The 274051-nt window shown below is 37.2% G+C and overlaps 5 protein-coding genes and 1 long non-coding RNA gene across 19 annotated transcripts; 4 read left to right on the top strand and 2 right to left on the bottom strand.

Annotated features, from left to right (window-relative positions):
• The first annotated feature begins 6773 nt into the window (after positions 1-6773).
• On the top strand, positions 6774-43943 carry LOC103038042 (carboxypeptidase Q). The gene is made up of 8 exons (XM_049480616.1): positions 6774-6865; positions 8835-9276; positions 10478-10685; positions 10798-11005; positions 33671-33782; positions 35169-35260; positions 36658-36859; positions 43783-43943. Exons 2-8 carry the CDS (start codon positions 8835-8837, stop codon positions 43941-43943), a joined length of 1425 nt encoding a protein of 474 aa, XP_049336573.1. The 5' UTR covers positions 6774-6865.
• Positions 43944-45503: 1560 nt separating this feature from the next.
• On the top strand, positions 45504-54652 carry LOC125802411 (uncharacterized). Of its 2 annotated transcripts, none has more exons than XR_007439539.1 (4): positions 45504-45751; positions 49102-49184; positions 52429-52555; positions 53850-54652. It is a non-coding gene; the product is annotated as an uncharacterized LOC125802411 (long non-coding RNA). The 2 variants fall into 2 exon arrangements; XR_007439538.1 differs by having other exon boundaries at positions 45524-45751; positions 52429-53711; positions 53850-54651.
• An 18761-nt stretch (positions 54653-73413) lies between these two features.
• LOC125802536 (uncharacterized) lies at positions 73414-79771 on the top strand. Its single transcript, XM_049480919.1, has 4 exons — positions 73414-73516; positions 78350-78483; positions 78595-78702; positions 79138-79771. The coding sequence occupies exons 1-4, from the start codon at positions 73414-73416 to the stop codon at positions 79663-79665; spliced, it is 873 nt and encodes a 290-aa protein (XP_049336876.1). The 3' UTR covers positions 79666-79771.
• A 1557-nt stretch (positions 79772-81328) lies between these two features.
• Positions 81329-137750, bottom strand: cmtm8b (CKLF-like MARVEL transmembrane domain containing 8b). 6 transcript variants are annotated; one of them, XM_049480387.1, is made up of 7 exons: positions 137549-137673; positions 134964-135024; positions 133891-133973; positions 84251-84407; positions 82529-82702; positions 81877-81996; positions 81329-81643 (listed from the first exon to the last, which is right to left on the bottom strand). In XM_049480387.1, the coding sequence occupies exons 3-7, from the start codon at positions 133938-133940 to the stop codon at positions 81557-81559; spliced, it is 588 nt and encodes a 195-aa protein (XP_049336344.1). In that variant the 5' UTR covers positions 133941-133973; positions 134964-135024; positions 137549-137673; the 3' UTR covers positions 81329-81556. The 6 variants fall into 6 exon arrangements, with proteins under 6 accessions (XP_049336344.1, XP_049336345.1, XP_049336346.1 ...); XM_049480388.1 differs by lacking the exons at positions 134964-135024; positions 137549-137673 and adding an exon at positions 137678-137750; XM_049480389.1 differs by lacking the exons at positions 134964-135024; positions 137549-137673 and adding an exon at positions 137678-137749 and having other exon boundaries at positions 84251-84462.
• ctnnb1 (catenin (cadherin-associated protein), beta 1) lies at positions 120121-150241 on the top strand. Of its 4 annotated transcripts, none has more exons than XM_049480383.1 (16): positions 120121-120143; positions 143444-143494; positions 143857-144081; positions 144203-144456; positions 144626-144864; positions 145127-145328; positions 145450-145594; positions 145808-145911; positions 146020-146049; positions 146424-146762; positions 146907-147065; positions 147153-147272; positions 147560-147710; positions 148320-148441; positions 148667-148727; positions 148994-149218. In XM_049480383.1, exons 2-16 carry the CDS (start codon positions 143482-143484, stop codon positions 149200-149202), a joined length of 2373 nt encoding a protein of 790 aa, XP_049336340.1. In that variant the 5' UTR covers positions 120121-120143; positions 143444-143481; the 3' UTR covers positions 149203-149218. The 4 variants fall into 4 exon arrangements, with proteins under 4 accessions (XP_049336340.1, XP_049336339.1, XP_015461596.3 ...); XM_049480382.1 differs by lacking the exon at positions 120121-120143 and adding an exon at positions 137961-138149; XM_015606110.3 differs by lacking the exons at positions 120121-120143; positions 148994-149218 and adding exons at positions 137962-138149; positions 149453-150241.
• A 953-nt stretch (positions 150242-151194) lies between these two features.
• ulk4 (unc-51 like kinase 4) lies at positions 151195-272927 on the bottom strand. Of its 5 annotated transcripts, none has more exons than XM_022673657.2 (37): positions 272612-272927; positions 269946-270098; positions 269702-269801; positions 269221-269360; positions 268898-269057; positions 268648-268749; positions 268322-268405; positions 268159-268234; positions 267810-267914; positions 266260-266354; positions 265171-265240; positions 264098-264155; positions 263758-263865; positions 263590-263650; positions 263281-263474; positions 262224-262270; positions 261468-261546; positions 257693-257800; positions 248990-249073; positions 236959-237120; positions 236631-236813; positions 232233-232360; positions 219095-219228; positions 218462-218583; positions 215168-215224; positions 214958-215009; positions 214659-214753; positions 210080-210131; positions 209462-209630; positions 208220-208312; positions 198912-198960; positions 192670-192775; positions 185637-185803; positions 181812-181901; positions 173593-173778; positions 152242-152327; positions 151195-151348 (listed from the first exon to the last, which is right to left on the bottom strand). In XM_022673657.2, exons 2-37 carry the CDS (start codon positions 270081-270083, stop codon positions 151285-151287), a joined length of 3804 nt encoding a protein of 1267 aa, XP_022529378.2. In that variant the 5' UTR covers positions 270084-270098; positions 272612-272927; the 3' UTR covers positions 151195-151284. The 5 variants fall into 5 exon arrangements, with proteins under 5 accessions (XP_022529378.2, XP_022529375.2, XP_022529377.2 ...); XM_022673654.2 differs by lacking the exon at positions 272612-272927 and adding an exon at positions 271176-271363; XM_022673656.2 differs by lacking the exon at positions 272612-272927 and adding an exon at positions 271176-271363 and having other exon boundaries at positions 269946-270095.
• Positions 272928-274051: the final 1124 nt, after the last annotated feature.

The raw sequence follows: 274051 nt of genomic DNA, 5'->3' as shown, positions 1-274051 counted from the left end.
TGGCAAACAAGCTTCTGAAAAGTAAGTTATGTTTATTACCTGTGATTACCACGGTTGTGTGCATATTATTAAAAGTTCTGCTTCACAAAACGCCTTGTTTGCCACTTATTGTCCTTTGTACACATAGTGAAGTCCGAGACGTTACTGAAGACGCAGCTTAGCTGGTACAGTATCTTTTAAGGTCCCCCGGGAAAATTCCGTTGTGTTGTGACTCACTTCCGTTGTGTTGTGGTTCTATTTGCAGCGTGTTTTTCTATTTGCAGCGCGTTTTTCTAGTTGCAGCGCGTTTTTCTAGTTGCTGCTCCTGTGTTGTAATTTTGATGGATGTGTTTTGTGCTTTTGCAGCGCTTTTCAATTTGCACTGCGTTGGGCTTTCTCGGCCACCGTACAGAAACCATGCAGTACAAAGTGCCATAATAGCTAATAATAATAATAATAATAATAATAATAATAATATTGGAATTGCACTTTTTTTGGCTTTGAATATTTTTTCAAACTGTTGGTGGTCCTTTCTTGTGAATTAGAATCTTTAAAAGATCTTAATATCCCCAGTGAAGTAAAGGGTAAAAAGTAAAAATTGATTGGTTACAATTGAATTTTTTTAGGGAAATTCTCAACATAAGTGCACTTCATTGTTTTGTCTTGATTAACACACATGCAGTGGTCCTTTACTGTGTCCATACATGTGTTGACATTCCCTTAATAGGACCACATTTCTCACAGATGAATCTTTTATTTCTGTTATAATGTTGATTAACTGTCATCCTTTTCCAAAGACCTAAACAGTGTTGTGATAAAAATGACATCTTGATTACATGATTACATTTTCATTCCTTTTAAATGTTTCTTTCTGCTTAATTTCCTTTACGGATCTGACCGTTTTGAGTCAATGACATATGTATTTGTTAATATACAATAATTTATAGACTATAATTATTTATATACAACATATTAAATGTAATATGTTAGTAAAAACTCTATGAAAATGTATATTCACAGATGTTTAAACACCTTTGAAGTGCCTACTGTTTTGAAACAGATTCCCATTTTGGGCATATGAGGACATTTGTACAGCAGGATGATGTGAAGTGTTGAACTTCATAAGCTTAGGAGATATTGGCGACATTATGGAGTTATGAAAGCAGTGTTGTAATATAAAACACTACTGAATAAACATTTTCTCATGGAAAAAAATTAATCTGTGGTTATTATGCTGCTTGTGACATGCATATAGTAGTGCTTTCTGTTCTTTTAGTGAATATCAGACATTTGTAATGTGAATCATTGGATTAGTCATATTCGCTGGGCTGTGTGTGTGTGTCTGTGTGTTTGTGTATGTGCACGTGTGTGTGTGTGTGTGTGTGTGTATGCATAGGCCACTGAGAATAATAACTTCAAAAATGTCATGAGAGTTGAGTTCAATCACAATACAGAAGCCAAACGTCTCTCAAGTGTCTCTCCAAGCTATTAAACAAATGGTACAAAGGAAAAGTAAGACTTCTGAAGGAAATTGCTCTGGGATTTGTCTCCGTCACGATTTGCAGGATCTTAATGGCTTTGACAAACTCAAAACAAGACAACAGCTCCAGCTGCCAGACATACCCTCTTGTCTTGCTTACTGGCAATTTCCTCACACGCCGGCAAGCATGAGTGGGAGACTGCAAACTCGAGTTAGCGTTTAAGTAGAATACTCTTTCTTCAACTGCTACTAATGCAGCTCAGAGATGGAAGGTCACTGGCCCAGACCTAATCCCTCCTGATCTGTGCTTATTTGACATGGCCTACTCAGCAGACAGAATTACAAAGGCCAATAAGTGAGGCTTCTTTCATGATCTTTAGTTTTAATACGATCAGTTTGGGGGTTTTGCTCCGGAGGGAGTTTTTATTTAATGTAGTAGGCCCCTGGGGTTAGGGGCGTGACCACTGTGACCCGGAAGGAGGAAGCTCACAGAGAACACAGACACGGGGAGTAAATGAACTCAAACGTACCTTTATTTTAAATGCCCTCCACCACACCCAAAAACAACTCAAAACATAAGGCTAGCCCAGTGGTGCTCTATAGTTCAGTAGTTTCTTTAGTTTCTTTTGTTTTAGCGTCCGCGCAGCCTCAGCCCTCAGCTCCCCAGTCAAAGTCCCCCCAAATGATGACGGAGGCTGAATATATATGCCTTTCTCAACTGGCGGCTCAATCAGCCCTCATGCGGGCCAGCTGAGACAGGCATGGCTTTGCGCTCTGGCGTGGGGCGGACCCACAACTCCCCCGCCTCCTCACGCCACATTAATGAATCTGTGTTTTTTAGTCTTACTTTTGGAGTAGCAAGTCAATGTGCATTTTATTGTATTGTATAGTATTTTTAATATGGTCCTATTTGTCATTGTTTAGACTTTTTCTTCTTTGTTCAAGTTGATTATCATTTAGCTATCATTTATCTAATCTAATCTATCTAATATTTCCTAAAATGAATAATGTCAATAATGAAAGATGGTCTCTAAATGTTAAACTGTACTGTTCACACATCAGTAATGAGCGGAATGGGAACGTAACCCTTTTCCAATTTAGTAAATTCTCTCTCGAGGCCTTGAAGTGAAATTGAAATCTTCTTTTTAATAGACAGGATTGAGCTCAATGACTTTTGGGTACCATTGGTGTCATTTCTCTTTATACCAAATATCCACATTGAGAAGATCTTTTAGCTTAAAACTGTTTCTTTAACAATTAATGTAACAATGAGAATGGTTTCCTTGTACTCAGTTCATTACTGATATGGCTAAATTTGTACTTATTTAAAGCTACTTTCTGTTAGAGGCACAGCCATAGGGGCACAATGTTCTGTAACTCTGCTAATTCATGCTATTTGGAGGAAAATTAGGATTTCATTTACTATCTTTTCTCAAGGAACAATCTTGTTTTAAATGTACACTGATTGCTTTTAAATTTCCTATTGTTTACAGAGGCTCATTAATGAGCTTCCTTTGCACATTTTATATAAACTCTTGAAGAATTTCAATTAAGTTTATCCTGCAGATTCTCCTTTTATGAATCAAAATGGAAAGGTTTTTCATTCATATATAGAAAAAATACAGGGAAAACCTGAGTTTTTTTTACAGTTGAGTTTGAGGACTGTTGTGATCTATATTCAGTGGGTTTGCTTATGTGATAAAGAATAGCATTAACTAGCATTAGCGCAAAGTGAATGGGTTGTCATATATTGTACTTGCTTAAATTTACGTATGCAAATATCTCCTTAATTCCCTTGTAACTGTGACCCCCTAAACAGGAAAAAGCAGATATTACAATGCAAGGCTTTTTGGGTATCTTTGTCTCCGAGTGGCATGAAGCAGGATCTAAATATTGACAGTTCTTTGTACTTGTGATATGCTGTATTCAGATTTTTTTTTGGTGTTTTTGAATATGGGCTATGTGTATTTATGATCTAATAGCTGAACTTTAATCTTAACTTCCAGTGCTTAATGATACAGGGTTCCTTTTATAAGCATTAAAGACGGCAGGGGGAAAGCTTGATATCTTATATACAGTACCCATCAAAAGTTTGGACACACCTTAAAATCAGTTGATGATTATGGCTTACAGCCAATGAAAACCCAAAAGTCAGTGTCTCCGAAAATTACCATTTGGTACTTTTGTCAGTGTGGGCAATTTCCCAAGTCCTGCTGGAAAATTAAATACACATTAGCAGAGGAATGGAATGCAAACCTAAAATCAGTGTCTTAGAAAATTAGAATATTATATACGACCAATTGGTCCTTTTGGCAGTGTGGGCAGTGTGCCAAATCCTGCTGGAAAATGAAATCTGAATCTCCATAAAAGCTGTCAGCAGAGGGAAGCATGAAGTGCTGTAAGATTTTCCAGGAAAACACTGCACTGACTTTGGACTTGATATAACACAGTGGACCAACACCAGCAGATGACATGACTCTCCAAACCATCACTGATTGTGGAAACTTCACACTAGACCTCAAGCAGCCTTTCCACTCTTCCTCCAGACTCTTCCTCCCTGGATTCTATCAATATGTTAAATGTAGCACTAGAAATAATAGAATACTCGATAAGTGCTACGGTAATATTAAGAATGCTTATACAGCCAAAGCCAGACCACCTCTTTGTAGTTCTGACCATAATGTCATCCATCTGCTTCCAACTTACCGGTCAGTGTTTAAGTCCTGTAAGCCTGAAATACAAACTGTGAAGGTTTGGACAGACGACAAGAAAGAGGAGCTGAAAGGCTGTTTTCTCTGCACAGACTGGGATATTTTTCTGGAGGTGGCAGACATAGACAAGGCTGCAGAAGCAGTCACAGATTATATTATTTTTTGTGTTGATTCCATAATTCCTCAAAAAACTGTTAAACGATACCCAAACAATAAACCATACATTAATGAGGGTATCAGAGAATGCATCAGGAGGAAAAAAGTTGCTTTTTCCTCTGGTGATGTTGCAGGTGTTCATGCTGCTCAAAAGGATTTGAATGACCAACTAAGGGTGGCTCGGCGCCAGTTTAAGGAGAGGGCAGAACAAGACCTGGCAGCTTCCAATACAAAGAATTTGTGGGGCATAATTAGACAGATGACTAACATGGATGCAAAAAAGAAACCCCTGTCGGCCCTTAATGAAACAACTAGGGCGAATGAACTGAATAACTTTTACATGCGGTTTGATACAGAAAATGTGAAGGAATGTGCTGCAGTATTGGAGAATGTAATCTGTGATTTAAATATGGACAGAGTTACAGTTGAACCACAAGCGGTCAACAAAATTTTTAAAGCCATACAGACCAACAAAGCCACAGGCCCAGATTGTATGACTGCATTCTTGTTAAAAAACTTTGCTGAAGAGCTCTCACCTGTCTGGCACAAATTATTCCAGCTCTCTATAGATACTCATACGGTGCCAAAACTCTGGAAAAAATCTGTAATTATCCCGGTCCCTAAAACAGCTTGCCCTCAGGAGAATAATGATTATAGACCGGTGACACTTACCTCAAACGTTTTTAAATCATTTGAAAGGCTGATGCTTGAAAAGCTTCAAATACAAGTGGAACCGTTAGTGGATAAATTCCAGTTTGCTTATACAAAAAATCGAAGCACAGGTGATGCTATAGCAACATTAATGCATCTTATTCTTAAGCATATTGAATGCCCAACTGCATATGCTCGACTACTCTTTATAGATTTCAGTTCAGCTTTTAACTTAATACAGCCACATCTGATTCTTAATAAGTTAGTCCAGGCAAACGTAAATCCATTTCTAATTAAGTGGTACTATTCTTTCCTGTCTAATAGGCCACAACAAGTAAAGTTTAACTCTGCTCTATCTGACACAACAGTTTGTAGTACTGGGGCCCCTCAGGGGAGTGTCAGTTCACCTTTCCTGTTTACTTTCTACACTAATGATTGTGTTAGTATGGACGCAAACCAGCACCTGATAAAATTTTCTGATGACACAGTTTTGCTTAGTTTGTTAACAAAAACCTCTAACCCAAATATGCATCATATAGCTGTACAAAATCTTGTGGCCTGGTGTAGGGTACACAAACTGCAGATTAATACAAGTAAGACTGTGGAAATGCTGGTGGATCCTCGAAAAGTCGGAATTTCTGACCCTGTGTCTATCCATGGTCAAACCATTGAGCAGGTGAGCTCATTTAAATATCTTGGAGTTTACATAGACTGTGATCTGAGTTGGAAAACACAGGTGACCAGGGTGTGCTCTAGGATCCATCAGCGCCTTCATTTTCTGCGCAGACTCAGATTATTTGGTGTCTGTAAGAACATTATGTTAATATTCTACAGAGCAGCTATTGAATCAGTTTTAAGATATGGTATTACAAGTTGGTTTGGTAATCTAACAGTTCAATCCAAAACACAATTAAATAGCCTAGTTAAGACAGCTGGGAAAATTATGGGCATTCCTGCCCCTTTTGGCCCGCATGAGCTGTGGCAGCAGGCTATAATTAGGCAGGCTAGGAATATTGTTTCTGATAGTACACATGTGCTACATCAGGAGTACCAGCTCATGAACTCAGGTAGAAGATACAGGGTCCCTTTGTGTAGGCACAATAGGTTTAAACATTCTTTTGTACCACTGTCAATTAAGATTCTAAATAATAAGGACGTCTGACTGTATTTGGTTGTATAGGGGCTGTGGGGTTCTGTGAAAGTATGTAATGTAATGCACTTTAAATCCTTAATGTATTGTAATGATATGGTTTTGGTCACATGATTGTCTGTATGTGTTTGTTTTGTGTTGTAGTGCAGTATGCCCTCAATCCAAGAAAAATTTCTCCTTGGGAGATAAATAAAGAAACTAACTAACTAACTAACTCTGAACCCTTGTTTTCCAAATGAAATGCTAAATTTACTGATAATCAGTGATGATTTGGAGAGCAGTCAGTGTGGTATTTTCCAGGAAAATCTTACAGCACTTCATGCTTCCCTCTGCTGACAACTTTTATGGAGATGCAGATTTCATTATCCAGCAGGACTTGGCACACTGCCCACACTGCAAAAAGCACCAATTGGTTGTATATAATATTCTAATTTTCTAAGACACTTATTTTCACACAGGTTTCCTTTAGCTGTCAGCCATAGTCGTCAACAATAAAATAAATAAACACCTAAAATAGATCACTCTGTGTGTAAAACATCTATATAATATATGAGTTTCACATTTTGAACTGAATTACTGAAAAAAGTAACTTTTTCTAAATGCACTAGTGTATTAAAATCTCAGCAGAGCAGAGCTGCAGAGCAGAGCTGAACACACTCAGGTCCTGGTTGTGTGTGGAGGAGAAGGTGGGCGGAGTCATATGAGTGGTCATATGATCCTCAGCCTGGCGTCTGCAAGGTTTGTGTTTCAGTACCGCTTTGTGTTTAGAGGGAACCAGTGAGAAAATGTAGCTACTGTTGGGAAATGTAAATACTCCAGGGCGTGTTGGGATATACTGATACTGTGTTTGGCTAATTCTTACTTTGTTTACGTGCATTTTCTCTGCTGCTGTCGGTTATACACGGGTTTAGCTCGGGAGCTTCCTGGTTAGTCAGTTTCTAGAGGCACGTGAGAGATACGTGAGAGAATGTGATTAAATGAAGAGTTTTTTTTTATACATATTTCAGGTTTTAGCTACGTAAATAAGTGCCTATGTGTATAAAATTGCATATTTCAATATTTAATGAGTACGTTTTGCTTATTTTGTGTATTTGCTGGTGACTTTCTTAATTACCTTAACTACCCTCTGTGGCATAGTGCAAAAACCAAACAAACAAATATTTGATTATTATTACACTTTTTCATACCATACCTTATTTGTTTGTTTGTTTGTTTGTTTGTTTATCTTTATGTAATATAATGGTGCAGTATATATCTACGTCCAGTATATATGCAGTAAGGGGTATAAGTCATAAATAAAAATATGTTTAGGTGCCAGAATATGTAAATAAGTATATTTTGCTGTTTGTGTTTTTACTATATTCTTAAATTCTTGTTGTAAACTTACAAAAACAATGTTTTTTTTGTTTGTTTGTTTTTTTCGTTGCCTTGTGCAGTTGGATCAGTTACATTAATCATGATAAAGCAGTTGCTCTCGCCTCTAGTCCTTTTTTAATATTGTTTATTTAATCTTTATTTAACCAGGAGGTCCCTTGAGATCAAAATCTCCTGGCCAAGACAGCACACCATTTCCAATTACAGAAAATTACAACAAAGTGATTACATAAAGACATTTAGAATAAACACAAAATGAGTATGAAAGTAAAAAAAAAATAAACAGACAGAGAATGCATTTAGGAGCAGCAATTGCACGACTCCATAAAATAATTCTTTACCAAAGTTTTAAACTCACTTCATTAAACCAGCTCATTAAGCTGTAATTTGTCTTGAAGGTAATTCCAAAACCACAATTTTAAATAGGAGAAAGCTTTCTGACCAGTTCTTACCTAATCTTGAGGACTGTAGAGTAGCCTGCTGTAAGAGTGTAAGAAAGCTTTGAGCATGAGAGCAGATTACACAAATTTAATGGGAGTTTACCTAAAAGAGATATATAAATAAAAATTAGCAATAATAAAAATCTATCTTACCTTTAATTTCTTTAATAGAGTATCAATAGGAACAATGTAGGAGAACCTGTTATCTCACTAAATACCCAAGTACTAAGTCTTGAAACCATTTTCTCTATAAAGCTGTTTTGTGACATTTGATGTAAAAAGTGCTATATGAATAAATTTTAATTGAATTGAACTTTTTTTACATAGTCTTTCAGATATACATATTTGTAGTTATGACACACTTGTAAGCCTTATTGTATTGGATGTAGATATGCCTTCTACCATTAAATTAAAACAATGTATAAATGGTACGGTAAGGTGTAATAACCAAAAATTTGGTTTATTGCCCTAGAGGAATTAGGCCTACTCTTTCAGTTCTCATTTTTAATCACAATCTACCATATTAACGATTATATTAAACCCAAAATTATTAATATACCTCCAGTCATTGATATACAGATCGCATTACTAGCATTGTGAAATGTTGAATCATTAACTAGTAAAACTACATATAATACCTACTTCAATATCACAGAACAACAAAATATTGCACCTTTTTTTCAGTATCGTGCAGCTCTAGCTGAGACAACATTTTGAGAAAGTAGACAGTGTTGTGATAGCTCTGTATGTTTGCCTGGGAAAAAAACACTTGCCTTGTTATATAAGCATACCTCTCTTTGTACTGTTTTACTTTCTAATCCATCACTAAGCAACTGTATTGTCAATATGTTTGAATGATGACAAATAACTTTTTATATTTGTTTTATTTTCAGATGACGGGCAACAGCAAGTACAGTAGTGGCATGGTTTATGTGACTTTGCTCATCCTAATAATCCTAATTCAAGGTAAGCCACTGTATGGTTCAGAGCATAAGCAACTAGGAGAAATATCCAAGGAGATTTCCCACTATGCTGACATTGCCCTGAAGATCATAGATCTGGCAGTGTTCGGGAAGGCTCAGAACCGCTCCTATGAACGACTTGCCACTTTCACTGATACAATTGGTAATAGAGTGAGTGGATCCAAGGACCTGGACCTGGCTATAAAGTATATGTACAATGCCCTGAAGCAGGATGGACTGGAGAATGTGCATCTAGAACCGGTGAAGATCCCTCACTGGGTGAGAGGAGAGGAGAGTGCTGTGATGCTTCTTCCACGAAACCACACCATGTCCATTCTTGGTTTGGGAAGCAGTGTTGGAACTCCAAAAGGAGGTTTGTAGTTGGTGTACTTCGAGACATTTACTTTGTGTATTGTATACACACATTTACCAAAAAAACAATGTTGTCTGAATGTAATAATGATATGTGTAAGTAATTACAATGTGAAGGAAAAGTCATATAAAGGTTAAAGGCAGTATTGAAGTGCTCACCACCAGACCTGACCATCATTGGTTCCCAATCAGAACCTGGATTTGTTGTAAAGTCATGTCTAGTTCTCTATTGCATGTCTATTAGCAAACAATCTCTCACCAAGAGGAACACTACCTAAAACTGCTTTAAGCTCCTGAGAGCCTTTTTACAGAGCGGTTTGGGAAGAAGTTATAATCCCCTGTGTCTAATCAGATCTTATCTGTAATCATTTACATCAGGGGTCATCAATAGGTGGCATAGATGTCGGCCTGCAAGCATGAAACATCTGGCCTGTGAGGTTGTTTGAACTATGATGATCGATAATCAAAAAAATAAAAAATAAAATGCTTCTCTGGCGAGATTTTGTGTACATACCCCCCCCTGTCTCTCTGTTGTGCTTGGCGTGACTTTGGTTTCAACCTGTTCTCAGTTTTCCGTCCGTTTTTGGGCTCACTATCTCCTTATAAGATCGTTTTTCCAGCTGTGTCCCAGTTCACTAGCCGGGGCAGCAGTAGTGTATTAGACCATGACCCTGACAACGCAGGTTCGATCCCGCAAGAGAAGCGGTGTGTTTATTTATTTTTATTTTATTTTTCCTTTTTTCTTGGGTTTACTTGCTTTGAGATCAAGTGTTCTGAAATTGGGTTCAACGACCCTCTGGGCTGGAGAGCTACTAGTCTGTAGCACTCCCCTTACATCCCATTACACTACATTTTCCAAAAAAAATTTTTTTTTTTGTGGCCCGTCCCGTAATGGGTTGGAAAATATCTGGTCTGTTGCCAAACTTAATTGCCGACCCCTGATTTACATAACTGGCTGAGGCATAATTGCATGTCAAGTTTTGCAGCAATCTGTTTGTTATTTTTTATTTTTTTATGTTTTTTATTTTATAATTTTATGGACATTTTAGAGGAGATTAAGGATAAAAAGCAAGTCATTTTTAAACCCCACATTCAGTGTTTGGTTCTTTGCACAAGTAATAGTACGGCATCTTTGGAAGTCCTCAACATTTGCTCCTAAAGGCCTTCAAGCTGTGGTGTACTGTGCTGTCTCTATCTCACAGGTATTGAAGCAGAGGTGTTGGTGGTGGAGTCTTTTGAAGAGCTGAAGAGAAGGGCAACGGAGGCCAAGGGGAAAATTGTGGTATATAATCAGCCCTTTGTTAGCTACGGAGAGACAGTTGCGTACAGGGCTTCAGGAGCTTCAGAAGCTGCTAGAGTCGGAGCCGTAGCTTCACTAATTCGCTCTGTCACTCCATTTTCTATCAACAGGTCTGTCCCAATCAACTGTTTGTCTTTTTTTTTTTTTTTACAATAAGTGTTTCATGTTTTTGAGAAGACAACATTACCTATAGACTTAACATCAGCTGTGTTCTGGTTATAGCCCCCACACAGGATGGCAGTGGTACGACCCTGGCGTGCCTCAGATTCCCACAGCCTGTATCACAGTGGAGGATGCTGAGATGATGGCCAGGATGGCCTCCAGAGGCACAAGGATTGTCCTGCGACTAACAATGGGGGCGCAGACCCTGCCAGATGCAGACTCCTTCAATACAGTGGCTGAGATCACAGGCAGTGAGCATCCAGAGCAGGTAAGTGCACATGCATTTTAGTATGCATTCAACTCAGTCCAAAGCAGATAATTAACAGGTTTATTGTGAGCATGTTTGAGAAGGGAAATTAACAAACTGCAGAACAGGAAATTGTGACCCATATTCTTGGACATGACCAAGGTTTCAATGTGGATTCAGTTGCATATTGGATGTGGTCAAACTGAACAGATGTTTTTTTTTTTTTTTTTTCACTGCTCCTAAGTCTTATATAAAGTGACTGTGTGATACATGTGTGTATCCTTACTCTGGAAGCCTCCACTCTCCTCGATTCCTCTGAGCATTTTTAAAGAATTTATGCGTCCTTAAAGATTGCGGACTGTGTACAGTTTCTAGGTCACAGCCTGAAGCAACAATTCCAAATATGATTTACACTCACAGTCTGACTAAGGACTTAGTTGCCCTAAGCTTAGCTTCATGTAAAACCAGGTCCAGGTTGAAATTTGGTTTGAGTATTGGGCTAAAATGTACACATGCAAGCATTTAGATCACTCTGTTGATTTGCACACATAGCTTCTGTAACATTTTAAAATAATATTTATAATATTTTACATAGTACCTGTACATGTCATGAAAGCTTTTTGTCATCAAAATAGAAGTCACAAAAGGACTGCACATAATGCAAGGAAGAGGCATTGGTCATGTTAAAAGAAAAAGTACAGTTGCAAAAGTATTCATACCCATTGAACTCTTTCACATTTTGTCACCTTACAATTTAAATGTATCAATATTTTTGCATGACTCACTTTTCAGTTTATTTAATTAAAAAAAAACATGTATCATTTTTGTTCCACTTTACAATTATGTGATACTTTGCATTGGTCCATCACTTAATATCTCAGTAAAAAAACATTTAAGTTTGTGGTTGGTGACAAAAAAAAGTTTAAGGGGTATGAATATTTTTGCAAGTCACTGTATGTACTAAACTGCAAGCATGTAAAATGGCTACTAATTTTTAAAACGCTGAAGAAGGTTGTTTGGTCAGCTGAAACTACTCCCTGGGTTGCCATGTAATGACACTAAACTTACACAAAAAAAGCAAAAGACCAGGTTAGTTTATACAGTTTTATGTTTTTATTGTTTGTACATTATTAACAGCTCTATTTTATATAACTATCATCAGTTAGCTATCTTGATCCACCACAGGCTGTGTTAGCCCAGGCTAAGTCCATTATCCATTATAGCTGTCTCCATCTATAAACACATTGTCAATATTTACTTGTCTTTTACTTGTCTGTAGTCTTAAAGCTTGTAGCATCTAATGCTGTATCTGTTAAACCAGTTTGTTTGCCCATTTTCATGGCTGCAGCAGACTGTGTTTGCTGCTACTGGGTTTCATACCTGGCAACCAGGAGTGTTGAACTAGGACTGGGGAATGTGCAGTGGGTGGGTTCAGAGACTACAACACAAACAGATTTCCACTTTATAAAGGACAAGGATACAAAGGAAATCTTACTGGCAGAAGCAAGTTAGCTTATACTTATAGCATGTTTTCTTAATATCTGATGACAACAGAAATATGATACATATTGAGCCTTTAAACATAACTTCAAAAATAGACACTATTTAATTATTTAAATGTAAGGAATGACAATGTGCATGCATCTTCTTAAGATTGACAAAAATGTATGTATCTAAAGGGTGTATCAAAATCACTAAAGTTTCACTTAAACAAGACCCAACTGGTTTGTATATAAACAGGGCTGTAAATCAGCTCTTGTGAATGTCTTGGTTTGGGTCAGTTTCTAGGACAGGCAATTGGTTTATTGCATGTGTGTAAATGTATCCGATTGGCAGAGTGTAACAACATTAGTATGCAGTGCAGTTCAGCTCTCTTTAAAGATTGCTGTGCTCAAACTGTGTCCAGCCATTTGGTGACCACTCGCATGTGTATGATTTGTGCATGTGTGTGACTCACCAGTCTGCTGAGGGCACCAATTATTGCTGAGGGAAGTTTGATAGAAGTTACCCTTTCATCACTGATTAGAGATCAGTTTTATGGTTTTGTTTCTAATGTCGATTAGCATTTGAGAAGAAATCGCTGTTCTTAGATCAGTGCAACAGCATATCTTTTTCCTGGAACCAATTATTAACGGTATAGTACCACTCTCCCTTGTCCATCATGCACTCCGCTCTTTCTGACACCGAACATGACACATCTCTCCAGGAGTCTAGCTGCTACTGATAGCTGGCTTCTAATTAGTGGCTTGTTAGTACAGGTACAAGTGATGGTTGTCCCTCCTGCTAGAGAGAGCATGCAGCAGCAGAGCATTGATCTCAAAGCCAGGAAGCTAAAGTGTTAGAGAGTTGTTTTAAATTCAGCATCCAATGAATATCCTCAGTGAAATCTGTGAAAAACTGTCACAAACAGCTGTTCTGTGATATGTGGTGGAACACTACACTGTTCATTAGGGAGGGAGGCAATAAAAGTAGGGAGACACTCTTGTTTTTTAAGCCTGTAGGCCACGTCTGTTTAAAACAGCTCACAAACAGCCAGCTCCATAACTGCTGTAAAACTACTGTTTTATAACGTAGCCTTTGTCCTTACATCCAAACACACACTCGAGCACTCATGCCCACAAGTGCACGTACTTGCTCGCACTGGTTTAATTTGTGCATTACGCTGTATTTAAACTCCCTTTTTACATGAGAAGGAAAGAATGCCTCACTCTGCTGACTAAGGAGATTTTAATAGCTGCTTGTGTAGTACTTCAAATGATGTCATTTTCTAAGAATAAGAAGGAGAAGCTAAAGGAACAGTAATGGCACAACCTTTTCATCAAAGGCTCGTCAGTGTGTGGCCTTGAATTTTCTGTACTTTTTTCTTTTCCCCTTTCTGGTGCTCTTTTTATATACCATGAACAGCACTGGCACATATTCAGTGTTTAGTCTCCGAGACTGAAGGTTAAAATTTGCTTTGTGGTCTCCCTGTCTGACATTTTCTCATATTCTAGTTCCTGGAGCATGATTATTAACTGTGTGTGTGCTCGTGTATGTTCTCAAAACACACAGTTCTAAGATACTGCATTCCTGCACATGACCAAGAACATGCAAATCTACTGTTTGGTTTTACTTCTTCTTTTAAAAGTTCATCTGTTGGCTATTTTCAGAAATGGCATGAGAAGAATGAATCATCTTGCAAATGACATATACTGAAAAGTGGCTTATTTGATTTCTGGAGTCACATAATTCTCATAAGGCTCAATTATCTGTTATTTTGTTGTTTGATGTAGGGAACCAGGTCATTTATGGAATGTTTTTAAGAAGGATTATATTTATCATTTAGGAAATCTATTGTATTTCTATTATGGGCATCCTTTGGACCAGACCATACTGTGGATTTAAAACTTGCCATTCATTTCAGCACTTCTGTTATGTGTTGTTAGCAGTTTGTCATTAAAACAGTTGCGGAGAATGTGGTGATCACATCACACTGATGGGAATATATATATATATATTTATTTATTTAAGGTATAATGGGCTGGATTTTGTATTTTGAAAACTACAGCACTTACATTTACACAGAAGGTAAAAATGGCCTAAATGTTTTTTTCTTTAACTGTGATCTATATTGGACATTTGTATGAACAGTTGAAGCTCCTAAAGTGATATGCATGCACAAAATAGCAATGCTTCACATGAAGTTTTTGTTTCATCTTCACCAGCACTATAGGAGCTTTTAAGGTGCTTCTCGGGCTGACAGCCAGAATGTGCTCAAGTTTGCTCTAAAAAGGACACATTATTCAGTTATTGTCACTTCTTTGGTTGTGTCCTTGATTTCTTTAAACTTCACTTTTGAGCCCTTTTTTTCTATGACTACATTCCTTTAAAAACACTGTGTGGTTGTCAAATGTGTTTCAATTGAGAGAGATCACACCAAATATTTAAAGAGGTCTGTTACCTCTTTATCCTGCAACTAAAACCCTTCCTTTTCTGCTGTCGTCTATTTTCCAATTTTTCACATCCAGTTTCCTTTCTCCTCTTTTTTTAAATTTTCTTCTTAATGAAGGGATGCATAAGTTCCAATCTGGCTGTTTAAATATGTATCAAATTTCAATACACATATTGCAGGTAAACTTAATTAATTTTTTTATTTGTTATTTCCCTGACATACAGTGCAGTGAAAAAGTATTGCTTTTGTTTTTCAAATAAGCTTTAATATCCGACACGTGTAACCTGAATAAATACAAAAAGCAGTTTTTAAATGATGATTTCAGTTTATAAGGGGAAAAAGACTATACAAACCACCCTGACCCTATGTGAAAAAGTAATATATATATATATATATATATATATATATATATACATAGTAACAGTGACCAGTTTTACCAGCCTATATACAACATTGTTATTTGCAAGAAGAAAATTTGTCATTTTTGTTGTTGTTGGGCTTTTTAACACATTGCTTTTATTGGCTGGTTTAAGGCTGTGTAATGGCCCACGGGAGCTGCATACACTGCAAACACTGAGTTATAACACTATATCTCATAGCCACAACTCTACAAATTGGTGCATATAATATTCACAGCAGTGACTCGCATAGGATTTGTGAGTGACTGGGAGATAATTGCAGAGTATTCTATACCGTATAAAAATTTCTACACTTTTTAAATCAGTTTTAAAATCTGCTCATCATTACACAAGGATTCATTTTACAAGTGGATTTGTTGTAGCATCAGATATTATTTATTGTGCTCCAGAAACTCCAGATGGAGTGAGCGGTACTAGGCAGGACCAGGGATGTAAATGAACGGCATGCGCAAGTGATCATTTTTCAGCTTTATTTAACATTGTTTATTTAATGAACGTCATGCTGAAGCTGTGGCAGATGGGGCTTCATATCTGCTTTATTTCACTCCAGGTGAGGATTAGGAAGAGGAAGGAGTATGTGTATGTGGATCCCTGATGAGGTATCCACTGTTCTTTTTATAGCAGTAGTGACTGTTTGCGGTGTGTATTTGATTGCGTAGGAAGCTTCAGCTGTCTGTCCATCATTGGCCTGCTGTCCTGTGTGTTTGAGAGGGTTCTGGTGTGTCTGTTCTTTATCCTGCCATCTGTGGTAGGGAAGACTGCTGATGACGTTGTTTGGGTGATCAGTGAGTGTGGGTGCCATGGTAAAAATATACTGTCATAACATTTTGAAGCTTTTCTGAGTTGTCAAAACAAGGTAGAAGTAGAGCTGGGCGATATGGGAAAAAATCTTATCACGATATAGTTTTCCATATCAGTCGATATCGATATGTATCACGATATAAATCAAATCACTTTGTGTCACACTTAAAGGTTTGTTTTTATTAGTGAGAGAATAAGGGAGTGATGGAAGTTTTATCACAATATTTTTTTCTGTATCTCCATAATTATTAGGGCTGGCCCGAATAGCATTTTTTGAGCTCCGGATATTTGGCAGTAATTGGTAGCGAATATTCCAATATTAGTTTTTAAAAAAAACAAATTAATCATGAACGCGAGCCAGAACCCGAGCTTGAACGTCAGCCTGACTCAGGCGCTGCATGAACTCGGGCTTTTTTCCAATTTTTTTCCAATTTTCCATGACTGAAAAAAAAACTTGGGCTATAAGCTCAATATTAAATATTTCGTTTGTTTAGAAATTATTTTATATTCTTAAACCATGTTAAATTATATTAGATTAGTAGGGCTGGCCCGAATAGCGTTTTTTGAGCTCAGAATATTGGGCACTGATTGGCAGCCAATATTGGAATATTTGTTTTTAAAAAGACGGATTAAAAACTGATTAAAGTAAAACAAAAATTGCAACTCGGCCCCTTTAATTCACCACAAAGTTTTCCAAGACCCAGCCGGAAAAAAAAAGATTTCCCACCTTTTCCTCAGCTGGGTCGGGCTCAAAAAATGATTTGTGATAGGCTGTTTTTTGGTTTGTTTGTTTAAGCACTTAGGCTTTTGTACTGCTGCAGTGCAATATTTAGATTTTATATTCTGAAATTCGTTAGGTTTTATTTCTTTTAGCATTTTGAACTTTTTTTCCAATTTCAAATTTATTTTTTTCTGTTCGTTATGTTCTATCGGTCCTTGCGTTTTTTGTAGTTGAAGTTGAATTTAATATTGAAGTTCAATATTTCTAATTTATATTTTGAAATTCGTTAGATTATATTTATTATTGTATTTTGAGCTCACTTTAGTTGGTTATTTTCCAAATTCATATCTATTTTTCTGTTATTATTAAATGTTATTAGCTTATTAGCTTAGCTTGTCATTTAGCATACAGAACTTCTCACGGATTTTTAATGAATGTTGATTTATTAATTTAAAAGCTGTACCTTATTAAAAGTATTTTAAGCCAGACAGACACTGTGTGATTTTTTAATGAGTTTATCTGCACTTTTAAATGGTTTGTCCTGTAGGAAACGCACACGATTTGTATGCTGACACTGTTGTCTGACTGAGGAGCTGCTTTCCGTCAAATGCAGCCTGTAGGCAGGAAAAAATCCAGCCAGAACCGACCATATCATGAGCCAGTTTTAAAGCCAGTAATTTAGTAGAGCATTAAACTACAAATCTGAGATGTACCTGCTGTACTTCTTAATCTCTGCCCCCAAAACGGTCCATTAACTTGCTTGACAGACGCGTCAAATCCCCCGCGAGCACGCGCGGCGCACAGCGCACCGATTAATTCATGCGTTGAGCTTTAAACGCGCAGCTGAGCTGTAATTGGGGAAATATCACAAAAATCACAGTGTGATTTGTTACATTAAAAAAAAGACCATTTTCTTCCGCCTAATCTGAGAGGAAAGCGGTGTTCTCGACCGGCCCGAGTTCATGCAGCGCCTGAGTCAGGCTGGCGTTCAAGCTCGGGTTCGGGCTCGTGTTCAGGCAGATAATCTAAATGATAAATGATTTTGTGTTTTTGCACTTGGGCCATAAGCTCAATATTAAAAAGTTCGTTTGTTTAGAAATTATTTTATATCCTTAAACCATGTTAAATTATATTAGATTAGAGGAAAGTCATTTAGACATCATTCTTAAGGTGTTTTTGTCCTGTTACCGCTCCGCAAAAAAAACTCTTCCTTTAATCCGCGCCCCACATACACATTTTTGCAGCACCTGCCCCGAGGTCCTAATATAAATTGAATTAATTACATTTAGTGCTTAAAATTTACTTAAAATTTATTTAAAACGTGCTGAACAGTGCGGCCGTTTATTCCCAAAGTACAAACACTATGGTTGTTTGCGTGTGTCGGGCCATACTCCACTATTCTTTAGGGTTTTTTGTTGCATGCATGAGAATAACTATTACAATTTTCTTAACTATTTATTAATTTGCTCCAGCGTCTTCTGGATTGATTACACGTTGTGTTTTCGTTGTTTGCCGCGCCACTTAGACGGAAATGGAAATGAATGTTAATCGAATTCTATTGCACAGGCTTATCATCGTCATCGAGGGAAAAATTATCGCGAAACAAATCGATATCGTTATATCGCCCAGCACTAGGTAGAAGAGAATTGATCAAATTTACCAGAAAAACAGTAGCGCTGCATTTTAAAAAGCTTACTCTGATCATATACAACAACAATACAATACACTTAACATACCTAAAACAATACTAAACAATACTATACTTACACAAGTAGTAGTAGTAGTAGTAGTAGTACAGTCAGCTAATATCTATAGTGATGACACATAAATTTCAGAAAACTTAGTGTACAATAAGCAGAGTGGGATAAATGAGGATAGTGTTGCTCAAAACAAACTGATAATAGTTGGTGTTGTTTTTGCTATGCAAAAAAAAAACACTTGAATAGAAACATTATTAGACTTAGCAATAGGGCTGGACAACATATTGTAGTTATTAATATGCTCAAAACTATTTTAATAAAGATATAAAAATGTCCATATTCTTAATCTTGTACCTGCTATGTAGGTTACTCTCTGTGTGCAATTTAATTCCATAGGAGGTGCATCGGATTGTTTGTGTGGAAATGGTTTGATCTTGGAAAAGAGATAACACTCAACAAATTAGAAACATCAGTTAAAGGTAGCAGACTGGTGATTTAAACATTCTACTTTAATCATATCATATTGTATATTTAAATTTGTCCTAAGCATATAAACCTATAATTTTTTTAGTCAGATAAGTCCCACCACCATATGTAAGTATATATAAGTTTATTGGTGGCTCTTTCATATTAAACAAGCACAAAATTGATTAAAAAGACCATAAGAATATAAATAATATATAATGGCATATATGAAATAACACTGTATTATTAAAAGGGATTCAAGTATATGCTTAGATAAAGAATGAAGTGTATCTCGTGATGTATAGAGTATGCCTCTTTTTTGCAGTTGTATCTATATGAAAAGTGTATTGTGACAGTTTATTATAAAAATGGTAAAGCCTTATTGATCAATTCTTGTTTAGCATTCTTGTTTTAGACAGTAAATGTATGAATTTTAGTTCTGTTGGAAAAGCTGTGTGTGCAGTTCTGTGTGTGAGTAACAATTCTGCATTGCTGACATGCAGCATCTCTGTCTAAATATTTGAAGAAAAGCTGTCTGAAAGCAAGTGCTTTCTCTACAGTTCTACAAACTCATAGTGATAATTACTGTCGCAGACATCATACTAGATAATGGGTGATGGATGGTTCTGTGCTCTTGTCACAAGCTGTAATGTGTTTTCCGTCAGCAGTGCCGTGTTACTGCGTCATGCAGGCTAAATAAAAGACAAATTCTCTTGATGATTCTTCTGGAAGCTCTGTACCGTGCCTCCTGCAAGCACCCACTGCGGCACAGTGCTGTGGGTCATTCCATGTTAAATCTGTTTGACTTGAATCCTCTGGCAGATTGTGTAAGAAGGTACTATGTGATGTCAGAAGTACAAAAAAGTACAAAAATGTTCAATACTTTAGTACTTCCACCTGAGTGTGGTGCTTAAAGAATATTTCAGCTTGTACTCAAGTCACTTTATTAATGGCACACTTAAGTCTGGGTCTCTATACATATTTGCTGATTAGAGAACATAATGTGTACACAGCACCTACACGATCATAAATGAGTGCATTAAATTAATACAGTACTTATAGAGTCAACATGTGACATTTTAAAGTATTTTATATAGCTTTAGGCCAGAATGTTAACCATGTATATTGCTAGCTTGGTAATTGTCTATTTATCTAGTTTTTAAAGTTTTTAAACACCTTACTGAATTTGACTAAAAACTAAAGTCATACTTTGTGTAAGTGTGCAGTCATGGGTGACCAGGAAGTATACAATTAATTTTAGTGTTATTGGACTTAACTTGTAACTACATTAGATCTGGTTTTATTCTTGCTCTTTTACATTGTAAATGCGTATTACAGTTTGATTTAGAATGTGTTTTAATAAGACCCATCCAGTTTTGGGCCACAATTATGGAACTTATAGATATCTTATAGTTTATCCAAGTTCATACACAATAAAAATAATGTGCATTAATAATTTATATTTTATTTTAAGAGGTTTGTTTGGAATCCCTTTGCTGTTGATGTTGTTTGACAGGATTTGACCCCTTAGCTTTGCTTTATTGTGCTATCTTATCTTGTGTTGTGTTGTACTGGTTGGGTTGTAGTTGAAGATGTGTGACAGACATACTGGCTGTGTCTGCAGTAATTACAGATCCACTGTCAGATCCTCCCCCACAGTGACAGAGCTGGAGCCCCGCTGCAGAGGACACAGCTAGCTGATTAAACATTGCCTGGAAGGTTCAGTATACACACACACACACACACATACACACACAAACACACACACGGGCACTGTCTGAATCATCAGGAATTGGGAGTGTTTGATAATATGACTAGCTCCCTATCCAGACAAGAGCTTTGTCAGCTAAGCCAAATGAGGACCAGTTTCCTGTGAAATGTTAATTTTGCTAAGAACGTCAGTGAAAGACAAGATAGATAGCCTGTCAGATTCTAGTTAAATACATCTTATTAATAACACCGTTTAAATACCCTGTAGGTATTTTTCTAGATCAGTGAATCACTTGCAAGCAACAGAGAGAGAATACAAATGTGGACCAAGTTACTATGGTAATTGTCATACAACTGCACTTATAATAGACTGAATAAACAAACTATTATAAACTACTTCACTACACACATATACTGTATGGGCAAAACTAATGTGAGACCTTATCATTTAGCAACAGTTCAGGATGTTGAATTATTACAACCCCACCTCATCTTTAACTCCCTAATTCATCCCATAAGTATTGGATGGAAAACCATCATTCCAAACAATATGTTCACATTTATCTGTTCAGTTTTAGTGATGGTACTTTTTTATAGGGAGTAGACAAGCTGTTTGTGTGCATTTGCACATCTGTGTCAGCAATGAGTACGATTTTAAAATAGTTGAATGCATTCATTAAAAGTGATATCCACAAACATTTTGGCATATTGTAGTATTGTTGTACATGTAGTAGTATAGATGTTTGGGTTTATACAAATAAACAAAGGTGTCAAAATTATTGATGTTCATTACTCTGAGGTAGAAGTACAGACAATAGGGTTTAAAATACTTCTGTAAAAGCTGAAGTCAAACTTTTTACACAAGTAAAAATGTAAAAGTACTGCTTTCATAACTAGCATAAAAGTATAAAAGTAATGTAAGGGAGAAAAATGTGATTTAGGAACTTAAGCCTATAGTGCACTACCCTCCTCCCCTGTGAGGTGTAGAAAGTTCAGAGAAATGTGTGGAAATGTAAGGAGTAGAATTAAAAGCTGTCTTGTTTGTACTTGTTAATTTGTTACTTGGCACCTCTGCAAAATAAAGTGAATAAATGTCAGTAAATTAAATCTGCTGTGTGGAAGAGAGTAAAGTAAATGAGTTAGTCCCAAAGAAGCTTTGCAAATTGTTTTGGTTTTCCCATACAGTATCGGCACCTGTGTTTCTTTTCCCTCATCTGTTAATTAAATTTGCAGCAAACAGTGTTCTTGCATTTATTCATGACAGTGTTCTGAATATTTCCAAATATGGTAAATATAGTATCTTAAGACTCTGGGTGCTGCAGTTTGAGCTTAGGTGTGCTGACAGGCTGTGCTACACAGGAAATCACTGACTCAGAAATGACTGATGCTGTCTGTGTGGGTGAATATTCTTTATCAGACACTGTAATAGTAAGAGTATACTTCAGTTCCTTATCAGATTTGAAACCAGTTTCAGAAATATATGTCCTTGACAAAATAATAAATACCGTACTGACCTGCAGAATATGCTTGTGGGGTCTCATGTATTGAAGGTGGTTGTGATTTTGAACAGATTCACTTGTCTGTTCTCATGGACAATTTTAGACAGATGCTTCCGGGCACAATCATTATCTCCCACTGTGCTGTCCACCCTGAGTTGTAATGCTTTCTATGACGTTTTCTGGATACACGTGTGACACTGTAGATCGAGGGATGTTAAATATCTTTACAACTTAGTAAGTAGAATGTTCCATGTATCTGCACCCATTATCAGTCCTCACCTTACCATAAGCATACTGACCAGTGTTCAACCACACCCACAATATAACACCTCACAACTTATACAGGTGAGGGTGATAAGAAGCCTAAAGCCATAGAGATAGATAATTCTTTAATATACTAATACCTACAGTTAGACCCAAAAATATTTGGACAGTGACATAATCTTCATGATTTTAGCTCTGTATGCCACCACTGGGATTAAAATGAAATGAATGAGATGCAGTTGAAGTGTATACTTTCAGGTTTATTTAAAGAGGTTGAACGAAAATATATTCTATGAAGCGTTTAGGAATTGCAGCCACTTATCTACTAAGTCTCCTCATTTCAGGGGCTCAAACGTAATTGGACAAATTAACTTTTTTCATAAATAAAATAGTTATTGTTAATACTTTGTAGAGAATCAGTTTCAGGCAATGACTGCTTAAATTCTGGAACCTGTGGAAATCACCAAACACTGGGTTTCGTCCTTTGTGATGTTTTTAAGGCCTTTACTGCAGCTGTCTTCAGTTGTTGCTGGTTTGTGGGTTTTTATACCTTTAGTTTTGCCTAAGCAAGTGAAATGCTGCACAGTTGGGTTGAGATCTGGTGACGGACTCGGCCACTGCAGAATATTGCTCTTCTGTGCCTTAAAAAAATTTGGGTTGCTTTCGCAGTATGTTTTGGGTCATAGTCCATCTGTACTCTTACGCTCCTTACCACCAACCTTGCTGCATTTGGTAAAATAAAGTCTTTTACTATGCAGTTCAGAATTTATCCTTTTGCCTTGATCTTCTGTCACATCATCAATAAACACTACTGACCCATTGCTGCTGAAAGCCATACAGGCCCATACCACCAGCATGTTTTACAAAGAATGTAGTGTGCTTGGCTAGTTGGGCACTAATAAAATGCTAACATAATATCATAACAAAGGAATTATCCATTTTAAGGACAATATACTTTCCATTCCTATTCACGCATCTAATTTTGGAACCACACCTAATTTTGCAAAGTGCGAAGGCAGGGAACTGTGGGTCTACCCCACACCATGATGTGCTGCCCCGGTCTGTCCCAGCTGGCCTGAGTTGAACCGGTATAAAGACCCAGCAAACAATGGACGATATCATAATTATTAAAATGATTGAAGTAATGTCAATTTATTCAACGATAAGTCAATAATGTAGTTATTGTGACAAGCCTAGTTCCAAGACTTCTCCATACTTTCTATTTAACATTGTTCCAGTACAGGTTGATCTTAAGTTCACCTGTCCAAAGCTCACTGTTCCAGAACTGGACTGACTTTTTTAGATGTTTTTTTTTTTTTGGCCTTTCTATTATTAATTTGCAACTTTGTGTTTCCGAGCTCACCACTGCACTCTTTTTTTCCCCAGAATGTACCAAACTGTTAACATGGCCACTCCTAGGATTTCTGCTATTCTTTAAAGGATTTCTTTTTTTTGGCTAGTGATGGCTTATTTCTTTTCCATTGAGAGCAACTATGACTGCATGTTTTGGGTCCACAGCAAACACCTTATAGATACAAATGCAACACCTGGAATAAGCTACAGACCTTTTACCTGCTTAACCGATGATGGATTAATGAGGGAAAAGTCTATGGAGCCAATAAAATGGCTTTTGAAATAATTTGTCTAATTATTTTTAAGGCCCTGAAATGAGGAGGCTTTGAAGAAAAATGGCTGCAAATGTTTTATGGTATTTTTTTGGTTCAGTCTCTTGAATTAAATCTGAAATCCTACACTTCATTAGCGTCTAATTTGTTTCAATTTATATTCAGTGTGGTGGCATGCAGAGCCCAAATCATGAAAATTGTGTCACTGCCCAAACTGGACTAACGAGATATATGGATGTAGATAGACAGATATGAGGCAGAATGAACCACTTTCATAAAATATATATTTCTTGTCTGTTTGGAAACAAATTATGCATAATTTGTGTTGTGCAACTCTGTGTATGTGCTCTTTCAGTTACAGACAATAAAGAAGTTTTTTTCCATATTATCTGAGAATGCAGATCTGTAGATAAGTAATTAAATAAATTAATTAATAAAAAAGAGACTGCAGTGTAAGTTTTAGCTTGCAAGTCAAGGCCTATTTTCTTGTTCTTGGTGTGTTGTTTCTGTGGAACAGCACAGTTGGTCATCAGCGAGTTTGGAGAACTGGGCTGCTAGCCTGAGCTGTGCTGTCATCGCTGTCTTGTGGGGTTTGCCCTGTCATAACCATTTATTTCTTCAGCTCTAGAGGCAGCACTCTGCCTTATAAATAATGCATGGAGCAATGATAAAACCTTGTGACACCCAGAATAGCTGCTCCACGACCACCAGGGAGACGAAAGGTAGCTTCAAGAGCATCCTAGGTGTTCTCAACCATGTTTGTGTTCTTCATTTGAGGTATTTGAGGTTTACAAATATATGTAAAATGAGAGTGTAAATGTGCATATGTAAAAGTATTTCTGTGCTTGTTTTTTGTTTTTGGCTTGTTCTAAATATCATGCATATAAATAAAAAAGTGGGTGAGGAGTAGTTTTATATTGAAAATAATTATATAGAGATATAAAAAGAGATGGAAAATTAATCATTTTTATTATGCTTATGCTATTAAAACCACCATCAGCTAGACTGGCATCTTTGCATTTTAGACTGGCAAACACAAGTGTTTTAGTAGAATAATAGTTAATGTAAATGATAGATATAATTTATGACAGCTTGTCATTTTTAGGCCCAATCCCATATCAGTTTTACCCATAATCCTGTTTTTTAAGTTTTACCACTCTAATGGAACAGAATTATAATTAGCTTTTATTTACTTTTATTATTTTTTTTTTCTGTGGCACTTTAAATGCTACAGCATCTGTTGTCTGTTGCACCATTTAAGGTGGAATGAAAAAAATAGCTATCTATGGAGATGACCTCATATTTATGGGTTTTTTTGGTCACATGTGCCGCCATCCTGCCAGTGATTCTTAGACCTTAGACCTCTTGTGCCTCTGAAAAATCTCAGGTTGAAAGGCAATGTAGCCCTAACACTGCCCCCTTACTACTCCAGCCTAACAAGAATGTGGACAACCTCTACCCCTAGATGTTCACAATCCCATTTCACCCCATGGCCCTAAGCCTCCCTTTTAAAAATTAAGTGAATTTGGACTACATATTTTTTTGTGAAAGTGGAGAAAGTATACACCAATATCATGTTTTAGCTCCAACTTATCATCTGTTTAATTGCTTAACTAACCTTTGTGGTGCTGCTTTTCAGTCAGAACATCATCATGGTGTGGAAGAAAAATATTTTGATACGCTTATATGTCTAATAGATTATACATTTTTAAAAGCCTTAACTTTTGTGGAAAGAAATTAACCAAACAATGGTTGAAAATTGAAAACAGTGAAACAATACAGGATTTCTGCCAGTCCTTTTGAATCTAAATATCACTTAGATAGAACTTTCTAGCAGTGTAAAATATACTGGAAGGTCTAGACATCCAGCACACTATAACACTCTCAAAACAAGTTCTGGAAGAGATGCGTAAGTTCTAACAGTAAGGAATGTATAATAAAACATTTTTTTTGGGATTGCAGCAAACTACAGTGAGACCCATCATCTCCAAGCGGAGCCAACTTGGAACAGCCAAATAGCCTCCCATAATTCTTCCAAGAATGTAAGAACATCTTGTACTGTTCTGAGAACTGATGAGTCAAAAGGAACTTTTTGGAAGACTGAACCTGTTTACATTGTGGTAAAGCTAACTTATCGTTCCACAGTAAGAACATCTAATAAACAGTTAAACATGTTGGACATCTCTTTCCATAACTGATGGGATTATTAATTCTGCGGTATCCTATTAAGTCCTATAGGTCCTCAGACGATAATCTGACAGTTAGGAGCAGTTGGGATTTGCAGTAAGACTACAATCAAATCTAATCAAATTATTTTTTATTGTCGTGTAAAGAGTTTTAAAGGAATCTGGTAGCAGTACAGGGAATCAGACAAAACATAAAGCATAGAATCCACAGAGAACAACAGTGGCAAGGAAAATCTCCCTCAGAGCTGGAGGAAGAAACCTTGAGAAAACCCAATTCTCATGTAAACCTTGTGAGGAACCAAGACTCTGAATGGCACAAAAGAAGCTAAATTAAGCTTTAGGAGTTAAAAATTCTGCCATAGCACACTGATATCAATAGGGCTCAGGTTAGGACTTTGACATGAACCCCTCTTATATGCTGTGGAAGAATCTTAAATTGGCTGTTCATTAAATCTCTCCTAGACAAGACATCCATGTACAGCTAGAATGTGGTCTCTGCCTTTAATACACACGCACCCACACACACACACACACACACACACACACACAAAATAAAGCATATGCTTCATACACATGTATATGAGCCTGGAGCGATGAGTAGCCATCGCTACAGTACCCAGGGGCAGTAAGGGTTAAGAGCTTTGCGCATGGGCTCAACACTGGCAGCCTGACTAACACGGGTATAGAACAAACAACCCTGTCATCAATAATCCAATAATGCAGTGCTCTATCCACTGATCCACCACAGCTCACCACTACCTGCTGTCTACGAATATAACTGCATTAAAGCAGTTCTGAAAAGTGTGTGATAAAATGCCTTAAACATGATTTAAAATATTAGATCTTTAAGTTACAGCAGGCATTTGGCTGCAGTTGTTGATGCAAATTGTTGAAAGTTCTTTACATTTAAGAACTTGATCACATGGGTAAAAAAGTGAGTTTTATTAAATATAATTTCTTTAACAAATATATTAATGATAATGGTATTGCCATTTTCATTTTTGTATGAGGATGTGAAACTGTTTAGTGTGACAAATATGCTAAAATAGAGGAAATCTGGAGTGGGTAAAATTTTGTTCTCAGCACTGTATCCTAATAATGGTGCCTACTAAGCTGAAAATTTGAATATGTGGTAAAGTGGTGTCTTGCTGTCACTAAGGCAGAACTTTACAACTTGAGTCTTTTTTTTAAATCCAGCTCCACAAACAGTAAATCTGCCTTTGGTTTGTGGTTGTGATATTTCTCACTTGCAGAAGTTACTCATCTGGATCAGTGCACAGACAAATCGTGATTTTGCTCCCTCTGTTTACATACGTAGCATTAGACCTCTTGTTTTCAATCTCTTCCACATATTGGCATGCTTTTTTATTCTGGGAACATATGACAGTTTTCTCCTTGCAGAATGAGACTGAAATGTTTATAGCCTTTGATGGTTTTAACCACCTCACAGCTAGCTATATTTGTTGTTTGGAATCCCTTCAGAGAAACCCAGAGTTTAAATGCTTCCCCACACTTTATTAGTTTCCACACGGCATGGAATGCTAACCTTTCTAAAGTTGTCTTTTGAACCAGGCTCAGACTAAAGAAATGCATTTGTTATGATTGCCTTCTAGTAGTGATGTGTGTGATTTTTAAAAAAATATTTTCAAGAATCTGTAGAGATTTAGAAATGTTAAGACATCGTTTTCATTCTTTTCTGTTTAAAGTGTCCAAAATTTACTTTATCACATCTCTGAATGGCCAGTAAGTTGCAGCAGTTGAATTGTGTCAATATTTATTAGTGTTGTGCACTGTAGGTGCTTTGAAAACAGCGGGATGGCCAATAAATCTTTGAGGCAGCAAGGCAGGCTTTAAAACCATTTACTGTTTCTTTTCTAGCTGAAAATGGCCATAAGAATTCCAGTTTGGAGAAGATTATATTTTTGAATGACTCCCACTTAAGTTTCACAAGGCAGTTTATGTCATATTTCATCATAAATCATAATTTAAAATATCATGGAGGCCCTCAATCCAGTCAAATGGTAAGGTGTTTTTTTAAACCACCAAATAAACCAGACCTTGAGTTAACTATAGCGTTCAGTAGTGATATTCTGAGTACAAATAATATGTTCTAAAAAAGGCTGTGCAGTTAATCAGCAAAAAATATTTAAAGCAGGCGTTCAGAACTTCGAACTAACAAAATCCTGTCTTTCTCCATTTTTCTGTTAATATTGTGTGTGTTCATATACTTTTCGAACAAAATCATACTTCTGTGTGCATATTCATGTGACTTTACTTCTTCTAGTCTGTGACATGGAAGCAACATGCAGTAAAACTCACTTAACACCGAGGTAACTGAGCGACTCAAGCAGCAAAAAAAAAAATGCATTAATCATAACTGAGACAAAATGTTCAGTTATTAATCATCCTGATTTAAAGTCATATCACCCATCATTATGTTCAGGCACTTATAACATTCAAAGCTCACTATTAATGCATTTTGTATATTACATGATTTTTACAGTGAAACTGAGACCACAACTTCAACTGGCCTATGAAGTATAGTGCAGCAATTTGAGATGTCCCCAGGAAGTGAAACCTGTGGGTGGATGACATAATTTCCTTCCACTGCAAAACTGGCTTCCAAATGACTTCCTTAATTTGTTCCTGTTAAAAACCTTGAAAGGAACTAAAAAGTCCCAGATGGTCTCCTATTCTTGTTTGATATCACTAGACAAAAATATCCATCTGCTGCAAACTAAAATCCAGTAACCATCATAGAGGACCTCTGCTCTTTGCTTCTAATGCAGAAATCTTTCAGCCTTATGCTTAACTTTGTAGAACATTAATAAACCAGCATCTGCTCTACTCACAAAGTTAAGAGTGAGTTTATAATGTCAGATGAGTATTAAGACAAGGTGTTGATACATGTCAGATATGACCGTGTCTGGTGATATGTGAAGTATTTTACAGATTTTCCTGAAGGTGCATCATGTATTTTTAGGTATTTTCAGTGAATTGGCTGATTTGTTACATGCTTAGCAGAAAGAAACAAAGTGTCCTTGTTCAGCAGAATGCAGCACTATTTGTCCCCTGTAACAGTGGGCTTAAGGAAGAAGAGCGATAGGAAATGTGCTGCCTTCGGTTTTATAAAAAAGCGCGAGAGCTGGAGAGACAGAAAATGAGTGTGCCTGTGCTGGAGGGAGAATGAGAGGGTGTTTTGTGTGTGTCTCTCCACAGGCATATTTATGATGGCTTTTTCCATAATTACAGATTCCTGCAAACATACAGTGTCAATATATTAGGAAATGGGCTGTCTGCTGCATATTTACTTATGTTCACCAAAATATTTTTCGGATTTCTGTGTGTTCCTTGCTCTCTGACAGACCAGAAACTTCTCATCCCACACAGTGGTTATGTGGGGAAATAAACAAATAAACAAAATCGTCAGACCTGGTATGCCAACTTGTGTCAACTTTTGCCTTGGGCACGAAAAACTGAGAGGCATAATGAAATAAGCACCTGTGATTTATTTAGTTAGTTAGTTTTTATTTTTTTGAAACGTTTTGCAGCCCTAAATCCAAAAAGAACAGTGTACAGTGGATGTTTTATAATAACGTGTTGAACAGACAAAACATGAAATATTTTAGGTTTATTCTGTCTACAAAAAGATAGTAAATGTAGGAAACATTGCATGCAACAATGCATTTTTTATTTGCCTTTTCCATACAGTCTCAGCTTGTCTAAAAATGTGTCCAGTGGGCTAAGGCACTGCCAGCATGATCTAAGGGCCGCCAGTTTGAATCCCAGCTCATGCTGCTGGCCATCAGCAGCCGGAATCAGAGAGAGCACGATTGGCCTTGCTCTCTCTGGGTGGGTAGATGGTGCTTTCTCTTCACATCACTCCCACAATGGTGTCGGTCTGCACAGCTGTCTGTTAGCTGATGCATCCAAGCGCGCTGGCTACCCAGTAATGCTGCATTTGTGGTAGTCCAAAAAAGAGGCGGAGGCTGGAGAAAAATGGAGAAAGAAAAAAAAAAATGTATGATGCATGTTAAAATAAGTGAACATGTTACAGTGAAAACATTATATTGTATAAATTCAAATTGTAACGCAGTCATGAAAAGGAAGGAAAACTCTGCATTGTGCTTACATGACAGGAATTGCATAAATCAATAGTAAAAGAACCTGAGTATTAAAGCAGCATTATGTAAGAATTGTTATTTTAAGCTACTGAGCTCTCACTAGAGCTGTGGATTGTAATTACTATTACACCACACCAAAATTACATAGTGCTATTGCTGGAGATGACAAATATCAAAAATGCCAGTAACTCTAGAACAAGTCAGCATACCATTAAAATAAGATTGAAGAAGCTGTTTAAATGTAAAATTCTACATGCTGTAATATTGCTTTGAAGAAAACCAATAGCTGGATTATTTGCAATCTAAAATAAACTAATATTAATAATAAACCAAATTGTAAAATACACAGAGACCTGTGTAGCGTTTGGTATGAGCCTTTCTTAGTGTTTTTGCACTATTTTTTATATTGGTAAAAAATATTCATAATTGATAACAAATAAGTTTATTTACCTTTTAAAAATTTTGAACACTAATTTAAAATGCCCTATAGTTAAATAATGTACATCAAACCATCATTAAATATCAGTAAATGTCCAGTCTATCCTTCTCTTTATTATTCTGTTTATCTCACTCTCTCGTTCACATTTCAGTGTTTTTTTATAGCAGCATCCTGTCTGAGCTCATTATCAGTCTGTTTTTGCTTCTGAAGTCTTTTACCAACAGTTTAATTTAACACTTTTACTGCCATTGAGAATTATAGTTTGAAATACAGCCCATACTGCTTATATTTCTCTCCCTCTTGCTCACTTTCTTTCACTCGTTCTGTCGCTCTCACCACCCATCCCCCATTCCTTCCTTCCTCAATTCACTTCTGAGCCTATAATATCTTCAAAACCAAAACTGCAATTAGAATTCTGTTTGTGTTATATTTTATGCATAAAGGCATGTTTAACTGAAAGCACCAGTTCCACTTTTAGAAAGCACATCAAAGCAGGGTGGTCTACCTGGCAGGCCAGTGATGTACACAGTGTCTGGTGTACATGTTTCTGTGTGTTTTTGCAGGAAATGGAACAAATTTCTGTTTGGGTTCTTTTAAGTGCTATGTTTTGCTAAATGGATTGCATCTGTGTTATCTGCATTTCAGTGAGTTCCATTTTTTTGCTGAAGAAAAAACATATACACAGACTAAACAGTTTTGCAGTAATTCTGTCTTCTTCCCAGACATATAAATAACATTTCATATAAATAACATTTCTGGCTGTTTTATACAGCAAGCATTGTTTAGTCATTTACTTTTTGGTAGTTCAGGTTCATGCTTGCTTTGTGACTGTACTTCTAGTCATTACTTTCACTTGTGTCCTACAGTCACCACCTCTGCTTAAATATTGCTTTGCTTGGATAAATTTGCTCTGTAGAGTATTACTTGGCTTGATAAATATAGGACTGGGCGATGATGTAGACGAAATGGATTAGTAGATGCAGATTTTTTTAAACAATGCTAATTAAATACTACATTTATTTAAACACATTAGATTGTATTCAGAATGTGCTGCCCCTTATCCAATCAAACAGATCTAATTACACTTTTTGTAATGAAATGTGCAGTTGATGTATCTTATTTTTATTTCAACATGATACAAGAGCCCAGCTCAAACTAGATTAGTACTACATTGCGTTACATAAGATTAAGATAAATTAGAAACATGCTGCTCCATGTTTACATGATTGTGTCACACAGGGTGTTCAGGAGCTTTTTCATGCTGCAGATCTCCTGTTCTACCACATCCCAAAAGTGTTCGTCTGGATTTAGACTTGGAAGACCACTAGAGAACATTGAACTTATGTTTGTAATTTTAAATCCAGCAGGCTGTTCTTCTCAACTTTAGTGGTTGAACTGTTGCATGAATTAAATCGCTCTAAACTGATGTTTGGTGACAAGTCTATGAATCATTTGTGTTTCTTGCCAAGGGAGGACATGAGAAAGATGGCCTGAACATCTGGCAACCCTCAAGAATAATGACCAAACATTCTGCAACCCTTACAGAATTTAAGCCACCAAAAGTGGTTTGCATTTTTTGATGAATTTTGATAATGTATTAGAGAATATTAATATGATGCATTTTTTTTAAATAATTATTTTTCTCTGTTCTTTTACAGTTTATTTAAAAATACCCATTTATATGTATAAAATGTGTAGTACAGTACACCTGACCAAATACCTGACATTAAAATCCAATTGAAGCATGTGAATATGGTCTTCTTTAGGGCTAAACAATGTGGACTGAATTTTCTGTTGTGATCATATTCCTGCATATTATAAAACCCTTGTATCTCCAAAATGTCATCTGTAGAGATGAAGAAATGAAAAATGTCTGTTTTTTTTAGAGGAAGAAAAAATGTAATTTTGTAATTTTGGCGCATTTCTATTGGTCCATTAAGCACAATGTAAAGAACAACTGCAAGATTTACATTTTGACAAAGTGAAAAATTGCAGAAATAGGTTTTGTGCGATATCTGCATTAAATATAGTGTAATGCTATAATTAATATTCATGGTTAATAGTGTATGGTTATAAACTAACAAGCCTCTTTTATCCATGAAAGTTGCTTTACCTGTGTTGGATAATTTCTATACCGGTCAGAACAATTAGGTCATTTGTAACACTTTTCCATTAAGTTTTTACAAGCTTATAATATGCATAAGCAACTGAAAATCAAATATATTATTATTTTCTTTCTGTGCTTCATAACTCTGATTTGCCTTTATGCTCATAGTATATACCCATGTGTGTTTTTTTAAATTGCGCACAGACATGTGTTGATGTAAAGATGAGAGGGGTGAGATGTGGCAGATAAGCAGCAGCTATTCTTAGCTCTTTCCCCATGTATAGAAAGTGAGAGGAGAATACTAAAAGCTTTCAGCAACAGTACAAAGGTTACTCCCCCCCTCTGGCCTGCCGCACACTAATTCCCAGCTCTACTGACAGCCAGCATCTGGAAAAGTTTGTCAGTTTCTTTTTTTCCTTTTTTCTTTAAATACAAAGCCAAGTACTTGTGTCAGTGTGGAATAATTGTTTGCTAGGGGGAAAGAATGAGAAGGTAGAAGTGTGTGTGTTTTTGTATACTTTCTGACATGGAGAAATAAAAATAGCTCCTAAAACATGTGCAGTATGACTTATGAGCCACTAACCAGTGCCAATATGTCAGAGGACCATCCAGCTGGATGTTTTTTAAATGATGGATAATTGTGTTCATTGTATTATTATCTCATTCCTCTTACGTTTCTATTTTCTTCTCCCTAGGTTGTTCTGCTGAGCGGCCATCTGGACAGTTGGGATGTTGGACAGGGGGCTATGGATGATGGAGGTGGCGTGGCTATTTCCTGGGAAGCTTTGTCTCTGATCAAAGATTTAGGTATGGGGCTGTTAAATAAGCTATTGCAGGCTTAGGCTTTAAAAACACAGATGCTCTGTTGTCTCTACAACTCTGCAATTAATTGTAATATTAAATGTTTAGTTCAAGGGTGTTAAACACAGGTACATCTGAAAATATTTAATATTGAAAAGTTACTTTATTTCAGTAATGCAGTGCAAAATGTGAAACTCATATAGATGTATTACACACAGAGTGATCTATTTTAAATGTTTATTTTTTATTTTTGTTGGTTATGGCTTACAATCAAAAACACAAAAGTCAGTATCTCAGTCACTGCCCAGACTGCCAAAAGTAGAAAATTGATCTTATATATAATATTCAAATATTTTAAATAGTGACTTTTGGGTGTTCAGTCATCAACAATAAAATAAATAAATGCTTAAAATAGATCACTCTGTGTGAAATTCATCTATGTTATATATGAGATTCATATTTTGAACTGAATTACTGAAATAAAGTAACTTTTACATGATATTGATTTTTTTTGAGATGCACTTATAGATGTGGTGCCTGGAACAGCAGTGTGACATGCAAATACTATTTCTTGATTTTTTTTCTCAAAATATTTTGCCTAACATGCAGTTTTCAAATAGTTTCAATAGTTCTTTATTGTTCTCTCTTTTTTGTAACAGTATCTGTTGTAAAAGGAGAACTAAAGAATTTAGATTTAAAAAGAAGTTTCTGAATTAAAAAGAACCCTTCTTTTTGCTAGTAGCAATTCAGCGGAATATACATTTTTTTATTCCTGTTATCACATATATATAAATATATCTGACTATGTTGAAAAACCCCCAGTGGGTATTTTTTGACACAACATGGCAACTGCAGCTTCTTTTAAGTGGTAAAATGGGAAATGCGATTCAGTCATGATATTCCAGTTGGTGGATGTGACCTGTTCTGCACCACTCTGCTCTCTTAGCTTGCTTTTTTGCTGCACTGCCATTCTTGGACTTAGCAGCAGTGCTGCCCATATGGACAAAACAGGTTGGGTGTAAAAGGACAGCTGATTTTCCAGCAGGAACTTTTATTACTGAACAAGCCAAGACAAATTTTAGAGAAATTTGTCCAAAAAGCATTGATTGTTTGCGAAAATGGTATGGTGTTCAGGTTGTGTAAAAACAGGCTGTGTAAACACAATGCATTTTGTACTTTCATTTATTATATAGATTGTTCTATGATAGAATGCACTTCTGAAGTTCTATCATTAATTTCTTTGTATTGTTACATTTATAGTTACATTTATTGTATTGTTATTATTCGTTTGACTAACCTTGACTTTACCTTGGCATTTATTACAAGGTTTGTAATAAAAGAAAGGTGAAATAAACTATGGTTGGCTTAAAGTGTTTTCTACTTGGTCCTCAGGGCTACGGCCAAAAAGAACCCTCAGGGCCGTGCTGTGGTCTGCTGAAGAACCAGGCGGAGTCGGAGCTGCTCAGTACTTCCAACAGCACAAAGTAAACACTTTTCATCACTTATTAATAATTGTACAAAAATATACACCAAACACTTTATTTAAACCACCTCCTTGTTTCTACATTTCATTATGTTTTATCATTTTATCAACCCCACTAAGAAAATAGGAGCAATCATAGACCGTAATCCTTCTGCTTCGTTGTATACATTATTAGCCTCCTTTCACCCTGTTATTTAATGATCAGGACCTCACAGGACCACCGCAGAGCAGGTATTCTGTGGGTGGTGTGTTGCAGTGAAACTGACATGGTGGTGGTTTGTTAATGTGTGTTGTGCTGGTATAAGTGGATCAGATACAGCAGTGTTGCTGGAGTTTTTAAACACCTCAGTGTTTCAGTGATCAGTGATTGTTATTCAGTGAACACACACTAACACACCATCATTATGTCATTATCACTGAAGAGCTGAGAATGACCCACACACACAAACACACATTTTTTCACTTGGAACAGCATTCTACCAAGCTAATGCAGACTTGTTGGATTGCTCTTTTTCTTGCTCTTTTATGATGTAAAGTGTCCAGAATTGATTGGTTCTGGCTTAGTGTAATTATATATCACAGCATGGCGTGATTGAGGACGCAGTAGGAGTTGAGACTGCATGGTAATTGTATACTGCTGTGAGGAGATTGTGAATTTACTGTTGGATTTTGACTTTAGATGATAATCAGACAAGGCAGCAGTTGAGGGCCAACCAAAGTTCAAATACTCCATTTGGCCAGCAAGGCAACTCTTTCACTGTACTTCATCCAAGTACATGGAGAGGGTATTGAATTTAACTTGGTTTGGCTACAAATGTGAGCTATTGAAAATCAATCCAACCTCTTTCTAGTCTGAAAGCTTTAAAGCGTAACTGACAGATACAGTGTATTATTAAATCTGAATAATATGATCTTATTCCAGCCTAGGGAAACCATATCTATTCCCTATAGAGAACATAAGATTTCATAGAGGATGCTTTTCATAAAGGGTGCTTTTCATTAATGGGTATATTAAAGTTATAGCTATATATCTTTATGAATTGTGATGTGTAAGCCCAGGCAGCCATGTCTCAAATTATTATGTATATAGTGTACTATACCTGTTTTTTTAAAGAAGAGATTTACTGTGTTTCTATAGTGCTGTACAGATTCACAGAGTGCCATAGCCAATCACTGGGATTTTTATTGCTGGCATCAGGACACTGAACTGTGCTGTTCTGTGTTTTTCAGGACAGTGCAAAGTGCACATATTTAAAATTCTAACACACCTCAGAACATTCCTTTCTTAAGATTTTATAAACGATTATTGAGTGTTTGTATTTTAGTGCCAAAGAATCCACAGACAGTGTAGTAGTTTGTCAAATGAAATGCTATGACCTCAATTTTGCCTCTCTATAGGGAAACATCTCGAACTTTGACCTGGTGATGGAGTCAGACCTGGGCACATTTGCCCCCTTGGGCCTGCAGTTTACTGGTAGTGACAAAGCCAGAGCTATCATGAAGGAAGTCATGAAATTGCTGGCACCGATTAACGTCACGTCTTTGGAGGAGCATGGAGAAGGAACTGACATTAACATGTGGATGAAAGCTGGAGTTCCAGGTCAGTCTGAATTACAGGTTCTTTTTATTGATTCTGATTTATCAACAGCAAAATGAGCCCTTCCAAAACTGCTAATCTCTATCTCTCTTTTGGCATGTTCCGTGTTTGTTTTAGTCTATTCAAATTCTTTCTTTGGTGTGTGTGTGCACCAGACTCTCAGTCTCTCAGTTGACAGCAGTGCCAAAGGCCATGATAAACTGAGTGGATTTTGCACTGACATCATTTGTTGCATCATGTTACTTTTGGATGGTGTTATTTTTTTAACTGACAAATTGTTTCCATAAATAGCAGGAATAAGCTCAGCACATAAGATTTAGAGGTCGGATTCACAAAAGTGTTTTAAGGCATCTTTATGTGGCATTAAGACGGCTCCATTTTGTCAACTTCAGTAAAGCGTCTAGGAAAATGTTTGAATATCTTGCAACAGTGTCTTTTTTCACTTTTAATGATGGTTCTCAATTAAAAAGCACTCATAGATTGTCGCGTTGGAGTGATGTAAATATTACATGAAGTCCAGGTCACATTGCTGTGTTATATCAGATTTTAATACAGCATATAAAATTCTAAATCATAAGCCCTATCCACAAGGCAGTGGTGCAAAAAGGGGGTATGCAGCGTATGCGACGCATAGGGGCGCTGCACTAGAGGGGGCGCCAAGTCGATGCCGGAAAATAATTTCTAGTCGGTATTTTTTCAGTAAGAGCTGTTTGTTCATGTATGATAATACACAGGGGCAACGCCTGGTCTGGGCTTTCAGTAGCCACCCGTCAACAGTCTATTTTTAGGCCTTGCACGCGTCCTTAAAATAGCGTTGGACTTTTGGATAAATTTAAGCTGATGGGCGTGGTGGTCTGGAAATGATGTGTGTTCAGGTAAATTTCTGGCATGTTTCTATCTTGGCGGCGGAAAAAAGCTTTGCGCGAGTGATCACCCTTCTTTACCATAGAAAAATAAAGCTTACCCAGAGCCTTCAGCAATCAACTATAAAAATAAAATATACTTAAAAATCTGCACAGTAACTATAAATTATTATTAGTTATATTTATCTCTGTCAGTTATAAGGATTTATATTTATGTTTAGTACACAGACTAAATAACTGTAACTATAACTGTAGCAGACAGGCATTCTGCTGTTTAAGAATTTCAACAGATGCTTATTCTCACTCTGGAGTTTTTGATATGGAAAATTAAAAGAGAAAAGAACTTTGACTGAACATAAATTTATTTTATTTAACTTTGCTATTATTTAACTGAATTTCACTTTTCTATCTGAAAAATAAAGCACATTGTCGGCTTTAAAACATTTTAAATACACAGAAATATAAAGCTATACGTTAGAATTCGTTTCTTATAACCAGGGCAAATTTATTGAAATATTAAATATTAATTAATTAATTAATTAAGATCTCATCCAGTGCTTTTAAATGTTGCAGGCACGCAAAGTGGTGCTTGGCGCAGCGCGCGCGGCATTGCGCACAGAATAACATCTCTCTTCTAAAAAAAAAAACCTTTTAATAAATAAGGTCGGACAAGTGTAGTTAAATTCATTTTATTAAATTCACTAAAGCCAACAAATGTACTGATAATTAATCAAGAGAGATCAGGCAAAATGCGCTGCGCCTCTCTCTCTCTCTCTCTCTCTTTCGCAGCGCGGAGCTGAATTCAGCGCGAGGCTGTAAATATTATAAAACTCAGTTCAGTCAAATAAAATTAAGTAAGGACCTGCAAGTTAATCAAATATTGTCAAATATAAAGGATAGGTTGAGGTTTTGATGAGCTGTTTTCATGATTTGAAACTGAAACTAACCAAAACTTTTATTATTATGCGCAGAAAGCCTGTGATTGTTTTAAATGAGTTTTTTTTAATGGATTGTTGTTTTTGTCCATTTCTTTGTTATGTTTATATATACATTTTTCCTTTGAGTGTGGTTTGGTTTGTTAAATTTGTATCCCCAGATGCTATTTGGTTTTTCCGTTTTTTTTTTCAGTATTACAAGTCTTAGTAAATTTCTTTGGTCGTGTGGAGTTTTTCGTTTCTTATTTTCTTAATTAATATCTTAATTCGTTAGATTATATTTTTGTCAACATTTTGGGTTTATTTTCGTTTGTTATTTTTCTAATAATAATAGTAATTACATAATTTATTTTCTTGAGTTTTTTTTTTCGGGGCAAGTCAGGCAATAGTTGCTTTTACTAGTAACTAGTTACTTTTATAGTGGAGTAACTCCGTTAGTAACTCAGTTACTTTTTTGGAGAAGTAACTAGTAACTATAATTAATTACTTTTTCAAAGTAACGGTCCCAACACTGATTATTAGTGAGGAGACAAGCTGTGAATGAAACATCTCCTAACGGGAATCACAGAGCCAGTTCACTGATAAAGTTCCGCCTTTCAGGAGAAACAGCCAATCAGCTTGCTGGTTTTGCGGAGCGCTGTGGGCTAGTAGGGAAGCCCCGCCCCAGCCCCCACACTGCCTCTCTGAGGAAGATTTTTGAGGGGTTTTGAGGTCTTGCTGTATTTACAATATAACTGATCATAACAAGGTAGTAAGTAGATGGTGAATCATAAAACTAATAAGTTATACAACAGGGGTTGCCAACGCTGTTTTTATATTAAATAACTGATATTGTGCATCTAGAAAAAAATTTAGGGGGGGGGGGGGGGGCGATAGTCTGTTTGCATACACCTCAAAAAGTATGTAGTTGCACCCCTGCCAGAAGGGATTAGTTTCTCAAGGGTAAAAATATTTCACACTTCTACTCAGTGATAAAACTCTTGTATCTGGACTGCAATAAAAAAACAAGAGGAGCAGTGAGTTTTTTGGCTTTCTTGGTCACATGACGTCACGTTCAGTAGCTCCTCTATTTCGACTCGCTGTTGTGTTTACGTGGATCTCTGTGGAAACGCGTGTCCAGAGTGTAATTATGGTGCGTAGTATTGGACAAATAGCTATTTTATGAAACGCAAGGTGATGAAACTCAGACATGTGAATCCGGGTGGGACTAATATTATCGGAGGACCACGGAGTTCAGCTAGAAACTGTAGGTAATTAAGCCTGTAATTTTTTTTAGAGGACTTCTAAAAAACACATACATGGTCGTTCTGGACAGGAATAAAATCACAAAGCACCCCCTGTAAAAGAGATAATTACCCCTGAAAAACGAATCCCGCCCAGATAGGGCTTAAGATTCCTCGTGTTTTTGTTGTTCGACTTAATTAGTATGTTTACTCATTTCACGTTTGTCTCATTTGAATCTAACAAGATTAAAAAGAGGGGAACAGCCACCAAGGACCTTTGAAAATAAGGGAAATAGGGTGTTAATAGCAAATAAGTTCACTGCACTGTAATTGTTTTGTCCCATCCACATGCTGCCTATTTTAAAACATTCTTACTCTGATAGAAGTGTGCTGCTGAAGCTTTTAGCTAAGACACAGCAGCTTTAAATAATAAGCTGTTTATCCAAATAAGCCTCTGCTTGTGTCTGATCTTCCACACACTGCAATTTATTTTCTGCAGTTAAAATAATAAACCTTAGCTGCTCAAGCTGAACATACTTGAACTGTTGACTCTTATCTAATGCCTGAAAGAAGACATTAATGGTTTGAGTTCATCAGAGATCTCTAAAACTTGCATTATAAAGAACTTCTGACGCTTTGTGAGAGAGGAAAGCTCAGGTACACGCCACCACACGGACATGGTTGGACAGTCGCAATGAGGAGCCTCTATTAGAGCTCTGTGGAATTCACACCTAGCAGACAGGAAGCACTTTTTATAGCAGCTTCACTGTTCATTTCATTTATTACGCAATCACATCTTGAGTCACTCATATGATTATATTTAAAAAAGATCCTCAAGTGAAACTTTTTTTCCTGCACTGAAACGATATGAGAGATACAGCCGCCCAGAACTTAAAAAATAATGAAATCAAGTTCTTAATGCCTTGCTGGTATTTTTAAGCTTTTCTTTGCTGTAACAAATTTGCTTATGTGTATATCAAAAACAAGCTAACATATATTGTCATATTGTTTTGGTATATGCTTTGTTTTTGTTGTTTTGTAATATAGGGCTGCACAATATATCGTTTCAGCACCGTAATTGTGATGTGTGCATGTGCATTTGTCACATTGAAGGACACAAAAAGTTACTTAAGGCTCATACTACTCATACTAAATAACATTTATTAACCAAATGTAAAAAATCAGCATCATATTTCTAAACAAATTTATATCAAATTTGTATATAAAATTCACAATATGGTGTACTTATAGGAAGTTCCCAAATAAAACAGAATTTAGAATCTCAAGAAATGTGCAAATCTGTGTGTTTATCCCCAGAAATTCAATAGAATTTCCAATCTTGGCTACATGGAGTGCATTATTTTAGTATAATGATAGGTTGGTTCATTAACTTGTAATATTTTTCTTATTAAATATGAATAAGTAAAAGTAATTTAAGTTGTTAAATTTTATTGCAATACTCAAAGAAGCATTGCATTTTCTTTATATATTTACAATATGTAAATTTACAATGTAAAAAAAACTCTAAAGGTTTTGGCAGAGACATTGTGTGTCTGTGTGTGTTTAAGCCTCAACCGTTTTTCTGTACAAAATGTTCTTTCACTGATATCCGATAGACTGGCGATGACATCACTTGATTACTTAGGAAAATGGGACCCATACAGAGTGGGAGGAGACTGGAGAAATGTATAGAGAAACTCCCTGCTCTGCAGTGGGTCAAAGCCAACAGTTTAAACAAATGATTCACACACACACGCACACACACGGCTGCCCAAACATCTGCTGCTACATGTTAAGATGACACCCCCAACCCACCCAGCCCCCTCTCTTCCTTTTATGTGAGCATTGTTTGCAGTGTTTGAGCTGTAATCCGGTTGTCTTGAGTTGTTCTTTCAGTAAACTTTTTTCAGTGTCCTTCGGCAGACTCACTGGGGACTGGCATTGCTAATGCTCTTTTCCTCACTAACACTGCACAGTATACAAAGCTGGTGTGGGTTTGGATTTAAGTAGGGTGGTAAAACAGGAATAAGTGCTTTGTTTCTACACCTTTAACATCACGTCTGCAGTTATAAAGTGTGAAATTTATTCACCCCAAAGCTTTAGCTCTTAAAGACGCTGGTCAGTTATGAGCACTACTATGCAGGTAAGGTTTCACAGCGCTCTGTAGAGAGCTAGAGCAGAATTAAAATCAGTGGCTCAGTAAGGAGCCTCCTGTTTTAAAGGCTGAGCAGGACTTGGTTGCTCTTGTTGCCTGGAGAATAGGCGAGAGTTCTGGATGGAGCGCTTCCCATCTGGAAACAGTACAGAAACTGGAGAAGTCTTTAACTGTAAACACATGCGCTTGACTCCTGTGCTCCCATTTCCCTGTTCATCCTAGAAACAAAAAGAATCTGCTTTAGTGTAGAAGGGAAAGTTGGTCTCAAACTGCTGATACTGATGTCAGAACTGTTATGTAGAGCCCCTCATTATATGTTTGACTGGCCTGACCACTATTAGATCCATATGTATAGACGAATCAGTGGGCATCTTAAAGATTTAGGTCCAAACCAGTGTAAACAGGATACTGAGTGTAACTAAACCTAAACTCTAGAGGACAAATTGTTTCTAGGGCTGCAACAATTAGTTGACACAATTGACAATGTTGATTATTAAAAATGTTTTTGGGACAGAAATGCTGGGGGATGGTTAAGGGCTTTTTACATATTTAATATACACTCTCAGTCTGGTCTCTGTCACCAAAAGTGCCCAAGCACATAAGATTATGCATTTACTCACTACATATATAAATAAAATGTTATGTATTTTTTTTATCATTTTATTTCTATTTTTTTTTTATTTTCTCCCTAATTTACATGGCCAATTACCCAACCCACTCATTAGGAATCCCCCTATCACTAGTGACTAGTCTTCCAATACATGTGGATTCAGACTCCGCCTCTTTTTGAACTGCTTTTTGATCCAGCATTGCTGAGTAGCATCACAGTGCGCTCGGAGGAAAGCGCAGTGACTCTGTTCCGATACACCAGCTCACAGACGCCTTGTGCTGATCGACATCACTCTTTGGAGTGATGAGGAGAAAGAGTGCCATCTACCCACCCAGAAAGAGCAAGGCCAATTGTGCTCTCTCAGGGCTCCGAACGTTGTAATAACATTAGTTGTAACGTTAAGAAAATGTTCTACTAACCACAAACCGTTAGCTGGTTGCTTGATATGTTGTTGTTCCTGCACATTTATTACGCAAACCTCAAATTCTGCACTTTATAAAGTGGTTCATCTGTTCAGCCTTAAACAATTACTTCAAGTGGCAACAAGCAGTTATCAAATCAACTCGATTGATTTAATAAATACTGTACTTTAAATCAAACAACCTAATTCAAAGTATTTGAGTTAAATTATGTCATTCTATTGGCAATACTGGGCATTGACAAGCTGTGTGTGTGTGTGTGTGCATTTGCATATCTGTGTCAGCAATAGGTGCAGCTTAAAGGAGCTGATTGGTTTCATTAGCAGGGTATGCAAAAACAAAATATAGCATACATGAAATATTTACTTGCAAGTGAGGTGCAAACCAGTGAATCATATTTATCAAGCATCCCAGAGTATGAATGCTGAGTATTGCTCTCCTGCCCAGGTAATTATTATAGCTGTGAAGTGCCAGAATTTCCCCATGAGACGCACAACACAATTCCCCAGCAAAAAATATATATATATACCACTCTTCTTAGCTGAATTGTTCAGCCTTTGTTGGCGGATATGATTAGTATTTGGTATAAAAAGAGTGCAGAGATGTTGTCATGGTATGGTACACACAGACAGATTTGCATGTTGGGAAGCACGTCTGTCTGACATGTGGTTGCTGGTACGCTTGGTTAACGACACATTTCAATCTCGGTTTCATTTTTTAGGTGCTAGCCTGCACACAGCTGACAGTAAGTACTTCTGGTTTCACCACAGTGAAGGCGACACAATGACTGTGCAGGACCCCACAGAGATGAACCTGTGCTCAGCTGTGTGGGCTGTGGTGGCCTACGTTGTTGCTGACCTTGATGAGATGCTCCCCAGATAGTGCACCAGATAGTGGAATTAGTAAAGCTTCAGGCAGACAGTAAACAGTAAATTAATGATTAGCAATCAGTACACAATTGTGTAATTGTCTATGAAAAATGTGCAATAATCTTACTGTAATGTACTGTTTTTGTAGGTGAATTATAATATTAATAAAGTGCAGGAGATTGTATGTGGATAACAAAACTTGGCTTTCTCATCAACCTCAACAATAAGCCAGCTGCCCTCTATGTCTGCTGCTATTATACAGTGTTTTCTGATAATGTACTGATTATATGAGACACATTTTAATACAATTAACTTTTTCCTATAAATTGAGTTAATAGCAGAATTGAAGCTCAGGAATCTTTGTGAAATGAGTGAGGATGTAGCACTTTGAACATTGTATTTAATCTCCAAGATCTGTAATGTTTAGATGTTTAGCACTATATGATTATAGCCATTATCAGTGTGTTTACAGGATTTTACAAATGGAATTAAATTTTTTCATTGCACAAAAAAAATCTTTTGAATGATCCTCAGTGTTAGTTACCATATGTATTTATACATCACTTTATTTTGGTATTTGGGTTATCTTTAAATCATAAATATGTTATATTCACTTAGTAACATGCACTCTCTACCAGAGAAGATTGTAATGATTAAATCCACCCTTTGTCTTGGTTGGGTTACACCAAGTTGACACACACCATAATAAAAGTAAATAAAGTCACAAAACTGTCTTGTCCAGAGTCATCTGTCCAGGTTCACTCATCTACCAACTGAGTGTTATTGCTTTTACATTTTTGTGAACCTTTCACATGTAGTTACATATAAATATTGAATTTGTGTTTGTTTAGGAGAATAATTCTCAAAAAGAAAGCCGTATGCACTTTCTACTGGTCACGCCATGTGACTATAGTATCTGGATAGAATCCTGATTAGATTTTAGCAACATGCGTACTAGGGATGGGCGATATGGCACTAAAATAATATCACGATATTTCATGGTATTATCGCGATAACGATACTCTTGTCAATATAAATTATTATTATTTTTTTCTTCAAAAATACACTACTGCAACAAAATGAAAATTACATTTTATTATTGCATACGATTTATGTCACACCCTACCTGAGATATAAAAAAATACAAGAATTTGATCAGATTTGTAACAGAAGTCAATGATCCAGAATGTCATGATGACTTATAATGCACTCTTAATATCTCCATGTAATCAGGATTAAAGTAAAATAAATGATACTGGACATACATATTCTGTCTCTAGTAGATATATGGAAAATGAAAACAGTGTGAAAAAAGTAGTACCCTGATGGGGGTGAGTGATGTGGCACGATATTTTTAGAGTATAATATCGTTCACGATATTAAAAAATGTTGGCGATATTATCGTGTACAATATGATATGGCACACCCCTAATGCGGACACTTGGTAGACAAATGCGTCTCAGGGCTGGGTTTCCCAAAAACTTTGTAGTAATGCTTTATAAAATTACAGGACAACAAAATATATTCTTGTCATTGGGAAGTTCCTGGTGTTGTAGGTCCAGTGGATGGAACGCTTATCCCTATACACTCAGCATCACCTTCTTTATTGTAAAGGGCTCTCTGCGGTGAAAGTGCAGTTTTTTATCATGGGCTCTTAACGGACATTGTGGCCGTTCATCTGCGCAAACTCTGGAGTGTGAAAGAGGGGGTGTGGCCGGAGCGGAGCGGCAGGTGTGGGTGATTCAGGTGATGAGCTGGAGCCGCTGCCGCTCAACCCGCCAGTTCAACCGGCCGCCATGAGGACGCGGAGCTGAACCCCAGGTATTTACACCGCTAATCCTTACAAATAACTTACCTACAGCTGAATTACTGACCCACAGAGCGCAGCTTCTTTAGTTACTGAGCTCAGCGGGGTTTACTGGAGTTACAGAACGATAACGGAGCTTTAGCCTGCTAACTAGCCTAACTAGCTTGAACATTGGAACACGCTCGGTTAGCAGAACAACCGAGCGTGTTCCAATGTTCAACCAAACGCTTTCCCGGACAACTGCTCGCACTGCTGCGATCCCTTGAATTCATATTTTAACATTTAGAATAACGTATGTGGAAGTTTAGAATAACTCTAGTTAACACTCTAAACGATTCAGATTAATTATTCTAAGCTAGCTCCACATTATCATTACTGACTCAACCAGCGACCCTGATACAGCTCACTCCTAACTAACTGTTAACGTCTTTATTCTCTCTCTTTCAGTTCAATTTGGTTTGATGGCTTCCTTTTAATTATATTCCAGAGGTTTTCAATTTGGTGAAATCAAAGAAACGTATGTTTAAGTGGTCTCTCTTGTTTTCCCAGAGCTGTATACAGAGATATTTTAATAAGAGGCAGAGAGAACTCCATCTAATTTATTTTAAGAGATTTGAAATATATAGCTAGATGTAAAATCTGAACAAAAAAAATAATGCAAACAATTTAACTAATTTAACAAATAATTGAAAACATAAGTGAATACAGTGATACAGTTTATAGTAATGTACAGCTGGTTATCTTTGGCATGGTGTGGTCACTCTTTCCCTCAGACTGTGGCAGGTGTGGAGTTGCTGAGCTGCTAGGAGAGTGTAGGGTAGTTTTTTTTTAATCAGGGGTGTTTTGGGGGGAAATTTGGTGTAGAACTGTGTTCAGGTCTGGGTATATTTTGGGTGCTCAGTGAGGAAGTGCAGCTCTGTCTCTGGTCTGTTTAGTGGGTGGTGCGAGCACAGTCTCTGCTCTTTGGGCAGACAGGACTTCTTATTTCGTTTTTTATGACCAGAATGCGGGTGCTGAGTCTGTCAGTCAGGGTGGTAAGGTGGTCTGTCGCTCTGTACTGACAGTTTAGGGACGAACAGCACAGCAGTTTATTTTGAAATACAGCTGGTGTAGTTTTATTGGAGTAGTTTAGTAATTTGGTTGTATTTGATTGGTTTGTGTGGGATGTTAGTGTGTATTAGGGCTGTGTTTGTGTATAACTGTGCTGAAATACCAGCTAATTGAGTGGATTGGTTTGTCTGCTTAAACCTTGGTGTCGCTGAGCTTTATAACATTAAGAGCGGCGGGTCACTGTTCTGTAAATAGCAGAAATAATTCTGCCCAGTGTTTTTGTGAATCTTTGTGAATAATTTTACATTATTCTGCATGCAGTTGGATGTTTGTTCCATTTGCCTAAAATATTATGCAATTTCTAGAATTTCTACAGGAGTTTGTTGTTTTATGGCATAGAAAGCTCTGCATTATTTTTCTTTTAGTTAATTCACTGCCAATTTAAAGTGTCCAGATGAACTAATTGTAATACCTACATAATTACTCTGCCAGAGCCCAAGTCTAGCAGTACTGCCCTAGTTGGTTCAGGATGTGCTGTAGACCGGGCACTGTGGGCTGATTTGTTAATATAAATATGTAATAGCGTTGGATTCAGACAGCAGGTTCCAAACTAAAAATATTTTGGTTTTATTTTGATTAATGTATTTTTTAAATTAAGGTGTGTAGGGTGTAAAATGATCAGTAGTGCTGTAATTTGGTAAAAATCAAATCTGTCTTCTACTCAAGACATTGTGCTCCATAATGAAGTTTAACATTCTAGAATTTAAGAATATGATCAGCTTCCAGATTACTGTTTACACAGATGCCTCTGTAATTCTTATTAGTTCTTAATAACAATAAGGAAATAGAAAAGCAACCTGCACTTAACCAGGTTAAATAAGTTCTTAAATAAGTTAAATAAGAATTGCCAGCTGTAATTTAAAACTTTTTGTTTTCTGCTTTCTTTTTGTTAATCTTCAGTTCAGCTTCAGCTCAGTAATTCTAATAGGTTTTGATTGTCTTTAATAGTGTGTTCATTTTTTAAGCTTTTTGTTTATATTATTCTTCTGTGGATTATATTTTATAATTTGCTTTTCTGTAAAAGAGTTTGAAAGTGTCCAAATATTACCATTTTGTAAAAAAGGTTTGATTTGACTCCTCAACTAGTGTCAGTAGTTTGAGTGTACTAAGCTTTTCGCTTCTGTTTACACTGTTTTAATATCTCATAGTAAAGGTGTATGTTGGTGTTGGTTGGATCATTGTGCTTTTGTTTTGATAATTGCCTAGTTTCTTATGTATATTTTGGCATACCTTTTTTGATCGTAGGTTTTGATGCACATGTAATTTTTCTTTTTCTGGTGTTTTTTTAAATATTGCCAGATTAACTCCTTCTTGTGATAATATATGGTGTCCAGAAAGGTGTCTAACTGGGTTTGAATTTCTTGGGGACTGATTGCTTTATGAAACTCTTCTGTGCGGTTTGGGGTCCATCTGTATGATATTGTACAGCTTACTGGGCTGTTTGTGTGCTGTGTGGTTATTCTGTCCTGACCCAGGGTTTGACAGAGCTGCAGGAGGTTGATTCTGTTCACTATGCTGTCCACTAGGCTGAGGATATTCCACATATTAATAGTGATGACATTTTTGATGTTAGATTTTTTCTATTAATATCAATTCTACTGTATGTATTTAAAATCTATGTAGCATTATACAACATTCATTCAAATTGCTTGACAATAATAGTAAACCATTTACAATGAAATGTGAATTTCCTGGTGCAGATACTGCTGTAACTGCTTGATCTCAACCATGTCATTAGTGGTATGGGTTCCTCTGAGAACATCTGCATAGCTTACATTTGTATTACCAAAGCTTGTATTACAATAAAAAATATATATTATATAGTCTGAAGGAAGAACGGGTCATAATAAACAGCTTAATCTTAAAAAGAAATGATGATAGATAAATAAAATATAGCTCTGAGTGAGCAGCTCACTCTGTGCTCTCCTAACAGATAAGGCGCTTATTTGTTGAGTGGACATTGGACACTTCCAATTCCCTTCCACAAAAGGACGATATTTTCAATTTGTAGATTAAAATATTGTCAGACAAATTCTATTTGGATTTTCTGTATAACATTGATGTATGGCATAGAAAGCTCTGCACACTTTTATCTCAGTTTATTCACTGCCGCCATTTCCTAAAGATAATGATTGTGATGTCTAAATAGTTATAAGTAGAGGAGTGGCTTATTTCAGTAGTGCCAAATAGAAATGTGTTTTGTTCTTTAATATCTGGATCTTTTTGAAACCTCAATAATCTTTGTTTTTTTTAGGTTTATTGCCAGGGCCCAGGACCAGTTGTTGCTGTAGCGCTCTCTTTGGAGGAAAGTAGCATCAGGTTGTCTCCATAGAGCAGGTATTTTATTTCTGTACTGATTAGGGTGAATTCAGGGGCTGCAGGTTGCTCCAGTAACACAACTGGTTTGTATAGATATTAAAGAGTGTTAGACTTGAGCTGCAGCCCTGCATCACCCTGTGACTTCGAGGGAACTATTGTTCTCTTGTTGTCCAATTCAGTTTTGCATGTGTTTAAATTTAACTTTTTACCACCAACACTACCTATTAGAACTTATTAAAATGGCCAAGTGTGCAAAATAGAATTAAAAGCACATAACTATGCTGACTTCTTGTAAATGTTGGTAGATTAGGGTTTGTAGCGTGTAAATATGTACTGTTTTGGTAAAAAAAAAAAAGGCTTTGGTATAACTTAATCAGGACACTGTTTTGGGTTCTGTGTTTTGTTTAAATAGCTAAGTTGTTTTCTTATAATTTCACATTCTTTATCATAAGTTTCTTTTTGGGCTTTTTTTCCTACATGCTTTTATTAAGGTTAGCTGTGAGAGCACATTTATTATTGCCAGATTAACATTGCTTTGATTAAATTGGAACTCTGTTGTTAAAAATGTGTTTAAGTTTAGTGATTTCTGTAGAACTGGTTACAGTGGTGAATTCAGACAGACTGTTAGGAGTTCATTTGTAAACAGGATTTCTCTGGATTAGCTGGCTGGACTCCTGATTGGTGAACTCTTGCGCTGCTACGTTTGGGCAGGAAGTAGCTGCACCTGTGAAGGAGAGTAGATCTGTATAACTTACCTGGAATGAGTTGATGCTGAAATATAAATCTTCGATGTATTTTAATAAATTGTCCTCTTGAAGATCTGGTGATCTTCGCTGGCATTGATGCTCAGGTTTTTATTAAAAGAATTTTGTGAAATGCTAAAAGTTAAACTGCAACAAGAATTATTTAGACCTGTCTCAGTCCTCAGGTTTATCATGTGATCAGCCATTTGTTTTTATTTTAAGATTTCTATACATTTTAATGCTCAGTCGAGCTTAAGCAAAATTACTCTGCTACTATAAACATTTTAATACCATCCAGGCATTCAAAAATGTTGCTTTCATAAGGCCCACAAAATAAGTAACTTTTAAAGTTGTATGAAGTTTACATAACATGTTCTGTAATGTGTATTAGGTTATGTACCTAGGTGCTACAACAAAGTCAACAGTTATTGGTTTCTTCTTGCAGTCAGTGGAGAGACATTTTAATTTTAGAAATTAAAATAATAAAAATATTTTATCTGCAAACTACCACAACATATATGCCCTATAAAAATGTTTAAAAATAAAAAAAAAATAACATGTTGAATTATTAATTATATCTAGGGTCAGAGGGGGCCATAGAAAATGTGGACGTTGCTAAGTGCAGGTTCTTCGTTTGTGGCTGTTGTAGGGGAATGTATATGTCTGGCAAAAGTGTGCATAACCAAAGGTAAGCATCAACATTATTTGAAAATGACTCCCTCAGTGCCCTGTGTAGCTTCGGTTATACTTATTTTTCCCCCACCCCTGAAGATTAGTTATACTTGAACGGGTCCCAGGTGATTTTTCTTCATTCAATTAGTGATTATACTGATTTTACTGACTTTAATTCTTAAGTTTTCCCCTCATCCTGAGCAGTTTGGTTTAGTATAGATCTATTGCTCTACAACAGGGGTGTCAAACTCATTTTGGCCGAGGGCCACATTGGCATATTGGCTGTCCTCCGAGGGCCAGATGTAACTTATAAATGTAATAAAATGTAACCAAATGTAATATATGTAAATGAATGTAATTACTCCTTAATGTTAAATAACTCTCAATATATTATTTATTCAATCAAATATTACAGTTGCATGGAAAAAATGTTTGCTTGTTGCTCTATTAACATAAATCCTTTTAATTTGTCATGTCATGAAATCCAAAAACTCCATCAATCAAGAACCAAACTATTCAAGTGAATAGAAATGACATCAAGTTATATTAACTTTGAAATTATTAACTGAAATAAGGCTTAATAAATATAAAATCAAAAATTGTGAGCTGTTAAGAACATAGCATTTCCTCAGATTTAGCAGTTCCTCATCCAACCACTAGTGGGAGCTGCAGCAGCAGCACCACAAGTCCGCAGTCTTTACTGAGTCAGAGCTACAGCCCAGCCACGGGCTACAGGGCTCAGCTCAGCCAGTCTGGAGCGTTTTTACAATTTTTAAGTTCTTCTGTGTATGAAATAAAGATTTTTGTAACCGAATAATACAGCTCTCTACAGTTCATCTTTCAGCCCAATCAGCTAACAGCAGCCGTTTAGAGCATGAGTCACTGCTGGGATTACATTATAAACAGGTCAGTTATCGCGCTGCTAACCTCAGGATGTTTATAACTACGGAGTTTAGTGGACACACCACGGCTGCAAGGTTAGACTGTTGAAGGCTACTGAAGACTATTAAAGGCTATTGGAGGTTATTGAAAGGGTTATTGAGGGCAGAAATCAGTAAAGGCTGGTTAGATAAGTGATTCACGTCCTCGTACTTTGCTGCGGTGAAACTGCGACTAGCGCTGTCACAGTGATGTTTATTAACGTCATTAAAACAGATTTTGTCAGCTATTGTCTTATAAATGTTTACACAGAACTTATATCTCTCCTAAAAAGCGTTTATTTTGGTCAGTAACACTCTTCGTAACACAAAAGGCATACCGGTCTTTCGCCTTGAAGCACAGCCGTCCGTCTGCATCAACTTCTCTTTTTCTGGACATTATGGGATAAACATTTATATGTCTCAATTCCACCCGCGAAGTTACACCTTCCCTCCGGCAGGGTTTCCACATCAATGACTACACTGCCGTGTAGTGGCAGTAAGCCGTAACTTTGCGGGTAATACAATCGACAAGCATTGTGGGAAATGTATTTTTTTGGTCAAAGAACGCTTCTGACTTATTTATTATAGACACTAAGATCTTACAAGCTCTCGCGGGCCACATAAAAAGACGTGGCGGGCCACATTTGGCCCGCGGGCCTTGTGTTTGACACATGTGCTCTACAATCAACATTTTTGAATAGTTTTTTTCCAGTATTTGAGACATGGATTTAATTTTTTTGGTTAAATATTGGAGCAATAGTGCAATGATGTAATTTTCTTGCCTAAGAATAGAATGCTTAAGGTGCGATATCTGGAGGGCGGTCACAAACATCTTTTATGATAATCTGCATACCCTTTAGGAGGGAGGCTTACTGGATTCATTCAACAGTAAACACTTGTTCTGTGCTCAGTATGATTTTCTTCCAGGACTGTGTTGATGCCTCTACAAACTGTTGGAATAACCTTCCCATCCATGCACAGGGGAATTCATCCCAAACCAGATGTGGCAGGTGGGATTCCTGAGCAGTCCTGTACTTCCCCCAAAAACATGCAGGTATTTGCCATGATGGAATTCCCCTGATGTCAGGTTTGTAGTTGGTTATACATCTGCTGCTTTAAATAACAAATGTTTTGCTGTATTAACTGAAACAAAACTGTTATGTTTTGTTCTTGTGCAATTACTTAGGTAACAGAGTATGTTGGTGTATGAACATTTTTTTTTACCCCAATTTTAACAAAAAAAAAAATCATTTTCCAATTGCTGTATTGACATGAAAAGGAATAATTAATTCAAGAGAATGTTTAATGAAACTGCCTGAGAAATCCCCTGCCATATTCTCTCAACTATCTACTCTTTACCTCATTCAATCTTAGTTAATATTTTTCTTTCTTTAACGCTTAGCTAACCTCTCTTTTTTACTCGCTCACTCTTGGCTGACCTTTCTTCCTTGCATACTTTTAGCTGACCTCTCTCTCTAAGAGTAAGTCAGTTAGAGTGAGAGACATTAGCTAAGAGTATGCGAGATTAGAGAAAGAGACAATAACTAAGAGTGAGTGAAAGAGAGATGTTGGCTAAGAGTGAGTGAATATTTCTCTTAACTCACTCCCCTTTAGCTAATGACTTTCTCCAAATTGATCACTCTTATGTAAACACTCTCACTCTTAGCTAACCCCATCTGTCTCTTTAACTCCCTCCCTCTTAGCGAACCTCCCCATCCCTCTCTTGCTCACTCTTAGTCAAGGTCTCTACTACAGTCTGACTGGCTGCAAACACTGCTCAATTTAATAACTGAAAACAACTACTGTTTAATTTAATAATGAAATCTATGTAAAACAAATAATTAGCATCAACTGATGAACTGTGATTCATGCTGGTTAGTGTCCGTCACAATGGCGTTGTAGCGGCAGGCGGTGTGGCAGCAGCTCAATCTGCCTGCCGCTATCCTCCATAGCCCACCTTTCCATCTTGGCCACACCCCCATCTCTTTTGTTGCAAGATTCATCCTAAAAAATTGGAAGTGTATGTCATGTTCTCTTCATGTTAACCCCAAAGCCCAATTTGACTGCATACCTGAGCCTGACTTGACCTGCCCCATAGACTGGGGGCTGGAGGGGCACTGGTGATGGCGCTCTCTCAAACCGTCCCTTTCTCAGCCATTTCTGGCATTGTACAGTCTGCATGGTGAAGTCTGTCTGAAAAGCATATGCAGGTATTTAAGTAATGTTGGCCACACTAAGTTTATAATTGACTATCTAAATTGGAAACTACATTTAATCTAAAAATGTTTGTTTTTAACTGCCTTCGTGATTTGTTTTAATACTTAACCTTTTTTTTTATGTGACACCAGGGACAAAGGAACACTGACAGAGTTTGGCATGAGCCTCCAGGACCTCCATAAAATTCTGGAGGCCTTTATGGATTTGCTTCAACATTGGCATCAAGTGCAAAGTTGCATGCTGCACCGTACAGTACAGAATACAAAATATTTTACTTGTTATCCGCCTTTTATTCTGTTCAACTCCCAGGACTACTAGAGAGCAGGTTTAATTTGGGTGGTGGGTCATTCTCAGCACTGCAGCAACACTGGCGTCAGCACAACCCGCACTACTAACACCACCACCAGGCCAGTGTCATTTTAGTGCTGAGAATGACCCACCAACCCTATAATAGCTGGTCTGGGGTGGTCCTGTGGGGTCCTTACTAGGGATGGGAATCACAGGGCAACTCAATTTAATATTGCGGCATTGTCCACAAGAACATCACAATACTGTGATTCTGCAATACAAGATATTTCACAGCATCTGTTACTGAAGAGGATAAAATACTTAAAAGCAAATACCAGCAATTAGTGTCAGTTTTACAGAATGGAACAACCAATATTATTTTTTACAGGTTTACCTTATTAATTTCATTAGTGCCAGCACATGAAGTAATGTAACTTTAGTTATGAGTCATAAGGAGCTTAGAACACCAGTTGTCAAATTGATATATATATATATTGCAATTTCGATATTGTCCCACTCATAGTCACGACCATTGAAGAACAGGGTAAGATATTATGCAAAGAAACAGAACTACAACAGTGTGTGATCATAGAACAAGTACTTCCCAAGTGCAGCTTTTTATATATATATATATATATATATATATATATATATATATATATATTTATATATATATATATATATAAAAAAAAATCCTGCCAAAATGCAAAGTAAATTAATTGCCAACCTGAATATTAAATAAAGAAAACTTTCAGCTATACAACTGTGTATTTTTTCTTTTGTTACATCTTGGCTTTACCTGTTGGTGTTTTTTCACCATATGCTGGTGTCTCTGTTCTCCACGGTGAGATAGCCCCAATGAAACTGCAGTCAATTATAGCGTTGCCCCAAAGAGAAAGGGGTCACTTGTTTCTTCAACTTACACTTCCGCTGTAAACAAAATAAGAAAACAAAGAATGACCATTAGGCAAGCAAATAATATAATTAAAACTAAATTCAGTACACAGGACTCTTTTCATTTCTTTCCCCTCTGTATTCAAAAACTTGTTACTCTAAATCAATGACCAGATCTACAAAAAATACTTTAGTTAGTAGTGCTGTTCTAAAATTGACGTAAAAACAAAAAAAAAAATGCCAATCATTAACCTCTTCATCACAAGCATCTTCAAAACAGACCTACCTTTTGCTGTTAGGGCCCACTGCAAATCATATTTATCACTAGACACCAGCTTCTAGCAGTTTCTTGAGTTAGGGTGCTGTATCTATGTTCTAAAAATTCACAAGTTTTCTATAGGGTTTAATCCATCAGACCTTTCTATGGAAAAGCAAGAATGAAGCATATGGAAAAAAAAATAACTTTGTCTATAATATAGCGTCAATGTTTGGTGCAGCACTGGAAACCTGGCAAGATGGATTTAATCGGGTATTAAGAAATGCTATGAGAAACATGCCTTCTGTGTAGAAAACATTTTGAAAGAATGTAGAGTGGATATCACAGGACATAAACCTAATATAAGGTTTTTGGAGGAGTTTGAAGGCGGCGGATACAGCAGCAAACAAGAACAATTTTTAGAGGAACATTAGCCATATGGATTACTGTATTTTTGCTTTATAAGGCACACCGGATTATAAGGCGCATTTTCAGTGAATGTATATTTTCACACATAATGCGAACCGGATTATTAGACGAATTATACATGACTAGTAAGGGTGTCGCCCTGTTAAACCATGTTAAGTAAACAAAACTGTAACTTAAAAAAAAAAAAATATATATATTTTTAAGTCAAACGAGGGCTGGATATTAACCTACACAGCTTTCTCTCCTGAAAACAGTTTATTTGGGTGAGTAAAGCACTTCTATTTATTTACTGTAAGCTTAGATTTCAACAAAGGCTGGGTGCAGCAGCATTAGCGACTAAGCACTAAAGGGATGTCAATGCTGCCCGACAGCACTACTACACTGAGGAACCCTGAGAGTTCCGGTAACACAGGGCTACATTAGCGTGGTTAGCTGCTAAAGCTAATACTGCTCTAGCAGTGCTAGCCAGGGTTAGCAGCAGGCTACAGGCTGAGAATACTCACCTCTGAATGGCAAAAGAGCTAACGTGGTTAGGGGATAATGCTAATACCGCTACAGCCTCGGTGCTAAAGGACTAATCTGGAACTCCTATATAACACTGCTCTTCAGCTGAGTGCTGCTCCTTACACCCTGACTGGTAAAAATCATACATAATGTGCACAGATTATATGCACCAACGATTTTTGGGAAAATAAAAAGGAAATTAAAGTGCGTAAAATACAGTACCTCACTATTTTTGGGGACAGATGAACGTCTTTTTCAGTGACTACTACTAACATCCTCATGTGTCACAAAATTCTTTTTAAAAAATGAAGAGAAAAAAAAAACTAAACTACAATATGTATAATACAGAGGTCATATAACAGAGAAAAACTGTTGACAATTACTGGCCCAAATATTCTATATTAAACAATTAATTGTATAAATGCAAAGTGTAGCTATTTTATATCTAAACCTAAAGAAAAAGAGTACATTTGTTCAGAATAAAACATACCTCTCTTTATCATCTGTTGACACTGCACGGCCACTGGATTTGACATGTAACAGCACCGGAATAGTAGATTTGCACTGACAACCAAGCCTTTGGGATATTCCTCTGCAGAGAATGCGTGCAGATCAAGAGAAAGTTCATCTTGTAGTGCAACTTCGAACATTGTTGTTTTTCGCAGAGGAAATTACCATCTTGTCTCCCATAGCCTCCTACAAATACAATAATAATGAAAATATACATATTAGAAATATTTATCACACTGGAAATACATATGTGGGTTAAAAAGTCATTATTTTTCCTAAACAATAAAACATAAGGAACACCAAATACACTCGTATAGCATTGATTCTTGAGAACATGTCCCAAGAAGAACAAGAGTAATTCTGTTGGAAATAAATAACATTTGTATGAATAAAAAGAATCAAGTTTATAATCAGTGTGTCCTGCAAATATGTAAGGTTCTTTCATATATAAATATTTTTATTAGATTATATGCTAGCCTATTGCTTACAAAATCAGTTGTCAAAAGTTTACAAAAGTGAATATTCAGCATTTAACATTACATGTGTACTAAGAATGCCATATAATGATTTAAAGATATTTAAAATCATTTCAAAATACGTAATAGTCCCAATAGATACAAATGTTTCTTTTTATTGTTTCTAATACTGTGGACAAAAACAAATAACAGGAAAAACACCTATTTTTAGAAGAAAATACAAATACAAAATAAGGAGGTTACACAAGTACATTGCTGAACAGCCAAGACCATGGTCTATAATGATATACCTTCACACATTTTTGTATTTTAATTAACTTTTTCCCCCAAAAATAATTGCTGTACAAGCTCTTTAATGACCGTCCAGTGCTAGCTAGTTCCCGTATAAATCCTAGCTAAACTGCCTGAAATACATGCTGTGATGTTGTCTATGAAATTCTGCCTCCAGAAACCCACATACCTACAGAAAGTAAAGAAAAGAACAATTACAGAGAACTAAAAAGTATACATGGGATTGGATACTTGACATTTAAATTCAAATATAAGACAAATCAAAACTATGTGTGTGTGTGTGTGTGTGTGTGTGTGTGTGTGTGTGTGTGTGTGTGTGTGTGTATGTATGTATGTATGTATGTATATATATATATATATATATATATATATATATATATATATATATATATATATATATATATCCGATTATATTATAACACTACTTCTGATAGTTAGGAAAGCTGAACATTTTTCAGTTGATTTAGGCTTTGACTCAGCAAATTCATGAGTGCTAGTCACTTAGTGACATCAGGACACTCTTTCTGCTAAATAAAGTAATAAATAAGTAAATAAGTATCCCGTTAAGTTTAATTTTATTAATATTTATTTATACTAAATTAACTACATAACTTACAGTATTCACAGTACAATAATCTATTTTCATGTGAAATTTCCTGGAGATGTTAAGCAGTTACCACTAGATGAGTTTATGGTTTGAACTGAAACTAAAGTTTGTTGATTAAACGTCTGTTTACTTCCTTTATCTTTTAACCAGGGCTCAATGGTTTTAAAACATTGTGGGATTTACTGGTGCACACAGGTGTTACATCAAATTTGCATTCCCTTTTAGAAGGATGGAAATAATATTAAAAAGCCTTACTTAGGCAAAAGTACTGTCACTGCATTGATAAAATACTTTTAATAAAAGTAATTTACAAATAAATCATGCGAAGATATATAATTACTTATGTAAGCAAAAACCAAGGGCTATCTAAATTTTACATAATTGCATATTTATTTGGTCCTAATGAACAAAGATTATGCAATTAAGAGTAAAAAAAAAAATCACCAGAATCAGTAAGCCTGTATTTGTAGGTTGACTATGGCTTATTTCATTACTAATACATTTTACAACTGACAGGTAAATCTGTCTTTACTGTATTCTTGTTAAATCAACGAGAGAGAGACAGACAGAAGAGGGAGACGAGAGAAAGAGAGACAAGAGAACTATATGAGCTAACAGGGAGAGACAGACATTAGCCAAATAAGAGCGACATTAAAAGAGAGACAGAAATTAGCCGAGAAATACGAGTGCGACATTAGCCAAGATAGAGAGACAGACATATATTAGCCAAGAAAGAGACTGACCGACAGACATTAGCAGGTGAGAGCGACAGACAGACAAACATTAGCCAAAGAAAGAGAGAGACAGGCGGATATTAGCTAGACTGTAACATGGCTTTTGGTTGAGGGTTAGTTAAGTGTGTAGAGATAAAGAGTACGTTTAATTCACATAATAGTTGAGTTTAGAATAGAATTTATCTGAATTATAAATGTTTAAATGTGAATTTAAGGGGCAGCAGTTGCGGTCAGGGGAAGCGTTTGGTTGAACATTGGAACACGCTTCGTTAGGCTAGGCTAATTAGCGGGCTAAAGCTCCGTTATCGTTCTGTAACTCCAGTCCTCGCTGACTGTAACCCCGCTGAGCCCAGTAACTAAAGAAGCTGCGCTCTGTGGGTCAGTAATTCAGCTGTAGGTAAGTTATTTGTAAGGATTAGCGGTGTAAATACCTGGGGTTCAGCTCCGCGTCCTCATGGCGGCCGGTTGAACTGGCGGGTTGTGCAGCAGCGGAATCAGCTGATCACCTGAATCACCCACACCTGCCGCTCCGCTCCGGCCACGCCTTCTTCCATCCCCAAAACACAGGAGCTCTACAGAGTGAAAGTATCGCAAAAAGAAGAAAAGAACTCAATCAGCAGAACAAAATGAGGAAAAAAATCGCAAGAGAAAAAATATACATCGTCTTCTCTTTTTTGTTTGCAGTATCAGATTAATTTTGATGGGTTAGTGCTGGAGATAAACTAGCTTATTTTAAAAATGTATTCTAGCTTATATTGGTCTGTTTCAACGATTTCTAATCATTAATACGCTTTAGTTAAAGGTTTTATTCTCTATATAAAACAATTTCTAGGACAAAAGGTTAAAATACAGGTTTTTAAATAATTGTGGTTTTATGTGTGTTGCATCAGGATTTGAACCTTAAAATATTTAGTCAGGTCCCCACACTAATAAAAACACTAATGAGCTTCTCACTTAATTTATCAGATTAATTTTTGAATATGGTTTCAGTTTTTAAAGACTCCAATTTGACTCCATTAAGGTCAAACAAAAATCCAAAATGCACAATTGCTTGTTGGTAAACAATTAATGCTGGTGTTTTGGTTGAACTGGGAGGAGTTATTGTTGCTGAATGTCTCCTGGAGGGATGGATGTGCTTACACTACTATGAGGCTCACATGTGTCTGAGACCACCTCCTGAAGTGGTTTAATTGATCAGGTTTTAAAATGTAAAAGTTTTTAAATGTGTCTTGGATGTGTTTACACTTGTATGTTTTTGGGACTTGGATAAACTATTATATAGTTTGCATTTATTTATTTGGTAAAGGTACATTTATACATCTAATACATTTGATGTCTGTGGGATGTGCGGTCTTTACTTTGGAAAAGTTAAGTATTATTTTTTACAGAGTACTTTGACTTAAAAAAAGGATATTGCTCTTGGAATGCATTTCTCATACTCTGCTCTGGCCTTCATTCCTGTCAGGTTCTGGATTGCTGCTGGTCCCATTTAATCTCAGAACAGGAAGTTGCATGACTAACCTGGTCTGTAACACCCAGCCATGCACGGTAGGAAAACCATTTCTAGCATATAGGTCAATATAACCCAGAACTGCAGATCCAGACTGCTCATGAGCAGTAGTGTCTAGTAGTGACAAAAATAATCTAAAATGAACCAAACCCCCCAAGTTTAAATTTCCATAAGCTCTTATCACCTGTATGGATCTGTGAACATATGTTCTACATTGTGATTAGGACTGATTTTCACGTATATCAGTGGGCTCTGGTTTCTATAACAACTTGAATGGTTCATATTCATATACCGTATTTTTCGGACTATAAGGCGCACTTAAAAACTTTTAATTTTCACAAAAATTGACAGTGCGTCTTATAATACGGTGCGCCTTTTGTATGGATTTTACTCGTCAGGTTGTAAGGAGCAGTAAACACACACTCCGTGCAGCGTTATAGAGAGTTTCAGTGCTATACAGAGTCCAGAGCCGTGCAGCTCCGAGGCTGAGCAGCAATAGCATTAGCTAGATGCTAACCGCTAAGCTAGCTAGCTTATTCACTGAGATCAGTATTATCTAAATTTTACTCGTCAGGTTGTAAGGAGCAGTAAACACACACTCCGTGCAGCGTTATACAGAGTTTCAGTGCTATACAGAGTCCAGAGCCGTGCAGCTCCGAGGCTGGAGCAGCAAATAGCATTAGCTAGCTTATTCACTGTTCAGAGATCAGTTTTATCTAAATTTTACCCGTCAGGTGTAAGGAGCAGTAAACACACACTCCGTGCAGAGCCGTGCCACTCCGAGGCTGGAGCAGCAATAAATAGCATTAGCTAGATGCTAACCGCTTAGCTAGCTAGCTTTTTCACTGTTCAGAGATCAGTATTTTCTAAATTTAGCACTTTTAATACTGCTGGAGCAGTATTATTAGAGTTAGATGCTAATCGCTAAGCGTTCACCGTTCAGAGGTGAGTTATCGGCCTGTAAGTCTGTGCTGCTTTGCCTGGCTAGTATTAGCTAGATGCTAAGCGCTAACTCTCTCAGAGGTGAGTTTTATCAGCCTGTAATCTGCTTGTTTACCGTGTTAAAACAAGCTACGGGGGACGAATCGCTAGCTAATATCTCACTGTCTTACCAGAACACGCAGGATTACTCAGTGTAACGCTGTCGTTTAAGTTTGGGTTAACTTTACTAGTTTAGGTGACTAGCTAGCGTGCTAGCGGATAGCTATGCTAACGCTGGTGCAGCAAGCCTTAGTGGACATCTGGAAATCTAAGCTTACTGTAAATAAACTGAAGCACGTTACTCACCCAAATAAACAGTTTTCAGGAGAGGAATCTGTGTAGATTAATATCCAGCACTCGTTTGACTTTGAAATAGCTATATTTTGTATACTGAGACGCTCCACCGGCAAGCGACCACCCCCGGTGGGGGAAGGGAAACATGGCGCCACCCCTGTTCACTTTGATATAGGCACCCTTTCTAGTGTCACTTAACGCGCCTTATAATGCGATGCGCCCTATGTATGGAAAAATAGCAGAAAATAGGCGTTCTTTGATAGTGCGTCTTATAATACGGTGCGCCTTATAGTCCGAAAAATACGGTATTTTGGAATAAACTGGTGCCCAGATTGTATGTGCTGTGTGCCCAAAATTATTAGAGTGGAATACATACATTTGGACACCCCTGGTTAAAATAGCAGTCACTGGAAATAGCTAAGCAAATCAAATATTGCCTGAATTCTAAAAGTAATTAAAAAAGAGAATTAGTCATTAAGTTAATGCTAACACATCTCTTTAATATTTCAAGCAAGGTTACTTTTAGTGGTAAAAAAACGAAAAGGACTAAAGCAGTGGTTTGGGCTTCCTACATGGTCAGTACTTCTTGCCAGGCTCATTTAAAACTGTAAATACACCTGGGCAAGTATCACAACATGTAACATTTTTAAAGTTATTTTCTTTTGATTATTGTTGGCAAATTCTCTCCCGTTATTTTATGGCAAATTCTGTTGAACTTCATGATAAGTATGTATTCAAAACTATTGTTTTTTTGCTGTAATGTAAATCAGTTAATTAGTTTGTTTTTCCCTTTGTTTGGGTTTGATTTATTTTTACAAAAGGAAAAGTCCAAGTGCACCAAAATATTTTCACAACAAATCACGTTAGAACATTCTCTTTTCTTATTTATTAGACCTGTCAGGTGTGTGAGCAAGAAAAACAATAACGGAGGTTCTACATATTTCTGTGTAATTAAACATGGAACAATAACATAGCTTAACATACCTAAGTAATTATTAGGGTAATATAATGTATCAGGTTAAATTACGTCTACAGAATATGCTTTGCTCAAATGGGTGTATTGGAGTACACCTGACAGTTGGGTTGAATCAAGGTCAGATCACGTTCTTACCACAAACAAATTTAGCTTTAGAATTATTTTTTGGACTGGACCAACACCATCTTCTTTTAAGGTCTCGTGTGGTAGTTTTGGTTTGCATCAGAGTATGGTGACTGTATTCATCGCTGTCCAAATTAAGGATGTAAATGAGTAAGTTAGATTTAACCAGACCAAAAAACAGACTCATTTTAAATCTCTTGAGGTGCCCAAACCTTTTTGCCAGTCTTGCTTTGAAATTTCAAAAAATGTTTGTTTTCATTTTAACTTCATACCTTTTGAAATTTAGTTGACATTTTCTCATCATTTATTTCCACTTTATATCCTCAATGCGTAACAAAAGGATTTGTGCTTAGACTCTGATAACACAAGTGCTTGAGGTGTTGATGGATACTGCATTAGATGATCTAGAAATAATCTTTAGAAGTTGCAGCTGTCCCTGACGGCAACAAAAGTCTGATGCAATTTTAGATAAATTATTTCTCATTTTAACAAGAGGAATTCTGTTGAAAGTGCAAATTCTACATCCTTAACATCACACGAAGAGCTCGTTTTGAAGGATGACCAAAAATTAGTGCACATTCAAATCTGTTTATACGTAGGCTAACCTATATAACCTACAGTGGGAATATATATATATATATATATATATATATATATATATATATATATATATATATATAAATAAATACGTATCTCATTTTAATTTGAATCCATTGCGTAATAACAATATTAAAATCAGCCTTCCAGGGATTTAACATACCTTATTAATGAGCCATCACTTCAGATTAATCATTCGCTTTGATCAGATCAGTGCAAACCTGTTAATATTTCAGTGCTGTGCCTTTTCTTTCTGACACTGATGATCTACTACACTCTTGGGTAAAGGTGACAAGATCACAGCAACTTTGTTCTCTGCTGCTAAACTACACTCAACATGATATAGTCCTGCCTTGTAACACTTTAATTGACCTTACTAAATATGGCTGAACAAAAGCTTCTTTGAATATCAGTGGAGTCACCTTTCTTTACATGCATTTTGGTAAGCATATAGTCCATCTATCATGTCTGGTATTTATAGACGTTATACCCCTTTTCCCTTCCAGCTACCTAGTACAGTATATCAGGCCATCTTTATTCAAGCACCATAAATATCTGTCAAGAGTGTCTTCATATGCAGCAGAAACCTAGAACAGTGTGTACTGAAGGTGACAGAGGTCTAAAACTAGAAGACTAAAGAATGTTCTTTGGAGTGAATCTTGCTTTAACACATTTTCTAGTGTCACCATATAGCAGGGGTGTGCGGATCCATTTATACATCAACATTATCCAGAATAGTGTTGGTGTTGGTATTGTCTTGATACTAACGTACTGGGATTTGACTTTAGCTTTAGTTCTTCTGTGTTCAGTATGTTGCTCCTGTTTTATTAAAAAGTAGACATGTCCGTTTAAAATCCACCCATTCCCATCCTTTGGTTATCAATACAAAACTTTGCTGTCCATATTTTATTACATGTGTCTGGTTAACTAATTAACAGTGAAAATCCAAGCACTATAATAAAACAATTATTATGGTGATTAAAATGTGTAATTCTCTTATTGTTTTAACTCCCTGCTCTTCCCTTCATGAAAATATAAAAGCTGCTTTTTATTTAGTAAAAAAAAAAGATTACTATTGATATTGGTATGAGGAATATTGGCCCTGTATATACTTCGTATCAGATCGATACCAAATAGTGCAGTATCAAACACCACTACCATAAACCCAAGAGTTCCGCCATTAATGTCTCATTAATGTCTAGATCTTCTATTTTGGGAGAAATAGAAGAAAATGAAAGAGCAAAATGAATTAAGTGTACATAGCTGTTTGGTGTTAAACCTCTTTGTGCTCCCTGATTTTTGTTGCACTCCAAGGAACACTAATCTGCAGTTGAATTATTTTACATTATAACAGTAAAGAAAAAAGACAGGAAAAACACTGGTCCTTTTGAGATATTCAGAGGTCGAAGCTTGGACAGATTTATTGTTAAAAGCAGTAAACAGTAATCAGTTCTCCGATGCTCTTTTTCTAACTTCCTGTTCAGGTCTACGCTAAACTGTAAAAGGAACATTTCTGGTATTTTGAAAAGATGATTTAAAGTTAGTTGAAAGTAGAAAGTAGGAGAAGACTTTCATCAGGCCAAATGGTCAGCAGTGCCTTCCAGAGTTCTTTGGCATTCCTTCCTGCAAGCTGGAGACATCTATTTGGCTTAGACTGCTGCTGATCACGTCATTCATTACTTCAGATCTGTTCTCAGCTCATTGCACCAGTTGCTGTATTTGGACTTACAACAACCTGGCTTTCTTCCACCACCATGGATGACTGTATTGGCGGCTTCCATTAGAATTTTATCTAAACTCTGTGGTGGCTGCAAATTAAGCATTTATGATTGTATCCCATTTATTTTTATAAAAATCGCATTTATTATGATACTACACTGCCATTTAGATGCATGTAAAAACATACAGAAATACCAGCATAAAATCGTTGTACTACTCACTTCACTTTAATAAGTCAACCATGATGGGTTTCAAGGAAGCAAGACATGAACTGAAGACTTCAAAGGGTCTTCTAAAGAAAGCATGGGATGGATTATGTTTCCTCTTTTTCTGTTGTTGTGACTGTGGACCCTGCCATAATATTCTCTCTGTGAGGAGCTCTGGCCTTCAGATAAGTTAAGTTATCTGCAGTTTTACTGTTTTGACATGGTGGAGTGGAGGAGAGAAAACAAAAAGGGTCAGCAGTTAGGCTGCTTAGAGGAAATGTGTTTAATACCACAGATCAAAAGCACCACGTAATTCTCATAAGCTTAAACAGAGGACGTGGGGCCGTATCAGAGTCCATTCAGAGCAAATTAAGAACATTAAAGAGCCTGAAAGAAGCGGAATGAATAGAGATCAAATCCTCTGTAGTGCTTTCAGTTAGAGTCAAAAGTCAGAAGGAAGCAATGGTTTAGAAGCAGATTAGCTGACTCAATGATTATTGTCAGATTTTCAGCGCTGAAGAAGATTAAAGACGCTTTTATTGTAGAAGACATTTTGTGGCTCCACCACAGGCTTTGTATTGCTTTACTTCACAATCTTTAACTGTAAAATTCTTAAGCATAACTGATAATACTCAAAACTACACACAGTCATTGCTTAAATGATGTTTACCTACCCTACTTTAAACTTGAGGTCTATGCTAATATGACAAATATCATGGGAAAGGAACTAGTATCTTGTCCAAAAGCTTTTTCAATGTCTGATGTGGAAGCTAAAGAACACAGTACTAATCTGTGTGATATGTGTATTTTTTTTTACATGGATTACTACCCACTGTGCTGTCCACTCTAAGTGCTAATTTTGGTCTTCTGTGACTAAAGTCACAGTCTTTTCCCCATAAGCACTAAACTGTGGATTGTGGAATGTTATATATCGACAGAACTTCAGAAATGAAATGTCCCATTTATCTGGCAGCAACTATCGGGCCTCGTTCAAACTCCCATCAATCATGTTGCCTTGCCATAAGTACACTGGCCAGTGTTCAGCCTCAATGCCAAGATAAAACCTCATAACTTATAGGGGAGTTGGTGTTCCTAAGCCATCCACTGAGATAAGACTTCATGATCAATTTACACTATATTTAATTCCATGACGTTTTTGTATCGCAGTAAGTAAGTCTTACTGTGCAGAAAATCTTCCATTATCTTGTAGATTTCAGTATAGAAAGTATTGTTTTCTTTTTAAAGACTTTAAGCTCATTTCAAGCAGACAACACAAAGTTTCAGCATTTACAAGCAAGACTGTGATGCAGTTTTTCCACCAGCTTTATGAGTGGGGTTCAGTCTCTGCACAAGGAAATGCGATACAATCTTTTTTTTCCCCAAGATTGTGGAGGACAAGGCTCGACCACTGAAATGCAGCATGTGGTGATGCAACCCACAGCAATGGTGAAGCGATTGCATTGCTGTGTCTATTGTCCTCTAATCCTTTTATACTGTGGACCGTTCACCAGAACTGAACCTGGAGGTGTGGAGCTTAAAAGAATCCTAAAAAATAGAATAAATTCATTTCCATTATTTGTGCTGGCAGGGGTTAGGGGGATGTCAGGAGTGCACAATCGATTGTGAAGTGCTTGTTTTGTGTTCACACTTCATCTTTCTCTCTGCACCGCATTCATCTCACTACAGGATAAAGAGCTGAGTGGCCTACAAGGTGCTACTGTACCTAAAGAGATTTCTGAGTTTTTTCTTTATAAAAGAGGGATTATGAGATTATCTGAATGTTAAAGGTGGGCAATCATGCATGTGTGGGTGCATTTTTGTGTGTGTGTGTGTGTTCACATGCACTTCAATGAGTCAGAATCGTGTGATGCTGATGGTGGGAAAAGCATGAGAGTGCACTGCTGTCAAAATATTTTCCCATTGCCTCTACTCCCACATATACTGGGAGCGGTTGTTTGGGGTCAGACCAACCTTTGGCTTATTGGGCTTTATTATTTTATATATTGAGGATGCCAAACACCAAGTAGATCCATTTTCTTTGACTGCTTTACTGAAACGTTTATAGACATATGACAGCTTTTAAACAATATCTGAGGAAGCTTATATAGATCATTGTATTTTTATCTGGATTGCGATAAAAGTTTTCACAATATGGGCAATATATTACACTCTACACAAGGCATGACATGATGCTCATTGCTATCTTACACCCCATGAACAGTCTATTTTTACACCTTGCACCTGCATGGTTTATATAGCAAAGACTATTACAAATATATCTACACCAAAACCCACTCATGATTAGTTAAGAGAATTAGTACAAGCCTTTTGCACGTTTCTAGCTGCCCAAGGCGTATTTTTTGCATCATTACGATAGCAAAGACACCCTGACGCCCCAAAATCAAGCTGCGTGGTGCACGATAGATAAATGCAGCCAAGCCAAAACCCCTCAAGAAGCTTTAGTTATATAACCGATTATTGCGTTTCACATTGATATCAGGATACCCAACACCGTTCTCTCACAAACCCCTTTTATGTACCTTGCTGCCACAATTACAACTGCAGACAGTTAGTAGACAGAACATGACCACTAAATGTCTTAGAAAATAGATTTAGTATGGATTATCACTGAATTAAAATTCTCTATTGACTCAGTGGTGGAATGTGTGTTCACTGTGCGGATGGGTTTAAGGCAAAAGTCAAATTCCCTCTGCGTCCAATACAAATGGTAATTGTGGCTGTCTTTGTTGTCTTTTCATTACCTGGACATGGATTAAGTTGCTGTGTCAATAGGTGAATCATCACTGGAAGTGCGGTTTAGTCTAGGCTTATGCTTAATCTGAGTCTGGGAAGCCTGCCCAATGTAATGCCCTGTAATGTAATGGCTAATTTATAATAAAGACACCACCACCACCACAAAATTAATATATGAATAATTGTAATAATACAATACGTCACTAATATTTGACTGCCCTCAGGGCTGAGTTAACTGCAGCATACACTTAAAACAACCACAAATGTGAAGGCCTCAGTAATGCCATATGGAAAATTCTTTTAACTGTGGGAACTGGCTGAGGTTAGTATTAGGAGAACAAAATTCTCCATTGTGATTCTTATCCTCCACTCCTTCCTGAGCGTTTCATTTTCCATTTGCCCATCTTTCACAGAGAGGAAAGAATGCCTGAACCGAGCTCGTCCAGCATATTAGTGTTTAACAGAAGCGGTCTTTGTTAATTTAAACCAGAAGCTTAGCTGTTCCTTCACTACTTAATCATATAGCTCCCATATCAATTTCTCTAGCAGGACAGGGGGTATTTCATCTTAATTGCAATTCCCTCCACTCATCCATGGTTAGTTCCTGAGGCAGTGTCGCCTGCTTGTCTTGACTGGCCTTTTGCGGTCACATAACGGATTATAATAATGGTATTTAAATTGTGTTTCTGTTGTAGCAGGTCCAAGGAAGGAGATTGGTGGTGTGGCAGGAATGTGTACGATAGAGCTTTCGTTTATTTACCCAAGGCACTCCGACCACAAATACCCTCCCAGCCCACAACAGTCAGGAGGTCTCATAAGTTGCAGCTCATTATAGAAACCTTAACAGAAAGTGAGTGCCAAATTTAAAGATGCTATAACCTTACAGCCCACTTGTGGTCAATCAGAGTTTGTAGAAGACAGCACAAGGCCATCCTTATGCAACAGCACAATTCTTCTGTTTGCTTTGGTGCCCTAATCCAATCTGTAAGATAAAATCGTGTGCGTAACCAGTCGATTTTGTTTGATTTTCTTTACAAAAAAGGCTCCTGGGGAGCTGCTCCCCCAGTTTGCCACCAACCTGCAAACTCTGCTTTCTGTGTGAACAACAAATTGAAAGAAAGAAAATGTGAGGAATAAATGTGAGAAAAACATCCACAGGCACATAGCAGTAAAGCAATGAATAGAGATGAGCTATTTTAAGTCACTTATAAAAGACTGATGGGCTCGAGTAAAAGACATTTTGATGACCATATGAGGCCAGAGGGTTCTGTTCATTGTATTGTATTGTATTGTAGTGTACATCTTCAGGAGTTTTATTCAAAGGCTATAAATTAAACCATAGTGAAAAAATAGCATTGCAAATCTATGAATTCATAATGCACGTCTCACACTTGCGATACTGGGGCAAAAGTAAATCTTCATAACTGATATATGGTGTGTTGGCGTCCTAAACACCAGTTATAAATGTAACCATGAATCTGTGCATAACTGCCACAGGCTGTGCGTTTTTCATGCGAGTTCTTATAATAGATCACCATCATATGCAGTACTAATCTTTTACTGTAGTGACATGACATCACGACATGTGATGCATCAAATACTGTCTTCATGTCAGTCAGTCAGGAATTTCAGGAATCTTCCTGCACATTCCAAGTGACTGACATCTCAGGACAGGCTTCAGAATTACATTCAACCAGCAGAACATGCATGACTTTTGCCACTGACTTCCACTGGTAAAATACAATTCGGCTCTCTCTAGGACATGTATGTACTCCAGGCATAGTGGGCAGACAGATGCTGGTTTTGGTTTCAGCTGCTGGATGGATTTGAAAGCCCCTCAGAGATCACCTCTGCCTCCCTATGTAAAAGCCTTTGTTTTGACAGAGGAGCTGTTGCCGTTTCATTTTTTTACACTGAAGTAGGAAAACATCTGGTCTGTATGACAAATGCAGGCACCAAGGTCCACACAAAGCCATATGACTTGGACTGGTCACAGTCGGGAGCTATGAGTGTTCTACTGGCTGGTGAAGGAAGCCAGCTGGATATAATGGTTCCCAGGCTAAGGAGAAAAGACCTCAAATAGAAACTGCTAAGAAACATTTTATTGTGGATGGCATGTTGTTGGACTCCACTGTGACCAGTGTGAAGAAATAGTGTGTGTAGTTTACATGCACATACTGGTGAAATAGTATCCAGTAAGGCTGTATTATATGTACCAAAAAAGGTCATGAACAATTAGGATATCCTGGTATCGAAATGAATGTGATAAATTAAGAACCAAAATATTTTTTTTCAGGTAATTTGGCACTTGGCTTAGCTGCACCTTTTTTTTTTTTACTCGGTTAAGATTTTAGCAGATCATTAAATAAAACACACTGTCTGGTAAGAGCTATATATAGCCTATGTCAATGAGACCCTTGCCAGCCATAATTGGAGACACTATGGACATGGGTGTCCTACACATCTCATCAGATGACACAAGAAGCCATCTTTAATTGGAACTTGTCATAATGAGGGGAATGGTGATGGTTGCAGCTTTGGAATCTGTATAGTGTTTTTTTGAAAATGAGGGAAAATTAGGAAAAGGTGTGAAGCCTGCAGTTTAACTAAAGTATGAAGCAGAGGACTGCAAAGGTGGGGTTGCCCCCAGATCGTACGTGATCCACATCAAAGTAATTGATGGGTGGGGTCAGTGTAGTAGAACCTCAGTCATAGGAAAACCATGGGAAACCAATCGACAGGTAGAATGTTAGAGCGATTGGGTGCTATAGCTTGTTTGGAGTGTTTTGGTGGTTAGATTATGGGCTCTTAGCAAAAGTGGGCATGAAAAATAATGCTCCATGTGTGTCCATCTTGCTGGCTGTCCAATTAGGAGATGAGACTAGCAGCTTTAAGCAGAGCATACAAGAGTAAAAAAATCTTCTCTTAAAGGTCCCTTAAAAAAATCTTTCACAGTTTCTATATAAAAATTTGAGATTTCTGATTCATTTCTGGTCAGACAATAAACTGACAGTGTGCAAAATAAAATAAATACAAAACATAAAGGATCATAAATAGGCTGGACCTAGCAGAGTTCATAAGTCGTCTTAACATGTTGTGCTGAAATGGATCAGCTGTCCCATTCACCCAATTACTTCTCATTCTCTACATCGTTCCTGCTCCTTTCCACCCATCCACATCCTTTCAGTGTAGGAAGGGAGCAGTAGGAAAGAATGGACACCTCTAGTCCAAAGGCCTTCAGGGGCATGGGGGTTTCAGGATGATAAATCAGACATGGAAGAGGGAACCCCTACATTTGAGTGACTGTAAGCAAAAAGTTGGCCAAGTTAGTGAGTCATTGCTTTCCCAGCCCACCATGGAGACCAAAATGCAATTCAGAAGCCTTTGCAAAATCGCTACACTTTACATCACTAATCCAAGTCATCAGCCTGAGTCATTACAAAAAGAAGAAGACGGGCGTCTGTCTTGTGATCTGGCTATTTGTATTTGTATGCCTGCATCACACATCATATATCCCTGTGTGAAACTGAGACAAAGAGTGCCCACTCTGGCCATTTCTCTACATCTGTTCCTGTCTGACGTCCATTGCCCAGTTTGCATTCCAATACTCAAGAACACATTTACCGATAATGGATAAAGTTCCCAGATGTCTTCTGATGTGTGGTGATGGCAGAAAATGCTGGTTAGAACCACAATAAAAATAAACAGTGCTCCCTTTTCTTCTTTTGAATAGTTGGTACAAAAAAGTACAAGTGCACAGCATCTCAGTAGGTGTCTTCTTCTGTGTTCTTGTGAGTTCATTCTCGTAAGGTAACTTGTAACATTTCCAAGAACACTGGCCTGTTCTTAGAATTCTTGGTATTGAGAAACACTCAATGTATTTCATTTCATCTGCGGTGGTCAGTATGAATGACATTCCAAGAATCTGTGCTGTAATATGGTTCCATTGACATACTTAGCATTTTCCAGAGAAACTTATAATAGTCTGTCCACAGAATCACTCCAAGTGGTTATCTACTATAGTATCCACTGTCTAGTGAACACATGATGTCTGCTATATTAATAAATGCTTTTATAAATAGTAAATGAAGGTTTTAGGAGGCATCTAAGCACAATTGTCCTCAAAATTGCAATTTCAGGTAAGTGAGACTAAGTTCAAATTTGTGAAATATTGCTCAGTTAGCCAAATTATTCCAATTAAAGTTCAATATCTTACACATTAAGAAAAATATTGTCAGGGTATTTCATTTTTACCTCCACCCCACCTCATCTTTAACTCGTCTCAGAAGTACTGAATGTAGCATCATCATTCCAGAGAACAATTTTACCACTCAATGGTGGGGGGCTTTGTAACCCTAGTCCATACTTGGGTTATGTTTATCTGCTCCAGTTAGTCCTATTTTATTGGTGATTGGTACTATACAGAACCTAGACAAGCTATGTGTGTGTGTGTGCCCATGTCTGTGTCAGCAGTAAAGGTAGTTGAATGCATTCATTAGAGGGAATGTCCACTAATATTTAGACAAATTGTGTATCTTTATTACATTCAACAACTCCTTATTACACTTTCACATATAAATTATATTATTGAATCTGCTTGTATTCGTTTAGTGTTTTATACATATTTATGCCTTTTCGCCTGTGCCTCCAAAAATATACATCTGCAGTACATTGCCCCAAGTAGTCGATTAACCTTGGGCCTTGTAGTCTGAGGTATCCTTAGTTCTTTTTGCTATTATACTTTCTTTAAAACATGTAAATGTAATTACAGAAGATAAAAAAGTGAGCAAGCATCAGCGCTGAGTGAATACCTTGTTCTTGCTAGCTCAGTTCTGTTATGAGTTTGGGTGGAAATATAGTTCTATGGACCAAGGGTATAGCCTATAGCTAATAATGATGTGGAGTGGAAGGAAGATTTGTTTGTGTGATTGTATTTGTAGTGGGGTTTTCTCTCAGTACATTCTTCTTTGCATAATCGCTTTTGTGGAGTCACAATAAGGGAATGTGAAATAATAATGAACACATGAGAAATGAAAAAAAATATATATTAGGTTGATAACGTGAGAAGGTGCGTATAAAAGGGCTTGCAGAGTAAAGTTAGCCTGGGGTTGTATACAATTACAGAAACAGTCTTTCTTAAAAATGATGCAGGTCATTCATATTTCATGATAAAACGTATTCAAAAGGTAATCAGTGCATAATGTGTTTTTAATGGATTAAAATCTCTTCTCAAATTCTAACAAACACATGGTAATGATTACTGCTATGCAGCAAATGTCTATGGGGATCACTAAATGGGAATTTTTGCTTTGTCTAGGACAAAATTGCCTTGTCGTTAGGATTTATATGTTTTTAAATCTAGGATAATGATTATGTCTATACGATCATTATTTTATGGCTGATTCTGAATTGGAGAATGTAGACTTAAAACTAAAGACTATATCTAAAAAAGTGATCAGTTAACATAAGTATAATAAATTTAAATCACTTAACCACCAACTAGTCATATAGCTGTTTTTTACTCTATTCATCAATTATATGTCAAAATGTTTGTGCATAGAGATGCTCATGCAGCTTGCCTGATCCCTAAAGAAAAGTATGAGTATAAAGGCTCCCAGCTGTGGAGCAGTGTGGAGAACTGTGTTCTCTGTAATGGTGGTGCTCTATCCATCCATTATTCTATAGCTTGTGAATCAAGTCATATTTACTTTGTGTTTCTAAGTGTTATTCAGGTAAGCACAGCATTCGACACTCTACAGAGCTGCCAGTATTAAAATGTGTTTTATCACAGTTAAACTGTGTGAAGGAGATTGCATACTGTGAGTTTAAGCTGGCCAGGTTTGATCTTTTACTCGCACACTGAGTCCCAGTTTAATAGAATTTGGATTTGTTTTGGGCTCAACAGTGAGCTGGCCTCATTGCTACATGAATGGGTTTGGCCTGTGCATTTATTCATACAGCAGTGCCATCTTGTGGACTAGCTGTATCTCAGACATGTGTTGTTAATATGACGTATTCTGACAGAATCTTTAAGAAAAGTGTTCATTCGGTAAATAGTAGGCTAACCTACTTTGGACTCTGACCTACTTGTTTCTGATGCTCCAAAAGCAGGTCTAAAGGCTGTTCTACTGCAGAAAACCCTGATGCCAGGTTTGGCTAACCCAAGTGTTTCAGCTGCTATTTTCTGCAGCTGCTTATCTCACATGAATTATTGAAAGCGAGTGACCTCAAAAGCAGTAAAGCTCTGGTGCCAGGCCTAACGTTAGTGCTGGCAATGCTGGAAGAACATTTCTGTAAAAAGAACTCTCTTGCAAAAAATTAGATGACACTGTTATTTCAATATTTCACCAGTAGGTGGCAACCAGAAGCAAAATTAGCCATAGACATATGCACCACAGATATATCTGGATTCTCCTACTAATTAAGAAATGAATTAAGAGGAACATAAACATGGAAACTATGGGAATTCTCTTTACTCATCTGATTATCATTTACAGCCTTGGCCCATGGTAATCAGACCTTATGCCATGTGTTGGCTATAGGGCAATACAATGACATGTCAATAGTCTGGAGACAGGAACTAGAGTATCCCTGTGGGATTTGTGTGTGTGGGCCTTCTATATTGAATATGGATGTCGTTTCTGACAATCCCTTATCTGTTCTCACAGACAATTTTAGCCAGAGACCACCAGTCACAAAAATTACCACCCACTGCGCTGTCCACTGTGCGTAGTAATGCTGTCTATGATGTATTCCCAGTACACAGGTGACACTGTAAATCATGGTATGTTTACTGCCCACACAACTTCACACAATAATGTCCCATCAAATGGCACCCACTATCAGGCCTTACTCCAACTCCCATAATTCACTTCACGTTACCATGAGCACACTGGCCAATGTTCAGCCTCACAACTTAACATATGGGGTTCACAAGCTTTTCCTGAGGTTACAGCTCACTATCAATTTACATACTGCTATCCTATGACTATGTAATGCCCCCGCTGCACTAGGCTGTGGTGTAGCGAAACTGTGTTTTCTGGAGTAAAGAAACATGACTTTACTTATGTTATGTTCTCGCATTAGCTTGTGTAAAGCCTTACAAATGACATTGCTACTGTAGCAAAGGGGGGGAGTCCTTATTCATTTTTTAATTCAGAAGAAATGATGGATTTGCAGGTTTTTACAATCTTTTGGACAAACCAAAGCTCTGTTTGGAATCGAAGGCAGCTAAAGAGTGCATGTTGATTTATTTAGAGTGAAAAAGTACAGATAGACAGACGTTCTCCTAAGGAAGAAAACTTGCCAGACATTTCAACTTTCTCAGTTAAATATTTTAACTTTTTTCTCACAAACTTGCTTATTCAAATGTGTTATTAAACTGTATATGAATATATCCTGAAATACGTGTTGATTAATAAGTACGTGTTGATTAATAAGACCCTGACTAATAAGATGCCAACCGACCGATAGATAAATATTCCACTAACTACATATTTTCTGTCTTGACTAATTAATTACTGCACTCCACTGAGATTGTTGTGTCTATAAGGAGAGATTTATGCAGGCATGCAACTATAGTTCTGTTTTCAACATATTGCCACACATTGCTATGTCATATTTATAGCTTGTACTGTATATTGAACAAGTCTACCTGTGTTTTATTGGGACATATCCTATATGGACAAAAGTATTAAGAAATCATAGGTATTAAAATAAATGTTCTCTTTTTGATTTATGACCTCTACTGTCCATAGGAGGCATTCTGTAAGGATTTAATTGTATTTAACACCCAGAAAATGTTAGTGAGATAAAGATAAAGGATGATAAACATCCCACCTTATACACAACTAATCCATGAAGGAATAAATGGAGCACCATCATTTCAGATAACAAAGTTGAGGGGCTTTATACCCCTCTAGCCTATACCTGACATAATACATTGGTGTTAATAGGATTGTATTAGCTCCAAAGAATCTTATGCCATTGGCAATACTTTTCTACATGGATAAGCTGTGAGTGCATTTAACATCTTTCAGCAACAGGTGCAACTTAAATAAGCTAAATGCATGCATTAGAAGGGGTGTACACAAACATTTGAACATGAAGAATTACATAATAACAGTGAATTTTAATGGATGTAGCACTCTGTCTATTATTCAGGACATTGAGACTACTAGACCTGTACTGGAGGTCAGCTGTATGGTCTGTGATGCTGAAAGTAAAAGGGACTAGAATGTGCCCTCTCTGTGACCACAAAACCCCGGCTTACAGCCAACTGGGTGAAGGAGCAGACTGCTAAACATCATGCCGATATAACAACAAACCCAGCATGAACTTCTTCACAACACAGAACTACAATCTCTAGAAGGTAATAGTCTCAGTAAAACAATAATATTCTATCCAGCATGTAGCTGTATTTAAAAAATGTATACTGTCAACTAAAAAATTTCTATTTTTAACTTCCTGTCCTTTGTGTTCTTTTTCATAAAGGATTTTTACTTCCCTAAGCATTTTAAATTTATAGTGTTTATACTTTTTTACGTTTATACTGCTACTATTTTTTTTGTTTTCCGAAAACAAATCTAGTTTTACAGAGTACCATTTTAGCCACTGAGATTTATGTTTTGTTTTTTCAACATCTATAAGCTAACGCTTTCTCTGACTCTGATTTATTAATTTATTTTAGAACAACAATTGAACAGTTAAAAACATAACATTCTGGAGAACAGCTATGGCTATTTGAACTCAAAAACTAAATAGACAAACCCCTCTTTTCAGAGCTCCTCCAGAATCTCAAAAAGTCATGCATGTTGTGGATTAACACAATTATAGTAAGTTAGTAATTATGTAAAAAAATATTCACATCAGTTTGAATGACTTACATCTAAAACAGTATATTGTCTGTAAATGTGAAAGTTAGGTCAATCAAAAGCAATACCACTAATTCCAGCTCAGCATTCTGTTCTATTGCTATTATTGCTGCTGCTAAGCAAATAACAAAAACCCAAAAGGCCATTTCTGGGCCGTATACCACATGCTAAGCCTAAATTGCATCGGCTTGGCTTCGGTTTGAACTTGGGCTCAATTGGCCCAAGCTGCATGAGCCTGCACCTCAGTGGTCAGGTATAATAGGAAAACACCCCAGTTGTTGAGTATAAACCAAATTCAGCACAAATGGTTGATGCCGAGTTTCATCTGATCAGATTCTTAATGCTATATGAGTATTGACCACAACCATTCACAGGCAGGATTAAACAATACTGATCTATTGCTCTAACAACTTTAAAACAGAAACAAATCCCTTCCCTTTTCATGCCTCTCAACAACAAGAGGTTGCTTCACCTCTGAATGCCCCAGTAGAGTTTACACTTTTATTTGTCCCTGTTTCTCCCTTTTCTCTATCCTGTGCACAAAAGCAAATGCCCCGTTTCTTACTGGCTGGTATACTGTTGAGACGGTCAGAGCCACAGTGATACCAAGAGTTTAAAGGGCTAATAACTTTACTTTTTTATTTACAGTATTACTTCTTTCCAAATAAATACAAATATTCTACATATAATGTCAAATTGAATTCTAAAATTGCAATAAGGACACTATATGATCTTTTATCTTAGAGTCAATTTCTATTTAACTTATTTAACCTCTTTGCCAGAGGTAGGTCTTGTTGTGTTGTCCGGTAATTTTTTAATCTGGATTGTAGGCATGGATTTAATATAAGCTTGTTTTTTCTCTGTGTTCAAATTTCATCCAATTTTGTACATACACACACACACACCCTCCCTCCCTCACATTCTTGTGCAGTCAGCCTTTATGGGAGGCACAGTAGCTGCATGCGATGTGTTTTGCTTGTACAGTACAGAGCAGTGCAGCACTTTCTGAAAGGGGATAGAACAGGAACAAGGAGTTGCACAGTCTTTACTGCCAAACCAATACACTCTGCCAACTAAACCCACTCACTGGTACCCTCATGTGTACCTCACGCATGGAGCCTACTGAGAAGACTATGCCATAAACAGAGAGCTGGCTGGAATAGACACTTCAATGTTCCGAAGACTGCTGCTGAATGGAGGTGGTGATACGTAGATGTGCAGAGTGCTGTCCAGTTGGATGGAGCAAGATGTGTACCCAAATGCCCACTACATCCACTGCTATGCACATCAGCTGAATCTAATAATGCAACAGGCTACTTCTCACATAACCAAAGTAAGAATATTTTTTTCTAACCTTAATGGATTTACCAGCTTTTTTTCCAGATCATCCAAGCGCACAAGTGTTCTTGATAAAGTTGTGGCCCACAGACTACCAGCATCCAGTAACATCAGATGGAACTTTCACAGCCGTGTCATCAATACTGTGTTTGATCACAGAGAGGACCTTATCCGCTGTTTTGAATGCATACAAGACTCTGGTGACTTTGACCCCATTACCGTCAGAGAGGCTGGAGCATTTGCCATGCTCCTGGAGGATCAGGATTTTAAGTTCTTTCTGCAACTTTTCCACCATATCATGCCTCATGTGGACCTCCTCTATGCCAAACTCCAGAAGAAGGTCATAGATTCAGTCTGTATCCAGAAGAGCATCCAGCAGTTCCAAGAGGACATTCAAAAGATCAGGTAATAGTTGAAATAGTTTATTCTTTTTGTTCTTTCTCTTCTTATTTTTTTCTTCTTTCTCTTCTTATTTTTCTTCATTGTTATAATAGTTTAAGTCTTTCTCTTTGGCAGAAATTCTCTTCACTCTATGGTTGGACAAAGCAGTGTAGGTATAGCAGTCAGCCAGTAAAGAGGTGTCGGACACTCAGTGTAGAAGACCACGAAAGGATTGCTGCAGAAGTGAGTTGTTGTGGAAAATCACTGTTATGCTGGTTTATAGTAGTGGTATTTAGTCTAGTAGGAAGGTGTGCTTTATAGTTAGAATTAAATTTGTTTATGTGTTGTTATGCATGAGTGATTAGGGTATGTTGATGTAATATCTGTCAAAGATATTTTATTATATAAGTTGTACTGCAATGTATGGGTAATGAAGGGAAAAAACTAATTCTTACAACATTTGGATTTTGTATAATTGTGTCCCCCAAAAATGCTGTAAACATTTCATAACACAGTCTTAAAAAATGGCAGTAAAGTTGATTAAAATCAAAAGTTAGTTTATTAATAAAATGTGTTCGTTCTTTGTATGACTTGTACATTAACATTTCGTGTTTAGAATGAAAAGTATGATTTTGTATAATCACTTTATAATCTTCATGTTTATCCTTCTCTCTCAAGGTCTGTGATATCATACTGGGACACACCAGGGAGCGCTTTTCCTTCACGAACCACCTTGTTAGTGCCACACTCCTGCAGGGGGACAGGTTTGAACAATACAACACAGCATTTCCTGAAGATGCACTGAGCAACACTTTAAAAGCCTATCCAGTGCTTAATGGAGGTAAGCTGAAGACAGAGCTTAGTCTCATCTACAGCAAGGAAGAGTTCAAAGCATGTTGTGGTGCTGTGGGCCTACTCCAGCTGTTTATGGAAAATAACCTAGAAGAAGTCTTTTCAGAAACTGTCACACTCCTGAAGATACTCATCACCACACCCATGACCACAGCAGAAGCTGAAAGGTGCTTTTCGACTCTGAAAAGAATTAAGACTTTTCTGAGAAACTCAATGACTCAGGACAGGCTGAATGCATTGGCCATGTTGTCAATGGAGAAAACACTGGTCACAGAGATGACTGATTTTAATAAGAATGTAATTGAGAAATTTGCAGGCCAGAAGGAAAGAAGGGCAAAATTCATGTTCAAATAGTGCTATTTTTTAAGATCCATTTTATGTTTTTTTTTTTTTTTTTTTTTTTTTTTTTTACATTGGTTTGTTTGCGCCCCCCTCAGTTTTTTTAGCACCAGCCGCCACTGATCAAGTGGCACTATTTCAAAGGATCCAGCTACTCCCTGCGAGCCACAGCCATGATGATCCGACCTGTAGACTTCTAAAGACAGCCTTCATCCACATCAATGGATATTTTCAGAGACATTACTGCTACTAAAATGCATTGTTTAATGTACATGAGTAAATATACATAGCAGTTTTTGCTGATCTGAACTGAACTGTAAAATGAATAGACTGATACTTCATCTTGAGTAACTGATTTCACTGTGCCTCGAAAGTGGTGATTTACTACTGGAAAAAAACAAATCTTTGAAAAAAAAAAAAATTGTATATATAAAAATGGCAACTTTACACAAGTTAAAAACCTTAACTTTATGGAAGTCAATCTAAAAAACTTTCAAAAATCAAGGATATTGTGGGACAGTGGTGGAATATTCTGTTTGGTGCTACATTATTTTGTAAACTACATTTGAAAGAAGCAGTAATTGAATGTGTGTCCTGAAGTGTTAAATATTTTAAAATGTCTTTTTACTCACAGTTTAGCAGAAGCCGACTAGGTTTTCTCAGTATTGCATCATAATGTTCAACATGCTGTCTCTGAGAGATACATGCATTAATGAGTTCTTCTGCAGACGTTATTGCAGCTTTTCTGGACTTTTACCAGGCAGGGCAATGTCACTGAGCACTGTTACACTAAACAACCACCCACCCACCATGTATATCAATTAGACAGAAATAATGTTCATAACACATAACATATAAATGAGCACTGAACATATACCTGAGTATTCATGATGAGCTTCAGTCATCATTCTCAAGATGACATGATATGTTAATTAAATTACATTATATCACCATAAGGGCTTTCACTGATGTGGTGGACATTTAATCCATATATAGCACTGCTATGAAGCATCATATTCTTATGAATTACATTACATTACTTGGGAATAACACTTGAAAACAATGCCCAGAACAACTGTATCAATATATATATTTTTAAACTGCCATATTTTAAACACAGGTTTTTATTTATCAGGCCAAGGTATAAAAGCCATTTTAGAGCATGTATTTTAAAGCTTTTATTCTGGAAGGCTGTAAAGAACTGCAAAACCCATACCAGGAAAATAAAGGATACAGTTTTTTGGTGAAAATGCTTAAAGCACAAAGTCCTCTGGAAATGAAATGTGATTGTGAGCTAGAGTTCTCTAAAGGAACAACAATGATGGAAAAAATATTTAAAAAAGATTAATCTGCAATGCAATGAATCCAGGAATGATTCATTTAGATGGTTTATTCATTTGCTAAAAAGTGTCCTGAGTTGATTATTTCATAATATAATATTTTGTATATTTTAAATGTGCTGCAGCTAATATCATATGGATCACGGTGTCTGTCTATGATGTGATCTTTTGAATGATTGTGAACATGTTTTCTACAACAACCTAGATGCAATATTATTAAATGCTGCATTTATTACTGGTTGCATTTATAGTTTTATTTGAACATTTAAGGTTACATCAAATGGTGAAATGTATATTAATGTGTAGTGCACCACTAGTTGACAGCATTCTATAACAAAAGCTTTCAGTTTTAGTTTAATCACACAGCTGCACATCACTTCCAACATACACAAATAAAACGTATTTACAAGAATAGTGTACTAATACAAAATATACTGTATAAAAATACTGTCAGTAAAAAAAAACACTCAGAACAGAAATCTTCTGCTACAATTTCAACATAGCACATGCATTTCAAAGTCTTAGAAAAGTGCTTTAGGCTCACAAAACCAGTTTCTAAATATGTTTCAGGCATCTTCACTTTTTGATCTCCAGGATCTGTAGCTCACATACGCATTTGCTGTATAACAAAGCACGACTAAGAAGGCAAATACCTAAGAAAAAAAAAGAAAAGAAACATTTTCAAGTGAACTCGTACTATTGCCATTTTTATTTGCAATTCTCGTTCTCTAAAAAAAAATATTTATAAGAAATATATTAAGATTAGAATACTATATGTAATTAAGCAAAATATTCATGTTTATCTCTCTCATGCACTTACCTAAATTTACTTGGATTATAAGAGATGGGAGGGGAAATGATTTATAACAAATATGCTTGCTCTTACCGTGGAAGCCATCCAGCTAATGTAGTAGTAGCGCCCCCTCATGGCTTGAGTTAGAGAAGCAGCATTTATCACTGCAGCTGTCATATAAAGGACAGCAGCACTGCTATTAAAGCACAGCCCCTGTGAACAGAGTACAGACTTCAGTAGCAGCTAAACTAAACCAGCTGTAAAATCTGTCCAGCAAAACTGTCAGTGTCAGAAATAGACATGATTTGCCCCCTGGATTTACTTTTTAGGGTCAGTTTGACTTGCCATTTTTAATAACTTAATTTAACATTTTAAATTCAGTCTTTTGGTCATAAGGGAGCAAATCCTGTTTTGACTATAAATAAACATTTGTAATTACATTCAGGTAATTGTGTAAACCAATCAGAAGATGCTGTGTCTGATACTGAATTATGTTTCACTTAGATGCTGGACATAAATCAAAAACAATGCTTCCATTTATTACTCACCATCTAGGAAAATTCTGTCAAACTATTTTTCAGACACAAGGTGAAGGCAACAATTCAACAAATCAAATCATATTATCAGGAACAATACAGGGGAACTGTACACCCTTGAATAAAATAAAAAGGCTTTACCCATTATTAAATGGTGTTCACAGTAATGGTATACATTTATGCAGGCCATAAGAGTTTAATCTACTCACAAGCAGTGTCCAGGGGATCTGTGGTATCTTGGTGTAAGCTGTGGTAAGATACAGTATAAAAAGGCAGAGCGTCAGCACCCAGCAGACCACTGACACAAACATCACCCAGCCCAGGCCAGGCACATGCACATACTCAGTCCCACCCAGAAGAGTCCACACCAACAGTCCACACACCTGATGACACAGTGAAGACATTTCAGTAAATCCATGTGATTAATGTACAGTACAAATACAAATAATATACATATTTAATACACACAAACAAAATAGATATATAGGATTATACAGAAAGAAAATACTATGAAGTTGTATAATTGTAGAACTTAATGGGTTGATTGCCTAAACCTAGATTAAAGTATAGATCTTTTTTAAAAAGAAAGCAAAAAGAAAGAAGTCCATGTGACATTTTTAATGTGTAACTCACTAGTGTTTTTTTTTTTTTGCTTGTTTAACTGTAATATCAAATAGCATGCCATTATACTCTGTGCCATCTCACCCACCCTAATGACCAGAACTGGCCCTAAATTTACAACTCTAGTTTCCTGATCACGTGCAGACAGCAGCACATGCCACTGAATAAAAGAGGAATTTATAGCATAATGGGGAAATTATGAAAAAAAAAAAAAAGAATTTCAGTGCGCAAATGCCATTTAAAATGTGTGCTAATCTGTGTTTTACTTCTGTAAACTGTCTAATTTCTAAGCCCTGAGTAATAGGTTCCTGCATTCCCCCATACACACCCAACCCTCCATCCTGTTATAAGAAACAAAGAATTTCTTGCTGAAAGCTTGGTATCACAGGAAAAGTTGTTTTGGACTCAGCAGATATGACTAGCTGAAGATTAAACACACTGTGAATGCTTGGATGGGATTCAGAATGGATTGTGGAAGGAAAGCGAACAATAAGAGAGAGAGGAAGAGTCTGTTTGCCAAGCTTTGGTATGTCCACTTCCTTTGCTCTGAGGAATCTAGCTGCCCCTCCTTTTTATTAAATCCAAGTAAATTCCTGCTATGTGATTGGCCAACATAAATTAGTGTTAGACACTTTTAAATAACTTAAATGCTAAGTTCTTACTGGTCATATGAAACCAATTTTTACTTCTGCCACTATAGCAAGTAAACAACACAGTAAAACACAATATGCACAATATGGATGGGGGGGGGGGGGGGTAAAGTAAACAGTACTATGCAGTAGTATTAGCTTGTGAAGCTGTTAAAACTATGCATCTCAGTAACAGAAAAAAATATGGGCTGGTTTCCCAGATATGGATTAAGCCTAGTCCTTAACTATACAGAATTTTGGATGGTAATTTTTTATTGAAAAGGAAAATATAGTATACAACTAAATAAATACAGAATAGAATAAATACAAAGAAAATGTGATTTATTTAGTAGCTTTTAATTACTCCTATGTTAATTAGAAGACCCAATTTACTAGAAAACATACAGGTTTGGATTATGACTTCTATGTGAACTTTATTCTAGTGTCTCTCTTTACTGCCCTAAAAAAAGTTTGACTCTTTCTTCTGATATCTTTCTTAGATGCACAAGACATTTGTACAAAAATGTACATTATATAAAATAAGTTTTGCCTTGTTCTTCAGTATTACTACAGTCTAAAACATAAGGACAATGCTTTGCATCTTGCATCATGTGACAAATCATGTGTAACCCAGGATTTTGATGAGTCTGATAATACATTGATAAAATGTAGGTGACTTACTGTTTCTGCAAACATAAGCAGGCCAGAAGCAGAGCAGATGAAACTCCTGTCATAAGCCAAAGTGGAGTGAGACAGTCCTCCACTCTCCAAACTGGAGCTTTTTTTCCTCGCTCTGTTCACTCTGTCCGCTGTGCTGGCCTCCGGCTCTTCCTCCATCCTGACCGAGACACACCAGCCCGTCACACTCACAAATGTAGTGCTGGTGATGAGGGCTAGGAGGAAAAGTTGGCTTTTTACAGGCTGAAGGAGCAGCGCCCCCTGTCGCCACAGTAGATTCCTCTACACCAATGCTCCTGAAGTGTGTATTTAGGAGTGCTAAAGTATAAACTTATTAAAATAAAAATAAAAATGCTTTAATATATTAATATAAAAGAAGAATGCACCGAATATTTGGAAACCAAAAATGTTAGACACAGCAATTTATACAGTACAATTATCATTTGGATAATGTGATCAAATTACATCATCAAATCATGAGGTCATGACAATTTATTGTATGATTAGTTGATAACCTTATAATAAAATATTTACTATTTATATTTTTTATTATGGATGTTACAATTTTATTATTAATAATAATTATGAAAACAACAATAATAATACCAATAATAATAATAATAATCATATTCATATTTATGATTACTATTACTGTTAGCGACTTATTATGGAACTATACAACATACAATTTGTGATTGTTTAGTGTAATACTCATTTTACAAGCGTAATTTAAGCACTCTAATGGGTTTTCAGTGTTCAATCAATCAAATACATATATATTTTTGGTTTTAGAAGTGTGGCAAATATGACATTTATTTAATTATGTATATATTTGTTATGACTTAATATTAATTAACTTTTATATCTGTTATGATTTAGTATAAATTAATGGTTTCAAAAATGCACAATCAAATTGTACATTTTGTTCCTCTAAAATCTAAGTTGTTAATCTGAAATGTACATAGCTCTTTTCTGCACTACCAACTACTAATTCTTTTGGAAGGAATGGTTTTATATTCGAAGAAGGACAGTATTGCTCTGAGGATTTGATTGCATGTGATGTCACCAACCTTACCATGTAGGCATTCATGTCATATTATGGCAGCAGAGAAATAATTTTCAGTGAGATGTAGTGTCTACATCATGGCTTTAAGCTACTCTTTAACCAACTCAGAGCTGTCACTGACTCAAATGAGCTATTAAATAGAGTGAAATGTGCAGAATAGGTTATTTTTCTAGATATTTTTCTTCTGTACTGCTGTCATTCTGTCACTGGTAATGAAATTATTTTACCAGAAGGGGGCAGCAAATCCATCTGATCTGAGCACAAACTCTGGCATACTAATAGCCTGGTATAGCCATAAAACTGATAAAGTGCATCACTGGACAAAATAAAAATTGTATTTATAATAATTGTGTTTTTAAAAAGGTATGTAACAAAACATAAATAGCATAACATAACAGTAAAGAGAAATGAAATAACACTGATTGCGTGGTGGCTCCCTCTCAGCAGCAAGCACAAGTGCAGCAGACACATTTTGATTTGACATGATTGACAAAAAAAAAATCAAGCCTAATCAAGAAAATGGCCAGATACTTCTCATCAAATAATACAGGCAGTATAATGAGACAGAGTAAATCCTATTCCAATGTCTTACAGTAGGATCTTTCGGATTATAATATCTAAGAGACTGTAATAATGAGCTCTGACATATAAAATCTATATAATTATACAAAGACATTAAATAAATAAAATAATGTCATACTAGATCATTCTAGTGTCTTACAGGAGCATTAAAATATTCTTTATTTTCAAATTTAAAATAAATAAATTAAAAAGCATTAAGGATAGACAGAACGTTCAAGAGCATTGATAAATTGTGAAATCTGGTTTTGTACAAGCCTCTATACTGTACGTATATTATGACACATATGCATGTCTATTTAAACATTCAAATTTTTTGTTTGCATTGTACTGATATTTCATTCTTTTAGTGGCATGTAAGATATTTTAATGCTGCACAGTCTTAATAACATCACCTGTTAGTGTGTTCACTCTTTTTTCTCTTTGGAAAACATTTACCTGTGAATTGACTTGGCAACAGTGCACTACCCTCCCCATTCCATTCTTCAAACACTTTGTTCTGCTTTGTGGCCCACATTATTTATTTATGGGTAAACAAAACAGAAAAATGCCATAAATCTAATTTTTCTTCAGCTGACTAGCTCTAAACAGCAATTTACATTACAGTACATACACAGGCAGATAGAGTGGATCCGAGCTAGCTGTTGAACTAAATTTTATTTATTTGTTTATTTATTTATTTTAGATTACTATACAGATATGAGATACATTTTTAGTAGAGAAAGTTCCGAAAAAATGTAAAAGAGAAATTAGGAATGTGGCAGCATGAGCATTTATATCTACATAATATATTAGTTTTATTAACAAACGTATTTAGCTGTTATTTTTGAAAAAATGTAGGAAATTATTTTGCTTTATATAATCTTGTGCATGTAGATTATTAATAGCAAAAATAAGATAGATAAGATAATAAGAAAGCAATTATATATTAACACTAACGATTATGAAGAAATTAAAGCATATGATACATTACAGTGTACACTCCATACCTTTATATTTCTCTAAACTTCAGCCTCACCTCACTGTGACTCTAACTGTTGTTGCCAAATATAACAGATGGAAAAAATGTGAGCGCTCCATAATAAGATGTTCGTATCACACTGCCCTTCACGGGCCCCGCTGGTCCTGGTGCCCACTGCTTATTAAAAGCAGTTCACAGTGGTTGCCATGTACTCATTTGTAAAGGCTTCTAATGAATGCATCGTTTGCAGAGAATGTAATTAAGTCATCTGGTAAGGACACATGCTGTGATACCAGCGAAGGGACACGGCAATTTACACTTTGCACAATATCCAAATAATATCATGCACACAATTACTATTGTCAATGAAACAATAATAAACCATTTATTTTTTAACCCATGAATAATCAACTCTTTCAGCAAAAGCAGAACTCGACTAAATCTTGAGTAATAACACAGTAATCATAACTGTGCCATATATCATATGCAAATCCAACATGTGAATTGATTTACAGACCTCTAGTCAACTCTATAGAAAATTACTATAAAATGTTTACTGTTCTAAAATGAGGGGCACAGAAAGTACTACTTAATGAGTCTTAATATACATATAAGGTCAAAGTCATATACTGCTTTCTTTTTTAGGGTTTAATTATCGCTTATGGCAAAGTGAATATTCTGAGTAGCGGCAAAGATCATTGGCTGACCTTGCTTGCATTAGCTCATATTTATAGTGATACTCATTTTGAATATATTTTAGTGAGGTGTTAATCAATATAGTTTTACGTATTTTATTATTTTAATTTACAAATCATATATGTTTCATTTTTTATATAAAACATTTGCTCACTATATGTACAGTATTACTATGTGCTGATCAGTTAATAGGTAAACACTGTACTTATAATCAGCAGTATTATAAACCTAAGCTCTTACATTCTTAAATCTATAACTCTACAGGATAATAAAGTTATTAGAGATGATGCTCAGGGGAAGTTTAATAATAAGCAATGCTGCTACAGCTAAGATTAAATCTGAGATTATCGAGAAGACGGTCAAAGGATTTGCATGAGTTTCAGAAGCCTGCAGTCTTTACCAGTAGGATTACTTTATATTCCCCGTATTTACTGTAGTCAATACGCAGCCCTGCTGTGAAAACCATGCCCCCTTTTCTCTGTAATCACAGACTGGCCCCCAAAGATCCTCTGTACTTAAAAGCTCTATTCTACCTGAATGATCTTAAGCCCAGAAGAGACACACCTGGTTGGAATTTCCCATATTTTCTATCACCAGACCCTATTTTTCCATTCACAAAGAACAATAATACTTAAACAATAATTTATTAATGGGTGTAATCTTAAATAAAAACAGGCAGCACAAATCATAGCATATAATTAGAATATTTAAAATATTATATATTTAAATTTAGAAGTTCAGACATTTAATAAAACAAACAAAATATTAGATGTATGTGTTTAACACCATGTTGAAAGGTGCTTAAAAGTATCTAAATAATGTTTAACATTTAACAATTTAAGTCTAACAATTATCTGGCCTGTAATTGTTTCGCTTTTGTTCCCTAAAGAACCTTGTAATAGATGGTTCTTTAAAAAGAACTGTAAAAATGAGTTTAAAGTTTAAAGATCATCCATATAATATAAACATCCTTTTCATGACAATCATTTAACCATTTAGCAACCTCTGGCACAACATCAAACGTCTGGAAAATGTTAGTGTCAAGGTTGAATGTAAAGGTTGAATAACAACAATACAGTAGGTGAATATGCTTTAAGGATTGTTGACGGAATAGTGATTCTTTTAAACGGAAAAAAACTATTCCAGTAACTGGTCATTCTCAACCAGAGCTTGAAACACTCCTTTTGCACTTTTCAGCCGTGGAAACGTAACTCGCAGCACAACAAAGTCCTGGTAGTATAATTGAAAAAGGAAATGAAACTAGCTAAATTATCTTTTCTTTATCATGAATGAGGGATGAGGGGTCTTTCATGGTCTCCAGAGCACATGGGCTGGATTTGAAGGGTGGAGGGGTGTAGAAGAGTGAGAGAGTCCACATGAAGACGTCCTCATCTCTGATGAATCTCTGGCTGCCTTTTATTTCCTGCACTCTTCTCCCAGGCTCTGGCGGGCTGGTAAGCCGCTATGAGAAACACTGAAAGGGTGAAAGAAGAGCCAACACCGGGGGGATTAATTATTTCAGTGTCTAGGACCGAGCAGGATATTCCAAACCACTCGGAGACGCAGGCAAATCCCCTCACCTTTGTATGAGAGAAACATGCATGCAAACATTTCAATCAGATTCCACAGAAGAGCAGAGGACTCTGGAGGACAAAAAAATTGTGAAACTAGTGGCTCAGCTAGTCTGTGTATTAAGAGAAGCCAATCAATGCCAGTGTTTAGGTAGAGAGCAAAGAGCAGAGAAATCCATTCCCACCACAAACTGACCACAGAGTGGACACACAGAGCCAAACACAGGCAGAAATCCAATAAAACTGCTTTAACTGTACACAGTGTGTATTCAGTCAAAGGTTACAGGACATCTATTACAACAGAAGAATAGAAGGTTGCATGTTTTGGACAACGGCAAACTCTACAGCAGTGTTGCTCAGATATTGTATGTATTTTTTGCTTTCTGTCATCACAAAATTTCAAATTCTTAACAATTTTTATTTAATTCTAATTTAATTGTAACACAATTTAATGTCTTACAGTTTATGACCATTCCTCATGAAATGCCACTCATCATAAAATGTATAGACTATATAAACAGAAGCTTCTTCATGAAAAAAAAATATATGTTACAAATGATGTAAGGTTTTGATACAACATGATATACACAGAGTAATGTAACCACTTCCTTCTTCTCCAAAAAGTGGATCTAACTGAATGAGACACATACAGGACAGTATGTGTGTGTGTACAGTGAGTAAAGTATGTATGTGTGTTTTGGTGTGCACTCTGAAGCGTGCGTGATGTTTCTGTGCGAGTGTGAAGGCCCACTATGGGAGGCCATTTCACAGTGCTAATGTATGTCTCAAACCTCAGTGTGAGCCACAGTGCCTCAGGGAATCCACGCCATTCATCTCCCACATACCCCACTGATACTGAGAGCCAATCAAGCTGCCATAAGACCACCATACTGAGTAACATCATAGGCCTAATGGAAACAAAGTCCTTCACACAACAGACACTACTTCCACTTACTTTCTTATTATATGCACCTGAGTTTAAAATAGCATTCATATTATTTACTGCAGTAAACTGCTGGCTTTTTTGGGGCAGTTTTGACATACTAACGAAAGCTTTCAAAGCAGTTAAATGATCCTTGCTAATAAAAACTTACTTATTAGCATTGCCACCAGAAATCTATATAAAAAACATTTAGATTCAGTCTCCAGAATAATTAAGTATAATGTATAACTGTTCATAATCTCATAGCTGTTATATGGCCACAACAAATGTTCTTTTAATTAAATTGAAAGAGCACTTTTAAGTGAAACATTAACAGATAAACGTAAAATGTAAAGGTGCTATATCAAGTAATAGTTTTAATAGTACTTTTAATGCACCAATAAAATCAATAAAAAATTTAATATGTCAGAAAATAATGCATAATCAGATAAATGTTGTTCCATTATGCAAAGAAATATATTTATTTCTAAACAAGAATTAGAAATTGTAATGCTGAGCCAATATGTATGAAAAGCAGAGCTCAATCTCATTGTTTTTGCTGCTAAATAATTTAAAGTATTTGAGCAAGGCTAATAATTTATTAAATAATGAATTAATAATAGTCATTTATGAACAATTCTACAGTAAGCAAAGCTTGTTTAATACATGATAACAAGCAGCATACATAGGTTTAATTGTAAGAGACAGAGATGCTAGTCATAACAGTCACTTCAGTCTGGTAAAGGGATATGAGTACAATTCATTAAAGGCACTTTTACTCAAGAATGAAAATATATGCAGTAAATATAATCATAAAAACATACAAATTCTAAACAAATTTTGATGTACATGACATCTATTGTACATTAATGTTTTTTCTGTACATTTAAGAAAACAAAAGAATATTGCTTATTACTTTAATTGGTATGGGGGGGGGGGTATGGTTGAGTTGCAACAATATTGCCATGTGGAGGCTCTACTTTATTCTAGCTAGCACTCACTGTGAGCTGCTTGTGTGAATGATTTAACATTGTACTGTACTGAGGGACCAAGAGGAATTGTTAAATAATACAAGAGTGAATTATGTTACTTAAACACAACAAAAAACTATTGTTATAATATAAAAAAGATGTTCTGGGGAAAGGTAAAAATGTTTGTCTAATTTCTATTAAATGTTACAGATGAAATTGGAATGAGAATATGGATAATGGAAAGAGTCACAAGTCAAAATCAAATTCTACCTAGAACTGTTTAACAAATGAGTATACTATATTTCATAATATTTGTTGTGCCCTGTTCTCTCTAATAATACAATATGATCATGAACTTGAATGCTGATAATGAATCTAACAGTGATTCTTTAACACTTACTGTATGAAGTTCTGTTTTTAAAAATAACGAGTAAAAAAATGTGTTCCCGTATATTTTAATGACGTGTGCCAGCAATTGTTTATGTATGGCTGTGTGTAAGTATTGTTTTGTATAATGTGTGTGGAGGCAGTGTGTGACTGCTGTATGCTTGTGTGTGTGTTCATGTGTGTGTTGACGCCGCCCTCCGCCCAGCCCCTGCCCTGCTGTGAATTCAGAGCCCAAATCTGTTCTCCTAAACGCCTCCCTGCTGCCAGAACACAACACACACATACACACATACACACACTCTCACTCTTCGCCCTCATCCACAGTGAGTTGTCAGCTAACCCAGATGTCGCCTCATAATTGGCTGATGTGGGCGCCCAGAAAGGCGAAGACATTATTACACACTCTTGCTCACTCTTCACACACACTCTTTCTCTCTCTTACACACACACACACACACACACACACACAAACACATGCACATGCACACACCTCCCCACCAACCTTACCAAGACACCACTGCACCCCACCCCATATCCCAGCATGCCTCATTCCTCCCCCACAGCTTACAGCAGCCCTCCAACACAAGCACGCAGCCAATTATTTAGAGGTATACGTGCACCTATCACCAATGTTAGAAACGAAGCAGCGACAAGGCATTAAAAAGAAGTCTAACAAATGAAGCCTGAATGAGCAGACAAAGATGGCGGTGGTTGTAGTTGAAGGTGGTTGAGAAGCGGAATTGAAGGTTGGGTTTGTGACCGCGTTAGTGGATTACTCCCTGACACAGCCGATATGTCAGAGCATATCTAATCAGCATTCCTGAAACTGAGCCCAGCTGAGAGAATAGATCCCAGCCTTAGTGCGGCGGCCCCCCTGCTGTGCTACCTGTCAAAGCTAATATTTCCCCTCCAGCTGCCCACAACAACATCACACTTCTGCCTTCTCATTTATTACTTATCGCCATTCCCCAATCAGCCCTGCTTACGTAGATTACGAGCACAAACATAGCATTCTCTTGTTTAACGGTGTAGAAATACGCACAACATACCCAATACTACCCCATAGTTATTTTAAAATGCAAGTTCACCAATAACCTTGGGATCTAGCAAGAAGGTCTAAACTATGGTGTATTCAATGAAAACAATAAAGATATTAATACAAAAAAATGTTCAATATGAAGACCAATAAATATAGTGGACAACTGCATCCCTTTCCACCCCAACCCCCACAACCCCCAAATATTCTAAAAACAATAAAAAAAAAAAATCCCCAAATAAATAAATAACATGAGTTCCAGAGAGTGGTGGCTATATTTCATGTTGTTTTGGCAGGAGTCACTTGCTGGGGATATATTCCCTCCATGTTATGCAGTGAAAAAATCATTTGCATTTTTTTTCTGCGAGTGTGAAGTATCAAAGGCGGGCCCCTGCTGAGCGGCGAATAGACAGAGCTGGCAGAGGCATGAATTTTTCAGCAGCTATCGCCCTCCCTTTCTCTCCCTTTCTCTCTTTTCCTGTCGGTTCAGTCGATACGCTGCCTGGACGAGGGGCTGAGGCTGCATGAGAACTAGCTGAGCTGCATCTCCACAATTCCAGCAGCTTCACTAACTGGCACCTGAATTAGAAAATGATAAATAAATCTTGCGCACATTTGTCAATTCCTCACAGTGATTATCCCTGGCAGCAGATGCTCCATATCTGGAAATCTTACACATTTCTCCTTCAACACTGCCTCTGGAGAGACTTAGTGTGTAGGTTTTGTGTGCTGGTGTGGCGTGTTGTCTGCTTTGCTGCTTTCCCTACCAATAATTCATGTTAATTAGGCTCAGTTTACCAGGGGAAAATAACATCACTTATAAACATAGTGTTAATAAGATGTTTTGACGGCTGCATAGCAAGATGGCTTCTCGAGCAGATTTAGAAATAAGGCTTTCTGTGATCAGAATAAAGGCACAGTAAATTTAGAAATATGTGTGTACAAGCAAACACCTGGAAGAGGCTGTAAAAATCCATTCTGATTTTTTGTGTTTGTGTAAAATTGTTAAAAATAATTAATAATTAACATACAACAAAATTCTGTACTATCTTACTGCTACAGTAATGGTTATTGCATTGTCTTGCAATAATCCAAGTTCTTAGGAAAATAAAAGGAAAGGGTTGGCAGGTACACTCTAATCTAATACATCAGCCATGAACCTGTACCTCACAGACTGAAGAGTGCTTATAGAATAGTAAAGCAGGTGTCCTATAAATATTTAAGAGAGGCTTTAGGATCATAGGAGTGACAAACACATTTTCTTTGTAAAGAAAAGCATTGAAATGTGATCTAACCTTGATCTTAAAAATATAGTTAAAAATAAATAAATATGTTTAGAGGCAAATCATTACTTAATGTAATAGGTATTGAAAAATACATTATACATAATTAAATGATGTCTGGTGAAAGATTGGCTAAAACATGTGAAATACAAATTTACAGTAAATCAAGTAGTACAATAAAGATAAATGAATTTAAAAAATAATAATTAATCTTATTAAGGATCAAACCTTTCAGTAAAAATACGACATTTTGACACAGAATAATGATAATCAAATTAACATCTGTATGAGGAGCAGATCCAGAATTATATTAGAGGATATTATTATTATTATTATTATTATTATTATTATTATTATTATTATTATACATCTTCAGTTGAAGCCAGACATTTCAAAGGTCTTTCAACACAACAGTAGGGTAACATAAATCCACTTGGCTTAAATTATTCACAAAAGGCATTGTCTGCTAGAGGTCTAACAAAAATGCTGCCTTCACTTGTTAAGCTGTAGTTTACAGCAGACCTGGACTGGATTTGTAAGGAACCATGTCTGTTCAGTTTAGGCTAGCCTAAATATTAAATGGAATCTTTTTTGCTATTCTATACTAAGCTGATTTTGTCTAGTATTTTTATGGCAGCAATTATATGGGAGCCAGTGACCTGTTGGTTATATACCCAAAGACATACTTTCCCTGCATTATTTTTTTTTCATATTTCTTGTTAAATTACTTATCTATACTAATAGAAACAACATAGATCTGTGTGCTGGGTTTTTGAATAATTAGAGTAATCAGATAAAAATAAACCAAAAATAGAATTTTCTTTGTAAGGGTCACAAGCAGAATTCATAAGAAGTTCATAGAGAGCACATCTATAATTATTACAGCGTCTCACTCTGTATTGTTGCATCATCCACACACCAGAAGCTAAGTTCAGGAAAGTAAAGCAGAAAAAGAAAAGGAATGTATGAGATATATGAGTGGAACTGAGCAGATAGTGGCCTAGATTCAGCAGAGTGGCTTCATTAGCAGCCCTGAAAATATTGTGATCACTGCCAACACAGATGGAGGAAAAGTTAATGCAAAAAATGAAGACTTGGGCTTCTGCTTCTTAAATTTTGGAGGGTTAATGAAAAGGAGACACATAATTTAAATGGGCGATCATAAATTAATAGGGCGGTTCCATAGAATATCACCTTACTCGACAGCAGCACAATTAAGCTGTGCATAGAACAGAAATGTAGTCTATTGTTAAATGTAGTCAATTGTTGTTGATTTTTTTTTTAAGTAATTTAATAATATTTACTGAGTCTTAACTACTTCAGGACTGTAAATGTCTGAAATGGAAATAGGCCAACACTGGGTTTCATACAAGGTAGATATTTAGATACAGAGACATACACATAAAAGACCATCCTCATGAAACAAGAATTTAAACCTGAATTACAGCATACTATTTTACAGATACCCAAAGCTTTAAATACATGCAGCCTTGTGGGCATAAGGTAAAGGTTTAATACATCTCAAATGTGCAGACTGTCATGCGTAAATGCTCATATATAGACTACATGCCGATTTTAGCCAAGCATAGCCAGCACAGCCTGAGGCATATGGGTACAGATAGGGTTTGCAAATACATGACAGTGGTCCCTGTAACCTCCCTGAGATGGAGAGATGGAAAGCAGAAAGTGAGCCACTTAAGATAGAGAGATAGAGATCATCCACATACTGCCTTAACCACCTATTTCTGCTGTAATTACCTTCTAAAGAAGCTATAAACACTATCTCAGTCAGTGAAAATGTCATTTAGATATGTTCAGAATCCCATTAATGTGGATGGCAGAAGTTTGGCCAGTGAGTATCCAGAGACGTAACCCCACTATATGAAGGTCTAGTGTAGGTGCTTCACTGGTTCCACTGTACACAAAAAACTGTGAAGAGGTTTATTTAGTTGGTTTTAGTGTTATATTGGTCTAATGGCATGTTCTTCTCTATCATATGCCCAACTATTGTTTCTGAACCTGTCTGGCAGTGATAACACTAATTAGATAATTTCCGCAGGAATCTCTCTTTTTTTCCTACAGCAGAAAAAAACAACCTGCTGAACTGATACATATTAGATTCAAACATACATTTATCTAAAACAGCCTTCAATGTATTTCAATTTTGTAACTGGATATAATTTGGCTTTATTATGTAATTATAAATGATAAAATTACAAAATTCCACAGAAATAAAATAATTTAGAATATATAGGATGTTAGAATTTATATTTAGAATATAAAGAGGATCTTCGAAAAATATATATATTTATAATAAAAACAAAAGCAGACATTTGGACACTGATGACGTGTGTATGCCTGCAGCTTGTCCTGAGAAATACCTCCTGCCTGAATGTCACACTAATCCAGGACTGAAACTAGCCTGTCCTTTTCACCACTAAAAATGTCAAGTGGCACCCAAGATTGCCTAGGAGATGATGATGCCTGCCTACCTGTGTGTGTGTGTGTGTGTGTGAAGGAGAGAGTGTGTGTGTGTATGTGTGTGCTGGTGGAGACATGGTAGGGAGGAATCTCATCATGGCATATTGACCCATTGGGACTTGACTGTATTTACATTGCACTCCTAGGCTGTGCATCACCTTGCAGCATATCGATTTCTTTCCTTACTGTAGGAAAAAAAAAACATGTAAAAATTCCATCAACCTCCCTGCACTTCATGATTACTTTACTGCCATGTTTTCCCAATATTTCTTTTTTAAAATGTTTAGAAAACTAGATCTTTTTTATGGTCAGTTTGGGTAAACTAGATATTGGACTAAACAAACTGTGTTAGATATGAAAGTATCTCCAGAACCAGGAATGGGCACCTCTGAGTTGGATGTTGACCTTACTACATCCCAGAGAACCTTTTGTCATTGTGTGAAATGATTTTTGACAAAAAGACAATGAAACCTTTGCAAAAAGGGTCATCCCCTCAAACAATGGCTATTGTGTTCCATTTGACATGGAAGCCAAGAGGAGTTTCCAATAGAAACAGGTACAAAAAGTTCCTATAATAGGATCAATAAGAACAAAACAGCGCTCTAGTCATGATCGCTACCTTTTGTGGAATATTTAATTATAAAGAAGTTGACCACAAGTTTGAAAATAAGCAGGCCATAATTATTTTCTCAAAATTTAATTTGAGAAAATACTGGAAACAAGTATTGCATGTTTTTTTTTTTTTTTTTTAAAGAAAAATAATTTAGGAATTCAGGTTTTCATTGTTTAGGAAACGTTGGTTGTTCAGATCAGAAATTTTAGTTTTTTATATATTATATAGCAGACAAACACAGTATATTTGAGAAGTGAAATAGAGTTTATAGGATTTACAGGACATGTGCAACAAAATTAAACTAAATTAGACAGGTGCATACATTTGGGCACCCTTGTGCTTTTATTAATTTAAATATCTTTTGCACTAATTATTGGAACACAAAATTGGTTTGGTAAGCTGAATGACCCTTGACGTACATACACACATTAATTCAATTATGAGAGATGGTTAAGGTGCCAATTGCAAGTTTTTCTTCTCTTTGCATCTTCTCTAAACAGTGGCAATATGGAAGCCTCAAAAACAAAAACAAAGATCATTCAACATCATTGGTTTAGGGGAAGAATACAAAAGGGTGTTGTGCATGCCGGAAAAGAAAAAAGCATTCCAAGACAAACACTTTCTGCCCACAGCAAAATTTGGTGGTGGTTCCGTCATGCTGTGGGGTTGTGTGATCAGTGCAGGTACTGGGAATCCTGTTAAAGTTGAGGGTTGTATGGATTTCACTCAATATCAGCAGATTCTTCAGAATAATGTTTAAGTATCAGTATATCATTATAATCAATATGTCTGGTTATGTAATTAGTTAGTTGATAATTGTATCATGAGTTGTAGTCTATTTGTCTATTCAATAAAGCATACAAAATGACCAGTTCATGTCTTTTGTCTGTAAGATCATGCCAATGATATGAAATGTCAATGCAATATGCACATGTAGAACACCTAAGCAGTTAATATCCTTACATTAGAACTGTAAAAATAGTATTTTTGATTTTAACAATGACATCAACAGTTTGTATGAATAAACCTATTTTTTATTGTTCTTTTATTAAAGCAGCAAAAAGAAAACTATGATGGCTTCAATCACAAGAATTACAACAAAGCTAAATCAATAACATCCTGCTATCTACCTCTGTCCCTAATAAGCATAAGAGTCACCTTCAATACATACAGAGAGAAAGAGAGACAGAGTTATAGTGGCAGTCATCTTCTATACACATCAGCTAAACTTGCACAACACACAAGAAACAGCTCTAAGTCCATCAAGGCCCAGAGAGCATTGATTTCCAATGGAAATACACAGGCAAATTTAACAGTTCACAACACTGAAAATTCCGGGGAGCAACGTTACAGCCACAATCAATACTTGGTCTGTACACATGGCATGTACTGCAGCATGGTGACATGGGAAAACATATTAGGTTTACTTCTTGTATGTTTAACGCTCAGTTTTCGAACCCCACTAGAATAAATACACCAGTCTGTTTTGTTTGTAACCCTTAATACAATTCAATGAACTGAGTGTAAAACCAGAACTGCATAAAAACGTTCATAATCTTCTATGATTTAAAAACTACAGTGTATAAATAATACACCAACTTTTTACAAACTGCATTCCACATCTGCATCACAAACCCCATCAAGTGTGCAATAAAAGGGAATTTTATGCCTAAATAACTAAAAAGCAACTGTGATAAAAATCTAAGTGAACAGAGAGAGATTATCTTGATGTAATATTCAGAGAACTCAAAGCCAAGAGGTATGTTTTCTGATTGCAATGCCATGAGATGCACATCATCTGGGAAGACTTTTCATTTCAGTGTTGGCGGTTGTGTATTTCAACTGTTTATGAAGGAGAATAAAAGAGAGAATGAGAGAAAGAGCTATTGAATTTAAAGTTTGTGCATCTACACTTTTTCTGACATTCCACCATGTTCTTGTGTACTCAAATCCAGGCCAAGGGTTTAAAGGTACAACCAAAACCCACCCAACCCCCAGCCCATCAACTAATTTCATGACACTTCTTGTGTCAGTCCTACATGTGAGAGGTATCCAAGCCACACAGGCCACACCTTATTTTCTTAGCACTCCAATCACTGCTTAGTAACTGTTGCCTCCCTTTCTTACCTCAGTCAATATTTTCCTACCCACTGCTTTCTGTGTCGGTCTTCTGTTTTAATTCTGGCATATTACAGGGCTATAGTATAATTCTGAAATAAATACACTGATGCATTGTTATTGTTTTATTTTTTTATGTATAACAATCCTAAAAAAATAATTAAATTACACAATAATTTAAATAATTTTTTACTACAGAAGTAATTAGACAATGCTGAATAAAGCATTCTTTAAATAAAATGCTATGCTAAATGTGGATATGTTAAATGTTTAGCTGTTTAAAGTTAGCTCTGTGCTAACTGTATCCCCTTAATGGAGGTGTTTGGAGCTGCCAGGTGTTGTTTACGGGAGTTAACAGTAATTTGCAGCTATCTCGGGCAATCAGACAGTCGCAGGAGCACCCTGCTGAGAGCCAGTGCTGTGAGCCAGGACCTCAGTGTCTGTTCTCTCCTGCACAGATAACAGCATCTCTCTCTCTCTCTCTCTCTCTCTCTCGCACACACTATCTCTCTTTTTCTATTCCACACACACATACACATATAACAGGGACAGGAAGCAGAGAGCTGTCTCGCTTTTGCATAGATAAGAGAGTCCGCTGATGAACCTGTCACTGTCTGACAGCTCCGTTTGACTGAGCTGCAAATACCCCGCATCGCACTGGTCATCTTTCACTGATGAACCATTAGATTGTGGTTTTGCTGCAATTCACAATCTTTTGCTGTCACTTGCTGTGCACCATAATAGCCTAACTTATAGAGAGGAGACAGTTCAATTTCTGAGAGGGGAAAATGAGAGTAGACAAAAGCAGCTGATAATTGACATTTTGAATTTAGTCTGATGATGAGTTCACTGCAGAGAGCTCATCACACCATCCTCATCAGCACTACTCCTACTCTAAACTGCAGGAGTAAAAAGATGGTCTTGAAATTTTGCCAAGCATCATTATCCACAGGAGCACTGCGTAAAAAAAAATCTCGAAAGCTTCTCAGCAGCCTCAGTGATCTTTATCAGGTCCTGATATGCATCAGGAAGCTGACACAGGGGAAAGAGCTGCGGCAGATCTAAGGGTGCATTGAGCGAAAGAACTGACTCCTCTGTTCCTTTTAGATCGCTCGCTGCTCTATAGTCTCTGCTTAATGGGACTCACACATGTTCAGGATGAGCTCATTGGCTAATCTGACCTTCAGACCTGGGGGGCAGTCTGTGTCCTTTGCTTTGACCCCAAAGGCTGAGAATGTCTGTGGATAGTGGAGGACTTAAGCACATGCAAACAGGAGAATTGCCTTAATAATACTGTGCAGGGAAACACGTCTTTTGAGTAAATTTTGTATATTTCGATATATATTAAAAAGCATGTACCTTTATTTTTGTCATTTGTCTCTTGTGAAAGATAATGGGACACAATGCTAGTTCGCATAATACACAGTATATTAATACAATCCTGACATAATTATTTAAGCATAAATGTCCTGACATATTGCAAATAACAAATATACATTGGTTCACTTAACCTAATAAAAAAATTATATAACATAAGGTCAAGACTCACTAAGTGATTTTAGAAATTAACATTCAAGTCTTTAACATGAATAGATTTTGCAAACTATCAAGAGTGCCAGATTATTGGAACTGTGGAGGTGGCCAGCCATTTTTGCTGTGTTTTTCAATGCATCCACTGTCAGTGTCTCCCTCCCGCAAAAATAATAACAAATGCTAAAAACATTAGCCCTCCGCAAACTTGAGCCGTATGAAATTCATAAGGCCGCTCGGAGATTGGCTTACTGACTTCAAGATCAAGTCCATGTCGGGGAATTTAAATTTTTCAAAATGTTGCAAGGATCAACATCCTTGCCCAGAAACACTTGTGTGTGTCTACAGATACTGCCAGGGTCTCCCCTCAGGACTTTTCGCTGTCGGACTGTGTGGGGCCGAGGTTCAGGGCTGTCTGACATACGCAGGAACGAATCACGGCGAGAGTCAGAGACGAGGCCAGGCGGAGGTCAGCGCGCGCCTGCAGGCATGCTCATTTGCATGCGTTTAGGGGCGGGACCTGATGGTGCTGTGTTGCAGGCATGCTCAGCAGGACATCGTTTACATAATTGATGAAATATGATAATAATGCAAGCTGGCGTTGGCTTGCTGGGTTGAAGCAGCACCCTGGGAGCTGAGCCCAGACGAACCTTACAACTTTGGCAGGCAGAGAGAGAGAGAGAGAGAGAGAGAGAAAGAGAGAGAAAGAGAGAGAGAGAGAGAGAGAGAGAGAGAGAGAGAGAGAGAGAGAAAGACGGAGATGGGGGTACGGCCTGGAGCATAGTTTGACAGAAAGGCTTCTTTTCTTAGATTGACATTCCTCCAAAGACAGCAGTGGCAGCTCCAGTAGTGGCGTACTTGGCTTTATGTGGTTAGCATCATGAATATGGATGCTAAAGAAGATGAAGCAGTATGTGATTATATACCATTATGAGTAATCCATAAGCTACAAGCCAAGGCAGCATGTATGCAGCTCTATGTAAAGCCGCAATTAAAATAAACGTTTGACGTTGGTCCCTTTGTGTAAAACTACATCTGATGTAAAAAAATTCACCTCACAAAAATATGACAGTTACATTACATAGGAGTAAATATTTTTAACATTACTGTACATAGATCAATCAATATGGAGATACATATGTACACCCACTAATTAAACAAGCTAATAGTGTGATCTTCAATACCGCAGATACTGATTTATTTTATTAAGTCTATCAAATGGAATGTCTAACTGATTAGTACATAAAGTCAATGGGGTGCTCAAACCTCTTACATGCAACATTGATTTAAAAATGTGTTGGTTCATGGGTTGTTCCTGACCATACAGACCTATTTTTTCTCAGCTGAAGGCTATGGTCTGGGTTTTCTAACAGATTTTGACATGGTGACAATATCTTACAATAACTCATTCTTGACCTTGTGGCATGGCTCATGGTTATTTGTAAGCATGTAGATTTTGCATTTGTGTGTCTTAGTAGCTGTGTTTCTAAGCCCATGCTGCCATTGAGGTAGGATGGGTTAAGTCCTTCATCAGTAGCCTGTTGTTCACACATTTGGAACAGTCTTAATAATGCCTCATGGAGACATCATGAACATTTATATAAAAAAATAAATAAATAATAAACACTAAACTGCAAAGGCTTTGTTTTCACCATTTTCACTTAACTGGTGATGTTTTTCTATGTTACTTCCACAGCAGGCACAATCAACAATATTAATTATAAAAATTGGTCAACTTCAAATTTAAGTGTCAACTAATTATTATCATGCTGGTGATGGACAAACAACCTTTAAACAACCTTTATTTAACATTCAGGATTAGTCTTTTAGTTCTGACCCTTTCTACTCTGCAAGAACAAAGTGCAAAAACTAATCTGGAGTAGGTGGTAACAAGACAATGAGGACAAGACCATGAAAAATAATTTACGGGTTGATGTCAGTCCTGATTTACTTGTTTTTTTCATGCACTGTGGGTAGAAGAAAGGTTTCACCTGCAGCATTAATATGCAACTAGCCTATCCATATTTTAAAAAGAGTAAGTACTAAATGCTTTAAGCAAAATGACACCTTTAAGCCTAAGTGTTATATTCAAGTTTGATCTGTAATTATATGATTAGATATGGAAACTTATTATGTTATGTTAAGGGGGACTAAACACCCTGATTTTTGCTGACTCCACCCTGAGCTTAAATTTTTAAAAGGCAAAAAATTTGTGAGCGGCACTGGGTGATGTATGGGTTTAGAGGCAGAGCAGGAGGGAGAGCTGATTGGCTGAGCTGCAGCAGCAGTGTCACTGTGATAGAGGCTTATCAGCATATTATTTTATGTCTGCGTACTAAAGTACGCACAGTTGAACCTGAGAGGGCACTGCAGAGGCTGAAATTACAACAATAAGATCCTTTTTTTAAAGGTTAGGAAATGTTTATAAAAATTGTAAAATTTTAAATTTTAAGACTCATAAGTTTCCTCACTCTGAAGAAAATTTCAGCTATTGGACAAAAAATGTTTTAGGGTTAAGTAGCAGAGACTGGACAAGAGGGTGACATTCACAGGTGAGCAGACTTGAGGAGCTGATCTAAAACGTGCATGCTTACAGGAGGGGATGGCAGAAGTAACTGGTGACTAATCGAAAAAAAAAAAGAAAATCGCTAAGATCATTAGAATAACAAAATAGTCATTAGTTGCAGCCCTAGTAAGCAGTGACTTGTGGGTAATCCAAGGTCTGCAAATAATGTATCAGTTGTGTTCTTTAAATTGCTCAGTATTTTGGCTGCATCTCCCAACTGTATATGAAGATTCCTTCAGTTAGAACAGTCTTTAATGACGTAGCAGCTGAGAAATGGAGCCCACCTTGACTATAGCCTAGGTATTGGAAAGTATTTTCTGTTTCTCTCCTTTTCTGACTCCTCGTATTAGAACCACTGACTAATGAGGTTCCTTACTAAAGTAATTGGGAAAAAAGACAACTCTACAAAGGAGGGGGCCAAGATGATGGAATGAAAATAAGTCTGCAGTCCCTTACTATGTGCTGAGTTTTTCAGTTAGGACTACCCATTTCAGGGAACTCTACCTAAAGCACTCTGTTTAGTTCCATAAAATAGCAGGCAAAAATTAACTGAGATATCAACTAATCAGACTTAAATTTCTAAGTGGACATTTTCCACTGTAAAGCGTGTTGGTTAATTCAAAGGATACAGAGAAGTTGCCAGCTGTAGAGAATCATGGTCACCAGGGTTCTATGAACAGATATATTGTAAAAATAACACTGGGTTACACTGTGTAAAATAAGAAAAAACATTGTTTTTTTTCTATTAAAATGAATATTGGAACTTTCTTTAATGCACCAGAAAAAGAACAATTCACAAAATGTCACTGAAAGCACCATATATTGCCATGATCTTTAAATCCATGATGAGTATGTAAACATCTGACCACAAAAGTAATATCAGCTGTTTACATATACTTCAGAAACGTTTTGTCAAAATGGTCACTGGGTTAAACTATTTAACTATAATTTAATGAATACAAATCTATTTCATTCATTTTATATTTTCTACTTATTTCAATAACCTACACTTCACTTTTCCCCACAAAACTACAAGTTGTAAAGTAAAAACAGTTACATACTTTGTCCTCTCTTTCTTTTTTTTTGTCATGCTCACAGTGTGATCTTTTAAAAACATGTGCACACACTTTCTCTCTTACAGTAACACATGTACACTTCCTCTTCAGACCATGTTTTCTGTGCTGTACTCTTCCCACACCATGGCATATGCTGTCGCAGAGTCTGGATCAGTGCCACATGCTAGCCTGCTGCCCTACGCTCTTCTGCCTGCTCTCCGCCACCTGTGCTCCTTCCCCAAGCGGCTTCCTCCAGCCTCTCCGGCCCCAGTCTACACCTGTGCCTGAGAAAAGCTCCAGCCCAGCAACCCCCTGTACACCCCAGAGCTGTCACTGATCCAACTTCCAAACGTCAACAACAACCTCGACAGAACCCTGCAAAACAACCCCATAACAACCTCTACAGAACCTTTGTGAACTTCTTCTCACCCCTACACACTGTCACAGCACTAGAATGTGTGCACAAGATTTGATCAGTGTTTATGAAAGACATTAATGGTGTAAAGACATCTGCGTTAACTGATTAGAATGTGAAAATTGACAATAGTCTAATTTCAGTCTATGCCATACTAAAATAGCAACTGTAATAAGTGTGCCTTGCTTGATATTTTCTGAATTGCTTGACAGAACATATAATGTTTATAATATGGAGATGGTACTGTATGGTATACAGTGTACAGCTTGTAAATATGCAAAAGAGCTCTGTTTAAAGCACTGCTTTAAAAATTATGGCTTTTTGATGACATTTAAAAAGATGCTGAAAGTGATTGGGTTTCTCAAGTATCAGGTTTTTTTCTCTAGTTCAAAGCGATGAGATTGACATTAGATTTAGAGTCCTAGTTTGACATGTTTACAAACTTTTTTCTTGTAAAAGAAAAGGCCGCAACGGTGTCTCAGCTCTGTTATCTAGTGAGGGATGGTGATTGTAAGACAAGAAGGGCAAAAAGACTTTGTGATAATCCTCAGTAGTACTGACCCACTGGAATCAAGAGTGAGTGTTTATCTTTTTCTAATGCTTCGTGCCGCATTATCATTCAGAGGACGGTACAAAGTGAGACAGAGCACAAGGGATTAATGGTGACCTTATTGAATGAGGGCCTGATGAATTTACACGCAATGAAAATGCCCATGAGCAATGACTTGCTCCGATAAAAACACAAGTCTGCAGATACAATCTAATGAACTCAGCAACCTATGGATTGATTCACAGGACAAACATCAAGTGGCTATTGTATCAAACAATGATTTCTCCTTAAGGAAGGTTAAATGATAGTCATACGTAAAGCAAACCTGCTGCCTATGCGGTGTGAGTGAGAGTGCAGATCTACAAAGTTCTACACAATGTGTATAATATTGGTCATTTGGACACTGAAGGCCAACAAGGACACTGATGAGAATCTTTCCTTGGTTCTCAGGGCCAGAATTAGCCATCAATTATATCTGTTCTAAATATGGTAACTGGCTAAAAAAAATATTAAAAATACATGACTTGTTCAGTGTCTGCTGCTGTACCACAAATCTGAAAAAGATTTTAAGTAAAGTTACAGGCAGAGGTTTGGTATACAGTATACTGTTTTATCAATGTTACAGCAAAAAGCATCACACAAGAAGCCACTTTTATAGCTGCAGGCTGTAGGTATAGCTTAAGTTTTTACTGTTTATTTGTTTTAAGCCACAATAGCACAATGTTGTTCTGACCCAAAGAAGCATCTAATAGATTTTTGTGTTAATGAACATATCTTCAGAGATTGCAGAATATGGATTTAGAGTGGGACTCTGAAACAGATTGATATGTAGCACAATTTCCAAAACCTGCTTTAATGTTATGAAATCACTGATAAAAACTCTGTCCTCATTATTATCTTTGGACACATAAAACTTGTACTATTCTTGTTGCTCACCCACATACAATAACAACTACGTTTGCTTTGAGCCTGATACATGTGATCTCTGCTATTTCTTATCAGGCTTTTCCATCTGATACTCTGTAGACGTAGACTGCAGACTTGCGTGCAAACCATGCAGCCAAACAGCGGCCAGAGGAAGAGCAACACTGATTGTTATCCTACTGTTTTCCACACAAGAGGTTAGGGCACACACTGTGGGTGCGATGTGCTGACAGCCCGGCCTGACTGATCTGAAGTAAATTGCACTCCAAGGACACGTGGATGTTTGATGGAAGGGTGCAAAGGAAACTTTAAATTTGGGAAAACATGTGCTACCAAAATTAGTTCCAACATATGATTTTATTTGAATTGTGTTTAATCGCTCTCATATCAGCCCTTGTGTTTCCAGGTTGCCTAATCAGCAGTGGTGACGTAAGTACGTAGGCACCATAGTCCTGGTAAAGATAAGGTCCAGCCTCTCTCAGTATTGCTTCACATGTACCAGTTTCAGTCTGAGTCACAAAATAATATATATATATATATACATATACATATATATGTATTATTTTTATTTATATAATTATTTGTGTGTATATATATATATATATATATATATACATATATATATATATGTATATATATATGGCCCATGCCTGAGCCTTTTCCTCATTTCCCTTGTTTTACCCACTTCAGTGCACACAATTTAAACAATGTTCTTCCCTCCAAACAAGAGACGAAACCCCGGCTGAGACACGGGGTCTTTGGCCTGGCTCAGATGCTACACCCGAGTCTGACCATGGCAAGCTTCCATCAACTGATCTGGACGTAGCCAGGGAGGGCCTAGTTAAATATGGCCAGCTTCCATTAGTTAGCCTGGGAGCAGCAGTGAAGGGAGAGGCTGGGGTTGAAGTGTTGTCAGCAGCCATGTGTTAGTAGAGCGTGTCCAGCTTGTGACCCATCTGCTGAGATGACAGGGCAGGTCCCTCAACGCAGACATGGTACTGGAGCCAACAGGCTGCCCCCACCTGGCCTTCAAAACACGCGCAAAAACACAAACACATGATCTGTCCATGAGCAGGAGACATGGGAGACAAGGGGCATGTTTCTTCTACCGTTTCTTTTGACAATCTGAATCCTTAGTGGGTAATGTTTTATGACAGATGACACAAACAACAAAATGGGATGCACATAAGAAATGTATTCAATGTAAAACAACAGCGCTCCATTGCAGACCTTGTCTTATCAATGATGTCTGAGAGGGTTTGAGGTTTTATGTGTCCAGTGGCTTGCAGAATTTTTTTAATATATTGAAATGACACTTTTCAAGTAATTATTATTTATACATGTCCCTTGCACATCTCCTTCGTTAATATCGCCCATAAAAAATCATGGAACAGTAGTGTGAGGAATCCAAGAAAATGACTCAAATCCTCTGGCATGGAACATTGTCTTTTTTAATAAAAATATATATTTTTTTACTATCTGAATCAGTCTGTTGCACTACTGCAAAAACAACTAAAATAACAGACAGATGGAATATTTTAAAGAGAACTCAAAGCAATTCAGTTTATTATGTCTCAATAAATGAAACCCACATCTGTTTATGTCACATTAAGAGATTTGCTCCACTGATATTTGGCCTAATCTGCTAACACTGCATTCTGTGATATACATTAAAGAAAAATACCATACAATTCTATACCAAATAAGAGACAATAGAACTATCTTACCCCTGAGCTCCTAAAGCATGTCTTGCTTATTTACAGATGCTTTTGCACTGCTGGGGTTTGGTAGAACTCATAGCTCCTTTCTCTTTATCAGCCTCTAGTTCTGAACCAGGCTCTCCAGTGGAATCATGCGGTCCGGTGCTTTTTTATTTTTTTCCACAGGGTCAGGGAAAGCTTGTGCTTCAACAGGCTTGCTGCCAGCAGAAGCTTCTCCAGGGCCACTGTATTTTCCACCATGATTGGAGCACCATCACCAGGGGCCTGGCCCAAACCAACCCTGACATCTGTGCCCCTGTGCTGCTGAGTTGTGGTTGCTAGGCCGGCATAAAGGACTTGCAGTAAATGATGGGTTTGTGAGGAGTCGTGGCAGTGACGGATGGTGTGTGGCTAACCAAACTCTCGTAATTACAGACTAAGCCAAGGCTCCAGGGCCCAGCCTGGGTTTCTGGGAAATCACAGCACAGATGAAGCCATAAAGGAAACACCAGGAAAACCAGTGAGTCAGGTCCCAATCTATTACAGCTCGAAGTAAAAGTGCACTGTCTTCATAAGTGCCCCATTTTTAGACCATGTCGAGCTTATCTTACAGAATCCTGATGTGTTCTTCCCTCTTTCCCTTCCCTTAAAATGCTGAAATGTTGCCACTGGTACAAGCTCTTGAGAGCATGACAACAAACAATAAAAAGATTTAGCTAAAGATTACAACAGGGTATGGAATGTCTAATTTTTTTCAAAGCACTTTCTGTTCTGAAACACTTTACACATTTTTGTAAAGTTAAGAACTCCTTTGTTAAGTACTCGTATAATTCAAAGTAACAATTCAACTGACTATGAATTTCAGAAAGAATGAGTTGCAAAGAATAAATATAGATGGAATTATGTGCAAGACCACTCAATCACGTATGGAAAAGTGAGGAAAATGGCACTAGATATTGTTATGCAAAATAATAATTCAATGTTTCAAACATGAGAGCTCTCCTAGATGTCACACAACTGTTAGAGCTCAAAGCTGAAGAGAACCACAGGACTGTGGCTTTAAATTATACCTAAGCCTTTAACTCCTATTAAGTAAATGCTAAGAAGAAGAAGACTGGAGAGTAAATGACCAGAATTTTTGACAATAATAATAATAATAATAATAATAATGACAAAAAAATATATATATTTATTTATTTATTTTTTTAAATTATTCTGGGTACAGCCCATGGGGCATGGCTCTGGAATAAAAGGAAACCAAACACCAAACACCAACTGCAATTGACCTTTTAAGGGTTTGCTTAAATTAGAAATAGTTAGTGCATAAGAGGCTCTTGCAGTTTAGGTTCTACTAGTTTAATGATCTATAGAGGCTTTATTTAAAGCAATTTTAAATTTGCCATTGCTTGAAAAACACATTTGTTTTAGCAAACATTTTTTTTTACATAAAAACGTAGTGTTTGTGGACAAAAACGTTCACAACAGTGCTTTTACACTACTCAGTAATTACAGGGGAAATGGGGACAGTCGCTGCAGAAAAATAGCATGACATGAGCTACTGAGTAAATGAAATCACCATATTCACAGAAAGATTGTAAGCTATAGGTATAAAAATTGACTTCAGTGTTGTGAATACTGTATCTCATTCCATTGGAGACAGAACTTAAATTCAGCATTTGTGAATGGCTTATACACTGAATACTGGCTATGTGGTTCAGTTGATGACTTGCGTTTTCTTTTAGTCACCTAAATCGAGTAAATTGGGTGTTGTGTAAAGCTGCAGTCCTGCCATTCTCTCTGCTTTGTTCCAGCCCTTAGAGCTCTGGCAGTAGGGAAGATCTCATGTTTGAAACATTGAATTATTAATATAATGAGAATACCATGCAGTGCAACTTCCATTTTTCCATAATGACTGCAGTTTTCGAGCAAATTCTCCCTTTTACATTTAGGTTTCTCATATACATTCCTCCCATGTTAGTAAGAAAAATCCAATTATCTGTTAGTTTGTATGGTAATGAAATGTTGTCTTGAAAATCCAGCTGAACTGAACTGCATTGATAAATCAAAATAAAATATTGTTTTCATTTAATAAGCTATGGACCACAAACAATAATTCATTCCATTTAACCCGTTTTTGCCAAGAGGGCATATTTTTATGGGCTAGTGTTTGGCTTCTATACTATACTCAAACGATCCAGGGCTTCTGTGAATTAGGGTAATTTCAAGATTGCTATATTGGTTCACCTTTATTATATATTATAGTACGTAATTGGGCATCTATTTTTTTAATAAGTTTACTCATCAATTTCTATCAATTATGCTGCTGGCTGAGGTGAAGCTGTTTAACAGACTTTATTCTGATCGGGATTCCAATTGTTAATTAATGTTCATAAGTAACCTTTTAATTGGGTTATCAGCTCAACCTAGTATTTGGGTATAAAGTGCAGCAAAAATATGTCACAAATTCTCTGTGTTTTCTACTATAGGGGCATCTGTCCCTTAAGGGAGGTTTAGATTTACACCCTTCTCCTCAACACTGCCTCATACAAGACCACCAGCCCTTTCACTCTGCAGAAGTTTTCTGCGCCGTTCCAGTTCTCTGAGCAGCTATTCAATTAAGAGCCTGTACCACACACACACACACACACACACACAGTACATTCATAAATTAGAATTTGCTTCCTAAACTAATTAAAGCCACCACCCCTTTGTAGACTCCCAGGTTACAAAGGCTGGTGATCTTTAGAAAGTCTGAGGATTTAATGGGACCAGAGCTACAACAAATCTCATGTGATTTTAACAGTTAATGTGCATATTTAGATATTATCCTGATCTCAAGTAAACACACTGCACCTATAAAAAAAACTACATATAATACATAACATAGGAAAACAAAAACAAAAAGTTATTGTCTGCCGAACAAAACTCAAAGCAATCTACTGGAGAACACACAAGGTTTGAAACAAATACAGGAGAAAAGAAGGTTCAGACTACATCCATTTTATAACTTCCAAATTATACATCCAAATTATAAGTGTACCATCCACTATAATTATTACATGGTGGCTGGTATAGCAAAGTGAATAAAACAGCTGCATACACTCCCAATGCTACAGTTGCCTACTTCTGAAACATGCATCAACTTTGTAAGTAGCTCTAAAAAAGTACATCTGCCAAATACTGTAACTGTATAACACTGTGAAATACTGGACTAGATTTTGTGTACAGAAAAAAAACATAAGTTGGCATCAGTCAGAAACTATTCAAATGGTCTCTTGCTCCAAAAGTTCAAGAGCATGGTTTTCATATATGTCTGAGAGGGTGCCAGAGGGGTAAAATCAGGACATCAGTAAAAAGAGGCCACACGGGTCATCTCATTTGCACAATATAATTTACATACAGGAGGAAAGAGATTGATAACAATCCAAATAAAGACTGTGTCACTTTCCCTCTAAAAAGAAGAAACAACTAGCAATAAATACCAGTATCTTGGACAAAGATAAACCTAATCCTTAGGTTTTTAATTTTAAATCTACATTTAAACAGCTTCACTTACAATAATATTTGGATTTAGATTTTTTTCTCAGCATATGAATTTAGTTATCACGTCAATTAAATGTGTCTGCGATAAAAAGGCATGTCGGCCAAGTCTAGTGTAATGGAAAACTGTTGCCAAATATTCCATGTTCTTTCCACTTGCAATCTGTTGCACAAGCTATTTCCTCACAATGCAAAGCACAACAGACACTGGACATGACTGGAATCTAAGCAATTAAACACAGATCCTCTCACAGCTCCCATGTGGAACTATTTCACTGAGTAGAGATGTACAACCTCAGATCATCACACTTCACTGGTTTAAGTAAAAATGGATCATGCTGTTTTAGGGTCAGTGATTACACTTCTTTGATTTGTGTGTGTCACCGTTCCATGTTATTTCAGGATCAGTGGATTTAATTATGAATAATAAGTTAACCAGTTGCCATTACTGTGAATAATAAATTGTCAATCTGCAGACTCAGTAAAAAGGGGAAAAAACAGGTAGCTCCACAATAAGTTTGCATTTTTGCATTTTGAAACTGATTAATATAGAATGTACAATGAGACAGTTTTACAAACAGGGACTAGATCTAGTCTTGGACTTTGTATTGAAAGACAAATGCCATCTTTAACTAGACTTAATACCTGTCTTCAGTGTTCAAATATGTGTGGATAGTCTTTCTAATGACTGTACTGATAAACTTTAAGTTCAAATGAACACACATATGCAGCTTGTCTAGTCCCTGTAGAAAAACATTACCAATAGAATAAATATGACTTTCTGAAGCAAATAAGCAAGAACCTGTTGGCACCATACCCAGAGCCAGGCATGAGCTTGAGTGATATAAACTGCCCAACATTGAGCAATGATGCAGTGGAACTCTTTCTTTGGGATGATGATCCTTCATATAATACTGATACTGTGATGAGTTGGGGATGAGGTTGGTTAGTAATATTTCAACATTCTGGCCTCATCATACACAGTGCTTAATGATTAACTGGATAGATACATATAAATAAAATAGACTAAAAATAAAATAATGATAAAATCATAATAATAACAAATCTCAGTGCGAGTAAAGTGTCGTTGTTGTTTTAAATATGTAATTGTCCTTGAAAGTGTTAATGCAGTGTGGCGGAATATACTTTAAGTCTATATACAGTAATATATATATATTAGCCTGTCATTCATAAATACGTATTAAAAATTATAGGTATACTGCAAAAAAAAAAAAAAAAGGGAAATATTTCTCAAGGCATCTCAGTCCTTACTGTTTTATGTTTATTTGTGAACTAGATGGAAGATGGTACAATGCAACACTGGATATCTCAGATTTGAAAGGAATCCACCTGGGGAATGTGCACAATATATATTTTCATGTAGGGAAAAACTGCTTTCTTAGATATGAGAAGGTGATGTCTCTGATTTTAACGTTGAGTCTTGGGAATTTAACTCTGTTGATGTGTATCACTTTACAGGACTATTACCATCTGTTTATCAATTACAAACATTACAAGCCACTGATCCCTTGTTGAAACATTAAGTAAGATGAGTATATTAATTTATTTATATTAAAATCAGAGAGTGACAAGGAGTAATGTAATTAGAATGTAATTCTAATTTAAAGTTAAAACTTCCATCTTACACCACCTTTTCAGGAAATATAAAATATTAAGGGCTGTACAAATATTATGGTAGAGTAATTATGGAAAAAATCTTTGTAAATCATAGGTACAACACTGATTCTGGAATTATAGGAATAGGTCTTATTTGTCTGTAGTTTCTGATACCTTTTTAACCAGTAACTGATTTCTTGGATTCATGTGAACTATTATTAGTAGTATAGGGTATTAGTATAAATACTGTAAGAACATTTTGCAGCATACTATGGCCGACTGATACAAGCTACAGAAATATACAAAATTTCAGGTAATTTTTATGTACTATGTACTGATTTCACAATGCTTTTATTGTGGCTAATCTTTGTTGCCATAGTGTTGTGTATTATTAATCTATGTGGGAACCAGCTGCAACTCTTTTAGCTATTTGCAATATTCTTTTACAATTTGCTTATTTTAATAACACGATTTACAACTCCCTTGTTTTTAGTAAAATGTAAAAAATAAGATTTAATATAGTGTGAGGAACCATATTAGGTCTAAGTTGTAGGGCCATACTAATGTGTATGTTTGACAGTAGAATAGCTTTAAAATTCTGGAAACACACTAGTACATTTACATATACTAATTTATCAAGACCAAAATACCTCTAACATCCTATATTAATCTCTTTTCACATTTTAATCATAATTTAAAAAATACACAAATAAAATAGGATGCAGCCTTAAAAAACACTAATATCACTGGATATTTTTAGACTGTGTGACAGTGAGGCAATGATCTGATCATTAATTCGAACATTTCTAAATATTTAGTCCACTTGATTTTATAATGGATTGTGTTTTTATTTGTACAGTTGTTTGCATTTCTTTTTGTTTTTTTGCTTTTATCTGGCACTTGTTCTTAATATTGTATGATATTAATATTTTACATCTACTGAAAAGAAACACTGTACTCACTGTTTTTCTGAACATCTTCCTGGTCTGAGAGACAGGCATTAGCTTTGTGTGACAATAATCTGATTACTGATTGTATTTGTGTTTCATAAAATACAAATCAATAGGAAGTTATTGTTTATGCTTACACTTAATTAGAATTTCATGATAAATGAACCAGTAAAAATGCCAAAAAAGACTTCTACTAAAATCTTTTTACCCTGACTTTATTGTAAAGCTACAGTGATGATTTACACTGGTATCTAGGTATTTTTAAAGCTACAGTCAAGTACAGTCTTTGTCACTCTTACATAAAGAGCAGTTATTGTAAAGATTTTTTTTCACAGTTTGTATGATTATACAAATATTAAGTATTGATGAATAAGAGTTTATTATTAAATTAAGGCATATAGTATAGTCATAGAGAACACAGCAGCACACAGAAAGCTCTGATTCCAAACTTCTAAACCTTAACTACATTTCACCATTACCAATATGAACATTTACATTAAGGGTGTGTCATATTGTATTGTTCACAATATATTTGGCCATGTAATGTAATGATTTTAGGAGTATTCTGGGTATTTTTGTATAATTGTTTATATTTGCATTTTGCATTAAATATTCTGCACTTTAGTTTTTTATGTTACATTATTAAATTGATCTATGTTACATGATTTATTTTGTTATATTATCATTGTTCTATACAATAATCTTGGTAAATTACTGTTGTTTATAAATTATTTACAGATTTTTGTGTTTCTGCTGAATGTTTCCAACTGTTATGCTAAATAAAACTTGAATTAAATTATTATAATTGATATATATATATATATATATATATATATATATATATATACTTCCAAAATATTTGATACTATTTCGAGGCCAATATTGTTTACACCAATTCTGGTTCCATAAAAGAAAAAAAAAAAAACAGAGATATATATATATATATGTGAAGAACCTTCAAATCGGTAACGAACCTTTACAAGAGGAGAAGCTTCTTCCCACTGACATACATCTATTACAAAAATGGATCTTTGTGAAACCAGAATTGATTGTTCTATGGCAAGTCTCCAATAACTCTTTGTACTAGATTCTGTTTTCGTAAGAATGAAAGGAAACCAGCCATTTCCACATAATCTTGGAAATTTTAACGAGTATTTAATTATTAAGCAGCAGGTTATTCACCTGAAATTAAAATGTCTTGTTATGATGGAAAATAGATTATAGATTATACAAAATGTCCAAGCAGTTATATCACGCTCTAATTCAAAGTAACATCAGCACTATTGCTTTCTTTCACTGCATTGACATTAACATAAAATATTTACATTCTATTTTTCAAACAGATTAAGGCATAATTATCTTCAACAAGGCAATCACCATTTATACTATATAACAGTGACACTTGTATGCTGATGTATAAACTGCCAACAGAATAAAACCTTTCAGTTTAAGCCTGTTTCTTATTTTATGCACAATTAAATGCTAAATACACTTGTCAATTAACCAAAGTGACTATTTATTAAAATAAAACCTCTACATTCCTTGCCCTTAATTTCTCACTTTATCATACTGTAACTCTTGTATATTTACCCAACTCACAAACTTTTTTTTAAGGTCAGCAAAATTCTCTCTTAATCACAGTCCACAAACAGCTGCAGACACAAGCTAAAATTATAGGCGGGTTGATTTTTATTTGTTCAGATGGAGATTCAGAGCCTTTTTATAGGCGGGTTGATTTTTATTTGTTCAGATGGAGATTCAGAGCCTTTTTGCACAATTATTTTCTTATTTTACAATGCACAAAGTAGAGCGAGAGGAAGAATTTCACTGTATTGACCCACTAATGACAGTACTCCTTAATTCCTTCGCTATGCTAATTTCTATTAAATGGATGTAAACAGCCTCTGTCTGTTTGAATCATACTACCTATAAACAATGGCATAAACAGATCAGCTTACATTTGGAAGATGACATGAAAACCCCAATGCTGAGGCTTAACTAACCAAGGTCAGTGTTTTCCAAAGCTAAACCACAAAGTCTGAGCCTGTCATAATCGCACAGTGGCTGAGTGTGTGAGGTGTGGGGGAGACACCAGAGACGGTCCCTAGAGAGGCCCACTGAAAAAGCCAATAGTCAGAGTCCCACCTGTCAGAGATGAGCTGCAGAGTTTGTGTGTGTGTCTGTGCACGTGTGGTATGCAGTGGCAAGGTGTGAGGGAGGCTTCAAATTGGTCCCTGTGGTGGGTAACACTGGGTTTCTGAATATAGAGTGTGTTCTGTGTATCCAACAGACTGCCAGAGCTAGAACTGGCTGCAGTCTCTCAATTTAGCACGAACATGTTTGTGTTATGCAAGTTAAACAGTTTTGAAATAAAAACTGTTGCTCATCTTCTTGCTAAACTTGCCATGGATTTTTCTGAGGATTTTTTTAACTCAGAGACTGCAGAGAATGCATCTATAATAATTTAGCTATTTATATAATTTACTTAAATTAAACATACGCTAATAAAATAATGCCTATTAAATATTTCTATCACATTTCTATGCCTTCTTGGGTTTATCACTGCTCAAGTTCCAGGTAAATGATATCATAACACTAAAATTCATTGGTATGTTGAACAGAGCCAATCAGCTGATACACCAGAGTAACTGAGACCTTCTGGCTAAGAGGTCCACTCAATAGGAATGGTGTGCTTGGATAAGAAACAGCCTCCTGTCCTCAGCACTGAGCTTAGCAGACATCAGATGGTTTTAAATGCTGTTTTTAGCATCAGTGCTGCACAATCCTAATTACTGTTCAGTTTTAACATACATTAAGATTTGCCTGTTTCTAAATTAAAACAAAATAAATTAAAAGTGCCAATTTCTACTTTTAGCTAGTTAAAAAGTGTGTAGAAAGGTCAAAGAATCTGGATTTTTTCTCTGCATTCTCTAGTCTCCTTAATAATCACACATTACTAGCAAGCTGGTGCTACAACACCTTCAGCAAAAAATCTAAAAGTCAATAGTGTTATAATACAGCTTGGAGAAAAACAAACCTGAAGCATTTCGTACTAATTAGCTCAGTTAGTAATTTGTTAGTTTCCTGAACTAATAGCGGCTATTTAAAACTCTCAGCATCTAAACCCAAATAAGGATCAATATCTAGCTTTTTACTACTTGGATTGCAAACAAAGAATATATCATTCTTCTAAATAATAAATATGGTGCATTTCTAGTAGCAGTGTTGGACTCATTCTAACAGCTCTATCACATGGGCTGTGTGATATTGTAAAAAAAATCAAAATCTCAATATTCATCAAAAAGTTTTGAGCCATTCTTGATTACGATTTCGGTTTTTAGCTTTTATATAACAACTGAAAACTGTTTTATTCATTTGTTTTGTAGATGTGCCAAAATAGTAATAAACAACACCATTTGTAGCTATCAAATATGTAAACTAATGTCTATTTTATATTTATGTTCAAAGGAATTAAATGTTTGATTTAGCAGAAGCTCCATTAAACATCACAAGCAGGTTTTATATTGAAAAAGGTACAAACATTACTTATATTTCAGTTAAGGAAAAGTGCAAAATATGAAATACACTGGCACATGGGTTTTTTTATAGGTCCCTCTTGCAACTTCTATACGCAAAGATGAATATCTCAAATATCAAAAATATGAAAAATATGAAAAATTAATTAAAACAGTAGTTTAACTAATCTCCCAGCACTACTATCACACAATCAAAACATACACCACAATGAGTATACCAAGCTCTCATAATAACAGTCACAAATCTACTGAACTAATTTCCTTTGAGCATAAATGTACTGGTATGCAAGTGCATGAACAGTGATACATAAGCCTGTAGTAAACACTAAGCTTTCATTCTTGTATTTTTGGAATATGCTAGTCTGGAAGTGAAGATAGAAAGTGAAGGCCAAACTGCTGACAGCATTACTAAACAACTAGGAGCATTCTTACTGATCAAATTTTTGAGCTGACCATGCATGCCAGGCAACTAATTGTTCAAATTCCTGCTTTTACAGCAAATCAGTTCTCACTCACATGACCAAAAAGCAGTTTTATAGACCAGTAAAATAACATTAATACAATCTTTAATCTAGGGTTCAGTCACAGCTTATGGTGGAAACAGCTATAACCTTAAGCAAGCTGAAAATAATGATAATTAACAATACAGAAATGTGTCATACAAACCATTTCATTCTGCATAGTTAAAATAACTAAAAGTTAAATTAAATAAAACCATAAATGTAATATCAATAACACACCCATAAGAACTCAATCACATACAATCCTAAGAATGTTGTGATAATGATTAGCAATACAGAAATGTGTCATAAAAAAACATTTCATAAAAGTTAAATTAAATAAAACCATAAATGAAAATATAAAGAATATTTAACACAATAGTAGGGAGTACGACTCCCTATTATCATTATTTTATTATATTTAACAGCTACTTATAATGCATTAATGAAACCATTATTAAAAACATTATTAGTATAAAACCTCTAATACTCAAATCTTTTTCCTTGTGAATTTACAGTCCAAGAAAAAAGGCCAAAATAATAATAATAAAAACCCAGCAAGCCGGCTTTTATTCCATCGATTCTCTCGCTTGCAAACAGAAGAACTAAGTGCATTTGAAGTCCTGAAAATGGGATTTGATCTGAGGACAGGGGTAAATGGAGAACAGATTTCTGGCACTGCAAAAAATCGATCTGGCAGCTGAGAATGTGTATACATACATGTACAGAAAAAAATCAATGGGGAAAGAAATGACCAGTAGGTCAGGAGGTAAAAGAAAGAATAAACTCCACAGCCAATCCGTTTCTTCTGCCTTTTAAATCAATTTATATTAAAAAGACAAAAAAGAGAAAAACATAGGCAATATTGATTGAATACATCAACAGAGCGAAACAAAAACATCTTTGACATAAAATGTGAAACTGTGCCAGAATCTTTGCTTTCCTTAAGGATACTCAATAATATACTTGAAGTGCATCAAAATAATTTAAACTGTGAATTTATATAATTCATCATTACATATATACCCAGACAACAGCTTAAGTGTCTTACTCAGCCTTTGGTAAAAATCAGGCCTGGTTCTGGACTAGTGTCCAAGGAGACAGAGCGCATCAGCATTTGCCTAATCCTCTAGTAATAGAGGTTATCAAAGCCACAAGCCCAGAACTACTGCAGCCGGCCCCTCAACTAAAGCCATTTGCATAACATTACGGCTACTTGACAATGCTTGTATTGGTTTAGGTTCTCACAAGGTCTTGTGGTGCCTTGCTAGCATTCAGTGGGAAAAAAACACCAAAACGTCAATGTGCTTGTTGGTTTTTGTCTTCCGAGAGACTGAACAACCTCTACAAGGGCATTAAAGTAAGGAAGAGGTTGTGTTGTGTTTTTAGCACTCATTAATGACTGCACCAGAGTTAAATAGTCCACATGTATACCACTTAAATTAAGCTTTCATTTCCAATTAGGCATGCAATAGAGCAGATATATTTTGAAAGAACAATCACTGTTATTATAGCCTAAATGTTGTTTTTGAAGTAGTTTGTAGTTTTTTTTTTAATTGCTTAATTCTGTGTATGTTTTTGCAGTTAATGTTTTAATGAAGAAAACATATCTGTAAAAATCACAGTGGTACTGTTTACACATTGTTGCCATCGCCGTACTTAATGCTTACCAAGTCATCTAAATTTCACTCTTAACATGATATCCAGGCAATGTGTTGATTATTGACTGGACTAAGTTAGAATCAAAATGTTTTTCTAGTGTTTTATTTCAATTTCAATCTAAAACGAATATGTATTTTGAACAAAATAATAAAAACACTATTAACCACCGCTTCTGTGACACAACTCAATGGAATGAAAGACCCATCAAAATCTATCATGCTCAGTGCATCCAAAATGGAACAAGGCACTCAAAAAAGATGAATACAGACAATGGAATATGTGTCGAGCAGTAGGTTCCCACTGCTTTTTATCCATTTTTTTTAAATCTGTGAATTTCTTCCCTGGTTCAAAGACCATACTGTGCACAGTTGGGGGGCTTCAAAGCTCCAAGTCCACAGAATTAGGGAAGAGAAAAGCGGCTTCTTCAATGCTCAGGGCTCAGAAATATCACAAGGCAAGCAACTAGAAAACCAAACTTTCCTTCCCTGAATGCCTCACAAGAAGAGTGGTGTGTTTTACCTGTCAGAACAACATCCATGCTGAAGCTCTGGACATTGTTACCTGTTTAGGATGAATTCAAAAGGCGGAACATTTTGGACACGGGCAGACGGCCTCTGCATTTGCTACCCGTTTTATTCTCAGTGAGATGAGATTCAAACATCTTTAGGTAGGTTGTATGGTAATACTGTATTGTGGTAATACTTGTCTATGTTCTATATGATTGTATGATTCTATATGTTTGTCTTGATATCATAACAATGGAAGCAACTGTTTTTTCTGTGCCTGGGAAAAATGTCATGGAGACAATAATAGTAATAAGCTATGGCTTTTGAGTTCTGCAGAGTTGCAGTGGTTTAAAATGTGATTTGAATTTGAGCTGCCAGACTACAGCAAATATTGCCTTTGTTTTCTAGTAGGACTCGCTGTATAGACTACTTGGCTAATTCTCAGTGTTAGCTAGTTAGTGACATTGACCCTCTCAGTATTGTTTTAACTCTCAGTGCACAGGCTTGGGCTGGGCATGGAGATGATTGTTCACTTAGTCCCCTCAAAATAGCTGCAGTAACAGCTTCGACATCCTTGCCCAGCCCTGAAACCCCAGTGCTCATAATTATGCATCGCTGGTCACATTTGTAGGGGGAAAAATACTGTGACTGATGTAAAATAATTAGTGCGCCATGGATCGGGCCGCTCTTTGCCAGCACCGGATCAGTGCTAGCTAATGGGGTGTGAAAGGGGATTGCTACCTGGCTGTGTCGTGTCTTTCTCTCCTAAATAATGCAATATGTGTGCGCACCGTGTGATGGAGCACTCATACAGAGCCGCTCCACCACCCAATTATATCAACGTCATGACAATTTTACCTGCCAAGGTGACACACTGCCTAATGCTAATGGTACCTCATTACTCTTCCCCCCACACTCACTCAGTTTTTATTTTAGTCAGAGCTAGACTCCGCATTAACTGAGCAGAATCTTAATCAAGAACAAGATGTGCCTCTGTCGTACCTGCACAGGAAGGGGGGGAAGGCAGGGAGAAACAGATGGAGAACAGCAGAAAAAAAAATAAATATTGGTTCAATCAATTTTAAGTAAACAATGCAGGAACTTGTGAAAAGTCAAAATCAGAAAAAAGAGTTATGAAAGATACTTTAATACTTTAATGACTACTGTATACAAAAGTAAAACTTTTTGTAATTGCTTTTTTGATAAGCATTGTAGATGATTTTTAACACTTTAAAAAAATAGAAATATAAACACAAAATATTAAAACACAAAATAGTATAAACTAATTTAAATCCTGTTTGACTGTTTAAATTAATATTATCATAGCTAACTGCCAAACTATAATCCAATAGAGTATTAAGCCAACACATTCATTTGCAAATTTGTGAGAAGTTGGTAAATATATATTTGTATATTAAATATACAAATGTAAGTCATCCAGCAGTATGTACCACATTCCTAAATTACACCTAATTTCCTGATATTCTAGCAAAAATAAATGTGAAAAATTATTGCAATTGCAGAAAATGTTTAGCTGGATATCCAAATGCATTTTACTCCACATATACCATGTTTTATCCTTCCAAAAATGTTAACAACACTGGTGCCTCTAAGCAGTGCACACACACACTGAAGATTTCCCCTAGAATTACTCCATAATATTATTGTAATCTGACTTTTGACATCATATTCAACTCTGTGCATTTTAAATAAGTTATCTATCTCTCTATGGTCACTGGGTTCAATTTCAATATTCCTGCATGTATGTCAGAAAGCAGTCCTGATCTCTATGCTCATAAATATATTATAGATTGTGGTTTTATGCTATTCATTTGTATTCATTGTATGATTTGCTCTGACATACTACTCAACACTCTGCTTATTTATCCAGCCAGTTGTGCATTCCCTGGCCATTCCGGACCTTGAGCACAGAACAGGCGTAGAAATCTCCTTAACATCTGTGGCTAAAGGGGCCACCACCGTGTCCCCGTAAAAGTGAAATGCCATTGGAATCCCACAGTTCTTTGTGAAAAAAAGAAAGGAAAAAAAACATAGGAAAACAATGCATGCATTTTTTGAGAACACAGAAAAAAATGCTAAATTAAAAATATTTGTTACGATTAAATGAGAAATTCTGCCCAACATTAATAACAAATACAGACAAAATCAAAGTTTTGAAAGATTCTAAAATAATCAAGGCAAAGCATGCAAAAAGAGCTTTAGCATATTATAAACAAATCATTGCAATGAGCCATTTTAAATATTATGATCCACAATTCTCTAATATGAGTATACATTTCCCTCATTTTACAGTACACAAACAAATTGTTCCCTTTTTCAGACACACAGGAAAAGCACTTAACCCCTATTTGACACAAACTACTGTCAAATTAAAGCAGCACGTTATGCATTGCAAAATGATTTAGTTTATTCACAGTTTCCATAATGAGAGTAGCAACACTTTAGTCCCTATTTAACGTTCAGTAAATTACACATGGACAGGTAGTTTTGTTTCAATTGACTGCATTTGTCACAGCAATCATATGACGAGCCAAAATAACTAAAGCTGATCCTGTAATCTGTACCTAAGGTTAAAATCAATTCATCCTCCTGTTTAACTGGAACTATATTGCATTTAAATATCAGTACATATAGATATTTCTAGATTTATAGTTTTTAAAATAATGATTTAATTTTCATCAGTCTAATTAGTTGTGCTAATAATATATTCCCCATTACGCCGTCCTCAGAGAGTGACAGAGATATGATTCAGATGTGACTACATGTATGTCAAAATTTCTGCATTCACACATAGAATAAATTTTAAATGGATATTCAGAATTCAGATAGTTATTTGAAGAACAAGTAATTAATGAACATATGTCAAAATATAGTGGCAGCACAGGGATGCTAACGTTGCAAAAAAGAAACTCCTATTCTGCTACATTGGACCACAGTGAATAAACAGTTGTAAGACAATGAACATGCTTTCATTAGGAAATACCATTCTATAGAGGCTATATAATTCTTTGTAATTCTCTAAATTCCTGATTTGTACATTTTAAGGAGTTCCCTCTCTAAAAAAATAATGAAAACTGTACTGACTATGTACAATCATACCATCTATGTGTCCACTGTTATTAAATAATCTAACTATGGAGAACATTGAGATTGAAAAATGAATAAATAAATATAATTTCATTATGGTTATTCTGTAAATTATATTAAATTAATAAAGTGATTAAATTAAAAAGAGAAAAATAGGAAAAAATGTGAAGCAATAGTGATGTATAAGTTAATACATAAGACAGTCTAATGTATACCTTAGTCAGTAAGTAAAAGAATGGCAAATTGAGTGTTTTCAGTAAATGTTTTGTTTGTCATTAAACTATAATTTCACACTGTTTAATGATTTTATCACAGGTTTTACTGTTAGATTTTTTATATTTTAAATTTAAAACATACTATTCAATTATTACCTATTATTGATCATTTTAGCTACTATAAAGTATTCAGTAACTACATGAAACAATATGCAGCCTGTGGTATTCAAGGATGAAAAACTGAGCTGTTGGTCCTTACATTTAAATGTCTATTCATATTAAACATACACACAGAAGTCTTTATTGTGGAAATTATTTTAAAACATTATTTTACATAGAAATAGGCGCTGTGACAGTGGTGTGTAAGCCAATCTGGTTAAGTCCACTTAACTGTGATTAAACTTAAATTTCCAACCATTTGGAGTTATTTAAAAAATCTGATTAATATTGATAAAGGACTTCTGTCCTATTTCAAGCAGTTTCAAACCATTACCATTACTATGTAGAAATAATGGAAGTATATAGATAATGTGTTTAGACTACAGCATAACAAGCAGAAAATGTAATAATTATATTTTTATTTTATTTAACTAATTGCTGATATAGGTGATACAGCAGGACTAAGAACAGTAGCGGTTTGCAGCTGCTTAAAATTGGTGAAAAGAAAGAGTTTGGTAGTTAAAGTTGGATTATTAAAGGGCTTTTGTAATTATATCCTCAATAGCAATGTTAAAATACAATGCAGTGTGTGGGACTTTTTAACACTGTTTTAACAGCTTTTCATTGCAGCTTTAACAATTTCACTTTGTGGATTGATTGGATGATATTAAGGGGCTGATAAATCATAATCTACCTCTATAATTGCTTCTTGGTGCTACTAAATAACAAGTGTAACTTTCTGGCAAGTGATGGAGTTAGAAGAAGGTGGAATAATGTCCCTATATAACTACTGCTTAGGTACAATACTCTTATTTAATAATTTCTAAATTATTAAGATATGATTTTAAGGTCATTATTTGTCATTCTTATTTATAAATGTGTAACTAAAATGTATTATTGTAGTAACAAATTGCTTGTAAAACAGTTTAATGTATATACATGTTAATGAAAAAATATTATGATCCAGCATATCGAGATAAAAATATTTTTATTCTGTAAAGATAGAACACATATTTGAAGGCCATAATTCACAACATCAGAGGCTACAATAATAGAGCTACAAATCATGGGAAAGAATTAAATAGTTTTAAAAAGAGCAATAACTACTCTTTGGTATGTTAATTATATGATACATTTTTGTGACTGTGATTAAAGTTGATAAGAAAAGACACAACAATAATGTTCACACACCAAATAAAAAGTAATTACATATTTGTAATGTTATTGACAATAAACAATACTTTAATTACCTATTTATATTTGTTGTTAATGGTTTCAGCTGTATATACAGACAATAATAATAATAATAATAATAAAAATAATAATAATAATAAATACATAATTGTTTTTTGCAATTAAACTGATTCTCAACAATAAGAATATGTTAATACACACGCAGATACTCACACACACACACACACACACACACACGAGGGACCTAACACAGATAGAAAATTACAGAGAGGATGGCCAGTCTCAGCATACTAATATTAATGATTAAAAACAGCAGGGGGCCCAGGGGCTGAAAGCGTGAGATATTTCTCACCTCAGTAAAAAGTCACATACGCACACACACATACACACATGGAAGGACACACAAAATCCTATTTACGGATGCTGTTAAAATACCTCTGGAAATTGGCCTGCAGGTCTCTGATAGAAATTAAGTTGGAAGGTTTATTTACCCTGAATTTTAATTTTCTGTCTCATTGCCTTTGGTTATTTGGTCTGTGTTATCGTATTTGCTTCAAACTAATTGTTCAATTGGCACCTTCACTTTCATTTTTGTAATTACTTCAGGTAACACTGGTGGAAACTAACAAACTAATAGGAGCAGAAGATGATCTGGGAGTGCACTCAATCAAGTAAAAACAGGAAAAACATTTTAGGCAAATATGAGAAATACAAAATGAGTGTCCAACACAAGTACTTGCTACAGTGCATAAATAAATTCAGGGTACTTTACTATCCTAGAATTCGGAAATCCCTGCTATACACTACATGGTAGTTTCTCTAAGGATATAAAAATGATTACGCTGATAACCATCACAGATCATCTTATAAAGCACTAACGCAAAAAAACGAAGCACCTGAGGTGTAAGAGTGCACATGGTTGCACTTTAAATTCAAGAGGAGAATGATTGCTTTAGGCTGAAGATGCTTTAGATAGATAAACTGTCAAAGCCAGATGCATGAAAATAATATAAATATCTGTTGCAAATTGTGTGTGTGTTTTTTTTGTTTTGTTTTGTTAGTATATATACGGGGCATGACTTATTTTGGTTTAAAACTATTCAACTGACAACAAATCAGCTTCTGTATCATGTAGCATCAACTGCAACAAACAAATTACTACTTGCAAATACCTTACTCTTTAAGTCTTTAAATACATTTTATTAAATTCTATAGTAGGATCTGCACTGAAAAGAATGAAAGTTATTCAGCTGTTTAGCAGATGATGTTCTACATTTATAAATAAAGCTTGAATGCTACACATGTGCTGGGCTAAATGATCATTTATTTAACATTTTAACTTAAAAAATGTGTGTGTGTCATCATGTATTCATTCCACACTCTGTGTGTGTGTGTATATATATATATATATATATATATATATATATATATATATATATATATATATATATGTGTGTGTGTGAGGGGATGGGGGAAGGGTAGATAGTTAGAGCTCCTGGAGGGCTGGCTGGCCAGCTCACTTTGAGGCTCTCGCTTAGCCCAGCAGAAAACAGCAGGGAGTCCTCTACAAAACCCAGGAACAAATGTCACCATCCACCCCACACCACCAACAGCAGCTTACCCATCCTCCCCTGCTCTCTCTCTCTCTCTCTCGCTCGCTTACATCCACACACATACACACGCACACACAACTGGCCTTCACAAAGACTCTTATCAGGGGCTGGGGACCGGAGAGTAACAGAGGCAGCACAGCCAGCAGGAGAAACAAATGAAATCGAGGAGAGCATGTGTATTTCTTAGCAGCTGTCAAGTAGATAAGTGTGAGATTAAAAAATAATTTGAAGGCGATAAGAGATGATGCAGTTGCTGTGTTTATCTAGAACTGTGCTCCACTCTCACTCCTATAGCCTTCTTGTTATCTCAAAACAAGACGGTGGCAACAGGTAGAGAAGGCTGTCTGGCAAAGCTGTTCTCGGTGTGAGATTCTTCAAAATAAACAGCGTCACTGGGGAAAAAAAACGGACCGAGGTATAGTGATGGTCTTGTTTTTCACTCTCCATAACTCTCTTTTTATGTCAGCGGTGGAGGAGAAAAAATGAGCAGTTCTCTTCAGCGAGAAGCCAATTAGGTTTTTCCGCGTGAGAGTATCTTAATCAGCAGCATAATTGGGAGCCCCCTGCTGAGACTGCGGCTGGGGACAGCACAAGGTCCAAACCAACACATACACTGCCATATTGAGCTTCAAACCCCTCATGTCAGAAAAAGAAGAAGAAAAAAAAAAAACAACTTTATAAACAATTAACTCACTGCTTGGCTAAACCAACAGTGAGAGTCAGAGTAACCTGGCATCATTAAAATGTGAACGTAATGAGCTGCATGGGGAAGGGCTGGATATTTTAGGGGTATTTTTTAACGATGGCAGGCTTTATACAGTAGACCTCCAAATGCAAGAAAAAGGGTTTATCACTGGAATTCATTTTGTGGACAGTTCTCACGTCATTGTTTCCTTATGAAAATCTGTCTGTGAAGGATCATCTTTTAACGGTCAGGTATTTTTAATCCTTCCTGAAGCAGCCCATTTAGCCTATTTCAGTTGCTTCTTGTTTACCTGTAGTTTTAAGCATCCTACTATATGCTCTTTGGACCATTTTCCTTTTGCTTTTACACACAAATAAATAAAGTACAAAAGAATGGTGCTTTAAATAACCATTTTCATAGGAATAGGAATATAACCATAATTATTATAAGAAATATTTTTTTCTAAATAATTAAAACAAATAAAATAAACCACAGTTTTTTTACAAAGTCAACATACAGGCTCAATAAAGTTAATGAGTTCTCCTCGATAAGTAAAGGTTTGTGTTCATAAATTGTATGAAAAATCAATACTGCAATTATCAAGGCAGGCTTATTTGGGTGATTCCCTAGTAGAAATTGTAATGGTCTTCCTCAATACTTGAGGTAAAGTTTCTTAATTCATTGCTCAAAGAACTATTTGAAACTCCTTTATTTGTGTAATAAAGCATATTCACTAAGCATAATAATGTACATACACCATAGCAGTGAAAAATATGGCAAATAATACATAATATATCACACAGGTATTTCTTTGTTGGAATAGATATAAAGGAACCAGTGTTGGCTCTCATGAAAAAAAATAACATTTCACACACTGCACTGACCTAAATCTAGTTAATCACGACTAATTATGAACTATTTATAAGAAAACATGTATCATAACAATATCCGTAATACACACAGACATACTGTGATGTAATTTATTACCATAATAAAAATTATCATCATTTTACCAGAACCTAATACTAATTTGGCTCTCAAAATACAAATTCATATCATTTCCACCTGTTGTATGCACCGTGTATGAATTGTGAATTTCACAAATTGTCACTAACAGAAGAAGAGAGTGGCAGCTCCAGGACTGAATTTTCTATAAGACTGAATGAAGTGACTTGCCCTTTAAAATCGATCAACAGTGCTGTGAACGCAGCAGCAAAGGTCTACAGTACTAATACAGATCCACAGCCCTGAACAGTAACAACTATCCACTGCTACAATACACCTGATCCACCGCATCAGGTAATTATTAAGCGATTTATGAGCTGGATTATTCGTGTGGGGGGTGGAGAATATCTCTAGTTGTGCAGGATAGTGGGTCTTCGGGACTAGGGCTGCATGGTAATAAAAACTATTGACCTAGTGAAATATACATTCTTTTTTTCTATTGCAATAATAAATATCACAGGACTTTTCACCAAAAATTGCAAGATGTCAGTAAACCTGTAAATTGTATTAGTAATGCACTATTAAAATAAATGATACTGAACAAATTTAACCTGCTGCTGATAGATATTTGAAAAAAGAGAGAAAATGAGAATTTACCTCTAATGTGTTTTGTTTTAATTTGTCCTACATGACATTGCACATCCTGCGATGTGACTATCAAATATGCTGATAGAATATATTGTGCAGCCTCTCTCATGTCCTGAAAACCACGGGTCTACAGCACACTGTAAAACCTGGAACTTGATTATACATATGATGTATGTACAATTGTACAAGCCCAGAGCAGATAGGTGTTTCTAAAAGAAGCCTCACTGTTAAAAAAACAATCCTCAAGATTGTACTTAAGGTTGTTTACAAAAAAAGTGGATATGATCAAATGGTTTTCAGTGGGGGACACATCTTTAGATATATTATAGGTATGCTAAATGCAAATTTTTGCTCCAAGAATGGGATGTTTCTACAGTTCCTGATCTGCTACATTTAGTTAATTGATGGAATTTACAATGCATAAATAGCCAACTTTCAAGTCAAGGACAGTAAGTGCAGTGCCTCACTAGAACACCAAGATGAGTGGAAATGTGGCCAACTTCGTATGTGCATTAACAATTTCAAACTTAATAACCATTAATAACCATTCTTCTTTGTATTTGTGGTATAGAAACAAAACCTTGATTCTTTTTGTTCAATTCATAACATTTAAAAAATGTATACAAAGATAGTAGTTTTGTAAAAAAACTTTTAGACAGTTTTAAAGTAAGTAAAGTAAAGTAAGTAGTTTATTTAATAATTGTATATGAAAGCATTTACATATTGCTATTTTCAGACTGCACAAAATACATTAGCATTGGAACTTCTGCACAGGATTAGTATCTCTACTGATTGTTACTACAAAACTTGGAGCAGCAACAGCATCTATAGCAGCTTACAGGAGTGAAAGTTTTGGGGCCTCTTCCCCCTCCTCTTTCTTTCGGGAGCTCTTGAACTCTTTTTAAGTCGGCCACCACACCATGTCTAATGGCCCCCGCTGAGTCCGCAGTCTTGCTCCCACCGCTTCCCGGCATCAAGCCCATCGTCCCCAAATCAAACCATAGAAAATTGGACTTAAAATATCAGGGAGCGGCCCCCAAAAAAGCCCAAAAGCTGCATCTGTCGCCGGCATACATGAAAGTTGAGCTCACAAGGGATAGCATTCACATCAGTGTTCGTCGTACCTCACATTAAAAGCGGCAGCGTTTACTTGGGTTAGAGTCTATATCTGTAGAGATGTTCATTATTTTCAGCTGGTCAGAGGAACATTACAAGGAATACGATGGGAAAGCAGCGGTGCGTAGCAACATATACTCTACAGCTTAAAGTAAGTGGATGTGACATGCTAATGGTCTTTAGCAGTCTAAGAGAGGTGAGCGATTATATTCATTGTATTACTGAACTAAATAAAAAACCTAATTCCACTGTTGATATGGCAGGCTCTCTTCTGCTGTGCGACCTATTACTATAGCAAGCTAATATAATGTGTACAATGAAGTCTACTGTGGTGTGTTGCTAATTCAAAATGGCTGAAATCTCAGTTTGTACACAGGGAAGATCTGGATTCAGTTGGCAGCTAAATGAGTAGAGCACGAGTACACGTTCCAGGTATTGTTTGCATGTAACAGTTAAAGCTGGTGAATTTGGTCTCCTTCAATGAGCACCTTTCAAATTTTTTATATGTTGTTTGTTGCCTTAAAGTGTGGGTGTCAAACAACAGCCAATATTGTACTCTGGTTAGAATTGCAAATGTTAAAGTGTTCCACAATTACAAGCGCATGCATTTTTCTGAGCTGTTAGTCCCTCTGTGTATGTATATGAGTGTGTGTGTACGTCCTGATATCTGCAAAATTAGGGTGAGGACTGCAGTAAGAACAATGCGAATGGTTCGGACTGGGCTGCTCCCAATCCAAACACACACACACACACACACACAGACGGAAAAACACACTGAAGGTTGAGCAGCCGTCAGTCAGCCTATACTCTCTGCACTCTGTCAGTCGTTCTGAAAAATGCATGCGATGCTCTGCTGAAAAATTCAGGACATCTAGGCAAGATGCTATTGGGCAGAATGCAAATGCCTGCTAATGATGCAGATGCTGTAAAGTTAACAGATCAGCTAAGTTTGGCTCAGAGAATGGAGAAAAGCGTATGTATATGAAGGAGGAGGGGGGCATTGGGGTGTAAGTGGAAAGAACGGGGGTTGATCACTGCGTATTGTTCAATCAGCTCACGCTACCCCTTTCTATTTTTTTTTCCTTTTTACACAGACACAGGGCTTGCCAGACAGACAAGATAGAAACACACACAAAAAATGGATAGACAGATAGAAAGATAGACAGGCAGTAATACAGGCAGGTGGCAGAAGTGTAGTGAAGACCATTTTTATTTGACCCCTGCAAATCTAAAACTGCCTACAATGTGCAGCAATAATAGTGAGGTACAGTTCAGTGTAGCTGTGTACATGGTGAGTCAAACAGGGTGAGAGACCCTGGTTTAGCCTGCACAGCTTGGAAAATATGGATGTGTTGCAAATAAACAAATTAGTAATTAAAAAAATGCACCTGCAAATGCTGCTGAAAGATGTTAATTATCCTAAATATTGAGGGTAGGGAGGAGGAGGAGAGAGGGACGGAGGGTGGGGTAGGGGGTTGATGCCATACAAAGAGAAGGTTTTTCATTGTGTGAAAATATAAACACAGATGAGCTGTGTCTTTGATTTGTTCATGCTTTTCACTCCGCGCAGCAGGGATGTTCAGGAGGACGTGCCCTCTTTGCATTCGATGTAAATAGGGACCGTGGACGCTGTGTGATGAGATTATATTCCTCCCGTTCCTGCTCTTTCTCTCCTTTTTCCCTTTCTCTTCTTTCTCTCTCTCTTTCTCTCACCCTCCCTCAAAAAGCACATTTTTTTCACCACCATCATAGTCTTTTTGCTAGCTTTGATTTGTCTTTTTTCAGTTCCCGCGCATGGCAAGTGTTTCCCTGGACTGAATAGACGTGTAATGTGTTTTGGATGTTACAGCGCAGACGAAGGATACTTATTGTTTGTAGACAATCTAAGTGCCTGCCAGTCAGTGTCTGACTACCAGCTTATCGTATTGTAATACAAGCAGCACAGCGGCAAACTCAAACTTTAAGACAATAATTTTAATGTGTCTGTCTTCAGCTGCACATTACCAATAATGGGTCATTCTGACAATATATGCATTCAAGTATTTGATTTAAAACAGAACAGGTTTTGTCACAGTAATTCTCTACTACTGTTGAACAATTCTTTTCTAAATCATAATAAAGACTGTAATAATTATGGTAATTAAAATGATTACTATCACAAGTAAAACATTTCTTAGCCGTCTCCTTATTATGCTTAACATTAATTTAATTTAACATCTATTTTTATAGAAATAACTATGCAATAATGCTGTGAACGTACATTTATTTATTGTCATCAGTTCTTTCAAAAAACCTAATACCATTACACTACTTTTAATAGGGTTAATAAAGCCTTTAATTGCATTCTTGTTTTTATACACTGGAAATGGTAAATATCAGCATGGTATAAAGTGAACATTTCATAATTCCTACTGCTTTCCTAGCTTCACAGTTTTAGTATAGCATAGTACCGTTGTATGTGACCAAATAATCAAAAATGTGCAGCATTATATTTACATTAGCCCTGTTGCTCGTACCAGCTGCCACTTTCAGACTTGTTTTTATTCCTTTGTATTCATTCCTTATGATAATAATAATTAAAATAACAATAACAGCAAGAAATAGCAATAATAATTATTATTATAATGTAATGACAATGTTGGCTGATGCAAAAAATAATAAAAAAAATATATATAAAAAAAGAAAGAAAGAAAGAAAAGGAAAAAAATAAAAGTTAACCAGTAAATTGTGTTTATAAATTTTCTAATATTTCTTCCTACTTGGTGGATAGAATACGTTTATACTATAGACTAGAGAATGAAGAAACTAACAGCAAATTTAAAATAAGGATAATTTCAATAATATAATATTGTAAAACAAACAAAAAAATATTAAATTGCTAAATGTTTTGTAGTTTTATCATACACAGAAATATTTCTATAATGTGCCTGGCCTGATTGTAAATGTTGCACACTAATGCTGTCTTTAAGAAGGGCTTTCTCTTTTAGAAGTAATGATGCACAACGCTGCATTAAGACGGCAAGCCCAAAACTTTTATTCGGTATTAGGGAATTCTATGGCATCAATTGGGATAACAGCAGAGCCGATGAATGTGGAGGGGGTGGCTGACCAACTCTTTAATCTGTGTTTTTGAACCCTACAATGAAATGGAACACAAAAGGGGCTGACCTGCGGTCGGATATTGTTGCCTGTGCAGCCTTACAAAGCAGGGGAACTTTGAAGAGAATTTTGAGCCGAGGTGCTCAAAAGAGGGTTTTCTGTTTGTTTATGCGAGTGAGATTACGCTTCAATGTCTGAGAATGACTGGGTGTTTGGAGTACTCTGATGTAAGAGTTAAATAGCAAAGCCTCTTATACTCTGAAGAAGTTATAGAACATGGCAATTTACTCAATTTTGATGAAAGCCTTTTTTGTTTACTGTTTTATTTTTAATATTAGGCCTTTTTAGACTACAATAGAATATTGTTAATAATTTGTTTACATGCCATAAAAGTATAAATGTAAAGAAAAATGTAAACAGACAATTTTTCATGATAAGCAACTGCAGGGTGGAGTTTTTTATTTTCTATTTTATTTTTATTACACAGAAGTGTTTGTTACCATTATTGTAATACATTATTATAAACTATGTTTCTTTGTCTGGATTTTGTATATCAGCTGTGTACACATTAAGAATGCTATTATATTTAGTATATATATCATTGCTGTCATAAAAAAAAATCCTTGTACCTCCAAATGAAAAAACTGTAATGTTCACTTTTAATAGAAGACAATTGTAATATTTTATTCTGGTTCAATCTTGTACATTTGTTTATGTCCTTTCCCCAAGAAATTATGACACAACCTAAAGTACCACGGCTGAATTCACATTATGTCAAAAGCTGTCCAGGTGAGGCTTTGTGTGACAGCAATGTCATATTTATTTAGTTATGTTCTAATTAAACGTGCACTAAGTGTTAAACATGAATGCTAATGCATAACTGTGCCCTCTATTTAGTGCAATGAATTACCTGTCTCACACAAACTCACTGGCCACCAAATTACTATATATGTTACAGAATTTATATGTGTGCATGATTTCTTCACCAATCTGTGTGTACGTGTGTGTATATATATTTAATATTAATATGTTTTAATGTTTGACAGCTAATGTTGTTTTAGTTAAAATATCATCAAGCATTTCATCTATTTGTTATTATTATCATTACTGATGTTGTTTTTCCTACCTTGCCATGTTGCTTCTGCCTCTTAAAGGGACTAACACACGCTCTGCCATGCAAATAGGGTTCAGTCATCTCTCAACTATGTTCTGCAAAATCAAACAGACACCACATTAGTCATTAGTGACATTTATTTATCAACACTCATTTAAATAATAGAAAAAACCCTAGTAGACCACTCTTTCAAGCCCATTTATGTCTTGCACTACAAAGACAGTGCAGTGTGCCTGTTTGTGCCATGTGTTGGCACAATGGATCCCTGAAGAGTCTGGGTTTTGCCCAACATTACTGTGCATGCTAGGATGTAGGTTCGGGACCTTTAGCTAAGTTGGGGTCAGGGTACACAATCGTGTGAGCACACAAGTGGGTTTTAGCTCGCCCCCTCTTTTCACGTGTAGAGAAAGGTGCCCCTCCCCTCTGTACACTGCATCAATTCCACTGGCTTCCCAGGGGAAAAGTCTGCTTTTCTCACAAAAAAAACTCACCACTACAACCACCACCACCAGCATCTTACTCTCTATCTCTCTTCCACAAACACAAGCAAGCAAAGAGCTCAATGCATCCCATTGCAGCCTTGTGGGATGCGACCTTGGCTCTCCTATAGGTGAACTGGCACCCCTGGCTATCCGCAAGACCTGTGCCTTCTAAACTCATCCTGAGCCTACTGGGAGAAAGTGGGCGATGCATGTGTAATCCTGTTTTGTGCATGTGTGTGTATTTGTGTATGTGTGTGCATATTTTGAATGCGTGCTTTTTTTTTTCTTAATTCATGAGCTGAATGTCCAAACCATTCTGCAGAGCTTTCACAAACATCAACAACAATGTTTAATACCCCTATTTTACACTTCATTCTTATTATGCATTGTTATAAAAATGACCCATCATCCCAAAAAATTTAGCCATGTAAAAAAACAATGCTTGATCAGCATGTGAGGGTCAACCAGCCCCAACTGCGGATTATAAATAGGTGTTTGAACTGTATCAGAAATATGATATTCTGCCTGTTAAAAAAGAGTGTGAACTCATGAACATCCCTCGTCCCTTTTTTATTATTTTTTTTATTTATTATGAAAATTCACCTGAATGCTTCTTTAAAGTCCTAATACGATGGACATGTGTAGACTGCACATTATCCTGATCCTAAAAAACAGACACCGTTAATGATTATTTTATGATTATTAAGCATTCAATGAGTAATCCTCCCACGAACTGTAATGGCGTGTTTATTTTCACAATAAAACAGAAAAAATAAATAAACACATTACAATGTGTGTCATTAGTTTTGTTGATTGTATGGTTTTTGTCACTGCATAATTTGAACTCGTTATTTTTACAGTACACTACACTGAGGAAAAAAAATGCTTGTCACATTATTATTAATGCTTAATGCATTTTCTGTGTTAAAAACTCAGCTATAGAGAAGGAGGAACCCTGTATGAAAGAGCCTGTATAGAAGAAATGAACAGCGCTACTATTACCCACGTATAGCACTAAAATGAAATAACTCTTCACTGCTAACTGTGAAAATTGTACAGTTTAAAACAGAAAAATATTTTATTAAGTTTTCATTCATTATACATATTAAGTATGAAGCTTTTATTAAACAGATATAAGATATAAGCAGCTAACACTGAGGATGGTTAATGTTTTTATATTTAAATTGTCTGGGAAACAAGAAGTCTTATTTAAAGACAAAATATTTGTATTAAGCACAGTACTGTGATTACAATCATCTGTCAGTAGGTGTAGTCTAGAGACATGCGACTGAACACTTGGCACACTGAAAAAAGGGTACATTATATGCTATAGTTGGAGAAGCTATGTGAATTAAATGGAGAGAACAAAATGTAACTTGTATAAACAGAAGGGAGGAACATACTGTCACTGTATGATCAAAATTAATGTAAAACCATTTAATTCCATATTATTTTGGAGCATTTCTATGGCTTTGTTTATCACAAGTGTCAGATTCAAATGAAGTGTGAAAAGCAAACGTAGATATTATCACTGTTGCATAACAACAATAATATATTTTTTAAAAATCTGAAATTGTATCACAATTTGCTGAATAAAAATAATGCAAAAGGGACTACCACTGATATTTGTGTAAAATATTTGTATCTGTTTAATATCTATTGGCTAATAGCACCAGTTTATTTTTGTACATGATTAGTAAGCAGTTAACTATTTATTCAGGTAACGGTTAAGGGAGGTTGTAAACATTTCTTAAAAACACAGCACAGTAGTAGTATCTTAAATATGAGAAAAATATGAGTTGAACATATCTTTCAGATCAAATGCCTGCCTCAGGACTGTCCTACATAGGTAAAACTATTGTTTTGTGGTTATGTGGGCTGGTTTAATGACAGTTTGATTGTCTGAAAAAAAAAAGAAAATCAATTTTGACTGAGATGTGAATCTAACAGTTGTTCCTTACATTTTGACAATTGTTCATGATGAACAGACCACTAAAAATACTCCAAAATGAAATAATAATAAAAAAAACTCCTTTAACACTGGCATTCACTAAGACTGTTTTTACTTCTCTTGTGAAGTTGTCATTTTGGAGATACAAGGTTTCTGCAAGACAGCAACGAAATATGTTACAGTAAATCACAGTTATATTTAACAGTTAAAACCAGTTATTTAATTACTTATTACATATTGTAAGATGTGACAATTAAAGTTATGTATTACCTGCGACCTCCTTCTGAGAAAAGTGCTGGGCGGTATTTTTAAAATTCAGTAATATTTTAAATATAGCACAGAACTTTATAATATACAATGTTTAAATTAGTAAAGGTAAGAAGCCCTTCCTGAGAGCCGGTACTCTTTGACACAGTGTATGTAACATACTTTGTTTATTTAAGCAGTTTTGTTTTCTTAAATGTAATGTGCTCTTTTAAAAGTAAGCTACATATTTCTGCTGTAAAATATAACCTCATCTAACTTATTTATGTCTGACATTTTTTCACATTACATAGAAACACCAGTTTTCCAAGCTTTTTGCTACACTGACCAACACAAATGCTCTATAATATTTTTCTTGAATTTTTTTTTCTTGAAATGTTTCAATCGCAGTTAAGACGTTTTCTTCCACTTTGGATAAGATTTAGCGTTTAAATGCCAGGTCATACGCACCTTTACTGAGGTGAACAACAATGGGACGCAAAACGGTCACCTTGGCAACAATATGTCCAGTATACTATAACTATATATTTACACTAAACTGTATATTCTAAACTAGATAAAATTTGTAGGACTGCGGACAGATAACGTTAAGTTCTTATACTGCTCTTGAAACAAAAGAACCACACAAGCTAATTGTAATATAACCTAATTTAGGCAAACCAGTTAAGATTTAAATAAGTTACTATTTTGAGGCGGACCTATGTAAATTAACTTAACATAGCTAGTTAACTGACTAGCTATGCTAATTTACACGACCATTTAGAAAAAGTCAACAATATCTGTTCTGTTTAAATAGCACTCATTTAGGGTACCCTTTACAAAGTGTAAACATTTATTACTAAAAGTCTATCTAACGCTAGTCAACCAGGTTAACGTTAAATCCTGATTGTTTAAACCCAATACATACTGCATGTTATTATACTGGCTGTTGTGTTGCTGTAGTGGAAAAGGAGGACTGTAAAAAGTTCCTCACCACTCCAAACCGCCAAGTCTGCTCTTCGAAAGTAACACTCATACTAATATTTATGTTTAGGTCTGTCTAAAACACATATTTTGTTTGCTGCATTCGCCCACCAAACCTCCGCGCTTCACTCGGACTCACCGCTGCAACGGTCACTAAACTTAACGAGTAGGTGCGCCCGTTTGCCACACTGCAGACTGTGTATCCTTGCGCAGTTGTTAAGCAGAAATAAGGCCATTCTATCGCTATCTTTGTATCCTAGTGCCTCTGTAAGAGTCCATAATACCTAAAAACGATAATTAGCTTTTGTTATTTGTGTTTTTCTCGACATTTTAGCTTTTTTCGTTCGTCTGAGTCACACACGACCGGGGACTACTTTATGTAAGGCGCCAGGATACAGTGGCCGCAGGAGTTTTTATAATGGCTTTGCTCTAATGGTTTGACGCCATCTTACTTCGCTCCTGGAGGAGAGAGGGAGCAGAACCCCCCCCGATTTATCGAGGAGGTGGAGTGTACTGCGGGTGATTTATACACGTTTTGTATACGGATTGTCTTCTAAATTGTTTACTTCAGAGTGCTGGCGAATAAAGGAGTATCCAGCCGTTTCACACAGGTAAGTGTCGTGTTCCAGATGTGAAGTGATGTTTTTTTTTTCCCAGGAATATTCTCTCTGGGTAAGGGAGCGGGTAGGTGAATCCCCTTGCTTGTGTCCTGTGTGTTTTCTTGCACCAGTTGGCTAAAGTGGTGGTTTAGTTAGCTAGCTGACATTTTCTGATTTAATATATACAGTATTTATGCGAAAACGTTAGCTATCGAAGGGTACATTTAAAGCTGTTTTATGTGCTGTTTTATATGTGACTAACGTAAGCTAGCTCATCGTTTTTGCTTTGCCAGTAGGTAGCTACGTGAACGTATGAATGTGGGGGAGCTGGTTAGCCAGCAGACGTAGGTAGTTAACGATAGGTTCGTTTAGCTAGGTAACTCGCTGGTTTGTTAGGTTTTATGGCTAACGTAGCTAGCATTCATTATACTCTTGCAAAGTTAACGTAACTAACATAATGAGCGTTCCTGCTTCCATTATTGCAAGGAGCTGCGCTGTTTAACGTCGATAACCTAGCGTAGCTAGCGTATCTACGCTAACGCTAGCTTTGTTACCGTTGGGTTGCCTTCTGTATAGGTTGCTAGTTAAGCTTAAGTTACTAGTTTAGTTATTCTACCTTTATCTAACCTTGCTATTGCTAGGTTAGGATAGCCAACGTGTTAAGTCAAAACAGTAATTTCACGTGGGCGTGTGTTTGTTTAGCCATCTAGCTAGGTTAGCTTGCTGTAACATAGGGTTATATAAGTTGGCTAACGCTAGGTTAAGAAAAACTGTTATGTTACGGTTTAAAAACGTAGATTAACTAACGTTACCCTTAAGTATCTAAGTTAACTAGGGTTAGTTAACCCAACGCTGACTGATTAGCTAATTAACTACCTTTAGAAGGATCGAGACTGAGCTCTCATAAGTTGCGATGTGTTCACAAGAAACAGCATTAGTTAGTTCACTAACTGATCTCGCTAACCGCTAGCGATTTAATTACTGTTTATTTTTAGGAGGCATTTGGTTGTTTTCTCTGTGGTGGCATTAATTAACCGAACCTGGCAAGCTTAGTTATGTTAACGTGGCTAAGAAGTGAAGCTGGTCACGTTAGTTTACCTTTATTTTAACGTTGACCGGTCGAATAACTTGTGTTTCTATGTTTTAAACGTGATCATATTGTTTTAGGAGTTTGTTTGAATTAGCCAGCAGGTTCTAGCTAGTCGCCCCGAGGCTCCCTGTCATCATACCGTTGTTTTAATTTTTTAATAATATGTGAAAAGCTAGATAGCTATCTAGATACAATTGTGTTAGATTAACTATATAAGAGTCTCTACTTTTTGGGGTCGGCAAACAAAGGCTTTTAAAAATGTAGTTCAGCCCTTGTGAGTTGAGAGGAAGTCAAGGAGGAGCTTGAGTGAAACCCGACTCTGGCTGCACCAGGAGCTGAGAGGTTGTGGTGGGGTCTGGCTGGTGGGGGTGGGGGCTGCTAAAATCTGTGCAGGGTAGATTTAGATTTCCAGTCCTTTTGGCTACCGGTCCACCGGCTGTGTACTGCCAAATTGTGATAGCCATCGATATGTGCTACGTAAAGTATTGCGCATGCGCTTAGTTTTACATTTTTAACGTTTTTAAGTGTTTTAATGGTGATCGTCGTTTGTTCGGGTGCATTATTTCGAAATACACTGTTTATTATTGGTGGGTGATGAAAACAATAATTTGCAATTCAAATGAATTCTGAAAGCGATTTCTTATCATAATTTAGACTACTCCCATAGTCACATCGAAATAGCCCACCTCCTGTTTTATTTACGCAGATTTAACCATAAGTATACCACGTAGTTGCACAGTATGACAAGGTAGCACAACTCGTCAGAACCCCCGACCTTTAGATGGGAAATACCGCTTACCCTATGTTTTTAAGTACGGGCTTTTCTCACAGTTTGTCAGTCACGCGTGGTGAGTCGGAAAATGAATATCTTTAGTGGGTGTTAGCGAAGCAGTTTGAGTAGGTCGCGTAGTTCTTAGTCTTTGTTGACAATGTTAATTCATATTTCGAGTTTAGAAATCATTTTAATGATAGACGATGACTGGTTTGCCAACAATAAATAATTAACCTGTCAGTTTAAGTGGTTGGAAATATGCCGCACAAACGTCTTAACTTACAGTTGGCGCCGGTCTCGTCTTATTCGTTCTTTGTATTCCTTCATTTAGGTAGCCAATCCACTAGAACCCTTTACCTGTTTACAGAAACCAGTCCATGTATATATATATTATAAATATATTCTTTACAATAATGTGTATTAGCCATATAAATTATGGGGACCGTGTAAGTAACCATACAAACAAATGATAAAATCCTGCGCCTATTAACAATTGGGGTTGTATATGTAGGGCCTGTAGCATTCCCTTCCCTTATACTCACCCATTCACGCACTCACATTTACCTACACAAAAATGACAGGATCCTATACGTTACAGGTAGAGGTTGATATGATTGTTTGATTTGATCAGTATTTAACATTTACCTGGTTCATTAATAAATTGTAGTTCTCCAATGTTTAAAGGCCGCTTCATGCTGCCTGCACGTTATTTTTTGCCTTTACCGTTTTTGATATGCTGGTCAATACAAAGCACACAAATGCCGATTTTCTGGACTTCTGGTCGTTGGCATTTTAGAAATCAGTTCTATATTTATCTTTTCCAATGGAAAGATATGGTGGTCAACCCTAAAGATTTAGCAATTTGAAAACCAAACCAGTACGTTTTTTTTTTTTTGCTTCAGTAGTGAATTACCTGGATGGTACCTGATTGTGAGTGCACTGCTTTAGCATTTTTTTCAGGATTAGTTTTAAAATAGGATGAATGATATCAGAACTAGACGTTTCTTATATTTGTAGTGTGGATCCTTTTGAATCAGCTAAACATGTTGCTGATGTGTTTTTTTTCAGCTTGAATGCAATCAGTCTTAAATGCAAGATTAGCCAGGGAACTGCCTACTCCTACATTTAAGATCTTTTGTTTTCAGGCTTTCCACTGAGCTTAAAGCTAGCCAGGCCTTGGAATGCAGACTTCAAGATTCCTCTTGCAAGCAGATGCCTTTCAAGTGAAACCCCCCTTTTAAATCATTTTGGTGACTTCTTTACTTATTAATTTTCTTTTTGTTTTATTAAAAACAGTAAACATCTAATTTGAATTTAAGAGGGGTGGGATTCACACAGCCTTTTTCAGTTTGTGTGATATGGTGTACTTGTTTAACCAAGCAATGAGACATTAACTTGGAGATTGAATTTTGCACTTTCTGTGTGGATAGTTGCAGTATTCAATGTAGGTGATACAGTAAAACAAAATATCATAATATAAAAAGAAACATTTTAACTTTATATATAAAAAGGCATAATTTTGCTATACACATGATCACGGTCAAAAGGCATCAGGTGCAACCGATTCTTAAAAACTATAATTCAAACACGGCCTCATATTAAGTATAGGTATGTTTATTCTATGTAAACATATTTAAATTGGACTAATTACACTCTGTAATACAACTTGCAGTTGGGTCAGCAGTGTTGAAGCATTGATGTTATCGATAGGTAAATTTATCACAGTACATAAAAATAATTCATATTGCCAACCTCTACTCCATTGTTGACTAAATGTTTTGTTAACATGTCTGTTTTCTTTCCACTAGTGCTGTACTGTACACACAAACCAGGGTTCCATTTCTTACAAGTAGAATATTCAGGCAATTTAATGGGTAGGGAATGTTCTGTGTTGCATGCCCTCCCCCTTAACTGTGCTTTTTAATGCTGAGGTGCAGTCAGGAACAGGCCACAACAATAGCTACATTTAAATTAGTTTTCACACCCAGAACTGTGTGTACACCTTAAGAAATTGCTGTTTTGCTTTTTAGCTGTGTGGGTACTGGAGAGTTGGCCAAGAGTTGGCCATTACATATTGCATGCAAGTGAGTGCAGATACGCCACATAATGAAAAAAGACTTCTGTGCTGCTGGTTTATCACCACAATTGATTCCAGATGCTGAAACCAGCAGGCTGAGCCAGTTGCGTGCTAGGCCTTTCAGCAGCCTCAGCGATGCTTCAGATCAGACTTTATTCAGACACATACCATTATAAAGATCACTCAATCAATGTTTTTATATTTAGTTATCTTTAGTAAAGTACTTATTCAGAGGGTTAGTATAGTAGTTGAATTGTGTTAGACAGTAAGGCGACTTCAGTCTTCCAAAGTTTGAGCTTTGAGTCTTTGTGCTTTATGTAAGAAACTGTTGGCATATTTATTTCCCCACACTGATGAGACTGTTTGCACTAAATAGTTTCAGTAATGGGTCAAATCAATGTGAATGAAAAGCCTCAATTACTTTCATGGTGCTGTTGTATAACATTTCTAAGTTAGGTTGTGCTATTTATAGGTTTCTGCTGTGATTCTTGGAGATAAGAATAGATTTCTATGCTCTGATGGAGTCAAATGTTGAACCTTTTAGTGCCTTGAACATGGTTTGTGTAGAAAGCAATGCAAAAACAAGTCTGTACAGTCTGTTTTCTGTGTGGACTAGGCTTTACAAACTTGCTAAAAATAATTAAGAATTTATTGCTTTAGTCTCAGCATTGACTTGGGCAGAATTAATAATTTTTCCTGATTTTGCAGGATATTAATTACGATTGTCTATAATTGAGGCCTAAATACTGTTAAGTTGTCTAACAACACATAGTGGACTTTCCTGTGAATGTTGGTATACTTAGCGTTGCTCCCTGATTTAAAAAGGGGTGTTGTGCATTTGCATAGAGGAGGTAGATTCAGGGCTTCTGTTATGGTAATTGCAATTGTGAATTGGAGAAGGAGGGGACAGAATTGGGCCCCCACGGAGTAAGTAACTGAATGCCATTGTGCTTTAGTGGGTTTTAACTGCTGTTTATGGGCAATAGGCTTGCAAATGGTTAGAGCATGTTGACAGTGTTTGAGAATGGTAGAAATGTAATTTTCTAACAGTAGGCTCCCAATGGTGGTTGTAAGCAATGACAATGGCTTGTGAAAGCCATATTCAAAATGAGCTGGTTGACACCTTTCAGACCCCAGATATTGTAATTAGTTCCCCAAGCAAAATAAAATGCTTATCCACAGTAAACTGTGCAAAGGTTTCAGACATTTGTTTCCGCATAGTTTTAAATTATTGATCTGGTTAAACCTTTTTCTAAAATATGCAGGCATGCTAATGTTTACTGTGAGCTGCACTGACAGTGTTCATGATCGGGTCTGAGTGTGTCCAGCAGGAGTGTAAAAATTAACCATGCCTGTGTTTGTTTCAGATTAGGAAGCTGTGCTGGCAGCAGGCTGAGCGAGTAACATGGCGACCCAGTGTAAGTTTTCTTATTGTATGTGTGCACATGTAGAATTTAATTAATTGTTTATCAAACATCAATGTTTTTTTCATTAGCTTTATGTAAATGTTGGTACTTTTTGATTTTTTTAGTTATTGACCAGGAAAATTTTCTCTTAATGAGATTATAAATACACACACACACACACACACACACACAGTTACAAGGCGAACTTAAAAAACAAGTAGACAATTTGTGTGTATAAAGTATGTGGAGTACAGAATTAAGTGAAGTACAGAAAACACTATTTTGTAGAATGTACAGAACAGTAATTCACAGTAATTGCTAGTGAGACTGGCTTTTAATGCTAATTACATCTTTACATCTGACTCTATACACAGCTGATCTGATGGAGCTGGACATGGCGATGGAGCCAGACCGCAAAGCAGCAGTCAGCAACTGGCAACAGCAATCGTACCTGGACTCTGGTATCCACTCTGGAGCCACCACAACTGCCCCTTCTCTCAGCGGGAAGGGCAATCCAGAGGATGAGGATGTGGACAACCAGGTGCTGTATGAGTGGGAACAGGGATTCAATCAGAACTTCAACCAGGACCAAGTGGCAGGTTAGCTTTTAATTATACCTGAAGAAGTGCCTCGCAGTTATGAATAAATAATTCAGTGCATTTGTATAACCAGTGCACAGACTGTAATGATCATTATTTATTGCTCTCTGCATCTCTTTAGACATTGATGGCCAGTATGCCATGACCAGAGCCCAGAGAGTAAGGGCGGCCATGTTTCCAGAAACACTGGATGAAGGCATGCAGATCCCTTCCACACAGTTTGATGGAGCACACCCTACCAATGTTCAGCGCCTGGCTGAACCCTCACAGATGCTCAAACATGCAGTGGTCAATCTCATCAACTACCAGGACGATGCAGAACTGGCCACACGTGCCATCCCTGAACTTACAAAGCTACTCAATGATGAGGATCAGGTAAAAATTATTTTAAATGAAAAATGTGTATTGTATATTATATTGTATTTGAATACAGAATATTTAACAAGTAAACATTTTGCTTTTACTTTTTGCTATAGTATGCTATGTTTGTTGTGGTAAACATAAGGGAATGTCTGAATATTCAGTTATTTCTCTGGTCTTTCAGGTTGTGGTAAATAAAGCAGCAGTCATGGTGCATCAGCTGTCAAAGAAAGAGGCATCGCGCCATGCCATCATGCGCTCTCCTCAGATGGTTTCAGCCATAGTGAGGACGATGCAGAACACCAATGATGTGGAAACAGCCAGATGCACCGCCGGCACACTTCATAACCTCTCCCATCACAGAGAGGGGTTACTTGCTATCTTCAAATCAGGAGGAATTCCTGCTCTTGTCAAAATGCTTGGGTTAGTCTTACTATATTTATTTCATATTACCATATACATGATTCACAAATGTTTCTGCCTCCAAGGACAAATGCTATTTCACATAAAACAAATGATACTTGAGCAGTCACTTTCTAATTAAGTCTTACCATACTCCATTGGTGTTAAAATTCTCTACATATATGTATTTGCTAATACACCAAGATCTGTGCATTGTAGTCTTGAGAAGAATTTGTCTTCCACCAAGTGCTTTGTCTGATAATGGTTGCTGTGGTTTCCTCAGTTCTCCAGTGGACTCTGTACTGTTTTACGCCATCACGACCCTTCACAACCTGCTACTACACCAGGAGGGAGCCAAGATGGCTGTCCGTCTGGCTGGAGGCTTGCAGAAGATGGTGGCCTTGTTAAACAAAACAAACGTCAAATTCCTTGCCATAACAACAGACTGCCTTCAGATTCTGGCCTACGGCAATCAAGAGAGCAAGGTAAGGAGTGAAGCATGCTTGAAGCATTATTCAATTCACAATTTTAGTAGCACTTAAAGTAGTTTGTTGTGCATTTGTTACCATCTAATCCTGTCTGTTCTGTTTTTGTTTGTCTTGTCAGCTTATCATCCTCGCTAGTGGAGGCCCCCAGGCTCTGGTCAATATTATGAGGACGTACACATATGAGAAACTGCTGTGGACCACTAGCCGTGTGCTAAAAGTATTGTCTGTATGTTCCAGTAACAAGCCTGCCATTGTTGAAGCTGGTGAGTTAAGCTTTTTTCTAAAATAAGCACAGTTTTTAAGCTTTAAACTTTGAGTGCCGGATCTGGAGTGCAGAGATGTTCCATTTTTACCCTCAGAATTATATACACAAACTTGTAACGAGTGTACTATTTCATAAACAGTGGTTCATATCAGGATTATCTTCCAGTGAATCAAAGAGTTCAGATAAATGACCTAGTTGCTTCTGTTTTTAGGTGGTATGCAGGCACTGGGTCTCCACCTCACAGACCCCAGTCAGCGACTGGTTCAGAACTGTCTGTGGACCCTCAGGAACCTCTCAGATGCTGCCACCAAACAGGTAAGTGCCCACCACATGTAACCCTCTTCTTCCACCTCTTTTACACTTTACTCTGTTCTTCCTACATGAGCGCTCTCTTTCTGTCTCCCCACTTTTTCCATGGAGAAGACGTCCTTAGCTGAAGTAGATGTGCTGCAGGTAACGGTCATTCCTGCCTTTATCTGTGAAGGGGCAGGGGGCTGTCGCCAGCACCTGCCCTATCAACAGTTAGGACGTTGACCATTGAAGAAAAGCCATAAGATAAAGCATGAATAAATGCTACATATGATTGTAATGCCACAAACATATTTTATCCCATTGGCATGGTGGCAGAATGTTGTGGAGTAATTGTCCTTTATCTTGTGGTTGTTGTGGTAGGATTAAATGTCATGCAGTATTTTCAAAAATATCACAGCTAGCTCAACCATTGACATTTTGATTGATGTGAATTGATCAGCTCATTACATTTGCATCAGTTTGTTTGAATTGGTTTCCAGGATAACATTTTATTGCTTGTTTCTTTTCTCCTGCAGGAGGGCATGGAGGGTCTGTTGGGCACGCTGGTTCAGCTCCTTGGTTCCGATGACATCAACGTAGTTACTTGTGCTGCTGGCATCCTGTCCAACCTTACCTGCAACAACTACAAGAACAAAATGATGGTATGCCAGGTGGGTGGCATCGAGGCTTTGGTGCGTACAGTCCTGCGTGCTGGAGACCGGGAAGACATTACTGAGCCGGCTATCTGTGCCCTTCGCCACCTCACCTCCAGACATCAGGATGCAGAGATGGCCCAGAATGCAGTGCGACTGCACTATGGTTTGCCAGTTGTTGTCAAACTCCTACACCCCCCTTCACATTGGCCTCTTATAAAGGTAAGCAATACTTTACTGTTGTCTGTTGCAGTTATTTCTTGTGTAATACTGTGGTATGTGCCTGTAACTGCTCTTTGATTGTTTGCATTTCTGTTAGAGGGGGCAAAATAACGCCTTAACTGTTAAAAACTTTCTCTCTTCCAGGCAACTGTTGGTTTGATCCGTAATCTGGCTCTGTGCCCTGCAAACCACGCACCTCTTAGGGAACAGGGTGCCATCCCTCGATTAGTCCAGCTGCTTGTCAGAGCCCATCAAGACACCCAAAGACGCACCTCCATGGGTGGCACACAACAACAGTTTGTGGTGAGTTCTGTTTAATGACTGTCAAAATAAAGGACTTTCATCCTGGCAAAATACCCACTTCATCCTTTTATCCGATTTGGCATGCAGGAGGGAGTTCGTATGGAGGAAATTGTGGAGGGTTGCACTGGAGCATTACACATTCTTGCTAGAGACATTCACAACAGGATTGTCATCAGAGGACTCAACACCATTCCATTGTTTGTCCAGGTCAGTCTAACTTTATCTTTTTATCATTTTTTTGCTAGGCTGTTTACCATGGTTATTATTATTATTTTTTTTAATATGTTGCAACCAATCAGTCTGCTGCAAGTTTGATATTTGACTAGCTGTTTTTTGCCAGACATGTAGCTTGTGATTTTTTTAAGCGTTTGAATACAGTAAAACTGAGGATGATCTCAAATCTCTGCTGAATTTTAGGTTTTGTTTAGCTTGTTACTTCTGCCCTGGCATCTGCTGCAGTGATCCTAACCTCTTGCTATTTCTTCTCTCAATAGCTGCTATACTCCCCCATTGAGAACATTCAGCGTGTAGCTGCAGGCGTCCTTTGTGAGTTAGCCCAGGATAAGGAGGCGGCCGAGGCCATTGAGGCAGAGGGTGCTACTGCTCCTCTCACAGAGTTGCTTCACTCTAGAAATGAGGGTGTTGGTGAGTTGTTGCTGATCATTTTTAAAGTGCTTACTTTATTTGTGGAAAGACAAAATCCTCTAGAAATCATGAAATGCTAAAATGTTAAATATGGTGCCAAATTACAGCAAAAATATGGTGTTCTACTTCAAATGAATATTCTGTTAACCAGAATATTCTGTTAACCATATTCTGTTACCAGTTAAACTCTGGTAGTAATTAAATAACACTGACCTTTTAAGACTGTCTGCCTTGTTTTTGAGTATTACTTCAGCTGTTTAAAATGTCAACCCAGTTACATTAGCAATTCCAAGAAAAAATTAGGAATGTTTTTCTTCTAATGTAAAGATTTTATTCCAAGTAATATCAGGCTATTTTTTTTAGTTTTGGCATAGTTGACTTTAACTGGTCATTGTAAAAGGCTATTGGCCTTTTCAAGTTATGAAGTTATATATTTTTCAAATATTTTAATAAGCTATAAATGTTACTGTAAATATTTAATGTGCACTGCATCTTAATTCCACTTCTCTTCCTATACGTTTCACCGAGTGCTCAATGCAGAGACTGGCTTGGTTGGGTTGAGCCGTGCATTTGCCTGGCTGTACTGATGGTGCTATCTCTTCCCCACAGCCACGTATGCTGCAGCAGTGCTGTTCCGCATGTCTGAGGATAAACCCCAGGACTACAAGAAGAGGCTGTCTGTGGAGCTTACCAGTTCTCTTTTCAGGACTGAGCCCATGACCTGGAACGAGGTAGAGCAGCTCATCCCAGCTAAACCCTGCCCAAATCCCTATGCAAGATTATTACCATAAAATGAATCCTGGGTCAAAGCCCAACACTAGCTTGCCATAGGTTGGGGCATTAAATAAATAAAATAAAGTTTTGCAAAAATGCTTTGTAAAGTTGACTGAAAAAAACTCATGCTAACAGTTGGCAGTAAACGCATAATTAAATATATTTTTGCCGCCTCCCTCTAGACTGGAGACTTGGGTCTGGATATTGGTGCTCAGGGAGAACCTCTTGGCTACAGGCAGGATGGTGAGTTGTTTTTCTTGTAGATACGTGCTCAGCATGCTCTAACTCAGCCTTGAGTGTGGCAGGTTGCATTTTTCAAACATGACCATGTTAGATTAGTACGAATAGGCACTCCCTTCACATGCTGTGTGTGGCAGAGAAACTGAAAACTGAATGTCTGCTGTGGTGAGCTGCTTGTGTAATATGCTTCTTCTAATGTACGTGTGCATACGCTCCCCCTCCTTCCTTCACTCCTTGTCCACAACCCCCCTCCCCTCCCTTGTCCACAGACCCCAGCTACCGCACCTACCACGCTGCCGGGTATGGGCAAGATGCCATGGGCATGGACCCCATGATGGAGCATGAAATGGGTGGCCACCACCCAGGACCGGACTACCCTGTGGATGGCCTGCCAGACCTTGGTCACACCCAGGACCTGATAGATGGCCTCCCCCCAGGCGACAGTAATCAGCTGGCTTGGTTTGATACTGATCTGTAAATAAACTACTTTTTAGGTGAGGCACAAGGGAATTTGGCATGCTCTCAACATGAATGGCAGTGTTTGGATTTTAAACAGTGCTTAAGTGTGTGTGTGTGTGATTGGAAAGTTAAAATCTGATGTTTGCATGCTGGTAGCAGAACTAATATGTTGTGTATTTGGAATGTGAGTGAATGTGATGTGTGTATATTTAGCTCATGATTTTTATTTTTATTTTTTTTTAAATATTGTTTTTCTTTTGTCTCCACAGCTGTATTGTCTGATCTGAATGAACCTGCATTGTGATTTGGCCTGTAGAGTTGCTGAGCGGTCTCAAGAGAGTGGGCTAGTTTCTCTGGAAGTGCCTGACACACTAATACAAGCTGAGTTTCCTATGGGAACACGAGCAAGTAAAACTTTTTGTTCTGGTCCTCATTGGTCAGTTTTAACCGCAAACGAGTTTCGGTTGGGTGAGTGACTCAAAGAAAGCTCAAGAGGTGGATCATGAGATGGAATTTTCAACCTTAGCCTTGCCTGTAATTTTATTTTCTTTTTACATTTTTATTTTTATTTTTTTAAGGATTCTTGAGTCTAATGGTACTTATCTAGCTTGCTTTGATACTTGTCTTTTATTTTGCAGTAATTTGTATTCTTTTCAGATCTCTCTCATAGTGTTAAATTATAGTGGTAATGCTCCATCAATTAAAATTTTATCAAGTTTATGGTGTAGAACACTAAATAATCAGTTGAATTGTATTCTGATCAAGTGTAACATTGTGTAGCTTTTGTATAAAACCAAGAATGGGAGAAATGGTCCAAATATCGGCTTTCTTGCTTTAAGATCACTGTTTCCAGTGTCACAAATGTTCCAAAGGGTCTGCAATCAGAGGGGGCCAGTTATTTTTATTTTATTTTTGTTTATTTTTTTGTTTTTTTCCCTCCGTTTTTTGATGGTAGCTATAGAAGGTTTTGAAAAGAACCCCTAATTATTGTAGCCTGCTGTGTTTATTGGAGACATGGTTATGACATGGCTAATCAATAAAATAATGGACAAACTTAATCTGTTTCTGGGTATTTTTTTATGCTTCTTAATTGACTTACATTGACTATTCTTGCACATGACACTTTAAAGTTAGGGATGGGTCATATGTTTACCATATGTAATTTTTAAGACATTCTGACAATACAATATTTGGGATATTGTTACATAGAAAATACATCAGTAGCAGCAAATTCTTAACTGCCAAATTACTTGTCAAACAAGTAATTATTGTAAAGACAGAGTTGGCCAATGTTTTTCAAGCATTGACTATAGCTACAGAAAGTAAGTTTTGTATCACAAAAGGATGATTCCTATTGCCCACCACTTTGTTACAGGATGAAATGTACTGTAGATTTAAATGATCTGTCACTCAATTTACAAATTAATTTAAACCTATTAAACAAGGCCTGTATTAATAATGTGTGTGCTTTGACTAGGATCTGGGTAATTAATCTGCCACATAGCTGAATGAGAGAGTTGGAATTGTATTGTCATTTCTTTGCTCTACTAAAGAGCTAATAATGGCTTAAAAGAATAGTTTTGAACTTTTAATTCTTTTTACACAGTGATCTAATGAAGCAAGCACATTCAGTCTAAGGCATACACAGAATATGATGTTCAGAATTCTCCCATTACCTGTTAATATTAATTGCGAGTGTGTGCACACTGTTTAGCTCTCATTTACCTAAATTTAAGTTAATTTGGAGTAAAGTTAGATTTTTAATTATACCTGATCTGAACATTCAAGTGCTGTGGATTTTATTTTAATATATAAAAATCTGTCTATATAAGTTGGTTTAAAATGCAGTATTATTTGACCAAACAACTGGACATTAGTAGTTTTGTTAATCAGTTCAAGCCCTTTCCAGAGCTGATGAGGGGAAAAGCAGGGTGTTTCTAGCACCAGGGTGGAGAAAATGATAGTTTAATTTTAGGGAGCTTAGTATTGCATGAACAGTAGAACTAAAATGTTCTTCACTTACACTATTTATTAAAAAAAAAAATGTTGTGTATGTACAGCAGTGGGTGAAGCTTCACTGTTCCTATGGATTTCAGGCCTGTCAGAATCCAGCCCCTTTCAGAATTTCTGTAGCAAGTGACCCCACTGCAGTATCTGGGTTGGACCTGGAAACACAAAGAAGAAAGAGATTATATAGAAGATTGTTTTTTTTTTTGCAGTCAATATAAGCTTATGAAAAAATATTGCAAATGTCTCATATGCTCATGCACTGTAGACTCACCATCAAATGTTTTGTAGATTGACTTCACACCAGCTTACTGATAACACTAACACTATGTTGAACACTAATTCTGCATGAATGCTATCGGGTGAAGTTATTTACAATAGTTGTTTACTCATGAATATGCTAATTGGAACACAGTGCCAAGTACAGACCTGCTTGAAAAAGATAACCGCTTCGTCCATATGTATTACTGATGCTCTCCACATTGAGTGAACTTTAATTACTAATTAAAACTGAGGGTTGTGTGTTTGGCAATTTTTATTTATTTAATAAACAAACCACACCGTCCTTCTGCCTATAAAACTAATTCTTAACTGGACAACACGACTAGGGTTTAGCTACTTGTATAAACTGAGCAGTATTTAAGATTGCATTCTTCAGTACCTTAATGCTAAATGAGAATGAATGGTGGTGACAGAGTACCAATAACACATTGTCTGCTGTGTAGGTTACCACCACTTTCCCAAAAATGCAATAATGTTGAGGCTTTGCTTCCAAGGCATGGTTGGGCAACTTCAAAGGGATGCCTTCTCATTTTAGTAGAGGAAAAGAAGGGGGATTGAAGGGGGCCATGAGCAGTCCAACAATAGGCCTGTATCAATCTCTGGGAGAGGCAACAGCTCCGGCAAGCTCTCATCACACGACTGTGCCTTGCCCTTTGACAAAACGGATCAAAGCACATGGTGCCATTGAGAAACTGAAGCAGGGGCCTCTAGAAGGGGCTGAGGGCTGCAGTGGAGACTGAAAAGAGCTCATCATTCTGGGATAGCTCACCTGGTATCTTGAGCCAGTTTGCGGAGCACGTGCACCAGACTCTGACCTTCTTCTGAACCCCAGCAAGATGCGTCTACTGCACCCATCTGTGTGGGAAGAGAGAAAATGAGAGCATTGTGAATCACAAGCTATAACAGCACTTGCTCAGATGAAGCAGACACACAGATGAATGACTTATCTTTAATATGATTTCTGTTTACAAGATTTTGATTGACAGGTCTTGCATCACATAGACAGAGATAAGTCCTTATGATTAGAGCTATACCGTGCTAAAGGTGGTGATTTAACTGCATCAGTTGTAGTACCTTAATCAATTGATAAACTAATTAAACTATCAGAAGTGTGGTATACATCCGTGTCTTACCTTTAGTCACATATTATTCACTATATTAAAAGTAAAATCATATCAAATCGAATTTCAATTAATCACAATTTCAAATTAGATTAAACCATCAATTCACACCCCTGCTCATTCACAGTCAAAGCCTTTAGTACAAACAACCTCTGATAATGCTTTACAACACACTAAGCTGTATTATTTGGACAAAAGTATTGGGACAACTGCTCATTAATGTCTTAGCTTCTTCTAATCTCAGAGGCATTATTGAAATTATTATATAAATATTTAATGCTTTATTGAAAAAAACAAAACAGTTACACCACTTACACCACCACAAATTTACATACAATTTTAATCATTTCCATCTGATTTTTAAATATAATGTCCATAGTACTTGTTTTTTTTAGCAAGGTAATAACATTTTTAAAAACTTGTTCTTCTTTTCTACCCCTTTAACCCAGGAATGGAATTAGGCATAGTGCCAAATGCTCTCATATATATATGCTCCAGCTGGGTCCTAATTTTTTTTGCAAAAAATTCTCTACAAGGATTAGGTAAACTGTGTTTTTGTGTGCATTTGCAGATCTGTGTTAACAATGAGAAAATGTGAAGGAGCTGAATGTATTCATTAGAAGTGGTGTCCACAGACATTGGGAATAATACCCATCTATTGTCTCCACATTACAATATGCTGATTTACAGTAATGCAAATAAAGACAAAAAACAGTCAGTGCAGTCACCTCTAAAGGAGACAACAGTGATCATGCTATCTGTCTGGTAGGTAAAGTCTGGGCATTATTAAAATGCAAGTAAAAAAAACAAAAACAAATATTGATTATGATTACATACCATGTCTAAAAATATGACTTTCTGAAGACACTAAGTCGAATTTAGAAAGTTTTCTATTGTGTGCACTGATAAATGGGGATGGTAATTATGGGGGCACAAGAGCCTATGATTGCACTTTATGGCAATCTCTGATGTCACCCCTCTCCACCCCACCACTCCATCGTCCGCCCGCCTGCCTCACGAAGCGCCTGTTACTAGGCAACAGTGTTATGTACCTGGGGAGATGCTCAGCTTCTTCTTCCTGTCCTCAATACCACTCCTGAAATCCCTTCTTTTCTAATACAGTGAAAAACCCTTTGTGGATTTGCTCATCTCTGGTAGAGGCCACAGTATATACATCAGCCCCTCTCTCATCAGTACTGCGTTTTCATTCTTCAGAGTTCTAGCACACCAGTGTGTGATTTTATATCATAGCTATTCTTGATGATGCACAAAAATCTCCAAAACTGCAACTCGCAAAAGAAGAAAAAAAGCCTTCTTAACTTTTGATGGAAGTCGATGTACAATCTCAGCTTATTTTGGAGCATTTCTATTGGTTTATTCATTACTGAATTCTGACAATGTAAAGATTTACAACAATAAATCAATCACAGAATGATAGTTGTATACTGTAGCTATCACTTTACATTCAGCATTAACACATTCTCCTTGTTTGTACACTTGCTGTTAATTTTAATCAGCTTTATTCACTATACAGGAGCAATTTGTAGTTCTTTAATTACACATTGTAGTTTATTTGTTAGTCTATTTTTTTGGATACTTTCAGAACCTTACAGGGCCACCACAGAACAGCTATATATGGGTGGTGGGTCATTCTCAGCACTCTAGTGACACTGACATGGTGGTTGTGTGTTAGTGTGTGTTGTGCTGGCACGAGTAAATCAAACACAGCTGTGCTGCTGGAGTTTTAAACACCTCACTGTCACTGCTGGACTGAGAAAAGACTACAAACCAAACATATACAGGTGCTGGTCAACGAATTAGAATAATTTGAAATAGTGCAATCATGAAATTCTTTGAATGCATTTTTTGTGCAGAAAGCAAATCAGGTGTTCACCGCACCTGTCCTACTCGTTAGACTAATCACAGAACTCGTTACCTGGAAAAAAAATGTGCTCAGCTGAGCTTTCCAAAAGGCCCATTTAGGCCATTTAACTGTGACACTGTTGTTTTATTGAATTAGAATAATGGAGAAACCGTTTCATTGAATTAGAATAATTTTTATTATAATTACAATCATCACTTTCTCAGTATTTTGTGGCTGCCCCCTTGGCTTGTATGACTGCCTGAAGTCTCCGCGGCATCGATTTGACCAGCTTGTCGCAAGTTTCCGCACTCACAGCTTCCCAGGCAGTGGCGATGTTCTGCTTCAGTTGGTCCAGCGTAGTAGGCTTTCTGTTGCGAATTTTCCGCTTGACGATGGCCCAAAGGTTTTCAATGACATTGAGGTCAGGCGAGTTGGCCGGCCATGCCAAAACTTCAAGCTGTTTTTTAGTGAACCAATCTTTGGTCGACTTTGCCGCATGAGCCGGTGCAAGATCCTGTTGAAATATGAAGTCTTCTTCGCCGAACTGCTCCTCAACAGTCGGAATCAGGAAAGTTTCCAGAACATCTTGATATACGGCAGCATTGACAGTCTTCTTGAGGAAGCAGAGTTTCCCTACACCTCGAGCGGACATGCATCCCCAGACCATAACGCTCTGGGGAAACTTGACTGATCTTTTCACGCACTCGTGGTTGTAGGTTTCGCCACCACGACGCCAGACACGAGGACCTTGGTCACCGAAGGAGATGCAGAAGCGTGATTCGTCACTGAAGACCACTTTCTGCCAGTCTTCAGCAGTCCACTCGCCGTGTTCTTTGGCCCACTTCAGCCGTTTCTCCATTTGTTTCTTGTTCAGCATCGGTTTTACTGCTGGAACGCGAGATTTGAAGCCGAGTTCGCGCAGACGACGGTAAGTGGTTGATCTGGAGACGTCAGCGCCGGTCTGCTTGTTCCACAAGTCGGTGAGCTCGGAAGTGGACTTGAACCGGTTGCTGACTGCGATCTTTCTCAGCTGCTTGTTGTCGCGAGCAGAAGTTTTTCGGACGCCGGAACAGCTGGTGCGCTTGCTGCAGTTTTTCTTGAGAGCTTTGCAGACGGAAGACTGGCTGATGCCGAGCTGCTCAGCAATTTTAGTTTGGGTCAAGCCTTGTTGGCGAAGGGCTTGAATTTGAGCCACTATTCCGGTTGAGAGGTCGCGCTGCTTACCCATGATTGATTTTACAAATTAGAAATTCTACTCAACCCTGACTTTATACTGCACAGTGAACACTCTTCACAGAAAACAAAAATTCGAGCATTTATTCTAATTCAATGAAACAGTTTCTCCATTATTCTAATTCAATAAAACAACAGTGTCACAGTTAAATGGCCTAAATGGGCCTTTTGGAAAGCTCAGCTGAGCAAATTTTTTTCCAGGTAACGAGTTCTGTGATTAGTCTAACGAGTAGGACAGGTGCGGTGAACACCTGATTTGCTTTCTGCACAAAAAATGCATTCAAAGAATTTCATGATTGCACTATTTCAAATTATTCTAATTCGTTGACCAGCACCTGTACAAGCTAATAGTGTCCTGTCTCTGACTTTACATCTACAACGCAAACCAACTTGGTAGGAGTGTTTAATAAAGCGGACACTGGACACTGAGTCTACACAGTGTTTAATAACTCCAGTAGCACTGCAGCACAATACATACTGAGTGCTGAGAATTACCCACTACCCAAATAATACCTGTTCTGTGATGGTCCTGTGGGGTTCTGACTATTAAAGAACATCGCGGAAAAGGAGGATAATAAAGGTTGCGGAGAAACAGATCAACTACAGTGTCTTATTATAGACCAACAAAGTGTTTCTATATGGTCGCTGAAGTTGATAACATGGACAATAAGTATAAAAACAAAGAAGTTGTGTTCATGTTATAGCCAATTAGTGGCTGACTATCACTGTAATAATTACAATGTAATACTGTGTTATTTATTTATTTATGATAATGCACAAAAAAACGTTTTATTAAGTTCTACCTTATTGTATGAAGCGCCAATTACATTAGGGTTTACTTTCAAAAATAGCTTCAGACTAGGCCATAACTACATAGAGAAAACTTGTTGAAGATGCAATGTAGATGCAAAATAGTCCAACAATTTGTTTTCTACTATTGAGCTCTAGAGCACAAAAAACACAAGGCAGTTAAAAATAGTAGGTAGAACAAAGGTGTTAAAGCTTTACAGCACCTGACAGGCTCACAGCCCTTCAGTGAGGCTCGCTGTGTTTCACTACAACTGCTCAGAAGACTGGCCGGGGAGAGTAAGGAAACAAGGCCATGTGAGAAGGAGAGCTGAGCTACAAATCACTCTTAATCGTATGGCTGGAGACCCAATAAAATTATAGAGGGTGAAAGAGAAATAGAGAAAGAGAAAAAGTGGTCAGGAGGGGTTAGGTGCTGTACTAAGAGCATCTAATCAAATGGAACTGAAGTAAATGTGTACTGAATCTGAGCTAATCTGCTCTGGAGACCATCAGACGCTGAGCTCAGGACGAGCCCTTTTACTACTCAGAAATAGAAAGAGTTAATCACTAAAGAAAAAAATATATATAACACATAATAAAATAAATAAATAAATACATTTTCTCTCCCAGTGCCCTCATCTGCACACAAACAAGGCCTGAAACACATTTAATATGCATGTTCAGTTTCCCAGTCTAACAACTTCAAAGGCTGACATGGTATGGTCCCATCTATGTACTTAAAATTACCAACTTAATTAACATGCTTATTAGCATATTATCATTAGATGCTCAGATACAGTATTAAAGCGGCTGTTGTCTTGGTCCATGCAGTCTTAAGTGCATAACCCACAATAACATGAAGGCAGCACTGAGACAAGTGGATGCAGATGTGGTTCAGTCTTCTCATGTCAAGATGCAAATAATCATTATTACGACATTCAGTGTAAGAACGAATTTCAGGACAGTATTTTTAACCCCTACTTCGAAAATACATTTTAATAGAAAAAACAAGAGGGTTAGTGTTTTCTGAAAGGTAATAAATATACAGAGTGGGAAGGGGAAACGTCCAGCACACCAAGTATGTACTTCTTGATGGATATTTGACCACTTTTCTACACCATTCTACAGAAAATAACTGATGATGTGGGATGGACCTACTGACCTTTTAAGCAAAGTTCACATATTTTCAATAGAGTTGAGGTCACAATTGCCTTTGATGTATGTTTGTGGTCACTATCCAGTTTGAACACCCATTTGCGTCTAGTTCACAAAAAAAAAATCTCTGTCTGCTAACAAATTCTTTTGTTTTTACATTTACATTTTCGGTATTTAGCAGATTGCACAATAATTCAATATATCAATATTTTCTTACACCCCTATAGTTTGGATCTTGTTTCAGACTCTTGGCAGATTAGCTACACTTCCTAATAATTTGGATGTATGTACAATTGTTTGATTTGATGGTCCTAAAATCTGAAATTGTTTAGAAGATATTCCTTATTTGTTTAAATTTACAACTATTTTCTCAGATCTTTACTGAACCCCTTTAACACTGTACTGTATGTTGGTCCAATAAGTACTATAAAACAAACCCATTTGATGTGGGAACAGAGAGTCCTCCAGCCATGATCACTAACATTAAGTTAAAAGAAAGAAAAGTGGATTTATATACTGTATAGGTTTTATCTGTGTGTAAATAATTGTGTTATATCACTCTTCCCCAAAATGTAAAACAGAATCCTAAAATTGGTATAACATTTAGGTCCAATATAAATACAATATATGCAAATTTCTGAGCACATTTGTATGCGAGTATCTAACCACAAGGGCTTCCATGGAAATGTCTGCAGAGTGGGCTAAAATATAATATAGAATAAAATCTAACACGGATATAGAATTTAACATGGGTAAATACTGCCACTACAATCTCATTTGTACATTCTGCATAGCACAATTTTGAGGGTTTTTCAGAAAGAGAAGCAACCCCCAAATTTAAAAAGGGGAGGAATCTCAAAAATCTCTAGCAAAACTAAAAGAGAAGCAACCCCCATGCAATTAAAATTACATACAATCAAATGCCTGATGTATAATAGATAAATAATTGCAAAAAGTTGCTCTGGTGAAAAATATAACAACACCTATACTACCCCAGACTTATTGTTGTCTGTGTTTAACAAATCTTGATGTGTTAGCATTTTGTGTCTTTATGTGATAATGCTACTTTAATAAAGTTGTACAGAATTAAACCAGATTTTTTTTTATCTTAACACTGTTGAATAGTAATTATGCAAGGTCAAAGTGAGGCTGCCCTTAAGCAGTGTTCTTTAGGTAGTAATGGACTAAATTGACTAATTCACATACAACCTGTACCATCATTTATTCAGTCCTTCTCAACATGTTCCTCTTTCCAGAATGGAGCACTATAGATGAGTTCAAATAAGTGAATCTGAACATTTAATTACACAAAGACTCTTTTCTCTGACCACTGGTGACCTCATCTCTAATAATATACAAAAAAGTCTTCACAGACAGCTTTAAGACTAAATGAATTTGAAGCAAGGGTAGTGGTCATAGGATAAGACTTAGGATGCAGCACATAATTACTGCTGAGCTCCAATTTGACTGAAATAATAAAAAGTGATGAAAGCCTTTTTGTCCCAATACAGAGGGAAATCCCAGTAAACAGCACTGAATAAAGGAGGTACAGCAGAAGTGGTCTGAAATGTGGCAAAGAGTGTTTTGTTGAAGCTTGTTCCATCTGCTTCTGCATGAGGGTTGATGACATTTAATTAGCTTACTGACATTTATGTAGCTGTTTACAAAACCAGAATGGCATAAGTACAAACACAACTCCATTTTGGACCTTTCAACAGGTGCACAAACCTGAACACTGAGCTTTGCTATAATTGTGAATACTGTATTTTCACAAGCATAAAGAAACAGATATAATTAGAAATCCAACTGGCGTACAACAAGTTTAGCTAAATCTTCAGCCACCAGATGGAAAACCTTTAAAAAAGTCACAACGGTAAATGTAAAACTCTAAAACAATTTGGGAATCATGGAAGAATGAAAGGAACAGTGTTGGTCCACGGTGTGCACTAAAGAACACTACGCAGCATCTCACCATTTAAAATAAAACCACAGGGCTTAGTCACAGCACGCTGCTCCCATCCTAAATGAAGGTTTTGTTGCGGCCTGGACTTGAAATCGAACCCACTCCCTCTGCTCGCTTTGAACTGCTGTTTGAAAATAGCTTCAACACGTGCTGGATCTATTTCTGATATTATGAGGCAATTAGTGAGCTCTTTGATGGCTTGATAAAAACGGGCATACATAGATTTTACCGCGCAGCAATTAATGAATACTAATTAAAAGGTCTTTGTTGATGGCTGGGTTGAGAGGAAGATGAGTGAGTCTGGTTTTCCATCGCTTAATTGAAACCCTTTGTCACTTGCCCACTCGCGTGTGGATAAGTGCTCCATGTCATTTAGAAAAAGGGAAGAAAATATAAATTGATTTGCATGATTTGCATAAATGTAATGCTGATTTGCATAGTCTGTGATAGTGGCCGGATCTATACAGCCCTATGAACCATCTCTCAGAAGTCCAATAAACCATCAGTCAAAGTCTGTCCATTTTTTGTCTAATCCCAATTAAATGTGCTTTTTGTCTGGAAACCCTTCAGCAGAACACAGTAACATCAACACATCACAAAGAAAAAGGAAACACAAAATTAAGGATTACGTCATTAGCAAAAAAATAAAGGGTAAATCTAAACAGGATATTAAATATAGAACAGTATTTACGTTTATTTATACACTGAAATGGGAAATCTACTTCTAGTGGAATAATCATAGTTCTATTCCTTATGAAGTCTTGATGTGTGGATGGGGTAATATTCATCCAAATACTTTTCATGTTCAAATGGCATCATCTGACAGTAGTGCACTACAGTGTATGTGGATGACCAAAATAAAGCTCAACACCTTAGGCGTATGCAAATTAACCCGGGAATGTGATGACAAAGGGTCATCACGAAATTACAAAACAGCGTAATTTTTTACAGGTGAATCAGAGCTCACAAATCACTTTTTAAATCAGCATCAATCTTACTTGGAAACAAACTTTTTCTGCAGTAATACTGATCATCAAATTTATGTAGAAACGACCTCTCTCCACTCTCAATGAGGAGACCTGATGCCAGTTTGACTGTGCATTTAGTCCAGATGATACAATCGCTTCCAAATTGGGGCCTACTCCTACCTGAGCAAGCATTTAGTAGTAATTTTCTTCTACGAAGAGCTGAGGGAGTTAGTGCCAGAATCTGAGTGGGTGTGCTGTTTCTGAGTGCAGATAAGCAGTTGGGTTGAACACTAATGCAGATATGTGGAGATAGCTTTGTTTTTTTTGCCTAACACAATGCAGATCAGACTGATGGGATGGAGGTAGATAAGACTGGAGAGAGAGGTGGGAAGAAAAGTGTTGTATTAGCCCTGCTCTTGAGGTAGAAAAGCAACAGTGCTGAGATAGAAGTGTGCAAAAATTCAACACGTACAAGGTCAGAGTGGGAAGCTAGCTGCTATAGCAGCACAGTCAATGAATATTTCAAGTATGCACATTTTACAGAGCTCAGGGTTTTTCTGCAATTCAAGTTCAGATCCAAAGTTACATTCCATGTCTAAAAGCTTGTAGAAATCTGCACATTCAATGTTTCTTTTCAAATTAACTGTATGAAAAAAGTGTTAAGACATTTTTACAATTCTGGTCTACAGTACCAGTCAAAAGTTTGGACAAACCTTCTCATTCAATGTTTTTTTCTTTATTTATTTTCTACAATATATATTAATATTAAAGACATCAAAACAATTAAAAAACACATATGGAATTATATAGTAAACAAAAAAGTGTTTGGCCTCCACAAAACCACGACCTAAACCCAATTCATATGGGTGATTTGGGATGAGCTGGACCGCAGCATAAAGAAAAGGCAGCCAACTATTGTTCAGCACCTCCTGGAAGATGCTAAGAAAACTGTTTCAGTTGACTTCACCTCATGAAGACACTGATATTTAAATACCAAGAGTGTGGAGATATGTCATCAAAGCTAAATGTGGTACTTGTGGTACTTAAAACATGTTCTGGAGGGTCTAAGCTTTTGACTGGTTCTGTATATCAGTTAAAAGTATAACAGGGTGTCAACGTGGTTTTATGTTTTCTCACAGAGAAAAATGCAAGGGTGGAAGAAAAAAAAATAAATACAGAAAGAAGGTTCTGTGTTCTGGACAAGTGCAAATAATGCTGTTTAATATGGAGCATCAACATATGTTATGCCATGTTATACTATGTTAAACTTTAGCTTCACACGTTTAGAAAATGATCGAAGAATAGTACTGGATCCCAAATGCCAATTCACCTTATCCCAAATGTACTGGAATATTTTGGTGATTCATAACTCCAAAGAATATAGTTCTGAATCTGCACCAGAGCCTTATGCTTTATATTCTGTTAACTGATGTTTAGCATTGAACCTTTTTGTTTGCTTAAGTGTCTCATTCTATAGGTAACGTGATTATAAAGTGGAATGCCAAAATAGTCACAGGACAGGGACTAGTTATCATATCCCATGACTTCATGTGCTTTGGAAGCTAAAGGATATTATACTGTTATTCCTTGACTTTTGGCATGCCATTGTACACAAAAACAAAGTATTGCATAAGTGTGAAGTGGAACAAAAATGACATGTTTTACAAAGTTTTTATCAAATAAAAATATAAAAAGTGTGATATGCAAAAGTATTCAGCCCCCTTTACTTTAAAACCCCTAAATAAAATCCAGTGCAATCAACTGCCTTCAGAAGTCGCTTCATTATTAAGAGGCCAGCTGTGTGTAATTTAATCTCAGTATAAATACAGCTGTTCTGTATCGACCTCAGTGGTTTGTTAGAGAACACTAGTGAACAAACAGCATCATCAGAGATAAAGTTCTGGAGAAGTTTAAAGCAGGGTTAGGTTATATAAACATATCCCAAGCTTTGAGCATCCCAAAGAGCACTGTACCACCCATCATCCAAAAATAGAAAAAGTATTCTACACCTGCTAACCTACCAAGTCATGGCCATTCACCCAAACTGATCAGAGAAGCAGCCAAGAGGCCCATGGTCACTCTGGAGGAGCTGCAGAAATCCACAACTCAGGTGGGAGAATCTTTATACAGGCAACAAAAGAGTTGAGACTGGGAAGAAGATTCACCTTCCAGCAAGACAATGACCCTAAACATACAGCCAGAGCTACAGTGGAATGGTTTAGATTAAAGTGGAATGGTGTTAGAATGTTAAATCGCATTGAGCTAATGTGGCAAGACATGAAAACTGCTGTTCACAGACGCTTTCCATCCAACCTAGCTGTTTTATAAAGAAGAATGGGCAAAAATCTGTCTCTAGATGTGTCAAGCTGGTGGAGACAAACCCCAAAGCCCTTACAGTTGTAATTGCAGTGAATGGTGGCTCTACAAAGTACTGATATACGTATTGATACGTGATATAAGTATTGAATACTTTTGCACGCCACACTTTTCAGAATTTTATTTGATAAAAATATGTATAATTTTTGTTCCACTTCACACTTATGCAATACTTTGTGTTTATTAATCACTTAAAATCTCAATAAAATACATTTAAGTTTGTGGTTGTAAGGTAACAAAATGTGGAAAAGTCGTAAGGCGTAAGAATCCTTTTGCAAGCCACTGTAATGCAGCAGAATGCTCATTACCCATGGATACCGGTTGAACTACCTGAACTTACACGTTAAAAATATCTATATTAGGGCTGCAACTAATGATTATTTTGGTAGTTGACTAATCTGATGATTATTTTCTTGATATGTCGCTTAATCAGTGATTATTTGTGCCATGTCCTCCATCTCTAAAACGATAGAAACAGCTGAACATGAGATTTAAAAGGCATTTAAATGTCTGGATATTGTTTAAACATGGAAATGAATGATATTTAGTGAATAAATATGTAATGTGTTGTGTTTGGGCACTTCTGAAGACAGACTAGGTAGAGTGTAATCTGTGTGAGTGAGCCATTTACCCATCTCCCATTACACTTCTGTACCCAGCACTTTGTGTAATGCGGTACTGTTACAAATTAACGATTAGTCGTCAATTAAATTTGTAGTCGACAAATTTAAATAATCAACATTGTTGATTTTATCGACTAATCATTGCAGCCCTAATCTATATGTGATCAAGTATCTTTCTAATATCTTATTAAGAACTGTATAGTTAACCAGGACAGGGCCTGCTTTTTAGGCTATTCAAACTGTTAGATTGTGGTTATGTTCATTATGCCTTGCTTTAGTGTAACAGTGTATTACCTTTCACCAAAAAACAAATACATACCATAAGCAAAGTATATAAATACAAGATGTCTTATAGATGCATATGTACACACCTTACTAAACAACAGTCAATTGTCATATGTTGAATGCTGAAACCCCAAATGTGTAACTAGAAAAAAATATATATTATTTCCTCTTTAGTGAGAAAAGTTGGCTACAACAGCACTTTTCTCCAATCAAGGTAAATTCACTCAGGAGAATCTTGTGACAAACTCATTCAGATATTCCACCCATACCACCTCAGTCCCCATCCACTGCCAGCAGCATACTATTCAACTATGTAGACTCATCTTTCAAAAACAAGCTCCTATCTGCTGCTGGTGGAACAGTCTGCAAATCCGTGGCTGTGAGTCCCGTCTGCTGGCCCAGGGCACAGTACCTGGGTCAATACTCTTTCATGCAGCAGCCAGGAGGAAGGCCACTGTTGCTGCTGTCGTGCTGTGAGGGGGTGCAATCTGTAGGGGTGGCCAGAGCCGAGCTAATGAGCACAGCTCTCAATCCCAGGAGTGCGAGCACATAGCGTGTGTATGTGTGTATGTGTGTGTGTGTGTGTGTGTGTGTGTGTGTGTGTCTGTGAGAACCGCTGTCCTGCTCCTACCTCTGCATTATTCATACACTCAATACAGGCAGCCACTCACCCCTGTCCTGGGAGCACTATATGTGTGTGCATGCGTGTCTCACCGTAAGTGTGGATGTCTCTCTCTCCTTCAATCACTTTTTCACTCTTTTCACCCTCACTGTGACTGTCTCTCCCGCTTCTCTCTCGTTAGCACTCACATGACAGTACCAGGCCTGATTGAGATTGAACAGTAACCGCAACAACAGTCTGCTGGTTATTTGTGTGTGAAAGCTACAGTAATAAAAAAAATCAGGACAGACTTTGACTTTGAAAAGATTTGAAATGAGATAAAATATTAAGCAGAGTGACCCATAAGAGCATTCATTCTCTCCAAACACTGAAACGACAAGAACTATAATATTTACAACTAATGAAAATGAAACAACTGAACACTATGACAATATGCTTTGCTAACATTTTATCTGAGCATGAGAAGCTGGGAAATGTATACATAAAGTGTGGTCTAAAAGTTGACAGAGACTGAACACATCCTTTAAATGAAGGGATATGAATATGTTAACATTCGTTACTATAGGTTGATTTATTTCTGTTTTAAATGAATGTACTAAGCAAAAAATTAGAAAAGAACAAATAAAATATACACACAAGCTATGTATGAATAAAAAAACCTTACTTATGACACATATACACAACTATTTATGATACAACTCCAACTACAAAATAACTACAGAATAAGACCATGAAATCCAACATTTAAGTCAATTAATTGTACTGTATTATAGTTAAACTCTGTTTGCCCATTTATCTTTGTGACTTTTTTGCATGTTAAAACATTAGACTACAATTGGTGTCATATCCTAAAATAATACCCGTTTTGAGCACTATGCAGACTTTTGAAAGTACTATATATATAGTAAAACAGTGATTACAAATGGTATAATCACTGTTTTTTAAAATTGCTTTGTATTTGTATGTTTTTTAGATATCAACTTTTTCTGATGAATTTCCTATTTAATTATGTTTTTTTATTTTAATCTTTTTTTATTTGAAATGGTCTAAATCTAAATTAAACTGTTGTCTAGACTTATGTTTAGATTACTGTAAGGTTAAAAAAACTAGATTAGAGCTGGTAGCTGGCAACAAAAAAACTGAAATGGCATGAAATTCCATATTTTTCTCCTAATTCGCATATACTGTTTAAAATTCTTTATATGGTTTTCCTTTTTCACAAATTGTAATACAGTTACACAACAAAAAAGGGGTAGAATGAATTTAGTGCAGCAATAAAATAAAATAAAAAAAGTCTTATACAAAAACAAACATAGAAAAATAAAGAGATAAAGTATAAAACTATTTTAAAAAACTATTTAACCCTATTGTAAAAACTTTTCTCATGGTCTGTGTTCTTGTTCTGTCCCTATAAAATGTACTACTACCACTTGTGTAGTCATGGGACTTTGCCCCATCCAGTCAACATGAAAGCAAGATCCATGAGAACTCAAGCACAAAGCTAACTGATCAATTCCAGCAGCTTGTACCAGAGAAATAATGGTAAAAAAAAAAAAAAAAACACAAAAATGCTCAATTAACAGCAAAATGAATATACAGTCATACGAGACATCACCAAAGCCTCAATTTTATACAGGTTTTAAATAAATAAATAAATAAATAAATAAAGATGTACTGTGAAACTAACAATCTTAACAGTACCGTGATATACATTTTTGTTCATACTGCTTATCACTATCCCACATGTAGTCTCAGATTTTTGGACTTCACTGTAAAGAAAACTGATTAGGAAAATGATAGCAGTTGTTTAATGATAAAAGTTAAGACTATAACTGCGTACTACACTGCGCATGAAATTACGTTAGTTATAAAAAATATTTTCAAACACAATAAGTTGTGGTAAGTGCTATTTCAGATTGATCAGTTTAAATTTAGAAGGTTCTATAATATAAATGATAAATAAGAGGTTTTGAATGCAGTGTCAGCACAGCACTTATAACGTAACATCCAGAATAGGATTGAGTTACATGTGGCATTTCTTAAATATACACCCTGTAAAAAGTAGGGCTTCACATTCAACAAGTCTTGATATTAATAATGCACTCTGTGTATCAAATACTGTAGTGAATAAACAATATAGATATATATAATTAAATATGCTGAACAATGCTGAAAGGGTATATTGTGTATCAAATTCATTCTTAGTAAAAACACGCACATTTATTATAAAGAGTCCTCTAGTAAAAACATCCCAGGTTAAGCAGTGCAAAACATAAAATCTACTTGCAATGTGAGACAGAATGATTGTATGTAAGTGTTATACAGGCAGATTTATCTTTGCTTCTGGGACAGCAGGCAGGAGCTGAGAGAATGAATACAACCGGGTCTCATTTCATTTCATTAGCTCAGAAGTGGGCGAGGGTCAGTTTAACCAGGACAAGGTCAGTAAACTACCGAACAAGGACAGTTAAAAATACAATAGATTAAAACAGTGGAGCATATGCACATTTATGCACACAAACAGACACATCTCAAGCTCTTTCAGGAGGATCTCTACATGTATTCCACATCAAATTTATTCCACAATTATTTTCTTCAAAACTCTATGGCTCTAAGGCAAGGTCATATCCAGAACCAGGCTAGTTAGTAGAGATGCACTTAACTAAACAAAATGAAACGTTTGACAGAATGTGTTTTTTTTCTTTTCTAATTATGAATTTATTTCAGCAGTCACTCTAGTCACACACTTACCTCAGCAGTGCAATTTTAGTCAGAAATGTACCTCAGTAGTGCTAGTCTAATCATTATTTTACCTCAGGAGTGCTACTTAAGTCACATGCAAGTTAAGTGTACTCAAAAAGGTCATCCATTTTTCTTTAAACAAATAAATGCTAATCTAAGTTAGCTCAGCTAATGTTACTACTCCAACCCAGAACAGCTTGAATCTTTCAGCTGGAAAATATTAACTTTCTGAAGGGGTATGAGACTGATACCAAGTGTAATTGATGATGCTAAGCACTTGTAACTAGGGGGGTAAAAATAAATTTTAACTTGCCATTTGTCTGCTCCCTTACGGCTCTCTCCCTCACTCCCTGCATTGTGTACAGCAGCTCTGTGACACACAGTGCAGTGAGGGGCTGGGGGAACAGGGGAAAGAAGTGTAGACCTACTACTACTGCAGAAAAAAATCCTAATGTTAGAGACAACCCTATAACATGACTAAAAATAAATGAATTATTGTCTTGTTTAGATTTTTTTTTATTAGTCGAACACTGAAGTGCTGCTTTTTGCCATTTTCTGACAAATAATTTAGGTTTCCAAATATTCAGTGCATCCCTACTAGTTACCCATCCCATGGCTTGACCTGTGACTGAGATGATTAAACATCCGCTGCAGAGCGTACTAGATCAATAGAGCAGTGCCAGTCAATCTTCCGCCTTGTTAAACACGTGCATCATCCTATGTGTATGCTCACACACATGACTGTGATCTACACACCTACAGACAGACACATCCCACTTCTACCAGTTCTCATTCTCAACAAATTCCAAATCAATACTTACTCAGCCACTGTGCGAAACACAGGGCTTGATGGACAGACTGAGCTATTGTTGTCCTGTTCGGCTAATGGATTTAGTGCGCACACACATACACACACGCACAACCTGAACAACGTTCAGAGCTAACAAATTAATTACTCCTATGCCAACCTTGATAGCAGTTCCATAACTACAGCTAAATGATAAGAAATAAAAGGTAGCACTGCTAAATGACAGGAGTATTGTGATACTGCTCAGGAGAGTCTAATGAGGCCAATTAGAGCCCTCATTGGAGAGCAGAGCTGTGGTGGCAGTATGAGGATGCTGAAACAGTGCTGTACGATCAGACTATTGAAGAAAGCAAAACGGCAGAATTGGCTAAGGACTGAAATGCAGATATATTTTCAGTCCAAACACATAAGCGCAGAGGAGTCATTTATATTAAGGGTTTTTTAAAAGAAGAGGGAGACAGATAGCTAGACAGTACTCTTAGCCACCATGCTACAAAATTCCTTATTTTCAGGTACAACAGCTATGACAAATTAACTGATAGTCTGTGGCATTCAGCCCATTGTGTTTCTATTTTCACTGCATTTCCTGACTTTTTAATAAGAACAGGACATACTACACCTGTCCTATTACTGTACACTGCCACAGCAAGAGACTATTAGCACTCTAACATAGCTACAATATCCTCTCCTAGACTCAAAACACAGAACAATATATTACAGTTGCACAAATATGATCTTTCAACAACGTATACAACCACACTCCCGCTCAGAGCAAAAAATGTGCGCACAGTAACACACACAATAAAGTCATTAGAGTTCTTCGCAGGAAGGAAAAAGCAGGAGAAGTCCTCAGATCAGCCTTTTCAGGACGCGCATTGGGAGGCCTTTAAATTGTTAACATTGTTTGATTGAACGTGAGGAGAACACAAGGGGGGAGACCTAGAGTGATGCGATATTAGCCCTGGGCTCCTGCTCAAATATTAAAGTCAGTGCCATTCTACAAGGTCTGCAGCTTCATACACACACACACACACACACACACACACAGGAAGTAAGATCAACATAACTAACAACAACAGGCATATCCAGCTTTTTAAATAAAGACTAGTATATTTATATTTCTACAGTTGTCCAGTCAGGACATTATTCATAAGTGTGAAAGAGGCAGAAAGATTAGAACCAAATGAACAATTACAGTGCCTATAAAAATTATTCACCATCTTGAACGGTTTCCTTTTTTAATGTTTTATAAAGGGAATCATGGTAAATATTATTTGACTTCTTAAATCAGAATTCCAAAAAAAAAAAAAAACACAAATTTTAAATCAGCACGAACAACATATACAGTATAATGTGAACAATTTGACTACATAAATATTTGCCTCCTTTTCAGTGAAGTCCAGGCAGTTTTGCTGGTTATCTGACAGGTAATGAAACCAGCTTCCATTTATAAAAGCAATGAACAGGAAAACAGCCAAGCACTGCATTCAGAAACGTTATTCACACATATTCAGTTTGATTGGACTGTTCAGCTATGGAACATGAGTTCTTTCAATCTTTTTGATACTGCTGGTAGTTGCAAGGCACTGTTCATACAGCATGTATTGTACAACATGCTGGTTTCTCATGCATTCAATGATTGTTCCTCAATTTCTTCTGCATAATAGTGTAGGTTGCATCTTGTGGGTCAGCGCGAAAGCATCAAGTTCAAGGTAAACACTTCAGACACAGTTGTCAATTTACTGATGCCAGTGACCTTAAACTCTCAAAAGATATAAGGTTGAAAAAATGTAAAATGTGAGAATACAAACCTTAGGGTTAACAAGACACAACTAAGCTGCTGCAGTTTAAAGCTGAAATATCATAATGAATAGACCAATAAAATGATTTAAATTTTCAGTGCTCCCACTCTTTTTTCCAGGACTTTCTTGTCAACATACATACAAAAGAAAATATGAAAAGCCTTTCAGGGTTAGTTGTGCTACTAAAAGTAAAAAATGTTGCTCTCCAGAATAATATACAGCACCTTTAAAAAAGTTAGAATCAACCATTTTCACCAAATATTAGACCGTGGATCTGTGTAGCATTACACTCTTCAGTAAATAGGGCATCAGTAGCTAATCAATGCACTTGTTCAACAGCTCAGCTTTTTAGTGGTTACAATAGTCAGTAAATGTCCAGGTTTTCCAGATTTTCCAGGACATGGGGAAACCATTAATTCAGGATTTAAACTTTTTATATTGATTTTAACTGAAAGTTATTTATCAAGTACAAGTTTTTTTGCATGACAATGATAATACAGATTTCTTGATAAGAAGATGTTTATGGGAAGAGCACCAATGTACAGTACAAAACAGACCATACATTATATTATGCTTATTGTAAAAATATCATTAACGGAATAACAATAATGCAACATGTGCTCATTAGACTATAACTGTAAAAGTCTTCAAAGATTCTGATCTTGTCATTTTCATTTTTTGCCAACATTTTCTAACAAGTACAATCTTCTCAGAACCTTCTAAATTATTCTAAAATTCCTAACTCTCTTATTCTCTGTTATTTCTAAATGCATTTCCAGTGTTTTGGGCAGGGCTGAATATGTAGGCTGTGTGTCAGCTTGGGGAGAGTCTGGTCTGGGAGACCACAGCTCATCTCCAAATACCTGCAGTGCCTGAGCAAAGATGAAGTCATCAGAACCATGACTCAATCCTCTCCCTCAGCAAAGAGGGCAGCCACATTTTCACCTCTCACGCACAAGCAAACACACACACACCCGCCCACACACCATATTTTTGCACACAGGTACCCTCTATTCAAGATTCAGAGTTTCCCTATGGAACTCCTAATCCAGACATTCCACTTCGAGGCACGCATTCACACATATAGACATTAAATTAAAGAGAACATGCTGTTTGTGTTTACCCCTGTGGTAACATTATGCACCATCCACAGTCTACACTAAAACTGTTTACTGCTAAGTGTTGCACTGCCAGACTCATCTAATGCAACCACATGGTAACTGATAGTGATGTATACAGATCTGGGAAAAAAATAGAAGACCACTTAAAAACTGATTGAACTGCTTTAAATAACCAGGGTTATTCCACCAAATATTCATTTCTGAACTCTTAAACTTTATGAATATGAACTTGTTTCTTTGCAGTTTTTTTGTTATTTCAGCCATTTCTCATTTTCTGCAAATAAATAAATCTAAATGACAATATTTTTATTTGGAATTATTTCTTTGGAATATTTATATAACATTATATAATATTATGCTATATATATATATATATATATATATATATATATATATATATATATATATATATATATATATATATATATATATATAATATTTGCAATGCTCCTGTGACTAGAAGGGTGAGGGTGAGTGCTTGACTCCTTGACCCTTTTTTGAACTGCCACCAATGCAGCATCACTAAGCAGCCAATGTGCTCAGAGGCAAGCATCGGATCCCTAGCTTTGATGTATCAGCCAGTAGAAGCCTGTGCCAGCCAGCATCACAATAAGAGTAATAAGGGGAGAGAGTGCCATCTACCCACCTACACAGAGCATGAGCAATTGTTCTCTCTTGGGCTCCAGCTGCTGATGACAAAGCATCACAAGCTGGGATTCAATCTCGCAACCCTCGGGCCCTCATCATCAATTACTAAAAACACAAGCAAATGTTCAACACTTTCCTGTTTCCTAATGAGAATACACAAACAGCCTGAAATAATCAATAATCAGCCACAATCCAAGCATGACAAGTGTAAACAACCTTGTATCTGTTATTTTCTCTGCAGTTCTGGGCTGTTTTTGTCCTTACTGATTTTCGACTGTACTCCTATGTGTGTGTGTGTGTGTGTGTGTGTGCACGTATGTATAAACGGGAGGAACATACACAGCCTTGAGTTTTGGATAAGCTCATCCTCCTACAGGGCAGAGCCCAATCTCACTCCTTTCCCAATTAACACACTTCACAAACAGCACAGTTCACCCCCCTGTTTCAAAACTTATCCAATATTGAAGAGAATCTTACATATGCTTCCCACACTGGGCTGACATTTTGGCTTCATCTGATGTAACAGTGATTTAAAGGAGGCAGTTGGTATTCCGTTTGTTTACAGAGGGCAAGGTGACAGTGGACCAAAAACATACAGTGCAGTCTGCAAGTAACAACAATGTTGCCACACAAAGCACAAATCATATGCCCGCTATAGACATGGCATTTGTATTGAGAGATGTGCTACTGTTGTATCTCAACATGAAAACCCCACACAAATATATTAATGCCAACAAAGTTGATCATTAATCAAGAGATTGAGAGAACTAAATAACTAAACCAGAGACTCAATCAAAAACTGGTGCACACTTCTTGGTAGGACGGTTATGATAAATAATATTTTTTGGGAGATATACTGTTATAGATATAAATGCGATAAATTATATAATTATACATTCATATGAGAATATTTTTACACCACTGATATAATGATAACATAATAGCATAATCATGTACATAATTACTCCTTTTATAGAGCAAGGAACTTGTAATTATTTTGACACAGGAATATAAAATATTTAAATATCTTAAATAAATATAAAGTACATTTTTAAAAAGTCGTCATACCGGCCCAATCGTGTAAATGGACTCCCTTCACAGAATCGAGGTTATGTTCACATATTGAAAATTAAGCTAATAAAGTAATTACCGTGGCAGGCCTACTATTGTGATAACTAATAACAATACCCCTAGCAGAATATGGAAGACCACAATGGTAAACTCAATTGTATTTTGATCATTAATCATTAAAAAAAGATAATAACATATGTAACAATGACTTTTTTAAGACAAGAATACATCAGCAGGACCCTAAAATTTGCCACAATGTACTGTTTCTTCAGTAAAACATAGTGACATTAGCCAGATGTTTCACAACAGCAAATGATGCTTAACTTCCCAGCTTCCAGTGCCTTTTGGTTAAGCACGTTTTGAGATCCAGAACTAATCAGGAGTACCATAGCTAACTAATGCTCTGAAGACTAAATGCAATCAAACCCTCACAGAAGTGTTTCAGCATCTACTGTCTAGCCCTCCCAAAAGAGTATAGACTGAAACTGCAGCAAAGGTATTAATAAATAGTTTCCTGCAGTAATTCCCTTTGGTACTGATATTCCTGCAGTCATCCCAGAGGTACCGGGTAAACTTTCTTCACTTCAGAGTTCCACTGCTCCCCAGTCAAATGCTGGAGGGCTTTACTGCCCTTGAGCCAGTGCCTGGAATTAGGCATGGTGATTTAGGTTAATGTCCAGCAACTTTACTGGCCTTTTCATTCTATGTAGCATTTCTATCCAGATTAAGAAAGTTTTGAGGTCATAAATTTATGATGTATAGGCTTTATAAATAGATAAAATTCATAAGAATCTATCGACTTTGACAGGGTTGGTGTTGGTATTCAATCCTGGCATAGTTGAGGGACTGTAATCACTATCAGTATAGGAAGGGAAAATGTGAATATAATTCAGTCTGGCTGTGTACCAACACATAGAACTATCACTCACCAGTCGCTTGAGCACACGGAGCAATAATCTCTGCTGCCTTGGCCCAGGATGTATCTGCAGAGTGTGTGCGAGGCTGAGCAGATCCTCAGGGTGCAGATGGTCGGCTCCATCCCCTCCATACAGCTGAGCCAGCAGTGACACACACTGACTGGCCTCCTCATACACCTCTCCATCACCACATGGCAGCTAGGGAGAAAAGAGAGAGCATGAGAAAGTCATTCCAGGCCTCAGAAAACTCAGAAATGTTATCTGAATAGTGATGAAAAATTTAGAAAAAAACACATTCTGTGGCCTAAAACACCTGTAACTCTGAATAAGACAAAGCAACCATTTCCATAAACACATTAAATAATAGAAAAAACATGACCCATTGCTATAGAATTGCATTTGAGGTGGATTCATTAGCTTTGTTTTTCCCCATGTATACAAAGTAGTAAATCTGCAATGCTGCCTTACACAGACTCCAAGTGTGAGTCATCACTTATGCAATAACCACTCCATTAGGCTTCTCCTCTCCACATACTGTGATGAATCTTATCCAATGCCTTTGTTAAAAGTAATATAAAAACATAGGTATTCATAGTTTGTATATTAATATCTGTATATTTAAATAGTGCAATGATGTATGTATAGCATAAATTACGTGTCCATATTTTGTATTCTTATTTTTGCATATATACAGTGTTCTTTACTGTTTAGTGGAACTAAGTCCCTATGTTTTTTACTCGATTTAATCACCTTTTGTCATGGTGAAGGAACAATAAACTTTATTTGAATTGATTTGATTTATATTCAAGGATGTCAGAACGTTCCACTCTTTAACGCCTGCAACACCAACAATTCTGGGGAGCTTTATGCTCCTGTTGCCCACACCTGAAAATGGGTCCAATAGGTTCGTGCTAATTTACCCTATAAGGTCTATAGACTGTAAAGGGACTACACAAGCTGTGTGTGGACATTTCACATCTGTGGCAGCAACGAGTACAACATATAGTAGCTGAATTAATTCACTTGAAGGGGTGTCAGTTGGACATAGATAAATAGATAAATAAAACAAAATTAAGATTACAGCCCTTAACAGAACTGTATATAAAATATGTATAATAATACTCCCTCTGAAGCAATAAACCTCGGTTTTGGACACAGAGAGTGAGATACGGTGATACAGGCAGTGCTTTACTGATACAGACATTAGTCCTGAAACAGCTATAATTGGGGGAGTGTGACGGCAATCCTCTGAGACTGACACATTCATAGTTATGAGGCAAATATGTCCATCAGGGGAGCGGTTTTAGGGGCAGAGAGTGAGTCCTCTGAAAGCGGCACTCGTCAATGCCCCCGCAGACAGGCAGAGAGAGACAGAGTCATGGGGCCATGGGGATTTTCTCTCCCACTCTGCCGCTCCTCTCAAAGCCGGCAGAGTGAGCTCTGGGATTCCAGCCTCTTTTTCAGTGCTGATCCGTTGCTGCCCCCTTCCATAGAAGCCTAATCCCATGAGGCCATGGGGCAAGGGCCAGCCGCGCCTAATCCCGCCCCTCTTTGTGATGCCGCCGGCCACTCCAGAATGGGAGGAATGCTTAAGGCCTAAACAATGGCCGCCAAAGAGCACCGCCTCTCTCTGGCCCGGTGGCTTGACGAGGGGCGGAGAGGAGAGAGAGCCGCGGGCTGAAAGGCCTTTGGTGTCTGCGCACGGGCTCGCTGGCCCAGTATTGTTCACATGCCAGCACAGAGTCAGCGCAGAACAAGAGTTAACACCTGCTTAGCCAGGCTCATAAAACCACCTTGTTTACTTAGCACGGCTAGTGGATGCACCAGGGAAATAGGGCAGAGGAGCCTAATGGGAGTGGGTGGCTGAAAAGCAGGCAGGAATCAGAGAGATTAGGGTGTGCTAATGCCACTGTGTGTGCTGAAAAGGCTGATTGCGGGAGAAAAAGAGAAAGAGGAGAGCCAAGGCCTACAGGGACGTGTAGCACTGCTGCCCTCTTATGACCTCTACATGTGCTCCATGACAGACAACAGACACTCTTCACACTGCTCTGCCCTCTCCATAATACACACACACGCATACAAATTCATACTCTTTATGGAAATAAATAATGAGTGACCGGAAATTGTATAAACCTTCTAAACCTTATCTGAACCAGTTCATCACTTTTGTTGTTGTGAAGAATTGTCACGTCATGTCATTCATCTGTTTATGCTCAGCAACTTAAAACCTCATGCTTGTATCTTAAGGTGTGTTAATTTTCCATTAATTATACAGAAATCAATGTTAACTGGCCAATTTTCTTAAGGTATAAGAGTGAGAAATCACTCAATAATCATTAACTGAAAAGGAGAATAATGAATATATTGGCCTTGTCAAATCCTGACTTGAACCCAGTAAAGATTCTATGACAGGGCCTCAAACAAATAGTGTGAGTTCAGACATGCAAACTGACCTTGTTATACTTAAAGTAAGGACAGGAAAATTGGCTGTATACAAGGTTTATTTTGGTAACGAGTAAAGATGAGAACTCTATCCCGCTGTACACTACAGCAGCTGAGACAGATATATATATGTTCACATAGATATATATATATATGTTCACAGCCTCTGTGCCTCCTTGTTTGCACTTCACAAACAAAACCTACAGAACACTAAATCGTTTTTAAGTCACACTAGTATAAGGATTTAGGAAAACACTCACTAATACCTTGGTTCAGCTTCTATGTTTTAGCAGTGGATGGACAGCTTAGCAGTGGATGGTACTTCTGCAATGGTTAAAGAAATGCATTAAGCCAGTAAGTTCACTGGCACACCTGCGTTCTAAGAAACTATCCAATTTCAGTCAGAGTGGCACTCCTAATCTACAGGAGCATCACAGTGTGTGTGCTAGAAGCCAAGCAGGCAATTTTCGTACTTTTTCCATCACTGAAAATGTAGCCTCTAAAGTCTAGAGCTCAAAGTTTTGGGCTCCTCCACAAACTGTGATCCCAAGCTGAGTTCAAGTCAAGTTTAATCTCTTCCTGTTAGAAACAAAAGAACAGACAAATCTCTCTCTGTGCTCTATAGAGCATAGTCTGGCTTTTACTTTGTTCTTCATTCTTTGTCTGAATTGTGTTGTAATCAATTCAAAGTGAACTGACCCACATTTGACTTCCACATTTCAGTGCAAATATACACAGATATGCCAAAAATCATGGGGCAGCAGTATGTAAATTGATTATAAAGTGTTATCACAGGGGACTGTTTGGTAATGCCTACAACTGCACATGTTGTGATGCATTATCTTGCGAGTGACGCTGAACAAAGGCTGTTATGCTCATGTCAGAACAATGTGATTTCAAACAAGGTGTCAAATGACAGGAACATTTCATTACTGATTTTTTTGGGCATTTAATATTCATTGATCTACAGGGTAATGTATATACCAGGAATAGTGCAGTGGGTGTAACAGGACAATGCAGTGGGTGGTAATGATTGCAGCTGGCAGTATCTGTCTAGAACTGTCCATTTCAAAAGAAAAGCTGTGCCTGCGCTTTCTCTGCAGAAATCACACCCAAAGTCCCCACTGCAGGTGAGTGTTGTGTTTTTTAGCTTGCATGGAACATGGCAAAATGGCATGAACAGTCAATGAACCATTACAGTGCACAACACTAGAATAAATGTAAAAGAGCAGTTATGAACTGATGCCAACTCAGAAGGAAAAGGCTGTAAAACGATGAAATATGTTTTCGGGTAGCTGTCTCCTTAGTTTATATTATAATTTAGTTAAGAAATGAAGCCAATTTTTTAAAAAGGACTGCTTACTGCTAAGGTTGCTACTAGTTTGACTTTAAAATACCTTTAGGAAGTGGAGATGCAGTGTTCTACTATGCAGTAACACATGCAAAGCATTGCCTTCATGCAAGAGTCCTCAGATAAAAACACATTTCCTGCAATTTCTTCACAGTATTTAGTGTTAAAATGTTTTCAAAGAAACCCGACACAAGGTTGTGAGGGTTAAGGTTAAGTTTTAATTGTTTGAGCAAAAGTTTGCATAACTTTATTAAAAGAACCCCTCTTCTACTATTAAGCATTAAGGTGGTTTGGTCACGTTTAAGCTTTGGGCTTTGGATGTTCCAGCCAGTAGCACAGGGAATTTTCAGGTTCACTGTTTGATGCATGCAGTCCCACAGACAATATACTGTACATTATAAGGGTAGTTACCATATTCTTTTTTTTATCATTTATTGATTTCACCTTTAGAATAGAATAAAAAAATGTGTTTGACCAATATTTAAACTTTTACTTTCTTATTTTAACCATGGAAATTTGGCAAGAATGATGTATCTGTGTTTTCTGAACATTCTAATGTTTACTAATTATTTCCTAATTAACAAACAACAGCCTGTACTGACTACCTCTGGGGGCGCTAGGTGGCACTAGAAAGAAAAAAACTAACTTGCACAGCTGAAAAACTGGGTTAAGTCTATTTTTTTTCTTTCCCTCTTCATACTTCCCTCATACTGTACTTGTACTGAGTTGTGATATCCAAACCTCGTTTTGCACAAAAACATTCTTTTTTTTTTTTTGCATCATTGCACCCCTAGTATCTTCTCTAATGATGGTCTGTGAGGCCTGTAATGACGACAGTATCAGTTCCAACTTGTTTCACACTGCAGTTATATGTCTCCTATGTACTTTAGTATTTCACTCAGAAGAAATGCAGGTATCTGGTAAAGGCCTTGTAAAGTCCGTAGCAAGATGCCTGACTGCTACACTGCACTGTGGCAGCAAAAGAGAACATCTTTCCCTTCTAATGATGAGCAAAATCATGCAGCCCAGCTCATATTTCACCACAAGTTATAGTCTAGAGCACAGTCTGATATAATCAATATTTTCAAAAAATATTTTTAAACATTTTAGATCTATAAACATTTGGGATAACTTTGTGGTTTGTTCCTGCTTCACACTTTGTTAACAGTACAAACTTTTGAGCTGTAGAATAATGGGTAATTATGTGGCCTTTCCTTCACAAATATCAGACAAAATCAAATATGAAAAAGTTGGCATAATATATGGAAATAAATTATAATGGCAATTTACCAAAGCGAAGTGCTTGAGGACGCGGTTATTAGCCATGGAATCTAAAATGCAATCTGTCTCTACCCCCTACCAACCCCTCGCACAAAAAAACAAATCCATTTCTACAAAAGAACCCTGGAGAGACAGTCTGTTCATCTGCTCCTAGGGCGCCATCCACCCTTGAACACTCACACCCACACACAGACACACGGGTGTCCTGCATTATCCCTTTCAGGTGTCACAACAATGACCAGATCGAGCCAAAGTCACAAACAGTCCTGCATTCCTGTTCTCTCTCTCTCTCTCTCTCTCTCTCTTTCTTTCACAGCTAATGTGTAGCGGCTCAACTCCAGGGCACCCATAGGCAGAGCAGTGAGATAGGTCTGTTAAACACTGAGCTGAATATCTGAACACCAAAACACACAAAAAAAACACACACACACACACACACACCTCACAGCACTGCTCACAAACTGCACTTACTTAAGGCTGTGAGAGCATAAAAAATGTATGTAGTAAAACATGCTGATTTACAGTTATGTAACTAATTATATTTATGTTTAAATGCAATTTTACATTAAAAGTCCACGTTTTGTTTTGTTTTGATGTTAGAGCAGAGTTATGCAAAAATTCCCTTTGGTATTGCGCTCCCCCTACAGTTGGGGAGTGCAATTTATTTTTACACCACTGCTGTAAATACAAATCTCTGTTTGTGCTCCCCCTAATGGACATCTGTAGATATGTATTTGTTAAAAAGCTTAAAGCAGGAATCTGAAAGAAGCATGTGAACTAACATAGTAGAGTAAAAATACAGGATTTGATTGGGGTTATGCCATTTTATTCAGCTGTAACAAGAGCTATCGTGCATGGAGACCAAAGTTACATACTGTTGTAGCGGTGCTGGAGATCTAGAGTGGCCATGCCAGAAATGCCATTCTCCCTACTGCAGTCAGTGTGCCATTAGCATGATTTTGAAGCTGTTAGTTTCAGATAAACCTGCTTTGTAATGCTGCCAAAAACAAAAATAAATGAATGCCACAGAGATGCCACTGAGATGAACCAAAGCTACTACGACCAAGTTTAACATCTGAGCTGCTGTTAGTGTGTCGGCAAGCAACAGTGACAATTTAAAGAAGACAACATATGTTTTAAACAGTATTTGGACTCTGTCCAGACCAGACAATAAATAAGGCAAGAGCAGTGTCCAAGACAGAGCAAAAATACTAGCCCGGATTTTCAATGAGCAGAAAGGTTCTGCAGATGGCTTGTCTCAGTCAAGACTATGTATAATTTCTCTAAGTTTAAGGCCACCTTTGTATGATATTCTTATGATACTGTGTCAATATTAGCACAGTGAAAACTATGTAGACCGTAGAGATAAAAAGGCATTTTAGAGGAGACAAATAAAATAATAATAATAATAATAATAATAATAATAAAAAAATAGTTTGTCATTGAAACATACAAGATACAACACACTGCACCCAGCCAAGAAACCTTTAATTGGACATAAATTATGACAAAACTCCCTCATATACTGAGAAACACAAACATGATATCGAATTGACTTTTTTTATAATGTGACCTGGTCAAATGGTTTGGTGGAAGCAGGACACTGATCTGTCATTTTGTGGTGGTGAGTATATTTGTAGTACTGAGTATATTTGTATGAAAGCAGATGTTTTTGCCACATCTCTGCCAACAGAGCAGTAGGAGTATGTATGGGGTTTCACGCACACACACACAGATGCACACACACGCAGTGAGAGCAAACAGAGAGCCCACGATGCATGGCTCTGGTGGGGTGGCAGTGCCATCCCCCCACATAAAGCTTTAGAGCAGCTGCCCTCTGGGCCTGTTCCTCCATGCCATCTGTGAGATTTACACAGCACAGTGCATTGCCATGCAGACACCAGAGTGCCTCTCATTTTCCATCTAAAAACACTTTCTCTAGCTTTACTGAACTTCCTATATTTCCACACTCAAACACACAGCCACTGACGTACACACAAGAAATATGAAAGAAAACACTGTGAGATGATGGTTGTCTACTGTGGGAGTTCTATCTTAAACATAATGCAGAGATTGGCTAGGCTGTAGCGTTCATGTTGATTTTTTTTTTTTAGAAGGACTTCCACAAACACCCAGTGTCCATTTGCAGAAGTGGTGCATGCTGTTATATGTTGCTGTCTATGAGAAGAAGGAAGAATGCTTGTAATTGTAGCAAGTGGCAGCTTTTTTAAAGGCAATAACCATTTCTTATTCATTCAGTTTTAGTGTGTAATAGCACTTTTCATGAAACAGGTGGAGAGTAAATGTGCAGATCACCAACTAGGGCTGCAACTAATGTTTAACAAAACCATTATTTCTGCCATGCCCTCAATCTCTGCTTCCTGTGGGCATGCCTGTTTCAGTGAATGTTTCACCTCACCTGCTCAAATCTTCACTACTGTAAATGTCACACTGCTGTCCAGTCTCTGCCTTACCATTACATGACAGTTCTCTGCTATATTTATCTTTCTCAAAACAATAGAAGCAGCTCAATGTGGGATTTAAATGCCCTTTAAATGCCTAGAAGACAATGTGTTGTTATTTAGTGAGCCCGTATATTATGTTTGGGCATAATAGCTGTCCCCAGAACTTTGTGTTGTGGATTGCAGTTGCAACTTAACGATTAGTCTACACTAAAATTTTAAGCTAAACAATTTTTATAATCAACAATTTTTGTTGACTAGTTGTTGCAGCCCTATCAACAACACCGATAGCATATGAAGTGCCCTAGGCCAACCACCACCTTCCTACAGTAGATCTAGGAAATTACCTAGAGGAACAGTAAGTCAGAGAAATCTCAGAATATGCGCTACATGCTATTAACATAAGATTAAAGGACCTTCAAATGCAAACTGTATTCTCTGGTTTAGAAGCTGGGTACCATTTGCAATATTTTAAGAAAAACATCATCATAACCTGAGTAAATGTTTAGATTCAACTGAAGAATAAAGTTAATAAGCAAAAAAGAATTTGATCTAACACATTGCTGAAATAGCTTCTCACTGTGCGCAAACTCTTAAAATGTAAGACATACACTTTCTTTGTTTAATATGCACAGATTCAGGCACACCTTTTCTCTCTCTCATACACACACACAAACACACACACACACACTGACCATTTGAATGAGAAGGCTGTTGAGGTCGGTGAGCGGCTTGTTGACAAGCAGAAGCTCCTCTGCCGTTTCTGTGTCTCCATCACTGTCAGACTTCAGAGAAGAGAAAGAGGCCAATTACCAATGTAGAAATTTCACTTAATTTTAAGTTAACATAGTACAAACATTTCCAGATATTAATCTCTAAAAATCATATTTTTATTGCTGCTGTTTAAACAGTTAACACAGAAAGCATTATCGCAAGAATTGCAAGTAAGTAAAGGTGTCTATTGACTGATATAAAAGAGCCTCCAAGTTGTGGGCTGCCTGGTGACGCTGCACTGGTTCAAGTCAAGGCCTTGTCTCTGTTCTTAACGTTCAAGTGTCCAGAACATTACAAGTCAAAGGATGGGTTAATTGGCGCAGCAAATTTTGAAAAAATGTAAAATAAACAAGATTCCCAGACAAAATCATAAGGTAAGAGATAAGATAAAATAAACATGTTACAAAATCAGCTAAATGTTTATTATACAATAAATTAATTTAATATTTGATTTGATTATGTGGGGGTAGCCAAAGCGTTAGAGTGGGCTTAGGACCAGAAGGCTGCTGGTTCGATCCTCAGCACTGGCATCCATGGCCAAGGAGCCCTTGAATACGACACCTTGATAACCTTGATGATTACCTTCAGTTGCTTCCTGGAAGCTGAGGTCATAATATATTTCATCATCAAGATATTAATGCTACTTTTCAGCAAAAAGGTGTGATTCCTACTCTCAAAAAATGGTGGATTCCAAGTTAACACAGATCTGTGGCAAGGCAAGCAGCAAGGCAAAGGAAGGGCAGACACATGGATAAACGGGTACAGTCAGTGACTGGGGTAAAGGTTAGCCCATAACAACTTGTTCTGAGTCACAATGATTACATGTGTTCACTCTATGAAAGAATAGCACTCGTGTAGTCCAAGAAAGTTGAGTGTGAGTGGCTTTAGTTGATGCTATTTTTAACTGTAATGCTTCTTGGAGTCTCTACACTGCCCAGTGGTGCCACTGTTATGCCAAAATGCGTGCAGCACACTGTCTACAACCACCTCAATAACAATAACAACCTCCTACTCTATTAGCAGAGCTGTCAGCAGGAGACACTTAGTTCCACCAACAGGGGAGAGAAAGTGTGTGAGAGAGAGAGAGAGAGAGAAAGAGAGAGATAGAGGAGGGAGAGAGAGAGAGAGAAAGGGAAAGAGAGAGAGGTTTAAAATAGACACAAACAACACAAAACACTGAAACTTTGTATATGGCAGCAGTCAGCGAGAGCTGTGCTAAACTGAGAGTGAAGCATCTGGTTCAGCAGAGTTCAGCTCCCTCCTCTCTCGTGCCCGATTTCGCAGCCTTACTACTGCTCATACTTCTGCCAGGCTTTCTGGAGAACGTCACTGAGACTGACAGTCTGGGGTAGCGTGATTATTCCCAGCAGTTGTGGTCATATGGAACGCACCACAATTAAACTTTACTATTTCAAATGTACACGACAGCCTGGGACACTAAATAAGGACTAGAAAAGGGAAGGAGGAATAGAGAAGGAGGAATGAAAAAGAGAGGAAAAAGAAGATAGCATAGAGAGAGAGGGAGAGAGAGAGAGACAGAGAAAGGGGGGGGGGGTAAGAAATAGGAAAAGTGTTAGCAAGGACTTTTCTTATCATTATCACCCAAATGAATTTGGGTTTGCAGATGCTTTTAAATGAGCTTTGCATTTTCAGAGAAAATTGATTTCCATTACGTATTCTTCTTTGCAATGTCCGTGCATAAATATGTATGGAAGTGGGGCAGAAGACAAAGAGCTGCAGCAGGGTAATGAGGGCCAATGGGAGAGGCAGGGTGGTGCTCAGAAGGGAGGGGGACCTTGTGAATCCACCATGTTAGAAGTCCAACTTTACTGTTCTCTTTCCCATGGGCCTGGTGGAGACACCACAGACACTAGAGTCATTGAGCTGTAAAATCCAACCTGAGCATATAGCTAGGCAATATATCACCTACTGGTATAGTTGTCCAATATCAGTATTGGGGTTCCCTTTAAGCAATATCGATAGATAATGAGGTACAATTCAATTGCTTATAGACAAAACTTATGTATCTCCATATCTATCACTTTTTTACATAATGTAAATCTTGCAGGCAGCATATATTGCTCTTAGATCTCAATGTAATTTTCTCCATTAATGCTTACACTACAGAAGAGAAATGACAAAGCATACATGACTGACCCTGGATGGCCCTTTTTTTCTTTGGTTCGAAGCACTTGGCATCAATTTCTTTTAAAAAGAAGATCTGGAACAGTGCTTAACAAAGGTTTGCCAAAGTAATATGGTCCTATCAGTTATTGTTGAGTGAATGTTCTTGAGATTACTGGTGTTCAGTTTAGGTTTGGGCCCTTAATCTACAGTATATACGCTGGAATTACTTTGTATGTCAGTTCCTTCCTGTGCTGATGAGGAAGAAATATATGGATCCCTTTCAATCTGTCTTTGAAGAACATAATTTTCAAACATGTTCTCATGCATTTGTTGACAAACTGGAGATCCATTGCACATTTGTGCTACTTAAAGACTGCTTTGTACCAAATGATGAATACAAATCATTATGAATTATTACCTACTTGTTTTTACCTCATTATTAAACTGCCCATATCTCTACTTTGCTTATGCACTTCATGCCTGAAATGCAGGAATGGATGTATATGAACAAAGCTCCAGTGAAATAAAGATAACATATATAACATACTGCCCTAAATTTTGACTAAACAGAAAGTTAGATTTTTCCACCTCCTATAAAGTTGCCATTCTGGAGATACACGTTTTTTGTCAGAAAGCAACAATGTTCACGATAACGAATTTTACAAAATGGCAGTTCTGCTTTTGTCATAAAGGTAGAAATGCACCCATGAGATACAGGTAGAGCTTACCTCCAATCACAGACCATTTTACCAAGCTGGAAAGATGAAGGGTAATATATGATTCATATAAAAACAGTACCACCACTGAGATGTCACTAGACAGCTCAATGAGCTTGAAGGAGATCACTAACTGCCAATTCTGCTATGTTGGTTAACAGACATCTGTGTTAGCTAGAATCACTCTGAGTGATCAGACGCAATGGAGAACCATCCAACTGACCCACTAAGAGAAAAAGGTCAATGGTGCCCTCTTGGACTGACAGATGGTTGTTCCATTGCGGGTGACTGAACTCACAATCTCTCACAATTTCTGATCATACAGCCAAGAAACAGACAGTCAAAAATAGACACTGATAAAAATGTGAATACCTAATCGAGTGTTAATGAGTATTAACACACATTAATGAGTACATTTATTTCAGTGAGTAGCTGCAGTATGTACTCCTCACAGCTGGAGAGGTTTGCTGCAGCAGCAGCTCAGAGTGAAAGTATGACAACCACAGTGATGATTCTATTCTGGTCTTATCTGCATGCCAGTTGTCATTGCATAACAATGTAATCGTCAGTTAGGAGAGGACCCAGACATGAACCCCCTAACAGCACGCCTAGGGCGACAGAGGCAGGGAGAGACTCCCCAAGGGAGGGAGAGTGAGAGTGAAAGCGAGAGAGAAAGTGAGAGAGAGAGAGAAAAAGAGAGAGAGAGAGAGAGAGAGAGATAGGTGGGGCTGACACTAGACAGCAACAGAGTGAGGGATGTTTACTGATCAGAGCGATGGAAAGTAAGGGGGAAGGGAATGTCAGAGAAACAGAGTGAAGGAATAGCACAAGGGTGAGAGAAGTTACAGGGAGAAAGAGAGGGAGAAACAGGTTTAAGAGAGAAAGACTGGAGAGTACTGTTACCTGTAGAGCCAGTCGGACCACGGAGGAAAGGTGTTTTAGCAGGCAGTGGATGATGTCCAGCAGGGAAAGGAGAATGGAGCTGCAGCTCTTCACTCCTGACTGTTCCTCTTTCTCAATATACAACACCGCAGCCTCCACAAACACACCACACACCAGCTCTATAATACCTACAGTGATACAGACACACACAGAGGCATCTATTAAACTTGAACAATCACATATACATGCAAACACACACACACTCATAAACCTCATGGATAAAAGAAGGCAAACCACTATGCTAAACATCACATTCATTTTGCAATATGGCTGATTGCTTCGTTTTCATTCACCATCAAAACAGTAGTGAGCCTGGGCACTGATGCTGAGAAAAGATATGGCCTAGATTTTATTAGAAACACCTATTCATTCAGGCAATGATTGTAATCAAGCAACTGTGAGGCAGCAGGACGATGCATATAATCACATAGGTACAGACCAGCAGCCTCGAGCATGCTTCACAATCAATTATTAGAATACAGACAAAATTGATCTCACTGATTTTGATGCGACAATTACTGTGTCTGACAGGCTGGTCTGAATATTTCAAAAACAGCTGACATCCTGAGATTTTTAGCACAACAGTCTCTGGAGTTTACTCAGAATGAAGCACTAAAAATAAACAGTAAATCCAGAGAACAGCCAGCAGGTTCTGGGCTAAGAGAAAGGCTATGGTAAATTTGATCAGTGTTTTCCAACCCTGGTCCTAGAAGGGCCAGTCCTGCACATTTATTGCTTTGCCTGCTCAATTGATTCAACTAATCAGCTTTAATCAAAAAGCCCTTTCAGTGCTGCAGTGTGTGTCAAATGCAGGAAACTAAAATATGCAGGGAAGGGGACTCAAGACTTAGATATCCACTTTTACAATTGCAGCAAAGCAAAAGATCAGCTTAGAATGCCCAACAAGTTGATCCTTGAGCTGGATGGGTTACAACAGTAGATGAACATGTTGGGCTCACTTAAACACGACCGATAAAGACTGATGAATCTGAGACTGAAAACATGCCCAGGTTCAGAACTTGGCAACATCATCGTGAATCTATGAACACAACCTACCTTGTGTCAACAGTCCAAGCTGGTAGAAAATGTAATTTTTTTTAATTTTCTCAAATCACATCTGTTAAAAAATAATCTTATTTACAAGGGATCAGATTGGATTTGCCATTACATACTTATCTGCTGTGGTAAAAACACGTGTCAGTAATTACACAGTAGATGAGGTAGTCGCTCTGAATTTAACATCATTGTTGTTTGTTGCATCGCAAATTAAGCAAAGGCATGTTGTAATCTAAATTGAGTAGCCAGATCAAATCAGATTGCAATCACATTTTAAATGTAGTTTGGATCCAAAAAGCCAGACCTCATGTTTTTGCTGTCCAAACCATCAAAAATCAATCTAGATACAAACTACAAGACTTATTCTGAGCATAGCCTTTGAGCCTGTACTATACAATCACTGACTGAATGCCACAGCGTATTTAGGGTTTGTTGCTGACCATATGCTTTCGTTCAAAAAACAGTTGGAATTAAGTGATGCAACCTTATTAAGGACCAAAATTTCAAAAGAATATTTCTAGTATTTTCATGAAATGGAAGCTGTTTTAAGAGCAAAGACAAGCCCTAAACAGTATAAGTGAAGAAATTCTAATAAAGTGCTTTATTCATTCAGAGAGGAGTGCAAACATTAGACCTTGAGTTTTATTGAGGTAGGATTAATTCAGTACAATCTCAGACTCGAAAGCTTGCTGTGATCTGGGCAGGGTACTGCACACACTCACTATGCTGACCTGTGGAAAAAATTACGGAGAAAAGAAATTCACCATCTTGTGGCTATGGGTTCTGTTCAACATTCATATATACAATAAAATTGAGATACAAATCATAAAATGCCTTTTCTCTCATTCCAAACCAATTACAAGGCGCCTGGAAGATATCATCTATCATCATAGAACATGGAACCTTTGCTGAACCTTCTCTCCCCTCTAGTTTTTTATTATTTCTTCTGCTGGCATTGTTGAAATATTAAGGCTGTACTGAATAATCTCTTCATGTTAAAATAATAACCTTTCCAGTCTCCCTGCTCTGCTAGGTCCAGCCCGTCACCTCGGATCACGGGAGGCACTTGAACTGCAGGATGGTATCTGAATGCATGCACAGCCCACATGAAACAGACTCTCTTCACATCCAGATCAGCAAAGCTGAAATATTTCCATGACCACAGGCTGAGAACAGAGTCTTTATCCACTCAATGAAAGGGCAGATGGTTGAGCGCAATACTACATCAGACAAGATGCTCTAGGCAAAAAACAGAATTATGTTAAAGCAGGGTTTGAGCAATGTGATGATATATTTTGATTAACTGGATAATTCACATAATAACGTAAAAGACAACAATACATTGTGGGCCTTGGCAGTTTTTCTAAAACACTGAACACCTGCATGGATCATAAATAGATATGGAGCAATTATGGAGTAAACGACAAGTGCATAGTAACAGTATGAATGCTACAGTACCAATTATACCACAGTTAGTTCTGAACCCATGATGTGACTAGTCGAGATGCATTCTTGTAGAACTAATTTTGCATGATAGCGGCAGTCCGACTGAAAGTAAGTATTATTCTGGCACATATTGTGGTGCTTGAAAGTTTGTGAACTCTTTAGGATCGGAAAGAGAATCCAGTTAAACAAATGCAGCTTGCCACCAGCTGCCGGAGCCCTGAGAGAGCACAACTGGCCTTGCTCTCTATGTGGATAGATGGCGCTCTTTCCCCTCATCACTACTAGGGTAAGATTATTATTAATATATTAAAAGGCGGCAGCAGACTTCACGTGTCGGAGGAGGCATGTGCTAGTCTTCAGCCTCCATGTGTTGCGGCATCACTAGTGATGGGGGAGATACAGCTAACTAGCAGCTGAATGGGTAGGACAATCAGCCAAGCTAAATTGTGAAGAAAAAAGGGGGAGAATTTTTTGGGGGGCCTTGGTAAACCTTGCCTTAAACAAGTCACATGCTATCCCCACATAACTTTCTGTGGTCTCAATATAGAGATTGCAGCCTACAATTACAAAGCCCCCCCCCAAAAAAAAACAGTGCCAGAAGACTCAATATGTATTGGAAAAATATATGCAGGTTCACAAACAAGGAGTGCTTGTGTTAGCAAATACAGACATGTTACCTGAGCTATGAGTGAGCAAGCCTTCACTAAACCTGAAGTATAAAGAGGATGCTGCAAGACACTGAATATTTATGCTTACAGCTGTGCGCTTGCATTCGAGAGCAATTTTTGAGGTGAATTTACTGCCATTACTTCCAGTCAAATGATTCATGCAAATAATACTTTAGGAGGGAGATGCTCCGTGAAGTATGCAAAACAAACACGTCAGCAGTTCGCGATTCCCCCGAAAACATTTTTCACACTCTCGCTACCGTCAGGGAGCAAAAATGTGACAACAGAATGCAGGCTACAAAAGTGAACCCAAGCACCTCATATATAAATGTCTGATTAGTAGCTCAGAGGGCACAGTGCAGGCCCATTTTTCATTAGGAAATCAAAGCGCTGGAGCCACAGAGTCATCGCTTCTAAATGAAGCAGCAGAACTTCAGGAGGCACTTTCCCCTCCTGCAGTAGAAGAGGGGAAGAAGGAAGAGACAGACAGACTCTTGTGGAGCTTGTATCCTCTTCTCTCTCTCTCTCTCTCTCTTTCTCTCTGTCTGTCTCTCAGTCTCTTGCTCTCAGGGATCTTATCTTTCACTCCGGCAAATCTCGCCAATTATAAAATTCATCTTCTTTTCTGTCCGTCTCCCTCCCTTCTCTCACTCAATCTCTCCCAGCCTTCCTCTCCTTCTTTCACACCCTTTTTTCCTTTCCTTTTTTTGTACCTCTCTTCCTTTGCCTCACTCTTCCGCTTGCCTGCTCCCTCCACTCCACCCTCCCGCAAGCCTGCGTCCCACATCCACGGCTTTCTAGTCACACCTAAAAGGGCCAATTATAGCATGCTTCCTCTCCTCACTCCCCTTCTCGAGCGGGGACTGCAGAGTGCTAGCCAGCGCTAGTGAGATAGCGCTAATTGTCAGGGTTATATTTAGTGCTGGGTCAGGCCTTCCTGAGAGGGGGAGCTGATAAGGTGCATAATGACGGTGGCTGGTTGAGGCTGGTGAGGCCTGTGTGTGACCCTGCGCTGTAATGAGTGAAGCATGGTCTAATGCTGGCCCGCAGCTTAGTAGCCCCCCCCACCCCCTTTACTGGAGCACTCGTGGGGGAAGAGGACTGAAGCACTGCATCTGACGTAGAGAAATATTTTGTACATGCGGACATGAATAAACTGGTACTTTTTTGGTTTCTGTACGGAAACTGTTAATATGATGTTTATTACTTGAAATCTTGTTTTACTCAGTTTGGACATTATTAGCTCACTGGAACATCTTAATAAGACTGATGCATTTTGAAACAAGGCCTGTGAACTGATAACTGACAACAGAACCACAATAAGCAAAGGTATGTTGTAGTACAAAGGGTGCAGAATTTCAAGAAAGGATTTCAGACTGTTTGGGGAAAAAGTGAAAGTTGAGGAAAGAGGTGATGGTTTCAACAGCTGGATAATGAATCACCTTAAAATCCACAATGGACAAACTCAATGAGGCAAGAGCATTTTAGTAGAAATTACATTAGCTTGTATCATGTTGAATAATCTTTAGTATTGAAGTTCAAAATCAACTGTATGATTAGCCACAAGATTAGACTCTTAACAGGTTGTTCTTTGTTTCAATTATGTATGATTAAACGCTGATTGTTACTACTGGTTATAACTACAATAAAAAAATAATAAATACATTGGTAAGCCAAACCAAAATGTTCCACATTGTTCTGTAATGGTTTTAATTATCTAATTAATATCATTTTTATAAGACTCACAGTTATCTTGGTGCGCTTTTACATCTTAAAGTCTGAAAGTTCACATTTTTTTTTGTTTTTCACATTGTATTAATTTAGAATGTTAACTTAAGAAACATAACTATGCCCTGTTGTCATCAGTCAACACTAGGGGTGTGACGAATCATGCTACTAACAAGACAAGACATGATATAACAGCAAGCATTGCTGTTTGCCTCCCAAAATGATTAAACATTTGTTTTGGTTGACTGTGCATAAATCTTGGGAGACACATTTAACACCTGACAAGAAATATTGTGTCATTTCAATCTCACGTCAACCCCCTAGTCCTCACCCATGTGGGCTGAGTATTTGTAGAAATGTGTGTGGCAGACTCTGGCATGTTGTGAATTTAGCAAGTTGCCTTTCTAGGAGTTGCGCCGAAAGCTTTCCTGCCAGAATCTCCCTTGTAGTGCATGTGTGTCACACAGCAGAATATTAAACAGGATTAAAAAATGACAACTGGATTTATTTATTAATTGCTGTTTATAAATAAGAGTTAATACGAGTCTACAGGAAACAGGAATCACCACTGTAGTATATTGTATCCATTAGGCTGAGTGACTCACATGCATGCAAAGTGAAGTTGGATTTCTGCAGTTAACACCAGTTCTCTTTCATTTTTCTATTTTTTTTACTGGGTGGCCATAGTCTACCTTAATGTCCTGTAATTAGTCAGAAATGCAAAACTATAGAAAAAAAAAGAAAGTAACCATGATTCAGTTGATCTGTACTGAGAACATCTCTTTTGATCATTCAAAAAATAGTCTTCAGTCTGAACCAAACAAACAAAGTAGGTGTTAAAGCAGCCTAAGACTACTTGATGTTGAGGAGCATTTCAAAATAGTCCTGAACGTCTTTATTCCTGTACTTCTCCAATGACCTAATCACACCTGGAGGCGAAAAGTTTTCCCAATGACTTCATCCCTATTTTTCAGAATGTCTCAATGTCTGTGTATGTCTCAGTGGAGTAATTCTGGGCTTGCGTTACTTAACCCTGCCTCTGAGTCTGAGCCTGTGCCTGTGTTTATGTGAATCCCCTGCGTGTTTGTGTGTGTGTGTCTTTTTTTTTCCAAGGTGCCCCACTCATTCTGCAGCGTGTTGAATGTGGAGTGTGTGTGCGAGAATCTCTGACTCATCTCTCCACACTCTAAACAAACACAACACAAGCGCACGCACACCTCAGCGTCCAACTAATGGAGGCTAATGGAGAACCAGTGTAGCACTGCAGCTAACACACAGGCCTAAAACTGTCAACATGAGCATGGCTAAAGGAATCCATTATTCAATAATTCAGCACAGGGAGCAAAGAGCGGGAAGCAGGGAGCAGGAGGGCGAGCGGGCTGGGTATTCCGTGGTCGAAAAACAACAATACAACTGTGAAAAAAGGAGAGAAATCAGATTCCAATGTTTATAGATGAGAGAGAGCGCGAGAGAAACAGAGAGCACGAGAGAGCTACCCCGTGGTTGGCTAGATTGCATCAGATGAGAGCGGCAAGAGAGGCAGGGAGGTACAGTGAGTGAGAGAGCGAGAAAGAGAAAGAGAAAGAGACGGAGAGAAAGAGCATGTCTAAGGCTGTCTGTAGCCATGCTAGAGGACGAGGGGGAGAGTTGAGTTGTGCAGATGCGGGCTGCAGGGCCAAGCCCACACACACAAGCACACTGATAAAAGGACTCCTGACTGACGGAAGCCCTCAAAAAGCCAGCTGAACGCCCTCACCCTTTCCCCTTTACTATCACTCACTGAGAGCAACCAGGCTGCCCACGCTGCGCACACACACACACACACACACACACACACACACACATATACACCATGCACTCAGACAGTGAGATGAGAGCAATAAGGGTCTGCTAATGGAATGAAAACACACTCAAGCAAGCAAAACAAGAGCAGCCCACTGAGTACAGGGCCTTTTCATGTGTGTGCGTGCTTCTGTCCGTGCGTCTTTGTCTGAGTGCGTCTGGGTGAACAGAACAGGCTCACATCTGCTCCACAGCAACCATGATACATGCGGCTCTATTTCATCACAGAGAGTGGCTGTAGTGGTTTAAAGCACCTTGCTGGTAGAAGGGCTGAAGATCAGTGTCCTTCTGTCCAATCAGATTGGTGAGAAGAGCCATGGCATTCTGCATAGTGCCACCAAGGATGTTGTTCTGGTGCTCCTGTAGGAACAAAAAACATCATTAAAAATGAGGTTCAGTCAAGCCTTGGTGTAAAACATCAGAGATGTAACAGGTACTATAGAAGACATGGGCAATAATATGACAATAGCTGCATTCAATCGTCTAGGCTACATTCAAGGTAGGCCGGGTCCTCTCTAGGACCACCCTATGCCCTATGCTCAATTTCCCTGGTGCTGTAAACAGTGAATTGTGGGTGCCTTAGAACTATGAATACATTAGTTGCATCCTCCAAATGACGTTGAATGGTGGCTATATTACCTCGATGTATATGAAAGATACTTCAGTTTGGAACAGCGTTCTGTGACTTAGCATCTGATAATTGCAGGCTACTTTGGAAAGCAGCTAATATTTTACAATATTGTGATACATTTTGTTATTGCAATACACACAACACTTTTAGAGTGTATCAGCATGGATACCATAAGTGCTTAAAGAACATTATACCACAAAGAGCTAAGACCCCACAATATGACTGGCTGAGATGTTCTAGGTGTACCAATGCTACATAATAATGGCATTAAAAACACTTACAGGACAAAAACACCAGCCATATGAAAACAGCAATGCTATAATTATATAAGTTAAAGGCTGCCAAATTGCAATATATTTGACTTTTAATAATTGGATTAGCCAATCAGAGAGAACATCACCAGATTGTTTGAATCCAGAGCAGATGAATACAAAAGGTTCAGCTTCACATAAAAGCATATTCTTAATATTTATCAACATTAAATATCAACTATCAAAATATCACATTTTACAACTAAAATGTGATTTAACCACTAATTCAACTAGCCAATCTGATCTGATACATTTCCATAAAAAAAAAAAAAAACATTTCCTTTTTTAAAAAGCGCATTTCAAATTCAAACTGCCCAAACATGTTCTGTGTATGCTATATTAGACCACATATGGGGACTGAGGAGAATTCATTCATTTTCTTGCCCATAATTTCCTGCCCATATCAAGTCAACATCAATAACCTTCAAAACAGAAATGCTGTCTCTATGTTAGAGCTTTCACTATTGCTCTATATATCTGTCTTGGATTAAACAGAGGTTAGTGGTTGATCAGTAGGGAATCAGTGTTGCTGTCAGCAGTAATGGTCTTGGACCCGATTGTTTGTTTTACTGTATTTCACCTTTGCTCAAAGAGTCAGGCACACTGGTGGAGGCCGAAGGTGGAGACAGTTAGAGTCTCACTTAAGACTTGGTGTCCTGGTGCTAGGGTTGTGGAAAAGGTCTAATCATGCAGTAGGCTTGGGTTCAGAGGTCGATTAGAAGCAAAATAAGCAGACAACGCTGCTAGGCAAGAGGGCAGGAAAATTTTGAATGTTTGAGGAAAATCAATGAAGGCTTTAATTAGAGGTCTGTGTAAGTCTGGACCAGGAGAGAGGGAGAGAGAGCAAGAGAGAGCGAGAGAGAGAGAGAGAGAGAGAGAGAGAGAGAGAGAGAGAGAGATAGTGGCTCTAAAAGACAGATGCAGAGAAGCAGAACTGTCTCAGGGGATTCTCTCGCCGAAGGGCCGCAACCGCAAGCAGCAGAGGAACGTCCAATGCCCAGAAATCACAGCTTTTTCTGCTTTATTTGCGCCCGGAGCCTGGTGAAGGGTGGGGTGGAAGGGTCATGCATGCATGAGTAACCAATCCTTCGGTCCTTACATAAATAAATCACATATATAGACAGAAAGAAATAAGGATAAGGAACTCCTGGAGTACCCAGCCTGTTCAACAGCTTATTTAACACAAAACAGTGGCCTATATGTCATAGAGTACATATAGGCAATAGAAAAAAACAAAACACAACACATGCACACAAGAGAACCTTCATCCTCTAAATAATGCAATGTATAGTCCGTTATTATTTGTTATATTGCTGATCCAACACGAAAGATAACATCAAAAACACCTTACTTCCACCCTAACCTTATTCTCAAAGGCAGCCATGCTGTGCTTACAGCAGCCAGCAGTGAAATACCAGTGTCAGATAAGAACACAGAGGTTTTCGGTATAAGATTATCCTTGACTCTTGCTTCATCTCGATGTACTGCACTGTACATTTCATCACTCTGTAGTCTGACAAGCCAGCTTGCACGTGGTGCAGCTGTATGACACTGTACTAAAATTGAGAGGCCTATATGAAATACATGACACTGCTTTATTCTGCTTCTAAATAAATACAGTAGTCTGGTCTCAAGCTCAGCTCTCACAGCCAGTGCTGAATGCACACTCTCCTCATATTGACAGCTACAGCTAAAAGCAGTCTGAGCACTTTTATTCCTTTCTCAGGGAACGCATGCATGCGGCTCCACTCTCCCTCTCAGCTCACCGGAACATCAGTGGCCTATCTCTTCAGAATGATCCATACTGTCAGGTGACATCACATTCAATAAAAGCCCTAGGCACACAGACACACAGGCAGGCTTATGTTACAGTAAACCTTCTGGAGAGCAGAGAGTGTGCAAAGGATGGCTGATCTAGGATCAGTAGCTAAAGGTATTTGCCTGCCAAACCTACGCAAAGTTAGAAGAGACCAACATGAATAATATAACATGTAGTTTAGAATAGTCTGATATCATTATAAAAAAATAATTGTGTATTAGTAGGGAACAATGATCGTAGAAAACATGGTCAAAAGTGAAGCCACTACAGGGCTAACAGCCCATTGTCAATCTCGTTTTTCTTCTCAAACCTGTCTTTCTATCTACAGTGGCTATTTCCAAAAATCAGTATTATTTTCTGTGCTAATGTTGGAACTTTTTAAATATTGCTTCAGAATTTTCAGAATTGTGCTCATTTACTTTCTGGTCTGGAGTCTAAACATAGTCTAAAACATTTTTTTTTGTATTTAACCATCACCATTTCTAAGGATAAACTGTACTGTAGCACACTCTGAGCTCTGAAAGTGTAATTTGATGAAAATGTAAATCATTTTGTAACCAAATTGATAAACTGCACTTTTGCTGTTAAAAAAATACACTTACTGGGCAAACTGGGTATCCAGTGTAAAAATTGGTTTTGCTTCAGGTCTTTCAGGCTGCATTGCACACTCATAGAAGCAGTCTGAAGCATTTGTTATGGAAAAGGAGGCAAGCCTACCAAATAAGTAAGCATGTCTGGCTCCACCTCTGCTTTCTGGACGGAAAGTTAACAAAACCCTGGACAATTATGGCTTAATTTTCACAAGATTAAATGGAACAGAACCACTGTGTCTGGTATTTTTTTACAGTCATTGTTGGCAGATATACATATGTAAGGTAAATCTATGTGGTTTCACTTCAACTGCTGTGAGGAATTTATACAGCTCCTGTATGTAGAACTTTTAATTACTATTCTACAGTTTTATCTATACCAGTAGGAATCCCCTCAGCACAGAAATAAATTGGAATGTTTAGTAAGCCTCCACATTAACGAGGAGTAAACATGCTCTAAAGCCCAGTAGATGTATGACAGTAAACTGTTAGGGCAAGCAGTATAGATGCACAATGCTTAAAGGGGGAGTCTAAATGAGCTTTTTCATTCGCTGGGATGGCCTAGAGAGTCAATGCCAATCACACTTTCTCTCTCATTAACGATCAGCCATTCCCTACGATCTTCAAATCGCTTTCATGTTCTCTGAGAGCTTGAGAAACAAAATCGGTAGCAGTGCAGAGCTTCGGAGTTGGAATGAGATTCAAAGGAAGAGACTGACTGGTGCAGTCTATTTAATGAAACAAATACCAATTCTATTTGATTCAATTTATCATCAGATTCAAAGGTGCATTCAATAAAGAAAACTAAGACATGGTGGGAAGTGGACAACAAGTGGACAATACACGACTCCATTTCCCAAATTACGAGAGTTCTTTGATCTTGCGAGACCTCTCAACATTACAAATAATAGAGTATGTCAATATTCACTATCCTAGATTTAAATGATTCAGATAAAGATTTGTGCCCAAAAGTTTGTAAATATCTGATCACCCAGTGTTTCTTTTTCACACTATATATGCAGTGCATACATATAGGTAAATGTAGAGCTGCTTTCAGGTTGGTGCGTATTTATCTGATTTATTTTAGAATCAGAATTTCTGACTGACAAAATCAACCCCCACAGCGAACTGTAGCAGTCGAAACCAAAGACGAGAAAATTAATCAAAGAGGGACTCAGAGGTCATAGGTTTAATAAAAACTGATTGCTAATGCCATTTTGGCCTCCAGCAAAGCGATTCAATTCACAATGCTCCAGAGGATCTGTTGCAAAGTGAGCTGTCTTGAGTGAATGTGCCTAAAACTAAAGATAGTGGGGCAAATATCAGTTGGAAATGCATACATTATTTACTTAATAATTAATTTTTTGCATAGGCGTTTAAAGTATTACTCACAGGCATGTCCAGTGTACATGAGTTTTGGGGAAAATTGAGTTTTACATTTTAGTCTGCGTTCATTTCTGCAGTTCAAGTAATGACTGCACATCAAGAACTCAGTAATGAAATACTTGAGAAATATTCATTTGGTCTTCACAGCTGGTGGCAATTTAGTGATGTATATGCTGAGAAAATTTAATTTCAGTGAGGCGAAAATAAGTCCTAGAATTTTAGATTATATTAATCTTGCAAAGAGGTTTTTATGTAATGGTAAATTTTCAGTTCAAGTAATGACCACACGTCAAGAACTTGAGCGCTGAAATTCATTAGAACTGCCATGCTGTTGGTTAGTTTGGCAATGATCATCAATCAAATTCCTATACGACGCCTGCCAAAATGTGAGGGAGCACTAAAAGCTGTCTTCCTCAGAGCTATGCCCATTTACTGAAGTGTCTTTCTCACAGTGACATATTGGATAAGGAGCGGCTCGGGCAGTGCACTCAAAGTGTGCACTGCTAACTTGGTGGATTGAGGGCAGGGGAGGGTGACTGTTGACAGGCAACGCAAGTTCCTCTCTAATGAGAATGGAACCTGCAGTAGAAGAGGCCTCACATCTCTACTCCATTAACTCCGCAACCCAATTACACATAACGCTCTGATAGGTCAACCCCCGACTGCTTCATTTACATAATAACTCAGTGTTAGATGGGAAGGCAGCTAGGCAGACTCACTCTAAAGGAAAAAGGCTGGGCGGTGCACATATGGCTTAATAGGACTAATGTATTATTCCATGTCATTTTACCATGGAAAGAGAAATGCCCTTGCAGTATGTAGGTAATATGTTCTAATATTGTAAATTCACTTTCAAAACTGATAATAAAAAGGAAGATGGAGTCAGATCATGTCTTTATATAGTAGAGTGGTCACTCAAAGAGACAGCTGAACTTGGGGGGCACCTCCTCTATCTGAAAGTGTCAACACACTTGGTGTAACAACTGAATATACACATGACTCTGCCTTAAACAGATTTTGCACTGTTGAGGAGCTCTTCAATGCAAGAGTAACATTTTACACTCCAAACAAAATGGTCATGGAATACAAAAAATCCTACACACATAAATTGTGTGTTCATGACAATTTATTTCTTCAAATAATTAAATGATTATTTTGTAAGAATCCTTAATAATCTGTAAGAATCTGTAAGGTATAATCATTTAATATAGCTTGTACTAACCAGCAAACAAGCAGAGATTTCACTTTGAACAACAAAAGCACATACTGTCATTACCAAGTTCTAAAGCACAAAGCAGGTACATTAGCCAAATTCAGAGCCACCCAACTTAAAGCCAACATAAAAATGCTCAAAAATCTCTTTACAAAAAAGGTGAACCTACTTTTTCTCTTGGCAATTCATAGTAAATTAATCACAAAAACACTATAGATAATAGCTAGAATATAATCATCATAATAAGTAGACAGGGGCTTTAAACCATTAAAAATGTCCTTTTTTCAAGGACCATGCTTTTTACAAGAAGTTCACCACTGGGCTGCTCCATTTAATTTCAACAACACTGAGAGACTGATATCGTAAGACCCCCATAAAAAGCTAAACCATTTCTCTAGAGAGGTGTAGTCTAAAAGTTTACCATTTTTTAAGAATGCTTTATTCTTTATTAAAACTGGTGTGGGAACCCCAAGTCAATAAATAAATCACTCCAAAAGACATATAGAGGATTGAACCTAGCGGCCCAGAGAGCATTTATGCACTTACCGCCACGACTTGAAAGATGACAGGCAGGAGACGACTCTCTCTGACAAGCCTATACCAGGGGAAACACAGACACATAAAGTTAATATGTGACGCATATATACACAAACACAACATGGCAATAGGCCTATATTTAATCTTCATTACTGTGACATTGTGTGTGCACACTGTCTTTGATACTGTAAAAGTGTGCTGAGGTGTGAAAGCTTCACAGTGCCAAAAACAGTCACGTGAGAAATCCCCTTTGACTAATAAGGTGAGACAAGAACCACAAATAAGAGACAAATATGGGTGAAACAAAGGCAGGAGCAAAACAAAAAAACATAAAAAAAGGACACACAAGGCGAGAGGGAACATTATAAAGAGAGAAAGAGGGTAAGTGTGAGAAAGATAGAAAGAGAGGAAGAGAGACAGGAAAGCAGTCTAACAATCTCACAGCCTTGGCACCAAGGAGTAATGCAAGCCTTTATTGAAAATGACTTGCCTCACTCTTTTATTGATTAAGCCCTTTGATTCACAACCAATTACCGTATGTATGCAAAGGTGCTCAAAGGAGAACGTCACCATGCTGGGAGAAAATGAGAGCTAGATTGAATGAAATTAGCTGAAGGGTCACACTCTGAATATTAATTATGATGCTTGCCGTTCACTAAACAATGATGTATTGCATGGCTGGAAAGCATTTGTCCAGGCTCGTTCTCCAGGACGTGTCCTCTGCGGGGGAGGCTGGCTAATGCGTCTGTGTGAGGTGCAACACAGACAGAGAGGGCGTGCTGCTCAGCACCTGAGATAAGGCTGGCACGGGGGCCTTTAGGAGTAAATCTCTCTCTCAATTGCTGCAGAAGCACAAAAGCTCAAGGTAAAGTGAGGGTTATCCTTTTGTGTTTGAAAGTCACATAGAAGTCACAGTAGCTCAACATGCACAGTGTACTTCTGTTAGAAAGTTTATAATGAAATGTAATTCGAGAAACAGGTTTTTAATAAGAAAAATGTGCTGATGACAAGGGATTAAGCCTAGTCCTGGACCACATTTTTCTACTATATTCAGAAGGGAGTACTATCTTTTGTTGAATCTGTGGTTTGGAAAATGTGGTTATTTACCCCTGATATCTCTAACAGGGACTTTAACAGTGTAGAAAACAAATTAGATAAAGGAAAGGGTGTTTTTTCTGTCAGCATTTTTTACATTAAAGGATCATGGCAACATTTGTGACTGTCTTTGTGACTGATTTACTTGAACAAATCCTTTAATAAATAGAAAAGTATTATTAAATATGTAGAAGAGAATACACAAGAATAAAAAAACATGTACCTTGGTATTGATGAATAATGAGAGATTAGTACATGTAAGTGACTGACCCTGAACCTTAAATCACTACCGTGTCCTCTTACAAGGACAAAACCCACTAAAGTAAAACAGCTGGGAAACAGCTGTAAAACAGGTAAAATCCTTATGCACGTGTTAAATCATCTAGTCTACTAGCAAAATCGTTTGAAGCGTTAACATCAGCTATCTCAGGAGAAAATGGCACTAAGATTGAAAAGTATAAAAGGTAAAACTAGGCACAGAGGTAAATCAAGGGTTATACTAGATGAAGTTTACCTACAGATAATAAAGCAAAAACCTAGGAAGAAAGCTGTGAGGGCCATGCAGACTGTGCGTGACACTTAGAAAAGTACTTCAATGAGACTGCTATTGGAAAGACAGCTTGCTGGCTGGCTGCTAAAATTTCTTCAGGTAGAAAATTGGCACATTCTGGGTGCGTTTATACTTGTAGTTCAGGTCCCTTGGTCTGGACAAAGCAAGAAAAGCATAGATCATTGCATTTTAGACCCGGATTGATTTGCATTCACACAACTTAAGAAAGTCTCCTGAGCTGGATTTCAATTACTATAGATATTGGCTTAGAGATATTTTAGTGCCGAATGCTGAAGAGTCAGCCTGCTATGGTGTGGAAGTGCAGATACGTGGTTAACTTTAATCAGTTTATTTTTATCAGTTTATTATTAGGTTTATTTAAAGGAGAACCCTGGCGTGAAAAGGACTTGGGGTGTATTGAAACATGATAACGAGTACGTACATTTCGCTCAAACAGCCCTTGTTCATTCACCCACAGCACCCTGAAATACAGCACTTTGAGCTGATAATTCAAACAGGCTCACAATTCCAGCAATAGGGGCATAGCATTAGGTCATAGCATTTAATATTAGTAAGAATATTAAAAATAATCTATGCAAAAAGCTTGTTTCAAAATATGTATCGGTCATTCGTTAAGTAAGTAAATTATTAATATTTACTTGTGGTAAAAACACACCCAATGACAAGTAGAATAAAATAGCATCCAGAAAGGACAGCGATGCAACCGACTGCTGGATAATTACAAATATTTCTTGCTACAGTTTTAAAAGCTATGCTAGGCTAGGTAACGGTATGGTATGCTATTGCACGCAATGCAGTTGTGGGCTGTTGCAGTGTTGTTCACCAGTCAAAAAAAGCAGAGACTCAGAACATTTAAGCACTGTCTGTAGATTTTATGGTGCAGCTATGCTTCTCTCAGAACACATCACATCCAGGAGCTCCAAAACTTTACTGTCCATGCTGTAGCACCCAAAAGCTAAGTACCATAACTGACTATATTAATATCACTCACTAAACCGATTCCTATTAGAGAGGACCTCTCTGCTCTCTCTCCTTTCTTGTTCAACCAGTGAACTCATCTATCTGTCATCCTTCCCATAACGTGCTCTGCACCATCATTTACCAATGCCGGCTTACACAGAGGTCCACAATCACAATCATTCACCCCCTCCATACACACACACACACACACACACACACACATAGGAGACAGGAGAGTAAGCAGACCTGATGAATGGGAACACTTTATCTTCCTGTCAGAGTGGGAATGGGAGGGTTGATGGCAGCCACTGCTCTGTACGCCCCACTGTATGCCTGTCTGTAGTCTGATCGTGCCCCATTAGGTCTTTAAGAGGTACACAGCCCTGTGTTCAGGTCGTCCATCCGTCTCTCTCAGCAGCAGAATGTTTACAGAAGCAAAAGGGGTCAAGTGGAAGGGAGACAGCACAGGGTCATCTGTGTGTACAGCCATCAGCCCACGTTGCTTACTGATCCTCCTATTGCATCCACTGCTTTCTTGGTACACTGCCAGTGATACACTGGCAGACGAGGCACACATGGATGTGTCAGACTACTGTAAAACAGTGTTCTTAGTGTAGAAATGATAGAGAAATGCAGGGGTTGATTATTTAACCCACAACTACAGTCATGACTGGATATTAGGAGCTTTAGTAATTGATCAGAATCACTACAGGCCCCATGAAAGAATATGATTTACGACAAGTATTGTAATATATACATACATGACCAAAGTCCTGGTATAGCAGTATGTGAACAGATCACAAAGTTTTACCACATGAAATGGCTGTATAAGTTGTCAGGAGTTATCTTGTGACAGTGTCACGTGTGTACTCAAAAATAGCATCAAACGTATTATCACTCACTTTAGACAGTGCAGTGGGGTCAACCACATTTAAAGCACAAGGACTTGCATTCATATCCTCTGGGTCAGTGGCACATTTATTAGTTTCTATGGAACATGACAAAAGTCAAGGGACACAACAACAGTTCCTGTCCAATGACCTGAAGTATACCAGTATAGTGTGATTACTTTGGACTATAACTCATATAACTCATACACCAAAATGTGGCAGTAATCACAGATATTTAGATTATACTAAGAGGAGTTTTGGTTGTTGAAAACATTTTTTATGAGTTGGATGCATTTACACTGTTAGAATGACAAATGCATCCCTGTACACCTCTTGAAGTGGTTTAAGTGACTGAATTTGTATCTGTACTGCATTTCTGTGAAACCTGGTCTTAAATAGATATCATTTTGATACCCGAGATGCATAATATAATAAGTATAAATGGGCTCACGTGTTTGAAGCATGTGAGTAAAGGTGGCATGCAGCTGTGCAAAACTTTTGCTGTGGTGACAGCCTTACTGGTATTGTTTCTAACTCTAAGTCAGGCAACAGTATTATACACTGCACCTAATTAAAATGTTTTGAATAAAAACAGTTTCTATTTATTGATTAGTTTTTGTTGGTGGTACTATTATAAATCAAATTTTACTCCCACTCCAGTTGTCAGCACTGCCATATTTCTATTTAAAGAATAAGAATGGAAGACCATGGCAGTCCCTCGCTGTTCTTTACACACTGGACCCATAGCTTAAATAACTGTAATCTTTCAGTTTTGAGCACATCATATTGTTTCCCTGTATTGCAATCCCACCTTGGTGCATGCCTGGGTTCTTCTGTGCCAAGTGGAAAAGTAGTATTTTTATGGAAATACGGAGTGCAAAGATTGGCATTTACACAGGTAAATGTCAACCCAAAGACTCTGAAGCTTTTAATAAGAGAGAGAATGCACACAATCTCCATGGCTCCAGGGAACCTTTTGATGGGATCTGTAATCAGATGGGAGGGGAAGCCGATGGCATATGGCTCTCATTTCTCCCTTTACCGCTCGTAATAGCACACAACAACTACGGCATTTAGTGGCAGAGGCGTGCCTTATCTGACTGACACGCTGCCAGAGAAGAGAGTATGTGTAGATTGTAGCATGTCCCAACCAGTAAACCAACTGTAACATATAAATACATTACCTGAATTTCAACAACACACACCATTCATCTCTCCTTCATTCATTATGGGAAAAAAGAATGAAACTTCCAGTGACCAATCTCCTTATTATACTGGAACTATGAGCACAGCATATTTAGTTTTAAATAATTTAATCTTGTTTATCAATCGTGCATCTTGAGAATCAGGATTATATCTGAAAAAGGACAAGTCAGAAAAAACGCAAGCGTAAACACACTCAAGTGCAATAAGCAGGATTTAAGCGCCGTATTTTAGCAATGCAAATGAATCCAACACAATCAAACAACCAATAACTCCTCCCAGTACAAACAAAACACCTCAAGTAACTGCATAATTGCCGTACATACAGCAGTCTGATTTTAATCTGACTAACCAGAGACACATTTGACTACCAAGGGCAAATGCATGTGACTAAAATCTACTCAGGATACAATTCAGAATCAGATGTGACCAGGTGTAAACAGGGTATATGTGTAGGTCACATGTTGTTGGCACAAAGCCACTAAGAGTATAAATCTTCGTCTTCAATTGTTATTCTTGATGTTAGGCCGGTCACAATAATTATTTTTTGTTTAGACGATAAATTGTCCCAGAAATTTCTGTAATAAACAGTACTATTGTCACAAAAAATACTACAATCTAATTATTTGATTTAGCTACAATTCAGATAAACAAAAACAGATAGAATATGTAAATGTGACCATGTACAAAGCTTTTTTCTCTCAGAATTCTACCAATTCCATAACATCCAGTTCCCATCTGCCCATTTAAACTTTCTTCGCCACATTCCTGCTACCAACTTAGAAGGGCGACTTCAAAGGAGGGCAAGATCATATTTCATGCCCCATCATGCTCTCTCGGACACCCAACCTATTGGAACTAGTGCTCTCTAAATACTGCCTTAGGAACATGCACTGAGAATTTTCTTTATTAAATATTATTAGTCAATAATATGGTGAACCTAAAAAATAAATAAATTACATATAAATCTAAGACTAATTGCCACTTTTTTATCAATGTATCGTGATACATTTCAATACCTATACCACCCACCAATTCAATCAACCAATCAATCAGCAAGCCCACACCATGTCCTTGGATTTCTGCCTGTTTCTACCCACTAACTTCTGCATTGTCCATTTCCACTCACCCCAAGAGCGGAGAGCCTGTGTATTGCTGTCAGTGGCTGGCAGGTGGAGCTGCCATGCTAAACCCACACAGTGAAACTCCTCAGTCCCAATCATCCCACAGACTCTCATTCTCTCTGTCACACACACATTTAGAGACACCTCAGCTTGCTCACTGTGGACACAGTCTGCTCCCACACACACCTTGTCCAGTCCAATAAGACTCCAGCAGGAGGCTTCAACAGAACTGCAGGGCAGTGTGCCCAGGACACTGTCTAAGAAGGCAACGTGGTATAACAACTATGCAACTATACTAACTATGCAGCATAACAGGTAAGGTATAGTCTTAGCAATAAACTAACACATTTAAAAAAGGTTCTATAAAGCACTAAAAAGGCTACATGACTAAACAAGAGTGAACCCCCTTTTTATATTGTGACCACAAACCAACTTGAACAGCCACCACCCTGTGGCACATGGGCACACAGAACACAACCGCTATGTCTGTTTCACCTTAAGAAACTCCAAAAACCCATCTAGCCATTTTACATGAGGGGCACACTCACTCCCATGAGGCTCAGTGGCTGACCCATTAGAGCAGCAAACTCGCCTTGTAAACATACTCCTTTTTTACTGAGCAACAATACAATTTAATTCACAGTGAATTCAACAACATTTAAAATTCCATTATTTAATGTTCAAAACAAAGACCCTGTTTACTCCTGGTCACTTTATGTGACTAGTATCCTGATCAGATTTTAACCACAGCATCAATACTTGCTAGTCAATTGTGTCTCTAGTAAGTCAGACTAAAATGTGATTTCTGTGTACGATGGAATATGGAAATCTGCTCATTACACAGCAACCAGTATTTCATCACATCATATTATGTGAAATTATGTTGCTTGAAAAAGGTATACATTTATACTGTCCTCATTTTTCATGTCATATCTACCACAGGTGGTGAAATAGGGTGCACATTCTTGTACTTTCTAATACCATAACAAACATCCCAATGTCAGTTTTTGCAGATCATGCAGCCCTAGTCTAGACCGATTAACTCAGCAATGACACTAAATGCAGCTGTAAAAAACATCACTATGTTTCACAGGTCATTTGGGAGCAAGAAGAAAGTGAAGAACGAAAGGGAATCGCTTCCTTACAGATGTGGCATTTTTTTTTACATTTTATTGCATTTGATAAATGTTTACTCTTTAAAAAAAGGACCTTTATTGTACTACAAGCAGTGTTTTAAAAAAATATTTAGGAAATATAGATGTGGCTCAAGGGCGTCTCAGAACACCACCTGAAGATGTTTGAGTGACAGATTTGTATCTGTTTGAAATGCACTTTTACTTGCGTATAAATGTGGCTGGTCTACCCAAATGCAATCCTGATACACAAGATGCATAAAGTGACCAGGTGTGAACAGCGTCTTACTTACTCAAAAGTTTACAAAGAAACAGTTTTGCAAGTTTGATTATTTAGCTGTTTCATCCAAAGACCACCCTGACAGCCTTATCTACAAACATTTCAACATTTCATTAGCAAACTTCCCTTCCCACCTAGTATAAGAGGTGACGCCTATACCATGCACAATGCTAACATAATGCCATTAACACTCAGAGCAGTGGTTCAGCTTCACTTACTTAAGAGGAAACATATTCACCACATCTTGCATAAAGGCAAAAGTGGCCAAAGGTTCTCGATAATTGGAAAGTTTGAACTGCTAACAGAACCGATAATGAAGGAAAGACGATGCTTGCGCGTTGAACCTGCTAATGTCCCCAATTTGCAATCTCATTTTGCCCGGAACCCATCAAGCGAAGGTCTGCGCTTTTTTAGGACTTTATCAAGCGGTGGCAAACCCAATTTAATTTCACTATTGTGAGCGTAATAGCTCCTCACAGGCGCTGGGGTTGGGGGAAGGGGGTGTAGATGGTGGCAACAGACGAACGTTCTCCGATTGCTGACATCAATTTGAATAGTTCAGCTGTGCGGCGTGCTCTATCAGCACCAAGAAAGACAATGTGTAGAGAGGCCGGGAGGAGCCATTAGTGAAACAGCAGGGGGATAAGGAGGAGATAAGGGAAACACACACACACACACACACACACATACACACACACACGATGCCCACATCCACATAGAAACTGCCCATCACTGTTTCAGCTCACAGAGAGGAGGTAAAAAAAAAAGCAAGGGGAGGTGGGGGGGGTGGTGTGTCAAGCCAAACAATGACAATAATATAAGACAGACCATGACAGAGTGAGTGAGGGACTGTGTGTGCGTGTGTGTGTGTGTGTGTGTACAAGAACATCTGCAGAAGGAAGGCCCTACTATGCAAATAAACACTAACAAACAAACAACATTTTATAATTCAATAATTATAAATATTAAACAAATAGGCACAGACAATGTAACAAAATGCTAACAACGTGCATATTTGTGAAAAATACCTTTAATGCTCCAACAATAACTATTTCTCATTTATTAATATTATTCCTCTTTCACTTTGGTATCTGTTGTCAAAGCAACGGCAGCGAGATGCATTTTATCTGTAGTCTTGTGCAGCTGCAATAAAGCCAGCACATTACTGCACTTCCTGCCTGACCTACTTCCAAAACTACTGGATCGATAATCTAATAAAACCACATCCAGAGAAAGGAGGGAAGCTCAGCTACATGAAAAATGCCCCAGTCTGAAGCTCATTCAGTGTCTCTAATAAATGATAATGTGGAACAACTTCCCCTAAAACAATTTTAGTACATATTCAATACATAATGTTCTCAACATAATATCAGAGCATGTGTGTAGGTGGGTTTTGATAACTTTCCATTACCTGTGAAAAACTCCACCATGCCTAATCATTAAAGCAGTGATCTCTGTAGAGCTAAAGCAAAACGCAGTGCTGTATTTTCCCCTGCACTAACATGCCACTGTCACACCACTTGCATAATCATCTTCTGAACTCAACAAAAACACTTCTTGGCATACATTTTATAATGTATAAATAATAAATCTGTTCCTATGGTTGGGGTAAACAATATACTGATGTAGTTTAATTTAAACTGTAGTACTAACAGTCATTAATTCTTCTGTGGTTACCATGAAAATGATAACTGTTCTCTGGATTTAAAACAAGTGAAATAAACTCTGGTTTTAACTATTTATTTAATTGTGTTTTTGTCTGTGTGTTTATGTGTGTTTTTGCATATATTTCTATAACTATAAAGTGTGTTATGTGCTACTCAGTGGTGTTACTGATCAACAAATATGGCAAAGACTACACATTGCAGTAGTACCGGATTATTTTTTAAAAGAGCAGACAACAGTGTTTGAGGTCAATGAGGTCAGTGTTTGAGGTATCATATTATCATATATAATATAATCATATTATTAAACTATAAACACAGATAACAAAAAAACAAACATTATTATATATGATAAAGCAGGTTTTTTAAATATTCATTATTAATAATATAGGTTTACCTGTTCACAGGTGTGCTGTGTTCAGTGAGGGACCCCAGAAGTTTGAGAGCATAAACAGGAACTGGATCTGGTTCCAGAAGTAAGGACTCATACCTGAAGATTAGAGTAACAACTAGCTTACTTAAAAATGCTAACAACAATAACGTCACTTATTTAAAAATAAATGATTTTAGAGAGAGTGGCTATGTTAGATAATGTTCAATTAAATCTGTGCTTTATTTAATTAACTAGCTTCAACATTTTAAGAAAACTAAACATCAATCATCAAGATCAACATTTCAGCTTTTATTTCCAGGTATTTACACCCTGACCTGAAACACAGTTTATAAGAATGTCTGAACACACATTTTTCTTATGAGCAAAAAGTACTGGAACAGATAAACTTAAAGTGAAAAAGACTTAATATTAAGTTGCAAATCCTTTGCTTGCAATAACTGTATCAAGTGACCTATTGATTTTACTAAACTTTAAATTGTGCTTTTGTGATGCATTTACTGCCACCTTATTCAGTTAGTGTTTGTTTTGCGGTATTACTCCCTCCAGTCTCCCTTTCAGCAGTTAAAAACATGCTCTATATAGTTTGGAATTTGGAAACTAACTAGGAGTTTTCATCACATTGGTAAATATAAATCTTTGTCAATCCATAATCAGGCCATAGAATTGTCACTGTAATTCATGGCAAATTCCAGCAGGGCCTTCCTGTTGTTCTTGTTAATTAGTGGGTTCCATCTTCTGGTCAAGTCTTCGTACTATGTTAATGAGGTCTTCTGTGAACAGTAGATTGTGATACCATCAATAACTGTTGCTGATGTTTACAACTAACAGTTGTTTTAGTCTTTCTTTAAAAAGTTTAAAAAGTGCTATACATATAAATTTGATTTGGCAACATACATAACACCTACACAAGTATATCTCTTCACTAAATTAGTTTTAATAATGCCTCATATTAGAGTGTACAATGTTCTTATGAACAGATATTATAAGGAATTACACTTTATAAAATCAAACGCTTGTATTTTGTTAGGAGTTATGAGTTTTAATACAAGCCTAAGACTATCATATTATAACGCATTATGTATAACATTTAACACATTCTAAATGTAATACAGGATTCATAGGAAGTGTTATCAAAACTTATCTTAGCACAGTGGTATCATAGTACCAGAACTAACATTTTTATTATCATTATTATTTTAATTATTATTATTAATGTATAAAATTGATGAAGGAGTTGTGTCTCACTGTGGCAGGAGGTCCTGTGTAATCAGAGTCAGCAGGCGTGTGTTTGAGGAGCTGCCCTTTCCATCCCACGCTCGTCGTTTTTCTCTCTCTCCTTCCTCCACTGCCTCCTGGCTCAGCAACAGCAGGGTTATCTCTGACAGTACCCGTAAACTCACAACGCGCCATTCCACTGGCACAGACACACACACACACAGACACACACACACACACACACACACACACACACACACACACAAGCACAGACACACACACACACACACACACACACACAGGAGAGAGAAGAAGTTCATTTTTGCAAGCAGATGTTACAGATAAGTAAACAAACAACATTCAGCATCCAAAAACACACTTTCTCTACTAGTAACAAGCATAATGTGCATGTGTCTATACACTCGCACATCAGCAGAAGAGATGGGCCCAGTGCTCTAAGATTTACATAATGCACTTACAGCGTCCATACAGTAAGACATGAAGATGTGTGCAAATTTAAACTCATTTTAAGCAAATGACGTCAATTATTCTGTGGCAAAGTATAGACAGAGCACTGCAGAATCAGGCCTGTATGCATTATGAGTTACCCTTCAGCCTGTCTGCTAAGCTAGCAGCAAAGCAACTCACCATTCTTACTGAATGCCAAAGATGCCAACGGCGGCAGGATCGTATCCACAACCTTGGAGAGTGAAAAAGCAGCACATTATTCACAAACCAAGAGAAGCTCATCTATATAGGCTAACAGAATTCATATTCTCAGGCATCAACCCAACACACACACATACACAAGCTTGCAAATGCACACACACACAGACAGACGCACACTCACGAAAGTGAGAGAACTCAGGAGAGCTCCAATTTGCATGGAAATGTGATGTCAGCTCTGCCACTTTGATCATGGAGAGTCCATTACAACAAAAGGTCTTACGCCAGCTCTTTTGAAAATTACAATTGGGTTTTATGATTATTACCAAGTAGAATCATCTCCATAGAAACAAATGTTGCATACAGGTGGCTTAATGTGGATAGCTACGGGCATCTTTCCAACAAAGGATTTCATTCTGAGACTCAAAAGTGAGACGAATGCAAGGAAAATACATTACAAAGGTTATCTTTTTATGTTTTTACACCTATTGTCTGTCGCTTATGTTACGTTATTCAAACATACATACACTGAACCTGAAGCATGTCTCTCAGTACGCAAAGGTGCCCGTCATGTGTATTGAGAGTGTGACTTTGGCTACAACTTCTGGCAACTGTAACGATTTTTGGATACTGTAATTTTAAGTAGTTCTATACATATTTGACTGTGGACAGTTTGAACTCAAGATATTTCACATTCGTCTACTCAATATATTGTTAATATACATTCATTCCTGTATTCCAGGTTTGCAATACGTTCTAAAAAACAGTTGGGACAGGGCTAATAATGATGAAAAAAACAACTTTATTTTGCAGAACTGAAACCAAATCAGCAACAAGTCCACTTACATGATTGCAGCATTAGTGCAGAAAAGTATACTGAGATCTTAGAGCAGCATGTACTGCGCCTTCAAGACGACACTGTTTACAGGGACGTCCATGCACTTTTCAACAAGGCAATGCAAAACCACATGTTACAAAAGCATGGCTGCAGAAGACGAGTGTATGTATTGGGCTGGATTGCCAGCAGTCCTGATTTGTCCCGATTAAAGAATGTGTGAAAAGAATTTAAATGAAAAATGTGACCGCAACAACCATGAATTGTTGCACACCTTAACATGTTTCAAGAATGAATGGGGGAAAAATAGTGCTTGAAACACTTTGTTGTTGTTTGAATTGTAAAGCTTTACCTCTTTGCAAATGTGTGGTACACCTGAAATTCAAAAATGGATCTAAAAACTTCACATCACAAGATAAAACACTGTCAAAGCATAAATAATTATTTTTTTATTTGCATATAATGTATATAATGTACGTTATGTGTTTTTTTTTTTATTTAGGATTGTATATTGTGCTTCTAATCTAAATTTCTATTAAATTATTAAAATAAATTATATGATAAGGCAAAAACAGAGGTAAAAAGTTCTTGTATGACGTTTTATTAAACCTTGATAAATATACAGAATTAAGAGTTTATCTATAACCTTCATACACATCAGTGTCTTTACTGCCTTCCAAATCAGACACCCTTCTTTGTGCAGGAGTATGTGTGCACCCATTCAGGGAGAGCCAGCATGACAATAGGGAATAGGATCTAATGACTTCTGGCGAACTGTAATTAAGGTGCCTTCTCCTATTACAGAGAATCAGAGGGCTGCCTCCTCTCAAAGCTTCCTGATGCATTGCTTCTACCCAAAGCACGTCAATACTCATTAAAAAAAAAAAGCCGCAGACAGACACACAAACGAATATACACTCAGACACACGCACACACTGCTGGCCTTGCAGTGTGGCCAGTGATTTCCTGTTGCTGAGAGTTAGTGAGAATAATGACACCGGGCAGTGTGAAAGCTTGGCCTCAGTTTGGGCTCTCCCAGCCGTGAAGATGTGCTGTCTGCCTGGATGTGGTCATTGCCTCTTACTGTGCTCACCTAGGCCTCCAAATGATTCAATTTGCTGCTTTGTCCTGGTGCTAAATCTAAAAGACTGCTCATCAGGAATATTACGATGACTCTAGACTCCCTATTTTGTAATCAGTTAGTAATGGGCACCACAATTTGTAACTACTACTTAAGTGCATGTTTGATACTAATAGGGCTTTCTAGGAATAAGACAACATATCAATATTGCAATATATTGTAGCATTTTCGTTTGCTATACATATTGATACATGGGATGAATGTCAATTTTATATTGAAACACAGAAGCTCTAAATTCCCTAAGACCCACCCCCCAATTTGACTAGTTACTGCTTAGTTATTCCATGTGGTGTCGATAATCAAATAATAGAGTAAAAAGAACATTGGTTATCAAATTTTGTGTAACTGACATTTTCATATTTAGGAGTATTTTGTCCTCTTCAGTAACACAAATGCCTAGAAGTATTGTAGAAAATTATCTTGCGATATATTGAGTATCACAGTAATCACAGTAGTGTGATGATACTGTTATTGTGGACAACATATTGTGATAATGTGGTATTGTGAGATGCCCCTGGATTCCCAAACCTAATGCTTTCACACCTACCTTGTTTCATCTAAACTATACAATTTGGTCTCACCTAAAATAGTAGATGCCGCAAATCATGTTCCAGACCAAAGGACCAATATTTGGACAGACTAAAAGAGGAATTCTTGATTCGGATCAAGAACCATGGTCAGGTTAATATATAGCATGAAAGCAATTTTCTAAAGAGTTTGGGCTTTGACCATTTACAGGAAGTTGGAAATGGCTATCGTTATCCACTAAACAATACAGGAGGAAAAAGAACTAGTGTTGTGCCGAAATAAGATTTCTGCATCACGCAGCAGCATAGGCACAACTAATTATGTTTAATACTAATACACCAACTGTAAAAGCAACTTGTCGAATTTACAACATGGGAACGTCTAACGCACACCCTTTTGCAAACCAACCAACGTAAGGTATGGAGAGATGCAGCCCATGAACACAGGTGATGATGAAAGCATGTAGAAAAAAGTTCTTTAGTGTGCTTACCAATTTGCAGCGTAAAACCATGCCAATCAGATTAAATGTACACAATGCAACAAAGACATAACCTTAGCTTGGTCTCAGTTCCAGACTCTTAAGTGTGAAAACATCATCAGACGACTGAAATATCCTTTCCACACAAAAATCTACATTCAAGTCCAGGACTAGATTTTAAACCTGTCTCAGAAACCAGTCTCATTTGTGGCTTCATCTTAGCATAAATGGTAATATTTTTTTATTATATTTTTATTACATTTACCCATCATATTTTGTTTATTTGATACTAAAAGAAAGCATACTATGCAGTGGGGAGGAAGCCCAGTGATGAACCAGCAACTATTCCTATTTGTACCTTGATATGCAGACAATGCTGTTCTGCCCCAAGACTAAGCATAGTCAGTCTGCAAAATAACCAGTTTCTCCTGTAAGCAGATCAATAAAGCATACATTCACTTCTGAAAGGCTACACTGACTGCACTCCGGCAGCACCAAGCAGTCCATTATGCAGCATATAGACAACATATTCAAACAAGAAAAAGAGGTGTTTTTTTCTGCCTTCCCTGTGGATCATAGCTACACCGAAAATGAAGGTGCTGCTCAGTGTAAGCTTGAGCTTACATATAAAAATGATGATGAAATGCTCTCCACAGTGCTCATAGAACATGACAGTACAGTGGATTTATACAAGTAGGGATTACTTTGCTTCATGCATAAGTAACATATGGTTCAATGTGTAAAAAATGCTATACAGCACAATGTTAAATCCTTGGTAGAAAAGTAAGTTAAGGATAAAGACACATATGAAGGACATACAATGACAGGAACTAAAAACAGAATTTGAGTAAGACGTGGCAGCATATTATACTGCAAATACAGGGTTATAAAAAAAATGAAATATACTATCCTAGTGAGTGTTCCACCAATTTTTAAATGTCTAATATATGTATTGGTACCCATTATTTGCTTTAAAAAGCTTTATCTATAAAGTATATGCAAATTACAAAAGCTTACAGTTTATGTGTATGCTGGCTTTAGCATTACCAATCCTCTCTCCTCAAGGCAGCTCATCATTTACACTTACTATCCAAATCCATGTGAATTTATGTTTAACTACACAACATAAATGCACTTCAAACAGTTCTTAAAAACAATGCAATTGAAAAACAGGTTCCATAAAGAACACCTATTTTGGTAGAGATGTTTAAATGTATAGAACTTTTAAACAGTTTTAAAAGTTTTACTTTACACTCAAACATCTCTATTGCAAACACGTTTTTTATGAAAAATAAAGTGATAATTCCTTTATGACATAATAAAAAAAAAAAAAAACTTTGATGCACCTTTATAACACATATATAACATGAAATATCAGCTTTAAATGTATTAATGTTTCTTTATATTTATTTTTATGGTATAGAGTTTTAACAGTTCAATATACTACTGAAATAAACAGTTTTAAACAATTCTGTCTACTTTTCCCCCAGTGTGTAATACTTGACAAAATCAATAATTTAATAATATGTACTAATGGTTTGGTCTGCTGCTGGTGATGAAAATTAAGGTAAGTACTCACAGTGCAGTGATTGGTGCTCAAAAGGGACGGGTGCTGAGAGATGGCCTCCACAGCAGACAGCGTGTTCCTGATCAGTTCCTCAGATGCTGCCTGCCCTATTTAGGAGGAAAGGCAAGTTTTAGTTGGGTCACGTTCTGAATACAATTTTCAGATTTATTTGTTTAAAACAAGTGAATGCTGTTTACTACATTTACAGATTTCAAAACTTCTTACAAATGTGACAACTTTCAGGAATAACTGATGACAATTTACACTGTTATACTTACATAATAGTGTATATTAGAGAAAAATGAACTTACCTACAGCACTTCCCAAGCTAGTCTCATTAGAGTCAACGGATGTGATGTGGTTCTTCACAAACGTAGAAGCAAGAGAAACGTTTAAGTGTGACAATCAGCACTCTCTCTAAAACTACGTTACATGAGAGCAAGTAAGAACATTGAGATGACATCTCTTTAAAGCGTCTATTTCAACAAGATTATTTGAACTGAAGTGATAGAGGCACTCACCAGCAGTGCTCCAAATTTAATGAGAAACTCCTCATTCACCACCTGAGGCCTGAAGATCTGCCAAACCAATCAAATGAGATTAGACAGTGGGCCACTTTAAATGACTCTCTATTACTAACTGTTATAGAATTTTCATCCAGGTGCAGCAATGATGGAGCATGTTTTACTATTACAACATACAGAAAAAATCAGTTGTAACAAATTTAGAATCCATTATTTTCCTTAAGACCCAGTCTGCTACATTAGCTTCTTATAGAGCCAACCGATTAAAAAGCAGTGAACATTCTACTTATCCTCATTCTTTGGCCCTGCCTACATCTGCTCACTTGGTGCACCAAACACTTGTCTAACAGTCATAAGGAGTCAAGAATGGTCTTAATTAAGTCTCATGGTGCTGTCAGCTAACAGTCAGCAGGCTTTTTTTCACAGCTTTCCAGCTGTGTGCGCACCAGAAGCCTCTGGTGAGGGATGGGTGGAGTGTGTCAGAGCTGGAGGCCTGCTCCGAGAGGCAGAGATAAGCAACTCGAGCGTGTACTTTCAGTGGCATGATAGAGCGGGAACGGTCATGGCCACTGAGGGGAGTAAGAGGTCAAGCTCGTCAGTGAGAGATTGAAGCTTTGTGCTGCGCAAGTCACAGTGCAGCTGACCTGAGGTGTGACCTCAGTGACTGATGAATGCGCCGAGTGTGTGCTGTCAACACTACAACAGGCCACAAAGATGATGAGAGACAGATAAGACCGGACTGAGGGCTCTTGACATGAATGTATGGATAGAAATGCACACACCGGCACACACACACACACAATCACACTGAACACACACACACACACACACACACAGACACTCATAGAGCTTAAAAAAGGATGTACAAATGATATCTTCCCAAGCTACTTGCTGTTGATTCTTTCTATCTTTTTTTCTATCCCATCCTTTTATTACTATGTCATTGTTCAGCTGTTCTGCTTTGGTGCTTCCCAGAATTACCTCTACACCCTCTTTGCTAGCAACTTCGATGCTGTCTTGCTCTGGATGCTTGAGTTCATACTTTTAAAGCAGATAGATACTCCATAGCTGCGCATTTAACTGTTTAACCCACATAGACTCAACACCAGTTTTTTATTCTGATTCAGTTCTTATAATGATACTGAACATCTATATAACTAATGATTTGCTTTCATATTAACCACAGTTTTCTACAGCTTATCATATTAGACCAGTTTTTTCGTGCTTTTTATTTATTTATTTATTTTTTTTATGAATCAGTTTTTATCCATAATTTAGCTCAGACAATTAACCCAACCACTCACTTTACTTACAAAGCTTCAGACAGCAGGAGAGCAAGGACAAGCACATGCCTGTATCCCCCGCTCTGATAAATCAGCTAACAGAAGCCTGTATCCACCAACATCCCACTGGGAGTGATGATGGCAATGGCAACTTATAATCCATGGGCCGTCATGTCAGTATCTTAGTCTTATCTTAGATACTGAGATCACAAAATAACAATAATGAGACACACACACAAACAGAACATCATCCAGGTGCCACCAAATCTAGGCAACAGTGGAAAAGAAAAAATATACTTGTAATAATTTATTAATTTGTGTACATTATTAATACTATGCTATTTCAGCTTCCATAATGTTTTCTTATAAAACCACATACTGTCGGATACATGATAAAAAAAAATAATTTGTTTCAATCACAATATATTACTATACCTGTATGATGTACTAATGTTATTCACCTCCCCCAAAACACGAGCGCACACACGTTTTTGAAACACATCTCCTTTCACAGAAGCTTCAAGCTCAGCTTCAGGGCATATGAGGCCAGCAAAGCCTTTGAGATAAAGAGCTGCACCAACTCCTGTTGGCACCAGCAGCCATGCCCTCCAGCAAATTCTTTAATATCAGTCAATCAACACATGCATACACACATTAATTCAGGCCCAATGCACACAGGTCACATGTGTGCTCACATGTCAACACTTCATACACAGAGAGAAAACTTAAAGAGCCAACTACTGTTACCCGCTACAGCTCCCCTTTACTAGTGGACGTCTTAACGTAACCTTCTCAAATGAGCCACTGGCAGTGGAACCATCAGGGCGACAAGCTATTACCCCTAAAATGAGACCACTCAATTTGGCACTGCTGATGGAGGTTGAGTCTCCATGGCAAATCATAGCCTAATGGAGAGAGGTATTTAATCAGCAGCTAGGTCTCATCGACTCAGCTTAGCGACAAACATCTCAGAGGGTGAGGAAAAGATCCCTTCATATTAATTTCAGCACGACTGAGTGTGTCAACACTAAATCCAATTTCGCACCATTGGGTAACTGACAATAATCTGTGTGGGTCTGTGTGTGTGGCTGCTGGGATAGAGCAATTTGAGGAAAGTTTAACCTTTAATGCATCATTTCACTCTTGACATGCTCACACGTCTCTCCTTGACACCACACTCCATGATTACAGGCAATGAAAAGAGCCGGATATTAAAGATCTCTCTTTTATTGCCTCTGCAGATGAGAATGTGAAATTTTCTCATCTTTTTTTATGTTCATCTATCAAGCTGTTTTATGCAGTATTTACGAAAAAGACTGCCCTTTGTTGAGGAACATATGCATGGGAGCAGCACACCCACACACAAATCACACCTACTCACTGACTAATGAAAATGTTGGCTGCAGAAATTACTGTATTTGAACACACTTTCACCTGTTCATGTCCAATAGACCAACAAGCCATTCAAACTATTAAACGATAGTGTGGATGAATGGGGCTATGCCATCCTGTTTTTGGATTCTCCTTAAGGTTTGTTTATGCTCAACATTCAGTACAGTTATAGGTGACTTCTGACCATACTCTGTGTTGATTACGGTAAAAAAAAAAAAAACACCTAGCCTTGGGGCTTTTGAGTCGAAGTGAAATGTGTTTTATTGCATGATATTTAACCATCATGGATAAATGTTTAAAAACAGGGTCTTTCAAAACAAAATATCATTTGAGCCAAACACAAGCCAACAGTCAATTTTTCTTGTTGTACTGTATTTGCTTACATTTTAAATGGTTGATTAAAATTTTACATGGTTTTGTTGTAAATTAGGTTTAAATCCACTGCCTTCATTATTATATAGTACTTTAATTAACTTAATTTAATTTACTTCCTCATCGCCGCAATATTTCTTGTCAGAAACTTTTGACTCTGAACTGCCCTCTTGTAGATGTATTTCTTATCATCCAAGTTGAGGATACATATACCCCACAAAATAACGCACTAATAAACGCCCACCTGTGAAGTAAGCAATTGCAGCACCACTGCCATCATAGGGAGACTTTGTTTGAGCTGGCGAGTCTGGGCAGTAGAGGGATGCTTCCTTCCCACAATGTTTCCTAATGCTGAGAGGATGTCATCTACAGAATGCACAGAGTGTATGAGAGAGAATGAGAGAAAGATTGATAATAAAGTATCAGGACAAAAAAAACAATTAAAAACACATTCTTTTAAAAGTCACAAGCTTCACAGATGTGTGGGTCAGGACTCAACTTCGCTGTGGAAGGACATGAACAGTTCAGGGGACAGAAGCACTCATTTACAAATAAATTTGCAGGCACAGGTCGATATGTGGGCCCTCTCCGTGCCCAGATTCAATCAGAAAGGTAATTAAAAGAAGAGGCAGATCAAATTAGACACTGAAGCTACTGATGCTCATTCTCATCACCCTTGCTCCATCCTCCTTGACTTGTTTTCTTCTCGTCTTTCACTCCCTTCCTCTCCATCATCTCATTTTCATCCCCTCTCTTCTCTTTACCCTTCCATTCCTCTGCCTTTACCCCTGCACCCCCCAACCCCAATACACAACATTCTAACCTACCTCTCCCTCCGTCTTTCTCTCTCTTTTTGGGTGTAATGTGATTGATTTACCCAGGATGGCTGGCAGCTCTCGCACGGTGTGACGGATGAATAGGGCCAGGCATTTTGACAGGTATTCATTGCCGCTTTGTTGCTCCTTCCCTGGCGTGGCCTTTCGGATGTCTCTCTCAATGTACATCACCAGCCTGAGCGAGAGAGAGGCCAGAAAGACATTATTATTCAGCCTGGAGACACGCAGCCCTGGAATGATGCTAGCAAACATAGAGAAGATGCATTTCATCAATTACACTCCACATCTGGAGAGGGGATGGGATTGAAATGAAATAGTGCTGATTTCACAGCAGTGTCTAGTAGCAAATATTGTATTTGGTGTCCTGTACTGGTTTTCCTGTACTATAAAAATACTATAAAGTGGCATGCAAATAATTTTTTTTTTAATTAACACGGCTGAGACTATATGTCACATGGCCAAAAATGAATAGTTTTAGTTTCTTGGCACATCAGTATTTTGGCATAATATGATTTTTACACATAAAATAACCTGAAATCAGAGACTCCATGACTCCATGGCTCTTCCTAAAACATGTATCTGGATTGTATCCAAATAAGATTTTTAAACAAATTAAATTTACACCTGGTATTCAAACGCATCCTATCTGGTTAGTCAAATTAAAATTTGATTGATGAGTGGGATGCACCTTGGCTTGTTGCACATCAACTATTACTGGTGTTTTGGTTGTACTGGAAGGAGTTGCTGAATGTAAGAGATGGCTGCATTCACACCATTAAAATATATGGCTCAAAAGTGGTTTAGACCGCCTCCTGAAACAGTTTGAGTGATTGGATTGTGATGTGACTTTTAATTATCCAGATATAATCCTGTAATCTTGCAGGTGTAAACTGGGTTAAACAGCATCCAGCTATAGACAAAATCAAAGTCTTTATAAATGCATGAAAACCAAAACCAGCTGGTTCCAAGACAGCTTCTTTCCCCAAGCTGTCAGGCTGCTGAACAGCCAGTAGGACACTTTTTTGTCCAATTCACCACAGACCACCACACCTGTTCTAAGATTACATCCCATATGAACTCACTCTGCACCCTACACTTTAATCACAGTACACCAATAAACTGTTCTATACACACCTGTAAATAACAATATATCATCTATACATTCAGTTAAATATGTTAAATGTCCATTTAACTGTGCAAGATTGCATTTAATGTAAATGTATGTATATAGGGTAAGTTAAGTGTATATTTTCTATTTTCATCTTACTTTATCCATCTGTGATTAGACAAATCAAATTTGATTTTGATTTCAATACTGCAATATGTACAAGACATACAGATAATTGGAACTGTGTTACTCTTTGACCTACAGTGCAGCAGTAAACATATAACAGCATTAAACACTGCAACAACACCATGGAAATCAACAGGAATACCATAACAACAGCCTAGCAACCGGCACACAGTGGAATTATATTTACCTTCTAGATTTGAAAGTGTCTGTCTACTTTTTAGCATACTAGAACAAATATAAAACAATTATTTTTGTACTTTTGGAATTCTAGATATCTAGATATTTCGCATTGGCAATCTTGCCAGACCTAGAGCTGGTATTATAAGCTTTTTCTGTTACCACAACATGAGGACGCATAACACAGTAGAGAGAAAATAAATATAAGCACTTAACTATTATTTACACTATTATTTAACACAAGGTATATTTAAAATCAGCTAAATATATATGACCATAGTCATAGACGCACACAGCCGTGTAATTTCAACACTCTTCATGAGCTTTAAATAATTGTTTTTCTTCATTTGTGTATTCCTACCAGGGGTGCTGGGTTTTGGAGAGAAAGGGAAAGTCAAAAGCAATCTGCTGCTGACTGACTGCTTTGCCTCTCCCACTTTTCAGCAGGAAGGTGAGAGTGTGTGGAGTGAAACTGGGAGAATCACAGCTCCACAGCTGACAGTCTGCCGCAGCCTTGGGGCTTGTGCTTATTAAGAGGCACTGATAATTAGCTTGTTTCCCAACCAGCACAGCACAGTTCGACGCAATCAGCGCCTTAACTTTTTTCCTGCCAGACAAGTCGCAGATACACACTTCAAATTCTCTCTCCTTTTCTCGCTCTCACACATACATACACACACGTGTACACACACATACACACCCCAAGTGTTCTGCTGAGGCGCTGCTCTCAAATTAGACACAGATGAAAAAGCAAACAGGGAGAAAATTGCACAGAGCAATTGCAGCATCGTGTGGAAGTGCAGCCAGCACTAATACAAGAGCTGAAAGTAAAGCTGCATTAGAACAGGAGGACTGGAGGGACTAAGCAGAGCGGGGCAAGATTAGCAGAGCTGTGACTGAGGAATTAATCACTTAACCGGCACACAGAGTCAAAATGAATGCCAGGAAAAGTGTTCAAACAACTGGGATTAAAATCGCAATCACAGCGTGAGGACAGGCAAAGCCTGAAGAGCACCTTGACAACTATATACGAGACCACTATTTACAGTACACATATTTGTTTTTATTTTCTACCTGAAAAATAAGAAATACTCTACAGGCAACACGCTTAAAATACAACATTTTTCTGTCAGTTGTAGAGCAAAGCTTATTTTTATTTGGTGAATACAACATAGGAAAAAGCCAAAATATTTTATATTCAACAATAGGATAAACATGGAAAGTGTGGCTCCAGTTTATTCTGTTTTATAAAAATGTAGCCAAAATTGTCCACCATGAGACCACAGACTACAATGATTAAAAAATTATATTCTACAACCTTCACAGAGTTTATAGCACAGCCTAAAGGACCAGAGGCATGGGATTTTTTTCCAGTGGATTTCCAGTTTATTCAAAAAGTGTAATGCTTTAACATTTAAATCAAGGGGGGTCCAATTTACCTCTGAGATATTGCAAGAGAGTCAGCTGGTGACAAATTAAAAGAAGAAAAGGTAATGTTTTAAATGTTTAGACATTTTTGTATGTACTGAAATGAAACTGTCAAGGAAACGTGTACACATATTACAGAATACAGCACGTCTATCTACACTAACAATAGCTGGCTGGCTAACAACTAATCCGATCATACTAGCCATTTTATGCTAACATCAAACTTGCAACCAAAAGCAAACCACAACATTATCTATAATATTATGATTAACAAGCTGACAGCTCAACGACAACTCAGTTACTCTATGTAATACAAACGGTCAGACCTTAATTCCAAGGTGTAACCCCGCCTTCTTACAGAACAACAGTATAAAGTTTTAAAAACATGAGCACAGTTGAAGATTCACTCCATACTCTAACCAGCCAGTAAAAGCACTAGAGCTGTGGTGGCTTCATTTTTGAGGGCATTTGCATTGTTCATGTATTTCTACAGTAAATGTTTCCTAATATGTTGCAATATGTCCCTAATATACCCATGAACTTCTACATTTGGGCAGTGTGATTACCTCTCACAGACACTCTGAACATAAACCTGTGATAAGCTGGGAGATATAGTGATCTGAAGTTAAAGAAGCATGTGGACTGATGTGGTGGAGTAATATTACAGGATTATATATGAATATGACTTCTTTAGCATCATTCAGTACTCACAAGAGGTGTCGTTTAATCCCACTAAAAAGTTACACAGTCAGTTGATGGTTGATTGTGTGATTTTAATTTTGATTAATGATGTTTGACTGGTTTAACGCAAAAAAAATTAAACTGTGGAGCAAAGGACCATGTCAATTAAACTGTATATGTAGAAAACATTTTGGAGCATTTCCATCGGTCCATTGATTTGATTAATTAAAAGAAAACTACCAAGATAACAAAAATAGAGTTGCAACAAATTCAGCAAAACAAATCTAAACATATTAATACTGATTATAACGATTGGTAGCATTTTCAAATAAAAAAAATACTACTTAATGTTTAAAAACTGTTTGATAACTGCATGCAATATGTCCCTAACAGCTGCAGCTCACTAAAGACAGATCTATAGGTTAAAGCAAAAGAACAGATATACACCTTGCATGTGGTAGGACATAAAGTGCAAGTTGTACCATGAAACTGAACATTATGTTTAACTTATAACAGGGGCAACAAAAGGGCAAGTCAGTCATTTATGTAGCCTTAAAACAAAATAGCATGCAGACATTTTTCTATTAAAAAAGAAATGTGGCGAAAATCAAAAACGAAAAGTATAAGGCTTTACTTTGATGATCATCTTTGCTGTAAGATGGGAAGTCACAGTCTACTAATTCTCATTTTTTCTTCAGCAGAACTGTTCTCCAGGGGTCAGACAGAGCAGTGCTACTGCCTAATTTAAAAGCTGCTTTAAAGTAATGCTCTTCTTTTATAATCTAGGGTGCAATCCAAGGAGAAAGTCTGCTTAGGTGTGTAATTCACCTGATTGAGTCAAGTTCAAAGGAATAATTCTGGCACTTTCTCAGCACTCATGAAATTACTAGAGTGTAATTTCTACAGACTATTGGTGCGAGTAAAACGACGTTCCGTGTCAAATTTCATTTCAACAGATGTCAATCAATGACACTGACTTTAAATGTAAAAGAGCCAAAATTATTAAATGTTGCTGTAGAATAGAGTCACTACAGTTCTTAGTAAATCGAATAGACTGACGTTGGTTTTCCATGATTACAGCAGGGACTAAGAATCAAAAAACAAAAACAAGCAACTGCACATAATAATTATCCAGGTATTATCCTTAATAATTATCCTTTGTATTACTAACATGACATAAGTTTAGAATGCAAATAAGACCTAATGTATTGATCAAATGCAAGTTTTTACTCTTTTAAAGTTCTGTTACTTTTGTGATGAAATACATTTTAACCATGTCACACTACCTGCAACACATTCAATATACAGCTACAAAGAAACTGAACTGCTACAATCTTAATAATTAAGAGTTTGGTCACAAAAGTGTTGTATTCACCACTTATGAATTGGAAAGTGTGAAGCAATATCCTGTCACTACTGTTGAACAATCTCACAGACTGCAACATTGCTGTCCCTTGTTTCAGTGACTTGTTTCTGAATGACAAAAATAATAATGCTTAAAAAGTTTGGTGATGTACCCTGAGGAAACTGGAATAATCTATAATTCATGTGGACAAACCTTTTTTTTTATTCAGCTTAAGCAGAAACTTATTTTAATAATGCCAGACGAAATTGGGGACTTGCACATGTAAATATGCAGGTAAATTGATTTATGCATAAATTTTAGCGCCAAGTGACCGTAAGCAAAGCTGTGCCCCAAACAAAAAACAATCACACAAAATAGTGCAGAAATAAAAGTGCATTTGTTGAGTGTAGTAAGTAAAGTGCACAAGTGCGCAGCTGGGACAATGAAAACATATAGTTTTGGTCAGAATCTATGTATACATACATACATACATACATACATACATATACATATATATATATATATATATATATATATATATATATATATATATATATATATATATATATATATATATATATATATACAACCCCTGGCAAAAAGTATGGAATCACCAGTCTTGGATGAGCACTCCTTCAGACATTTCATTCTGTAAAACAAACTCTGATCAAAAACATGATACAATAATAAGGTCATTCCAAAGTGCAACTTGTTGGCTTTCAGGAACACTCAAAGAAATGAAGAAAAAACATTGTGGAAGTCAGTGAATGTTACTTTTATTGACCAACCACAGGGAAAAAAATATGGAATCACTCAATTCTGAGGAAAAAAGTATGGAATCACTCAAATTGAAGGTAGAAAATAAGGACACACCCAGTCAATTTCCTTTCCCTAAATGGACACCTGCCTCAGATTAGATCTGCTCGTTAGTCTGCGGTTAAAAACACCTGCAGTCATGACACCTTGGAGGGCTGCTGGACGAATTAGAGTGGCAAGAACCATGGCTCCAACAAGAGAAATGTATCTTGAAACAAAAGAGAGGATTGTGAAACTTCTTGAAGAAGGTAACTCTTCACGCATGGTTGCTAAAGATGTGGGCTGTTCACAGTCAGCTGTATCCAAGATATGGACCAAATACAAACAGCATGGAATGGTTGTTAAAGCCAAGCGTACTGGTAGACCGAGAAAGACATCAAAGCGTCAAGACAAGCAACTTAAGGCCATTTGTCTTGAAAACCGAAAAAGTACAACTAAACAGATGAAGCATAAATGGGAAGAAGCTGGAGCCAATGTATGTGACCGAACCGTAAGAAATCGCCTAAAGGAAATGGGATTTCAATACAGGAAAGCTAAAAGAAAACCATCATTGACACCTAAACATAAAAGAACAAGACTGCAGTGGGCTAAGGAGAGGCAATCATGGACTGTGGATGACTGGATGAAAGTTATCTTCAGTGATGAGTCAAGAATCTGCATTGGACAAGGTGATGATGCTGGAACTTTTGTTTGGTGCCGTTCCAGTGAGATTTATGAAGAGGCCTGCCTGAAGAAAACAACCAAATTTCCACAGTCCTTGATGATATGGGGCAGCATGTCAGGCAAAGGCACTGGGGAGATGATTGTGGTTAATTCTTCTATCAATGCACAAGTTTACATTGACATTTTGGACAGTTTTCTCATCCCTTCAATTGAACAGATGTTTGGAGATAATGAAATAATTTTCCAAGATGACAATGCATCGTGCCATAGGGCAAAAACAGTGAAGGCATTCCTTGGAGAAAGACACATTCAGTCGATGTCATGGCCTGCAAATAGTCCAGATCTCAACCCAATTGAAAACCTGTGGTGGAAATTGAAAAAAATGGTCCACAAGAAGGCTCCGACCTGCAAAGCTGATCTGGCAACTGCTATCAAAGAGAGTTGGCACCAAATTGATGCAGAATACTGTTTGTCACTCATCAAGTCCATGCCTCAGAGACTGAAAGCCGTTATAAAAGCCAAAGGTGGTGCAACTAAATACTAGTGATGTATTTTGAATCATCTTTTGTTTATCTGTTTTTCATGATTCCATACTTTTTTCCTCAGAATTGAGTGATTCCATATTTTTTTCCCTGTGGTTGGTCAATAAAAGTAACATTCACTGACTTCCACAATGTTTTTTCTTCATTTCTTTGAGTGTTCCTGAAAGCCAACAAGTTGCACTTTGGAATGACCTTATTATTGTATCATGTATTTGATCAGAGTTTGTTTTACAGAATGAAATGTCTGAAGGAGTGCTCATCCAAGACTGGTGATTCCATACTTTTTGCCAGGGGTTGTATATATATATATGTATATGTATGTATGTATGTATATATATATATATATATATATATATATATATATATATATATATATATATATATATATATATATATATATATATATACATACATACATACAGTTACACACATGAACACAGCTTTCTTAGATTAATAATTTAGTGGTACTAAAAGTTGCAAGATATCTTTTAACTTGACAAGGCCTCTTAACATCCTTTATGATTGACTACAGCTGGTGGCTTCTTTGTTTCCATATCAAAAGGGTTTGTTTGAGAGCACCCACAGTACAGTTAGAGACCACAGAGCAGAACTGAAAACGATTATCTTTATGTTAAACAAAATAAACATTATCTGAAATGCTAAACAACTGTAGGTTCCAAGATCATCAGCTCAAATACAGTTGTTGTAGTTGTAAATACAAGATATTGGGAATTGTTACCGTAAACTGGAAAAAATAAAAATAAGAAAAAAATGGTGGATGGTCAGTAAGAACACCCCCAACCAGGCCAACCATGAAATGGATGTTGCCAGAACACTAGCAGCTCACATTTAGAAATATCAGAAACACTGTATCAACATGGAGTTAAGCATGGAGAATGTAAGACAGTTAGGTTGTTTAAACACGTACACAAATGTGTTTTAACAAAACAGTGACAATAAAATACATCTAAGGTGGTTGTGTAATGAATAAAGTAGGTTAATATTAACCTTTTGGATTGCCTTTCCTATCACCCAATGATTGTATTGGAAAGAGACTAAAAGAAAAACAGGCAGAAGGTCCTGACCAGTAGATTGTGTAGAGTTAACAGAAGCCAACTGTACAGATCTATTGAAAGTCTCAACATGAAATTAGGTGTTCATTTCACAAAATGCAGGTCATCGTTTTGCCGCTCTCAGTATCTTGTGAAAAGTGAGAATATGACAATTCATGGATCCTGTGGCACTGCACTTTTAATCCATTTATTCCAACATGTCAGGATCAGATCAAGCAGGCCTTTATTAGTCTGACATAGCCAGAAGGCTGCTATGTCACCTGAGGAAAGAAAACAGTGACTTTTAAAATAAATTACTATCACTCAGTGCCAGGCAATGTGTAGGCAGCCCTACATGTAAGGAGATGCAACTCCAGTCCTAAAGGTGTTCAGCTACTAAGAAAAAAACAGCTATAAATGATTAAAAGGTCAGTCTTATGTTTAGAAGTCTACAGGGCAGACAGAAGGTCTCTTATGTCTTATGACTAGAGAAGTGATTACTGAAACAAGAATGGCATTCTGCAAGCTAGGATAATTCATATCAAAGAGGAAAGAAGAGCTGAAATAAAGAGCATTGTTTATTTATATGGTTCAAAGATTTAGTTTTACTCTAGTTTAAACATCAGTATCTCTGTAGTTACAAATATGTATAGTGTGATCAATAAACATAGGGGATGCTGAAATATATTTTATTGTTTTTTAATCAGGTGAGTACAACTCAGAAGGCAGAAGGAAACGGAAGGCAAAATGGTTGCACAGCTAAATGGTTCCCACTGATTGTTATAGGATCTGTTGGAATTATGTTATGAGGCGGTCACCATCGTATGCGAGGTAATTGCTATGGTTTTGCAAAGAGGTTGCTAGGTGATTGCTAAGGTGCTGCTCTACTGTTGCTGTTGCGAGGAGGTTGCTAAGATGTTTTGCCAGGCTGCTGCTAGGGTGTTGCTAGGTGGTTGATACAGAAAGAGGTTGGATGCTAAAGTGTTGCTATGGAATAAAAGATGTTTACTGTGGTTCCAGGTGTGAACAAGAGTAAACAGAAGGAACAAGAGATGAAAAACTGACAAATCGCTAGAGATTAGTATTCAGTTATAGATTTAATACATTAAGTTTGAAGGCTTTTAAAGAGTCGATGATGTGTGCTAATATAAGCCAGTGATATTTCACCATGTAGCTTGTTTATTTGTTGCTCAAGTGTCTGAATTCACTTGTGTTTCTACTCCTACATGGTAAACTAAATTATACCTCCCTATATTGTGCAAAACTAATGAGGGAGTTGTGATCCATTTTGTAATGGAAAATATAAATTGAATAACTATATAGGGCTTTGCAACACATAAACCATAATAATAATAAGTTATAGTATACTGCGGTTTCATAGAGTAATGTTTCAGCTAACTACTTTGCACTACAAAGAACAAAGTTTAAGCTTTTCAAAAAATGTCCTTGCCAATCACATATAAACCTAAGCCAACACTGAAAATGTCACTAGAGATATGATTGGGACTTGCACAGACGAAGATGAGTATTTATTACCTTATTATTTTTTTTTAATTCACATTCGCAATAAAGAATGTTTTCAGAATCTTGAAAGATTAAAAATACAAGTCCGTAAACAACAACTTTTCTTCTGGGCTCGCTTCTAAAAGGCCAGACAGCACAGACAGCACTACTTCTATTTTCCCAGACTGCATATAAGTTAAAAGAATCTCCTCATTCGGTTTTAAGTGCATGCCTTGTGTTTGCTAGGAGCAGCATGGCGCTGAGCGGAGTGCGTCCGGATTGACGCGTCTGCAGAAGGGCTGTGGTGCCTGTCAGCGGCAGCTTTATACGGCCGCCACTGCAGAGCTAATTAGGGAAGTGTTTATGAGAGCGGCAAGGAAGCTGCTCTCACTGTGGGAGATAGAGAGTAGGGTCAGCTCTGACACACTGCACCAGGGGAACACTTGTAAGAGTGTGTGAGAGAGACAGAGAGGATGAGGGAGAGAGAAAGAGACAGATAGAGAAAGGAAAGAGAGAAGCAGAGCGAGAGACAGGTAGAAAAAGACAGCAAAAGAGAGAGAGAAAGAGAGAGAGAGAGAGAGAGAGAGAGAGAGAGAGACACATTAGGGAGAGTGGAAGCAAAAGAGGAGAACATCAAGAGGCGTTCAATAGGGGGATGGAAGTGGATCACTGTGGACCTCATGCCCATTTGAACATCATGGCTGGTGGGGATGACATATTGTATTTATAAGACAGGGCTGAGGCCAATTAGGGCCTTTAGCATACTTTGTATAGTTGTCTACAAATTAATTATGCATAAATTACAAAAATAAGCCTGTTTTGATTATTCAAATTGTGTAAAACAATGAGATTATTTTCATACAGAAGTCAGGACATAGGTTTGCAATCTTGGCAAAAGAGCTTGAGGGAAAGCTAGTAAAATTTGAATTCCTTAAACTGGTTGTAAGAAACCCTTTCAGCGAAAGTTTTCACTTGGTCTACAGTTTGTCTAAACATTTGTGAGAAATTTGTTTAAAAAAAAAAATAATAATAAAGTTCTTCGATTTCTCAGATGGCACATCAAGAACCAACAATCTAATAGAGGCACATAGGCAAGGGATCAATTTGACAAACGTACCATCACACCGTGGATATGTGTATTGCAGTCAGATGAATCAGTAATTAAGTTCTTTTTTTTTTTAAACGGATGCTGTGTGGTCCGGACTAAAGATAATATGAAGATGGAAGTGGAACACTGTGGACTCCATGTCTGTTTGAACATCAGGGCTGGTGGTGATGACATATTGTATTTATAGTCTGAGGCCAATTAGGATATTCAGCATAAATAAGGTGTCTACAAATTAATTATGTATGAATTGCAATTGCAGTTTTGGAAAAAAGAGCTTGAGGGAAAGTCTGTTACATTCTCATCATGTGCTCAGTAACCTGTTCTTATTGTGGAATTAAATTCAATCTTGGTTTCCTCATACTGGTTATAAGTAATCCCCAGAAACAGAGAAAAATATGTTTGCAGAATCTACAGTAAGCAGTAGAACTGCAGAAATGGAAATCAGATGAGAACAATGATTGGAAAATCTAATTTATTTCAGTTTTCTATGCAGTGTGTTTTAAACTTTATTTAAGGTATAAATAAGAATAATCCATTGCATTCATATCCTCGAAACAGTATTTTCTTTAGGTCAACTTTCATCTTTTTGCCTGACATACAAAAGAAACAATGCATTAATACAAATGCTTCTCTTGGGGCTTGATAATGTGGTACAAAACCTGTGATAAAGGGAAGGAATCTCAAACAGCCAAGTAGATAATTCTTAAAATTCCCACCAAGGCAAAATAGGCCTCACAGGTTCATTCATTATTCATACACTCCTCATTTTTTGACTACACACTGATGTGTGTGTATTTTTTTGGGGCTCTGCTTGTCTGAAAATTGGTGTAGAGCTGATCTACTGATAATGAATGCCTTCATCAGAAGATAACAAGAAGATTAGAAGACGTAGAAAAATCAACAGTTCTAATAATCAGTGCTATTATTTCAGACTATAGCCACTATTACTCAATTCTTACAATACTATCAATCAGGACTGTTGATCACCACATTAAACATGCCTACACCAATTTCAGAATTTATAAGCATTAGTACAATGAAAAAAACTATTATTCAAAATATAAAAAATAATATCTCAATTAGTGCTGGGCAGTATACCAGTTCATACGGTATACCTGAGGGGAATAAGATAAAATAAAAATATTGTGATATACTGTGAAACCATCAGAATCTTGAAAAATACCATAATATACATTTTTGGTCATACTGCCCAGCACTAATCTCAATTGAATCTCACAATTACTGCAACATATGCCAATTACTGCCTAATGCTGATTTCTGGGTCCAGGTGTATAATAAAAATAATCACTTCATGGTAAGAAACATTTAATTACAATTAATTCGGTGTAAAATCATATACAAAGCACACTTCACAACTTCTGGCAAGAAGTTTACCCTTCTATCTTGTGTCCTAACCACCCATATCCACCCAACACCATCACTTTTATGAGACACAAATACTAATACTAATACAACAGAAAACAATAGAATACTCTTGAGTCTCTAGTCATTGGCAAGAAAATCATCCTCATGAACTGGAAAACAAAAAGTTACATTAACATCTTTCACTAGAAACACTCTTAGAACCCATTAGAAACACAGATTCAGACTCAGTTTAGACTCGCAGAATGATCTGGAGCATATTGCTTGTGGTGAAAATGTGATCTGGTCTTGATCCAAACCAGCTATCAAATATACTGCTTTTTAATTGAGCTAAATTGCAGGTAAGACACAGTGCAATTAATATATTAGCCAGAAAATATACTGCTATGATCATACGCTGTCTCTGTTGCTTCATGCTGTCTACACTGACGGAGGTAAGTGCAGGGTTCACTGCTCGCAGCCGTGCTACTCTGTGCTGCACGTCCCATTGAAAACACAAGTTTCAAACCATCTAGTTGATATTTAAGGGTTATTACAAATAATTCTAAGGTAGACCTTCTTCATTACTGTATTTACTACAATGTTCCAGTTCCACTTACAGCGTAACAGCCCCAGAATTTGGTGCAACATATTTACTTAAAACAATATATAAATTGAGCTTTAGGATCATTCTGCTGCTCCACTAAATTAAAATAAAGACAATAGGGGCTTTGCAATTGTCATTCTGGACAGAAAACTCTTTTTATGACATATTTGTGCAAATGTCTTTATCCTATAGACCAGCGTTTTAGACCTGGTCCTAATGCCACCATGCCCTGCACATTTTTTGCACTCCCCTCTTACAATACACCTGATTCAATTAATCACCTCTTTATGAAGTCTTTTTAGAGTTGCAGTGGGTGTGCTAAACAAAGGAAGACTCTAAAATGTGCTGGGAAGAGTGGTGCCAGGACCAAGGTATAGACGCCGATAGACAGTGTCACTGGTGTTCCAGCAGCTTGCACTTCATGGCATATCCACAATGACTGTGTGTAAAAGACGGTATATGTATGGCATATGGTAGAGAGAGTTTATCCACAGCAGAAACCCTGCTTACTCTTTGCACATTGCAGCAACACTCGCATTGCTTCCCACATACAATTTCTTTATGATGCACAAGAGAAAAAGCTTGGATTAGTGTTGTTTACCTGGAGTTACAGCACAACAGAAGCATTTCCCTATTATTCATGAGAACCTGCAGCAGCACCAGGAAGGCCTTGGCTCGAATGACTGAGGAAGGACTCTCCAGAGAACGGATTATCTTCACAACAAAGTCCTGCAAAGAGAGCCATTCAACTGTTAGCTCAGCTTCATTAGAACACACTGCCATTTGAAAAGGCTGGGAGTCTCTGGACACTTAGGCTAGTGTAAATCTCCTATTGTTTGACAGTAATTTGACAGGTGCTATCACTTACACTGTAAGGTGCTGGAGGGGATAGAAAAGTCCCCCAAACTGCACTTGACATAAAACAGAGGTTAATAAGCTAATGAGTTCCACAGCATTTAGTGGGCAGCAAATTAGGAGGAATTGATTAACTTCCTCTATCTGCATAATTGGGGAGAATGGTCAAAGGAAAAACAATCCGAAACATTGCGATTAAATACAGCATAAGAACGGCAGTTAATTAATTTCAAAAGCATCAACTCCCTGCATGAATTGTAATTACATCAACAGTATTTCCAAGCTACACTCGGAGACTGTTGCACATCCTTACCCAATTAGCTGTGTTGCCCAGTGCTTCATTGAAATTTAAATTCCATGTAAGACAATGCATGAATAAATATGTGGTGCTCTGGACTCTATTTGTCAGGGGAATTAGGGATAGAAATCTATAGCAGCTTATAATTGGTGCAGAGGTGAATGCTGTAACATTCATGCACTCAAAATACATGTTCTGCCATGTTTTTAATCCTGAGTCAATTTGAAAAATTTACATGCAAATGAATGCAAGTCAAATAAAATTACCATTGGTAATCGTGGACATCCTTGAAGGCAGCCTATAGTAGCATTTAAATCAATGTCTACAGCCCATTTTCCAATTGATTGCCTCTTCAGATAACAAATGAAACAGAGCTGCGTTTTAATATCCATAGTATTTTACTCCTGACAATCTGTCCTTAAGATTTAATCCACTATTAAGGAAGTAGCAGAAACAAATAACAGTGAAAAACACACAAGCACTTTTACATCCACAAAATGTATGCCTAAGGTTGGAATAACAATGCAATTGTGGTAAATCTGTAGTGTAAAATATTTTCTTGTATTTAAGGCGGGTGGTACAACAAAATTAACCTCGAGATTCTTTATGAAACTTTCATGATAAGTGTAAAAAATTGCATAATATGAATAATGTTTATTGAATAAATGTTATTCATTTAACACATTTCACTAACTCCAGCAAACTAGAGCCAATAATGTACTCTTTGCAGTGATATGGACATATTAAAATTATCCACATTTAAAAAAAAAAAGCATACTGTGACAAAAAAAAAAACATGCTTTATCTAGTATGTTTAAAGTCAAATTAATGATTTCGTGGATTCAATGCAGACAGTGGGTGAGAAGGCCAAGACAAACTTCGAGACCCTGGTGAACCTGCAGAACTTGCTTTCCAATGGCAACTGAACCCATTGGACCCCGTGTTACATGCGACAAACGACATGCCTGGAAAATGAACCTCAATTGTTACTTTGATTACTGTAGGGTTCCAGGAAAAAAAGGGAACTAAAGAGAGAGAGACAGAGACAGAGATAGAGAGGGAGCAAGCAAGAGAGTAAAACAGAGGAGCAACACAGTGAAGACAGGTATTTTAGCTCATTCATATCTGCATCTTGCTGCAGCGAACAGCATTCATCTCCCAAGCTGGCCATGCAGCAGCTGTGTCAGCACTAATGACCAATTAGCTGTCAGAAGAGGTGAGAGAGATGGTGGCTCACAGAAGACCGATGGGAGTGTGTGAGTTTTTTTTCTCCCCCTAAAAATCAGTGTGGATTGATGAACATAGTCATTGGGATAGCTTCTATTATGCTGCCCTGTTCAATGGCCACATTATAAAACGGCCAATTTACAGTAAAAAGTAAATAAATAAATAAATAAAACTGGCCCACCTCAACACCAGCTTTATAGACAGCAAAGCCCAGCAGTCCATCTACTTCCTGCAATTATGTGCTGCAGCAATAGTCACATTTGGATATTGCAACATATCTGACCTAAAGACCCTACAGTGAATAATGAAGATAGCTGAGAAGGTTCGCCTATCTGTGCCCTTCATCATGAGGTTTCCTTTAAAACATTTTGCAACATTATGCACATCAATGTAATTTCAGTTGGAAAAACAGTCATTTCCTATAGCAAAACATAAATGCAAAAATAATCCCGTTCATATAGCTCTTCCATTAGCTGCCAGTGTCCAGAAGGAGCAAAATTGGCCTTGCTCCCTCCGGGTGGGTAGATGGCGCTCTCTCCCAATCACGCTCAAATGTGGTGCCGGGCGGCATGAGGCGTCTGTGAGCGAATGTATCGGAACCGAGTGGCTATGCTTTCCTCCGAGTGCGCTAGCCGCTCAGGCAATGATGCATAAGCAGCAGCTCGAAGAAAGGCGTGAACGATTTCACACGTGTCGCAGAAGGTATGTGCTTGTCTGCATCCTCCTAGGGTCGCAGGCGCCACTGGTGATGGGGTCGCACAAAGGAGTGGGACAATTATAGGAAAAATGGGAAAAATGTGAAAAGGAAAAAAAAAAACGCAGAACCTAAGTTGTACCGGCCCAGCTTCGTTTTTGATCTAGGCCAGATTTTGTGCTAGGCTCACATCCAGGCCAAGTGCTAAATGTTATAATACCCCAGTTGCTAAGTATGTTATGGCAATCGGCCCGAGCTACATGTGCTAACTCCCCAGTTGCCTAGTATAATATGGAAATTGGCCCTAGCTGAATGTGCCAACACGCAATAGAATATCGGAATTGGCACAAACTGCCAACTATAAACCACATTCAGCCCAATGCTGAGTCTTAGCTGATGATGGCATAAATCAGTAAGAGTTCTGGCTGATTTATCAGGGAGGTTTCCATCTACTACAGTTATGCAATGTAACTTTAGATGCTTTAGTCTACTATAGACCTAGCACAATCATCTTTACATCTGTTTGAAATTTTTACGGCTGTGTTATTTGTAGTTCAAAGACACTGTGCAAGAAAAGCAGTGCCCACTTAACAAAAGCCGAAATCTCTTTGCCACCTTGATGACATTCACCGCACATACGGGAACACAAACGAACGACAGTTCTAAAAGAGCAGCACAGAGCTATTTCTCTGTTCTCTTTTGTATACTTATATGCCAGAAACTGACTTTTTGAATATTAAAAATGCTAAACAAATTAATTTGACTAAAATTAGTTTGACTAACCAAGTGATAAAGAATACAAAAAATGCATTTTGTAAAATAAAACAGAACAAATGGGACAAGCTGTCCCTTTACTTCTTTAACCCACTGCCTTTATGCAACATAACCTTCCTCTCATTAAGCTTCTCTCAGTATGTCCTTGTAAATAAAAAGCTATTCAGTGTTTGCTGTCTGAAAATGAGGTTATAAAATACACCACCACAAATATGTTCCATTCGCTGTTAAACAGAAGTCGAGGTTGGGTTTATTTTTATCTGAATGCTGGGCGTCAAGGCTTTCAAGGACATCTTCCTGCCATCATCCATACTGATGAAAATGCTCATTAAACATTCCATTTGAACATGTCAAAACCAGGAAATCAATAACCATTAACACTGGAGCATTTCACACATTAGAAATTAATGGGCATAATCTTGTCAACCTGCATCTACTTAAATATTTTAAAATGTGTTTGCACTCTGAAAAGTAGATGCTATGAGAAACTACAAAGCTTGTACAAATTCTTGTTAGTACATACATTAGTGGTATAGTGATAATGTGATATACATTAAAACTTATTTTTTTCATACAAACATATAAATATTATATAAAAAAATAAAAAAATATGAATTACATTCTAATGACATTGACTTTGTTAAAAAACTCATTTCAACCTAAAAACACACAGTAGGCCTTTTTATGAAACAACAGATTACAGTTAACCTCTGTTTTAAGTCATTGCAACATGTTAAATGAAATGGAGAACTAAAATTTCTTTTAATCTTTTATGGTTATAACATTGAATTATTTCATTTCTGGGGTAATGTGTAATTAGGTTTATAAGTAACAAATGTATGTTTACATTAGTGTAAAGCACTATTAACTATTAAAAACTATTAAAATGATTTACAGGCTGTAGCAACAGGCTGTGATGATAGTTTAAGCAATTAAAAAATTGTAAAAATTGTAAAATTGACAAATAACAAAGTGCAAGAACATTAACATAACAGCAGAGCTGCAAAAATAATTTTTAACGTGTGGCGCTAAAGACAGCACTCACAATGCTTTAATGATACCGTCATTTTAGGTTAGATTGGGTATAGTCAGAATAAGTCACAATACCCTATAGTGTGTATGCATGTGTGTGTGTGTGTGTGTATACATACCCTGTCCTGTACAAGTCTGTGTAAGTGTGCTCCAGAAGCCAGCATGGTTGCGAACATTGTGAGTATATGCTGCTGCACACGGCTGATGCCTGACACTAAGCAGCTGAGGATGCTGGGTAATCCCACCTTGTCGATTACACTCTGGAATGCTCCCGCTGAGTGACGGGTTATTCTACAAAGAGCCTTGGGAAAGGGAAAACAGGTAGACTCTGGTTAATCAACCTGAACAGGGATGGATTTGAATCATTAACCTCAGGACCTTGAAAAGGAGTACTGCTTTTAGTAATTCAAACGTATGATTTGAGAAGAGCTCAAAAGCGTTACTTACCGACATAGCGCTGACCCTCAGAGCATCCACAGCGGAATGTGTGAACAGGTACCAGAGAGCAGGTCCCACCTCTGCTGTGATAAAGCCCTGAGCACACTGACACTCTCTGCTGCACACATTCTCTATGATCTTTGCTGCCATGTGGTTCACCACCAACTCCTCCTGCAGAGAGATGTACTGACATTAAGGTATCCATAGACCAGGGGTGTCAAACTCATTTTGGCCGAGGGCCACATTGGCATATTGGCTGTCCTCCGAGGGCCAGATGTAACTTATAAATGTAATAAAATGTAACCAAATGTAATATATGTAAATGAATGTAATTACTCCTTAATGTTAAATAACTCTCAATATATTATTTATTCAATCAAATATTACAGTTGCATGGAAAAAATGTTTGCTTGTTGCTCTATTAACATAAATCCTTTTAATTTGTCATGTCATGAAATCCAAAAACTCCATCAATCAAGAACCAAACTATTCAAGTGAATAGAAATGACATCAAGTTATATTAACTTTGAAATTATTAACTGAAATAAGGCTTAATAAATATAAAATCAAAAATTGTGAGCTGTTAAGAACATAGCATTTCCTCAGATTTAGCAGTTCCTCATCCAACCACTAGTGGGAGCTGCAGCAGCAGCACCACAAGTCCGCAGTCTTTACTGAGTCAGAGCTACAGCCCAGCCACGGGCTACAGGGCTCAGCTCAGCCAGTCTGGAGCGTTTTTACAATTTTTAAGTTCTTCTGTGTATGAAATAAAGATTTTTGTAACCGAATAATACAGCTCTCTACAGTTCATCTTTCAGCCCAATCAGCTAACAGCAGCCGTTTAGAGCATGAGTCACTGCTGGGATTACATTATAAACAGGTCAGTTATCGCGCTGCTAACCTCAGGATGTTTATAACTACGGAGTTTAGTGGACACACCACGGCTGCAAGGTTAGACTGTTGAAGGCTACTGAAGACTATTAAAGGCTATTGGAGGTTATTGAAAGGGTTATTGAGGGCAGAAATCAGTAAAGGCTGGTTAGATAAGTGATTCACGTCCTCGTACTTTGCTGCGGTGAAACTGCGACTAGCGCTGTCACAGTGATGTTTATTAACGTCATTAAAACAGATTTTGTCAGCTATTGTCTTATAAATGTTTACACAGAACTTATATCTCTCCTAAAAAGCGTTTATTTTGGTCAGTAACACTCTTCGTAACACAAAAGGCATACCGGTCTTTCGCCTTGAAGCACAGCCGTCCGTCTGCATCAACTTCTCTTTTTCTGGACATTATGGGATAAACATTTATATGTCTCAATTCCACCCGCGAAGTTACACCTTCCCTCCGGCAGGGTTTCCACATCAATGACTACACTGCCGTGTAGTGGCAGTAAGCCGTAACTTTGCGGGTAATACAATCGACAAGCATTGTGGGAAATGTATTTTTTGGTCAAAGAACGCTTCTGACTTATTTATTATAGACACTAAGATCTTACAAGCTCTCGCGGGCCACATAAAAAGACGTGGCGGGCCACATTTGGCCCGCGGGCCTTGTGTTTGACACATGTGCCATAGACAGTGGTGTGGGGGGGTTACAAAGGCTAGAAAAAAGGTGCTATGTTCTGAAAAGTGTCAGTTTCTGTCTACCAAAGGCTGTGCTGAGTTACATTTTCATTTACTACATGAAATTACTGCTTCTTCACTGAACCTTATCACTTTATAATTTTTTTCCAGTTGCCATAGTCAGGACAGAGGTCAATGCTTTAAGTCTCTAATACTCTAACAACCATCGCAGCATCTCTGTTCATTTATCTTCTTTTTATTGCATCATTGGGCACAAGGGTACCACACACACACAGTCACTCACACATTCATACCTAGGGGGCAATTTAGCATGGTCAATTTAGCATGGAAGTGGAAGTACCCGGAGGAAACACACCAAACTCCTCGGAGACAGATACTGGAGCGACGATCAAACCTGTAACCCCAGGCCTCTAAAGCTGTGTAGCATGCACACACACCACCAGCTGTGTGCCATACCATGCTAGCATCCTTATATACGCAACCCCAATAAAATGCAAATGATAATCAGAATGGTCCTTTTTATATTTGTTCTAAAGTGTTCATTTCCTCAAAAAAAAAAAGATCTTGCATACTATTTTGTCTGACCATACCACATGCTTCCACTGTGTAATGGTCCATTCCAGGCATATCAAAGAGCAGGAAAGTCAACACCACTTCTGGATATGGTTAACATAATGCTTTTGTTTTGCAAAGTAAAGTTTCAGAAGACATTTAAAAAAGGTTTGCCAAAGCTATCTCTTGTCCATGTGTTTCTATCAGCTATTGTTCCTGATGGAGAGCTTATGCTTTCTCTCCTGTCCTTTATACACTATATTCAAGGGACAATATGATTCACTGTTGAGGGAGAAATATACAATATTTGGCAATGCAAAGTCCTTGTCTTTCATGGACACTGCTTTATCACCAAATTGTGATTTTAAACAACTGCATGCATACTGTTTTTGGAATGTGTTGCATGCATGAAATGCAGGACTGGTTGTATAATAACAAAATAAATCAAGTTGACCAGAAAAAACATGAAATATCTTTGCTTATAACTGCCTGCAGTTAAAAAAAAATAAAAATGAAAATAAAAAAATCTGTATTCTGCATACTGTCTCTTTTTTTATTTGAGAGTATACTATCTATTTACTTAATAAGCAATGTATGAAAAAAATTTAACATGAAATTACGCATAATGTGAAGAAGCTCCTTCAGTTTTTACTGTTGAAGGATATATTAAGGAAAATGTATCCTGTTTTTATTACACACAAGCTTAGTTTTTTCACATATTACAAAATAAAAGCTAATGTAGGTATTACATTCAAATAAGTAGGATTTCACAACTGTCTATTGTAATATAAAAATATAAAAATATAAAAGCATACGATACAATGTTTTCCTGATTTCATGAAATTACATCATGGGAATACACTCCCTCAACAGACAGCATTTTGCAGGGAATAAATTCCTGAATTTTCATGCCACAAACAACCTTTTCTAAGCAAAGCGAAGGCCAAAACACAAAAACTCATTTGGGTATTTTTGTCTCTAGGCCTCATGTCCTTGAGCATCTCTCTCCATGGCTGAAACAAGTGAAAATTAAACATTTAACAGTATTCAGCAAGCAGCGAGAACACGGAATCAGGAAAATACCACAAGGCAAGGTAGGGCATACCTTTGAGTAATTCTGTACACTGTTCCGATGCAATAGACATATTTTCACTGCAATAACACTAGCAAGCCTTCTTTCACTGGTTTTTAAAAAGATTCAGCTCAGCTTATGAAAAAACTGCCCCAAAAGACACCCTGCATTCTGAAGACACAGGTGTATAGTGCAAAACACGAACGCAATACTAACGTGTTTAAGTCTGAGAATGCCACGTCCTGAGTGGCTGGTTTAACGCTGGTCCTCGCCGTGGTTCTGTGGAGAGTTTAGGGTGGTGGTTTGGAGCAGAATATGAGGAGGAGGACAGGGGGGAATGATTGACAGCCTGCTGGAGGGCAAGTCAGGAGAAGGGATGTGGAGCAGGCACTTTTTTCGATGGTACTGCAGTCTTCGAGAAAAAAAAAAAGAAAAAGAAAAAACCCTGGAACCTGGAGAAAATAAAACTCCACTCTACAACCTGAGGTTCCTCCATAACAAAATGTATTCTAAATGTAAGGTCTGGGTTTTTCTTGTAGCCAAGTGCCTCTCCACTGTGGCCTGCATGAGCTGCTTTAAGAATCTTCTCACTGGTGTAATGGGAAGCTCTGTAGTATGACCTGACCAGACCAGCATGCAATACAGCCAATAACCCACAGATACTTATCTCAGTGCACAGCTTAGTGCACAGATACAGAGCCCTGTGAATGATCTTGCCTGTAGGCTATCATTGCTGGGTAGGAATGCTGATGAAGGATAAGCCCATTTTCTGTCATAAAAATCATATTCATTAGGGCATGAAAGTCAACTATCCAACCACAATCAACACTCTGATGCGATGATGGGCTTGATACGACCTCTAATTGAATAAAAAGTAAGATATGATAAAATTCCAAAGCCCTTGCCCACACAACAGACCTTGTGCCCATCCACACACATCTGACCAGTTTAAGAGTAGCCTATATGTTTATTTATACAGTAGCTCTCATGTGAGTCAACCGCCCAAACCCACACAGTGTCAAAGTATGGTGTTACACAGTATACCGTAAGAGAAAAAAGGTGAGGACAGCTAATCCCCAGAGTACTACTTCTCTCTCTCTCTTACTACTTCTCAGTTTCTCTCTCTTACACACACACACACACTGATGTGCACATGAAGACACACATGCAGAGACAGACACATATCCACTGTAGCCTGGGGCCATGCTCAAGCCAAACTTTACCAGAATTATGTATTTTTTCCCCAAAATTCACATCTGCAGAATCAGCATTTGTGTGTGCTGCTACTCCACAGTGAGAGCTCAAAAACACTCAGGTCCATAAGTATCTGGACAGTGACTATTTGTAATTTTGCCTCTAAACATCACTTCAGAGTATTTAAAGTAATTAAGATGTGACTAATGTGTAGATTTTCAACTTTAATTTAGGGGTTTAAAATATACATATTACATGAAATAAATTAAAAGGAATTTTTATAGTCCCTTCACTTCTACAGGCTCAGGTGTAATTGGATACGTAAGTGATACATGGCCAGGTGTGACCTGTTCCCTCACAACACATTTATTGCCAAATCGGCATTTTGTAGCTATTCTTGGGAACTCAATATGCAGTACATAAAGGTGTGGATGCAAGAGAGATGACTAGGGTAAGATAATAAAACAAAACATTAGGCAGGTTGCGGACACTTTAAAAGAGGCCAAATCAACAATTTAGCCTATTCCTTAAAACATGAATGAACTGGTTACATCAGCATCACCAAAACACTGTAAAGACAAAACACAAAAATCTGAAGCAGATAAATGTATATTATTCTTACAGCAAAAAAACAAACAAAATTATTATCTTATCAAGTCACGAACACTCTGAAGAATGCAGGCATATCATTGACACAGGCTACAGTCAAGAGATATCCTTATGAATTTAAATAAAAAGGGTTAACTTCAAGATGCAAACCACTCAAGACTAGAAAGGCCAGACTAGATTGCTATAAAACATTCAAGTATGTCTAGTTCTAAAACAAAATTGTATCAGTAGATGACACAGATCCAAAGCAAGCACCATGTCATCTGTTAAACATGGTAGAGGCACTGTTATAGCATTAAAAGTAAAGGGTTGCTAAATAAATTAGGTCACTACTGTGCTGCAAATGGATGTCATACTTTGTGACCTCTCAAAACATTATGCAGACTGCCTTTTGAGTGATGTTGGCTGCATGATAAATTTCTTTTCATTTGTATCATCTGCAGTAGACTAATAAAGGTCAAACTCTTTAGAAAAATTATTTTTAGCATCCTCAGGAGTACCCTGTTTAAGTCATTGCGCACTTCCAATAATATGTGTGGAAAAGACCAGGCTTTAGTATCCAAGTCCCAAATTTTCGTTTTTAGACCAAGAAAGGTTATGTTAAACTGCTACCTCTTTAAATGAACTTCAACCCAGAGAGATCATATAGCTATAATATATTTATTGATTAATACATCCATATAATAATATTGAGGCTTGTGTCAATGATTTAATTGAGCTCTTTTTATTTATTTTAGGAGATTACATGAAAATGGTATTATATTATATATATATATATATATATATATATATATACAGATTAAATGTACATATAAACATAGAAAAAAGAGAGCTCCCTAACTTTTTAATGGCACAGTAAAAAGTGTTTAAACCAACAGTTCTGCAGTTTTACTGGACAAAACAAAATGATAGCGAGACCAGGAGCACTAGGCAGTAGAAGATGTCTAACCCTGTCTGAAAGGACCACTTAAAGAAGGGTGACGCAGAAGGCTTAATGTTTTATTACTTTACATTATTCACTATGCATAATCTCCTGCATGTTTTACTGATATTCAATTGATAAGAAAACATATAATTATTTATTCCGAGCTGAAAAAAAAAACTGAAAGTCATTACAGATTATTTTCACTCAAAACATATCACAAAAACTTTCTGCTGTCGCACTAACTTTCTTGCACACAAAACTTAATCCAGACATTAACTGAGTGGGAGAGGGTTAATTCTATATTAAGAAGATTAGGCAAATTGTTTGGCTAAGAGGGTGTTGGAGATACGGCAGTAGCTAAGTAGGCCCATTTGAGACCCCTCTACCTCTCATACCAGTTTGTTTGTGTGTGTATATATGAGATTACTCAGAGCCTGAAAAGCTGCTATTATGGGTCTCTGTAGGATGCATGTGTGTGTTGAGTGTTCTAGGGATGTGTGTGTGAGTGTGTATGTGTGTGTGTGTTTATGGGTTGGGGGGTTGAGAGGCTGTAATTGTGTCCATTTGAAGAAGCAGCACACCTGGCCCTGAATAAAGAACTATGTAAATGAGTCCTGCCAGCCAGGGCTTTCATTACACTGCTTGCACTGTTTCATCTGCCCTTCTCTCTCTCAACTCCATTAATCATCCCTCACAGCATATCACACAGCCAAACACACTTTCATTAGCACTAATGTGGCTTCAGAACATCACACTCCAGAGTCTGTCAGAGACATAGGCTGGCATATGTTCATTCGGACATTATTGTTTTGATCGGAAAGTGATAGAAATAGTGCAGATCGGACAGGATTAACTGGCTGTGTTAGCAGTGTTTGGTGCAGCAGACGGAATGAAGTGAATGGAAGCAAGAAGTGTACAACAAGATCACCCGCAGACCGTAGTAACCCAGTAAACGTAGTTCTCGCAATCAGAAGTGTCTCTGTTTCGAATCAAAAGCCCTAAAGCTATGTATATTGCATGGCAGGCTCATGACTGATTTAGCAGCGTTTCTTCACTAAACTTGTGATGAGGAGGTTCACGGCACAGACTGAAACGATACAGGCTGCGGCGGATAAGGCTGCACAGACACACTGAGCTATATCACAGCCCAGAACTGATAATTATATACAGTCATAAGGGGATCAACACAGCATATGGATGCGAATTACGGTGGAGAACTGATCGAGGGAGATGGAATATTCACAGTGTCTGCATGAGAGTGTGTGTGCGTGCGCACGTGTTATAAATATTTAATGGAGGAATACTGTGATGCCCAGTTTCAGCCTAGGGCTCTAATACACGCCACTTAAGGGATGAGTGCATATAGACCTTTCATCATCCTTGCTGCAAACACAAACATACGCACACACACACAAACACACACCTCCTCCAGCTGCAGCCTGACCTGGAATTCAGTCAGTGTGGTACCCTCCCTCGCACCCTGAATTAAGAGCATTCTCACTCTGAATTGAGCACATGGGATTGCCTTCGCTCCAACACACAGTGTACTTGAACTGTGTACTCTCTTCATCTCATACATGTTGTACATATTAGTATGCACCCCCCCCCTACACATTTCCAAAGTCTTACTCTTGCATCCATGCTTCTCTCCCTTCCTCTCTTTCTCTCTCACAGACCTTGATGTCTCATTTCCTTAGCTAGGTTGGCTCTGAATCAGCAGAGGTTCTCTAACAGGTCAGCACTCTCAGGCATTACAATTACTGCCTACATAAGCCTCATAGCTTACTTACTCCCTCACACATACACAGGCATGCACAAACAAACATGTAGATGCTACGGCTGCACAGACAGAACATCATATTAGAATTATACTGCTATGCTGCATGTTGCTGCTTCGATGTGTCTTACAATTTATTAAAATCTTAACTCACTGGGGAAGGCTTGATTAGACATGCTTGCATTATATATTAATAAAATGATGTACAATTGTTAGATTACCAGAATATTTGATTCATCAAAACCAACTTATTATTCACTTATCTAGTCGTGGCAGTGACTGGTAAGGACACTCAATTAAGTGCAAGTACTAGTCTTGCAAATAAAAGCAATGTACAAGTCTATAAGTAAAAGGCATTGGAAGCTGTTAAGGTAAAGCTGTTGTTGTTGTTGTTAAAACACTGTATGAGCAAAGACAGAGAAAAGTAATCCATCCCTTCCATTTTTCCCTTTGTAAACAAATTTTCATGTCAGTGATGTCATTAGCCCCTTCCCTATCTGCTATCATTTAATGAATAACCTGATTGCAATAATCTGTTCTCTGCTTTCTTTATCACTCCAAAACAACAGAAACAGCAAAACATGCGATTTAAATGCCCGTTATATGTTTAAAAGACATTTAAGTTATGAATGTGCTGATACTTAGTAAGTACACAGGTAATCTGGTTTGATTGTGCAGGCTAAAAGACAGAAACTGAGCTAACTGTGAGCAGCCATCACCCCTCCCCCATGAAGGTTCTGCACCCAGCACTTTATGCAGTGTGTTGCAGTAACAAATGTAATTGATTTTTTTTAAGGAATCATTAGCATCAGGCTGATGCCTAGATTTGGCCGACATTTTAAATTGATACTTGGTTAAAAGACATACACGTTAATAACTTTGTTATACTTAAGTTATAAAAGTGTATATTGGCATCAACATTAGCAGTTATATACATAGATGTAATATCGGCATTGGCCCAGAATTTCCACATTGATGTGGCCCCAGTTGAAAGTTTCCAGGCAAAAGCAGTAGTATTGCTTGTAACAGTGTCATGTGAGCATTGTTCTGACCATTTTGCAATTTTTTCTATTACAGTCAGTGGAGCATCACAATGATTCCTAAGCTATGTACAAATGATTCATAATGTTTCTTTACTAAATTTCTGTACCTAATTTTTGACGCCAAACATTTTATGTTTAACGTTTCAATCAAAAGTAATTAACAGAGAATACCAGTGTGTCATTGTTTCATTCATTCAATGACTGTTTGATAGTCATTGTGATATTGGCCAATTCTGATTATGCATCCCAATACAAGGGTCAATATATATCACGTGAACGAGTACACAAACCAAACAGTCACATATATTCCTCCATTCACACAGATTTTATCCTCAGCATTTCCATAACATCTACAAAGAGTAAAAGCATTGCTAATTCTATTTTATATACTTTTAAAACACAAATTGAATCATATTGTATAATAATAATAATTGATTACCTAAAGTTTTCTGCAACAAATGGTTTCAAAAGTTATTTATAGAGCATCATAACAGGCAAAATTCCATGGCAGTGTTGTTACAGTTTTAGTGTGCCAAGTTAAACAGGAGGGAGGGAAGAGAGAAAGAGAGAGAGATACAGAGTGAGAAAGAGAGTGTTGTGGAAAGGCGGATCGCTCCCTGATTACTGAGCCTATTAATGCAGTGAGCTGAACGTGCTTATCAGCCGCATGTCCTAGAATGGAAGTGAGCTCTCCGTCTCTCTCCTCGGAGAGCAGAAGCAGTTGTTAGTCAAGGTGTTAGGGCGCAGTGCACAGAGGCATGCGTCCTGCCAGTGCACTCCACGGCTTGTGTTCTCATTACAGCGTGCTGGATACGCAGCCAACAAATCCCATCATTAAGCAGGGCACCTCCCCTGGGTCTCTCGCACGCATCCTGACGCCAAGCAGGAGAGGTAATACTAAAAATAATGTGCTAAATAAAGCATTTGAAGGGCCATATGCAAAAGCCTGGAGCTGTACAACAGTTCAGCTTGAGAAAACTAGTAGGCTAACATGTTTCTCTGTGCCCAAGGTTAGCAGTTCTGCACATATTGGTGGTTCCTGAGTGGAACCAAAAGTGTGAAATAAGCTAGGCTTGAGGTTTTCTATGAAGGTTTCATCAGTTAAAGGTTTCACAACCTTTGAGCACTTCTGGGACTGTAATGAGTAATGTTGTTTATGCTATGGCTTTAGAAGCACTTGCCCAAAAGCAATGCTCCTCAAACAGCCCCAACAACAAAACAAAAAAGCCACAGCAGATGACTAAATTTGGGCACTTTCTCAAAGCGCTAGAGGGCACAACTTTTGCCAATTATTGGCAGTCTACTAGTCAGAAATTGGCAGCTGGTGAGCCCATGCTGGAGGCCATCAATCAAGTGACAAAAAATTGTCAAGTGAAGAAAAAAGTCCTTTACTGAAATAGTCCAGCGTACTATTCACATTCTCCTAATGTGAATTCAATCCATTTCAGTTCATAAGAAACACAAGCTTAGCCCAATCTCATTCAATCATATCGCTTGTGCCTTGCAAATAATCCAACATTCAAACAAACACTCTTATATATCTTATACTAAATAACTCTTATGTAGCCATCAACTACAAACAAAATGATCTTGACATTGTTTTACACATTTTTGGTAAATAAAGATTAGATACTTATTCAAAAGTTCACTGTTTTAAAGACCTTTCCTGCTAAAATAAACATAAATAAAACTACAATATTTTCTTCCTATAAGGATTTAAAACCAGCGGTGTGCAAAATCAAAGTAAAGGAATACAAAAAATCTAAGTTTCCCCATTTTTTTATGTATTATGTCACGCCTAGAGCTAAAAGCACTCCTGTTTCTCCTACACTCAGCTCTACTTGTGATCTGCAGCCTCCGGACTACGTTGCCCAGTATGCACCACACACGGACATTACACACAATCCCCATCACATGACTCTTCCAGGAAGCAGGTGACCTGAGTAGTAGCCCTATAAAAGAGGCTCATTTGCTCTTAGTCTTTGCTGAGTGTTGATGGTTCTATCCTTGTTTTGTTTACCAACCTCAATTTTTGCCTACCCTCTGATATTGCCTTGCCGTGTATGATCTCTGGACTGATTACCTACCCTGGTATGATATCTCTTTTTCTTACTGAAGTTTGCCATTGTTGACCCTTTTCTATTTGACCATCCCTTTGCCTAATATTTATAAATAAAATACACTTATATCTGTATCTGTGCGTGAATGAGTTCTGCCCAGCCATGACAGATCAACAGCAAAAGAAAAAAGGGAGAGAAATGGGAGACAACAATTTTAGCTATAGTGTTTTGCGTTACTGCTTCTTTTGTATTAGTGACAAAATCTCTTTTTTCAGTGGTTAAGCACATATAACGTACAAATAACTAACATTTATTCTCCAATTACACACCAGAGTGATGTCACTGCAATTGTGTGGCTGTGCTTAATGTGTTGTATCACAGTTCTCGAGGTACAGTGTTTACAAACAGTACCAGATTTATCCACAAGCTCCATTCACGTAACAGACATATGTTTAGTCTGTATGTTTTCACTGCAGCTCTGTGTCAAGATTGAGAGAATTATTACTGTTAAAAATAACAATGGGAGTAAATCAGTTATTCACATTGTTGTGGTTAACTTCACGATTAATGAGTGGCTCACGCACGTCATGAACCATTCCATAATGATGTAGCCAAACAATTAACATTTAAATAATTGGCAAGTAATTTAATCATCGATTTTAGTTGACCAAGTCAATTAGGTACTAGTCCCCTAATGTATACAGAACCTTACTGTAGATTAACTACAAAAGGGAGGGGGTGGGGAAAGAAAGGGAGAGAGAGAGTGCTAGAGAGGGAGATAATAAGAGAGAGCCTGCAAGAGAATGTGAGAGAGAGAGAGAGAGAGATATTCACTGCAGTGAGCTGTGGTATAGGATGCAGGCAGGGCAGAGGAGCGGCAGAAACACAGCTGCCCTGCTGAAGCCAGACTACAATGGGTTCCACCCTTAACTATCGCAGGCTGTGTTAACTGCTGCTGTGGTGATAAGCAGAAGCATTACTGGAAAATTCTGCTGCAGGTGTGTTGTGTGCATGATTTTGTGTGTGTGTGTGTGTGTGTGTGTGTATGACAAGGCTGACTGACGACTGAGTCTGCCATGCGCCCTTGACTCGCGGCTAGCAAACAATGCCTGTAGGGGCTGCAGAGGGTTCATTATCACGCAGATACCCCCCCCCACCCCCCCCCACCACAGCCCCCTAAACACACACACACACACCATGTTGAGGACGCCGCAGCAGTCTTACCCCTTCCCGAAGGCACCTCATTAACACGGTGTAGGCGGCAGAAGGAACGACCCACAATCCTCCTGGGTGCTCTTTCTTCTCCTCCTACGGGGGGAGAGAGACAGAGAGAGAGAGTGAGAGGGAGTGAGAGTGTGAGAGAGAGAGAGAGAGAGAAACAGATTAAGAGAGAGAGATACAGAAAGAGAGATACAGTTAGATTACCAGTAAGTGAAAAGAGCGACTCATTTCATTGGGGGAACAATTAAGGGTGGTGCAAAACAGTCGTCATAATTGGACAAAATAAATCAACATGTTCAAAAATAACTGTGACTCTGCACTGCCAGCCCTGCTGCAGGTAAACGAAACAGACTAGATACAGATCCTGTAAAAAGGAGCATGTCAATTAGAGAGGAAAGCAGCGTAAACCACAGCAAAGCAAGCAGCACCCAAACACATTCACCTTCCACTCCAAATGTGTTGACTGAGAGACTTTAAACATTACCAGCATGTAATAAAACTTTACTTCAGGTAGATGTGCTCGATACAATGTATTAGGGATGTCATGATCCCAGATATTTGGTAGTCAGGACCAGTGATGGTATAGTTACTTTGAAAAAGTAATCCAATTACTGATTACTGATTACTCCTTTAAAAAGTAACTTAGTTACTTTATGGATTACTTGATTTTAAAAGTAACTAAGTTACTTTACAAGTTACTTTATTAGTTACTTTCAGCAGCTGCAGACACCACCTCCCGCCGCGGCGCCGCCTTAACATAAACATTATAACCAGTTTTGCCAATACTCCCTTTATTGGAAAATGCATTTTTAACAGCAACAATTTATCTCTATTAAGTTGAACTATTTCCTAAAAAAATAAGTTTTTTTTTTATAAAAATAAAAAAAAATTAACTTAACATAAATATTTTTTTATAAAAAATAAAATATGGTCTTTCTTGATTTTACTAAACATAAATACTTGTTTTTATAAAAAATATATAAAATAAAGAAAGTCTTTCTTGACCTGACATATTTAACACTGTAAAACTGAACATTGAACCTGTTGTTCTCTGCAGGGCAGCAATGAGTGGTTTTATAAAACAGAACCGTGTATTTGGTCTAGACCAGGGATCACATATTTGCAGACTGCGGTCCGGGTCCGGACCCAGACGTTGTCCAATACGGACCCATACCGGACCCAACTACTGAGAAGGATTTAATTCTGACAATGTTCATTTAAAGCACCGGAACTTTTCTTGTCTTTACGATATGTGCGCTCTGCGCCACAGTGAACTTCCAATCACGTGTGGTGTAAAATCTTCAAACGCTCTCCTCTGCCAATCAAATTTGTGGCAGACCACTGCCCTGGCTAGTGAATTGGGACGCGGCCGCAAAAAAAAACGCCTTTATAAAGAGATAGGGAGCCCGAAAACTGGCGGAAAACGAAAACGGGCGGAAACTAAAGACACGCCGAGCGCGAGAGAGAGAGACAGGGGAGAAAGCGAGACGCGTGTGATTGGGGAAGAGCGGAGGGGGAATGGGTAAGGGAGCGGTGTGTGTGTGAGTGTGTGTGGAAGAGATGAGGTGGAGAGAGAGAGAGTAACGCACAGTGAATTAAATAAGTAACTTTAATCTGATTACTGGATTGGAAATAGTAACGCGTTAGATTACTCGTTACTGAAAAAAAGGGTCAGATTAGAGTAACGCGTTACTAACACCGTTAAAACATTTTAATTCCCAAAACCAATTTTAATTACACAAAAAATAAAATGAATAAATGTCAACATGAACACTTATTAGAAATAAAAAAAACAATACAAAATGTTCATACAATGAACAAAGAACTATAATCTCTTTAAGTAAAAAAATGGGTTAATGTTATTACTATATTCTGATATACAATTAAGTGGGATTTACAAATAAGTGGATTTTGATTGTTTGACATACTTTCACATGGCTACAAATATAGTTTTTCATTCATAGGAATTTATATTCAGTATATTCAGAAGATCCTAGACTACACAAATGTATTTTTTAATGTACATATATTATACAACTGTATTATATACAACAATTGATAATATACAAATAATTTTTTTTTTTTAGCAGGTCTTTGTATTTTTTTAGACTAACAAGAATATTTATGATAAGTTCTCCAAAATACTTGACAGTAGTCATAAAAAAATATTTGTGTTTTTGAGCATTGTCTGGTCTCAGGACTTTTATTCTGAAAGTATAACTCTCAGCAACTCTATTAGTCAGAGCTGTATTCAGGCCACTTAGACTAGTACTGCAGATCTTTTGCAACAACAACAGCTTTACATTTGACAAAGCTATTTTTAGCTATGCGCAATACATCAAAAATAATATTCACCTATTCTGTGCATCAGATTTGCTTTAAACTGGTATGATGACTTTAATTTTGCCTTGATAGAACATTCCCTTTTTTGCTGAAAGACTCGTGTTGCTCTGACAATGTGTTTGGGTTCACTGTCTTGCTGATAGCTTAAGATTCACTCTATACACTATTATAAATTATAGACTGCAGATTTCAGCATGCTGTGGTAGCTGTTTAGCTGTAGCCCCCTGAAAGGGAGCCATTCTGAACCATCCATCCAACAGTGGTGAACAAAGTACACAAACCTTACTACAGTTAAAATAGAGATTCCAAAAGGTCAAATATTACCTCATTAAAAGCTGTGAACTTTATTTATAATGGCTCTAATGTCCTATTATCATTTTTGTAACAATACCTATTTATGTAACTTATTTTAAGTGAATGAATGTCACTAATACTAACTGGAAATATTAATTAGGAACACTGCACCCCACCTGCTACACATTTCATTATGTAAAATTAGACAAAATTGAAGCTATCAACATCAAAGGTTTATCGTCTCACTCATCAGAACATGTAGCTGAAAGCTCCAAATACTATGAACTACAGTAAAGCAACAGACAAATACAAATGGATAAAACTGTTCCAGTCTGTGTTACATACACAAATAAACAGTTTGATAACTCATTATAAAAACAGACCATCCTTGAAATGAATTGGGAAGAAACGTAGTAAGAAAAAACCCTGTGAGACTGAAGCAGCAAGAGATCAAGCCCTTGAGAATAAAGAACTGCTTTTTCTTTTAAACTACTTCAAAAACTAAGGCCATGGGTGCTTTGGCAAGTTAGTCAGCAGTTTCCTTCATCATTCATGTTGGCATAGGCAATCCCAAAATTTTACACTGTTGCAATAATGTGGTACAGTATGCTAGACTGGGTAGCTAGACTGCATCCAAAAGTGTTGGCACCATTAAAATTCATCTCCCAGGAAATCAGTACATCATTACAATTTTCTTTGTGTGCCTTCGAACAATAAAAACAAGAAAAAAGAAAAAAATTGGCCACACATACAAAGATTGGCCAGACAAAATATTTGGCACCCTAAACTTGACCATTGTTAATTTCTTACACATTTCAAGTGGAAGTTTGGACCACTCTTCTTTTGCAAACAGTTCCCAGATCTCTCATATTTGAAGAGTGTCTTCTCCCAACAGCAATCTTAGGATCTATGACATTTAGATAATTGCCGGTCACTTCAGAACTCTCCAGCACTTTGTTTCTATCAATTTCTGTGTGCTTTTTAAAGTATTTTGGGGGTATTTTTCGCTGCTGGAAGACCTAGGACACAAACCAAGCTTAATGCCACTGAGCCCTACAGTGCAACCCAAAATCTTTTGGTAATCTTCAAATTTAATTATGTCCTGCACATTGTCAAAGAAACCAGCACCAGTGGCAGCAAAACAAGGCCAAAACATCTTTGAACTGCTACTATATTTGACTTTAGGTACTGTGTTCTTTTCTTTGTAAACAGAATAAATGTTATTTATCAAAAAGATCCATCTTTGTCTCATCTATCTACAATATGTTTTCCATTTTTACTTTTTCCATATCAGTGGGGTTCTACTGGGTCTTCTGACATAGCATTTAAATTAAATTTCAAATGTTAACGGATAGTTTGCAATGACAACGATGCACCCTGAGCCTGCAGGACAGATTGAATTTCTTTGGTACTCGATTACAGCTGCTTATCCCTCATCTGGACTATCCTGTAATTCAAGCTTTTATTAATTTTCCTCCTTTGTCCACGTCTAGGGAGATTAGGTACAGTGCCATAGGTTGTAAACTTCTTGATAATGTTATGCATTGTAGACAAAGGAACATCAAGATCTTTGGAGATGAACTTGTAACCTTGAGATTGATGATATTTTTACACAATTTTGGTTCCTCAGACAGTTCTCTTCACCTGCATTATTCTCTAGCTGCACTGACCCGTGGCATACGCATGTAAGCATGTGGATGTGACTTCTTCCAGAATTGCTTATTTTTCATAGAGGCAATTCTTTCCAGATGCTGCCAGTCATGATCATTGCCTAAAAAACATGCTGGTCTTTTTTCCACAGTTTTGGTTTCTCAGACAGTTCTCTTCACCGGCATTATTCTTTATTTTTATCTGGTTTCAAATGTGATTTTTATATTGCCCACTATTTTAATATTGTAAACAAACAAAAAAAAGCTATTGTGGAAAAAATTAAATCATGATAGCCTTTAAATATATGACTGATTTTTCATTTCTATTTCAATTACAACTGAAAAAAAAAACAGATTTGTTTTGTTTTTTTAGATGTGCCAATAGTAAGAAACAGCAAATTTTGGAGCTTATGCAACCTTTTAAATTATTTATTTTACATTTATTTTATGTACAGATCTTCATTACCTCATTCTTAAAATCATATTAAAACATAAAACATTCAAATAATTGAATAACTTGATTAACTGCCCAGCACTACTTTAAAACTAGCCTCTACTGGAAGCAGGGTGCATGCAGAGCTCTTGACACTGTTGACTGGTGCACTGTCAGTCTCAGACACCGAACTCTGTAGCTCCTCTCTGTGGCTCCCCTCAGAATTCCCTTTCTTGCTTTGACTCAGAGCTTTGAGGAACAACCTTGCCCAGGCAGTGCCAGGGTGACATGATGTAGCTTCTACACTTTCCTTCCAAAAGTCATGAGAAAAGAACTAATATTGTGTTTCATTACATTTGATATGGGCTATGTAAACAAATGAAAGCTGCACTGACCCATGGCATACGCATGTAAGCATGTGGATGTGACTTCTTCCAGAGTTGCTTATTTTTCATAGGGGCAAATCTTTCCAGATGCTGCCAGTCATGATCATTGCCTAAAAAACACGCTGTCCACTATGACAGGTAATTATATGCCTTCTAATATCACAATCCCAGTAAACACAAGACATTGTGGATTTAGAAATTGTAAATGCTCACACATCTTAAATCTGCTTCCAAATCCTTTGCCACATTTAAACTCGATAATTCAGCATGCTGGCCAGTGTACAATCCCACTCATAAGATAACACCTCCTAAATTACACAGGTGTGGGCATTGCCAAGCCATCGCCTGAGGTAACATTGTATGATCAATTTACTTACTGCTTTCAATGATATGTTGTCCCATAAATAATTGTGATAAATGATTTCATTTAAAGATAATTTTATGCCACTGATTAATTAGCATATTATTAGCAGTTGCTAAGAAAACTTTTAGGGGCAATATGAGGCCAGCAAATTGTTGAGAACTATACTGTTCGAAAAGTTGAAAGCATACATTTTTACAGACCTAGTTGAATACTTATGAAAACAGATTTTTCTTTTACCATTTTTTTCGTCAGAACACTGTATAAAAACAAGCATGTTTTAAATATAAATAATAGCCAGATATAAAAGTCTTCACTTAACTTAAAGCTTTTCACAAGATTTTGAACTTTGTCTTTGGGAATTTGTACCCATCCAGTCAAAAGATCATTTGTGAGGTTGAACATTGATGCTGGACTGGAAGGTCTGTCTCACAATCAATGTTCCCAAAGGTGTTCAGAGATGTGGAGTCCAAGGCTCCGTGTAGGTCACTGGCATTCCTCCACACAAAATTTGTCAAACAGTGTCTTTATTGATCTTCACCTTGTGCTTAGAGGTAATAGAATGCCGGATCAAAAAAGTTGCCCAAAATGGTCCACAAAATAGGAAGCATATAGTTGTGTAAAGTATTTGTTTATAGAATAGCATTAACATTACCCTTCACTGGAACTAAGAGGCAGCATCCAAACCCACAAAACCCTAGATCTTTACCCCTAGAATGGATAACTGTCCACCAACAAAACTTTCGAAAAAAAAAAAGTGGTTTGTTCGGTAGCATTGATGTGGCAATAATTAAACCAAGATTTATCAACAATTTTGTGACCTCTCAATATGTGTGGCAAGACTGTCCACATAAATTTGACCACAGTGTCGGAATATGTCTGTGTGCGAGACACTTTTACTAAGTAACACTTCTTCTAGAAGACAACAGCACAGATAAGCAGCTAGGAGACTTTTTCCTCTTGTCTTTTTTAGTTTCTAGTTCTACAATATCCTTTTGCGATCTTGCATGCACAGCATATTCAAGCTCTGCCTACAGCCACTGGATGTGTCTTCCCTTTCTCCCTTTTCCACTTACAGTCAGTATGTCATTTCCCCCCAGTGTACCTGGGGTGTTCACCTGTATTCTGTTCTGGTTAGCTGTCAGGTCTTAACGTAAATGCTCTAAGAGCTAGTTATCTTTTTCTGACTATTAAGTGTGCGTTGCTGATGACGAATGACTTCACATGCACAAGTGCAGGATTAAACTACCTGTATTTAACAAGATGGTAAATGGCAGAATTGAAACTTTAACAAAATTCACAGCATACAGTGTGTTTAAAATAAACATACTTGCCATAGAACTGCATTTTACTTAAATACATACTGTTAGACTAAATCAAAAATAAAATCATGAAAACTTGTAAGACATAACATTCGCAGTTTACAGTGTACCCACTTCCACGTGTGCCACTAATATGCACAAAAGTGAAGGACAATAGATACATTCCAGTTAGCAAGGTGTTCTTTTCACAAAATGCTCTTCTTTTGCTTTGCTTTAGCTTTCTCTGCCTGGTCAACGTACAAGGAGCTCCATTTTCTTGCTTTTTTAAAATGTTCTAGATGAACTGCCATTTCTGAATTACATTTCAGGTTGGTAAAATTTAAAATCTGAAGGTACTTTAAAGTCTTTTATATGCCTTTAATAATTAATATATTTAATATATTTATTAACTCATATTTGAAAATAGTATGAATATCAACATTGGAACTCAAAATTGATAAGTGTTTAAATCTGTCAACTTTACTTCTTACTAGCAATTATCAGCACAAAAAGGAGACATACATTTCACCTGAACTATATAGAAGAGCTAAATACGGATAAAAATGTAAACTTGGGGACGTCTAGACGTCTCTTACTGTTTATTTTAGTAGGGTTTAGTTGTAACTCCATATTCAAACTAATCACACCGTATGAAGGTTGTTTTATAGCTACAAGTTACTTTTATAGTTCAAATACCAGTCCAATTTTTATCTACATTTGCACATGTCAAAGCTATAACAATACAAACTAACAATCATAATATAAAATATAATCATATAAAATTGTTACATTAATATATAATATATACTATGTTTTATATAGTTTGTTTTATTTCTTTGTTAAAAAATCTACCATTAGTATGCATACACACAATATGTAACCAAAATAAATATATTCTTGTGTGTAAATGATTTTCTTCTATTAATGAAGATAAAGTGAGTTTACATTTTCTTCCATTTATTATTTACCTGGCTGTATAAGGACTGACTTGGAGTTGCAACCTACAGAGATCTGGTATTCAAACCACTCTCCCTAATTTAAGAGAAAGATTGAGGGAACAAAGAAAAATCATTAACTAAAACCAATCAAGGGCACTTGAGTCCCCAGGCCTCAGAGGCCTCCAAGCCAATAATGTCAATAAATGCTGTGTGAGCGGTGTACTTCCTGATCCTGGCACACAGCAAAGTAAAGACAGGGGAAGAAATACAACAACTGAGTATATCAATACATAAGATTCTCACCTTAAAAAGAGCCTTATCCCCGCATTTAAAGTGTTTTCAATCCAACAATACTGCTACTTTTTAATTTAATTGCTGTAAAATAATTATTACAACAGCACTGAAAAGTAGTAGCATAATCATAATACTGATATTTCATATTTTGACATTTGGCTTTGAGCTTTGACCTTTTAACTTAAAACTTGAGATAATGGCTTAACATACTTAGCCTTTTAGAATAAGCCTACATAAGCCTACTGAAATATACTATATATAACCTTCTACATCTTTTCACATCTTTAATCACACAAGTTTGTAAAATGTTGCATCAATATTCCACAAGTTTTGGTAAGTACTATATGGTTTTTTTTTCCATCCATCTGAATATGTGGTAAGTCCCTATTAAACAGGTGGAGCTCATTAGGTTACACATATATAAAGGCTTGTCCCAATATAAACCTTTGAGTGACAGAAATGAGCTAAATCAAACCTGACCCATGTCAACTGCTATAAAATATATGGTGTAAGTGAATGAAAAAGGAGTAAAGTGTAAATAATTTATAGCGTATTTGCTTAGATATTGGCAGAACAGCTAGTAAAACAGAATTTAAATGTTTTCAACTGTAACATGAATGTAACAGAATGTAACTTGTTTTCAAGTGACTTGAAAACATGTTAACACAAAGATCTGTATAATCAAGTCATATGGCATTTTTTTTTACCTGAGTAGCAATGAGATACAGTAGCTCCCCTAGTGGTGGTAAAAGGCATTGCTTCAGCTTGCTGTTTCTGAAGTTCTCCCGAATAAGCTCAGTGAACATGGCCACTGCCTGTAGAGTGAAAGATAAAAACAGTAAGATCAGTATAATATATAAAGCTAAAATAGTGTTTCCTGTAATGAAAGAATAAACAAGTGAAATTAATATAGGATAAAATTGGGAAAATTCTTTTTTGGATTTAATAAAAATATTTTTGAATGAAAACACGTTCTTGATAATAGCAGATGCTAAACACTCCCTCCAGCTCTCCCCTATTAGCATTGCTTCCTCCCTCTATCTGTCTCAGTACTCGGATGTGGGTTGCTGGTGGATGTGCTCGCTTTCTCTCACTGCGGCAGCTCTCACAGCAGGGTGCTATGCAAATAGGGCCTCTGTAGTGTCGTGCTGGTAAAGTCCCATAAATGATGACTTTGCAGGGAACAGATGTTGGTGACTGCGTTTGATGCGCCTTGGCAGCGAGAGGCGCACGCTGATGATTCCCCGTTACAGAGGGAAAACAAACAAGGCTAAGCTGTCTTATTCTTCCCAATACCCACACACCTCCCCTTTAACACATTATTATCATCATCAACACACACACACACTCTCAGACACACGCACATGCATGCACTGGTTTAAAGAGCAGAACTGCTGCAGGCTGCAGAAGCCTGGGCAGTGCTAAGCAGCACCGCGGGGCTCTCTCTGCTCCACAGCTGTGGGTGGAAAACTGGCTCATACGGCTGCCTGGGATGAGCTCTGGGCTGCAGCTGATAGTGCTGGAGATCATGGGTGGGAGTCGGGTGGCTGATCCAGGATCAGCTGTAGAGTGTCAAATTCCCCACCTGCATGGTGAGGATTTAACCAGGCTGATGCTGTGGACCATTTCTGAGCGTACATTTTTTTTATTTCTCATAAATACTCAGATAAATGATCGAATGAATGAATAAATAATCCAAGAATCTTTCTTAAGGGCAGATCTAAGACTGATCTTTGAAACAGAATGATCTGCCTAGCCTTGCTCAAAATCCTCTAGCAATATAAATATAAATCATGTCTTTCTAAATCATGAGGTGCACAGTAATCTTTTCCTGAGGCAGTAATAATAGTAGCATTTGAGGACATATTTGCTCTCCGTTTGTGGTGATCAGATGGATATTCAAATATGTGTGCGTGGGTGTTATTTTAAAAAGATATGCATGTTAATTAATACATTTAAAATGTGCTCTTCATACAGTACAGTACTGAATGTGCAAGGTACCAAAAAAACCCCACAAAATTGTGTGGAAAGCAGATTTATTTTTTTACCAGTAATAATAAAGCAGGACTGAGAGCTATACTGATGACCACAGTGACAAAAAAATAATTAGGTTAAGTTTGAGGGCTTGATAATATTTGAAAACCTGACACTGAAATGTTCTTCTGTGCTATTGCAATATTAAAATACAGGAATTTTTATAAGCATTAATAACATTAGAAGTCACAAGATGTTAATTACCCAAAATATTAATTATGTACTTGTATTCAAGATTAAAGTAAAAATAAAAATCTGTCTCTGGAAAATATGTTGTCCAAATTAAGAACAAGTGAAAATATTGTACCAAATACCACAAAAGCAAGAAATTAGATTTACTGAATATTTTGCAAAGTTAAATTGCACATGCCAACATTGCAATGACCAAGCTAACACAATAAATTGTGCAGCCCTATAAAAGTACCAGTCCTCGCTGCTGTTCACCAAGCCAGGCAATTTCTCTCAAACTCGCTGAAGAACTGCAGACTGCAGGAGAAACACATCATAACCTTGATACTTTCTGACTGCTCGCCAATAGCACAGAACTTAACGATGAAATATTCACTCCCTCAGGCAGCAGTGACTGCAGAGCCTCCACATACTAACACATTCTAGATTTACATTAGATTCCGATGCGAAGTATAGGTGGGGAAGGGGCACTTTTTTTAAGCCACATTCTTAATAAGTGATAACTATGTAAAAGAAAACTTGCAGCCTCACAGCCTCTTTAAAACATCCGTCCTCTTATAGCGGCTGAGGCTGAAGGAGACTGGTTAAGGGCAGTGTTATCAGCCTCCATTGAGAGATGTGAACTTAGGGTAGTGGCACTGGGGATAGCTGTCTGAGCCGGGGACAATGATTAATTTACCAGTTCATTAGACTAGTGCTCAAGTATTCATGGAGAACACAGTGAGGAATTCTCAAAGAGAATTATAAGCCTATATAACACAGAGAGCGAGAGAGCAAAAGAAATAGGAGTGAGAGTGTGAGAGACTTTGCTCTACCTTTAATTCCGCAATTGCCACTCTCTTGAAGTAAAGCCTTTGTGACACATCTATTTATAGAGGCTTTTATCGTTGCCATGACAACAAATTAGTCCAAAGTTTCCTTCAGCTGTTGCTTTCTGCCCAATAGTTGAATGTCAGATGAAGCTAATCTTCCATGGCAGAGACACCAGCTTACACTAGACACTGCTTACATTAGAGTAGAACACCACACCCTGTCACTACCACACGTCTCCACCATCCCCGAGCTGCGAACCCCTAATAAAACTTCAACTTAGCCCCCGAAATTGTCCTCTGAGCAGCATATGCCTGACCGCAGCGACATGGAGAATGGAGAGAATGCATTGGAGAAAGCACTGGAAAACAGCGCTGCCTTTCTCATTGTGAACAAAGAGAAACCCTGAGACAAAAATCGCCATGACAGGAGCGGCCGTTCAGATGCAGGATCCCTGTAGAGAGCCATACACAGGCTCAAGATCCACAGCTTTTCTCAACACCAGCCTGCTGTGCCTAAAATGGCGGGTGGCTGGAACAGAACATTTCGAACAAGCATTTGGGAAGAGTGAGGGGAGAGGTAATGCGCATGCATGAGGAGTCTCTTCTGCGCGCTTCCTAACACTAAGCCTCGTAGAATGCGGCTGCCGGCCATTGTGGCACAGTCCCTTTGCAGGTTTTCGAGTTTATTTTTGTTCTATGGGAATAAATTACACAGACTTGTCTGTACAGGAACTTAAGGTGAATCTGTGTGAACTCAGGATCTAGATGGGAGGGTCCGTTGCTTCGTGCCAACATCAGAAAAAATGTGCTTTTATGAAATCATTTACTACAATGCCTTTGATGATTTTATAATGCTTTTAAAATATTGTATGTACATTATATTACTTAGTATGCAACCAGAAAAAACAACCTTTGGCAGTATAAAACTTTACTTGTTCTCAATTTACAGGTTCTGTACTGTAAGAATATTTTTGTTATGCATTTTCCTCATTTTACGAGTGGAATGATGATGGTGATGCTACAGTGGTGATGCTACAGTGACACCTGCTGGTGTTTCTTGAATTTACCACTGACTACAGTGCTTGAGAGCCTGCAGGTCTACATCAGGGTGGACAAGGCATTCACACTAACGCTGGTAGCCAGAAATCTTTCAGCCAACACAATTAAATATAGCTTATATCCTCATGTATTAATTCTAATTACAATCTGCATTTTATTTCTGACACACTACAGGTCATTTAATACTTAAATAAAGGAGAAATTAGATGGACATTTGTTTCCCTTCAGGGTTTTATTTCAGTTTTATACCTATTTTGATCAGATGCTCCCAAACATAGATTAAAAAGACTTGGAAAAGAGTGTATAAGATCAAGGTTGATAAGGGTCGAAGTATATGGAATGTGTGATGAAAACAGAGTAATAGTTGCATGTATCAAATCACACTTACCTCTGCAATAGGAACATCCTCTCTGATTTCTGTGCAGTGAGTGGCCAACAGGCCAATGACTCTCATCACTTTGTTCTTCCTAGACATGCAGTTAATATTCACAATTAACAATGCAATTCTAAAACCTTTATAGTGTTACTTATATAGGTTAACACAAAATAAAATTCAGCATCACATACATATCTATGGTCATCACAATTACTTGAGTTCTATTAAAACATGTGTAATTTTGTTTTATTAAAAAAATGCATCGTTTTCAACAGCCAGAGATCTAATGGCTAATCTAATTTGCTTGATGCATTTTAACATCTTCTACTGCTCTCTTTTACAGTAGGGGAAATATTTTTAGATAATTTCAGTGTCCTTTTTCCTTATCTCTTTCTAGACATGCATTATTATCCTAGGCAGCCGCCGCCTCATTAGCTGAAGTTCTATTTTAGTGTATAGCCAAAACAAAACAATACTTTTCTGATCACTAATTACAGATGTATGACAACCCTGTATATTCATACTCTACATTTAACCTCATTAAAACGTCCACTAAAATATAAATATAATTCTAATGACATATTATTGTAATGGTCACTAAAGTACTTTAACCATTTTCTGTTCTGTCTAAAAATAAATATTCATTTGGGTTAAATTAGAACACAGATATGCAGTGCAAAATGTATTTATTAAAAACAACTATACAAGTTGTTGAATTCAAGTTGGTGTGACTAAATGACAAATCCTGCCAGTAAATTGTGTACTTACACATCCCAGTTAGGGGCATGCTTCAGCTGCTGGATCAATACTGGAAACTAAAAAAAGAGAGAGAGAAATTGTTCTCTATAATTACAATTATAAGTTTGCATTATTTATTGTAATTTGTTAAAAAATGTCCTTCATAACTCTTAGTAGCAGGAGCAAAAGGAGCAACTGGATTACTGAAATATTGTTGTTGGTGGCCACCTAGTGGTCAGATGCAGAGAGGTTCTTTATTTATTTTCCAAAAATTAATCTTTTTTTTTTTCTTCTTTCACAGCCACTCAATAAATGTGTGTGTAAAAAAACAGAGGTGCAGACAGTAAGGACAGGCATTCCCTATGAAAGCAGAGGAAAAGGAAGCTCATTTTCAGCAGTCTTAACGCCCCCTAATAGACTATTGTTGTGTTTCCGATACAACCAAACACACACCCACTTCAAAAGGTATACCTCATTTTGAGCCAAAGGAATTCACAGATATTACCAATTGCACTGTAGTTGCTTTGGTTCAAGGCTTTAGAGTGCACACAATGGCTATATAGCAATAATAACAATATGTTTCTATTCAGTCGTTTAGCATAACCTCAAATAAACAAAAAGCTTATGTTTAGTAATGAATTAAACTTTAGACAGTAGACTTATCTACTTACCTGATCCCAATTGCCTTAAAAAATCAATTTCAAAACTCTGGACATTCCAGTAAAATTACATGTTGTGGATTAAGTGAAAACAAGTACATATCCACTGCACACAACACACTACTACTATCCTCCTCCTATTTTAATACTCATTTTCTGTTTAGTTACTGACTTTAGCTACTGGCAAAATAAATAAATCAACAAAATGTGCTACGTTTAATTTTACTTCTAGGATAAATTCAGTATAAACAGAACTTGTGCTGTAAAATGAGTAGATAAACATTAAATAGTTATTTAACATAATTTGTAATCATTATATTTCCAACATTTATTTTTAATACTATATGGTATACACATTTTTGTGTATTTTTATATATTATTATTTTATTTGTTAAATGAAAAAGGACAGTGAGTGGAGAAAGTCTCACCAGCTGCGAGTGCATAAGACGAGTAGCTGTGTCTCTGTGGCCACTGACGCAGCAAAGATAACAGAGCAGGTTGAGTTTAGCACGTGGCGAGTTGGTGGTTCCAGATCCCTGCCGTTCCACAGACTCCAGGACAGAACATATCTGCTGGAGGAACGCAGACCAGTCACCTGAGCTGAGACACACTAAACGCTCAGCTAAAGAAGAAAGAAGAAAAAGGAGAAAAAGAAACTTTTACAAAAATGGCGTGATGAAAAATGCTGATTAATTTTGTGTTACAGATTTATTAAAAACTATGGGCCTATATTTCACCTGAATATGCAGAGACACACAGTGTTTTAGAGTCAAAACGGACAGGAGCAGTTTTCAGAATCTGTGAAAATAAAAAAGTATTTTTTTTTTCCAAACTGTTTCAATAAAATAACTAAGTACATGTGCCTCACAGTTCTACACACTGTAGAAAAATTCAAACAGGTTTACCTTAGGGTTATCCATGATAGGAGTCACAGTCAGGTCTGAGTCTGTGTATAAGAGCGCCTTAATGTTTGCACCTCCATCGCACTGAAAATCCTCCAATACAGTGCTATCCTGAGATTACAGTGGAGAGAACATTTATAATAAATCATTATTTGGTTTCAAGCTTGAAAAACTTTATAACTTTATTATCCACTAGGTGGTGGTATGGTACCACCAATGGAATAAATGCCCCCTCAACTTCATTTATTAGATGGACAGAGATTACACTTATAAAAAGATGCATCTCTTTCCTGATATGTTTTTTTTTTAGCATAAAAAAGTGTGTATGTACACTTAATAGTACCTTGACGTCCTTGTCTGTCTCTTTGGTAGCACTGCTTGTTCTGGGAGTTGGGCATGAACTATTATTAAATATACAATAAAAGGAAGAAACAAATAAATGTAGATTAGTACGTTTTGTAAATTTGTTCCCCGTATAGTCAGTTATATAAAACATGTATAAAACATGTGCCATAAAATCAATTAAGCCTTCATGTATTACAATGCATATTAGTGTAATTAATTAAATGCATTTGTTTAATTAATTAAACTGCACTGAACATACATATTAAATAGTGAAAAGTTTAGACACATCTTAAAGTCAGTGTTATTTTATTATATAAAAATGTTTTTCATTGTAGATAATTATAAAGTCGTCCAAAACAAAAAGAAAAAACTATGGAATTATTAAGTAAACAAAAAAGTGTTAAATAAGCCAGAATATTTAATATTTTAGATCTTCAAAGCAGGCACCTCTTGTTAAGACAGCTTTGGAAATCTTGGCATTTTCAGCTTTGTGAGGTAGAGTCACCTGGAATGGTTTTCAGTTAACAGCTGTGCTGAACCGGCCTCTTAATTTGTTTGAGCATCAGTTGTAAAGTTGTGAAGAGGTAGAGTCAGCATACAGTGAATAGCCCTATTTGAGTAATGTTCTAATCTATATTAAGGCAAGAACTACTCAACTCAAAAAAAAGAAATTAAGAAATAAAGGTCAGTCAATCCAAAAACTTTAAAACTATCCTCAAGTGTAGTCTCAAAGACCTTCAGAAACATTGACACCCCATATAAAAACCCACATAAATGCTTTACAAAGATTTTTAGTTTAACATCTTTTTTACTATACGATTCCTTATGTGTTCTGTCATAGTCTGAAAAACTTCAGTATTAATTTACAATGTAGGGTGTCATATAAAATATAAAATAATAACATTGAATGAAAATGCGTCCAAACTGGTACTGTATGTTGATTATTAACATGAACATAGAATGTAGAATGTAACTGCAAAACACAATCAAACAGAACACAACTACTAATAGATAGAATGTAACTGATAAACATAAGTCTGCACAAAGTTTATATGGCGGGGGCTGACATACCTTAAAAGGAAAATAGATTCTCTGGCACCTGTTTCCAATACAGGCTTGGGTCTAAACTCAGTCATACTTTCTGAAAAAAATAAATACAAAAAGAAAACTATATGTAATACAACAGAATAGGAAATGATACGCATGTACTTTATATCTCTATAATACCTGATGTGGTCAACTTAAAGTGCTCATATTACAAAACTTTCCTTAATTAAAAAATAATTGAAAGTGTCATTTGAGTGTCTTTTAACCTAGGGCAGCATAATAAGGAAAAAATAATTAAATTGTGATATTTTGTTGTTCTGTAATATAGATTGTGATATAAAAAAAAAGCCTAAACCTATAATTCTACCAAATGCCTTAATACATCACTGATTCGACATATTAATAATATCTTTTGTGTATTGAAGATCTTATAAATAAATAAATAATATTGGGGAGATATAATCTGCCTCTAATAAGTAGGTCATGAAAATGAAAACAGTGCCAATTTTCCTTTTGTGTCGAGCAAGATGACTATTATGTATGCTGATTATACGGAGTGATTTTGTTTGCATTAATCTTTTAATGAAGAGTAACATTAACCATTCGCATATATATTAGTGTTAAAGACACAGTACAGAAACATGTAGAGGAACCTAGTGCAGATTTACTGTGACATGCCTGGATAGCTAAAGCAGATTGTCCCAAGCACTGCAGCAGAATGTACTGTTCTGTGTCTATAATACATCATTCAAAAAGACAATTTCACATAAGCTCACTCTTCTGCCCTATGTCTTTATGACACTGCCCTATGGCCTCTTTTGTGGTATTAACCAACTGCAGTCTAATCCTTGAGCATATGAACACGTGTGTGGACTCATGTCTACAAAGACAATGCTAGAATTTTGCACACTGCTGTCTTACATGATAAAATAGTATCTGTATAACAATTGTACAGTTAAGAGTACACAACATTTATTTTTACCTAATATACACATATATTAAAAAAAATTATTAAAAAAAATTGGGCGAACCACGTATGATCTATGTGCAATACAGGCAGATAGATCATACAGCCTGAGGTGTACGTGTACAGTGTCATGCCTACTGCATTACCTAATGTGAAGGACTTGCTGAGCTGTTGGTTAGTTGAAGCAGCTGCTGCCCGAGCCACTACTGATGCCTGAGAGGACATTGATTCCAACTGTACACTAAAATACACAACACAAGTAGACACTGGGTTAATGTCATCCCTGATGTTTACTGATTTTCACATGCCTTCCTTTTAAATGCTGATTGTTGAAAAAATATGCATATATATTTTTTTATTATGATTATTCCTTTTTTTGTACGCCACATGCAGAGAACACTGCTGTCATCACAGTTTAACGGCAGAATTAGAATGTAGGTATTACCATAATCTATTATGAAAAATGCCCCCCTTTTGCCTGTAAGGCCCCTCAGTGCCTCACATGGCCTTTGTTAAGGGTTACTCACATTTACTGCTGTCAGTGCTAAAATAATCCTTGCCCTCAGCACGCAAGGCACAGAGGCAGCTTATTCCTCTCTACAGCACTGGATTAAATTATTATATTATTTCAATAATGTGCTTTGTTTCAATAGCTTTAATGTGTGCTCTAGTGGTTCTCAATTCTTGTCTTTTAGCAATGCACAAGTAGTCCAGCTCCATCTAGAGAGCTGAACTCCAGACCTTGTAGGGCTTTACAAAGACCTATTGTAAAGTGCATGAGGACAAGATTTACAAACACTAAAGTGTGAACTACACCCATCCCTCTGATTAATTGAAAGGATATTCTGTATGTAAGGCTTTACTGGAAATTCACATTTTTTATTGGTTAAATTCTGTATATTTTCTATTTTCTTAACAGACTAAAACAGTGACGCAATGGTAATGGAGTGGTAGATGTGGCGTAGAGTGTAACACTGCCAGTCCCATACCAAACCAGTGTTTAATTCCCTGGCCAGGCAAGCACACCATGCTACACCAATAAGAGTACTTGGGCAAAGACTGCTAACACTACAGCCGCCCACTTGTGTAACATGGTTCAAATGTTAATTTTGTCTGTATACATTCGTCAAACAAATGCAAAAATCTATATTGTGATTTAATTTGTGCTTTGTGGTTATAGAATAAATGAAGTACTTTAACAACAGGGTTGCATCAGTATACCAACATTAGGTGTACCACGGTACAAAAAAGGTGGCTATCATACAGTGTACAGACAGACAAACTCACCAATGTGTTCCTATTTTCAAAGTATAAAAAATAAATAGTTAAAAGGAGCATCAGATCATGGGTTTCTTATTTATTTTCCAATTTAGACATCAATAAACTATAATCTTTACCTATAGCAAGGCCATTTTTCACCAAAAATCTTTTTTTACCCCATTTTCTTTAAGGGTCGATATATAAGACGAAGACCAAGAAAAAGAAGAACAGCAGCAAGGAAAAGCATAAAAACTAACAAGAGGGCAAATTGTGACATCTGTATACTGTGATAGTGTAAAGCAGTGAATTTTCTTAAATGTTCATCAGACTGTGAGATATGGTTGACAGTCTTTCAACACTGTAGTAAAAACAAACAAAAACTGGAATGGGATCATAGATAAGCACTAAGCAGTGGTGTCACAGCAATTAAAATTACCTGGAAGTAAGAGAAGCATCTTCATCTTCAACACCCTCTGATGAGCCCTCCACTAAAAATGCTCCCCTCCAAAAAGGGTGCAGTAACAACTGTTCCCAGTTCAGCCTGTATGGAATAGAGTGGTATTGGTATATCTTCCATAGCTTATGTCAAATTTATTTAAATGCCTTAGACTCAATTACACGAAAATAAAGTATGCTTTTCTACAAGTCATTTAATTTAAATGGTACACAGTAAAAAAAAAAAAAATAAAAAAGCAAGAGTAAGTCAGTGATGATATGCGCACTATATACGGGACTTTAAAATTTTAGAAGTGGCTAAGCACATTTAGGGTATCCAGCTGATTTACCTATTTAAAGGGTCCTTTTGCAACAGACCCTGTAGTAAGCTTTGAAACTCTTGACTGGGCGGAGAACAAGTGAAACCTTAAAAAAAAGCACAATTACATTTTAAAACTGTCAAAACCTTTAGCGATAATTATACAAATTGTGGACAAGAGTTGGTAATGTTACCTTTTTGTACTGGAGGTGGAGGATCTTCATGTAAAATAAGATCAACCAACTCAGTAAAGGTCTCAGAGACAAATGGTGGGTTTCCTGCAAAAAATTAAAGACCAAAGATTGACATTCACTGCCTCATTGTTGCACTCGAATACTATGTTGTTAACCACAATGTAGTCATATTACAGCTACAATTATTTTTATTTAATTTATTTAAGCATTTAGCTATTTGGTGTAAACACACACACATTTATATTATATTTATATAGTGAAAGAACTTAAAATCCTGCCAGTAAAATATTTTTCTGAGCAGTATTTAAGGGTAAAAATGTTCTGACCTGTAAACATCTGATAGAGAATGCACCCCAAAGCCCACAGATCACTGGAGATATTAGTGGTAGACCCTCTCAGCAACTCTGGTGCACAGTACAGTGGAGAACCTGAAGATGATTAGATAAATGGCACAGATGGCACCAAGATTAGGCACACTTGAACTACATCTATGTCCCGTTGTGCTTTGTGTAAAGTGTAAACCCTTAGAAATCATATTTTTTATACATGTATAAAGTGCTGATGGTAGGTACGGACCTTGAGCTCGGTTCCTGATATTTTTTGTAGGTGTGGCACATTCTTTGTCTCCACCATCCTCTGACATCACAAGAGCAAAGAAGTCCTCAAGGTTTTCCCCTTGTGCTTTAGCCAAGCCAAAATTAGAGTACTTCAGAGTCCCTGGACCATCCAGCAAAATCTAAACATAAGCAGGCACGTTCAGAATACAGGTACAAATATTGGTCATTACAGACACACATTAATTATTAGAGTACCTGTTTTAACAGTTTAACAGTAGAACAATAAAACAGGAATACCTAAAAATATTTTGTGTTACTTTGTATTGGTATATGCAGACATACCTTAGCAGGGGTGAGATCAGAGAACACTATGCCAGAGTCATGGATGTACTTTAGTCCTTTAATTAGGTCCTTGGCAAATTCACGCACAATATCATCAGATAAGCATTCATCCTGGGAAATAACTGAATCCAAAGTTCCTCCTATGAAGAGAACAACTGGAATTAACTAAAATATATGTATCTTACATTCTTAATAATCAAAAAAAGAAAAAACAACCCAGTGAATATGCAATAGGGGTGAAAAACACAGGGCATTAATGCTATCTGTGTAACTAAATAGGATAAAATACTCCTAAATAATCAAATATCAAGAATTATGTATTTACTGGTGTCAGCTTCACAAAAATTGACAACCATTATTTTTCATGGTATTCATTCGATTAGTGCCACCACATTAGGATGCAAGACAATATATACATGCAATTCCTCAATGTTGTTTTTTTAGCCAATATAACTAAATAATATCTGTGTTTGATAGTAACCTGTGCACAGCTCCTCCACCAGCCAGAGATGGTTACTAGTCTCGTACCACTCATAGAAAGAGACCACATTGTCGTGCTTGAGATCATGTGCAAGTCGGACCTGTTCATGTCAGTAGCACAAAGAGAAACAAACATTTTAATCATTTTAATTTAAACACTGAAACAGATCAAAAACTTGAAGCTTGCCTGTTTTGTGCACTTATAGATTCAAAACATTAATACTTTATCTTTCTATGTTACTCACATGGTTGGTTAATTCAGGCCTCATGGTCTTCTCACTGCAGATGATGGCCACAAAATGTATGCTCCCTTTTCTCCTGCCCTTGTAAACAACGGACTTGCTTCCTCGTCCAATTTCTTCATACAAAATGAAGTTTTCCATTTGGGACACTTACTGCTAAAGAGAAGATTGTTATAAGATACTGTTAAAATGTTCATGTTTTGTAAATACATTTCTAAGAAAAAAAATATTTTTTTCTAAATTAGCAAAAATAATTTAAAAGAGATTGTGGACTAGGTCTCCCACCGAATGTACAAAATATCATTACTGGGTAAAAACAATAACATTTACTGTACATTCAGTACTGTGTGAGAACAATTGTATTGTTAATATATAATTTTATAAAAAAATATATATATATTTCCAACTGAATAGCTCAGAGGAGAATAAATCTTTTGGAAAAAGCTTCTTAACACAAAAATGATGAATGATGCTGAATGATGCTTGCAAGACACTCTCTTATCATGTACTCCTAAACACACTTGCTCGCACACTCACTCACTCACTCACTCTCTCTCTCTCTCTCTCTCTCTCTTTCCATTTCTCTCTCTCTCTACCTCCTTTCCTTTCTCTCTCTCCCTTATACCAAGTGTGCCCCCCACAGTAAGTCAATACTTAGGAGGTAGCTAAAATGTCAAAGCTGTAATACTGAACTAGCTAACTACTTTAACTGTTTAACGTTAACCAGGCTAACAAACTTACTAAGAACACATTCCCTATCATATTTCACACCAGACTAGAACGTCTAAACCTACTCACTACCACTAGCTTATTTTAACTAAAAAGTTGACGTAACTATCTCGTATTCTTAGTAGCTAATGAAACTGTTCGCAAAGCACGTAAAAAAATACTAAACTGTGCTACCCACAATGCAGCGTCTTAGCCAGTTAGGTAGTTAGCTAGCTAGCTGAAGTTAGCTAATACTTACAGTGCCTACAATGCTAGCCAGCTGCAAACTTAAGGCGTTGGGAACTCCTTAAAAGTTCAAACAAACTCTACCAGGTGAAAACACTGACTGAAATGTTTCCCTAAATTTCTGAGTGCGTCTTTTCTTATCATAGCGATGCATTAACGCTCAAAAACTCAATTTAACTTCTTAATAAACCGCGAAAGAGATAAACAGCTGTCAGACGGAAACAAAGTTGGAGTGTTTTAACATTAGAAATGGGGGAATTTTGCCTATTTAGTACTTACACTGATTGTTTAAGAATACTGAATCCCTTATCCCTTTCTATTGTTTTTTTTTAACACAAATAAACACAGATATAAACGTCCGTTTTTGTGGTTTTAAACACAACAAACATCCTGAGGGTCCTTTTTTGTTTTTCTGCGCGCCCCTGCACACCCACGATTGAGCTGTCCCCCCGTTGCTAAGTTGCAGACAGCACGCGCTCACAGCTTGCAGTGGAGTGAGCATGCGCGTTTCAACGGTTAGAGATACCCGTTTCCCTTTCACTGTTCATGAGGCATTGTTTTGTTTGGAAAACTAATTTCACAAGGTTTGGTTGTGATAAAGGTTTAGTTATAGAAGCCTATAGTCTCAGTATAGTATGCCTGCCCATTCATACAACTATGTAGAACACGACCAATTCTTTCCCATCTATACTACACAACCTGTTACAGTTATCATTCTGTTTATTCATACTTTATCTATTATGAAATCAAAGATACACTTCTTTTTTCCTGTGAGGTTTGGAATCATTAAAATTAATCTTATCTTACTTATTTGTACAAACCTACTTCTGTCATTTGTTCCATTCAGTCAAAATAATGCATAAAGTATGTATAAAGTTCTTGGAACCTAATGAAACATTCCTATGAGTAAATGTAACGATGAAATACACTGCCATTAAAAAGTTTTAGAACACCCCTATTTTGAAAATACATTACATTATTTTATCATAATGTGACGTAATTTCACCTCATTTAAGAAATGTAGTATTTTCTATTTAGACATCCACATTTTAAAAGGATGACCATATATTTGCTGACTGTTTGCAGCAGCTGTGATTGGCTGGGCAGTGTTAGAGGAGCTAATAATGAGTGCTGTGATTGGCTCAGACTACTGATAAAGAATTCTATTCTATTCTATTTCCCTAAATACTGCTCCTTCTCTCCATTCTTTCTCCTCGTCTCCTCTGAAGAGGGAAGGAGGGGAAGGAACGGAAAGGAGGTGTAGCAAATGTTTCTCGACTCATTCCAATGCTTGTTAGGCTTTATCCACTTTTCTCTGGAGTTTTTAGACGCGAATTATAAATTGCAATGTTAAACAGCGCCTCCTAGCTGTGGGTGGGCACAGTGGTGGGGGAGAGGAGAGGAGAGGAGAGGAGAGGGGGGGTCCGTTGGGTTGGGTGACGTCACGGACTGTGAATGCTGCTGTATGGGGAGAGAGAGAAAGAGAGAGAGAGTGAAGAGAAGGGAGGGCTGTGGAGCTGCTATGTGAGAGGTGCGCTGTTTGGTTCACACACCGGCTTTTTGAGAAGGAAACGGTTTAAGGGCACCGACCTTCTTTTACAATGTCTTCACCACTCAGCAGATAACTTTCCTCATCTCTCCTCGGCCACACAGAGCCGCACGGGCAGCTCACGCGCACTGAGGATTAAAACAGATGGATGGTCACTGAAACTCACCGGCTACGGTCACTTTTTTTTCACTCCTCGCGTTTCAGCCTGAAAGAGGACCTGTTTCCTGCGGGAGAGACTCTTTTACACCTCCAGCTCCAGATAACCAAACATCCTAGGATCAACAGCGCCTGGCTTCTTCTGAGGAAGTTGTTGTGGAAGTAGTCTTGGTGTAGTTTAATTATTTATTCATTAGTTTTAGTTAAACTAGGAGGCTCTCGGGCAGGCGGTGGTTGTGGGAGTAATAATAATAAAGGGAGGAGAAAGCCCGTCTCTGAACAATCAGTCCTACAGAAAACACCCCCATTCCTTGGGTAAGTAGATAAGTTGGTCTTCCTGTGATAAACGCTGCTGTGCTCTCTCTGTGAACCTGCTCAGCTGAGCTCAGCCTCCACGCTGTGAACCTGTTGTTGTACTGTCAGGAACTCTGAGGGTCTGTGGAGAACATGTGTGAGCTAGTTTTACTCTCATCATACTCTGTTTCTTGCTTACTTGCTGACCTCTCTCTCATTCATTGACCTGATCTTTGCCAAGAGTCCCCATCAGTCAGCAACTTTTAATAAGCTCAGCAGATCTCACTAGCAGATTAACAGTATCTGCTTACAGTCAAATCTCCATTTCTCTACTTTAAAAACAATAACATTACTTAAGGAACACTGACTCACTGACCACATTTCATTACAAACAGTGACATTTTGTTTTAAAAAATACAGCTTATATAATTATTAAAATTATATAGCAGTTTTTAAGAATCTGACACCACTAAGTCATTTTGTCTGAATATCCAAATATTGCAATACATATACACTATTGTGCAAATGGCTTGATACAGTATTTTACCACATTGCCCACCTCTTCTCAGAATCTATGACTGATTATTTAACTGATCTCTGTTTTTATTGTTTTACACTTACACTTTTGTACTGAAACTCAGTAACAGCCAGTAATTGATTGTTAGGCCTGAATGCACGTTTAAAAGAAGTCAGCCATGTTCTTAGAGTTGCCAATTTAACAGTTGCAACTAACTCTCCTACTGCCAGATCAAATCAGATAAAGTGACCCCTGCTATTTCTATTTCTGTCAAGATATCACCCATGTCATGTGCCCCTCTTAATGGGGTGCCTGTCTGGTGTCTAACCTTGGACAGAGGAAAAACAGTATTAGAAATTGGTCTCTTAGTTAGGGATGTACATTAATATTCGTCTCAAATTAAATTAAATTGAATAAATCGACTAACGCAACATTCAGAAGACAGTTAGATTTGACTGTTGTTTCATATCAGTAATTGATTGATGTATTTATCGAGCTATTGATAAGCACAGTGTTTAGATACTGCTTAACTACTTTACTGAAACATCTTTTTTTTTTCATTTAACAGCATTTGGAACAATCAAGCACTGGATATCATATTTGCATAGTCTTAGTGCACATATTAATCTAAATCAGAAG

The sequence above is a fragment of the Astyanax mexicanus genome, chromosome 6 (assembly GCF_023375975.1).
Source record: "Astyanax mexicanus isolate ESR-SI-001 chromosome 6, AstMex3_surface, whole genome shotgun sequence".
Taxonomy (NCBI): Eukaryota; Metazoa; Chordata; class Actinopteri; order Characiformes; family Acestrorhamphidae; genus Astyanax; species Astyanax mexicanus.
The sequence above is the reverse complement of the archived record's forward strand: the minus strand, read 5'-3'. Positions and strand labels throughout refer to the sequence as shown.

Bases quoted from the DNA above. Each gene is read 5' to 3' on its own strand.
- ulk4 (XM_022673657.2), bottom strand. From the start codon at position 270,083: ATGGAAAACTTCATTTTGTATGAAGAAATTGGACGAGGAAGCAAGTCC. The intron at 257,801-261,467 runs GTAAGTGTGATT...TTCACTCTACAG, and splicing joins AGGATGTTCCTATTGCAGAG to GCAGTGGCCATGTTCACTGA. The intron at 232,361-236,630 runs GTATGTATACAC...CTCTCTTTGCAG, and splicing joins ACAGACTTGTACAGGACAGG to GACTTTGTTGTGAAGATAAT.
- ctnnb1 (XM_049480383.1), top strand. The intron at 144,082-144,202 runs GTTAGCTTTTAA...GCATCTCTTTAG, and splicing joins CAACCAGGACCAAGTGGCAG to ACATTGATGGCCAGTATGCC. The intron at 146,050-146,423 runs GTAACGGTCATT...TTTCTCCTGCAG, and splicing joins CTGAAGTAGATGTGCTGCAG to GAGGGCATGGAGGGTCTGTT.
- cmtm8b (XM_049480388.1), bottom strand. From the start codon at position 133,940: ATGGCAGAGCGTGTGTTAGTCCCTTTAAGAGGCAGAAGCAACATGGCA. The intron at 81,997-82,528 runs GTGAGTAGATTA...CTCTGTTCACAG, and splicing joins AGATCCCCTGGACACTGCTT to GGGCTGTGCTTTAATAGCAG. The intron at 81,644-81,876 runs GTAAGAGCAAGC...TTTTTTTCTTAG, and splicing joins TTAGCTGGATGGCTTCCACG to GTATTTGCCTTCTTAGTCGT.
- LOC125802536 (XM_049480919.1), top strand. From the start codon at position 73,414: ATGTTTGTGCATAGAGATGCTCATGCAGCTTGCCTGATCCCTAAAGAA. The intron at 73,517-78,349 runs GTAATGGTGGTG...CAGGATTTTAAG, and splicing joins TGTGGAGAACTGTGTTCTCT to TTCTTTCTGCAACTTTTCCA. The intron at 78,703-79,137 runs GTGAGTTGTTGT...TTCTCTCTCAAG, and splicing joins ACGAAAGGATTGCTGCAGAA to GTCTGTGATATCATACTGGG.
- LOC103038042 (XM_049480616.1), top strand. From the start codon at position 8,835: ATGACGGGCAACAGCAAGTACAGTAGTGGCATGGTTTATGTGACTTTG. The intron at 10,686-10,797 runs GTCTGTCCCAAT...TTCTGGTTATAG, and splicing joins ACTCCATTTTCTATCAACAG to CCCCCACACAGGATGGCAGT. The intron at 35,261-36,657 runs GTAAACACTTTT...GCCTCTCTATAG, and splicing joins AGTACTTCCAACAGCACAAA to GGAAACATCTCGAACTTTGA.